We start from the raw sequence: 288358 nt of genomic DNA on the forward strand, positions 1-288358 counted from the left end.
ACATCCAAACCGTCATCGAACCCATCGTTCTACCATTCCTAGACCGGCAAGGGAACTTGCTAATCCAACAGGACAATGCATGTCCGCATGTATCCCGTGCCACCCAACGTGCTCTAGAAGGTGTAAGTCAACTACCCTGGCCAGCAAGATCTCCAGATCTGTCCCCCATTGAGCATGTTTGGGACTGGATGAATCGTCGTCTCACGCGGTCTGCAAGTCCAACACGAACGCTGGTCCAACTGAGGCGCCAGGTGGAAATGGCATGGCAATCCGTTCCACAGGACTACATCCAGCATCTCTACGATCGTCTCCATGGGAGAATAGCAGCCTGCATTGCTGCGAAAGGTGGATATACACTGTACTAGTGCCGACATTGTGCATGCTCTGTTGCCTGTGTCTATGTGCCTGTGGTTCAGTGAGTGTGATCATGTGATGTATCTGACCCCAGGAATGTGTCAATAAAGTTTCCCCTTCCTGGGACAATGAATTCCAGGAGTTCTTATTTCAATTTCCAGGAGTTAGATTCCATTCTTTTACTGCAAAGTTGTTTGTGATATCGTTCACAGACTTCGTTACACAGTTCACACACACATGTTGTGGTTGGTTCGTGATAAGTTTGGTTTTTGCAAATTAGATGACGAAATCCTTGAATAGATAATCTAATTACGAAGTTTGGTGCTTTCCATGAGTGGTGTGGCATTGCTACGGTGCCATACAACTCCGGCTATACTTTTCTTCGTTTATCCTCCATGATCTGCAGTTCATTTCTAGAAGCCTTGGAGTGTGGCATCACTTATCAAAGTCTAATGTCTTCAATTAGGAATGTCTCTCTCGCTAGCAGGTACACTAGTATAGATCTTGTTGCCTTCGAGAGACCTAGTGATCTTTTTAGATAAGTCGATTATATCTTTTCTTGTGTTTCTTGATTTTTTTTGTTAGTTGGTCCCATATTACCTCCATCCCATATACCAGGATTGACAAGATTTTTGCCTCAAATAATGTCATGAAGGTTTCTTGAATGAATAGGCAAATGTTTTTGATGTCTTGTAATGCTATTATTGCTTGGGATGCACGTTCTGTTGTATGTTTTGTGAAGCACTTAGCTGTTGGTTGCAATGTCACCCCTAGGTATTTAAAGTCTGATGATATTTTTATTTTTTGTCTTCTGATGTTGATTTCCGTATTCTTGGGTGTTTTGCCTCCTTGTACAGGATAGGGCTCACTGGAGCACCCTATGAGACTCCGTTCGATTGCAGAATGAGGTTCGAAAAAGAGGGCTTGTCTGATATTGTGACTAAGGTGTATTCGACGATTGACTTGATTATTCTTGGCCATATTCTACCTTGTCCCATTGTATATTTCAGTTTCCAGACTATGAGATCTCCTTCCAGTAGATCAAAGGATTTGATAAAGTCTATGAACACTGTGCAGAAAATTTGTTTCTTTTGGAGCGCTTCGTTGATGTTGTTTAGAAGAAGCCTGACTGCCGTAAGTGTTGATCTTCCAGATCTGAAGCCCATTTGTCGTTCTGGAAGGAGACTGTCAACATTGGCTTTGATTTTTTGTGTAATTATCTTTGAAAACTTATTGAACAGGGTATTTTCAGGGCTATGCCTCTGTCCATGTTTGTGTCCGTTGAGTCTCCTCTACCTTTGTGGGGCTCTTTTATTCAGTAGTGTCTCCATTGGGTTGGAATTCTTCCAAGTTTAAGGCATTTGTTGAATAGTTTGATCCATACGTGTTGGAGAGCTTCTTTCGCATATTTTATATGTTTATTATATATGTTATTGGGTCCTGCTGCTTTCTTCTTCTTCAGTGTTTTTACTACTTCCTTTACATCTTCTTTATTTAGAGGTTCCCATACACTGTCTTTTTCCTTTGCTTGTTGTTGTTTCTCTTTCTTTGGGGGCGTTTTGATTCGTCGTTTGTTCAGTATCTTACTGAAGTGGTCTTCCAATTCCTTCATGTCTATGTTTAGGTTATTAGCCGGTCTTCTTGGTCTTGCTGCTATGTATGGGTTTTCTCTGCTGCATCCGCTTCACTTTTTACCTCTCTTCCAATGTATTCTTTTTTCTTCTCTTCTATTAGTTTCTTGTAGATTCTCCTCTCTTCTGCGTATAGTTTGCATGTTTCCTCGTCGTGCTGGTTTCTTAATCTGTGGAGTGTTCATAGAACAGTGTCACTTTTGTTGTAGCATTCAGCATCGATACATCTTTTTGCCGTCCTTGTTTTGGGGTTTGTTTGTATCACTGAATATTTTAGGAGGTCTTCCATTTAGTCTGTAGCTTTTTCAAGGTTTCTATTTGTGTTATTTGTTCTTGCTAGTTTCTTAATTTTTCTTTATATAATTTACTTTGTGTGGTTTGGTGGGTCTTTCTTGCTGATGGTGACGTGACGTTATTTTTATCTTCATTGAAATGTGCTTTGGTATAGGAGTCATAGGGTCGTGGCATATTGGTTGATGTGTTACCTACATAACATGAATATAGCCGAGGTTTGTAAAACACGATAATGCTTTGTGGCACAGATGAACAGCCATTTACTGCCAGGTTGCCTTACGAGGAGAACGTGGAAAGTAGCATAATGAACTTCCCAGAAACCTCGCTCAGTGGAATACGAGCCTAAACAACAGAACTCGTCTGTCGGCTTACCTGCACACACTCCACAATTTCCGAGAAAAAGATGGTCGAAGTTTGCCTTGTAATTTATATGCCTTTTAGCTCACGATAATATCCGAAATGGTGGTACAGTGGCTGGCATCGCCGTCTCTATCTGTCGTGCCACGTGTTCGAAGCCCGATTTTTGATTTCACTAATTTTCTTATTATTGGTATTTTTTCGCTATCTTCCCATACCGTAGAAAGTTACTACAGAATGTTTCTTACTTTATTAGGAGATAAAAGGGCGTTACATTAATTGTAAAATTATAACTAGGTTTCACAAAAGTGTCATACCTTTATTATACGCGTGTGTATGGTACTTTCATGGGTCACAAGCTTTCTAAATTTCCATGTCCTTGTATTTCATTCTTATATCAGTTCTTATATTAACTCTTGTATTTTATTCTTATGTTTATTCTTGAGGAGGATCTAGTGCATTCCCATGGATGATACCCAACGTAGAAAAATTCGGAACAGAAATTACGAACACCACTAGCATCGCGTGCAGCCAAGTTTGCCACCATGACATTTCTTCCTATGAATCGCAGTCCCGATAGGAAAATCGTTAAAACTGCTGCAGGTTTCATGCATTTGCAATAATTTCGAGGCAGTCCACACAAAGGGATTACTTTATCGAAAACTGCCTCTTGCAATTCATTAAAGATACTCTAAAGAAATTTTACCGTAAACAATCTCAAATAATTTTCTCATTCCTTTATCAGACATGATACAAGTAGACGAATGAGGATGGCATTTCAGCGTACACAGGACAACAATCCTATAGTAATCTTCTGAGGATATGGGTAGATAAATTAATAATTAAAGATAATATTCGGGTACCGAACACGGGACGAAAAAAAGTGAAGCCGCGATACCACCCTCTGCACCGTGGCTTCGGTTGACCGACGTAATCGCGAAAAGGCACACAAGGCTGTAAAACTTTGTTTTTTGCTCAGAAAAGGTTGAGTGTCTGTGGATAAGCCGTGACACGTGATAATATAGTTTGACACCTTTTCCACCGAGCGAGAATCCCGGTAATTAATTTACGGCACTTGCCTTGTTCTTCTCTGTAGAATACGGAGGAAACGCAAGAGGACGTCCTGAGATTGGTCCAGTATTATTGTTTCAGCGCGCGTGAAGCGGCAGTCAGGTGCAGCGTTCCGTCCGGCTGTGCCTGGAAGTGGATAAGCCGGTGGCTCGAAACAGGCGTATTTGGCCGGCTTTGAAGGTCTGGCTTAGGATAAAAGTAGATGTCTCAGCAAGACGATGTGATACTTGTCACTATACGGAACGTCCGTTGTAAGTGTCATCCACGCTAAATACGAGACTAATCTCCCTGGAGGGCTGAAAACCATTGGATACCACTTATACTGAGCTGATCTTAGAGCACGTAGGGCTGCTATTAAAGACGCCACCCTGTTGATCACAACCACTGTAAGCTTGCCTTCACTGATATAAATGTAGACCGTTACTGCCACCACGTAATCATTTCAGATGATTCAAAATTTATGTTGACTACGGCTGGAGATCACGCACAACACTCTTTCGTTGCTGGCGACGCTCTGTGACAAATCATGTAACTGCTATTGTGTTTGCCCTTGTTCATTCTGTGATGGAGTGTGGGTATTAAAGCTATCATCACTATCGATACTCCGTATAAAGACTGTATTCACTTAATATATTACATTCCGATCGTATTTACAAAAACAGCAAATGTATCCACGTTAGACTCATAATACAGTTTCATGAAACATTAGAGACGTGGAAACGCTTACCGCTAGGTCACAGTTACCGAAGATAATATGGTTAACTATTAAGAAGGGAGGTAGTAAAATAAAAGTTACGTACAAAGCAAGATTATTTACGCAAAGAGCAAGTTTGGTTTAGTTTAGTTTTAGTTACATCTTGTTCCCTAGATCATGCTCCCGATTATTTTATCTATATGATGCGGAACAAGTCCGATTACAAGATATATGCACATGAATAGTGCTAATATGAACATTACTGAAACTTTTAGTTCTACACATGCAACTACATTCAGAGGTACTTTTCTTTACCATTTCTGAAACAGGAACTCATCCATGGAGTAGAAGAAGTGTCCAAAAGAAATGATTATAAACTAGATTTAAAACTTGATCCGCTACCTGCCAGGCACTCTCTGTTTTTTGGAAAATTATCAAAGATATTTGTTGCTGAATAATTTACTATTTTTTGAGCAACTGACAGCTTCAGTAACGGAGAGGAAAGGTCATTTTTCCCTCTAGTGTTGCACGTATGAACATCAATGTCCTTCGCAAATTGAGAGGGATCATTTGTAACGAATTTCATTAGCGAAAATAAGTAACTCCTTGAAAAGGTGTCTACATGACTTCCTTGAGTGAACACCACTAATTATTCAAACTGCTCTCCTTTGTGTAAGCAATACTTTATGTCTATGTTGTGAATTACCCGAAGAAACTATTCTATAATACATTATTGAGTGGAAATATTCGAAGTACGTTAGAAGGTTGACCTGTTTATTACCAAGACTAGCCATTATAAGAAGAGCGAAAGAATCTGAGGTTAGTTGTTTGAATGGGTCAGTAGTATGCCTCTTCCGGTTCAAATTGTCATCTATGTGAACGCCCAGAAATTTGGAGAAATCTACCCTGTTAACTGAGCCTTATTCTTATGCTATGTCAATTGTTCGAATGACACTATTACGTATACAGAACCAAGTATAGTGAGATTTCTCAAAATTAAGGGAGATTCCATTTTATGGGAACCAATTAATAATTGAAAGACATCCTTAACAATATCTTCAGCTGCTTTTTCTGGAATGGGATTTATTGCAACACTCGTGTTATCTGCAAAAAGTACTAGTTCCACTTGCTGAACGTTAAGTGGAAGGACATTCACATGAATAAGCAACAACAGAGGATCCAAAATTGAACCCTGTGGGACTCCCCTTGTGATAACTCCCAATTCAATAGAATTTACCACCCTCCCAACATTATTTCTGCTGTTCAGCAGAACTTTATGCTTTCTGTTTATTAAGGATGATTCAAACCAGTTGTGTGTGTTGCCTTCAGTTCCATAAAATCTGAATTTTTATAGGAGTGTGACATGATGAGCTCAGTCAAATGGCTTGGAGAGGTTTACAAAAAATACCAACTGGCGATAATCTGTTATTTATGACTTGTACTATTTGATGGGTAAATGTGTAGACAGCATTCTCAGTCCAATAACCTTTCCAGAATCCAAACTGTGACATGCTGAGTAAATTAGTTTCACTTAAATGTGAGACTACACTTCAGTAGATAACTTTTTCGAATATTTTAGAAAACGAAGTCAACAATGAGATTGGTCTATAATTATTAAAACCACTCTTGTCTCCTTTCTTATGAAGTGGTTTGATAATTGCGTATTTCAATCTGCCTGGAAAAATTCCCTGTGCTAGCGAAGCATTACACATATCGCTAAGAACTCCACTTATTAAATTACAACAACAGTTCTAATTTCTGTTATATACTCCATCAACGCAACATGAGCTCCTGCTTTTCAGTACTGAAGTTGATTCACCACTTTATGAAGCTGCATTATAACTAGTGTCCGTGGCTGTCCGTCTCTAACGTTTAGTCTGTGTACAATCGCACTAACGTGCAAAACTTTCAACGGAAGTCAAACGGTCGAGGTAAGTATAACAACAGTAATTGCGTAGCTCCGATGCACGCTTTGAATCATGCTTGTTGCTGTCCGACTGTTTACTATTAATAATTGACTGAGTCCTCTGCCTCACATAGCAGTTTAGATGGGAAAATTGATTTTATTGTAGGTCCTATAAATAGGGACATGAAAGGAAATACTGTACTTTCCCCAAAATAACAACGGATTAATGACAATGAATACTGTAAGTATCAGAAGAGAAACTGACAATTGATCATATGTGTCATTACTCAACAATAAATAAAATTACAAAGGTTCACATGTCAAGTCACTGTTATGGAATATTGTAAGGAATAAATAAACATATCATGTCACTGTAGTCCTATAATATAACTGTGTTATTGTAATCTTATAATATAACAGAAGAAAAATAGTACTCAGTTTCAGCAATATGTTTACAGGTCTGAAGATTGGTTTTATATACAGCTCCACGCTAGTCTTTCCTGACGTTGCAACTTTATTTCTTCGTAGCTACCGCAATGGACAAATGTGTGAAAATACTTGCTACGGGTACTTATGTTGTGCCTTGCAGCGATCCAAAACAACTCTCCACAGCAGATAGCTATAACACATTTAATCTGTTTTCTTCTGGCTTTGAAACCCACTTGGAGCACTAGTCCACAGAAAGAATTTTCTTCCTCGGAGGTCACATTGATGTACATCTGTATTTCGTCAGACAACTTCGTTCGTTCACCAGATGTATCAATTATGAATCATGGTGTTGGCTGCATGTTAAGCACTCGCAGGCCATACACAATAAAACATTAATGAAACTATTACCTATGTTATGAGAAGCACACAAGAGACTTCACAGTAGGATATAACATGGTTTTACAAAGATAAACTGTCACGAGTCACATTCAGAAATGTGGAGCAGGTGAGTAAGCGATAGGAGAGAGAGTTATCAAAAATGTGTCACCCACAAGACTGCAGCACCCAGTCCGTAGAGCATAAAATTGTGTTATAGAACCTGTCAGGCTACGAGATAAAACGGATTTCGTGGGTTATTGTGTCATCTTCCCGGAAACTACACAGAGATGAGTTTGTAAAGCACGATATTGGAAAAACGTAATGGAAGAAAATACTTCGTTTCTGGGCCAGTTCGTAAAATTTTCTATTTCTGACGGCCTACAAAATAGATACATTTAAGTAAAGGAAAGAAAGGAGAGCGATAATCACATTTCCGGACCAACAGCATGCCTTATGTTTCTGAACTGAATGGTTTTCAGGCTGCTATAAATGTAGAACACCATGAGGGACATTTTCCATTTTGTATTCGTTACTTATTGTTGACATTGTAACGTAAAGTAAGTTACGGACACTTTTGATTTATTAACGTGAACTAACAAGTAAGATATAAAGCAACACTAAATTCTGTTTTTAAGGTTATGAAGTTTGAATTTGACAAGTGGACGCTATAAATACATCTTGAAGAAGCTGGGGCGGACAGTTAAACGCATTTGAATGATTACAGTCCAGTATGGAGCCACGACTACATTTTCCATCACGGCTTAGTAGAATGGAAGGACAGTCACGGTGTTTTCTGCTTGCAGTAAGTAATACTGGAAAAGTAATATTGATATCTCAGCGCTTTTGCACAAAGCTTAACGCCTCTCAAGATCTGTTCCTGATCTACTAGTAACTCACACCAGAAATTAGTCCCATGGAAAAACAAATTTTATTTTTCTCACACTCTAGGTATTATTTTGGAGAATGTTTCACCGACACGACTCCATTTTTAACTTTCAGATATTTGAAATTATGTACATTATTAAATATATATTAAATTGAAGTAGTTTTGTGGACACCAAAATACTTGACGACAAGGAATACATTTCTTACAATACGCTAAGAATAGAGTTAATTTTGTAGAACTTTGTTTTACTTAGAAATAGCTGATTACTTTGCAATACCAAGTTCCTTATTCATCTCAAATGTAAAAAGAAACATAATTTACGTACTTACTTTTACGAGTGTAACTATATTTCATTATATATAAAGTATAAATATGTTTTAAAGTATATTACAATGTACAAATATATTTTGAAGTATAAATATGTTTTACAAATTTTAAAATGAAGTCTGTCACTAACTCTTTGTAATAGCAATTTAAAACAAAATTTGATTACATATGTTTTTATTTGTTCTTGGAAGTTGTGAAATAAATTAATTCCTGTGTAAATCCCGTTTGACCCAGCAACATGAAGTTGCCAATAAGAGAAACACAGCACATTTAGATCTGTCCCACGCTACTTAAAAGGTCGTGATCGTGAACCTATGCTTTACTAGGATTTTTTTCCTACATGCTGACTCACAGGTATACTGTGTTAGCCTTAAAATTTTCCAATAGTGGCGTACATACGCTTCAAATGTCACTCCTTCCTATTACCTCCCAGTGAAATATGACTCCACTGAATTGAACACTGGACTCGGTAATTTTTAGATAGTAAAATGAAACAACACAAACAGTTGGAAGAGAACATTCAAAAATGTTCCAGTGACATGAAAAAGGCGTTATTAACAGATGCGCTTAAATTTTAAGTCTAATATGGCAACAGAATCAAAACAAATGGTACACAAGAACGTGTAATTCATAGTAGCCTGCAAAGCTTTAATCGGACAGGCTGTCCAAACTTTCAATCCACAGTGTGGCGCTGACCCAGAAATTTACCTAGCTCTAAATGACGATGATCTCTGCACCTTTGTGAATTTACTACAGAATCAACCTATACTGGTAATATTCCAGCTTGCAAAAGGCGTCCCCTGAAGATACATATTCAGCACTGTGAAAGGGTTACATTCTATGTAAGTACTGATAGTTTGTTTTTCTTTTGAGAAGTTGTACAATTATGTTGTATGTATAATAAAAGTGTTTGATATTGTATCCCACATAACGCTATATTTATATCGGAACCTTAGCAACGCCCTTAACCCTCCTCGTTTTCTTCGACATGCGCTCCAGAGATAACAGTAACATGATAGTGTCGTTCAGGCCATATACGGGTCCGAACGACCATCGTGTTATCCATCAGCCAAAGGCGTCATCATGTGGATGCGATAAAGAAGCGTAGGGCTAACCACACCGTACTCACGATCGTCGCAGGATTAACTTACAAAGTGCCTCTACCTCTCGGATATAAATCCGGCTCAGTACGCGAATGCAATGGGGAGAAACCCTAATAACCCGTAGAATGGAACACACCCTCCATCATGCACCTCACAGTTGTTTTATATATATTAGGCTCTCCTCCCACTGCATTCGCGTATTAAGCGGCAAGAATGATAGTTGGTTGGTTCGTTGATTAATTTGGGGGAGAGGACCAAACAGCGAGGTCGTGGGTCTCATCGGACTAGGAAAAGGTGGGGAAGAAAGTCGGCGTACTGTTCCTGAGGAACAATCCCGTCATTTGCTAAAGTGATTTAGGGAAATCACTGAAAATATAAATCAGGATGGCCGCACGCACGTTTAAATCGTAGTCCTCCCGAATGTGAATCCAGTGTGCTAACCACTACGCCACCTCGCTCTGCCACAAAGATTGCCTAATTGCCGCAGTATGTGCTATAATTAATCAAATCTTGTCATCACTACCCCTATGTGAGTGATAAGAAGGGGATTGTTTCACATTCCTATAGTCATTATGTGCTTTCACCGCCAGACACCACACTTGATAGGTGGTAGTCTTTAAATCGGCAGCGGTTCGGTAGTATACGTTGGACTCGCATGTCGCCACAATCAGTGATTGCAGACCGAGCGCCGCCACCCGGCAGGTCTAGAGAGACTTCCTAGCATTCGCCCCAGTTGTACAGCCGACTTTGCTAGCGATGGTTCACTGGCAAATTACGCTCTCATTTGCCGAGACGATAGTTAGCATAGCCTTCAGCGAAGTTATTTGCTACGACCTAGCAAGGCGCCATGAGCAGTTTCTATTGATCTTGTAAATCATGTACCGTCAAGAGCGACATTCGTCATTAATGGATTAAAGTTAAGTATTCCACCAGCTAAATTCTAATTTCTTTGTCCTGTTCCAGACCTCATGCCAGCCTGCGTGAGCTAAATTGCGTGCCTTTCGGTCTCCTCTAGTAACACGGTGTTGGCTCTCCTGCCAACCACAACACATTATGTAAAGTCGTGTCTTGAAACATTGTAGGTTGACTTTTTTGCGATGGTATACGTCTATCTTCAAAAATCTTCCAGTTCAGTTTCTTCAGCATCTTCGCGAGATCCCATGGGTGAAATGAACGTGTGACCACTCGTGCTGCCCTTCTGTCTATACATTCAGTATCACCTGTTAGCCCTGGATGGTATGTGCCACTCACTTCAACAATATTCAAGTATAGGTAACACGAGTGGTATGTAAGCTACCAGCTGTATAGACTGATAACATAATTCCAGTATTCCACCATTAAATTAAAAGTCTAACACCTGCGTTTGTATTGTATTGTACTGTCTATTAACCGCGGGCCTAGAAACGACGGATAGGCTCCATCCCCGCCACAGCCGCAGTGGTCTACAACTCCACGACGACTACCACAGTCCAGCTCACTCCTCCGCCGCCGCACACCGAACCCAGAACCCATGGTTATACCACCTCCGTTACCCACGACTGATACCATGTGATCATTCCGTTTCACATCCCTACAAAGTGTTACACTGAAGCATTTATATGAGTTTAGCGATTTCCGCTGTGGTTCATTGATTCACTGATACTATACTCTTTGTATACTACATTTTTCGTTTTGTGAAGCACAAAAGTTTATATTTATGAACCTTTAATGCAAGTTGCCAATCTTACCACCACTTTCAAACTTTACAAATATTTATACAGTTTCTTTCAGACAGTACTTCACTGTAGACAACTGCGTCATTTCCTAAATATCTGAGGTAATTATTAATACTGCCCATAAGGTCACTAATATGCAATACCAAGAGAAAGCGTCCAACACATTTAACAGGTGCACATCCGAAGTTATTTCTACGTACATCTGTCAATGCCTCTCCATCCAAAGTAACGTGCTGGGTCCTTCCTATCAAAATCCCTTAATGCAGTTGCAAATTTCGCTTGCTACCCCCTAAGATGGTACTTCTAACAACGTGCGCAGAAGTGGTACTTTGTGTAAAGCTTTATGAAAATCGTGCTGCGTCCTTCCTATCAAAATACCTTAATCCTGTCGCAAATTTTGCTTCGTAGCCCGTATGATGGTACTTCTAACAACCAGCGTAGAAGTGGTACTGTGTGTAAAGCTTTTCGAAAATCAAGAAAAACTGCATCTACCTGACTGCATTGATCCAAAGTTTTGAATACCTCATGTGGGAGAAGTGTGTGTTGGGTTTCGGGGTTTTCGATGTTTTCGAAATTCGTTCCGATTGACATGTGGCAGGGATACAAATCCCTGGAAGAACGGGTGGAGGGGAGGGGTTGGAAACACCCTCTCCCACGTGACTCTCAGGGAAAGAAAAATGCTCGTTCTAGTAGTTATTTGTTTAAGAAGGAATGTTTATAATTTTTCTTTTAGCTTTTCAGACTTCCAGTTTTATATTTGATGATTGTGGTTATGCTTCACTCAATGTTTACTTTTCGACTAGTGCCGTTACGCTCTCTAAATCAAAACATTTTAGACCCGGTGGTCAAGGAATGCAGCATTACCATGGTGGACGGGCAGTAATCAGCTACTGTTGGTGGGCTTTTCTTTTAATCACACACAATTTATTTAAAATAAACAACAAATAAAAATAATGGCAACAATTTAAGAATTGTTCGACGCCTGAAGGCCTTAATGGCAATAAAATTAAGAATTGTTGAAGTTGTTGCAACTTACAAGCAACAGTTATTAAAATACTGAAAACACATCACCAAGGTCTTAAAGGTTAGCTGCTGAAATAGAATTGCCTCATTAAAATTTTAAGACAAGTAGCGACAGTTACAGATGAAGGCCTTTAACGCCAAGAATGGCAATTATTAAAAAATTTAACATACATGCTGTCAAACAGCAATGTAATAGCAAAAGGTAGGCAACTGATTAGCAAACACGTGAGACGAAATGACAGTAAACTTGGTAGCACAACCGTTTAAACTTGCTGTACATCCAAGAATGGCAATTATATTTAAAAAATTTAGAAACATACAATAAAACAGCAAACATAATAGCAAGATTAATTCAAAAGTACATAGCAACTGATCAGCAAATGTAACTTGGTAATACAGTAATAAAACAATAACACAATAATGACACACAACACGGTGCTCCAGGAATAGACCTCTGAGTAGGTCAGGCCAAAAACACTTTCCCGAGGGGTGAGAAAAGCAGCGAAGAATTGCATTCAGTTCACAAGATGGTGACTCAGAGTAGTGAGAGTCTAACGAATGACTAATGATATTCTGCTGAAGCGACCTCACGTCCAATAACCAATGCAACGACGGAACTGGCGGTCAGCACTACGGCCCCAGAATGCTGCGTTTACAGCGGCCTAAACGAGAAAGGAACCACTACTACCAAAGTAGAAGAAACACCAACCGACCCACAGATCATGGGAACTGTCAAAACTACACGCGTTACCGGACAGCACTGGCAAGGCAAGGAAACGGTCACTGCCGTTACATACACTAACCTCCAGGACGGGTAACTGTGGCGTTAGCGGCTACCATGCTGACTGATCTTAACAAGTAGTAACACAGAGTGTGCAGCAATTAGTAGGAAGAGGCCGAGGAAGGCTAATGAGATCCACGTTCCACAAGCACTCCAGTAGGTGATCTTCGTCTCTGCGACACTGTGAGCAGCAACACGAACCCAAGTCACTGTAGAACCGTTAGGTCCCACAATGGTGAAGGTTTCACTGCTAGGATTAAAATCCACTCAACTTAAAGTTAGTTGGCTCCGGTTGGTCTTGTACCCTCGCGACCCAAGCACTTCCACCCAGCATGCACATGTGCTGCCAGCGGTCCTGGCGTGTTCCCGCACCTCTTGGCTCCTCCAGAGTCCCTAGTATAACAGCTCACTCACACGACCCGGAAGAACTACCACGTCACCCCAAATGTAGGGCCACAGTTACTACATATCGACAATGCCACTCCTGCCACTAGCGGATAGGCAACACTTGCAAAACCAAGTGGCGCCAGTCAACACAAGAAGAATACCAAGAACCGCAACCTTGTGAACTAAACGATACAGTCTGGCCTCCAACAGAGGAAGAAACCTACAACAGTAACAACGTGAGCCGCAGCATGGCTCAATCGTCTTACAAGTTACTTAAGTCGTTGGTTACTTAGCGCGGATTGGAAAGGCTCGTGGTCGCAACTTTTTGTAATGTTCATTCCTGGAAATTGAAATAAGAACACCGTGAATTCATTGTCCCAGAAAGCGGAAACTTTACTGACACATTCATGGGGTCAGATACATCACATGAGCACACTCACAGAACCACAGGCACATAGACTCAGGCAACAGAGCATGCACAGTGTCGGCACTAGTACAGTGTATATCCACCTTTCACAGCAATGCAGGCTGCCATTCTCCCATGGAGACGATCGTAGAGATGCTGGATGTAGTCCTGTGGAACGGCTTGCCATGCCATTTTCACCTGGCGCCTCCGTTGGACCAGCGTTCATGCTGGACGTGCAGACCGCGTGAGACAACGCTTCATCCAGTCCCAAACATGCTCAATGGGGGACAGATCCGGACATCTTGCTGGCCAGGGTAGTTGACTTACACCTTGTAGAGCACGTTGGGTGGCACGGGATACATGCAGGCGTGCATTGTCCTGTGGGAACCGCAAATTCCCTTGCCGGTCTAGGAATGGTAGAACTATGGGTTCGATGAAGGTTTGGATGTACCGTGCACTATTCAGTGTCCCCTCGACGATCACCAGAGGTGTACTGCCAGTGTAGGAGATCGCTCCCCACACCATGGTGCCGGGTGTTGGCCCTGTGTGCCTCGGTCGTATGCAGTCCTGATTGTGGCGCTCACCTGCAACGCGCCAAACACGCATACGACCACCATTGGCACGAAGGCAGAAGCGACTCTCATCGCTGAAGACGACACGTCTCCATTCGTCCCTCCATTCGCACCTGTCGCGAAACCACTGGAGGCGGTCTGCATGATGTTGGGGCGTGAGCGGAAGACGGCCTAACGGTGTGCGGGACCGTAGCCCAGCTTCATGGAGACGGTTGCGAATGGTCCTCGCCGATAGCCGAGTAGCAACAGTGTCCCTAATTTGCTGGGAAGTGGCGGTGTGGTCCCCTACGGCACTGCGTAGGATCCTACGGTCTTGGCGTGCATCCGTGCGTCGCTGCGGTCCGGTCCCAGGTCGACGGGCACGTGCACCTTCCGGCGACCACTGGCGACAACATCGATGTACTGTGGAGACCTCACGCCCCACGTGTTGAGCAATTCGGCGGTACGTCCACCCGGCCTCCCGCATGCCCACTATACGCCCTCGCTCAAAATCCGTCAACTGCACATACGGTTCACGTCCACACTGTCGCGGCATGCTACCAGTGTTAAAGACTGCGATGGAGCTCCGTATGCCACGGCAAACTGGCTGACACTGACGGCGGCGGTGCACAAATGCTGCGCAGCTAGCGCCATTCGACGGCCAACACCGCGGTTCCTGGTGTGTCCGCTGTGCGTGCGTGTGATCATTGCTTGTACAGCCCTCTCGTAGTGTCCGGAGCAAGTATGGTGCGTCTGACACACCGGTGTCAATGTGTTCTTTTTTCCATTTCCAGGAGTGTGTACGCTATTTTTAACTTACAAAAATTCACCTGCAACAGAAGCTGCCTCTATTACTAGTGCTGAGGTAGGTCGGAAGTAGAGTAGAGAAATGTATTTGTTATTTGTGAATTTTAGACCTAAAGACTATACGGTCTTGGGCATAATCTGAAGTAATTCTTGCCAATATCAGATCAACTTTGATCTCACAATACTCATTTCTTCGTGCCATTTCGGCTTTGGACAAAAAGTCAAAAAATCGTTATTTTGTCTGTTACGGTTAATTGTTTTAGTGTGTCCATCGAACTTTTCCAACGTTTTCTACGAGTATGCCACTAAGTAGATTTATGAATTTTTGATTTCCTGATTAGCTTTGAGTAAGTTAAGTACGTCCATAAGTTTTGGGCATTTTTCTCATCATTTGGTGTAGACAGATGACACTCAATTAAGTTTGTCGTCGATTACATCACTCAGTTTTTTTATTACAGAGGGCACGCTGGCGTACTGCAAGAGTCAACACGACCAGGCCCGATCTCTACACAACAATTCGTCTTCCGTTGTCGTGAGTGAGGTGTCGAGTATCAAAAAACACGGCATATATGGCCCTTCTTCTCAGAAGCTCACATTTTTTAAAAACGGCAAAGTATTGTAGATCATGACATTTAACATAAATTTTAACATTTTATATCTACCGATTTCCGAGAAACAAGGGTTTCTTTTCAAGTTTTATGGTTCTATGTGAACGGGATATATTCTATACGTTTTGATGAACGAGTTTGCAAGTATCGAAATATGGACATAAATGAATGTAGTTTTTGATTGCATTGGTTTAGAAAGTTACAGTCTTTCTGCCGCCAACTAACTATAGACCCTAGTATGTGACATGAATTTCAACTCGATTCGTCTATCTCCTGAGAAAAATGGGTCTTAACAAGCGTACAAACAGGCAGACAGACAGACAAGAAAATGATGCTGCCAGGGTTGCGATTTCACGGAATGAAGTACGTCATTGATTTGGCTCGGATGAGGCATGAGCCATTTATGTTAGTGTCGTTTCCGATACTTGGGACAGTGGAAAGAGTACAGAACTGTAATCCCATGAACGTGGCTAAAGATCCATATTCTGAAACCCTTCTAATTTTCAATTTTTACTTTAACTACACTGCAAATAATCTAAAATAATTCCCAATATTTTATATTTATTACAATTTTCATAAAAGGAAATCAAAGGAAAATTTGGGACTCCAAATAAATTTCCAGCAAATAATTGTAAGAACTGCGTACTTAGAATTAGATGGTTGTGTTATTCCAAAGTTGATTTATATATACTGAGGTGGTATTCATCGTAAAAAAGGGAAGGAAGGAATCACCTCGGAAACTTGCACAATTCAAAAAACGCCATTTTTTACTAGTTTTGATCTTTTAAAGTTGCTATACTAACTTGCTTTAGATCCATGAAAGGTTCTCTATCCCAGCACAGTCTCGCCTAACACGTCCTTTCCCCAAATATTGGCGATGATTGCTAGTGATTTATGACGGAATTTATTTTGCTGCATTCTTCTAAGGATGTGACTGCTTTTCCTTCTAATGAGGAAGGACCATGATTGAATCTTTTTGATCAAAACACTTCAGCTGACCATAAAAGTTTGCAATAATCGAGAGCATTTTTTTTTTGGGGGGGGGGGATGGAATGGAGGAATCACTCCAGTACTGCACGGTGGCACTTCTTCATCTTGATATCTCGAAAGATCTAGCTGTATAATTCTAAATCGGCTTGGCCTCCCCACGAGTCATAAATTTCTCATCCGGCGTATAGGGTTTCATCACGCCAAACACAGTACAGAGGATGGTTTAGTGATGATGTTATAAACTTTCTGGGATGACGGAGAAGAGTAAATGTAACACTGTAAGATAGGGGACGCTTTTTCCGGAATCGATATTTATAAGCGAAAGTTATTCTGATACCTCTGACAGTGGAACACAAGTACCGATATTGTTGTTGCTAATATTCTAGTGTAAACAGCTCTCGACCACGCAAGTAAGTCTAACCTCAGAGTTTGCATCAGTCAAAATGAAACACTTTCAATCGTTAAATGGTAAGTGAACACATTTAACTCACTTAAATGTCATTTTCACGCTAATGTTTATGTTATTCGTGAAAAACTGTCAGTAAGCGTGTATGAGCTGGAGATAGTCTGTTTTCGCTGTCATTGTGTGCCGTCGGGTTCCGTTTTCTGACTGAAAAGAAACATTTTTGATCCGTATACTCGTCCGTCCGTAATCAGGCGTCTTCGGTTGTTATCCGATCGGGCTACTACTGCTCCCACTGTTATCCTGATATCTGGATCCCATGCGTTGTCGTCTGACGGTCGGCCGACATTAATTCGGGGGAATCCTAGATCCGATGCAGGGGTGGCCAATGTGACACGATGGCAATACTTGTTGTTCGAGTTCTGAGTCGAGTAGCATCAAAAAACATAAAAATCATGCAAATGTTGATGAAATATGAGTTTGGAAGTTTTCCGTCAAATGATGGAGCAACAATGAGTGATTAATTAGTTTATTTGCAGAGAGAACGCGTAATTACGAGCTATATTATCACAGCAACAATTGTTACGGATACTGCCCAGTTTGATAGCGCGATATTTTAATCTGAAATATCAGTAGAGAAACTACTAAACTTTACAGCTGAAGCAGAACGTAATTTCACTGACATTGTGAGCATGGTTGGTACTTACCGTTGATTGGAAGAGTGTTACATACGAAAGCAATAAAAGAAGTAAATGATATAAACTATTACATTGTGGAAGCAACCTTCCTATTTAAATCGAAGTACTGATTAGGAAAGGAAAGAAACGTTCTCCTGTTAGGCAGCACGATCCAATTTCGTCCAAAATGCCTTCTGTTTGTTAACCGACTCTTACTATCCCCGACTGGCGTTACAAAACTGTTTCCAACTAAGTATCAGCAGAATATAGGAGGAAGTAGGATACAAAACAGTTGTTGCATATGAAATTAGAGAATGGGCCATGAAACCTAAGCAACATCTACACAGTGGCGTTTTGACGGATTGTGTGAGCAAGATGTACAAAGTCAGCAGGAAATCTATAAAGTTGTAACCATATGCGTCCAATCTCTCTCACTAACAATGTATATGCTGGAAGAGTTAAATCGTACGGCAGCTGATTCGGCATTATCAATGAAATATAGATATATGAGCCCAAATGCTCTGCAAATTTCAGTTGGTTTTTCTCAGGTAGAGTGAGAATTATCAAACAGGCCACTAATCACTTCCTATGCATTATAGGGGGGGATTAGTTAAGGTTACATATTATTTTGCACGCAATACAGTGAAGGACAATTCTTCAAAGCCCAACTGATTTATTTCTATTTGAAGGCACCACATCCACAAGACGAGGCACTGGTTTTCCAGGTACTAAAGTCTGTAGAGTTCATTACCCTGTTTATGTTACACTGTTCTACCAAATGCTGCGTTTCCCTTTAAGAGTCTGAAGAGCCTAGAAACGCTATTCATGCAGTAAAACTGCTGCATGAAGCATGATTTTCTACTTTATTACTCGTTTATTTCTAACTAGATTGGCTACATGTTTTACACATAGTATTCACATGCAACACTGAATGTAAAAGCGAAAAGTATGTCATTTGCGACGTATATTTCTGGTCGTATAATGTCATGACCACTGAGATGCAAGGAAAAGCTCCTACATCATGCATCAGTTCCAAATTTTCCACTTATTTGTGCTAAGTCTATTCGCAACCAATTTCGTGAACAGTTTCCACTTATGCCGGAGAAGAGCATCACTGTACGACACATAGTTCAGGAGAAAAGGCGTCAAATATTCTGGGATGCGTGAAAAGCTATCACATCTTACCAAAAGTCTTAATTTGTTACTTGCTTACCGGAAACTCTGTTCGCAAGACAATTCTCAGAACCTATCGACATATGTAACTGAATGTACGTACAGAAAAAAGTAAGAAACATAATCAGGAGATATGAAGTCATGGACACAAACATACGTGGATCACTGCCGCATCACTCATGTCCTTGTAATGTATTACTTCTTTACTATTAATTCTGTTCAGAACACATTTATCAGATAATAGACAATTGTACTACTGAATGTACCAAAAAATGTCTATCACTGTAGGGAACATACTTCAGGAGATACGACGTCATAAACATTGACACTGTGAAAATGAAACTGCAGGAGAAAATTCGATGGAGATGCAGGTCAAGTACGTGTACAAATACGTGTGAAATATTTGAAACACATGTGTAATATATTTGACATGGGCGTTTAGGTGTGTAGGGACAAACACAACTTGTACAAAACCTCATCCCAAATCCATGGTACGATTTCGATCAAATTTGGTACGCATGTTAGTTACAATCTGGAAAGAAATACTGCGTAAAAAGCACCAGTCTTCTGCTGGGATAGGGTGATAACGTGGAGTTAGAAGGGGAAGTAGGAGATGGACAAGCAGAGATTGGAAGGAGGAAATGGATACAGATGGTGGGTGAGGAACAGATGTACAGAGGCATGGGGAGGAGACATAGACGGACAAAGGAAGTAGTAGGAAACTCATACAGAGAAGTTTGGGGTAGGGATGGGCAGGCAGAGTGGATGAGGAAGTCGATAGAGAGAGTGGAAGGAGGATATAGACAGAGAAGGCACAGAAGTGTGCAACACCTATTTTTCACCTATTTTGTATCTGTATCCATATTTCTAAGTCAATTTTTAGTACTACTTATGTATAAAGATGTACCTGTCATGGAAATTCTTTGACTGTGTTTATATGTTTCAGTCATGTGAATTTCTGAAAGATGTTGTTCAAATTATGACTGTAAATTTAAATAGCTACTGAAATGATTGTTATGTACTGTACTATAAATGACTTGGTCAATGTTTAATGTAAAAGATGTAGGGAAGCCCTGCAGTTACGGAAGTAGCATGGCGGAGTGGAAGAGGTGTCGTTGGCACGCAAGTGGCAATTCGTCCTATGTGACGAGTAACGAGTCTGGGCTGATCATTGCTGTGGTTAACACCTCGCTAGCAGCAGCGTATCATATTCCTGGAGTTTTGGGGGCAGAAGAGTTTAAGGGCAGTATTTATGGGACTTGGATGCTGAATTTGATGATACCATTATCATAGAATGGTTTTTGACGTTATAAAAGTATTGTTTCGACGCCAAGAATATCAATAATAGAACGAGGCCAATAGTACTGCCATGACTGCATCGCCGCCAGGTTAATAGCCACTGGAAATTGCGCCATCAGTGCCAACAGCCTTCCAATTAATTGTTTTGTGTTTGGTACTGTGCAATCTTGGTGTTACTAAGAGCTCTATCTTACACACGTGATTATCCCAAATCACAAACCTGGACAGGGTTCCTATCCTAGTGCATTTAATTCCGAGTGTCCTGGTTTATTATGAGAAATTGGCTGTACTTGAATTTAAAGTTGTTGAGCCGTGGCGCTCGTTATAGGGGCACCAGTCTCTTGGATGGCCATTATCGATCCTTCGATGTTCCTTATCTTTGCTTGCCTTGTTGTTTTTCGCATTCACGGGGCGAGTGGCAGTTGACGTTTGCTCAGGCTACCTGCTGAGCCATCACGAGGCACGACGTGGAAGCCACCACGTATATGCGGAGTTGGTTGTACGCGGTCTGCCGGTTCAGCATGGAGGATTTGTGTTGGCTGCCTGCCAGTCCGCTCTCGTGATTTTGCTCGCCGTGCCTTGCGACCACCTAGCTTGTGTTGATGCCTGGTGTATCCTACAGGAGCCACACAGGACGTCCTTCAGAAGCCAGCAGAAGTTAAGCAGCCTTGTGTTTCTTTAAAGAAAAGGAGAAAATGTATAAGACCTATTGTAACCAATTTTGGTGGCCTATTAAGTATGCCCTTCGCGTTTACACTGCCTTTGGGGAGAATTAATTCTTTAAATTTTAATAGTTGGGGTTACCTGTCATTAACCTTTTTGGGGTTTTATTTGAATTTTCTCTTTGGGGTTCCTTTCTTCTGCTTGGTTAAAGGCGACTGCCGGCCTGAGAAGTTAAGTCGCATGCTGCTCAGAGCCATTTGAACCATTTGCTTGGTTAAATGTTTACTTGTATGGCGGGAAGTGACTCCTGGTTAAAACTCGGAGAAGCTGTTTGTTGTTACTGCCGCTTCCGGCATTTGTCTTTTCAATTGAGTGATGTCATCCCTTCGAGCGACTTGGTGTCACTCCTCGTTAATTAATGCTGTTTTATGTGTACTTAATTCTGAATTGTCCATTTCAATTAATATTTTGGAGCGCAGTATAGCACTAAGGCAACCTCATTGTATAACACCATGTTCCCCGGTCTAATACCTTAATTTTCAGTGGCACGAGTTAGCTCCACTACCGGTCTTACTGATGTGCTCCCTTCCAAATCTTGTCTTGTATAAGTTTGCCCCATGTGTGTCTGGGAACACAGAGATGAGCTTTAGTGTGACTTCTGTGCTAGTCAGTTAATGGAATCCTCAGTTTGGCTTGGCTTCCTCTAGAGAGTTTGAGTGGAGCGTAGTGTGTTTGATTTGTTATTCATTTAATTACTTAAGGTTTGTTTACTTAATGAGGAGCAAAACATTTAGAAATTGTTGGTATTAACTCCCCTAGTAGCGGGACTTGCTAATTCGTTCCAAATGGCATACTACTTATTCAATGGCAAGGCTGTTGATTAGTTGGTTACTGTGAGTACAAATTCACGCAGTTTATTTGTTACGGAATTTGTTGAAGTGTGAGTGTCGTGATTCAATCACTAGCTACGTGTTTGAGTTAAACTGATATCAAGCTTACATTGCCTCCTTAAAATTTGTTGCCAGCAGAAACCCTTAAGACAACTATGTTTTGTCACTGCTTATGTTAACCGTTACTGGGAGCAATATTTCATGTAGTTTCATTTTGTCTTAAAATGTGTATTTCTCTGATGTAATAAACGAGTGATAAAAGAAAAGGGCAAAGGGGCCTGGTCCTTCCCATTGTGTCCGGTTAGTAACACGTATCAGTTGTGTTGCCAATTAACATTTGTTATTTAAAGAGTTTGTTGTGCATTACTAAACTAATTTTTAATGATGACGATACTTACCTATTCTCATAGACGTACACTAGTGTAGTTCTGTTAATGAGCATGTTTCTTCAAACGATGGATGTTAAACGGTCGTCATGTACCAGTTTAGTTATTTAATGCAACAATGTAAAAGCTCCTACAGGGCCAGTATAGTTAGATTTGCATTCTGTTTAGTTGCTTCAAACCGAGTTTAAGAGAGAGCTTTTTACTGTGTTATCTATTCTAAAGCAGGTTGTTTAATACACAGACAATGTCAGTTTTTGGTACACTTCATTTTGGGCACTACAATATATTTTACTACATGACAACACTGCTTTTGTAGGATATCCGGGTTCGAGATCCGGTGTTGCACAAATTTTTATATTCATCATTCCATTCTACAGCTGATGGTTGTCCATACAGGCAACTGTGAATATATTTAATGTGTTTTAGTGGGGTGCCGGCCGATATGACCGAGCGGTTCTAGGCGCTTTAGTCTGCACCCGCGCGACCGCTACGGTCCCAGGTTCAAATGTTGCCTAGGGCATGGATGTGTGTGATGTCGTTAGGTTAGTTAGGTTTAAGTAGTTCTAAGTTCTAGGGGACTAATGACCTCAGATGTTAAGTCCCATAGTGCTCAGAGCCATTTGACCCATTTTGGTGGGGATTTTAAGCTAATTGATGTCACAGACTTTATATCGCCATGTACGCTGTTTCAAATGTTTTATAACAACTTACCGTGGTCTGAAGGCTGAAATTGATCATAAAAAAGTTTGCTTATTATAACTAGGATGAGTAGTTTGACCATTTTTAAAAACGTATCGTTCCCTATATTTTGTCCCTGCTACTCCTTGAATCTGTACGAGTTTGTACCATTGTCAAAAGTTTTCTCCAAATCTATAGGTCCTACATACGTAGGAAGACATTTTCTACCTATCTTCTAAAATAAGGCCAATTAAATATTGAAATTTGATTTTTTTCTACCTTGGTTAGGTACATCACGAGTTTCTCCCCAAATGGCCTTATTAAGTTATTACAGTGTATGTGATATGTCCATAAGCATTTCCGATTTAAAGAATTACAAAAACGGAGATCTGGGGAATGTACGAACCAGGCACCGTAACCATGGAGAGAAACTGTGAGACCATGGAATTTAACCCTCGAGGTACTCATCACAGCTCCATCTTGCTTGAACCATATTCGGTGGAGATTTAGGTGTCTTCTTCTTATTGGGGGTTCCGAAGAATTTTGACGCATACTCTGCAGTGACAGTAACTATTTAGCTATGATTCTCCTCAAAAAGGTGATGCACAATTAAACACATCTTCACAGCTCTACACCACACTGCCCCTTTCTATATGCTAAGGGAATGTTCTTGCATATATTTCGAGTTTTTATCTGAACAATAAGCAATTAATGGGTTCGTCAGTTTGAGCAATTGGCAGTGAAGGATGGCTCAATAGCCTTCCAGCAGAGTGCTTGTAACGGTGTAAAGTCAAGAGCCGGCACGAGAGAGCAAAAAGGGCTGTGAAGAAGACGTCAGCCAATTACACACTGACCGACCACTTTCCAGGACGACAACGCGACAGCAGCGGCCTCTATGCCAGGAGAACATAAGCGCCGCGCCCGACTGGACACGGCCCCCCTCTACAGAAGCGTCAAGACCAGCAACTAGGGTAGAATCGTCAAAGCTCGTTCTTGTTTGTACATTCTGTGTACCTCAATGTTGGAGTTCTTATACTGATGAAGCCTATTTTTCATGTCTCCCTCTGCTTGCTACACATATAAGTAATCCTCAAAGTTAACTGTTGTCATTTACTTTTCGTAATAAAACTCATTATGACGGTTTGCTTGAATTTTTGTCTAGCGACCTGAGAAAGCAAGTTATCTAGACACTCCATATTTGACGAATAGGCAGGATTCAAGAGTGCTAGTATCTTAGAAGTAAACGAACTTAATAAATAGGGAATTAACATGAATTTCCACCGAATCTTTTCCAAACAGTTTTATACCTTTTGGATAAGACCGAAAACCCAGTCAAATAATTATTAATATTTCTTGTGTCATCGGACGCCATATAGCAAAAGTAAGCATATACATTTTTCATACTTAAATACACAGTTAGCATCTGGTGGTGTTGCGGTTAGCGAAGCTGACTGTCGTTCATCCTTCCCTGGGTTCGATTCCCGGCCAGTTTAAGAATATTGATAACTGTACAATGGCTTTGGTTCGCGGTGTACCCACTATTTTGTCTCTGTTTGGAACTGTGTGTGTGTGAGTGTGTGTGTGTGAGTTAGTGAGTGAACTGTGATGTCCTAATTTTCATTTCATCATAATTTATCGTAACTCGCCCAAGTGGCGTAAAACGAGAAGAATTGCTCCTGGTACCAAAGAACCCAGAAAGTGACTCCTGCCGACCGTCATACGCATATTTCATATTCAAATATATATAAGAATCAGCTCTAGGAATTACAGCTGACAGAAGCGATGATTCATTTTATTTACAGGCCGCCAAATAGAAAATAAAAGAAGAACGTTTTTGGTCAGTCACTACTAAAGTAAAAACATTTCGTTGCACTCGAGTTCGGTGATGTATTGCTCTTTGAAAGTATCTCCTGGAGGAAACGGGCCTGGGACAAGATTGATATACTGCGATAGCTTTGGTGATGGTAGGAGATTACAAGTTTCACACTGCGTATCGGCTGTCGAAACTCCTCTTAGAATGTTGTCACTTCCTGGGCAGGGCATCGGAAACTACTCCCATGTGTTCCGATTAGCTTCGGCGTAAAATGTTTGGCTGCTTAAGGCAGTTAACGGCATGTCATATATAGAAAAATGGCTGTTCGCGTCTAATACCTCATCAGGTGCGGGAGAGGTGAGAAACTGTACCACACGTGCAGATAGCGCTACGAAGTTGGGATAACAGTTTTACTCTGTTTAAAGCGTATTAATCAAAATAGATGAAAAATTTTTGCAACAGATATTAGAAGAGTTAGATAAAATAGTTTTTGTTGATACTAAGATACGTCAAACTGCTTTTGTCTTCCATGCAGATGAGGACACCTGTGATGCCTTTGTGCATTATCAACATCTGTGGCTTTTCCTATTGACTCAAGAGGGGCAAGGGTATATTATGGGCACATTTTAATAATTTTCAAATTTATATTACATTTTCCCATGCAGTGCGCATTCAGACGAGGGGAAAGGCATTAAAAAAATACCACTAGGTAGTTTGATTTTATTCCTGCTCGCCCAGATATCAGAGGCGCCACACAGCCATCGCAGACCGTACATTAGCAGAAGTTAGGAGGCTTTCGTACACTCCTTGATTCCTCACTTACTACTATTTTTGAATTATAGCAAGGAGTGCGCCGCCGTGCTTAGAAACATTCTAAGATGTGTCGTACGAGTGGGTTCTAAGTAATCTACTTTATAGATTTATTGCATTTTAAGAATAAGCTACCAATGAACTGAAATCTACCACTTTGCCATATCTGCGACTGAGACATAGTGGTGTTCTCATTGTCACATACTGTTCACCTACGCACTTGGACGGTTTCAACAGTCCCCTTTACGTCTTAGTGATAGTATACTACGTTCTTGCCATTTACTTAATAAACAACTATAATGAAGAAACAATGAATATTTGACGAAAGTTTACATTCTTTCAACACTGAAGTCTAATCTAGATATAATACTTTCTGGCGAGATTCTCCTCATTACAGACAGCTACAGCACCTGGAGAACGTATGGCGTTTTTTTTTAATATTTGGAACAAGATATGCACGGCTAATGCCTTGGATATTTTGATTCCCCAAGGTAGTGTTACAGGCCCTCTGCTGTTCCTTATCTATTTAAACGATCAAGTAGACAGTCTGAGCAGCCAACATAGGTTTTTGCAGATGATGCTGTCTCTTATCTTCTAGTAACGTCATAAAAAGACCAAAACAAAGCGCAAAGCTATTTAGACAATATACCTGTATTGTGCGAGAAGTGGCACCTGCCCCTAATTGATGAAAGGTATCTCATCCACATGAGTGCTGAGAGGAATTCGTTAAACGTAGGTTACACGACAAATCAGTTCAAATAAATGGTTCAAATGGCTCTGAGCACTATGGGACTCAACATCTTAGGTCATAAGTTCCCTAGAACTTAGAACTACTTAAACCTAACTAACCTAAGGACATCACACACACCCATGCCCGAGGCAGGATTCTAACCTGCGACCATAGCAGCCCCGCGGTTCCGGACTGCAGCCCCAGAACCGCACGGCCACCGCGGCCGGCCTAAATCAGTCAAAACTAAAGGCTGTAAATCCAACTAAGTACCTAGAAATTAAGATTACGAACATCTTAAATTGGAGAGAAAATATAGAAGATATTGAGGAGAAGGCAAACCAATGACAGCGTTTTATTGGCTGATCACTTAGAAAACGTTACAGATCTACTAAAGAGACTGCCTACACTACGCTTGTCCGTTTTCTTTTATAATTCTGCAGCGGGGTGTGGGATCCTTACGAGATAGGATTAACGGAGTACATCGAGCAAGTTCAAAGAAGAGCAGCACGTTTTGTATTATTGTGAAATTTGGAAGAGAATGTCACTGACATGATACAGAATTTGGAATGGACATCATAAAAAGCATAGGTGTTTTTCTTTGCGGCGCAATCTCCTCACGAAATTTAAATCAACAACTTTCTCCTCCGAATGCAGTAATATTTTGTTGATGACGACCTACATAGCGAGAAAGGATCACCATAAAAAAATGAGGGTGATCAGAGCTCGCGTGGAAGTACATACGTGTTCCCTTTTCCTCTCGCTGTTCGGTATTGGAACAGTAGAGAATTATTATGAAGGTGGTTCGATGAAACCTCTGCCATGCAGAGCATCCTTGTAGATGTAGATGTACAGTGCAAGTCGTTGGGTGTCTCAGCCACTCTTAATATTTCAAGCCGACGTGAACTGAATTACAACTAATAGTGCAGTCCAGTACAGAACAAAGCAGTGTTGCGATATAGACAGGTACAACTGTTTATGGCGAGGATCACACCGATTCTGAAATTAAACATCTGAAGTACTTGCTCTGAAGCAATAGTTGTGGCTCACGTGATGTAAAGCTGGCACGCTGCAAGAGGCGGAAATCTGATAATACTGGACAATTAGGTGATGAGCCCCGTACCACCTCCTTCCTTCCTGCTTTGCCACGTCTATCAAATGAGGCAGGGTCCTCTGAAGAAGACAAATGAGACCTACTCGGCGACCACCTTAATAGGTGTAAGAGTTGGTGCAACCAAGTAAAAGACAGTCTCGGTCTCACCGTCCTTGGGATTTATATCGCCTGTGAGTGCGGGTCCAGCTATACGGCCAGGCAGGCCACTTCTAACGTTTCCGACAGCTGTCGGCACGTTAGTAATAGGGAACTTGAGTACTCAGCAGTTGCGGAGCACAGGCTCACAACCAAAAATTACTGTGTAATTAAGTAAATGGTTTGTTCTTGTATTTTACAAACTGGAATTCTGTTAACTTAGGAGACTGTATTAATTAGAATGTGCTGGTACAACTTCAACCGTTACAGCACATATAGTACTAGTGGTATGTGGAAACAAGCTCTCAACGCTGACAGGTAACAAAGGAATTGGACGGATTGTTTATGCTACTGAGTAAGTTGTTGCGACACTAGCGCCATCTAAGGCGGTATGACGTAGGATGACGTACGCTGACCAAGCGGAAACCGTTCATTGGTTTTATAAAGTCAAATCTCCTAGAGGAGATAGCTTGAAAAGCTGGCCTCCGTATATCATTTGAAAAAAAGGAAAAAAAGAAAAAAAGAGTACATGACAGCTGTGAAGGAGACACCGAAATATATGGCAGAATAAAAAAAGGCTATATAATTTAAATATGCTACCGAATGCTTTAGACAAAGAAGCTAACCTTGCAAGGGCAAGGAAAATGGTGGTGGCTTTTCAACTAACAAAAAAGCTGTGTAACAAGAACCCTATTTCCATAAATAGAAAATTACAATACTGGTATTAAACCAAATCACAATGCCTTTAGGCATCAGAATGTCTTACATTAAATACAGCAAAACTATCAAGTGAAACAGAAAAGGAGGAAAGGAAAACAATCAAGAAAATCTTGGGACGAAAACACGAGAATGAAGAATAGAAAATAATAAGTAATAAGGAAGTTTATGAAAAAATAAAGCGAATATCACACAGGATGAGGAAGAGTAGAATTGCGTATTATCAACACCTAAACAGGCTAGACAAAAATAGGGTGACAAAAAGGTGTTTTTAACGTCTTTGACAGAAATCACAAAATATCATAAAAGACATTAAAGCAGACCTGATGGAAATGGAAATAAATGAAGAAAGAATAGCGTTAAATATAAAGGTTTAGAGAAAAAGTGAAAGGTTTCAAGGGCTTCCAAGGGAAAACAAAGAAAAAGGCAGATGCAATATGGACAGAAGAAAGAAGAGAAAAACATAGGAAAGAATCAAAATTACACGACAGTAAGAAATGAGAAATGAAAGAATATAGAAGTTACTTCATGTAGTCCTTAGTGTGCTAAATCCATAAAAGCAAGCCATCACAGAACCTGAAACAGCAAGCAGTTGCTCCTGATGAAAACGATGGAGAAAGCATGAGGCTTTATCCAAATGTGACGCTGCAGTGATGCGTGCGCGTCCTTAGTGTGTCGTCGTCAGAGGGTGCCTCAGACTTGTGATTTTGTGTGTGTGTGTGTGTGTGTGTGTGTGTGTGTGTGTGTGTGTGTGTGTAAGAGACAGAGAGAGGGATCACCATCAGAGCCCGCCACGGGCCCCAGTCTATTTGAGGCTACTCGAGCTACGCTTGGCCTCAATTCCCTACGTATATAGCTTTAGCTCTCTGTGTACGTAATTGGTTCCTACGTTATGATACTTAGAAACCATGTTCAGGCTGTAAATGCTTCCGTGGAATAAAGTCGTTTTCAGTCTACGGGTCGTGCTGTACTTGCCCTACTGGCCATTAAAATTGCTACAGCACGAAGATGACGTGCTACAGACGCAAGTTTTACCTACAGGAAGAAGATGCTGTGATATGCATATGATGAGCTTTTCAGAGCATTCACACAAGGTTGGAGCCGGTGGCGACACCTACAACGAGCTTTCATGAGCAAAGTTTCCAACCGATTTCTCATACACAAACAGCAGTGGACCAGCGTTGCCTGGTGAAACGTTGTTGTGATACCTCGTGTGTGGAGGAGAAATGCGTACCATCACGTTTCCGACTTTGATAAAGGTTGTATTGTAGCCTATCGCGATTGCAATTTTTTGTATAGTGACATTTCTGCTCGCGTTGGTCGATATCTAATGACTGTTAGGAGAATATAAAATCGGTGGGTTCAGGAGGGTAATACGGAACGCCGTGCTGCATGCCAACGGTCTCGTATGACTAGCACTCGCGATGACAGGCATCTTATCCGCATGGCTGTAACAGATGGTGCAGCCACATCTCGATCCCTGAGTCAACATATGGGGACGCTTGCAAGACAACAACCGTCTGCACGAACAGCTCGACGAAGTTTGCAGCAGCATGGACTATCAGCTCAGAGATCATGGCTGCGGTTACCCTTGACGCAGCATCACAGATAGGAGCGCCTGCGATGGTGTACTCAACGATGTACCTGGGTGCACGAACGGCAAAACGTAATTTTTTTGGATGAGTCCAAGTTCTGTTTACAGCATCGCGGTGAATGCACATTGGAAGCGTGTATCCGTCATCGCCATACACGGCCGGCCTGTGTGGCCGTGCGGTTCTAGGCGCTTCAGTCTGGAACTGCGTGACCACTAATGTCGCAAGTTCGAATCCTGTCTCGGGCATGGATGTGTGTGATGTATTTAGGTTAGTTAGGTTTAAGTAGTTCTAAGTTCTAGGGGACTGATGACCTCAGAAGTTAAGTCCCATAGTGCTCAGATCTATTTGAAATCGCCATACTGGGCGTATGACCAGGCGTGATGGTATGGGGTGCCTTTGGTTACACGTCTCGGTCACCTGTTGTTCGCATTGACGGCACTTTGAACAGTGGACGTTACATTTCAAATGTGTTACGATCCATGACTCTACCCTTTATTCGATCCCTGCGAAACCCTACATTTCAGCAGGATAATGCACGACCGCATTTTGCAGGTCCTGTACGGGACTTTCTGGATAAAGAAAATGTTTGACTGCAGGCCTGACTAGCACATTCTCCAGATCTCTCATCAACTGAAAATGTCTGGTCAATTTTGACCGAGCAACGGGCGTGTCACAATACGCCACTCAATACTCTTGTTGAACTGTGGTATCGTATTGAAGCTGCATAGACAGCTCTGCCTGTACACGCCATCCAAGCTCTGTTTGACTGAATGCCAAGGCGTATCAAGGCCTTTATTATGGCCAGAGGTGGTTGTTCTGGGTATTGATTCCTCAGGATCTATGCACCCAAATTGCGTTAAAATGTAATCACATGTCAGTTCTAGTATAATATATTTGGCCGTGTATCATCTGATTTACTTCTTGGTGTAGAAATTTTAATGGCCAGTAGTGTATACCTAATTCTAACACTATTGGCGACGAGTGTGGTCCTGTTCTCCGTGCAAATTTCTACTATTGTTGGTCCTCCTTATATTATCGCTATGGCTGATGGTGTTGCGGAGGATATTTCATTTCGGTTGGTCGAAAAGCAAGTATCTTCAGTCCCGGCTTGCCACCACCAATCACAGACGCTGTACAAAACAAACTATGATACTTCAGGCATTGACTTCTCTTTAGTCTAGTCGGTATGCTCCTTAATTTTTGTAACCTACTGTTTATCCCTCCACGGCTCCCATGGTTGATCCATTCTGTGTCGTCCAAACAAGACACAGCTACGGCAAAAGCACCAAGGGCGCAAAGATGCGATCTGGTGCCAGCGCCATAGAGACTAAAAACTTGCACGAGTTCCATCAGCGCCATACACGGCGCCGAGGATGAAGCTATCGACTTCGCCTAGGCCAATTTCCGGCCGAGTACAACCGCCAATACCCGGACGACAGCGGACAGAAGTCTGCTCGGAAGACAAAAAAGCAGCTCTCACCATCTTCATTATAGATCATCGTCCAAGACGGACTTACGCAAGAGACGTCGCTTAGTAAACTCTTAGAGGTGAGCAAACAGTTGTTGCACACTACATTTGGCATGTACTACGAAATTAAACTACGATTAATTAGCCATTTGGCCTGTGATGTGTTTTATTACATCCAGTTTTGCATACTTAATCATTTCAGTTAGACACAAGAATAAGTAAGTCTTTTAACTCATTTGTGTGACTTTGCTACTAATTTGTTAGAATGTTGGAGAACCATCGTTCTCCTATCCTGTTACCTGACCCTGGGGCAAAAGTGTGTAACACAAATGAAAACAAGTTTTGCATTACGCCAGTTCTGAGAATTCTGGAACCTCTACAGAATATCGCGATAGAGATCATTTCCGCTCTTTCTGTTGCTCATGAAAACCACACACTGCATGTTGTACAACCATACAGCCGAGACCTTAGGACGCTGTGGTCCAGATTGCTGTAAAGAACGGTACCTCTAATATCCAGTAGCACGTCCTGTCGCACTGATGCATGCTATATTCATCGTGGAATACTATCCACAAGTTCATCAAGGAACTGTTGGTCCAGATTGTTCCACTATTCAACGGCGATTCGACGTACATCCCTCAGAGGTTGGTGGGTCACGTCGTCCACAAACAGCCCTTTTCAATGTATCCCAGACATGTTCGATAGGGATCATGTCTGGAGAAGATGCTGGCCACTCTAGTCGAGTGATGTCGTTATCCTGAGAAAGTCTTTCAAAATGGGGGCGCAAATTATCGTCTATGAAGACGAAATCCTTTCCAATATGCTGCCTATATGGTTGCACTATCGGTTGGAGGATGGCATTCACGTATCGAACAGCCGTTACGGCTCCTTCCATGGCCACTAGTGGCCTACGACTCCTCGTAATTCCACCCAAAAACAGCAAGGAACATCCACTTTGCTGCACTCGCTGGACAGTGTGTGTAAAGCGTTCAGCCTCACTGGGTCGCCTCTAAACACGTCTTTTGACGATTGTCTGGTTGAAGGCATACGCGAACGTGATGCCAATACTAAGCGGACCATTTGGCATGTTGTTGGGCCCATATGTACCGCGCTGCATGGTGTCGTGGTTGCAAAGATTGGCCTCGCCATCGACGTCGGGAGTGACGGTGAGCATCATGCAGCCTATTGCGCACAGTTTGAGTAGTAATGGAACTTCCTGTGGCTGTACGAAAAGCATTATTCAACATGGTGGCGTTGCTGTCAAGGTTCCCCCGAGCCATAATTCGTAGGTAGCCATCATCTACTGCAGCAGTAGCCCTTACGCGGCCTGATATACGCATATCATCAACAATTCTTCTCTCTCTGTAACTCCTCCATGTCCGAACAACATCGCTTTGGTTCACCCCGAGACGTCTGGACCTTCCCTTGTTGAGAGCTCTTCCTGGCACGAGAAAACAATGCGGATGAGATCGAACCGCGGTATTCCCCGTCTAGCATGGTTGAACTACAGACAACACGACCCATTTACCTACCTCCTTCCAGGTTGAACAACTGGAACTGATCGGCTGTCGACACCTTCGTGTAATAGGCGCTTCTCATGTTTGGGCGGGTTTAGTGACGTCTCTGAAAAGTCAATGGGACCGTGTCTGTGACACAATATCCGCAGTCAATGTCTATCTTCAGGAGTGATGGAAAACATTTTTGATGTGTGTAGTAGCGAGGAGAAATTGTTTTAGCGGTGTACTGCACCAGAAGCCGTTTCAGGAACTCAGAAACTGGGCTATTCTTAACAGTGGCAACTCGGACTCCAGAGCAGTAGCGGCGAGTCCGTTACAAAACTGGAGAAAAACCCAACTCCCTTTTCTACGAGGGTTGGAACTTAGTGGAAACTATTAATTTACAGCTCGTATAAAATGGATGCGTGTTTCAAAGTTTTAATAACCTTCAGACTAGTCACCAGCATTGTGTATAAACCGTTGCCAGCGATATATAAGTCGTAGGATACTATTAGCAGTGTCAGTTGTGTTGACAGTTGTATTGACCGACGAATTTGTAGCAGCTCTGAAGCGAATGCCCTGATGTGTTTGCTTCAGTTTCGAAATCGGGTTGAACTTAAGAGGGCTTAAGTCAGGGCACTGCGGTAGGTGGTATTGAACATAGCAGCCCCATTAGCCTAACAAATCAGTAACAGCTTGCACTGTACGTACTTGAGCATTGTCCAGGAAAATGATGGTCAAGTCCTGCAGAGAGTGTCAACACTTCTGTGTCTATGCTGTTCATTTATGTAACTCAACCTATGACCGGCTTTACCTGGTTGTTCAAACTGTTTGGATGACTTAGCAGTTACCGTGCCTCCACTGAGAAACGTTTACTAAATCCTTATCTCTTTTTCCTGTCCTCCAAGTCGCCGGACTGAATTTAGAAAAAGGTCTTTTCTTCATCCTTCTGTCATTTATCTTTGGTTTGAAGTTGGTATCCCCTGGTACACCCGCAGGACAGGACAGATAGTTTAAATTGTGGAATGGGGCAAAATGAGTGGCTGTCAGTTGCACTCGAACAAACGACTTTATTCATTTAACAAACATTACAAGTGTAAAGAAAACATTAAAAACAGAGCAAGCCAAACACTAATTTTAAAACTTATCTTCTGGCTAAATGCACCATTCAGTCTCATGACTCTAGAGCAAAACTAATTAAAAACCGGCTGAAGGTCAATCACTTAAGATAAAAAAAAAGAATATGTATTTTATAAGGCAGAAGGCCTCATCTTAAAACATTTCTCTAAATTACGCTGAAGGACTAAACCATTTCACGGCTTAAGGGCAAAACAACTTTAAAATTGGCTAAAGGCCAGTAACTTAAGACTTAAAAAGAGGAATTAGAATTTAAAACGCAGAAGCCTCATCTCAAAACATCTCTCTAAACTAGGCTGAAGGCCCAAACAATCTCACGCCCTGAGGACCAAAGAAATTTAACTTAATATCTGCTGAAGGCCAATAACCTAAGTCGCAAAACAGGAAATAGAATTTTAATAGTCAGAAGACTTTATCCTGAAATTTCTTTAAATCAGGCTAAAGGCCCAACTAATCTCACGCCTTCAGGACAAAACAACTTCAATTAAAAATCGGCTAGAAGCCATGCAGAAACAAAAACAAGGACAAATAAGAAAAGGCAACACGTCAAATGGCGCTCAGAAGTTTCCAAGGGTCGGCCTGGAGTTCAAACATTAACACTCGCTTAGATGAGACAGGCAGTCGGTCCAACAATTCTCAATCCGACGGCAACCCAACAGACAGACAGTCAATGGACCAAGCGACAGGGTAACTTCTGCTCCACCTGACCAGCACAAAACAGGGAGTTCAATGGAGCAACGGATAAGGTATAGGCGCCCACAACAAATTACACATTCGGCTGTCAAACTAATCTCCGTGCTGGACAGCCACAACATGTCGAGGAAAATACACTGCATGAATTTACGCCAGTGGCCAGGGCAGGTAACCGGAACGTTAACGGCCACAATGCAGAAGATTTCGCTGGTGCACTTAAATTCAATAATAAACAAGTTAAGTCAAACTCCACAGGAGGGCGGCTACAATTTCGCCAAATTGAAACCACACGTTTTTGCTCGCAGGAATGTCCCAACAGCCGACAAAGAAATTCAAACGACACATTATGAACATTTGAGGCTGGCTGGTAGGTTAAGTAAAGACTCAACTTTCGTTTCCAGAATCGGTGTGCCATGGATCTCGTAGCAATGTGAACAGATCCTCACTATCCGACCACGCGTGGAAGCAGCCTGCGGCCCCGGCCAGACACGCGTAATGGACACTTCCTCGCTGCTTCAAAGGAACCGACCAAATACCCACACACGGCACAGCCGGAATCTATATGCGCGAGGCCAAAGATAGTACAATTGTGCGAGTATCGATACATGCTACTGCTGCGACTCGCAGTGAGAGAGAATAACAGCATAATCGCGATAACCGCGGGAGACTGATCACAGAATAGCAACCAAGATTTAATTCAAAGCTTAATATTAGCCAGCCATGGCTGAGAAGTTTCTTGCGAGGGTCTTGAATCCCAAAATCAACATTTTTCTGATATTGTGGCACTACCAAGCTCTACATCACTCAAAGAACTTCAGGTTTCTATAGCCAAACTCGCCCATTAACACAAATTTTTGCCTGGGACAGCGACAATCGCGCAGCTGTTACATGCGTTGCTACAAAAGTGGACTCAGTTTCGCTGGTCACCGGCTCGTGAAGCCGCATTTTCCACTCTTGAGAATATGTTGCAGTCTGCGTCCTCCTTTGTGATGTACCAACCTGATCTCCACTTGATCCTTGCACGAGAGGCTTCATAGTAGTCTTTGGGGGCGGCAGAGGTTCATTGATATTCCGATGGCTCAGAGTGGCCCGGTGTTTATGCTTCAGACAAGCTGACTCTTGCTCGAGCTAGGTACTCTCACATATAAATGGAATCTTTGGCCATTGTATATGCTGTGAACAAATTCCATATTTTTCTCTGCCGTACCAGATTTCGCTGGTCATCGATCATGAACCACTGTTTTTCTTACTCAGTCCATCTATGTCGTCACCAGATAAAGCACCTGATCGAATTCAATGTTGGGCTCTTTTTCTTTCGTGTTACAACTACGCGATTCATTACACCCTAAGAATCAACCCGTAAATGCCGATGCGTTTTCCTGGCCACCTGCAGGTCCAGACCGAGGATTCGATAGCGAGAAATTGCTCTGTTTAGAGATTGATGTCGTCGCACAGCAGACGGTTAATGGTTTTCCTGTAACTAGCAAACGGATCGCGAATGCTGTAGCTTCTGATCCCGTTTTGCAGAAGGCCTATACATTTGTACTCAAGGTTGGCATGATTCACAACCTATTTGTGCGTTCAACTCACTCCGTACTTATTACGTCTTTCAACATCGATTATCTGTCGTGGATGGTGTTCGGCATTTAGACACAGATCACGCGGATCCTCGGGTAGTGATCCCCTCAGTGCTTCTTTCGGAGATTCTCCGTTCATTACCTGCAGATCACTGGTGTGTATCGCTCACTAAAGAAGTGGCCAGTCGATACGTGTTTTGGCCCGTCTTCGACGGTGACGTCACCCGCCTGCTGTCTCCTGTTCCGACTCTGCGACGCAACAAGCAGCTTCCCAGGCGCCGTTGTGTCTTTGCCGACGCTGTCGCATCCCTCGGCCCGTATACCTTTGTATTTCGCTGACCTCTTTGTCCGTACGTCATTCATTGTGTTTTCACATCCACATCTTCCACCGCCTCAGCATTGTCCAAAACGTCTTCGCCGATAATGGTAGGGCCTGATAGTGGTCCATAATTTTCATGGCAACAGTTCGCGACATTCTCAGATTCCCATAGTACCCATCACATCCTCGCCCCGCTGTTCCATCCTAAATCTAACACTGAAGCAGAAAGCATAGTGCGAATGTTCAAAACTCAGACGAAAAAGAATGTTTCCGTCTCTATGTCCGACGTTGCCTGATATCGGCTTCTCTCCTTGTACGTTTTCACAACGTTGTTTGAGAAGAGGATGGTGGAACTATTCCACTGTCGCCAGCCAAGAACACTGCGACACTTCCTGCGTCATCTACCTAGACATCAACCCTCAGCCGCCACGACTTATCCGACCAGGTGTAGCTACCTGGGCACGCAGTTAGGGCGTACTCCTGATTGGATTACCAGGGGGAGGGGGCGGCATCCCTGCGACATCCGCATGGTAGACTGCGTCGGTTCGAGGCACACTGATCAGCTTTGGCTTCGTGTGGGAGACCGGGCGCCCCCATGATGCCACAACATCGCCTCTGAGACAGTCCACATTGGGCGTCACATTACCTGCTACGCCCTGTACATATTCCATGTTTTTTTATTATGCCTACAACGCCGTAGTCGGCGATACTCCGATTTTACTAATGAGTGTATAGCATGAATGGTCTCTTTCATCAAATCTTCTACTAGGTACATACACCGATCAGCCAGCACATTTGACCATCTATCTAACGACCAGTATGTCCAACTTTGGCACGGATAAAAACGGCGATGTGTTGTGGCATGGAAACGATGCGACCTTGGTAGGTCACTGGAGGGAGTTAGCACCACATGTGCACACAAAATCACTCAATTCCGGTAAATTCCAGGGAGGAGGGCGATGAGCTGTTACATCATGTTCAATCACATCCCAGTTGTCTTCGATCTGGTTCAGATCTGGCCAGTTGGGGGAGCAGCACATCAGTTGGAACTCGACACTGTGTTCATCAAACCACTCCATCAGACTTCTGACCTTGTGATATGACGCATTATCTTAATGAAAAAATGCCACTGGCGTCGGGAAACATGATCTCGTCTGCAACCAGTACTCCTTGGTAGTGTTCGTCATGATGCCTTGCACGGTCTCCACTTGACCCGTGGATGCCCACGTGAACGTTACCAGAGCATAACGAAGCTGTCGAGAGCTTGCCTCCGTCCCACAGTACAGGTGTCAAGGAGCTGTTCCCCTGGAAGACAAAGGAATCTCTGCCCGCCTCCCTCCCCCCACTATCGGCATGACTGAAAAGGTATCGGCATTCATCAGATCATGCAACGCTCTGCCACAGCGCGAACGTCCAGTTCCGATGGTCACGTGTCCATTTAACTCGTAGTAGCCGATTATGTGGTGTTAACATTGGCACTTGCATGGGCCTTCGGCTGCGGAGGCCCATCGTTAGGTCAGTTTGGTTCACTGTGTGTTCAGACACACTTTTAATCTGTCCAGCATTAAAGTCTGATCCTAATTCCACCAAATTTCTCCTTCTGTCTTGCCTTACCAGTCTGGCCAGCCTACGACGTCCGACGTTTGTTGTGATGGGTGGCTGCCTAGCAGCACAACGTCTGAAAGTGGTTTCACCTTTCTTCCGTCACCTGTTGAAGACACTCACCGCAACACTCCTCGAACACCAGGAGAGTCCGGCAGTTTCCGAAATGCTTGTACCGAGCCTCCGGGCCATAACAATCTGCCCTCGGTCAAGCTCAGATAGCTAGTGCGTGTGTGTGATTAGCAGTCATTCCCCGCCAGGTGACGCTGATATCGCCTCGAGCGATAGAAGGTTTTTGGTCAACATATTCTGGATCATCACTGCATGTACATACATATATACAGACAGACAGACAGGCATTGAGCTAAACCACTATGACCTACTAGCCTGTAATGTGCTGATCCACCACTGGAGAGCAATAACGCAGCTATTCTGCAAGCGATGGATTTCACAAGTCCGTGGAAGGTTTCCGCTAGCATGTGTCACAACGCACACAAATCCTTCCATTAAGGAGCCGGTGATTCGTGGCCGTGAATCTAACGTCCGGCAGCTTCTCTCATGCGTTCTGTCGGATTCGGATCACACAGATTTCGTGGCCAAGACGTCAACGTTAGTTCACTATAAAGCTCCTCACTCCACTATAGCACCATTCTGGCCTTATGACACAAATATCCTGCTTCTACATGCCAAGGCTGCCGGGAACACATCAAGCATGAAGGGATGCAGATGGTCAGTTATAGTACTCATGCAGTCCACAGGTGTCTGCGGGACCGAGCAACACCATAGGTCCAATGAAAGTCCAGTCGAACGTCGCCAAATGCATGCGTCCATGGAGCGGTGCACGCACGTTCTAGCAGCTATTGGTATGGATGACGGGGGTCTATGAACACGACCATCAGACTGGTCCAATGAGAATCGTTTCCATTGATCCACGGTCCAATCTTGAAGACACCGCTCCCACTGCTATCGCTACTGATGATTCCGTTTGGTCTACATGGGAACATGTACGGGCTGCCCACTCCGCAAGATTACGATCAACATTGTGCACTGAATGGTGTGCTGCGAAACATTGTAGTCTGTCGTCAGATATGTCACAGATCGCCTACCATCCTGCTGTACAGTGCTGGGAAGTCGCCCATCCGCACATTCTGTTCAACAGTAATGGACGCCCAACAACTGGTCTCCTACTCTTGGCTTGACGGTTCTTCAAGCATGTTCCACATATGCCCAAGAAAGCTAAGTTTTTTTCCCAGCACGAAGCCATAGAAATTTGTCGTTTGACAGAATCGCTTATCCCTGTAAATTTTCGCATATGCGGCACCAATCGTGGTTAGAATGAGTTCCTATTCGTCTGTGTTCACAGAGCCAACAGGCGACGTTCACGCTGGTCATTGATCATAAAGTTTTGCTTCATCACTGTACCTGTCCGGTGTTTGGAAAACTGTTCTTCTAAAACTGCACTGTAGTTGCTCCAGATGACCCTATTCAGAGCTAATTGTTCAGATATCTCACTGACATTTAACAGTGCTGCCTCATTATCCATTTTATTGAAGATGTATATCTTTCTGATTGCTGCAGCTGCTTTTTGCACTTTAATAATCAGGTGCCTCGTGGTAGCCAGTAACAATATCAAAATGTACATCCTGAAAGAGATCAAGTATATTGGTCGCTATTATACGCGTTCGAAGTAGCTGTCAGATACAATTAGTAATATACAATATTGCATTGTCGCCGTTCTTCTGGCGAACAATGTAGAGCCTCCTAGCACATACATTCATGTCCGTACGAACGGGCACTGTGACGCACTTCGCGGCGGCTTGTTTGTTGATGTCAGAAGTTGTTTAACTTGTCACGAAATTGAAGTAGATACTTCCTGTGAGTTAGTATGGACAGAGGTCATTGTCGGCAACCGAAATAAAATAATAATTGGATCTTTTTACCGACCTGGCAATTTAGATGATAAAGTGGCAGAAAGATTCACAGAAAACTTGAGTTAGATTTCAAACACGTACCCGATTCATACGATAATAGTTGGTCGTGACTTTAATTTACGCTCTATATATTGGCGAGAATACAATATTTAATTCCGGAGGCACACATAAAATATCATCCGAAATTGTGCTAAACGCATTCTCTGAAAATTATTTCTTGCAGTTAGTTTATGGGGCCACGCGAATAGTAAATGGTTGTGAAATCACACTTGACTTCTTAACAACAATTAATCCTGAGTTAATAACGAGCATCAAAACCGATCCAGGGATTAGTAGTGAACACAGGGTTGTCGTAGCGAGACTGGTTATTGTACTCCACAAATGCTGGAAAAATAATCGAAAAATATGACTATTCAAAAAAGCAGATAAAAATTCACTTGACGCCTTCCTGAGAGAAAATCTCCACTCATTCCAAATTAATAATATAAGTGTAGACCAGAAGTGGCTTAAATCCAAAGAAATAGTAGCGGCAGCAATTGAGAGGTCTATACCAAATGAACTAACAAACGACGGAACTGATCTTATTTTTTACGCAAGACCGGTTGGCACACTTTTGCAGAAAGAATGCAACAAACGTGCCAGACTGAAAAAGACGCAAAAGATTGGCGATATTTTACAGAACCTCGAAATTTTGCGCGGACTTCAATGAGAGATGCCTATAACAGTTTCCACAACGAAACTTTGTCTCGAAAGCTGATAGAAAATCAGAAGAGATTCTCGTCGTATGTGAAGTATGTTAGCGGCATGAAACAATCAATGCTTTCTCTGCCCGATGGCAATCGAGATACTATCGAACACACTGCTACCAAAGCAGTCTTCTGAAATACCTTCACGCCCGATGGCAATCGAGATACTATCGAACACACTGCTACCAAAGCAGTCTTCTGAAATACCTTCACAATAGAAGACCAGGTAAATATCCCAGAATTCGAATGGAGAACGGCTGCCAACATGAGTAACGGAGAAGTAAATATCCTCTGAATAGTGAAGCAACTTAAATCACTTAATGAAAGCATGTATTCTTGTCCAGACTGCTTACCAATTAGGTTCCTTTCAGAGTACGCTGATGCATTAGCCCGATACTTAACAGTCGTATACAACAGTTCGCTCGAAGAAAAATCCGTAATCGAAGACTGGAAAGTTGCACAAGTCACACCCATATTCAAGAAAGGTAGTAGGAGTAATCCACTAAATTACAGGTCCATATCGTTAACGTCGATATGCAGCAGGATTTTAGAACATATATTGTGTTCGAACATAATTAATTACCTCGTAGAAAACGGTCTATTGACACACAGTCAAATTGGGTTAAGAAAACATCGTTCCAGTGAAACACAACTATCTCTATATTCACATGAAGTGCTGAGTGCTATTGACAAGGGATTTCAGATTGATTCCGTATTTGTGGATTTCCGGAAGGCTTTTGACACTGTACCACACAAGTCTCTCTAGACCTGCCGTGTGCCGGCGCTCGGTCTGCAATCACTGACAGTGGCGACAATATACTACCGGACCGCGGCCGATTAAATGGCTACCACCTAGCAAGTGTGGTGTCTGGCGGTGACTCCACATTCCTCCCCCGCAAATCGGCGTATGGTTGTGGCCATATGGCTTCCGCCTGCCGTGGGGAGGACAGCATGTTGACGTATGCGACGAGGTGGGGAGCCTAACAACATGCGAGGCTGTGCCACCTGCACCCTGCCATTCGGACCGCGGGGAGCTAGGAAACGCCCGAAAACCTGCCCCAGGGTGCACACCAACATGGCGGAGTATGCGCCCGTAGAGAGACAGGAGGGGCCAAACGATCGACCTCCGTCGGGACGGGGCACCCGACGGGCGAAGACGACATGTGGTCCGGAGCGGGCAAGAGTTCCATGTCGGACGACAACTGGTCACGGGAAGCGATCGGCGGCGCGTGACCTAGGGAGGCGCCCGGCGGTTGCAGCGACGCGGCCACTGCGGACGGTGCCGGCGGGACAAGAGGCGGCGGCGGCGGCGGCGGGGGCGGCGGCGCGTCGCCATGGGGCAAAATGGAAGGCAGCGTCAGTAACACCTGAGTCTGAGGCGAGCCAGTAGATGGGTCCCCGGACGGCACCGTCGCTGAAAGCAGACGGCGAGCGGCAGATCCCATGCGATGACAGAGGCGCAGCTGATTGAGATGCCGACGCACCTCACCAGAGGCCCCCAAAACCAAATACATTGCGCGTCCGAGGCATCGAAAAATTCGTCCTTCGAGCCAACGCCGTGAACCTCGATAGTGGCGATAGTAGACAACGTCGAATGGAGCAAAAGCATATGTCTGCCACTGCACAGGAACTTGATACGGCGGATGTAGCAAAGACATCAAGGTTCGATGATGACGACCGTGGAGCAACTCAGCCGGCGAGCGACCATCTCGGGGCTGAGAGCGATACTAGGACAAAATGAGCAATAACGCGTGCTCCCGAGAATGCGACTCTCTCAACTTCAACATCTGTGACTTGAAAGTCCTGACCAAACGTTCAGCGGCACCGTTTGGCTGTGGCGAAAACGGCGCGGACGTCAGATGTTGAATACCATTGGCCTTGCAGAATGACTGAAATTCGGCGGACATGAATTGTGAGCCATTGTCGGGAACAATAGTCTGTGGAAGACCTTGAATGCAAAAGATAGCGGATAACGCTTCGATGGTGGCAGATGACGTCGTGGAAGGCATCCGGACAACAAAAGGAAAATTACTGAATGAATCTACCACAACCAACCATCGAGCATTCCAGAATGGGCCAGCAAAATCGATGTGTAAGCGTTGCCAAGGGGATGTGGCTTTTGGCCATGCAAAGAATTTCCGCGGTGGCGCTGATTGTTGTTAGGCACACACCCTGCAAGAAAAGCACATATTCGTAATCGCGGCATTGATTCTGAACCAAGTACAGTGCTGACGAGCAAGTTGTTTCGTTCTCACTATGCCCCAATGTCCGTGGTGGAGAATCTGTAAGACAGAGGATTGTAACGAACGCGGTACCACGACCCTGGACTGATCATTATCAGAACGCAACAGCAAAACACCACGTCGTACAAAACGACTCTCCTTGTGAGCAAAAAATCGGCGAACCAACGGGTCCCCGATCCATGACTTTGACAAGGGCCATTGCGTAGCAACAAAACGCTGAACGGGAGCAAGGACAAGGTCGGGAGCTGTGGCTGTAGCTACACGACTAAAATCAATCGGAAAAGATTCGACCACGTCATCGGTTTCCGCATCAATGAACATGCAAGCATGTTCGGAGGAATCGAATGCCCTATCCTCAACAACAGACAAGCGGGACAACGCATCGGCGTTTCCGTGCTTAGCAGTGGATCGATACAAGATATCGTAGCGGTACTGCGAGAGGAAAACAGACCAGCGAATGAGTTTCTGCGCTGTACGTGGAGGTACAGGCTTGGCCGGATGAAAAAGCGATGTCAAAGGTTTGCGGTCTGTGATTATGGAAAAGTGACGACCATAAAAGAAATCATGAAACTTTGTAACACCAAATACGAGAGCCAATGCTTCGTTCTCGATCTGTGAATAATGTGTTTGCGCAGACGAGAGCAATTTGGACGCAAAGGCAACAGGGCGATCGTGCGATTCATCTTTGTGCGCAAGCACAGCACCGATCCCGAAATTCGAGGCATCCACCATCAACAAAAGGGGCTTCTGAGGATCGAATGGCGTAAGGCAAGTATTGGAAAGTAACGCCGATGTCAACTGGCTAAAGGCACGTTCGCATTCCGTCGTCCAGACGAACGGAACACCCTTACGGCGTAAGCGAGGAAGCAGAGGTGAAATGGAAGAGGCATGCGGCACAGAGCGATGGTAATAATTAATTTTTCGCAGCACACTCTGTAGCTGCTTCAAATTCGACGGCGACGGCAAATCTTGTATGGCACGGAGGTGGGTTGGACTGGGATGTATGCCTTGGGCATTGAGTACATGTCCCAGGTATGGCAAGTCCCAAGAAAAAAACACACAAGCGAAGACCATTTTGTCGCAAGACCTGAAATAATGTTCTGAGATTAACCAAATGTTCTTCTTCCGTCTTTCCAGAGATCACAATATCGTCCAGATAATTTGCTGCAGTAGGGACCGACGCACAAACAGTTTGCAGATATTGCTGAAACAATGCAGTGGCGGATGCACACCTGAATGGCAGTCGTTTGAATCGATACAAACCAAGATGTGTGTTAACCACCAAAAGGCGCTGGGATTCTTCGTTCACCGGTATTTGCAAGTACGCATCTGCTAGGTCCAACTTCGAAAGATATTTACCTGGGCACAGTTAGTCAAAAAGATCTTCCGGTCGGGGTAAAGGAAAAGTTGCAATCACTAGTTGTGGATTCACTGTTGCCTTGAAGTCCACACAAAGTCTCAACTTTCCGGAAGGTTTTGGCAAAATTACTAAGGGTGATGCCCAGAGAAAAGACTGCACACGTTCAATTACACCTTGTAATTCCAAATCGTGTAATGTTTTTGCAACCTCATCACGCAATGCGTGGGGAACATTTCGCGCTCTGAAAAATTTCGGTTGCGCGTTTACTTTGAGTTCCAAATGAGCTTTACAGTTCGCAGCGAAACCGAGGCACGGTGCAAAAATGTCTGCAAATTCTTCACATAGACGAGAAACCCTGTCTGAAGGCACCGTCTGGTTCACTGATAGGACCTGATTTACTGTAGACAAATTAAACAACCGAAATAAATCGAAACCAAACAGGTTCACTGCAGAAGAAGAACGAAGGACGTAAAATGAGACAAGTTTTGTTTGTCCTTTGTATGTTGCAAGAAGGCAGCACTGTCCTAACACAGGGATGTTTTGTCCTGAATAGCTTCTTAACATTTGCGGCACGCAACGGAGGTGTGCCCAGCAGGTTTTAAGTGTCTTGATTGATCAGTGAAACTGCAGCTCCGGCATCGAGCTGGAAACCATCACTTTGCCGTTAATGTCCAAGTATACAAAAAGTTTTATGTCCTGCTGGCGACAAGAGCGATTGTCTCGTGCAATGTGAACTGACACTGGTACTGAATCACTTGCGAATTGACGGGAGTGCCGGCGATGTCGACGCACACTATTTTTGGGACGAACACAGTCACTGTTAGAGAGAGTAGCACTGGGCGGAGTGGAATGAACGACATGAATTTCCATGGGCGAAGTTTCGCGAGCCTGAGTATCCTTGGTTTCATTCCGATTCCGGCGCGAAGCAAAGGGCCTGGAACGGTTTTGAGCTTCCGATCTTAGATTTTTCTGGCAAACACTCTGAATACAATAAAAGCAAATAGCTTGGCGTGACGGGCAATTCTCACGTGAATGTTTAGTAGCACACCGCGGGCATGATTTGATCACTGCATTTGCTTGCCGGCGCGGTACACGTGGCTGAGAGCCTGGCGCAGCGGCGCGGCCGGGCGCGAGGACTGTTTACTGTTCCGTGCAGCTCGCCCGACGGGCCGGTTAACCTGACAAACTGCTGGCGAAGTTTCAAATGATTCCTGAGAAAAGTCAAGAGTGTACTGCCGATCCAATATGTCCATCACTTGTTGAAGGGAGGGATTTACAAGTTTCAAAATCTCTTCCCTTATACGAACATCAGAAACGTTCTGTGCAATTGCATCACGTACTATAGTATCTTAATAAGGAAATCCACATTGACACTCAAAAGCACAATCCCTACTAAGGCCTTGCAAGGTTGCAACCCACTCCCGATTAGTCTGACTTGCCGTACGTTTTGTACGAAAGAAGGTGTACCTTTTCGCAACTACATTGACTGATTCCTTGAAATATGCATCTAATGCAGACAAAGTTTCTTCGTAGGACAGAGTTGCTATTTCGCGTCGGGGAAATAATTTGACTATCACACGGTACGTTTGTACCCCGACGGAGGAAGGGAGAAAAGGCTGCCGTTCTTTACCTTGAATTCTGTAGGCGGCAAGATGAAATCCAAATTGGCGGGACCACTCCGTCCAGCTTTCCAGTGCAGCACCAAAAGGTCGAAATGTTGGTGCAACAGCGTGTTGTGGCTGCGTTAGCGGTGAAGCGGCTTCTGCCGCACCATTTTGCATTGCAAATTGACCCTGGACGAGCTGTCCAAGGGCATCCAGTAAGGCCTGCGTCTGCTGATTCTTTAAGCAATAAAATTCGGACTGTACATCTGGAAATTGTGGCGAAGCCATTATACAAGTAAATCAGGGCAATTTAGATAAGAACACTTTTACTCTCGTCGCCAATGTTGTGGTTGGCAGGAGAGCCAGCCGGTATAACTAAAGGAGGCCGAAAAGCACGAGTTTTAGCTCACGCAGGCTGGCGTGAGGTCTGGAACATGACAAGGGAATTAGAATTGAGAAAAACTGACGTAGCTGGTGTAATACTTAACTTTAATCCATTAGTGACGAACGTCGCTCTTGACGGTATATGATTTACAATATCAATTGACACTGGTCATGGCGCCTTGCTAGGTCGTAGCAAGAACGTAGCTGAAGGCTATGCTAACTATCGTCTCGGTAAATGAGAGCGTAATTTGTCAGTGAACCATCGCTAGCAAAGTCGGCTGTACAACTGGGGCGAGTGTTAGGAAATCTCTCTACACCTGCCGTGTGGCGGCGCTCGGTCTGCAATCACTGATAGTGGCGACACGCGGGTCCGACGTATACTAACGGACCGCGGCCAATTTAAAGGCTACCACCTAGCAAGTGTGGTGTCTGGCGGTGACACCACACATTTGTTGTAAATATTAGTATTGGTGCGCAGGACGTTTCCTCATGCCTATTACTTGCAAAAAATATAACTCAGTGGCGTCTAAACGAAAGTAAGTTACGACTTCTACATCAAATCATTCATTCACTTGTTGCGAATACACGTATCTATATTCAGGCTTCCAGACACGTTTTCCATTATTCACCAAAATGTAGTCAACCACGTGTAGTACATCAGTTAATAGACTTTCTGAATTGGAAACATCGTTTGCTGTACTTCTTTATTACACAGAGTTATAAAACACCCGTACAGTCTACTTCCCTGATACTGCCAGGCTTAATTAGTATTCGTCAGAATAAACAACAGCGGTCAAATTCATGAATGTTATAATTCAATTAATTACTGTCGAGTGTCTGTGAATTTAAATGAGACGCATATCAGAGGCTAAACGAAACGTTTTAATTATTCATTACTGACATGTGCCATCAATGTCATTTTAATTATTTAGTGAGTTTTGCCGTGAAATTGGGTAATATTACAGTATGATTAGAGTACAGTATTTCAATGCATGGCAGTGAAATTCTACGTTAGAAAGATGTGTGTATTATTACATTTTCACTGGTTTACTTTCTTGAAAATACTTGAATGTAACTAGATCAACCATATTCAAATGTAATGAACAAAATGTAATTTTTCGCTTTTAGTGTACTTAGCACGTTGCAGGTTACGTAATAGGCGTGAGAGGCGTGAATGTTACGGATCTAGGTTTGTTCGTTTTTGGCGTTGTTTACAAGTCTGGTAATCTGTGTAAGAGGTGAGAAAGCGTGAGATGTTGAGTGATCACCATGAAGAACGCGAAAATGCGGCGTACTTGTATGAAACAGCTGTATCAGCAGCTGACGGAATTTGAAACGGTCCTCACAATGCACCTCCGTTTGGCCACTTGAGTGAGTCGAACAATATTCACATTTGTGTTGAAACGTCCCCTTTCAAAAATTTATATATGAATGTGCTTAAACTGACACACAATACTTTTTACCGCAACGCAATCTGACTTTTAATAATACCTACAAAAGAATGGCCCGGACTAACATTAACCTTTACCTTTCACAAATCACTAAGCTCACAAAAATCTTGGTTACTCGAACTACTGCAATACGGCGAGCGCCACTACTGCCAGCTAAATGAAAGATTCAAACTAATGAAGGCACTAACTACTGATATGCATAGTTAGCAAATAAATGATTTTGATAGAGAACAACAATGTATTTACCTTAATAGTTTTCAAAAGTCATAATATATATAACAGTTCATGACATCCATTCACAGAAATGTACTGTTTCTGATGGACACTCGTCCAGATCATCCTCTCTCAAAAATCCCCCATCTCACTTCCCCACATCCACCACTGCTGGCGGCTCACCTTCAACTGCGCAACGCTATGCGCTGTTAACATCCAGCTGCCCAACACTACAATGGCAGACAACAATGCAAACTAGCCACAGACTGCACCCACCACAGCCAGTGATTTTCATACAGAGCGCTACGTGGCGTTACCAATATAAAAACCTAAACAGCCTACTTACATAGCCCCTATGCTGCCTACCAAAAATTTTACAAATTGTTTTGGGCACTGGCCAATGCATATTTTTTTAAAAAATTTTCAGAATTACAATAACAAAGAAATCGGATGCACACACTTATTGATACAATGTTGGTCAAAAGCTAAAATTTTCTCACAGTCCATAAAGACATCCTGGTCATTCATCACAGTAAAATTGGAGTTTTTATTTTTTTCTCAAAGTCTGAGCAGTAAAAGACAATGCACACGGAAGTAGTGGATTTCAGTGCAGCCTTGAAGAAGTATTGTTGTCCTTCCAACAGAAAGACAGTGCTTACACTTGACATGCACACAGGTGATGGGCCACAACAGAGCAAACCCACCCCAGAGTCAGTCGAAGTTTTCAAGAATGTTGGTAGGTAGGTCACCACAGACCCGACCCACTGTAGTCCTGATAGAGATTACGGTATTGGTGGGCCACCAGAGATGCAGACCCACTCTAGTCCTGGTAGAGACGGCCAGCAGCCCTCTGTTGCGACTGTACAGGTGCACAATCACCATCGAAGAGTCTTGCGGACAATATAGCAAGTCCATAAACCACCACTTGTGCACTCACAACGTTTTTATAATTGTCCTTAGAACCAGCAATGATGTTAATCAGTCCATTGCTGAATGGTCAACACACGTGAAAACACTAACAGTCCCTACTTCTCACATATTGTCCATATACTCTGACCAACTGAAACGTGTGCAGTGAAATGTAACTTACAAGTTACTTAATTTGATGAACTGATGTTAATTACAATTTTGTAACATAAGAATACAGTAACAAAGGTACTAAATACATCATTAAAGAACATAATAGTACAGATAACATATGTAGTAATACAGGCTTTACAGAAGAATAGAAATAGATATATACATCAGTGTTACAGAAATTGTGACATAAATAAATAAATAAAATAATGAGAATAGTTTTTGAAACATTAATTTCACACATAAGCAACAAAACAGAACAGATTAAATAATGTCTAAACATCTTTACAAAGTAAATAACATATTATTAGAAAAACTCTACAACATAACTCTTTATAGCTAAACACATAATGACAGGAAGAACACAAATACCCAAGGGTAGTCAAACAGATAGTGGGATAACACAAGCACAGGACAGGGTTTGTTTCACTGCAGTATTTTGCAAACAAAGCTTTCTTTACTTCTCAGAGATCTCCCTTTGTTCTTCATTATTTCCAAAAAGTCCTATCTATACCTGCTTTCTGTAGTACAACTTCTCAATGCATTTCTTCCAATTCATCGCAGCTCATTCTCTTATATAGTCTACACTCTCTTAAGCTAACGTAAATCTACTGAGCTCAGATGCTAGACTAAGGGACGAGGCAATGCATAAGCACAAAACAATTAATTCAAACAGCAATGACAAAAATTACCAAGTAGTTGAAAAGAAAATTATGTATGCAGTTACTGTTACTAATCCCTTCTTATTGTTCTTTCCATTCCCAGTGCTCCTTTTTTGAAGAATACGGGCCATAAAATTATTATCTAATATATCTGTTGGCAGAAAGTGTTCACCTTAGCAAATTCACTTAATTTTATTTCATAAAGCCAATGCTGCAACACAGCTGGAAAAAAGATATTAAACAAAATGAGCAATCTCTCAACTAGAAAGACAATAGATGTAAAATGTTTCTCATCATTTCATTAGGCATTTTAGTAAATATCATAAATCAAGAGCTCCACGGTGTAATCACATGTTTTCTAGTTTGATCGTGTCGTATTTGCGATGTTTTCGACAAGTAAATGTCAATAGCCAGGATAATGGCTTTTTTTTCCACCTAATGGCTTTCTTTTGTCAGACGACTATCTCTCAGCAGGGCACCCAAAACGCATTAAGTGAAGGTGACCTACATTCCTTACCGAAGAATTTACGACATCAGTTTCCACTATAGTGACAATCTTATATGAAAAATTTCACAGACGGAAAAATTTCAGTAGATATGCGTAGAAACGAAATCTTATGAATAGCAGTTTTGTGATACATTCAGTCATGGACACACAAGTCACAACTCTTAAAGTACCATTATTGGTTTCCAACATCCCTTTCCACGAACTAGGGTCCCTAACTTTTATTCATTATTCATATACATATAAACATGTAATCACATTCCTCATATAGCATCAGCTTATTGATCATAAACGTACCTCAACAGCATAATACACATTGTCGTCGTAATAATAACATCATAACAGATCAATCACATCTCAAAATCATCGTAGATTTCTGAATATTTTAAAACCTAAAAAAATTCTCTGCTCATTTCAAAAGTTTCATCTACCTCCAACGTACTTTAAAAATCATGATCCCATACCAAATTCGACATTCAAAGCTCTCATAGTATCACAATGGTTCCGAAAAAATATGAACAGTTCACAATGTACAGACAATATACTATTTCATAACTGTGTAATTGCGTAAACATGTGTCACTGACGTAGTAAAAAAATGTTTGTCTCTCTCAGTTAAATGATCAGATGGCTGTATAATTATGTGTTGGAGAAATATGGTACCGATGTGTAAAGTTGTATAAGCAAATACCATATACTCGCCAAACATATGGTACACAAAGCAAGCGTGTACCCCCCCCACCCCCCCCCCCCCAAATTATTAATGTAATTATACCCTCAGGTGTTACAGATTACGGCAGTGGAATGAAATGTACCATGGAAAACTTTCTTTGTATGTAAAAAATTTTGAAAAATAAATGGTTTAAGTACAAAATTAATCACTCAAAAGCGTGTCCTGTAGCGCTAAATTGTGCGTCTTGTTGTAACATAATCTCTGTCATTACTTAATGATAAAAAATGTGCTAAGTGTCGTAATTATCGTCATCTGTAAGCAAAGTTCTGTGGAAGTCAATGTACTTACCCCGTAATAAACAAAAGCGAAATGCTTTGTTTATAAATATCTTACTTATTACGCTTATTGCCATGATGAAGACAGCACAGTGCGGTAATGTATTGTTGTGCTACGGAAAAAGCTGTCTCATTGTAGCTATACCACGAAAGTTACTACTGAAACATGTTTTCCTTTCCAGAAGAATTCAGAAAACTGCGCAGATATAAAACAGAAACACCGAAAAAGCAATAATATTAATTGTGTCACTCATTAGTAGCGTCGTGATAAAATCGCGTAGCTGTCACATAACCTAATTACTGTGTCATCTGGTATCTCTCAGAAAGTATTTTAAGTCCAGAATGTATTTTCAAAAAAACAAAGTAGTTGCATTATAATCTCATTAGGAGTACCGGTACATCTTCTAAGTATGTGAGAATTATATTCCTTATGTAATCGTGCAACTAACGAGCAAGAATGTACATACACAATAACACTGTGTTGTCTGTTCACTATAACAATGAACTAGTAAATACTGTCTAAATATGTTCCCTAGGTTCTAAACTAGATAGTTCACTTCAAAACATTGTTGCATGTTAACAGTTTCTCAGTGTGACGAATTGTACTAGTAGCGTGAAGTGAAAAAATTTTATGGCAAAGACTAAGATAAAAAGCAGATTATCTCTCAATAAACGGTTTTACATGTGAAATGTGGTGCAAGCCATTTCACTTCCTACTATGCAGAGCTCCAGCTTCAACGGAATTATCATGTGTTATATGGTATATCGGTAAAGAATGCTTACTTTTTCTAGAGGTTAGCGTCTATGTTATTTTTCTCTGTGCCAGCCGGCGCACATGGCTGCCTGCGGTGCGAGTCATTGCTATCTCTTTGTTGGCGTGCATTGCTATTGGAATTAGGAGACCTAACTTCTACAAATTCACCTTGTCGAGAGGGCTCTGCCCTGATTGATGAAATTCAGGTCTGTCGTTACGATCATATCGTCTGTCGTCATGTTGGTAGATTCCATAGTTTCTTTCTTCTCCGTCACGTGGTGGAGAATTTCTCCCTGAACTGTAACTGCGCGCAGGACCGTTGCGTCTAAAGTTATTCTGTCTCCCTTGATAATAATTATTTTGGTTCCCATATTGTCTGTTTCTCTGACTGTCTGTGTGATAGTCACTACTGCGGAGATGTGATCATTCCCAGTAATTATTACTACTCAGCCAACGGTTGTCATACGGGTGGTGTCTGTTTTGGTCATGATTTGTGTTGTGGGAATAGTCTTGTCGTGTACAGTTATTATTTCTTTCGTCACGGAATTGTGACGGATGTGACCTGCAATTGTTGTGTTCCTGTTTTCGCATTCCGCGATTGTCACTGTCAATTTCTAATTCTTGTAAGAGACCCTGAAATGCTTCAATGTTGTCTTTGCAACGTCCTGCCAAAATAATATGTCGTAAAAATTGAGTTAATTTGATTAAGCAAATGCGGATGTGTTCTCAGGGGCTGTATGGATTTGACAGGTACTGATTCTTGTGCAACATGTCTTCAAAATATTTCACAAGACTGGAAAATTCAGATTGTTCGAAATGTTTCATCATTATGATGCTATGCTTTACTCGGTCTTGTGTAGCTTGAGACCAATATGCTGATAGTAAGTCATGATAAAATTTTCCTTCACTGTGACAATCGTGAATGACAGATCGCATTCTTACAGCTTGTTCATTCTCCAAGTAGCTACACACAAATTGTAATCTGTGTTCTAATGACCAGTTGGGAGGAAAAAATGAGAGAATTGATGACGCCATGCTTGTGGATGAATGCCGTTGCCGAAATTTTTAAATGTTTTGAATTTACGTGTAGTAATAAACGGGTTACAGTCAAAATCAAAATGACGGCGGGTTGCACATCGATCGGTCATTGTTACTTCGTGTCGGCGGTTCCATCTCAAAATTCGGTGAACTCTGCCAATTACTTTAATAATTATCCGAAATGCCCTGTGTTATTATTTTGCAGCTTTTCCGTATTTCTAAGTCCCTCTTCCCGTGTTGGAGTGCGAGTGCCCTCTGAAATATGTAATTTTTGTATTACTTGTGTCAACTGAATTTGTACTTCCCGGATTTCTCCTTTGTGTTGCGTATTAATTTGATTCTGATTTTGTTTGAATGTATTAATTTGTTCATACTCTTCTGTGTCAGTGATGGCTACAGGTCTTGTGTCATTCAGATCACCATCTACGTTTGCAGATAAGTTAGTGAACTGGTCCGATAGTTTGGCTACTTTCTCCGATAGTGTACTTATTTCACCATTGTTTTTTTCTGAACCAAGTTTCAGAATGTCCATTTGTGTTGAAATCGTGAGGTCTCATGATTTTCATTAAAAATAGTTCGCAGTTTTTTTTATGGCTGCTTCGTGATTCAGTAATGTATTTTCAAGCCGCGAAAAAATAGGTTAGAAATGCTCACAAATTTGTGTTTTTACGTCATTACAGACTTTTTGACATTTCGATTCGATTTTATGTAACTCAGTAGTTAAATCTTCACATGTTTGTTCAAGCGTATGTTCCAAGAGTTTTCTTTTGAAGCTTTTGTTCCATTGTGTCTAACGTTTGATGATTTTGTCCCATTTGTTTCTGATTTTGTTCAAGCGTTGTGTCTAGCTTTTGTAGCCATTGGCCCATTTGTTGCATTAACTGTAATAACAATGCACTGGTGTCTGGAACATGTTCCACAGAGTTTTTCGGCAGTGAAGTTGCACCGGCAACATTCACATTTTGACAAGCAGAAAATGTGTCTTGACTTATTTGAGAAAACGGTGAGGACCCAAAACCTGAATCTGCAGTATTTGGAAGATTGTGTCCTGTCATTCCCGATTCCTGAGGTGGGCTGTTGACGACCGATCGATCGATAATGCTTCCCTGTTCACTAATTGTTTCACTGTTCACACAATTGTTTGCCGCCCACTCCATTTCCCTATGCGCAATTACAAAATTACTATGTTGAACATTAGTTAATTTATTACACGGTGGCACTAACACACTGCTTTCGTCTTCACTGTCATTTCTCAGCTTTCTTTGGAGCCTAGTAATATGTTTTTCACACACCATTATTGTCACAATATTTCACACAACAACACAGAAAAACACAATTTGAAGAGCAAAATAAGAAAACACATTAACATAGCATTGAAAATAATATCTCGTTAATTCTAAGCGCAGCTGCGAAATACTTGGTGCAAATCTACATGCATGCCACACCTGTTTTACTGTACAACAGTGAAAAACTACAACTACAAAGGAAATTCTCTGTACAATTACGTGCCAGCGATAAATAAAGGCTGCACTAATTACACAAACTTCAAAAAAAATCAAAAGATTCTAGTGAGGTATCCTCGGCTAAGTGTCGACATATGAAACGTCCCCTTTGAAAATTTTATACATGACTGTGCTGAAACTGACACACAATATTTTTTACCGCAACGCAATCTGACTTTTAATACTCCCTACAAAAGAATGGCCCTGACTAACATTAACCTATACCTTTCACAAATCACTTACCTCACAAAAATCTTCGTTACTCGAACTACTGCAATATGGCGAGCGCCACTACTGCCAGCTAAATAAAAGATTCAAACTACTGAAGGCACTAACTACTGATATGCATATCTAGCGGTTTATGACATCCATTCTTACAAATGTGCTGTTTCTGGTGGACACTCGTCCAGATCATCCGTTCTCAAAAATCCGCCATCTCTCTCCCCACATCCACCACTGCTGGCGGCTCACCTCCAACTGCACAATGCTATGCGCTGTTAATATCCATCTGCCCAACTCTACAATGGCAGACAACAATGCAAACTAGCCACAGACTGCACCCAGCACAGACAGTGATTTTCATACAGAGCGCTACGTAGCGTTACCAATATTAAAAACCTAAACAGCCTACTTACAGTGTAGCATTCGGATGTGACAGTAGCCTATTATATAACTGCTTGTGATTGCGGAATCACGCATGTTCGTCGTGAAGGTTCTGGTGCGTACGTAACAGAACAGAATAGAACAAGAATGATATACAGAAGAAAGGAAAATAAAATTGAGGACGCGTTAGAATAGAACAAGAACGATATACGGAAGAAAGGGAAATAAAGCTGAGGACGTGTTAGACAACGATGAGTTTGACTAGGGAAGGTAAAGAGGCATCAAGCAAGACTAAACAAAAATCAAGATATGTTCATAGGACTTATCGACCTGAAAAAAGCGTTCGACAACGTAAAATGATGCAAGATTTTCGAAATTCTGAGGGAAGTACTTTCAAGCTATATGGAGAGACGGATATTATAGGATATGTAAAAGAGTCAAGAGGGAATAACAATAGTGGACGATCAAGAACGAAGTCTTTCGCGTCTCTCGGTTGAAAAATCTTTTTAATTGTCAGGAAATGACGCGTTTCTCCGTTTTTGGGCAATATGCTGATTTTTCACAGTAATTTTTACGCCAATCTGATGATCACCAAAAGGGCGAAACGCATCATTTCCTGTAAATAAAAAAGATTTTGCAATCGACACTGTCTACACTGTCTTATTTCAAGAAAGAAAATGTCAGTTATTACCGTAAGATCTTTAGTTACATTCAACTGCGGTCCATTATTTACCATGTATAAATTCGTCAATGTGCCATGTTCTTAGTTTACTTTTTTCAATGATTCTGAGACAAAAACCATTCCTGCACTTACGACATTTGCGGGAAGTATAAATTCATAGGAATTACTGCATTTGTTTACGAAGTAGCGTACTGTGATTCGGAAGTATCTACCTTATAAATGTTTACATCATAGTTTATTACACTAAGACCGGTTAGTAATTACAACGTTAACAAGTTTCCTGCGGGTGATTACCGTCGTCGTATGTGACTACTGCACCAACAATTCATCCATGATATATAACAGTTGCAGTTATGCACTTTCAGCTACGTGTAGTGGAATAAACGTTTTAACGAAATATAGATGATGTCATCAGATATTAAGAGCGATTTTCTTATCTGACGATGTGATGTATTATTCACTGATATATTTTATATGACTTCAGTATATTCAAAGCCCTTCCGATATTTTGCATATAGCCATCACAAAGACTGGACCAGGAGGTCAGGAAACATTAACATCGTAATAAAACTTTTCATATTAATGTTTATGTACTGTTAATTATAAAGTCAGGTAACCACTATTGTGACCACTGGAAATGTAATTTTGTCTGCTCTATCTATAAAGTGATTGCAATTATTATTAACTCAACAATTAAGTGCTTTTCATTTGTAAGGGATAGCACGAAACAGCTTCTGAGGATTCTCCACAGGACATTCTGAAAAAGCCTTAAGTTTACAAGCTCCATGTAGCTGCAAGAACAACAACAAAAATGGTTCAAATGGCTCTGAGCTTCTAAGGTCATCAGTCACCTAGAACATAGAACTACTTAAACCTAACTATGCTAAGGACATCACACACATCCATGGCCGAGGCAGGATTCGAACCTGCGCAACAACCACGATAAAGTATGTTTATGTTGCCAGAGATCTACCCTTTTCTTTATTTTTTTTCATTTTCTGGAAGTGGTCTTCTTCACATATAAGTATCAAGAGACGAGTTGCTACAAAGCGGCTACCTGCAAACTCTGCCGCATCACTCTGTCGACGTCACAGGCAGCAGTCATCCTTTGTGTAAGGTAAGGTAGTGTTGTAGTTCTCTGTTCAGTTCAGTGACTTCTATGTTTTATCACTCGTTTAATGTGTTGTCTGAGACTGTCTGTTCGTTTCCCATCGTTTAGTAAGATCACAAATCGGCAACATTTAGGTGAGCTATTTGCAAGACCGTGGTCTTCTACTTATAAATGCCATGCAAAGTTTTTATTACTGTCGTTCTTCAGCATTTTATATTTGCTATCTGTGTCATTACCACCACTGACTATCGCCGTGTATAATAAAAAATATTTAATGGTGTGAAGTTGTTGAAAATATCTCATAAAATTAAATTATTTAATTACGAAATTTCTAATAAAATTAACTTTCAGAATTGACAATATTAAATAAAACTTCCATTGTTGTAGAAATTATATCTCACAGTTGCTATACGTTATGTATCGAGAATGTGTTCACGTCAAATTTGTTTCACTGCATGCAAGTAGTATATCTCCTTCCAAATGAATTTTGTAATTGGGTCCTGCTAGTATCTAACCTACAACTGACGCTCGGTTCTGTTCTCTAACGGCGTAGTTGCCAATCACAGTGCTGTTGCGACATAATAAGATGAAGGGCGTCTTGTCACGGTCAGTGCGGCTCCCCATGTCGGAGATTCGAGTCCTCCCTCTGGCATGGGTGTGAGTGTTTTCCATAGCATAAGTCAATTTAAGTTAGATTCAGTAGTGTGTAGGCTTAGCGAACGATGGCCTCAGCAGTTTCCCATAAGATCTTGCCACAAATTTAAAATTTTGTTAATAAGCTGAAAGATCAGACAACACCCTATTCACCACTGATTCTGTTCATATGGTAACAGTGCTGATGGTGCCATTGCATTCAAAATGTATTCGAAATGTATAACATTTAAGAAAAGGAAATGGATAATTGTAAATGAAAAAAATAAGATAAAAACAGAACTTATTTATTTGTTCAATTCTGCAAATCTGACATTTAATCTCCTTTTAATAAAATTACTGTTTTTTTTTTGTCGTCACAAAGACACTAAGCATTACTAAAGTATAAAATTGCTACCAGTTTTAAAACTCTCTTTAATCAACATGGGTGCTTACAACTTGCTAACTCTTTGGACGTGAGAATGACAAATTGTCTCCTACAGCTAACACTCGAAACTATTGAACTATGAATATTGACAAACTGCAGTAATCTCTACGAACATACAAAGCAATGTGACAAATACACCGAAAAGTCAAAGAAACTGGTGCAGGCTTGCATATTCAAATAGCGAAATATGAAAACAGGCAGAAAATGCACTGCGGTTGGCAACGCCTATATAAGACAACAGGGTCTGGTGCAACAGCTAGATCGGTAACTGTTGTCACGATCTAAGTGAATTTCAACGTCGTGTTGTAGTCGGCGCACAAGCGATGGGACACAGGATCTAGCGATGAAGGGGGGATTTTCCCATACGTCCATTTCACGAGTGTATCGTGTATATCAGGGATCCGGTAAAACATCAAATCTCCGACATCGCAGCGGCCGGAAGGAGATCCTACAAGAACGGAACCAACGACGGGGAAAAAGAATCGTTCAACGTGACTGAAGTGTAGCTCTTCAGAATGTTGCTGCAGATTTCAATGCTGGGCCATCAACGAACGTCAGCGTGCGAACAATTCAAAATATTCAAATGTATGTGAATTCATAAGGGAACAAATTGCAGAGGTCATCGGTCCCTGGACCTGCACACTACTTAAACTACCTTACGCTAAGAACAATACACACACCATGCCCGAGGGAGGACTCGAACTTCCGGAGGGAAAGGTGCACCATTCAATGAAACATCATCGATATGGGCTTTCGGAGCTGAAGGCCCTCTCGTGTAGCCTTGATGGCAGCATGTCACAAAGCTTTACGCCTCAGCTGATCCCGTCAGCACCGCCACCGAACTTTTCATGGCTGGAAACATGTTGCCTGATCGGACGAGTCTTGTTTCAAACTGTATCGAACGAATTGGCGTGTATGGGTATGGAGACAACCTCATGAATCCATGGACCATGCATGTCAGCAGGGAACTGTTGAAGCTGGATGAGGCTCTGTAACGATGTGGGGCGTGTGCAGCTGGAGTAATACGTGAACCATTACACGTCTAGATAAGACTCTGACACGTCACACGTGCGTTAGCACCTGCATCCATTCATGTCTATTGTATATTCCGCCGGACCTGGGCAATTCCATGACAATGCGACACCTCACACGTCCAGAATTTCTTCAGAGTGGCTTCAGGAATACTATTCTGAGTTCAAAAACTTCTGCTCGGCGCCAAACGCCTCTGACATAAACATTATTGAGCATAATATCTGGGATGTCGTCCATGGTGCTCTTCAGAAGAGATCTCCATCCCCTGATGGACAGTCCTGCAGGATTAATGCAGTCAGTTTCCGACAGCGCTACATCCGACATTAGTCGAGTCCATGCGACGTCGTGTTGCCGCCTCTCTGCTTGATCTCGGGAACCTTACACAATATTAGGCAAGTGTATCAGTTTCTTTGGCTCTTCAGTGTACATCTGGCTGCTGAGTCGTTTCTGCCTCAAAATCAAACTCCAACACTCAGCTCTTCTCCACGTCCTAAATTTCTTATTTGCAAAAAGAAACAACTTGCTCTGACCCAGAGCTCCTCAGCTAAGCCAATACATCACCGATGCATCTCGCCCAACACTCGACTGCTACCAGTTCATCGCCTAGCTGTTTTCCTACCGCGCTATTTTGCTCAATAGTAGTTTTCTGAATGCTCAAAGACAATATACACTTTCATGTGACCAAGTTCTACAAATGTATCAGTGGAACTTCAGGTCTTTGTAAGCGTTCTGTTACACAAATGAGTAATGTACTCGTGCTATGGAAAATTATGTCTCAGTAATTCAATGTATCAGAAAATAAGTCGACAAACGATTTTTATAAATAAAATTAATATATACTGTGTCTAATATTCTTCTATAACCTAAGTCAAATTGATCTATAAAATGTTTCTGCATTATGCAAAGTGGGTAAATTTCTCCTAATATGACTAATTTAACTAGGACAATTTGTGCCAGCTATTTGCATGGCACTGCTGTTCGATTGATGTATTACAGGTGTGACCACTGAACGTGAAAGGTTCTTAGAACGATTACTACTGTGAATTAAGATTGTAATGATCTTGCTGCTAGCCAGTGATCAAATGAAGTAGCTGATGTTGTCCGACGTATAAGCCGAAAGCTCGTTTTCTTGTCATATTTTCGACAGTCTAATTGTACTCCTGCATTCTTTTAAATTCTATAAATTATCCAGAACATTTGTTTGGTTGGTACTTTGCTTCTGGCACTGACTTAAACTGCTTCGTCTGCAATGGAGGTGAACATTCTAAAACCATTAGCAGTTAAACAAGTCGGTGCAGTCAACGGTCAGAAATTAAGAATAGTAAACAGGGTAATGTTTAAGGTCAAATTAAATAATAACGGCGATGTTCCAACCAAAGAACCAGTTGTGAACATAAGGACAATGTCGCTACCCTCATGGCTTAGAGAATTTTCAAACCGTTTAGGAGGTGATTTGTTCTTATTTGCACATCAAATATAAGTCGTAGACACGAAGACCTCGAGATACGGTCCTCGATACCCTGTGGGTGCTAGAGCGACCCTGTTTAATATTCCCCGCCGGATTTGAGGCGTGTGAGGAGATTAGCTTCACAGGAGCCCAAGAACAGCGCGAGGCATAGCTCTCGCACAGCTACCTTCAGTTCGAGGGTACAGCCCTGTTCATGACCGTTAGTCTCCTAACTTAATGTCAGGTCAGGTACTAAACATTCAGTCAGTAGGATTTTTAAAAATGAAACGTTCTCTTGTCGATAATTACGATTTTAACCGTTCTCTGCTTTTACAGATGACTTTATTTTGTATTTCGCGAAGAAATTTTTCTCGTTTCCAGAAGCTTTCCTAGAGCATTTGAATGTGAAACTAAGAGTGCATATGAGTTATGTTACTGGTATTAACGTCTTGAAGATATTTCTCTTTTTCCATGATTCCAGCCATGAATACACAAAGAATACACAACGTCACTATTGTTACTGAAATATACGGTAGTGAGAGACCATAGCGCAGCAGAATGTAAAGAGGCAACTAACACAAAATTTGATGCATGTTCTTCAAGAGTCCTAAAACCGCCAACAAGTATAAAATTTTTTTTCTTTTTTTGTTAGATAACTGCATTCTTCCTGTACATGACTGCTGTTCTCCTAGATATCTACAATGACTTATTGTCAGAGCAAAGATTAAATATTCAATCTGTACGGTTTTCTTGAAGAATGCCTTCTGTTGTTGATAATTGCCGTTATAACAGTCCTCAAGCTACGTAACTGCTTTTACTTTGTTCTTCGTGACGTTAAGATATATTTCGAGCTTGCGGGAACGAGCCAAGACCTCTTCAAGCTGAAACTGAGAACGATGTCTGTTTAAAAATAATTATGGACGTAGGAGTTGTAAGGGAATCACCAGTAACCATGAAAGCCTTCGCTACAACTGGCTTTTTGCTATCTAAGTTTGCATGTGAGTTATGATACCGGTGTTAATGCTCTGAACATATTCCCCTTTTTCTATGATTCTACCTATGAATGAACAAGTAATGCCATACGACTAATGCTACAGAATTATATGGACGTGAGCGAACCTTCATAGGGCAACACAACATATAGAGGCCTTCAACATACGTTAAAATAAGACCAAATTATACTAATGTACTTCAATCGTTTCAGTACAACCGACAAGTGTAGGATCGTATTTCTTTGTAGAAAAGACCAGTGTGGTGCACATAGAACTGCATTTTGTGTACCCTATTGCCTGCCAGCAACAGAATTAATTGCAGAAATGCCCCGAAATCTTCATAGATGCAACACGTGTCTCTTAGTTCTTTGCAACTTGCGATTTACCTTACCTGGGCTGGAAACCGTCTTGAAAAACAAGTAAGTGTTTCATCTGATGAAGGCAGCTTCTGGTTTCACGGGCTCTACTGAAGGCAGATGATTCATAATGCATTGCGCTTGCACCTGCTACTATTCAGGACAAACTAGAATATGTTCCACTCACGCTAATAGTCCGTGATCTCAAATAATGTCTTCAGGAGATATTGATAACTAAATTGTCCTAGATCTGTTTCAATTATTGGTATTCAAACTAAAAATGGAAATTTATGACCCACAGACACGAATGTACAGAATCAGTCGACGTGATTCTACAAATACAGAATGTTATCAAATTCATAAAATACTCTTCATTAGTTTCAAATCACCATTACAGCATTAAGATGATTGGGAAAGTAAGATGAAAATAGACCCGTATTCACAGACGACACAGTGAAAGATCAATATTGACCTTTCGATGTTTGGACAAAACCTAATTTAATACCATGGGCTTGATATATTATGTCGCTCAGGATACGGTGGCCGATGCGAAGTCAGCAGTTTTCGTCCAAACCGTTGTGCGAGTTTATTCGTTTGTTCAGAAAGGGAGTCTGACAAGCGTTTGCCAGCTTTCGGTAGGACAACGATGACAAAATCGACGCACACGCCCTGCAATTTTTGTCAAACGATTTTACGGAAACCACACGGAAAAGAATTTATTTTCGCTTTATTTCTAGCTTTTTATACCTAGTTTATTAGCATATGATGTGCCATCATTTCGTTAATGGTCATAGTAATTGTGATATTTACTTGGAAGTAAGACACTGCGCGAAATTCGAAAAAGTTTGAACGAAAAATAGAGGTCGGTATGATTCTGCGTTTGGTGCATATTACATATTATGCTGCTGCATATGAAATTTAGCTATCATACTAAACGTTTCTTGATCTGGCCGGACGCTGCGGCCGAGCGGTTCTAGGAGCTTCAGTCTGCAACCGCGCGACCGCTACGGTCGTAGGTTCGAATCCTGCCTCGGGCATGGATGTGTGTGATGTCCTTAGGTTAGTTAGGTTTAAGCAGTTCTGAGTTCTAGGGGATTGATGACCTCAGATGTTAAGTCCGATAGCGCTCAGAGTCATTTGACCCATTTGTCTCTATCTGTCACCAGTCCTTAGAAAACTGACATGACGTAATGCACTCATTTGCGATCGCACCTCGCCAGCAGTAAAGCCAGAGTGAAGTACCTGCAACATTCCACATATTTCATAAACGGTTTGAGATATCAAATTTAGAGTTTGGAACATGATAGCACACGAAGAGGAGAGTATTTTTCCGTTTGGTTATTGCGCAAAACTTCATTATCTTCTGTGTTATTCCATTAACTACAGACTTTTCCGATGAAGGAATGCAGTTTTCTAGGGTTATCGATAGCTGATGAAAGGAGAAGTGATATGGGTATTGAAGTGACATAAGTGAATTCATTAAACGTTTATTTTGTACTGAGAATGTGCTTCTTATTAAGATGCTGACCTTACTTTTTCTCCGTTCCTTTAACTTAATAAAGCACTATTTCAGAACATTTTGATTATGTGGGACTGTGTAAATTCCACTGATTTTGGGAGAAAGAAACAAATTTCAGCATTGCAGCAACAGAAATGTGTAGGTTTTGCTCAATATTCCCCACTTGTGACACTTCTCTCTTAGTTAAGAATGGTTAACAAAACAGACGAAAATATATCCATTCAATTTCGGGGGGTTCTTTATAGATATTAACCACAGAATAGATAACAGATCTTTTTGAATGGTCACCTTGCAGGTGCGTGTGTGAAGGGGCCACGCTTAATATCTGCGGAAGGCGTGAGTGTAGGCTTCATGTTAGAACGGCAGTTCCCCTCCACCACGTGGTTTTTCCCCTACAGCACCCACCAATACTGCTCTCCCTATGCACGTCCTGCTGTCCGTGCACCTACTGGCCGCGGAGTTTGTGTGCATTATACACAACTGCACCTACAAAACATACAAAATGTAATCATGTCAATGCAGTGCAATCATGTATCATTCTCATAAAAATTCCTGGAAGCCGCAGTTCAGAAATGGCCATCCCAAATAGTTCACAAGACACTGTGTCTGAATTTTCACTAATTCGTTGGCGTGCAGCGCAATGTAAAGAGCGTTTAGCGCTCTGACTTCAAAGTTTTGCTTGCATATATGCTGTGTAAGCGAGTATGACAATGTGAAAACAGACGAAAGAATGGATAAGGTAGTCTCAGCATCACGAAACTCATTCGCGACTTGCGGAGTGATATGTTGCATGAAGGACGTTTCTAACAGATGACGTTTAACCTACAACATTCATATTCCTGTGCTCGTATTGTCTAGAGAGTATCATCTCACGTTTTGTTTAAGGATTCGATTAATGCCTCTCCCACAGTCACATGCCAAGATGTGTGTTTACTCATTTAGCAATACGTTTTTTCCTCTTAACTAAAAACGTTTATCTAACTTTGAAATCTGTGTGTTTTCTATAAAAAAATTGCAACTGTATACGTATTCCATGAAGAGTCTGTAGCTCGAAAACTTCGCAAATAAATCACATTTCAAATGCGACTTAGCTATGAAAATGCAGGTGCTGAGAACACGCACTACATTATAATATCGTAAGTTGCAGCGGGGACGCTGTCCAGGTTACTGAAAGTCCATTGTCATCTGATCTCCAAACAAGTACATCACATCCAGTTTTCAGCCATCCCACTTATACACGAGATTATAATTTTCCACCAATGCAAAATTAGAAGTTCAGTGTCTTCAATGTTAGCTTATATCTAAACGATATATGTACATTTTCTCGCTGTTAATTTGATATAATTTCCTAAGCTCAATGTTAAATATTTCTGCCGCTAGCGACCAAGAAGAACTAATTAAAAACAGATGATTATTTTTGTAAGGATTTACATATTATTTCCGTTAGTGGATTAATGTATTTATGTAATCCAAACAAAACGTAAATGAAGGGCAGCTTTAAAAATAAAAACTTTAATCAGAGCTAAAATTCAAATGAAACGTTGAAATAATACAACATAAAACATGTATGGCAAGGGCGTTCATATCATAACACATGATACAGTTGCAGTGTATGTAAGTGGAGTACCTGGTTAAATACAGTGGTTTTAAATAATTTTATATATAATTGCGCTTCGAAGATGAAATACGACGTTGTTGCTAAGTATGAATAACTGATCTGATGGTCCTCTTTGAGCTCTTTAACCTGACTCATTTACACATACTATTCAATTATGCAATTATCAGTTTCATTAGATTTGTCTAGTACTTTAAGTTACTAAATACTATATGGAGCAATATGTCAAAATCAATGTTTTATGAGATTTTAAAGCAATAAGAGGTTGTTACAACGGAAAATTGTACTGAAATTCAGGAGGATATGCAGCGAATTGACGAATGTTGCAGGGAATGGCAATTGTAGGCAAGTGTAACGTGCTGCGAATCCTTTACCATTATCTACAATGTAGCAGGTCAGCAACTGGAAGCAGTTAATTCCATAAATTAGTTGGGAGTAAGCATTAGAAGCGATTTGAAATGGAGTGACCACATAAAATTGATAGTCGGTGGAGCAGATGACAGACTGAGATTCATTCGAAGAATCCAAAGAAATACAGTCCAAAAACAAAGGAAGTAGGTTACACTTGTTCGTCCACTGCTTGAATACTCCCCACCAGTGTGGGATCCGTACCAGATAGCGTGGATAAAAGAGAGAGAAAAGATCCAACGGAGAGCAGCGTGCTTCGTTAGAGGATCATTTAGTAATCGCGAAAGCGTTACAGAGATGATAGATAAACTCCATTGGAAGACCCTGCAGGGGAGACACTCAGTAGCTCGGTACGGGCTTTTGTTGAAGTTCCAAGAACATACCTTCACCGAGGAGTCAAGAAGTATATTTCTCCTTCCTACATTTATAGACCATGAGGATAAAATCAGAGAGATTAGAGCCCACACAGAGGCATAACGACAACTTTCTTTTCTCGAGCAATTCGAGACTAGAATGGAAGGGAGAACCGATAAGAGTTCTCAAGGTACCCTCCGCCACACACCGTCAATTGGCTTCCGGAGTATATATATATATATATATATATATATATATATATATATATATATATATATATATATATATATAAAACGAACCAGGAATAACTTCTAAAAACCCACCAACGGAAAAAAATTGTAGCACCAAAAGCAATTGTCCATCATTAATGGAAGATAGTATTGTGTTTTTACATCTGAAAGATGAAGGCTGTTTAAATTTCAAGTCGTTTGCAAAAGAGTAACGGTGGTAGTGCCACTATGAATATGCATCTACGGTTTACTTGAAATTAACGTTGTAACGGTCGTGAGACTTAGGTGTCGTTTAGATTGGACATGCTGAACTGATGATAGTCAAGAATCACTTTAAGGCAACAAAGACTTCATATCAGCACCTCACTGACTTCGAACGAGAACTTGTAAAAGAGCTAAGAAACGTAGTGACACTATGAATTGTTACAAATCGGGTACTTTAAGGACAACCACGGCAGATCGCTATAGAGCGCGTTCCACTAACACCCCCGAGTGTTCCACTAACACCCCACCCCTCCCATCATCATCATCATCATCATATAAAACTGATTATGCCTTTCAGCGTTCGGTCTGGAGCATAACCCCCTTATAAAATTCCTCCATGATCCCCTATTCAGTGCTAACATTAATGCCTCTTTTGATGTTAAGCCTATTACTTCAAAATCATTCTTAACCGAATCCAGGTACCTTCTCCTTGGTCTACCCCGACTCCTACTACCCTCTGCTGCTCAACCCATGAGTCTCTTCAGTAACCTTGCTCCACCATCTAAGCTTGTTTGCCCTGACTGCTACATCTATGGAGTTCATTCCCAGTTTTTTTTTTATTTCCTCATTGTGGACACCCTCCTGCCATTGTTCCAATCTACTGGTACCTGCACTCATCCTAGCTACTTTCGTATCCGTAACCTCAACCTTATTGATAAGGTGACCTGAATCCACCCAGCTTTCGCTCCCATACAACAAGGTTGGTCGAAAGATTGAAGGGTGCAAAGATAACTTAGTCTTGGTATTGAGTGGATCGTAGCTGAGCGCTCACTACATTAGCCTTGCTACACCTCGCTTCCAGTTCTTTCACTATGTTGCCGCCCTGTGAGAATATGCATCCTAAGTACTTGAAACTCCTGTTCTGTGTTCCTCCTATTTGGCACTCAATCCTTTTATATCTCTTTCCCACTGACATTACTTCCGTTTTGGAGATACTTATCTTCATGATTACATTTCATGAGTACATGAATGACATTTCTGATCTAGCTCAGAAATATTACTTTGCAAACTTTCAATCGAATCTGCCATCACAACGAAGTCATCCACATATGCAAGACTGCTTCTTTTGTGTTCAAATATCTTAATATCACCCAGCCAGTCTATTGTTTTCAACATATTATCCATAAATAACATGAACAACAGTGGAGACAGGTTGCAACCTTGTCTTACCCCTGAAACTACTCTGAACCATGAACTCAATTTACCACCGTCTCTAACTGCTGCCTGACTATCTATGTAAAGACCTTTAATTGCTTGTAAAAGTTCGCTTCCTATTACATAATCTCGTAAAACAGAGAATAACTTTCTTCTAGTAACCCTGTCATATGCCTTTTCTAGATCTATAAAGCATAGACAGAATTCCCATTTCCACTCGAAACACTTCTCCATTATTTGCAATAAGCTAAAGATCTGGTCCTGATAACTTCTAAGAGGCCTAAACCCACACTGATTTTCATCCAATTTGTCCTCAACTAATACTCGCACTTTTCTTCCAACAATTCCTGAGAAATTCACTCTGCAGCGGAGTGTCCTATGGTATGAAACATTCTGGCAGATTAAAACTGTGTGCCCGACCGAGACTCGAACACGGGACCTTTGCCTTTACCCGGCAAGTGCTCCATCATCTTTTTTTTTTGCCCTAGGTAATTTTATTTTGGTCTATAGCAATGAAAAACAAAACGCCTCACAACACAGTACACAGATTATGGGAAAGTGAACTGCCATATTGGAAATTTATGTCTGACTCAGCTTTTATGAACTGATTGCAATAAAAATGCACACATTTAATACATATGTGAAACAACTGTGTTCCTAAAAGTAACTTGATTACCACTACTACATAGAGGTATTCAGAATATCAGCAATGAACATAGAAATGGTTAACAACAAGGCTTCATACAGTTTACTAAACCATAAAAACTTACTTGAAAACTAGGAAACATGGTAATAAATATTAGATAATAGAGGATTAAGGTACCTGGTATTTATCTTTATTTCTCCAAATACTTCAGCTGCTAATTACGATTAATCTCCGCTTGCATTCGAGTGCCTCTTCGGAAACTGGCAGCATGATGCCAGTAAACCAAAAGATGACTTTAGATCAGTACAATAGAAACAGTAACAGTTTGCTTTATTTTTTGTTTTAGTAGCTCAAAACTACTTAAAAACGTATATAGAGATAATTTTAACAAAAATGAATAGTAGAACAAATGCTTATGCTAGGTAATTTTTTATACTCTATGTGTTGTATAAAATGCATATCTTTGTCTGTGTGCACTGACTTCTCCAAGAGCCAATTGTTGTTGTTGTGGTCTTCAGTCCTGAGACTAGTTTGATGCAGCTCTCCATGCCACTCTATCCTGTGCAAGCCTCTTCATCTCCCAGTACCTACTGCAATCTACATGCTTCTGAATCTGCTTAGTGTATTAATCTCTTGGTCTCCATCTACGATTTTTAACCTCCCCGCTGCCCTCCAATACTAAATTGGTGATCCCTTGGTGCCTCAGAACATGTCCTACCTACCGATCCCTTCTTCTTGTCAAGTTGTGCCATAACTTTCTCTTCTCCCCAATGCTATTCAGTACATCCTCGTTAGTTATGTGATCTACCTATCTAATCTTCAGCATTCCTCTGTAGCACCACATTTCGAAAGCTTCTATTCTCTCCTTGTCCCAACTACTTATTGTCCATATTTCACTTCCATACATGGCTACACTCCATACAAATACTTTCAGAAATGGCTTCTTGACACTTAAATCTATACTCAATGTTAACAAATTTCTCTTCTTCAGAAATGATTTCCTTCCCATTGTCAGTCTACATTTTATATCCCCTCTACTTCGACCATCATCAGTTACTTTGCTCCCGAAATAGCAAAACTTCTTTACTACTTTAAGTGTCTCATTTCCTAATCTAATTCCCTCAGCATCACCCAACTTAATTTGACTACATTCCACTATCCTCGTTTTGCTTTTGTTGATGTTCATCTTATACCCTCCTTTCAAGAGATTTTCAGCTGCTCTTCCAAGTCCTTTGCTGTCTCTGACAGAATTACAATGTCATCGGCCAACCTCAAATTTTTATTTCTTCTCCCCGGATTTTAATATCTACTCCGAATTTTTCTTTTGTTCCCCTTACAGCTTGCTCAATATACAGATTGAATAACACCAGGGACAGGCTACAACCCTGTCTCACTCCCTTCCCAAATACTGCTTCCCTTTCATGTACCTCGACTCTTATAACTGCCATCTGGTTTCTGTACAAATTGTAAATAGCCTTTCGCTCTCTGTACTTTACCCCTGCCACCTATAGAATTTGAAAGAGAGTATTCCAATCTACATTGTCAAAAGCTTTCTCTAAGTCTACAAATGCTAGAAACGTAGGTTTGCCTTTCCTTAATCTTTCTTCTAAGATAAGTTGCAAGGTCAGTATTGCTTCACGTGTTCCAGTATTTCTACGGCATCCAAACTGATCTTCCCTGAGGTCGGCTTCTACTAGTTTTTCCATTCGTCTGTAAAGAATTCGTGTTAATATTTTGCAGCTGTGGTTTATTACACTGATAGTTCGGTAATTTTCACATCTGTCAACACCTGCTTTCTTTGGGATTGGAATTATTATGTTCTTCTTGAAGTCTGAGGGTATTTCGCCTGTTTCATACATCTTGCTCACCAGATGGTAGAGTTTTATCAGGACTGGCTCTCTCAAGGCATTCAGTAGTTCCAATGCAATGTTGTCTACTCCTGGGCCTTGTTTCGAATCAGGTCTTTCAATGCTCTGTCAAACTCTTCACGCAGTATCGAATCTCCCATCTCGTCCTCATCCACATCCTCCTCCATTTCCATAATATTGTCCTCAAGTACATCGCCCTTGTATAGATCCTCTATATACTGCTTCCACCTTTCTACTTTCCCTTCTTTGCTTAGAACTGGGTTTTCATTTGCGCTCTTGATGTTCATACAAGTGGTTCTCTTATCTCCAAAGGTCTCTTTAATTTTCCTGTAGGCACTACCTATCTTACCCCTAGTGAGATAAGCCTCTAAATCCTTACATTTGTCCTCTAGCCATCCCTGCTTAGCCATTTTGCACTTCCTGTCGCTCTCATTTTAGAGAGCCTACTTCATTTACTGCATTTTTATATTTTCTCCTTTCATCAATTAAATGTAATATTTCTTTTGTTACCCAAGGATTTCGACTAGCCCTCGTATTTTTACCTACTTGAACCTTCGCTGCCTTCACTACTTCATCCCTCAAAGCTAACCATTCTTCTTCTACTGTATTTGTTTCCCTCATTACTGTCAATTGCTCCCTTATGTTCTCCCTGAAACTCTGTGCAGCTTCTTGTTCTTTCAGTTTATCCAGGTCCCATCTCCTTAAATTCCCACCTTTTTGCAGTTTCTTCAGTTTTAATCTAGCCAATAATAATAGCCAATAGCCCTATCAAAACTTACCACAGGATAATTAAATCATATATAATTACACAACAAATTTCCCTTTGACCTACTCTACTACGAGTCTAATTTATGAATGCAACCCATTTCAAAATCACATGGTGTACCGTAATGAAATTGCTACATTATATGTGCCTCAAAATGAAGTATACATTGAGGTGTCTCAATGAAACCGAGCTTGATTTCTACATTCCAATTATCTTCACAAACAGTGACTCTGCAGCTTTAATTAATGTAGGGAGTTTTAATTTTTACAAGTTTCTACATATTACGTTGTCCAGGTCTCTTATTTTAATCTGCGTGTCCTCCACATAATTTATTTCTATTATGGATTAACTGAAATTTTTCAATGACAGTTTCAAGCAATTTTACATTCCTATTGCCCACACAAGAAAGGTATGTTATTTTCAACACATATTGTGAATAAATATATCAGGAATACACTTTTAATCCGAAATGAGGCAGTGATTTGTTTGATTATGTCTTCTGCTTTAACATTTGTTAATGAAACACAGCTTTCTTTTCCAAATTCATATATCGCATACAATCTAGGTTGAACACCGCTATATTCACTTATGAGGATTGGGAATTTTGGATTACTTTTCTTTAGTCCAACGTAATAATTTTCGACAAAATCCCTAACTCCCTTGCTTGCGTTTGAAGTTTCGCACAAGTGATATCTTAGCTCTTTTAAATGTGAGCCAAATTGTATTGCTCTGCTTGCCATGATCAGTTATACTTCTGTCCATCTGAGCTACCGAAGCACAACTCACGTCCGGTACTCGCAGCGTTACTTCTGCCAGTATCTCGTCTCCTACCTTCCAAACTTTACAGAAGCTCTCCTGCAAACCATGCAGAACTAGCACTCCTGAAAGAAAGGATATAGCGGATACATGGCTTAGCCACAGCCTGGGGGATGTTTCCAGAATGAGATTTTCACTCTGCAGTGGAGTGTGCGCTGATATGAAACTTCCTGGCAGGTTAAAACTGCGTTCCCGACCGAGACTCGAACTCGGGACCTTTGCCTTTCACGGGCAAGTGCTCTACCATATGAGCTACCGAAGCACGACCCACGCCCGGTACTCACAGCTTTACTTCTGCCAGTATCTTGTCTCCTACCTTCCAAACTTTACAGAAGCTCTCCTGCGAACCTTGCAGAACTAGCAGTCCTGAAAGAAAGTAAGTTCGAGTCTCGTTCGGGCACACAGTTTTAATATGCCAGGAACTTTCATATCAGCGCACACTCCGCTGCAGAGGGAAAATCTCATTCTGGAAATATCCCCCAGGCTGTGGCTAAGCCATGTCTCTGCTATATCCTTTCTTTCAGGAGTGCTAGTTCTGAAAGTTTCGCAGGAGAGCTTCTGTAAACTACATGCCAAGGAGAAAAAGATGACCTGCTGAAGAGAATGATGCACCACGATGGCCAAATCAACAGTACCAGGGAGTAACAGACAGATACGATGCTAAACTGCATGAGAATTAAAGTTGCTTTTGACACATTCTGTCAGCTAACATACAGTCAAAAACAAATATACGGCCAATAATTATTTTCTACAAGATTCCATTCCTTTCTGCATACAACGATTGTACGAAGTCTGATCAAAAAATTTCGGAACTTTGACCACAAAATATTATTTCCGCTGACCCTTTACCTATTTTGCATGATCTTCTTCGAAATGCTCTCCTCCACAATTTATACATTGCTCCCAACACAGTTTCCACTTCTAGAAGCAGTCTTGGCACGCGTGTCGCTGGATCACGCGAGCGCCGTCTAGGAATTTTCTTTCATATCGTCTATCGTTGCAGATCTTCGTCCTTTCAACGGGGTTTTCAACTCATGAAATAAAAGAAAACGTCCAGAGGGTCGTAGTCTGGAATGTACGAAGGATGAAGCCGCACAGTGATTTGGTTTTTTGTGCAACAGTCACGCAACAACAGGGATGAATGTGCGGGTGCGTTTTGTGATGGCAGAGCCATGAACAGTCTCACCACATTTGAGGCCGTTTCCCTCTCACATTTTCTCGCAGACGTCGTAACACGTCCCGGTAATACCATCGATTAGCAGTTTCGCACAATGATGAAGTAATCCTTCAAAGTCTAAGAAAACCGTCAGGGTGGCATTGACATTTGGCCTGACCTGACAGCGCGTGGGATAGGCACGTGGTCTATGAGGCCTTGCCACGTTTCGCAAGGCTCCCCTCGTCGTAGATACGAATCCTCCCTTGGGCATGGCAGTGTGTGTGTTGTCCTTAGCGTAAGGTAGGTTAAGTTAGACTACTTAGCGTGTAAGCCTAGGGATCGATTACCTCAGCAGTTTGGTCCCATTGGAACGTATCACCAAATTTCCCATGACCTGAGGAGCATTTCTGATCTTGTAGAATCTTTCCTGGCCCTCTGTGATGAATGAGCAATCATCTCAACATCATTACCGAACACCCACGTCTCAGCACTAGTTATGAGTCTTCTAAGAATCGTCTCACCCTTAAGTGCGCGATCAAAAAGCTTTTCACAGATTGCGAAACGAAGATCTCTGGTCTTGACTTGTGAGTCGTGGAACGAACTTGGCGCCACTACGATGCATTCCAAGACGGTGTGTCTGGATTTCATGACATTATCCAACTGACATGTTACATTCTTCTGCAATTTCTTGAACAGTCAGTCTTCGATTGGCACCCACAATTTCGTGGACGTTCCTCACATCAAAGGGCGTCCTGAACGAGCGTCATCTTTAACTTCCGTCTGGCCATTTTTAAACCTAGTATGCCATTCGTAAAACCGATTGATGTAGGCTTCCTGCATGATTTGTTGGGACTCTGGAAAGGTTTTCTCGATTTTCACTTAAATATAAGACAAACACGTTGCTCCTCAAACGCTGCCATCTCTAAATTCGCAAAATGTGAGACGCAACGCTCTGCTCAGTACAGCACTAAGCAATAACCAATTGACAGACAACAACGAAGCTTTCGTCAGCTATACATTAAATACAGGCGTGTGCAAGGAGGGCATCCGCATTTCGCTCCATTGGTACGAAATCAAGAATGTTCAAGAAATTATTCAACAAACTGCATATATTCAGATACAACAATGTAATTGTTAATTATATACCTGCAAAATCTGCTGTGATGTTACTTTTTGTTGAGTTTATGTACTATCTTTTATCTGAATATGTATCTTTCACTCATGTATTTTATAGTGTACTTTTATCATATAATTTCATAATTTAATAAGTGTAAACCATGTGTTTAGCGCCTACGCTAAATAAATAAATAAATAAGTTAATTATCATTAGGAAGCTCTTATTTTTCAGTAGTTCCTTCATATGTAATTGTGTCCAATTTTAATAGAATGGGTCATATTTATTTGAAGAGTACATACGTGACGTAAATGCGAAAATAGTAGCAGGCATAGGTTTTCAGGATTTGGCCCTCATTGTGTTGCTACGATGCCAACCATAAAACTGCTTTTTGGTGGATTCTGATATCGTGATTTTCTCTACAAGTACAACTAGTTTCCTTTCCTAGTTGTGTCGGTTTGTTTGTTGGAAACCAATAGTTGTGTACCTCGGTTCGTTTCCGAATCATATTATTCCCCGTGTTTACGTTTGGGAGAAAACGTTATTGATAGCATCGTTCTCGTCCTGTATTCCGTTCCCATTCATTCCGCGCCTCGACGGCAGAATGCGTAACAAAAGCATAAAAAGAATCCAGCGGGCGGGCCACGCGGCGCTGGCTGGATTAGCTGCTGTTTTCTTTCGCAGCTTTGAACTGCCCGTCTGAATGGCGATGGCGGCGGATGTACACGGCCGGCACGACAATAGCAGCGCGGTTCACGCCGAATAAGCTGTGTGCCCAGAGGAATAACCGGCGCGGGACTCGGTGGCTGCGCGGAACACGGCGGCCGGCCGAAAGCGGATTACAAGCTGCGCCTCCAACGGGCGGGCGTGGACAATGGCCGGCCCGCAGCCGTAAACACCAAACACTGTGCGCGCTCAGTGGAGCGCCGTGCGCAGCTCGTAAGCGCAAGGTATACGAGCGACTTTGGTAACCGGTATGAGTCGCTGGCGACCGTCAGACAGTGCCCAAGTGGATATTTAGAACCGTCATTTGTAATACGAGCAGACACCTCGCCAACTTTATTTTATATGCCGTCCAGTTCACGATGTAGTAATACGTAGTATTTGGAGACAATAATTAATTAGCAGCTCACGCAGTTGTGCGGGATTAGCCGAGCGGTCCCAGGCGCTGCAGTTATGGGCTGTGCAGCTAATCCCGGCGGAGGTTGGAGTCATCCCCCGGGCATGGATGTGTGTGTTTGTCCTTAGGATAATTTAAGTAGTGTGGAAGCTTAGGGACTGATGACTGTAGCAGTTAAGTCCCATAAGATTTCACACACATTTGAACATTTTTCTGAACTCACGCAGTAGACGTTGCTTTATTCTAAAGACACACTCTTTCTACCGCGATATGACGTTTTGCTTTTGAACAGGATTTCATAAACTTTTGTTAAAACTCGTTACATGTCGCTGGCCTCTACGCAGTGATACAGTGTTACGGAGTATAGCCGCATCATTTCGATTGATCTCTGCTTGCATCAGACACTGCACAAGTACCGAAAGCAACAGTTGCATTAATGTTTAAGGAAATCCAAAAGTTTGATTGGGTTGTTTGGGGGAACAGACCAGACAGCGAGGTCATTGGTCCCATCGGATTAGGGAAGGAAAGGGAAGGAAGTCGGCCGTGCCCTTTCAGAAACCACAAACATATATGCAGAAATGTGAATACTGCCGTAAAAGCATGTGATCCATTAATTTTGTACAGGCTCAGTCCCACAGCATGCAAATACTGAGAAGTTGCTTGATGTAATACGTTGTTGTTGTAGCCTTCAGTCCAGAGATGAATTTTACGCAGCTCTCCATGTTAAGAGGTGTACGCGATAGTTCATCAGTTCCCAATCTGGGGTAATTAACTACTGAGGGGTAAAATGAAATTTTCTTAGGGCAACAACTAAACGATTTGGTTGTGTTTCAGTCACGAAATTCAATTATTTTCTAAATATCATTACTATTATCAAAATTTTGTAACACTCTGATACATTTTGTCAATTATTAGCATTAATACGATGAAGGTTACAGGTGCCTCACATATGCCACCCGCTACATACATATGTTGTACTATGTCTCGTACATCGCTGACGATAGAAGTGAGACGTATATGTAACAAATAATAAATATCTTGCGAAAATTCCTTCTCCAAGTGCAGGCAGTACCTGCCTGCCAAAATGTTGAATTGTGTGTGAAATCATATGGGACTTAACTGCTAAGGTCATCAGTCCCTAAGCTGACACATTACTTAACCTAAATTATCCTAAAGACATACACACACCCATGCCCGAGGAAGAACTCGCACCTCCGCCGGGACCAGCAGCACAGACCATGACTGCAGCCCCTTAGACCGCTCGGCTAATCACGCGCGGCTGCAGTAGTCCAGAAATTGCTTCATTATTCGCATTGAAGCAGATGAAAGAAATGACTGACAGCACGATACATCAGTAACTACATAAGAGCTACTATAGTGCTGTACACAGTTTTATTGTTATTATTTCAATGGTTAGGCACGACGCATTAACAGCCTGAAGCTGTCGTATCTCAGCCATTTCAGAGGTAAGAAGTGGAGCAACGCAGTGATTTACGAACATATGAACTTCTCCGTTTTAAATGGGGTTGCGGTGTTCAGGTCAAGCAAGGTCCGCAATGAAGAGGAGTAATGCTGGGGAAGCGTGTTTTGTAACAAGTATATATCCTCACTGTGGTTACTTAGCTTTCTTTTCTGAGAAGGAGTTGTGACTAGCACTTGCGGTCGTACACACACACACACACACACACACACACACACACACACACACACACAAACTCACAAAAACTAAATATCATTCATGTTTCATCATTCAAGAATACAAGTTTTCCAAGAAAAGTCTTTCATTCTACAGTTAGGTGCTAAATTTGGGGATACAGTGGGATAAGAGAAGCGACAGGCGGCAGGGGGGGAGGGGGTAGTAATACTTAGCCAGAATATAGTCATACTCCTATACGCGATTTTCGCAATATGTAACGATACTTCAGCGACGTGAAAACTGGTGTATCTTCCGATTTATTCTATCTTCGAAAACAATTCGCGCGTACAGGAGGAATCTACATCGACAGTGAGCAATTCGAGGTGTAAGGTCAACATCATAGCTGCACCGGATTGGGTAAAGTGGACTTTTTAAACTGGCGGGTGTATGTTGGGATGGGATTGTTCAGATGTACCGTATACATCCAAGCCGCAGCTGCTGGTTTCGCAGTGTATCGCGGCTGCCTGCAAGGGCGGCCACGAGGAGCCGGCAACCGGATGTATCGGACTGGCTCAGCCTTTGATGCTCCTACCTGTCTGACCTTGTCTGCAGCAAGTAACCAGTGTGCTGGGTAGCACGACAGAAGCGGAAGTGTGTGTGTTTCGTGAGAAAAGATAAAAAACAATGGACGTTTGTGCTGGATGTAATCATAACACCGGAATTCCTACCACCCCAGTCTTCCCCGGAGATCCTCCATGGCTGGGGGTGCTGCACTGTGGCAAAAACTCACGGCTACGCCTGTGACTGTAGCCACGGGGGATATTTCACTAATGTCTTTACTTCACTCTGAGCCTTTCCATTTTATTTGAACTGGTGTTGCCTCGTTACAAAGGGCGAATTACGACTTGGTGCATCGATAAAATGAACACTTAAAAGTGCAGAATGAAAAAGGCGTTTTTATTTAAACTGTTGGAAAATCTTTAGAGTTTATGCGACAAATGGTCATCAGTACTAACTTATCATTACAGGTTCGTTTCATTACTAATCTTATGTGTCAGATAAAAATCTTTTTTTATACGACTAACTAATACGTTTACCCGATCACCTACCTGTCACTAGATATTTAACTAGCATTACAATACTTATTGCAGTGGCGCATTGGTATGACAAAGGGGTCATATTCCACACAAAAGGAGTTTAGTTCCCTGACCAACAATCCAGAACTTGATTATCCTTCGTCTCTTCAAATGTCAATGCCGGAATAAGTGACTTGAAAAGAACAGGGTTGATCCTTTCTTCACCACTAGGCCTGTGATTAATGATTTCACGGTCGACAGGACGTAAACTATAATCGTTCTTATTTTCAGTCACATATTTAACATATAGGTGCTATGTTTAATATATTGCTCGTGTAGGAGCCTATGTTTTCATTTCTCAAGTCTAATTCAATCTCGCATTCCTTCCTCCATTTCACGCTTCATTTTCTTCATGTTGCGTGTGTTTTCGTCTCTTTAATTGTTCAGACTGTTCGTCGGCGTCTCCATACTATGCACCACTTTTTCTTTTTCATGGTTTATACACTAAAGAGCCAAACAAACAGTACACCTGCCAGTATCGTGTAGAGCCCCCGCAAGCACGTAGAAGCGCTGCAACACGACGTGGCAATCCATAAGAGTACGTCGTCGTGGATATCTCATTTGAACAGAACGTTGCAAAGGGCTCCCAGGTATACTAAATAATGTTCATGTCTGGAGAGTTTGGTGGCCAGCGGAAGTGAATAAACTCCGAAGAGTGTTTTTGGCGCCACTCTGTAGCAACCCTGGACGTTTAGGGTGTCGAATCGTCCTTCTGGAATTGCCCAAATCCGTCGGAATGCATAATGGATGCAGGTGAACAAATGTAAATGTCTAGTGACTAACTCCTCCCGTCGGGTAGACCGTTCTCCAGATGCATGTCTTTCGATTTGACTCCATTTCGGCGACTTGCCCGTCGATGAGGATGAAATGATGAACATCAGGACAACACAACACCCAGTCCCTGAGCGGAGAACAACTCCGACCCAGCAAGGAATCGAACGGGGCTCTTAGGCCCTATTCCGTTGCTCTGACCACTCAGCTACCGGGAGCGAACATGGATGCAGGCGATCAGACAGGATGCTTACGTACGTGTCACCTGTCGGAGTCGTATCTAGACGTACCAGGAGTCGCACCTCACTCCAATTGCACACATCCCACACCATTACAGAGTCTCCACCACCTTGAACAGTCCCCTGCTCACATGCAGGCTCCATGGATTCGTCAAGTTGTCTCCGTACCCGTACACGTCTGTCCACTTGACATATTTTGAAACGAGACTCGTCCTACCAGGCAATATGTTTCCAGTCATCAACAGTCCAATGTCGGTGTTGACGGTACCAGGTGAAGCGTAAAGCTTTATGTCTTTCAATCATAATGGGTATACGAGTTGGCTTTCGGCTCCGAAAATCCATATCGATGATGTTTCGTCGAATGGTTCGCAATCAGACACTTGTTGATGATCCAGCACTGAAATCTACAGCAATTTGCCGAAGGGCTGCACTTTTGTCCCGTTCTTGCAGGATCTTTTTCCGGCCGCAGCGACGTCGCAGATTTGATGCTTTAGCGGATTCCTGATATTCACGGCACACTATTGAAATGGTCACATGGGAAAATCCCCACTTCATCGCTAACTTGGAGGTGCTATGTCCCATCACTCGTGCACCGGCGATAACACCAAGTTCAAACTAACTTAAATCTTGAAAACCTGCCACTGTAGGAGTATTAACCTATCTAACAACTACTCCCGACCCTTGCTGTTCTTATACATTGGTGGCCCACCGCATTGCCGTATTCTGCCTGTTTGCATATCATTGTATTTGGATGCACATGCCTATATCAGATTCTTTGGCGCTTCCGTGTATGTTTCATGTTTGCTTCCATTCTACAAATTTCTGCAGCGAGCTGCTTTAACACTGCAGAAGTACGTAATCATTGCCAACGTTCCTAACGGCATAATTGTTAAAAAACAGTGTTTGCATTCGACACACTAGATCTGAATTTACCTGGCCGTTCACAGTTGAATCTTTGGGCACACTTACATTATCTCTGCTCGGCTACCTCTATTATTACCGACCCTTTCTTCAATTAGGTCACTCACGAAGCATCCGTCAGCTAGTATTATTTTACCCAAGAAAATGCATACAACTTCGGAAATGATAAAATCGTTTGGAATTCGTGCCACCCAAGATCACACTTGCAACATTTTCAATCCATGCGATGAGGTGACATCCATTGCTACCCTGTCCATTGAACTATTGGCTTTTAACGCTAACAAATTAGTTCCATCACCCGACGTGGTGGTTATCCACATCTTGGCTGTCACTCCGACAATGTAACAGACGACACTGCGGACGCCGTTGAAAGTTTTAATTCACATTCACCGTCTCTTCCTAGCGGCGAGCTGATATCATCAGCAAAGATATCCTGCGTAGTGCGTATCCTAAGGCCTGTATCTGCATACGTAACACTACTACGACGGCATTAGCATCAATGCCACATTCTTCCTTTTTCATATCCTTTCCTCAAATGCACCAGTCATTTACGTACATTTAGTGACTTATTACGACACGGACTCTAGACAATTTAATTGACTGTCATTAATGACGGTTGATAGAAGGAATAATTTACGGTAGGAATTATTTCATGATCAAAAACCAAATGGAGCTGCACTTTGATTTATAAATTACCGTATGCCACAATACGTAATGAATTTGTTCACTATGAAGCTTCATCTATGCTGCAACAGCTGCGCCGTTGATTAAACAGAACATGATCTGGATACAAGTGCGATTTCACCACTGTTATATGAAAGCACATTAAGGCTAAATGTGTCTGCTTCTTTGGAATGCTGTCGACCGGTTGAGATATATTCAGATATTACGCCAAGAGAGCCTGCATGATTATATGTGGGTCTGTATGAGTGTATGTGTGTTTGTGTTTGTGTGTGTGTGTACTGTTTTAAGATATGTGAAAGTTAAAACTATGGTTTTGAGAGTACTGCACGAGATAATAATCTGAAGAGACTAAAATGAAGTTACATTGTTCACTTTAAACAACAGAATAGCATTCAACGATTTTCGCGAGATAATTTTGTCCTCTTTATGGTGCTCATAATATTCACTTATATATCTTCCAGCAGCTGTCTTTCGCTGTCTCGTTGCTTGTGCATGAACTTCTTCGTGGCACAGTATCTGACTGTTAGTTCTTACTCCCCTCCCCCCCCCCCCCTCTCACATGAACGATGGACCTTGCCGTTGGTGGGGAGGCTTGCGTGCCTCAGCGATACAGATAACCGTACCGTAGGTGCAGCTACAACGGAAGGGTATCTGTTGAGAGGCCAGAAAAACGTGAAGAGGGCCAGCAGCCTTTTCAGTAGTGGCAGGGCCAACAGTCTGGATGCTTGACTGAAGTGGCCTTGCAACACTAACCAAAACGGCCCTGCTGTGCTGGTACTGCGAACGTCTGAAAGCAAAGGGAAACTACTACCGTAATATTTCCCGAGGGCATGCAGCTTTACTGTATGGTTAAATAATGATGGCGTCCTCTTGGGTAAAATATTACATAGGTAAAATAGTGCCCATTCCGATCTCCGGGCGGGGACTACTCAAGAGGACGTCGTTATCAGGAGAAAGAATTTGGCGTTCTACGGATCGAAGCGTGGAATGTCAGATCCCTTAATCAGGCAGGTAGGTTAGAACATTTAAAAAGGGAAATGGATAGGTTAAAGTAAGATATAGAGGGAATTAGTGAAGTTTGGTGGCAGGAAGAACAAGACTTTTGGTCAGGCGAATACAGGGTTATAAATACAAAATGAAATAGGGGTAATGCAGAAGTAGGTTTAATAATCAATAAAAAATTGGACAGTGGGTAAGCTACTACAAACAGCATAGGGAACGTCTTATTGTGGCCAAGATATACACGCAGCAAGCGCCTACTACAGTAGTACAAGTTTATATGCCAACTAGCTCTGCAGATGACGAAATAATTGAAGAAATGTATGATTAAATATAAGAAGTTTTTCAGATATTGAAGGGAGATGAAAACTTAATAGTCATGGGTGACTGGATTTCGGTAGTAGGAAAAAACATAGAAGGAGACGTAGTAGGTGAATGTGGATTGGGGATAAGAAATGAAAGAGAAAGCCGTCTGGTAGAACTTTGCTCAGAGCACGACTTAATCATAGCTGTCACTTGGTTCAAGAATCATAAAAGAAGGCTGGAGATAATGAAGAATCATAAAAGAAGCCTGGAGATACTGACAGGTTTCAGACAGATTATATGATGGTAAGACAGAGATTTAGGAGCCAGGTTTTAATTTGTAAGACATTTCCAGGAGCAGATGGGGACTCTGACCACAATCTATTGGTTATGTAGATTGAAACTGAGGAAACTGCAAAAAGGTGGGAATTTAAGGAGATGGGACCTGGATAAACTAGCTAATCCAGAGGTTGAACAGAATTTCAGGGAGAGCATAAGTGAACTAATGACAGGAAAGGGGAAAGGGTATACAGTAGAAGAACAATGGGTAGCTTTGAGGGATGAAGTAGTGAGGCAGCAGAGGATGAAGTAGGTAAAAAGACAAGGGTTAGTAAAAATCCTTGTGTGACAGAAGAGATACTGAATTCAACTGATGAAAGGAGAAAATATAAAAATGCAGTAAATGAAGCAGGCTCTCAAAAATAAGATCGACACGAAGGGCAAAATGGCTAAGCAGGGAGTGCTACAGGGCAAATGTATGGATGTAGAGGCTTATCTCACTAGGGGTACAGGAAAATTAAGGAGACCTTTGGAGAAAAGTAACCACTTGTATGAACATCAAGAGGAAGGAAGAGCAAGGAAATCAGAAAGGTGTAAGGAGTATATAGAGGGTCTATACAAGGGCGATGTACTTGAGGACTATACTATGGAAATGGAGGAGGATGTAGATGAAGATGAAATGCGAGATATGATACTGCGTGAAGAGTTTGATACAGCACTGAAAGACCTGAGTCGAAACAAGGCCCCGGGAGTAGACAACATTCCATTAGAACTACCGACAGCCTTGGGAGAGCCAACCGTAACAAAACTCTTCCATCTGCTGAGGAAGATGTATGAGACTGGCGAAATTCCCTCAGACTTCGAAAGGAGTATAATAATTCCAATCCCAAAGAAAGCAGGTGTTGAGAGATGTGAAAATTTCCGAACTATCAGTTTAATAAGTCACAGCTGCAAAATACTAAGGCCAATTCTTTACAGACGAATGGAAAAATATGTAGAAGCCGACCTCGGGGAAGATCAGTTTGGAGTCCGTAGAAATACTGGAACACGTGCAGCAATACTGACACCGTGGTCTAGGTGCATTCTGGCTTTAGCCGTCGCCGCGGTCGGACGTGCTTGTTGTTTACTCCGCGTACGTTAGCGCTATCGCCGGTGTTTGGTGTTTACGTGAAGTTAGCTGTACATTTTCGCTGTTATTTTTTGAGTGGTGTCTCTGATAAGTGTTTTTATAGTGCTTTCGTCCGTTCCACGTCTCGTGCTTCGCCGCAATTTCGGTTGTTGCCGGAATTTCGTCGGAACCGACGACCATGTCTGACACCGTCAGGAAGAATACTTTAGTCTTCTCGTTCGAGAAAGAAACACGGCCGGTCCAACCCACTGCGCTGGAAATCCACGATTGGCTGACTGAGGTAATCGGTATAAATTCTGACTCTGTTCATACCACGCAATTAGATGCTGAAAAATACTGTGTTTTTGTTAAATTTCTGAACTCAGTGACAGTCGATAAGTTGCTTGCAAAATGGGGTAATTCCGTCGAATTTGTTCATCGAGACGGTTCAAAAAGTAATGTCTCTGTACGAAAAGCTGATATCATGTACACCAATGTCAGGATTTTGAATGTTCCAATTGAAATTGATAATCAGTTGATCAAGGACGCTCTATCTAAATATGGCGAAGTTAAATCTATCTATAACGAAAGATGGTCGAAGCTATACAAGATACAGTGTTTTAATGGCATTAGATCCGTTGAAATGGAGGTGAAAGCCAACATTCCGTCCCATATATCCGTTGCAGGCCATAAAGCACATGTTGTGTATTCTGGTCAGGAGCGCACGTGCAATATTTGCAATGAGACAGGTCATTTCCGACAAGATTGTCCGCGCCGTGTTTTTGTTCTTCGGAACAATCTAACACAGCGTCAAAAACTGACCCTCAGCGATGTCTTACCAAATAGCACTTCCCTTCTTTCGGTTAACGACAGTGGTGCATGTACTTCTGCAGTGCCCGCCATAACTACTACGGAGTTCCCTCCCCTGAGCGTCATTACATCACACCCTTCTGTTCCCGATTGCGATCTCCAGAATAAGAAGCGACCGTTGGAAACGACCGATGACGGCTCGGACGGCGAGTCCGCCCGTAATTCGCCTTCCACCCGCAAGCAGAAGCAGTGTAATGCGGATGTGCTCGAGGAAACAAACAGTACATGTATTGACGTGACGACAGCCGCTGAGGCAACCCGGCCGCTGTCGGCGGCTGAACAGGTACAAACGGTCCACGGAGGGGACGCAGTAACGATTGTCGCGGAGACGGAAGAGGCGCACTCCGAAGCACAAGAGGTGACGGAGCGGAACCCAACTCAAGAACTTACAGACCCACAAACCGCCGACTCAGTCAGTGCTCTGGAGCTAGTGACGGAAGAACAAGGAAATGGCACTCGTAAAAAGGACGCTGTTGAGGCAGCTTCGGTCACAACGGTGGTAAAGATAGACAATCCGAATGACGGCGCGTTGAACCAAGATGTCCGAAGACGCCGACTCAAACCGCAACCTAATCTCAAAGCTTCCCGTAACCAAAGCAAACAACAACCAGCACAAGAGGAAGCGACGGCCAAGAACGTCTTGTATGAAATCATCACGGAAAGACCTAAGGAGGTACCTTCAAGTGACATTAGTGATGCAAAGCCCCTCGGTAAAACTAAAACCCGAGATGTTCGGAATCCTGCACCAAAATGAGGCTGTAAGATGAAAAAAAAAAGGATTTTGTTGAACCAGTTTCATTTCTAATTGTACTACTGTCTTAGTCATATTTCAGAGGAACCAGATGAAGTGTTTACCGAGCTTCAAATACTGACTATTCTTTTAGATGTTTGGTTAAGCGGAGTCGTTTCTCCCTTCTAGAAGCTGCACATCTCTTTTTTTTTTTTTTTTTTTATTAATATTTTGTTATCTTTTTAATCACTTATTTACTTTTTATGCAAACTAAATGTCCCAGGCATATACAATTACGACTATCAATATTAACAGGATTACATCCGTGACTAAAGTTACAGCGCTCAAGGATTATTTATATGAGTCAGGGACGGACATTGCTTTCCTACAGGAAGTAGTGCTGACTAATCTTACAGTGCCTGGATATTTGGCGATTTTAAATGTCTCACTTGACACCAACGTCGGTACAGCAATTTTAGTCAGGGAGGGGATTCCTGTCTCGGATATCGAGAGGTTGGACTCCGGCAGAGCGATAGGTATAAAAGTCTTTGGTTCTACCCTTATCAATCTGTATGCCCCTTCTGGCACATCCAATAGAATGGAAAGAGCACAGTTCTATAAAGAAGAAATCATTTATTTATTACGGAAAAACCCAAAAGATCTTATAATAGGCGGTGATTTTAATTGTGTGATAAATAAGAAAGACCAGGTTCCGAATTTTAATAACTGCAATGAACTGAAGCGTTTCGTCACTGTTTTACAGCTTAAAGATGCTTGGGAAATAATGTATCCCACATTTGTGGCATTTACATTCCTAGGTCCTCACTCACGTAGCAGGATCGACAGACTCTACATATCGCAAAGTCTAGTTAGCTCCTTCATTAAAGCAGAGACGATTCCAGTTTACTTTTCTGATCATAGCTCCGTGCTAGCTTCCATCAACCTTACTGCGCAACCCACTCGCCGTTTTAGAAGTTCATGGCACCTTAATACGTCACTGATGCAGGACGACGGATTAGAAGAAAGTTTGACAGAAGCGTGGGCATTGTGCCTCCGCTCTGCAGATAGACACGTCTCAGTACTAGACTGGTGGTGCAACAGGGCAAAGCCTAAACTGAGAAAAGTTCTCATCCAGTATAGTGTACAACGATCGAAAGACTTGAAAAATTCCATAGAATTTTATTATACCATGCTGCGAAATTTATATGAGCAGGCAAACACTTCCAACGTCCGTCTGGCAGATATCAAGCAAACAAAGGCCAAATTGCTCAGTCTTAAAAGACAGCAGATGGAGGGTCTGAAATTAAAATCCAAGGCTAAGACAGTCGTGGAGGATGAACATGCTTCCTTGTACCATCTACTGAAGCACGAAAGAAACAGGAGACGCACCTTCATTGATGGACTTCAGTCTGAAACTGGCGAGACACTCACGACTCAGAGAGACATCGTCAATGCAGTGCACAAATATTACGAAGACCTATACACTGCCAACCCGGTATGTGAAGAGTCCCTCGATGAGTTCCTTAGTTCTATAGCTCCACAGGTCTCGGACGAGGAAAACGAAGACCTTCTCGTTGAGTGTACTAACGAAGATATCCACAGAATCATCTGCAAATCTCCTCTGAGGAAATCGCCGGGACCGGATGGTTTGCCTGTTGAATTTTATAAACGATACTGGCCACTGATTGGTGACATGTTTACCCGAATGACGAACGAGGTGCTTCAGGGAAAGCATTTACCTGCTGTTTTTAAAGAGAGCACAATAGTACTAATCCCAAAAAATGCTGCAAAAAGAAACCTCAACAACTTTCGTCCTATCTCCCTGTTAAACTCCGATTATAAAATCATCGGCAGAATTTTAAACAACAGACTCTCACAGTTGGCCAAAAAGATAGTAAGTCCATACCAGTCCTGTGTGCCTACCAAGAGCATTTTCAAAAGCATAGCTGAATATAGAGATATAATTGCAATCACTGCTGTGACCACCATAAAATGTGCTATCACGTTTATTGACTTCCAGAAAGCATTTGATCGTGTGGATCATAGATTCCTTAGTGCCACACTGAACAAAATAGGTTTTAATGAGCGAGTCGTAAGTGTGATCAGAAATGTTGCAACAGGCATCAGCGCTTGTATATCAGTTAACTGCCAGAGGACAAAGCAGATTCAGATCAGGCGCGGCGTTCCTCAAGGAAGCCCCCTCTCCATGTTCCTATTCGTGCTTTCATTAGAACCTTTCCTCCGCAGTGTTCATGCCACTCTAACTGGCATCACATTATCTGGTCACCGAACAGTCATAAACGCCTATGCCGATGATGTCGGAGTCGTCCTGCGAAATCCCGACGACATTTTGAAATTGGAAACGCTAATTAAAAAGTACTGTAGAGTCTCCGGAGCAGGTGTCAACGCAAACAAAAGCAAACTCCTAAACCTGCGGGGTTTTCAACATACCACCTTAGCCTGGGCCACAATGGTCACCCAATGCAAAGCACTAGGAATAACACTGACACCTTGTCCGTTAAAAATGGCAGCTATCAATTGGAGAAATACGTCGGGACAACTTCTTGGAACAACAAGAGAAAACCTCCACCGTAACATGAACCAAGTTCAGAGGGTGATTTTCATTAACCACTGCATTCTCTCCAGGAGTTACTTTATAGCACAGATCTTCCCACTACCGAAAATGATTGGAAAAAAGATAATGTCTACCATTGCCAGCTATCTTTGGAGAGGGGATATATTCAGAGTCGACGCAAAAACTGCGACCTTAGATCCCAGGAATGGAGGTTTGGGGTTAGTTGACATCAGAAATAAGGCGTCTGCGCTTTTTATAAAAAGGACCGCCACTATCCTTAGCGACCACGCTGATAGCCTTACAACTAAATTATTTGAAGTTGTCAGGCCTGCCAGTTTACAGGCGCCGGTGAATGTGCAAAAAATAAATAACCGGCTCCAGTACGTTCGTGTATATTTTGTGGAATTCAGCTATCTCGGCGGTGTCATCATCAACTCACGACGGATCACGGCCCGCGATATTCTGTGCCATCGAAAGAAAATGGAGGGGAGAAACAAATTGGAAAGTAAATACCCACACACTGATTGGGACGCCATATGGAAAAATATTAATATGCGTGGTCTACCATCGGACGTCAAGTCAGCGTGGTATAAAACAGTGAATGAGACCGTAAGCACCAATGAAAGGTTACATGCAATCGGCGTTAGCGACACGAACCTATGTCTCAAATGTAAATTGATCGACACGTTAGTGCACAGATTCACGTGCGGTGGCAATCTACAACTCTGTAATTGGATTAGGGAACAACTGGCTTTTCTTACGAGATCTTCGGTGGAAAATTTTCCCCCTGTTACATTCCTCAGGCCTCAGACTTGCTATTTTCCAGCAGCAAAAAACAACTCGGTCCATTGGTTAATGGGACACTATGTGAATTACGTAATTAATCACCTGGGAAATGACAATTCCACTGATTTTTACATGTACTTGAAGTGTGCTTTTTATAACGTCCTGAAATATAAAGACCACAAGAAAAACTACGGCAATATGCTTAAAATTGTATTCGAGCGACTGGGCATTGGTTGACAAGCCAACGAGATAAACAAAAATCGTTTATTTAAGCGAAACGACGCTTAAACAAAAACAATTGGGGAGAAGTACAATTTTACAGTTTCATATTACAATCACTTATCCTCTGCTGGCAAAGAAGGCTATTTTGTTTATTGCACAGAAGAAGCCGAAGCCGAAAGCCAGTATCGCAGGGTTAAAGATAAATTGTTTTCTTATACATTCATTTTATGACTGAGAAGGAAGTCTCATTTGTTTCCATGGAAGGGAACATACTTTTTTATTATTATTCTTAATCTCAAGAAGGAAAGGAGGCTATGGAATTAGTGCCTTAACATAAAATTCCTTCTTCACATTCCATGAAGATTTTTCTTTTACAATAAAAAAATAACAAACAAACAAAAATAATAATAATAACAATAAAAAAACTAAACAGAAATTAAAAAAAAAATATACAGGTTCAGGGTCCACTACTTCCTACAACTTTATTATATATTACAAAGAAGTATGCTAGGTTGCCGAGAAGCAGTGGATGAAAAAAAAAAAAAAAAAAAAAAAAAAAAAAACACTAAAGCTATAACCTTCAATCTCTATTGCCTCGGCATGACATAAATTTTTTGTTTCAAATGAAGCATCTTTTGGTTCAGGATTTCGAAGGCAAAACAGCATATATCTACGTATACACAAGATGTAAAATTTCTTATTGAAAACTATGATAAAGACACGCCTCAGCAACAGGACTGGGTGGAGACATCGCGGCCAGGCCTCGAGATTTTGACCCCTGCCCGCTTTGCCTCCGCCTGCCTCATGCTGCCAAGTTCCTTACAAAAAAAAAAAAAAAAAAAAAAAAAAAAAAAAAAAAAAAAAAAAAAAATGGAAAAGGCGTCGGACATCGGAAAAAAAAAATGGATAAGGCGTCGGACTTCGGATCTGAAGATTACAGGTTCGAATGCTGTCACGCTTGTGTTAAAAAAAAAAAAAAAAAAAAAAAAAAAAAAAAGGTGTAGCGTCTTTGATTCATAATCAAAACTTCATCGGTCCCGGGTTCGATACCCACCACTGCCTAAATTTTGATAAATAGTCAGCATTGGTGTCCGAAGACTTCCGTCATAAGAAGTCAGCCTCATTCTGCCAACAGCCTTTTCAAAGAGGGCGGAATTGCGGATGTAGGTTCAGGGCACTCTCTTGTCCTAGGGGTGGGAAATTGCTCCTAAAGGCGGAAGAATCAGCAATGATCAACGACATGAGGATGCAGAAGGCAATGGAAACCACTGCATTACAGACATGTAACGTGTATCCGCAGGACATGCCTGTAGTTGAAGAAGTGTCATGATGATTTCTCCGCAAAAGATTACGGAATAGTTCCCCATTCGGATCTACGGGAGGGGACTGCCAAGGAGGAGGTTACCATGAGAAAAAGATTGAATATTCAACGAAGGAATAATGTTCTACGAGTCAGGGCGTGGAATGTCAGAAGCTTGAACGTGGTAGGGAAGCTAGAAAATCTGAAAAGGGAAATGCAAAAGCTGAATCTAGATACAGTAGGGGTCAGTGAAGTGAAGTGGAAGGAAGACAAGGATTTCTGATCAGATGAGTATCGGGTAATAACAACAGCAGCAAAAAATGGTATGAGAGGTGTAGGATTCGTTATGAATAGGAAGGTGTGTTACTGTGAACAGGTCAGCGACCGGGTTGTTCTAATCAGAATCGACAACGATAGTTCAGGTTTACATGCCGACGTCGCAAGCTGAAGGTGAACAGATAGAGAAAAGGTATGAGGATGTTGAAAGGGTAATGCAGTATGTAAAGGGGGACGAAAATCTAATAGTTATGGGCGACTGGAAAGCAGTTGTTGGGGAAAGAGTAGAATAAAAGGTTACAGGAGAATATCGCCTTGGGATAAGGAATGAAAGGGGAGAAAGACTAATTGAGTTCTGTAACAAGTTTCAGCTAGTAATAGTGAATACCCTGTTCAAGAATCACAATAGGAGGAGGTACACTTGGAAAAGGCCGGGAGATACGGGAAGATTTCAATTAGATTACATCATGGTTAGACAGAGATTCCGAAATCAGATACTGGATTGTAAGGCGTACCCAGGAGCAGATATAGACTCACATCACAATATAGTAGTGATGAAGAGTAGGCTGAAGTTTAAGACATTAGTCAGGAAGAATCAATACGCTAAGAAGTTGGATACGGAAGTTCTAAGGAATGACGAGGTACGTTTGAAGTTCTAGATACAGCAATAAGGAATAGCGCAGTACGCAGCACAGTTGAAGAGGAATGGACATCTCTAAAAAGGGCCATCACAAAAGTTCGGTAGGAAAACATAGGTACAAAGAAGGTAGCTGCGAAGAAACCATGGGTAACAGATGAAATACTTTGGTTGATTGATGAAAGGAGGAAGTACAAACATGTTCCAGGAAAATCAGGAATACAGAAATAGTAGTCGCTGAGGAATGAAATACATAGGAAGTGCAGGGAAGCTAAGACGAAGTGGTTGCAGGAAAAATGTGAAGACATCGAAAAAGATATGATTGTCGGAAGGACTGACTCAGCATACAGGAAAGTCAAAACAACCTTTGGTGACATTAAATGCAACGGTGGTAACATTAAGGGTGCAACGGGAATTCCACTGTTAAATACAGAGGAGAGAGCAGATAGGTGCAAAGAATACATTGAAAGCCTCTATGAGGGTGAAGATTTGTCTGATGTGATAGAAGAAGAAACAGGAGTCGATTTAGAAGAGATTGGGGATCCTGTATTAGAATCGGAATTTAAAAGAGCTTTGGAGGACTTACGGTCAAATAAGGCAGAAGTGATAGATAACATTCCATCGGAATTTCTAAAATCATTAAGGGAAGTGGCAATAAAACGACTATTCACGTTAGTGTGTAGAATATATGAGTCTGGCGACATACCATCTGACTTTCGGAAAAGCATCATCCACACAATTCCAAAGACGGCATGAGGAGGTGATAAGTGCGAGAATTATCGGACAATCAGCTTAACAGCTAATGCATCGAAGCTGCTTACAAGAATAATATACAGAAGAATGGAAAGTAGATAACGCGCTAGATGACGATCAGTTTGGCTTTAGGAAAAGTAAATGCACGAGGGAGGCAATTCTGATGTTTCGGCTAATAATAGAAGCAAGGCTAAAGAAAACTCAAGACACGTTCAAAGGATTTGTCGACCTGGAAAAAGCGTTCGACAATATAAAATGGTGCAAGCTGTTTGAGATTCTGAAAAAAGGTAAGCTATAGGGAGAGACGGGTCATATACAATATGTACAACAACCAAGAGGGGATAATAAGAGTGGACGATCAAGAACGAAGTGCTCGTATTATGAAGGGTGTAAGACAAGGGTGTAGCCTTTCGCCCCTACTCTTCAATCTCTACATCGAGGAAGCAATGGTGGAAATAAAAGAAAGGTTCAGGAGTGGAATTAAAATACAAAGTGAAAGAATATCAATGATACGATTCGCTGATGACATTGCTATCCTGAGTGAAAGTGAAGAAGAATTAAATGATCTTCTGAACGGAATGAACAGTCTAATGAGTACACAGTATGGTTTGAGAGTAAATCGGAGAAAGACGAAGGTAATGAGAAGTAGTAGAAATGAGAACAGCGAGAAACTTAACATCAGGATTGATGCCCACAATGTCAATGAAGTTAAGGAATTCTGCTACCTAGGCAGTAAAATAACCAATGATGGACGGAGCAAGGAGGACAAAAAAAGGAGACTCGCTATGGCAAAAAAGGCATTTCTGAGCAAGAGAAGTCTACTGATATCAAATACCAGCCTTAATTTGAGGAAGAAATTTCTGAGGATGTACGTCTGGAGGAATACGTCAAGCAAATAATTGAGGACGTTGATTGCAAGTGCTACTCTGAGATGAAGAGGTTAGCACAGGAAAGCAATTCGTGGCGGGCCGCATCAAACCAGTCAGTAGACTGATGACCACAAAAAAAATTATCTTAGAAGCTAGATTAAGACAAGGCAAACCTACGTTTTTAGCATATGAAGACTTAGAGAAATCTTTTGACAATGTTGACAGGAACACTCTCTTTCAAATTCTGAAGGTTCCAGGGGTAAAATACAGGGAGCGCAAGGCTATTTACTATTAGTACAGAAACCAGAAGGCAGTTATAAGAGTCGAGGGACATGAAAGGGAAGCAGTAATTGGGAAGAGTGTGAGACAGTGTTTTAGTATCTCCCCATCGTTTTTCAATCTGTATATTTAGCAAGCAGTGACGGAAACAAAGAAAAATTCGGAGTAGATAATTAAAATCCATGGAGAAGAAATGACATTGTAATCCTGTCAGAAACAGCAAAGGGCGAGGAAGAGCAGTTCAACGGAATGGACAGTGTCTTGAAAGGAGGATATAAGATGAACATCAACAAACGCAAAACGAGGACAATGGAAAGTAGTCGCAATAAGTAGGGTGATGCTGAGGGAATTAGATTAGGAAATGAGACAAAGTAGTAAAGGAGTTTTGCTATTTGGGGAGCAAAATAACTGATGATGGTCGAAGTAGAGAGGATGTAAAATGTAGACTGGGAATGGCAAGGAAAGAATTTCTGAAGAAGAGGAATTTATTAACATCGAGTACAGATTTAAGTGTCAGGAAGTAGTTTCTAAGAGTATTTGTATGAAGTGTAGCCATGTATGAAAGTGAAACATGGTCGATAAATAGTTTGGGCAAGAAGAGACTAGAAGCTTTCGAATTGTGGTGCTACAGAACAATGCTGAAGATTAGATGGGTACATCACATAACTAATGAGGAGGTATAGAATGGGACTGGGGAGGAGTTTGTGGCACAATTTGACAAGTTGGTAGGACATATTCTGAGGCATCAAGGGATCACCAATTTAGTATTGGAGGGCAACGTGGAAGGTAAAAATCGTAGAGGGAGACCAAGAGAGGAATACACCAAGCAGGTTCAGAAGGATGTAGGTGGCAGTAGGTACTGGGAGATTAAGAACTTTGCACAGGGTAGTGTATCATGGAGAGCATCAAACCAGTGCCAGGACTGAAGACCACAACAACAACCACAACAACAGTTCTTACTTCGTTGTAATGTAGAACAGAAGACTTTTCAGCTATGATGCCAACCTGATCAGTCACATTCCCTCCCTTAGCCCCTACAACCTGCAAAATGACGGTATTACCACAACGCCGTATCAACATCGATTTTTCTTTTCTGGGTTTTGTACCAGAGATGGAAGCCAAGTCCGGATGGAATCCGTACCCCTGATGAATCACCTACCTGCGGGAATTTCGTCTTTAGGGAGTCTTCCAGTAGTGACTGGACCAGTCTCGGCCTGGCACCCGATCTCTGCCTCAGGGAATACGATACACCGACGGTTGAAAAACTGTAAAACACAGAAAAAATTTACATTATTCACACACAGATATAACATACGATTTCCATCCGTTACAATTACTGATGTCTGCTAGGAATATATCTGAAAGAGTTGTAGTCCATTCTTCCTCAAGAGCTGAAAGCAGAGAGGATAGTGATGTTCGACCCTCAGGTTTAGGGCGAAGTCCGCGTTCTAATTCCGTAGGAAAGGGTTTGCATCGTTTCAGGTTGGTTCTGATGGCTGGCCAGTCATTTTCATGGATACTGTTGTCCAGAAACCAGTCCCTGACACAGGCTCATTTCTTATGTGGTTCATTGCCACGCCGATACATTCACCTTCTCCGAAACAGCCTATATTCTACCCACCACGCAATGCTAAAAAATGTTTTCCCACCATGCTGAATTTACCGTTTTCTTAAACTCAATCAGGGCACCATACATAAACACGAAAAACATACGTCATCTCTTCCGTACTTCACCTTTGGAAGTGCACATAATTGCAAGGAATGTTCTCCTAGCATCCGCCAAATACAAACCATTCCATCGAATTGCCATAGGGTACAGTGCGATTCATCACTTCAGATCACTCGTTTCCAGACGTTGTTCACCGTGCAGTGGTGTTTCCTTTTACAACATTAGTGGCGTTCCTTAGCACCGACAACAGTACTTGTGTAATTTGTAAGGACCGGCTCTATTGCAGAGGCACCCCATTCTCTCTTAAGTCCCTGCCCGCAGTCACTGTACTACCTAGACTGCTGTAGCACCAAAGACCTCACAATTACTTCCTTCAACTGATTTTATATTTCTATTTTTTAATATTTGCGTACCCTCAGCAACGATTGGCATTAGCTCCTCTGGTGGAGCAAGAGATCTTCCTAGTCTTAGTTTAGCGGTTGTTCCTTCGCATGACCACTTCACACTGACATCACCAGCAGTTGAGATGGGCAGCTTTATGAGACTTAGAACGACTTAAACCTACCTCACCTAAGGACATCACACACATCCATGCCCGATGCAGCATTCGAACCTGCGACAGTAGCAGCAGCGCAGTTCCGGACTAAAGTCCTACAACCGCTCGGCTACCGCGGCCGTCCAACGCTCCCCACCTCCTTCTTCACTACTGGCCATCACTACACGAAGAAGAAATGCAGATGATAAACGGGTATTCATTGGACAATTATATTATACTAGAACTGACATTTCACGCAATTTGGGTACATAGATCCTGACAAATCAGTACCAAGAACAGCCACTGCTGGTCGTAATAACGGCCTTGACACGCCTGGCCCTTGAGTCAAACAGAGCTTGGATGGCTTGCGCAGGTACAGCTGCCCATGCAGTTTCAACACGATACCACAGTTCATCAAGAGTAGTGACTGGCGCATTGTGACGAGCCACCATTGACTGCACGTTTGCAATTGGTGATAGATGTGGAGAAGGTGCTGGCCAGGGCAGCAGTCGATCATTTTCTCTACCCAAAAGGGCCCGTACAGGTCTTGGAACAAGTGGTCGTGTATTATCCTGCTGAAATGTAGGGTTTCACAGGGATATAATGAAGGGTAGAGCCAAGGGTCATATCACATCTGAAATGTAACGTCCACTGTTTAAAGTGCCGTCAATGCGAACAAGAGGTGACCGAGACGTCTAGCCAGTGGCACCCCATACCATCACGCCGGTTGACACGCCAGTATAGCGATGACGATTACACGCTTCCAATGTGCGTTCATCGCGACGTCACCAAACACGGATGCAACCATCATTATGCTGTAAACAGAACCTGGCTTCATCCGAAAAAATGACGTTTTGCCATTCGTTCACACTGGTTCGCCGTTGAGTACACCATCGCAGGAGCTCCTGTCTTTGATGCAGCGTCAAGGGTAACCACAGCCATGGTCTTCGAGCTGATAGTCCATGCTGCTGCAAACGCCGTCAAACTTTTCGTGCAGATGGTTGTTGCCATGCAATCGTCCCCATCTGTTGACTAAGGGATCGAGACGTGGCTGCACGATCCGTTACAGCCATGCGCATAAGATGCCTGTCATCTCGACTGCTAGTGATACGAGGCTGTTGGGATCCATCAGGGCGTTCCGTATTACCCTCCTGAACCCACCGATTGTATATTCTGCTGACAGTCATTGGATCTCGACCAACGCGAGCAGCAATGTCTAGATACCATAAACCGCAATCGTGATAGGCTACAATCCGACCTGAATCAAAGTCAGAAACGTGATGGTACGCATTTATCCTCCTTACACGAGATATCACAACAACGTTTCACCAGGCAATGCCGATCCACTGCTGTTTGTGTATGTGAAATTTGTTGGAAACTTTCCTCATGTCAGCAAGTTGTAGGTGTCGCCACCGGCGCCAACCTTGTGTGAACGCTCTGAAAAGCTTATCATTTGCATATCACAGCATCGTCTTACTGTCGCTTAAATTTTGCGTCTGTAGCACGTCATCTTCGTGGTGTAGCAATTTTAATGGCCAGTGGTGTATGTTGGTGTGTCGATCTCTCGTACACCTAGTGGTCAATTCCGCCTCACATAGGTGTCTTAGGATATTGTTGATTGGATAGTGCATGTGTCACACCATATTCGCTGCACTCTTAAAATTCTTATTAGAAACCATTCAAAAGTCAATACCGCACAAAATAGGTTTCATTCAAGACCACCAGTTTCAACAGTCTAAACTGTTACCTTCCAGCCTTAAACTTTTTTTTAGCAATAAACGATCATTTTTCACTGAACATGATGCACAAGATGTGAAGTGGGTACAATTCAGCACAGTATAAACGTTTTTTATCGCTATAACGTGCTGCGTTTTATCGACTTGAAATCTTGTGCGTAAGGTCCAGCGTAAAATGAACATTATGTACAATAAAAATGTTTAAGACCTGAAGATGGCAAATAAGACCGTGTGTCTAAAAGAAAAAAAATTGTGCGATCTTAGCTTTTGAATGGTTTTAGACGATGAAAACAGGTCACGTTTCGGTACTCTCATGATAAGAAAATTTAATTAAAATTATGAATTTGGATATGGTTTACTTCCTCTGGTACGAATTAGCTATACTCCAACGAAATCCAGTGCTGTTACTGAAATTTATTTTGTGAGGACTAGGCATGCAATGAGGTGAATGTATGGAGGTTAAACCAACATTTCTTGCCTTGGTAACAACAAAGGGGGAGGGGGGGCAATCAAACGACTACCTAATGGAAACATGGTATGCCACATTAGAAAAACGCATTCAGTATGAGTACGCATGCGTATAGGTATGGATGCTGTAACGGACCTGGTCTGTTATGTAGCAGCAGCATAACGGACATATCTTATTTATTGTCTCTCATTGACGACCTGTCAGTGAAACCCACCTACCCGAATATTTACGTGGAAGGAATCTGAATATCCTGTCACCCATCGAAGAAACCCGTCACTTTGTAAGTGCCCCCTCTTACCGGGAATGAGTTGTTATAGTAACAGAAACTGTCAGTTCTCAACCGGCATTGTCAGCTCATTGTAGCAGTAATACATTACCTTGCTTTCAGTTTCTGCGTGTTACTCCCTCCGGCTTAGCTTATTGTGTCTTACTTTAAACTAAATCCATTAACAACTGTACCCACATATAGATTAACATTTAATAGTGAAGAGCCTTATTTCACACTCTGATGTTGCAGCCTTAGGTACACAACTTAATGAGCTCTTGTGTACGATACCCTTCAGAGAAACACCAGTTCTCCTATTTTTTCGCAAAGCAAAAAATGTGGTCCAAATTAAACATTCATATTTCTTCACGTACTACAAGAATATGTAATAAAATGGGGGTTCCTATTTAGTAAAACGCAGTCGATATCCCTTTGACCTATGGCAGCGCCATCTAGCGGGCCAATCATAGCGCCATCTGGTTTCCCCCTTCAAGCTAGACGAGTTTCGTTCTTTGTAGTTTTACCATTTGTTGCTTATTTCGTGAGATATTTGATCCGGTCACTATCAATGGACCACCCTGTATAGTCATTGCCGGAGACAGAGGTTACTTAGTTACTCAGCTAGTACATGTCACTGTGACCAGTTTTATTGCTTTGTGTGTGGTTAACGTAGGCAAGTCCACGAATGTAGCTGCGTGGTCAGTTGAGGTAACTACTGTGCAAGGGACCCAGGTTCGATTACTGGCATTGCCAAGGAATTTTCCAAGGTGTGGGAACGGGTAGAGCGTGCACCCGCACTAGTGAGGTCCCAGCTCAGGAGTTCTCGACAGATTAGTGCGGTTCCAAGACATAGCAGTGTGCTGACCACCTGCCACTCCATCGTGCATCCAATGACGCCCATGCCACAAGATGACACGGCTGGTCGGTCGAAACCTATTGATCCATATGCGAGCGTCACTGGGAAATTTACGTCTATGTTATGTAAACTGAAGGTGGAGAGTGGGGAAAGGGAAAGACGAGGAAGGAACTTATGATACATCTGCATCATGGATTTATGGGGATTTGGCTGTGACGAGTGAAAGTGTGTGCTGGGCCGGGCTTTGAACGTGGGATCTACGGCTTACTAGCAGTTGCGTGGTCCACTACAGCATCTGGACACTGTGTTTACAGCAAATGCACAGACTATCTTGGCCCAGTCCCCTATTGAGTCACATTCCCACCCAGCCACACCCGCCTGCTGGTTCTGTCCACGTCGTCCATGCTCGCAAATTTAAGATGTCTGCCGTAGGTCAAAAAATTTTATGCATCCGGACTGAATGTTGTTGATTCATTGCCCATCGAGACGAATCAGTTATATAAATGCGTCGTGTACGTTTTTTCGGACATGTCTGATGGACATTTATGTGAGGCCACCTGCGGGATCGTAAAATTTATCGAGCGTGGAGGACATAGACTTTGACTGTTGTTAGATGGCGCTACGTGGGAATGTGGATCGGCCGGAGAGCGTACGGAGATAATCCTTGCATTTTCTCCGGATGGAACAGTTCTTAAAGCAACTACCTTCTAATCAGAAGACCTCACGTTCGAGCCCCGGTCCGGCACACGATTTCACTATTCGCCAACGATTCCGTATAAAGTTCCGATGCAGCTGATATAATCAGTTCTTTTCCTTTCCTTCCTTCCCCCTCAATCTCCGCTTTACACATCTGCGGATACCTTTAAATTAACAGTAAGTAAATTTATGGTTTTGCTAAATGATTGACTTTGCTAACCAATTCTCGTCAGACTACTTTTTTTTTTTTTTTTTACATTCTCAAAGTAGAAGAAATTAAAACTTTAGTTTTCATTCCCGAAATTTAATAGGTTTCAGGATTTATTCTGCAAATATTTGCCTGTTTTGGGCTGCAGACCCTTTGGTTTATATTGACAGATAAAGTGAATATTGACGGAGTAATATTTGCTCGAACCCCTTTACCGTTCTATTTCGTCCTTTTAATAGGAAGCTGCGTCAGGAAAAGAAATTGATTGTCGATTGCTTAATCGTTTAGATATATGTTTAGGGCCATATAAATCCTATAACAGGGTAACATTAACTGTGTGTAAGGAATCAAGTCTTGAGAACTAAACAAAGCTGGTGTTACTAGCTGCTGGAGATATTTTATCATGTTGTGTATTTCTGCTGTCGGCAGTGGTGTGACGATTTCCGATGTTCGCCGCTGTTAAGTTCGGCCTTGGTATATTTGTATTTGGAGCATTCCACAGTTATAATTAAATTCTGATTTCGAAAATATGGGCAAATAGAAAAAATCATCTGAAATTTTTCTCGATGTATGCAGTGAAATATGAATGGGAAGGACTGGTCACTGGTTTGATTAAACAAATAGGATAAGATAGTTATGAATAATAAACCACTTTTAATACTGTTTAATACATTCAGCCTGCGACCAGTCTATTTTCCATGATAACGTAGGAGCAACAACGGTGTTACGTCGGAGATGTACAGACCTACAGCTTTGTATCAAAATGTAGGGCTGGAAAATTAATGTTCCGTCCTCCATATTTACCTATCACAAAGCCTCTGACAAACGCTTTTACATATTTCAGGAAATTGCTAGTAAAACCTCACACACTGATCTAGAAAAATATTAAATGTTCTTATTATGCTGCAAAATTCTACATTGCAAAGTGCTCTCTTGTCTCCATAGCGTTTGCACAGTAAGCGTAGCGGAAAATTCCGTGTGCATCTTCTTGCAACCGGACCGCGGCTCCATTATTTTCTCTCTTCGACCTATGTCCTCGTCCACACACAGGACTTGGCTCTTCAAAGTATTACAGGAGTTTCGTCGTCAACATACATAGCCTTCCAGGTCACGTTACTTAAGAAGAACGTGGGTTTTGCTCGTAACATCTACTCTTTTCCTTCCTTCGTGTACTTCACAAGGGTAGCTCTCATACCGTGCTTGATAATGCAAGCAAGACTCTGAAAAATCCAGGCACACTTCTTGACCTGGAAAAGGTGTTCCACAAAGTAAAATGGTGGAAGATTTTCTAATCTATAATACAAACAGGAGTACACTATATGAAAAAACGGGTAATAAACAACACGTTCAAGATTCAAGATCGAAACATAATACTGAAAGACGACGAAGTGGGTGTAAGGCAGTGATGTAATCTTACGTCTCTACTGTTTATTCTATACATCGAAGAAGCAAATACGGAAATAAAGGGAAGTTTCTGTACAGGTATTAAAATATAAAGTGACAGAACATAAGTGATAAGATTCGTAGATGACATGGCCATCTTCAATAAATGTGAAAGAGAAAGTACAAGATGTATTAAATAGAAAAAAAGTCCCATAAGTGTAAACTACAGATTGAAAATAAACAGAAGAAAGGCGAAAGTAATGGGCAGTAGCAAAAATGAAAATAACGATAAACGTAACATTTAAACTGAGCATCACGAAATAACACACACATTTGCCACTTCTGGAATCAGATAACACACCTATCGATATGGCGCAGTGATTAGCCCACAGGATTCGCATTCACGAGGTCGGCGGTTCTAATTCTCGTCCAGCCATCCAAATTAGAGCTTTCCGTGATTTCCCTGAATCTCTCCAGATAGATACTGGGATGGTTGGTTTGAAAATGGCACTCTCGATTTCTTTCCACATCCATTCATAATTACATCTTGTGCTCCGTCTGTAACGATCGCGCTGTCAAAGGGACTTTCACCTCTCATCTGCTTTCCTTCCACCTGTTCGAGTAACACACGTCGGAGGAAGAAAGGAGGAAAAGAAAGCGAACTAACTCAGGCAAATCGGGTACTAATGGCCAAATAAAGTCTACGGTTATCCAACAAAGGCCGTAATTTGATTCTTATTTTGTTTTCCTCGTGCGTCCTACACCTTTCGCTGCATCCTGTCGCTGTGTCGGTAAACGCGTCGATTGCGGCATTTGTCGTCGTATTCTTCCACTGCTCTCCTCTCCATCACTTTTTGAGTGCCTCTTTCGTGGTCTTGTCTTTGGTGGTTGCCATTCTTTTGTCACGCCCTAACTTTCCAGACTGCCTGTCTTCTATTCTGTCACTAATTTTATAATGGGTCTGCGTCTTTTCCCTTATGTCCTAATTTCTTACGCGATCAAGAAGGGAAATACTACATACTCTCCTCAGGCGGTCTATTTCTGCAACTTGAAGTCTCTCTTTACTTGTTTCAGTGTGTTCCCGCCACTCATTCCCAAACTTGATACCGGTTCCAGGATGGATTTGTATAATCGTAATTTAACCTTTAAACTCATTTTTGAGTAAAGAGGTATAGGATATAATTTTTGGATAGGTATCATTCCGTTCCTGGTCCATTGTTGGATATGTCTCGCGAATGTTCCATCATGTGACAGGATAATTCAACTGTTTAAAAACTTTTATTTGAGGTTCACCAACATCCAAGCTATTTTTATCCTGTCCACAACATACATGTTTCGTCTTCTCAAAATTAATTTGCAATCTCCACTATCTCTATTCTTCCAATAAAGCTGTGCGCAAATAAGCTTGCGACTCTTCTTCCCCCAGTTATCTGTGGCTGCCAAGTGATTCGTAGCTACATCTACATCTACGTGTTTGCTTTGCTATTCACAGTAAAGTGCCTGGTAGAGGGTACAAGGAACCACCTTCAAGCTGTCTCTCTACCATTCCACTCTCGAACGGCAAGCGGGAAAAACGAGCACTTAAATTTTATTGTGACAGCCCTGATTTCTCTTATTTTATCGTGATGATCATTTCTCCGTATGTACTTGGTTGGCAACAGAATGTTTTCGGAATCGGAGGAGAAAACTGGTGATTGAAATTTCATGAGAAGATCCCATCGCAACGAAAAACGCCTTTGTTTTAATGATTGCCACTCTAATTCACGTATCATGTCTGTGACACTATCTCCCCTGTTTCGCGATAATACAAAGTGAACTGCCCTTCTTTGTACTCTTTCGATGTCATCCGTCAGTCCAACCCGATGTGGATCCCACACCGCTCAGGAGTGCTCCAGAATATGGCCAACAAGCGTGGTGTAAGCGGTCTCTTTAGTAGACCTGTTGCACCTTCTAAGTGTTCTGCCAATGAATCGCAGTCTTTGGTTTGATCTACCCAGAGTATTATCTATGTGATCGTTCCAATTTAGATTATTTGTAATTGTAATCCCTAAGTATTTAGCTGAATTTACAGTCATCAGATTGGCGTGACTTATATTGTAATCGAAATTTAACTGATTTCTTGTAGTACTCATGTGAATAACTTCACACTTTTCTTTATTCTGGGTGTAATGCCACTTTTAGCACCATAAGCAGCTACTCTGAAAGTAAATCGATAAGTTCAACCTGAACTTAATGTCAGCGGAGGTATAGACAACTATAAACAGGCATAAAAACAAATTGTATTTCTCGTACCTGAAACGCGTTTTTTAGAAAACTCTAGGATTACTCTACGACAGTGATCTTCATGTTTCATTAAGTTTGTACACGTGTGTAAGACTGCGAACCGTATAATCTTTTAAACTTGGAGTTATCTGTTTTCAATCTGGCGTTAACCTACCGTTCTTTCCTTTCGGTCAGCTGGTTGACAGATTGGAAGGAAATGAGAGACCGTGGCCTGCAGTTAGAGCTGTGTCTCACCAAGCTTTGCAGTGTTGATAATTGATCTTGACCTTTCAAAACAGTCGCTGACATGTTTCCAATGATCACTTCACGCCCTCATCGTTACTGTTTTATGTGATACGCACAGAATCTAGCAGATGTAAGAGCCACCGGATATCGCTTACCTCAGCTTTTACACCACGATGAGAACTCCTTCAATCCGTTTATCAGTGGCAGATGGGATTTTCCTGAATCTGTGTTTAATTATTATTAAGACGACGCCAGATGCAATGGAATTAAATGCAGCAAAAAACGAGCACTTGGAGAAAACCATTTTATGTTCATGAAAGAAAGCTGCAGAATCTGAACATTCCGCTGTTGTTCGTATAAATTAGGAACAGTCTGTCGTTGTCTGGGAGACTAGTTTGTCCAGAAAGGAGACTACTTGTAGAATTTTCGACCGACCGATTGTTAAGGGCTGTTCTTCGGGTAGGGAACCTTACAAAATTCATATTACGGAAGGGAAAGGAATTGCTTTAGTAAAGGACGTACTCGGTTTTTCGCGGGCCTGTGTATTCAACGTGACAGCGTCAAACATTTGAATGGAAACAAGTAAGTGGCACTTGTTAAAGGAACTGTGGTTCAGAGAAAAGGCTGTTTTCAAATTACGTAATTTGGTTTTTCAAGAGTAATCAAGAAACCTACCTTATCCTTCTCAATCGTTACGTGGCGTATACAGTATGTTACTTCCATTCCTTTTAGCTCAGAGAATAAAGTAAACTCTCTTTTCCTGATAGCCGCATACACATTGCACTACGTTCTTTCTGTGTATCACCTAATTCCTTTCCTGCATGTTCGCGCTAGGTTACTATATCTATTTTAAGAAAGCTATTTATTGCTGAGTTAGCATATCTTAGAGAACTAAAGGTCAGTTCTGTCTGTTTTTAAATAATTTTGAACTATAGAACGTGTAGAAGTTGCTGGAATATGCTAATACGTTCTACACTGTCGAATAAGTGATTGTTTATTTCGTGACTACAATTCGCCCTGCCGGATTAGCCGACCGGTCTGGAGGCGCAGCAGTAACAGACTGTGCGGCTGGTCCCGGCGGAGGTTCGAGTCCTCCCTCGGACACGGGTGTGTGTGTTTGTCCTTAGGATAATTTAGTGTAACCTTAGGGACTGATGACCTTAGCAGTTAAGTCTCATAAGATTTCAGACACATTTGGACTACAATTCAGAAAAATATATTTTCCATGTAAGACTGGGGTTACATCCGGCAACGACCTGTAGTTTCACATTCCCCTGGCGTTATTTTCATAATTTTTAATTGTTGACTACTTAATTTTCTAAACACTGCAAACATCCAGTTATTTTATCAGATACATAGTATTCACATTCAACATATCCTAAGATTTTGGTGAATCACGTAAATTGCAGTCTTATTGTATCACAGAAAATGCATTCACAGCCCATATAAACTTTCCAATAGTAAAATATGTGCTCAAGACTAAGGACGATAATGGAAAAGTGATGCAAAATGGACTCATACTGAAGTTTACTAGTAACAAAAGACACCACAAGATACAACATTTATTAAACAGAAATACTGTCAGACGTAGGATGATGTTCATTTTTGGAACTCAACCTACGACCAGCTTAGAGACAGAAGTGATGACACTTTCTGCAAGACTTGGCCATCATTTTGGAGCACAATGCTCAAACACGTACAGTGCAAGCTGTTACTGATTTGTTTGACTGATGGGGCTGATAAGTGTTGTACCATTTACTGCACTCCCCTGATTTAAGCCCTCGTGAGTTCTACTCTGTTTCTAAACTGAAGAAAACACTTCACGGCATTCGCGTCAGGACTGCCACAAATTCGTCGGGCAATAGACTGCGCCGCTCGAACTGTCAACACAACTTGCACTGGTAAGAATATCCTACGACTTACACTTGGCTAGCAAAGGGTTATACATAACGCTGGTGACTACTTTTAAGGCAGTAAAACTTTGAAGCGGGTATCTATTTTGTATGAGCTATAAATAAATAGTTGCCACTATTAAAGTTCGAACCCTCCTACATTCATATCGAACCTCCACGGAATATTTGCGGGTATTATTGTAACTATATCAATGGCTGCTTATTGTTGCTTTACTGACGACTGCTGATTCCTCGTTGTCGCAGTTTGGAGCATTTAGAAGAGTATCAGAAGAAGCAGTCTTCGTAGCCAGTGGAGTTACAGATTTCACAGATGCAAATCGCAGCAGCAGGGCACGAAAAGACGTCTCTCCCAGGAAGAAGACTGAGCGTGCCACATGTTTTTAGAGCTGCTCAAGCTTTACCATTCAAGTTAATATTACCCATTCAATAGTCAATGTTTCATGAGAGTTTGTGACTACAGACATTCTAGAGCTAGCATATAGTGAAAAAGGCCTTTGCTATTATGTAGAGTATTAAGTAAAATACCTCTCTTGGCTCCAGAACATGTGGAATCTGTAGCTTTGGCCGTCTGTAGTTCACCTAATTGGTTAATGGCTGGAATATATTCTGAAACTGTACAGAATTGCGAAGGCTTACTCGACCGAGAAAATGTAGAAACGAACAAAATACTTCGCTGAAGCGGATGAAATGAAGATCTGCCAGCTGATAACCTGCTACCACTGTCACAAAAACTCAGTGAAAGCAACTCAAAGATTCGTAAAGCAGTCTTCGAATAGTGAGGTGAACATTTAGCAGCAACGTTGAAGTTTCTTGGCAACAATTAAACCTAAATAAGTAAATAGAATATTACGCGTATTTTTATTTTCCATTATTTTTTCTGAAATAGTAACCATTTGTCTGTCTGTACAGGTACATCACATATACTGATTATGGCCGCATTCGGGTAAGTCCGTGGTGGTCAGTCGTTTCCCTGGTCTCAGAATGTACTCATATATTCCTGCCACCAGGCATATGTATCGATAGATTTGTATCAACAGATGTAAACAATGTGTATTACAAAGTACAAAATCTTCCGAGGGATTTCTTCGAATTTGGCTGGTCGTCTACTTTTTCTGACACCGAGCAATAAGCGTAGAGTGAAAATGTGTGACAAAAAGGAGTGTTTAATAGCTAAAATTTGAAGATTTATTAATACGTATCACAGTAAAACTGAACTATTGGACTGCCGGTATGCACGATGAGCCTCAATGCAGAGATATCAGCGATTTATAGCGTAGTCATTTTTTAACATGCACTTCCTCAGTGCCCCGAACGGATTTTGGAGACGGGCGGCCAACTTCTGCGATATCAGTTCGAAGTTTTTGAACTTCATAATAAACTGTGTTACCACCTGTTGATATAAATGTGTCGTTACAGATCACTGGTGATAGAAACATACATTCTAAAACAAACGCACCACGAAGGAATCATCCCAGTGCGAAGGAAATCAGTAGATGTACATGTACAAACAAAGAGATGATTACTATTTCAGGAAACTGGATGATTTATTCAAGAGAAAGAGATTCACAAATTGAGCAAGTCCGTAACGCTTATTCAACCAATTATTTATCTTGGTATTCACTGAGAGAGTTATTGGATATGGTGCCAATTGGCGCACCATATGGTAATATCCCTAGGGGTTGGAGGGGCTTGCCCATGATACTACAAACATTCGGATAGATCCTACGACCGTGATAGGCAGTTCAGAGTTTGGCAAGCTCGAAGATAAGCCGTAGGAACACTCACTGTAGGGGGGGAGGGCAACACAATCGGAAGTAGAAATATCGTATACTTACCGCTGTGTTGTAAGGTTAACGTGAATGAAAATCACAGCGATCCAGTTATGAAATAAAATGGCACCCCAGACCATCACCATAGCTGTCGGCATGGTGAGGGACAGACAGGTTGGCATCACAGCGCTGTGCGGGACGTCTTCGGACCCGTCGTCGCTCTTCATCGGGCATCAGTTCGAAGCAGAAATCATGACTGAAGACATTTCCGCTCCATTCAATGAGATTCCAGGCCCTTGGGTCTAGCGAAGACCTGTATAGAGGCGCTCCAGGCATCGGTGGGATACTACCTTGACTGTCGTTCGCAACACGGGCCGACTGCTATGACTGTTGGTATGGGTTATGGGGTACAATTTTTTTCAGAGCAGGACCTCTTTTGTCGTCATTCGGTAATTGGTCACCGCATCTTGGTAATCCAGCACACTTAGAGCTCCGCCTGTGATTGTCTTCAAATTATCTACTCTCTGAACAAACCCAGCGTCTGGACAACACTGCAGCGAAAACTTCATAAATCTAACTCGGCACTAGTGTTACTGCAACTGATAGTGAATACTCTTAACTAGTGGAACGACAGAAAGCAGAAATAGTCAATGTTACAAAGTTCGTGTGTTTAATATCGAATACATTGTATATTATGTTATATAAATCCCTTTATCTGCCAGGCGGAGCGGCCGTGCGGTTTTAAGCGCTACAGTGTGGAACCTAGCGACCGCTACGGTCGCAGGTTCGAAACCTGCCTCGGGCATGGATGTGTGTGATGTCCTTAGGTTAGTTAGGTTTAATTAGTTCTAAGTTCTAGGTGACTGATGACCTCAGAAGTTAAGTCGCATAGTGCTGAGAGCTATTTGGACCATTTTTTTAATTACTATTTAGCGTTCAATGTGTTACACCGACGGACAAAACAGATATATCGCCTTCATCATTTGCTGCCACGACCCGATCATCAGCATCACAGGTCCCTTAACTGAATCCCTATACCCGTGCACTTCGGCACCACAGATCCTGAGCCTTCTGCACGTACATCTAAAGGAGTATGTGAGGCAGATAGTATCCTTCTTGCAGACCCTGTAGTCCAGTGGCAGCGTTTTTAATTACTAATCGAAACGTCCTTGATCCCGGGTTCGAATTTCAATACTGCTTAAATGTTGAATAGAAACCGTCAGCAATAGCGGCCGAGGTCTTCCCGGCATAAGAAGTCACTCTCATTCAGCCTCGTGGAAGAGGCCGAAGACGCGGGCAGAAGTTTAGGGCACTTTCTTGACTTGGCGATAAGAGACTGCCCTCAAAGACGGAAGAATCAGCGGAGACCAACGACATGAGGGTGCGCAAGGAAATGGAAATATAGCGTGTAGCCACAAGAGATGTGGCTTCTAACTGAAAACGTGTCATGATAATTTGCCCATTGGTAAAACATTCCGGACAGTCCCAGATTTGGATCTCCGAGAGGCAAATAGAATAATAATATCAATACTAATAATCTAATAAAACTAACAGTTGTAATAATAAAATTAATAATAAGTGCCACCTCGCCCGCCACACACCCACCCACCCACCCACCAACACACACACACACGCACACACACACACACACACACGCACACACACACACACACACACACACACACACACACACACACACATGGACTGACGAGGATCTTGAACGACAACAAAGAGCTTTGGAGGAAGTTCTCCCGCCTCAAAAAGTAATAGAGTAGCTGTGTACGTATACTGTATCGTTGGAACGGACTGTACCACTCCTACAATGCCTTTACAACATTCAGTTGCAAGAGTGCGGCCCATAGACATCTCCTTTGTTACATCTGTTCTCGTCGTTGTAGTAGATATTTGCGTCTGCGTAGGCTCTCATGAGCCCACGAGTTGCTTCTTGCTACTACTCTATCGTTTTCTGGATCTCGTTTCTGTTCTAGTACATTTTCACTACAACAAAAGATTTGACTTTACGGCTTAGAATACGGTTTCTACGCTTCCAGCGCAAGGCCCAACAGTCACTGGCATCAAATCATGGGAAATTTTAACTGTTTCGCTATTGCTTTCGTCCACTATTTGATGTTTTCGTCATGAAGACATCGACCTTCCTGGCGGTGTTTGAAGATCTCCATAACACGCATTGTAATATTTTGTAGTTCCCTTTCACAGATATTAACTCTCTACTTTTCTCACTGCCGTTTGCGTTCCTACAACATACTCCGTGCGGAAGCAATTATTGCGAAATCAGCTTTTCATTGCAGGCATCGAGCGATGTGCAAATGGTTTGGTTGGCTTCGGCTTTAAGCTAATATCTGGGCAATTCCATTTTCTCTTTTCTTGAGTAAAATATTACCCTTTTCTCCCCCTGTGGCATTTCATCGTTTCCATCTCCTGAGAATCCTCCTGGTGGCGATATTGTAGATGTCGTCTCTACTACAATCACTTGGTCACATACGAACGATCCCGCTCCACCTGGCGTGCGGTCGTCGACATCTAACATTTTCTCTTATGGGACTCTCGACGCTTTACATTGGTCACTGATCTCCAGTAGGAACGCTGCACACTTCCTCTCATCTTCAGTTATTTCCGTTGTTGTACACACACAACAGTCGCTGTGCTTTACTACGAGTGGTGTCTGTTCTGTCGCACAGGTCCAATAGAACACAACACCTACCTATACAGGTGTACACTTTATACTTTCAACAAATGAAACAAGAGCAGACTGCAAGAAGAGCATTCCTACAAACTCCAAAGAGTTTTTACTTAGCACGAAAAAGTTCTCACATATAAGAGTTTCACACGCAAACCGTTAAAAAATTGTCTGTGATAGGGTTTGAACACGGGACCGTTATTCATGGAAGTCACAGTTATTCACAGACATCGTTTTGCTATTCTGTGGTGGTTTTGTTGTTGTTTATGATTATCGTTAACGTCCATTCTTCTGGACGACAGCACGCAATACGAACTAAATCGGAGTTTTGGTTGATACTCTATTGGCATAAAAAGTTTGGTACTGACCTGAGTGCCTTGCACCTGGAGGTTTTGGCCTGAGTATGTGCCTCGGAAGCAAAAGAGGAGTATCAAAGATGGGGGCCTCAGTACAAGCATGACCAAAACCGAATATCCGAAAGCTGGTGACAGTACCATGAAAGATATGGAGCTGCGAGCCAGTATGATCAGGGAATAAGTCTTTTTAAGTATCTGTTGGTTATGATGGCTTCGAATGGAAAAAGTTAAGATGACATAAATAATTAAATAGGGCACTGTTGGATGGACGTACTACAACTGAATTCTGTCCTTTGTAATAACAAATTAACTAAAAGGTTGAAACAAGTTACATATCCATCAGTTGTTGAAAACATTATTACGTGTGGAACAGAAACCTTGGTAAAATACAAGCGTCGGAGGAATGATTTGCTTAAACTAGAGGTATACTTTTGCAAACGAAGTTGTAGCATCTGGTAACTGACCCGTGAACCGAACACGAACAAAAACAAGAGAGCCTGTGGATGTCAATAAATGAATAATAGACGTCACAGGGGTGAGGCGTCTAAAGTGGTGTGGATATCAGGGAAGGATGGCCAAAAAAAAAAGTGTGGCAGCAGATCCCAGTGGAAAGATGAGAGAGGTGGCGACCCAGAGAGAGCAGAAGTCGAGAGATCCGAAACGCGATGGACGCCAGAGGACTACAAGAAGTAGACTGTCAGGATCGGAAGAAGTGGAAAACGAGAAGAGTCAAATGGCCTTAGCCGTAGATAACTCGAAAGATGATGAGATAATGTAGACTGAAAAGATAAAGAATGTAGAGCTTCTTCACACATTCGGCAAAATAAAGAACATACACTGACAAGATGAAGGGACACTATGGTAGAACGTGTTGCGCCATAAGCTACACAGAGTAAAACAATAAAGGAAGACAGAGATTGGAATACATCGAAAACTAGGTTGAAACTGCTACCCTGAGATGAAGAGTTTGGAATACGAGAGGAAAAACGTGTAGTATGAAAGTTTCGTTAGTTCGTGAATGTGTAGTACAGGATGAAAAAGTCACTTGCTAATTTCCGGTTGATTCTAACTAAATGCATACTACGCTTTGACCACCCAAAAATTATTTCTACTCTATCTTCGCGTCGACATATATTAATACGCAGGCTACATTTGTCAATGATGGGTACGTCTAGCAAAGTAATAAAGTAAACTCTTTAAATATAATACATTCGTTACATACCAGAACATAAATATAATTAGATAATTATTCTTGTTACAGTTCCTGTAATGAGACTATTGTTCGACAACATGGTAGGAGTTTAAAAACTCCCAAAAATTCTTTCTGTTCAACACCTTCCATGATTGATCAATAATTTTGCTTCATAAGCGTTACTCAAATGCAGATATTCCTTTAAATGTGGCCATATAATTTTACTTCGATTCATTAGGAATTTTTCTATGCAAAGGCGTTGGAAGTTTCATTAAACTTTAGCAGAAAAGCATTTCAGGAGAACTCGGTATCAACTCCTTTTAAAAGACGAGTCGAAGACGTTCCGCCACTAGGGAGACATTAAGGGTTTTGGATAAATCTAGAATTTATTAGGATTCTAGTAATAAGAACATCCCGTGCATATAGTTTTAAGTCAGCACGAGATTATGCACACTTCAGTGTTATTCTATGGACATAACAGTCGATCGATCTCGAGTAACAGAGGAAGCTGTAACACAAGTCGCACACAGAACGGCTTTTAACTGAGGCCGTATATCTCCAAGTTGGAAGCGCTTAGCAGTGATGATTAACTGCTGAAGTAATTACTTAAATCTTAATTAACTAGAGCAGGCCATGATATACAGCCAACGGCTTCCTCATTTACCGCACTGCTAAGCAGCTTTAATAGCCGAGTTAAACGCCATCTGCTTTGCTCCTCAGTCTAATGTCCGTTTCACAAAGGGCCCCGCCGTAACGGTTCTCTATAGAGTCACAGGGGCGTAACTGCATTTAGGGCCTACCGATGTAATACATGTATAGAAAAGTTCTCCCAACATTCTCCACAATTCTAAAAATAGTTTCCCACATACACGTTGACAATTATACTCAAATTCATTTTTTTCACATTAGTACTTTTATGGCAGAAGATTGTGAGATTTTTATGCTACCTTGAATCATACATAGGTTAGCAGTAGACCCAAAATTTATAGCTCCTTATTCCTAAGCTAGAAATAAATCAGGTACGAAAATAATTTTGGGAGTGATTCACACAAAACATAAATGCTGCTGAGCATTATTAACTGAAGACTGCGTATAAGTGATGCGTTAATTTTCCTTTGGTAATACATTAGCACATGGTTTAATAATAATAAATAGGAAAAATAACGAAATCTCAGAACAGCGTTATGACAAAATGAATTTGGTTGGGGTGTCCACAGTAGTTTAGCTATGGTGCCCGCAAGCTATTTTGCATTTAAATGACCTTGAAAAGGACCTGTAATCGAACAGTGGTCTACGTTTAGCTGCTGGTGTCAACTGCCTCTGCCACTGATCATGACCACATGATGCGATGAGAACAAACCCCTCTCTCCTTCCGGTCTCGATCCCGCCCCTCCCCCACCCCCTGAGACAAGGGGTCCTTTGTTCTCTACAAGTCAGCCACTTGTGCTAGCCTCGTTACCAGGTTCATTAATGAACTCTCATAATCTGTTGTCCAATTAGTGTAATTTATTATTATTATATTATTATTTATGTAATTAAGGAATTATAACACCTAATTTTGACCCGTTTTGTATTTGTACCGATGTGTAGAGTGATGTATCTGTCATGGAAATTCTTTGACATGTATACATATTTCAGTTATGTGAACTCTTTGAAGGACGTTGTTTAAACTGTGCTTGTGGATTTAAATAATTTCTGGAATGATTGTCATATAATGTGCTGTAATTGGCTTGATGCATAGGTAGGAAAGCGAGGTTGAATATAAAAGATGTGTGGAAACCCCGAAGCTACGGAAGTAGGCTGGCGGAGGGGAAAAGATGTGGTTGGCTAGCAAGTGGAAAATCGTCCTTTGTGATGGGTAAGGATTCTGCGCAGAGCAGTGCTGTGGTTAACATCTCGCAAGCAGTAGCATACTATTGTGGCTCATATTCCTGGTGGTTTGGGGCCAGAGGGGCTTAAGGGCAGTATTTATTGGCCTCGGATGCTGAATTTGATGAAACTATTGTCACGGCATTGCTTTTGGTCCTATAAAAATACAGTTCAGACGCCAAGAAGATCTGTAACAGGGCGATGCCAACAGAACTGCCATGACTGCATGGCCATGTTCCCCATATTAATAACCACTGCAAATTACGCCACTAGTAACACCAGCCTACCACTAAATAGTTTATATTTGGCACTCTGCAAATGGACCAGATATTTGTGAAATTTGATTATTTTTAAAAATTATCGGGGTGTTGCTAAAAGCTCTGTCTTACTGCCGTGATTATCCCAACTCACAAACGTGGACAGAAATCCTGTCCTAATGAATTTAATTTCGAGCGTATTACTTAATTATGAAACGACTTATTTGGCAGCTGGGTAAAAATAGCTATGATTGGTTTTTAATGTGAGGAGTTATAGTGCTTAAAGTTCAGTTTTATTGTTTGAGAAATTCTCCACTTCCAGTGTGTTTTTAAATCAGTCTGCGGTCATTTTCTTAAAAAAAATTGCTTTACTTGAAAAGCTGTCTGAAAACAGTAAAGTTGATCTCAAGTGAAAAAAATATTAATTGGTGCATCTACGCATGTCGATCAGAATTACAAAGTTTTATTAGTGTTCATTTCCTGAGAAAGTGTTCTGTTGACATTTGTACAGCCAACAATATTTTGAGCAGGCTGAAAGACTACTTCTCAAAGCGCATTTGTTGTTTAAACAGCTATAGTGAGTTGTGGATTACTTAATTAATAATTACTGTTGAGAATATTCACCATTTCTCATACACAATTGTGTAGCGTTGTTAAAAAGCACGGTTCTTAAAACCATGAAAGTTTAAGAGTCGTCATGTAGTAGGCATGTTAGTTAATGATGCAATGTAAAGGTTCCTTAACAGCCATTGTAGTTAGATTTGCATTCTGTTTCATTGCTTCAAACCGACTTTCAGAAAGAAACATTTACTGTGTTAGCTATTCTAATGTAAGTTGGTTAATACACTTTCACTGAGTACCAAGCATTGATGTTATGTGGTGTGATCATTAACAGACCCCATCATTTAAACCAGGATCATTTCATGCGCTTCCATGTTTAGTATTGCTACTAGTTTCATGTGTATTGGTGATTGATTCTATAAACTGCTGCATCTAGTTCATTTATGGTGCGTGTTGTCGAGAGGCGCATTACTGTTTGCTATCTCACTGACGATATGTTTGTCTGACTTCCAAGATAATATGCTTTTGTGCTGGGACAACGTCTGTTCCTGAACCACCTGTTTACTCTTGGTTATACTCTGCTACAGTGTTTCCGAAACGAATTCCAGATTCATTGCTGCGTTCCCGTTAGGTTATCTCACGGTCACAACCTTCTCAAAAATTCCTCGCAGACATCGACTGCCGTTTAAGGTGGTCCGTGTTAGCGTTACAGACTCCATCACTGATTACGTAATTATACCGATTTATGTTTCAAAAATGATTACTTAAGATTTCAGGCCAGTTGTGTATGTCTTGTCACTGTCGTTCTGCTCACCGTAGTAGAAGGTTCATGACAAACCATTACATGGACTCCAGACTCATGTTCTAACTACTGGGCCCACCTGAATTGTATCTCAGGCTTTTATGTAGTTATTTCATGTTTGAAATTTCGGTTGAAGTATTGTACCCCGGGAGCACTTCTGCAAGCCTGTGGACACATGACTACCTTTTTCTGTTGCCATCTACAGTTTTGAGTGTATTTGTTGCAGAGTTGATTATTTTCGAAAATACCCCCGCTTTGAGATCATAAATACAATACTTTTACATGTTTCTCAATAACCATAGAGCATTGTTGAAACAAAATACACGCATATCCCGAAGCGAAAAAGGTGGTAGCTATGATCTTGGAAATTAAAACTTAATATCGATTAGATATTCACTAACCTGATGCTTACGTGTGTTAAATACAAACGATCATACTCTATAACGTTATATGCCTAACACACGATGGTTTCTACGCTCTTACAGCTATAGCTTCGGCTCCTTTTCATCCAACTATCAGCGATGGAGCTGAAAGAATTTTAAAAGAATCTAATTAACTCCAGCACATATTAGACATTATCACCAAATTTGATAAGGATACTTAATGGTAAAATATTTGTCACAGCGGTTGATGCAGGATGGTGTAATTTCAACGTCTTTATGTAAGCAAACAGCACAACATGGAGGGTCCCTTTGCACATATCACAGAGTGCCGCACCAGGCAGAAAAAGTTAATTTTGCCGTCTCTTTGTTCTCTCTGCAAAGAAGATAGCAGCTGACAGTATTCTAGGAATAACAACGCTCCCAACTGAATTGTCGTCTTGAGAGCTTACTTACCGAAAAATATTAGTAAGCAATTTCCTAAACACGATGCTGGATGGAAATGGCACGTTTGAATTTCCATTCAATCACCACGTAAACTGATATTTCTAATCTTGTATCTCGATTGTTGTCATTACGGCTGATTTAAAATAAAGACAGTGCATAAAATAAAATGAATGCAGTGCAAAAAACCGCCCTCTACAGCTGCCGCCTGTAGGCGTGTCCCTAGTGGGCCTATATGTAAATCTGCCTCTTGTTTACACTGTATAATAAAAATTTTATTCCTTCCTCCTTGGCTTACTTGCGGTGCACTTTACAGATTTTAGGCGACACTCGCCTGTAGTTTAATTAGCATCCTTCTAAATGTTCACGTGGTACGTTTATATTGCATGCCAAATTTTCATGTAATTGCAGCTTTCTTTCTCGGTGTTGGCAGATAATTAGACTATTGTAAGTGATTAAATTTTGTGTTCGTTTCCGTTCAGACGAGAACACAGCTTTATATATTCAGCGTTCTGATGACCACTCTAAGCAAGACAATGTATCTCATTCCTTTATTACAAGATGATAAGCGTAACGAATTACTAACTTCCGAAAGAGCTCAGGCAAGCACCAACGAGTACGGTAGAACGTCTCATTCAAGGAGAAATAAATAAAACTCTAGCTGCAGAGATTACAGATAGATGCATTGAGAGAAAAATTTATTTGTGTGTGATTTGTGCATAGAATTCTAGACCACCTTTCACTTATTTCCTTGTCCATGGGAATAAATCTTACACATTAATATGAATGTATATATCTTATTTATCTTGTTACATCCAACTGGAATTTTGACATAACATTACCCCTTCATTTATTCATGTGTTAATAACTACTTCAGTGTAGCGCAACTGACTTACTCATTAGAAATACAAGTATAAATGTTCAGAATAGTTCATGGAAATAAAAACAGTAGTGCAAATGTCATGTGGTACTCAAAACTTATCACTCTATCTAAAATTTTAGTCAGAGTCGCCTGTGAAGCATATCAAGCATCTTAGTATTATTTACAAATTTGCATTAATTCTTGAGTTCCTTATTTCCTACTACATGCAGGGCTGAACGTTTAATTACTCAGACGAGGTATATCAATTTTGTGGTCAAGATTTTCACTAGAATGTCATAAGTTTATGTGCACCGTCGGAAGTTCCATATTTTTATCTTTATAATTTGAGTAACGTTCATTCCTTGTGACTCTGATGACTAGGGTCTCCTTACGTTTTATTCACACTACTAATATTGAAATTTCTGTACATGGCTTACACTGCTTCCATTCAACTACATCAAGTAGTAATTTTGTATATATTCAAAAAATAAACCACCAGATAATCATCAGATTGCATTTTATTAGTTGAATGGTATCTATAGGGCCTAGTACATTATTCTTGCTATCATGAGATGGAAAGATAACTTTTATCTAGCGAATATCGATTCAATATTTTCACACATATATTGTAAATAACACTTTGCTTGAAAGTGTAACACTAAGACTTCAGGAGGGGGTATATATGCTAATTTTATTAATTTCAATTTCTATTATCATAGATGTTTGACACTGAATTTCTCACTCATTCATTCTGATATCTGAGAACATTGCTATTTAATCTTTAGCTAATATAGACAATATTACTCTTTTTTACCCTGAATCTTACTTAAGGTGGTATCCACTCCTGCGTACATGTATTTCACAAAAATTCATACTTGTCTGTTTACTTTCTCAACAATTAAACTTCATTCCTTATGGAAGGTCGATTCTTTCGTCCCCTCGACTAATTCCGTCCTACCGACCAGTCTGCAGCTAAATATTTATTTCAACCGGGTCATCTGAATCTCATTCCTTTTTACAGAATTATCCAAAAGGTACAGTGGTCTTATGATCATCCTTATTTACCTAGTTATGTATAAAATCGCATTACTACTTACGTAGCAAAATATGGCCGGTGTATTGAAGAAATAAATTTCATAGCAGTTAAGCAGCAGCTTTTCGCTTTTTCTTTGGATTAGTTCTGTCATAGATTTGAGTGTCTTCAGTGTTCATTAACCGAGCGTGTAAAGTGTAATTCGTGAACCTGTCGAATGTTTCTCACCTGTCTTTGGCTTACATTTACTTAGGACAAGTATTTCTTAAGTTACTAGTTTGAATAAAGTGCTTTAATCCTTTTTGGTAGTAAAATATGCCAAAAAATGACTGTCATTGTGTAGAATATGTGCAATTTGAAAATACATTGGTCCACCTCAACTTCGTGGTCCATTGTTTGTATACTGCGTCATACCATGCTCTGTATGTCCTTATCGTGGATGTGTCATAACCAGGTGGATGATAACCATTTGGGTTTCCGCTCTAAGTGGCGTGTGTAGCGCAGCAAACGCGTCATTGCTTGCGTCATCGAATTGACGTATCCGTCCCGTGACGTAGCACGCCTACAGAATTTCACGTGCAGCTGCGAGAACTAATCCGCGGCGCAAACGCTGTAGTTTCTGTCAGTTTCATTATTACTGATCGTCATAAGGGCGAACTTTCGAAACCGTTTTTTTTTGAATAGACTTTTGTCTGGCAGAACAACAGAAAAAGTTGGCTCTCATGGTTTTTGGGGCAACTGGTTGATACAATGCATTTCATCAGCTTACGTACTTTCATTGGACGGTGGTCTATGACAACCATCATAAATCTCACCCACCTGAGCTGTTTGTGATGGGTCATTCTTAACGCGTTACTTTCCCATGTTTAATTCTTTTTCTGTGTTACCTATCTGGTGATTATGGTGACTTTGGACATTATCTTGCCATTTAGGCAAATATTGTGTTCAGGCTTGTTGTACGTGTCCTAATTCATCTATAGCTTGTACTGAATTGCTGTGTTCGGAACATATACTTCGACAGTAGTTTGCTGCATAACTTTCTATAATTTTAATTCTAATTTTTCCATAATATATTTCATCCTCTTCGTTTAAAACGTCATCTGATTTCTTTTCGTGATCAGTGGACAGATCTTGTACTTGGGGTATTACCTGTTGAAGCGTGAATTTCAAAGCTTGTTGCCCTAGTAGCAAAGTATTAAGGTTTTCGGTCATTTTCACTACATATTGAGGAATACCTCTTATGGTGTTTTCAAGATTTATAGTCTCCAGATCAGCTCGCAACATGTTGGTCACGTGACTAGCAACCTCGGTTTTAATTTGTACGACCACGTTAGTCAAATAATTTTGTTGTTGCTCCATTGTGATAAAATCAACACCAATGGCATTTATATTTTGTGTAATTAATGTAATAGGTTCTGTTGCTGCACTAACAGGTCCAGCAATCTCCTCGCTTGTAGACGGTGAAGTAATTTCACTCGTCACAGCTATCATGTCATTTATATTTTCAGTGACGCATTCGTCTTCTGGTACCTGAGTATACGGAGTTCCTCTACGTGAAGAAGGCATCACTCTAAATTTCTAACTGATGATCGTTATAGTGCATCACAATACTGTTTGATGAATCCACATCGTAATACAACTAGGTGGTAAACAGTTGACAGAGGATCTTTCTGCGTAACTCAACACCATAAAATACTTGTGTATGGATGATATGTTAATTGCTACTGCAAGCTGCCAGCGCCTAATTACAAAAACACCTTGTTTTATGAAGCATACTATAATTACGTAGAAATTAAAAGTTCTAATACTGAACAAATTTTCTGTCTTGAAAACCTCAAATAAAAATTTCAGAAAGCAGTACTAGCTGGACTGAATGGGGCATTTTCTTACCTTATATTGCAGCCGTTACAATTATTTCATAGGATTTCCTTATTTTATACTCCTTTCTGTTAACTCGTTTCTTATTTTCAATAAAGCTGTCAGTTTTTAATTTTTATTAGCGTTTCAGTATTAACATATACGTCTCGCTTGGTTACATGGGAAAGAAACAGACAGTCAAGGATTATACATATTTTGAAATAAAATTAGACATAGGGTATATTAAAGATCCGTTACCAATTGTGTTCCTAACTGTTGACAGTTTAACTCACCACAGTCAGAGCTAGGAAAATTAAATTGATGAAGAAATGCTAGGATGTCTTATTCTCTTGGAATAACAGAGACAACTTCGTGTTTTTCTCAACTCAGTTAATCTGGATGTTACAGAACCGATAATTTAGCTTGCACTAGACAATAGGAATTACATTCAATTAAATGAAGAGGAGGTTCCAAATAATTATTACAGTTTGTAACTATCTCGGTGAAATGACCGCAATGGCGGCTACGTAAACTTCACGCAAGGCAGGTATTGCGGTTTACATACAAACAGTCGCCCACTTTTCCACTTCGTAATATGTAAATAATACAAAAGAGAGACAAATATTATGAAACAATAAAACAAATGTGATTTCTCGTACAAAGTGGGTAATTATTGGCATGAACACAGTTACAGCGATACTACGTCTGAATATACCGAGTCCAGGGGTAGGAATAGTATTGACAGAAGTGATGTTAAAACGATGATATATAAACTCCAAAGATAAGAATCCTGTCTTTGTAGTTAGTTGATCGGTGTATTTGTACAATCAATTCACAATATTTGTGAAAGGAATATTACTAGCACAAAAGAACAAGAAAAAATATTAACATGTCGTTATAACGCGTACAGAAATTGCTAAAAAATTAGACTGAAGTGTTTTTTTTTTTTTTTTTTAAATTCAGTCATGCTGTACCACAACGTGCAGTAGTAATGACAGTGGTAGTCGTAGTAGTAGTAGCAGTAACATATAGAAGGAATGGCTCAAGTACAACAACATTATTATAACAGACACTCAACTTAAGTGCCGCAGCCACAATCCGCAATGTGTTGGAGTGGACACGGGAAGTGAAATGACTCCAATCGTGTCCAGTTGCCAGCCATCCACCGTCGATCATGTGGCCTCCACTATCACGAGAGGTCACGCTTACCACTGACCAGCCCTGAGAGATACAAGTAGTCTTTCGATGTGGGGGAGCAGCAGCAGAATTAAAAGTCTTCATTATGCGAATTTTCCACACTCTCCATCTGATCAAAAGTATTCAGATACCTAATAATAATGTTATCATTACCATCGTGATCGAAGGTAAACATGTTCATCAGGACAATCGTTAGGTGCAATACCTCAACAGCGTAAAACACGTATTTCAGGTGTCAGCATCTTTATAAATGCTACAAATGAGACTTGTATGGAGATTAACTATTCGCTAGCCATCTTATAAGAACTACACTGGTACACATCATACTGACTGAAGGAATATATTGTTGCCTTAAGAGTAGATGTGATTTAACTGAGCTATATATATATATATATATATATATATATATATATATATATATATATATATATGCTCATTATTGTTGCTACTATGTCACACAGCACTGTGTTAAAATTCGTCATATATATATATATATATATATATATATATATATATATATATATATATATCGTGGTCCATTGATCGTGACAGTGCCAAATATCTCACGAAATAAGCGTCAAACGAAAAAACTACAAAGAACGAAACTTGTGTACCTTGAAGAGGGAAACCAGCTGCCAAATGAAAGTGTCTCACCTTTGTACCTCACTGTTGCAGTTTTTGCTTTAATCATAACTTCAAATTAGACGCAGTCCCGACGTTAACAAGCTTTGAATCTTGGTGGCCAAATGATATGTACTCACGAATCACAACGTCTCGCGTAGTTCTCGCACCACAGCTGCATTTTGACGCTTAGCCGTAGGAGAGCTGTCATTTTAAGAAAGACTTCACATTTTGACTTTGTGCATCTTTGAGACAACGATTGTATTTGTCAGTTCTTCAATGAACAGAAACAGAAGTTGGCACACAAAGAGCCTTGACTGGCGGAAGCTGAGTGGCTGCAGGTTGCTTCACAGAATGTTGTACAGAGAAAGCTGGTACACCTTCTACAAAACAACATCGGTGGACAGGTGGGTTTATATACCCCATCCATAAGCTGTCGACCAATCATGATTGTCTGCATCTGGCCTGGGTATTTGGGATGGCTATCAAGTTTGAAACTTTTCAGCGTAGATGTGTTCGATGTATGGGATGGCGGAGAGGACCACATTTGACAGTTTCTTAGATGTAGGGCCTGTCATGAAGAAATATATGTAAGGCATACATGTTTGTTGCTGTATATTTCTTATGTTCTTAGACAGACCTCGAGACACTGTATGGTTAGTCAGCGACACTGACAGAGACTCAAAATGGCACATTACAGTTGTACATAATAATTATAGAGACTTCCCTAAATAAACGTATACTACATTTACAGTAATAACATGTAGCATCAATAAAATTTTTGTTTACACACAGGTCACTACTGAGCTGCGATTAGGATCAAAATACGGTAGATTACTATCACCTACTGCTGTCGAAAAGCATTAGAATCATTTCCTCACATCCGTAGTGGATACTACTAAACTACACAACATTAATATTTACTGATATGCATTTCAGACGATACTTTGTATATTATTATCGCACATTGAGGAAAGTAATGCAATTAACTAGCGTAACTTTGTACCATTATTTTAACATTTTTTGAAAATACTGGACACAGCATAAATCACACATCACAACAGAGAATGTAACATTTTCATCTGTATATAATGAGTGCTTAGAGTAAAATTTCAGTTTTAATGCTAGTACAATGTTACGTTGTCATCCAGGATAACCTTAGACTAGTCTTAAAATATTTCCTATATCTAATGTTCCACATAATTTTAAACTTTGCCAGAAGGAAATCAGGTGCAACTAAAAAGTAAAAGCAAGAAGTGTCAATTCAATACTGCAGGTTTACATTAAAATATCAAGATATTTATATCCACCTGCCATTGTTCAACTTAGATCACTGTCGCCAGGGGCTCTCAGCACAGCCAGCCCAATTAGAGTATAATCACAAGCTTAAGAGGTTGTAGAAGTAAGGAAGACATTGAAATACTAACCAGAAATCACAGAGGAAATAAATATTTCACGTTTATTACAAATTAGCGAAAGTGGTGTTGCAGCAGCCATTTGAAACAAGAGGTAAAGGGGTCAAAGATATTCTGATAGGTAAATATTTGCCGTGGTTGACTGTACCTAAATAGGTCAACTTTTAATGGTGGCTACTATCCAGGATGGTTCAGTGGACCTTCCCAGTTGGTTTTAGGCAACCAACAACGCCTTAAAGCCCACATGCAAGATTTTCATATTCTCTCACTCGCTACTCACCGACTACTATCCGTACAGAAAAAGAAACATGACGTTTCTGTGCGAAATGTAACTAAATTTTATACTGGAATACGTTCTCAATGGAGGCTATGGTTATCGAGTTATTCAAGAAAAACGCGTTTGGAGGTCACTTTTGTTCGTTCTTATTGAATAATTAAAAAAACTGTGGCCTCTACCAGAAACGTGTCCCTGTACAATGTCTGACTGCATAAATGTCCTGTACATCTTTTTCTGTAAGACTAATAGTTTGCGGGTAATGAGCGACAGAACATAAAAATATGTGGTATTTGACAACATCGTGATTTGCATAAAACCTAGACGTAGAAGCAGCTGAATTACCCGGTATTTACATTTCTTTCGAAAGAAAGTTCAGCACCTTCCATTACAAGTAGCCCTGCGATCTGGATAACAGTACTCTAGAAGCAATGTGAATTCTCCACTACATGGAAAAATATCTATTACTTTTAAGACCCGTAGTATAAAAACTATAGTTCGTTGCATACGCCAATATGCCACATTAGAGTAATTTATCGATAAACTTAGAAACAGCAGTACATTTGTAACTGAAGCTGGGGCTAATTAACACACAAACAAGTGACAATCCATGGGATACCTCCTAGTATCATGTCGGTCCTCCTTTGGCCCAGTGTAGTCTGTAAATCGACGTGGCATGGCGTCAGCAATGCCGTTGGAAGTCCCCTGCAGAAATATTGATCCGTGCAGCCTCTACAGTTATTCCTAATAGCGGAAGTGTTGGTTTTGCAGGTTTTTATGCATTAACTGACCTTTCTATCTTGTCCCATATATGTTATGGGGTTTAAGTAAGGAGATATGGTTGGCCAAATCATTTGCTAGAATTGTCCAGAATGTTTTTTTTTTTCAGCCCAATCGCAAACAATTATAGCCCAGTTGCATGGCGCACTGAGATCCATAAAAGTTCGGTTTTGCTTGGGAATATAAATTCCGTGAGTGGCTGCAACAGGAAGCCCACGAATGGCTGCAAAAGAGTCCACGTAGCCGAACACAGCTATGTCCACTCAGTGACCGCTACAGTAGGACCAGAGGACCCAGTCCAGTCTATGTAAACACAGCTTATACCATTATGGAACGACCACCACCTTGCACAGTACCTTGTTGACAACTTGGATCCATGGATTCGCGAGGTCTGTGTCACACACAGACTCTACCATCAGCTGTCACCAACTAAAATCGGGACTCATCTGAACAGACCGCGGTTCTCCATTCGTCTAGGACCAAACCGAAATGGTCACTATCCGAGCTGAGGCGCTGCAGGCAATGTCGTGCTGTTAGCAAAGGCACACGCTCATTAACTCAAAATCCTATCGGATGCGTACGTCGTATGTCCCACATTGATTTCTGCAGTTATTTCACTCAGCGTTGCTTGCCTGTTCGCACTGACAGCTCCAAGCAAGCACCGCTGTTATCAGTCATTAAGTGAAGGCCACCGGCCACTGCGTCGCCCATGGTGAGAGGAAATACCTGTAATTTTGTAATCTCGCCACAGTCACGACACTGCATATCGAGCTGCTGAATTCCCTAACCATTTCAGAAATGGAATTTTCCATGCATCTAGTTCCATCTACCATTCTTCGTTCAGTGTCTGTTAATTCCCGTTGTGCCGCCATAAATGCGTCGGAAATCCTTTTACATGAATCAACTGAGGACAAATGACAGCTCAGCCAATGCACTCCCCTTTAACAGCAAGTGTAGCCGACACTACCGCTTTCTGGATTCATACAAACATTGCTGTCCCAAGGTGTTTGCTATCTCACTGTACTACCAGTAAGAGAGAGATGCGGGCACCAATGTGTACTTTAATAGAGGAACAATGATGCACAGCAAGTAATACATCAAATTACATATTGGGTCGAACAAACTATTTAAACACATTGATACGCAACTTTTTGTACCGTTCCATATTTTTGCCATTAAATTTCCAGTACAAAAGAATTAATAGTGAGAGGATTTTTCTAGGCAGAAATACATCAGTTGGTAACAAGCAGGAGGGATGGATCAAACGGCGTTAGTTTGTTTATTTATTTATTTCATTTAGTGTGTGCCACGTTTCCCTGCATCATTCCCCTTGTGCGACCTGGGCTGTATGAGTGACAAAATATGTGAAGTATCAGAAAGCTTTAGTCAGAGATTGCAGCCGTCGTGTCAAACCGACGCGTCCTGTGAGGGAGTGGAAGGACTGCAAGAATGTGCGTCAAAGAACGTACTTGGCAGGAGATCTCGTGGTCGTGGGCTGCCTTGTGTGTACTTTCTCCACTGAAAAGAGGGCCGTAGGGTGAGTTTGTATACGGAACTCGACTGGGATCTCAGGTACACTGGATGAAGTCATTGCATGAGGATATGTACACTGAAAGCACCCCTAGCACATCCGTTTTATAAGCAGTTCAATATACATTGTCTACTAACTGCCTTCTTAGTAGGGTGACTTCTCAAAGCTCCCTAAATCCTAAATAGCAGAGGCGGGTGCACAAGACTAAGTGTTAACTAGATGGAAATGAGTCTAAGTCCCCTTGTGGTTATGCAGCACTGCACTACAATCTCACAGCATCATAACTCCAGATAAACCATTCCTGACCGAGTCACCAGCTAGTCCATCACTGCCATCGCTGCTCCAACACTATAGCGGCTAGCCTCTTTATATGCGGTAGTGCACCCAGCACCACTTGTTATAGAAGTTTCCAGTACTCTCGAGCTTTGCGTGTGTGTCACACGACAGCACATGATGCCTACGTGACGAACAGGCGGTACTCCACTATGTTCGCTGTGTCCAAGTGTTGCCGCTTGTAACATGTGGCATAGTGCGCTCTTGTTAGCAGAGTAAAAATTACACGTAAGCTACGTCCGGTCACATCCACCTCACTGTTACCCAGAATTTCCCAACCTTCTCCTTACTTGATTTTGAACCCTGTTTTCTATCATTCGCGACACCTCCCTTCCCCAGGGGATAATTGTGTAAGCTCGCACTTTCTAGGTTACAAACTTTTCGATCTCTACGTGCGGTGCCAGTGAAACTTGCCAGACCTTATTTTAACTCTAATACAAGTGCATTGTCATAAAAATAGAAAGCACAACTTACAATTGGCTGTTTGTTGTCCACAAATACTATTCGTATTAACTTCCACATTACACTTGTATTTCACTCTTTTCATTGTTCGTAGTTAACACAACAATACAAAGTTTTCGATTACACAATTCAAAGTCCAGAGCTTTACCTAATATTACCAAGGTTTCACATAATATTACACACAGTACAGACCTCTTTTTTAAATGTATGTTGACTATAAAACTGCATACACATAGATTGCAACAGAACACAAAATGAAAGGAAAAGGTTAAGCTTTCATAAAATATTATAGAACATAGTTTACCATTCAACTTCAAATTACACGTGTACATAATTTTTAAGTTGTATTTTCATCTCCTGTCTGTTTTGGGTACCAACGACTCTACTGTATTTATATGTGATTCGATTTGTTTCGTGAGTCCTAGTGTTTGACTTTGCTCTCTCCATTGCACTCGATGGGCAAGAGGAGTACGTCACATATACTTTAATTGATACTCTCCACCATCTTCTTCCTCTCCCAACTATACAGAATGGAGGGAAGGAGAGAATCGGACACTTCTTTGACGGTGGCTATATGCTACCACCGTATTTTTCACACACACTTAACACAACAATTTCCTCCTACGTCACAGAATCTTAAGCCACACCCACGACAACACCTGAAATAGATACATGAACAACATATTATAATAATTACAACTAAGGTTAATGAACCGGTGTATCCCCACACGGAATACATACTTTGTGACCAGACTCGGAAGGTCGTTTGCTGCTGCTATTCTATTTGCTTTGTAGTTCATCTATTTTGTGACTTGCTGTCTTTAAGCCCTCTAAGTGTCTTACAGTATGTTCTAAGGGTAACGATACAGGGAGTTTGTGACCTCCTGCTTCTCCTCACTTATATCTAAACTTAATATAGGTACTATGCCATTCTTGCTTACATTAGTACTAATTACATGTTCAGCTTGTAGCATGACTTGCGCATCATATCCTTTGCACTGGCTTGTAAATGTTAATTTACGAGTACCTCTTATGATAAGATCATTAGGGGGTAACTTATTGCACAATATCGTTAAACTCTCGTCCTTGGGTGCGACATACAGCCATTTAAGGTCTTGCATCTCCGTCCATATACACTCCTGGAAACTGAAATAAGAACACCGTGAATTCATTGTCCCAGGAAGGGAAACTTTATTGACACATTCACGGGGTGAGATACATTACATGATCACACTGACAGAACCACAGGCACATAGACACAGGCAACAGAGCATGCACAATGTCGGCACTAGTACAGTGTATATCCACCTTTCGCAGCAATGCAGGCTGCTATTCTCCCATGGAGAAGATCGTAGAGATGCTGGATGTAGTCCTGTGGAACGGCTTGCCATGCTATTTCCACCAGGCGACTCAGTTGGACCAGCGTTCGTGCTGGACGTGCAGACCGCGTGAGACGACGCTTCATTCAGTCCCAAACATGCTCAATGGGGGACAGATCCGGAGATCTTGCTGGCCAGGGTAGTTGACTTGCACCTTCTAGAGCACGTTGGGTGGCACGGGATACATGCGGACGTGCATTGTCCTGTAGGAACAGCAAGTTCCCTTGCCGGTCTAGGAATGGAAGAACGATGGGTTCGATGACGGTTTGGATGTACCGTGCACTATTCAGTGTCCCCTCGACGATCACCAGAGGTGTACAGCCAGTGTAGGAGATCGCTCCCCACACCATGATGCCGGGTGTTGCCATGTGTGCCTCGGTAGTATGCAGTCCTGATTGTGGCGCTCACCTGCACGGCGCCAAACACGCATATGACCATCATTGGCACCAAGGAAGAAGCGACTCTCAACGCTGAAGACGCCTCGTCTCCATTCGTCCCTCCATTCACGCCTGTCGCGACACCACTGGAGGCGGGCTGCACGATGTTGGGGCGTGAGCGGAAGACGGCCTAACGGTGTGCGGGACCGTAGCCCAGCTTCATGGAGACGGTTGCGAATGCTCCTCGCCGATACCCCAGGAGCAACAGTGTCCCTAATTTGCTGGGAAGTGGCGGTGCGGTCCCCTACGGCACTGCGTAGGATCCTACGGTCTTGGCGTGCATCCGTGCGTCGCTGCCTTGCGGTCCCAGGTCGACGGGCAAGTGCACCTTCCGCCGACCACTGGCGACAACATCGATGTACTGTGGAGACCTCACGCCCCACGTGTTGAGCAATTCGGCGGTACGTCCACCCGGCCTCCCGCATGCCCACTATACGCCCTCGCTCAAAGTCCGTCAACTGCACATACGGTTCACGTCCACGCTGTCGGGGCATGCTACCAGTGTTAAAGACTGCGATGGAGCTCCGTATGCCACGGCAAACTGGCTGACACTGACGGCGGCGGTGCACAAATGCTGCGCAGCTAGCGCCATTCGACGGCCAACACCGCGGTTCCTGGTGTGTCCGCTGTGCCGTGCGTGTGATCATTGCTTGTACAGCCCTCACGCAGTGTCGGGAGCAAGTATGTTGGGTCTGACACACCGGTGTCAATGTGTTATTTTTTCCATTTCCAGGAGTGTACTTTCATTCAGTATGATATACTTTGGATTGCAGTCTTCAGGAACTTGTCTTATAGGCTGCAGCACGTGAGCCTCACATCGATCGTGGTCATAGGTGGACTTTAAAAGAAACCTCTACCTGTAAATCTCAGTTCTCAACGTGACCGTTTACTGTGTAACTGTTCACGGGACAGTAGGGCCTACTGCTGTTTCGCATCATCAGTCAGAAAGCAGTTTTTCTCAGGGTCTACATAAGCGAACAATTCCTTTGCCTGATCATACTCCGCGGGTAAAGGCCATATTCTGTATAACGTATATACGCTACTATCCACTATAGGTACCCTTCACACATAACTTAATGTAGTCCTGTAATCTATATCTATTATACGAAGAAACAGATACCCTTGGTCCTTCGTGAGTTCAACGTGGAACTTTTTGTCTCTGAAATCTTCTTTTATCAGTTCTAAATACTTGACCACCTGTACGGGGTTAATCAAGTGTGGCTCTAATAGACCTTCTTGCGCTTTCACTATTACAGAGACTAATAAGTCGTATTCCCTCTCGACTTCATTGGACATAACAGTAATCTGCATTATTTGCTCTGTAATAGTTAAAAGAATCAGGGCATGTTGTAGCTTCCAGTTAGTGCTATTCTCATAATCTTCTACGTGTTTTCTTATTCCTTTTTGCAATTATCTGAGTATTCTTAGTTACCGCGTGAAGTGTTTGATTCACCCTTGTGACTGACGCTCTCACAATGGTCACTCTTTCTTTCGACAATCGTAACAGCTCTTTCTGCTGTTCCTCGAGTATATCTATTTTGGCTTTTAAAAATGCCGCATCATATTCGTTTAATGTGCCATACAATACCTTACTTGCCTCTCCTACTAATTTTAACATTCCTCTTTTGACCCTTGGTTGGTCATGCCTAGCCAACTGATCAGTTAACTCTTTCGATTTAGAAATTTTACTTACATGCCATTTCACAGTTCGCTGTACATTCTCGCACTCTCCGGTGCTTACCTTTGCTGGATTCAGCTTACTCATGCAATGTCTTACCACTCTATTGGCAACCACTTCCATGTCCTCAAATTTGTCATGCAGTTCCTTGAGGTTAAAGTAGCTCGCCACTCTCCATGTTGTGTTGTACAAACTCCCGCTGCCCTGGTTGTCGCAGTAAATCCCCGGAGCTGATTGGAATTTTTACACTCATACATCTTGCGTTGGCGCTTCTCCCTCGCGAGGTGATATTCGCGCGTATCACTGTCACCCACAGTGCCTTCATCCTTGGCATCTGTAATAGAAACGTACTTGCCACTCTTCTGCTCTTTTATCATCTATGGTCCTTCATATTTTTACATGACATCTTCTAATATAATGTCCAAATTTCAGTTAAGTAAATTTCCTTCGGCCTAGTAGCATGCAATTTTATACATTTCTTCCGTTTTAGACTAATTACTACGTTAGGTTCTTGAGTATAAACCACAATTAGTGGCCCTCGCCATTGGCTATCTAATTTCTCCGATCGTCCCCGACGAACGCTCTCGTCATACAGCAACATGCGATCATTCCTTATAAATTCCCTCGGGTTTTGTGTTTGTAGTAGGTATTTTTGTTTCTTTCTTTGCTCACTTGTGTTGCCTCATGGGCATCTTGGTGTAACATTTGTAGTCGCTATAATCATCATATTTTTAGATTACGTTTGCTGATTTCTTTTGTAGCCATCTTGGCAAATCGCACTTCCTGCCGAAGAATAATTCGTATGGCGTGTAGGCCGTGATACTATGAGAAGTAGTATTGTACAAAAAACACGCGAATCGAACCCATACATCCCAATCTGTCTGGTCTGGGTTCAAATTATCGCAGCATCTTCGTCAAGGTACGGTGTGTACGTTCTAGCGCTCCATTGCATATTCAGTAATTTGCGGACTCGTTTCATGGTATCGCCTATGAAATTGGCTCTCAAGTCTTTCAACAAAGCGGTCGGGACCCCAAATTTTAAAATAATCCTTTCCGCCAATTTTCTTGCAGTCATATCAGCGTCTTGCCGAGCTATTGGTTCGGCTATTACAAACTTCGTGAGAGAGTCTTGAAAAGTCAAAATATATTTGTGCCGAGCTGGGTAATGGGTCATGGACCAACTACATCAATATTACAGCGCTCATATAAATTCTGGGGTCGGAGTTCGCTCTAGTGGTTGCTTAGTTTTAACTTGTGTGACCTTTTTCTTTTGGCAACTTTCGTAAGCCCTTATGAACATCTCTATGTCAGCTTTCAAAACTGGCCATGTATAGTACTCTTATTCAGTCATATGTCCTTCCCATTCCTCGGTGGCTCCTAAGGGAGAAATGGGCATCTGATTTAGAAGTGCCAATTTATCCTGTGCACTCAGAACATGATCTTTGTTTATCTGTGATGTATTACTGCCCCCACTTATCTCAGCCGCGTCAGCCATCTCTTCGGCGTCTGCTGTCTAAGCTGTCACCTCTGTCTCCGGTATCTCGTGGCTATTCGAGTCCTCTTTTGTCGAATTAGTTGCAGGGTACCCTTGCTTATCTTCATGCCTATCAGTCTCGTTTTGCCCCTCTTTGTAACCTGCTGTGTTCGTTTGTTGCCGTCTTGTACACTCCAAACGCGTGATAGCTGCGTTGGCAACGCGATTTTGTTTTCCTTCCTTATACATGATATGGTAATCGTATTCTTCCAACTTTAACTGAAGCTTCATTAATCTTGATGCTGTATCCGTAATGCTACCTAACCACATCAGTGGTTTATGGTCTGTGAGTATCTTGAACTTCCTTCCAAAGAGATATGGTCGTATTTAACTGCCCATACTATGGGAAAGCAGCTCTCGCTCTATTGTACTGTAATTCAACTCTGCCTTGTTGGGAGTACGTTATGTGTATGAAATTGTTAAATCCTTTTTCATTGGACCTAGAGTAAAATGTGCCCCTAATGCATACTTACTGGCGTCAGTTGTTAATAAAAACACTTTAGTGAAGTCTGCATACTGTAATATCAGTGGCTTAATTAATTTCTGTTTGAATGTTTGAAACACCTGTTCCTGGGCTTCCCCCCAAACATACTAAACGCCATTCTTTAATGTTCATGTAGGTTTTTTTTAATGTTTCTAAAGTTGCTTAGCAATCTTCCCTAGTATCCAATCATGCCCAGATAACTTTTTACGTCTGCAGTTGTAGTTGGTCGCGGATACTTTTCTATTGCTGCTACTTTAGTGGTATCGTGCTTCAGACATTCTGCTGTCAAAATGTGCCCCTAAAACGTGACTTCCGCACTTGGGGATTCATATTTGTCGACATGTAATTTTACGTTTGCTTTCCGTAAGCGATCAAATACTTTCTCAAGTCGCTCATTATAGTCCTCAAGTGACGCACACATGACCACAATGTCGTCTATGTAAATAAACACTTTATTTCCCTGTACCCCGCCAGTACGGTATTCATTAACCGCTGAAATATGGATGGAGGCGTTGTCAGGCTCATTGCCATCCTATTGTATTCATAATGGCCTATAGGTGTGATAAATACCGCATTTCGCGGCCCCGTTGGTCTATTAGGTCTTGATAGTAAACTTTCGTGAGAACTATGGTTGAGAAATACTTTGCCCTCCCTAGACTATCTAGTATTTCATCAATTATGGGCAGTGGGTAGACCATATTCAACGACATATCATTTAATTTCCGATAATCGACAACCACTGTCAACTTTTTATGCCACTGGCATCAAGCTTCTTCGGTAATAGTAACAGAAGGACGTTACATGTACTGGTACTCGTGATATTATGCCGACATCCAGCATGCCATATATTTCCTTTTTCAGTGCTTACTGGTGTGCGTCAGAGATTGGGTACGGCCTCTGATTTATGACTGTCCCTTCTGCTTCAGGTACCAGTGGAAGCTGGTGCTTCACTACGGTGGTGTAGGTGAGCACGTCTCCTAGTAAACGAAGGACATCATTATACGAGAAACAACTCCTGTGTGGCTTCTTGCTCTTCTTGGTTCAAGTGCTCTATGCGCATGTTTTCTTTAAACAAGCTATGCCAGGGTTTGCTCCCGTCTTTCTTTCCGTGCGGCGCATGTCGGATCTTACAACTGCTGGGTGGCGAAATTCGTTCCGCTAATACATAATAAAACAAACCTCTTGTCCCCTGGTATTCATCACACTTGATATGCGCATACTGTCTCGGATAGTCACTACGGCTTCTGGTATAGAGACCCCTGGTCTAATCTCTTGTTACGGAATTACCGCTTCACTCTCTTGTTCTCGTGTCACGCAAAACTTTTCTAAATCTCTCTTCTCACTGCCCGATTCTTATTTCTTCCGAATCTTCCGGGACTGGAGACGGTCGCTCCTGCTCGTCGTGACCTTTAATTGATTCTTCGTTCTTTGGGGAGGATAATTGTTTCGTTTGGTTTCATTTTCCTTTGGTTTCGTAGAACCCTCTCAGGACATAGGCATCAGCCGGCTGATGCCCCTCGCCGTGTATTTATCTTAACCAATACCCTCGTTATCTACGCGGAATGGGCCTCTATCGTCCGTTTGCGTAGCGGCGACTGTTTCTGTGTGCGCGCTGACCCAAAGGCATCTTCCCAAAACTCGTTATATCATCTTGTGCAGTTAATCTATTGACGGGTGCTTCTTCGCATTCTTCTAACAACTCTATCCATTCGCCTCATACCTACAATCCAACACGAATTTATTTTTGTCCAGGAATTCCCGTCCCAGTAACCCATCAAATGGCAAATCTATACACTCTTTCACTACTTGGAACTGCGTGACCCAGTTGCTTCCCTCATCATTGCTTAAATATACTGACACAGGACCCTCTGTCCTGACCTCTTCTATTACGATACTTTTTATCATTACTGCCCTTCTAGGATCCCACTTCACGTTTGCCTTCAGAATCTTGTACTGTATAAGGTTAATATGGGCACCACAATCTATCAATAACTTTGTATCAGAGCCTTTCCCATCCCTGCTCTGTACAGTGATTCCTGACACAGCGAAATGGTACTGTAGCATTATGCCCGCAGCTCGTTTCCCTGAACATTTTTCCTACGTATGTTAGCCCACCTAGTGTCCCGTTCGGTGACACGTGAAGCATGTCACTGACTTTGCTCTAGTACACTGGGGCGAGTGCCCCATCAGAATACATACCGTACATTGTACTGCTGGGGGACACTTTGAACGCGATCCAGTCCCTTTTCATTCACGAACATTGATTTCTTTTTTGGAATCCCTTTTACAGTGTTTGTTTTCTGGGCAGTATACTTTTTACTGCACTCACGCGATATGTGCCCTCTTCCCCACAGTTAAAACATTTTGCAATACTTCTTTTCTCTGGCCGGGCTACAGTTTCTATGCAGCGCTTATCTCTTTCCGAGGTTATTGCACACTCCTCGGCAGCTGCTAAATCAATAGCTTCATATAGGGTGACCCGTTCACCTTGGGCCCGTATTACCGTCCTTATCCGCTCACCATACAACCCTTCTATAAACATGGCCGTCGTAACTTCCCTATCAACGCATTGTATCCCGCAATTTCTTCGTTATACATGACCCTCTTCATTGCTTCTCGAAAATGGAATTGTATGGAATCCACGCGAGATGCAATTTGTGCCACATTTTCCTCCTTTTCTTGCCTACTATTGAACAAAGTGCGGGCATAGTAATCAATAGTGCCTTCACTGTCGTAATTTTCTAACAAAATTCTCCTCACGTCGAACCAAAAATATCTGTTTGATATCTAACTAATACCTTACTGCGGCCCGAGCCCGTTATTTGGCCAATAATAAATTTTAAAAATTCTTGATTATAACTAGGATCTACTAAGCTGTAAGCGTTATCACAATTAGCTATGAATTCGGACAGTTTTTCTCCGTCCCCCTCAAATTTATGTGGTACTAACTTTGTGGCCTCACTATAACATAAATATAACCTGGCCTCACTGGGGCTTACTTGCATACTCCCACCTGAGATTAATGCGTTAGCATTACCCGTCTTCACAAACCTTTTTTCTTGTGGCCTGTACGGCGAACTCTGCGCTCTCGATGTCAACACGTGGACCTGCCCGCAACGATTGCAGTGTGAGATGGGTCAGCTGCTGCGGTGGCGCGAACCTGCGACCCTCCGAATCCGTGACAGAGCGATGCGACGCTGGTGCTACGTTGGCGTGAAGCGACGACCTTCTGCGTAGACACGGTACGTCTACCCTCTGCCTGCGTTGGTGCTATGCGACGACCCTCTGTGTAGACGCGGTGCGTCTACCCTCTCGCTTTACGTTGGCACGAGGCGACGACCCTCTGCGTAGACATGGTGCGTCTACGCTGTGGATTTCTGCTTTTTCTATTTGATGCCTCTTTGCCTACTGATGTACATTTCTGCCGATTCTCCACTCCTACTCCCCACCTATAATCAAATAGTTTTCTCCTCTTGTCATGTCCCACTGACGAGTCCTAAGAGGGAGTAGAAGTACTGCAAGAATGTTCATCATAGAGCATACTTGGCAGGAGGTCTCGCTCCACTGAAAAGAAGGCTGTAGGGTGAGTTAGATACGGAACTCGGCTGGGATCTCAGTGTACACTGGATGCAATCATAAATCATTACATGAGGATATGTACACTGGAAGCACCCACTAGCACAACCGTTTTATAAACAGTTCTATTTTCAAAGTCTACTAAGTTCCTTGTTAGTAGTGTAACTTCTCATAGCACCCTGAGTCTAAGTCCTAAATAGCAGAGGCGGGAGCACCAGACTAAGTGTTGACTCCATGGAAATGAGTCTAAGTCCCCTCGTAGTTATGCAGCATTTCACTACAATCTCACAGCATCGTTACTCCAGCTAACCCATATCTGACTGTGTCACTGCCATCACTGCGCAAACACTGTGATGCTCGCCTTTTTATAAGAAGTAATGCACCCGGCTCCACTGTTCTAGAAGTTTCCAGTACTCTCGAGCACTGCGTGTGTGTCACGCAGCACCACATAATGCCTACATGACGAACAGGCAGTACTCCACTATGTTCGATGTGTCCAGGGGTTGAGGCTTGTAACGGCTCTCCAGCATCATGATGCGGCATAGTCCGCTCCTGTTAGCAGAGTAAATACACTCCTGGAAATTTAAATAAGAACACCTGAATTCATTGTCCCAGGAAGGGGAAACTTTATTGACACATTCCTGCGGTCAGATACATCACATGATCACACTGACAGAACCACAGGCACATAGACACAGGCAACAGAGCATGCATAATGTCGGCACTAGTACAGTGTATATCCACTTTTGCAGCAATGCAGGCTGCTATTCTCCCATGGAGACGATCGTAGAGATGCTGGATGTAGCCCTGTGGAACGGCTTGCCATGCCATTTCCACCTAGCGCCTCAGTTGGACCAGCGTTCGTGCTGGACGTGCAGACCGCGTGAGACGACGCTTCATCCAGTCCCAAACATGCTCAATGGGGGACAGAACCGGAGATCTTGCTGGCCAAGGTAGTTGACTTACACCTTCTACAGCACGTTGGGTGGCACGGGATACATGCGGACGTGCATTGTCCTGTTGGAACAGCAAGTTCCCTTGCCGGTCTAGGAATGGAAGAACGATGGGTTCGATGACGGTTTGGATGTACCGTGCACTATTCAGTGTCCCCTCGACGATCACCAGAGGTGTACGGCCAATGTAGGAGATCGCTCCCCACAACATGATGCCGGGTGTTGGCCCTGTGTGCCTTGGTCGTATGCAGTCCTGATTGTGGAGCTCACCTGCACGGCGCCAAACAGGCATACGACCAACACTGGCACCAAGGCAGAAGCGACTCTCATCGCTGAAGACGACACGTCTCCATTCGTCTCTCCATTCACGCCTGTCGCGACACCACTGGAGGCGGGCAGCACGATGTTGGGGCGTGAGCGGATACGGCCTAACGGTGTGAGGGACCGTATCCCAGCTTCATGGAGACGGTTGAGATTGGTCCTCGCCGATACCCCAGGAGCAACAGTGTCCCTAATTTGCTGGGAAGTGGCGGTGCGGTCCCCTACGGCACTGCGTAGGAACCTACGGTCTTAGCGTGCATCCGTGCGTCTCAGCGGTCCGATCCCAGGTCGACGGGCACGTGCACCTTCCGCCGACCACTGGCGACAACATCGATGTACTGTGGAGACCTCACGCCACACGTGTTGAGCAATTCGGTGGTACGTTCACCCGGCCTCCCGCATGCCCACTATACGCCCTCGCTCAAAGTCCGTCAACTGCACATACGGTTCACGTCCACGCTGTCGCGGCATGCTACCAGTGTTAAAGACTGCGATGGAGCTCCGTATGCCACGGCAAACTGGCTGACACTGACGGCGGCGGTGCACAAATGCTGCGCAGCTAGCGCCATTCGACGGCCAACACCGCGGTTCCTGGCGTGTCCGCTGTGCCGTACGTGTGATCATTGCTTGTACAGCCCTCTCGCAGTGTCCGGAGCAAGTATGGTGGGTCTGACACACCGGTGTCAATGTGTTCTTTTTTCCATTTCCAGGAGTGTATTATACACCAGCTACGTCCGGTCACGTCCACCTCGTTGGTAGCAAGAATTTCCTAGCCTGCATCTTACTTGATTTTTAACCCTGTTTTCTATCTTTCGCGACATAGCATTGCATGAGTGGCTCTGGGGTAGGATAACCTGCCGAAGTGGCCTGGCGGTTCTAGGCTCCACAGTCTGGAACCGTGCGACTGCTACGGTCGCAGGTTCGAATCCTGCCTCGGGCATGGATGTGTGTGATGCCCTTAGGTCTGTCAGGTTTAAGTACTAAGTTCTAAAGGCCTCATGACCTCAGAAGTTAAGTCCCATAGTGCTCAATGCGATTTGTGGTACGGTAGTGCCATACCCAAATGGAGCACAAGTTTGGCAAAGGCAATGTGTGCAAGTCGGGTAAGAGACGTCGCGAAGACAGAAGTATTGGCTATGTCAGGTTGGCGTACCTCCGCTTTTGAATGTACAAGTGTTAAGCGTTGTGGCCCACAGCGCACTGGTTCGTAGGTAGCCGTGCTGTGCAGACCTTGAAGACCTAGCTCTCGATTTGATGGTAATATTATCAAACGTATCAGAATCAAGGAAATCTGGTGATTACTAAGGTCCAGATGTCGAAATCTAGTGTGAGATTACCCCGAAATCCCCATAAGGGAGTTAATTGTCGTTATTTGATTAAATTTCAGTAAGATCTTTATCCCTTGGTCAGTCACGCACAATAGGTCTTAAATTCCTATTAAAATGGTTCAAATGGCTCTGAGCACTGTGGGACTTAACTGCTGTGCTCATCAGTTCTCTAGACCGTAGAACTACTTACACCTAACTAACCTAAGGACATCACACACATCCATGCCCGAGGCAGGATTCGAACCTGCGACTGTAGCGGTCACGCGGTTCCAGACTGAAGCTCCTAGGTCTGCGCGTAACAGGAGTTAATTCATTTAATGTATTTCAAAGTGGTGTTTCTTTCACAGTGACATTTTGAGTTGTTTTTTTTCTTACGTCTTCTTTCTTTACTTGGTTTCTCGCCATGTGCTCGGTTGGAGCAACCGCCACATTAGTAGAAAGTTTCCAGAATGTAGTTTCGCTACAAAAATGTACACTTGCTTCGCTACAGTTTCATGCAGCTCAGTTACAAAATAGTAACTTTGTGCAGAGAATCGAACTATGATAAATGAAATGTGCGCGTATTCACTTTGGCGTGAAACTCCGTCATAGTTCTTTAATACAAAGGTGGGGCAAATTAATGGGTACAAGGTACGAGTAAATAATTATATACATAATTATACGGTAGCGCGTGAGTGGAAGGTACGACAGGAATAATCTTCTGTGTACGAATTTTTGCATTTCTCTTGGCTACTCCAACTTCGCTACGTGTGTGAAATGGTATTAAGGTGATAATTAGTAAATGTCTCTTGTACCTCCCTGTAACTATTTGATTCACTTATAATAAAGTGTTTTACATGTAATACTCGGGTTAAACTACTGTGCCTCTGAAAAATCCCGATTTTAATGGCTCTTAATGAAATGGACACTTGTGTAGTTTTTCCCGCCGTTTGATATTCAGTGTTTCTTGTACCCCCATAACTACATTGATTCAAATACGATGAAGTATGCTATCATATATTAAGGTAAACTATTTTATCGCAGAAGGCTGCGATTTTTTTGACATTTCTTCTGTTAGGATCGAGACTTGCAAAACTTTCCCGCCACATGATAATAAATGTTCCAGCGCCCCATTTCAGTAACGTTGTTTCGGAACGCAGGATTAAACAAAAATTGCCGTTCAGTGTCAAGCGAACTATTTTCGACCTCCTCTTAGGCCCACGTTTAATGAAGTTTGAAGTAGTTAGGCAGATACCGTTCCATCTTCACAGAGTTCACTTGTGGTGAACTTCTTCTCTCTGACCTATAGTAATTAAATTTAATAGGAGGCATGTGTTTAGGCATAACTGTGTGCCTGCATAAAATTCTACTAAAGCCAGGTCTCTGCTCTCCTCTCCCTGTCTACAATTACGTGGTCAAAGTAAATCCGGTTTATTATAGAGACATTTTGTCACGATGTATGAGAGTTTCTGCTGTTGCATAAGAATGGGCAGTAACTAATTCCAATAGATACATGGCTAACTGTTCAAATGCTACAGATATTCAAATATCAATTAATCGAAATCCCCTACTGATTATTTCCTCCCTTTATCATTAACAAATTAAGGTATAGGTAAAACATAAAATACACAAACATCCCTACAAAATGGAAAACAGGAATTGTCCATTACAGATGACAGGCAAACCACCACACATTAGTCCATACCTAAGTCGCATGTTCGGTCAACAAATAAGAATAATTTAACGTCTATGCTTCCTACTAAGCCCTGCATAGGTGCCTTATGTACCGGTTATACAGACTGCGTTATCCGTTGCCTTCAAAGTTTTACTAGTAAGTTAAACCCATCCGCTATAAACTATTAACTCCACAGCAGTAACTCGCAGGGGCCTGTAACCTGATGGATCACTCGAGTTTTGTAAACCAGTACTACAGAGGATAATCTGCAAAAAAGTTAGGACACGATAAGCGACTGTAAACATCCTACCTGGTAGAGTATTATCAGCACCATCGGTACGCGTGTTCTGTGGAAACATATCGGCAAATAAAATTACACAGCAGTATAGGAAAGTGATGACATCACATAAGGGAATGCACACATGGATACGAGAGTATATCCTTCCGTAAGGAACGATCTGAACACTGTCAGTCAGTGGCTCTTATGTCGACTCACAACAATGAAAAACGTCGCATGATGATCGGTGTTTTGCAGTATGTATCGCGTTACTGCGCAAATTGGATGATGATGTGGCTGTTTAAAATTATATAGCAACGGCAAAAGGCTGTAACGCACAACAAAGGATGGATAACTATTACAGGTAACTAAATGCTGGTAAATGTAACTACTGCACATAAATAGGCCGAGTGACCCTCTACTGTTCTTACTCCATTGGTGATAGATCTCTGGCATCGGCAAGATACCACGGACTAGACACCTGGATCGATCTAGAGTGTAATGACCAGGTAGGAAAACAGGTATGCCATGCTGATGGAAATCGTATGCACGAAATATGTGTAACAGTATTAAACGTACTTTTATAACTATAGTGAATGCCTCAACACAGAAAGAAACATTCTGCTGAAGGAAGGTAAAGGAACAAATCTTGTGTCTCGCCGACGTAGGATCGAAATCCAGAATCTTCAAATCCATAGTCTAGCACAACTGCCTGTGTTGCTGTGACTGGCAGTTATTAATTGCCACGTATAAGTGCTTACCTGTCCAACAGGTTTCCTACAGTGATGATCACTGTATTTAATGCGTATACTGTATCCACTTCTCTGTAATGCAGTACAAAAGTAGAAAATTTCTGTATAGGATCGAAGTCTCGGTCGGTAATCAGTCTCGATGGATGCTGCAACAGCGTTGGCACCTTTGCGAGATTCCTTGAGGGTGTTTGCTTATCTTAAATGGCGTATATGACATGGGTACTCACTCTCTACAGCATATCATATGATAACATATGCTTCTCGGCACAGTCAATTTACGAAGGTGTGTGGCCTCAGTTCCGGATCTTCTAATGTGCTAAACGTTCCTTAGCTATTAGAGAGGAATACGAGACCAACTGATGAACGCTGAATTTGTGGATATTCATAGCACAAATTACACCGAAAGTGATCTGTTCCATAACACACATAATTTAAGTAAACTTACGGCTATGAGAGAACATTTATTGTTTTCATCACATGAGAAACAATATCCTTTAAGTACGTAGGAAAATGCATGTTGCCATATTTTACTCGACCGATACATCATCTACCAGTTTTTGTCACAGACCATTGTCTCTAGATGTTTGTGAACATCATACGTGCAAAAAACTTCGAAAAATACGGAACACACGAAATTGACATAACACTACAAACATATGGGCTCAGAATTGCATTTGTATACTTAGAAGACAAAACAGATGATCTAAAACTATCTCTTTTTCATTATAAGCTGATACACCAACAAGGCTGTCAGAGTGAAGCCAAACAGCTATCATTACCGGTCCTTGATATATTACTGAACATTTATCACAAAATTTCAAGTCAAACAGTTGATGTTCCATAGGTGAACGAGATGAACATAACACTGGCAAACCCCAAATTTGTGGGGTCACATCTGAGGTAGTACTCTGTAATACATAAGCAACACAACAAAAAACTGTTATTTCATTAGCAAAGCAAAGGATGGAATATCTCTACCAAATGTCTATGACACACAGTAAAAATGGAGAACGGTGACAGCGAAAATTGCAGTGTACACAATAACAAAATGAAATGTAGTAATTTTTTGTAGACTTAGAGAAAGCTTTTGAAAAGGCTGAGTGAAATATTCTCTATTAAATTCTAAAGGTACCAGCGATAAAATAGAGGTAGCGAAAGGCTATTTACAACTTGTACGGAAATAAGACAGAAGTTATGAGAGTCGAGAGGCATGAAAAGGAAGAAGCGATTGAGAAGGAGGTGAAAAAGTTTGTAGCGCACTCCTGACATTATTTCTGTCTTGACACTGATCAAGCAGTAAATGAAAGCAAAGAATAGTTTGGAAAAGGGATTGAAGTCAAGGAGAAGAAATGAAAACTTTGAGGCTTGTCGATGCGTCGCAGTTCTGTGAGAGATCAAAGGATCTATTGAACGGAACGGATAGATCCTGAAACGTGGATATAAGATGAACATTAACTAAAGCCAAACGACAACAATGAAATGTAGTTGAATGGAGTCAGATACTGCTCAGGGAATTAGATTAGGAAAGAGGCAAAGTAGTAGGAGGCGAATACAGTAGGCAGATTCAGAAGAATGTAGGTTGCAGTAGTCATTCGGAGATGAAGACAGGAGCATGATGAGGAGTAGCATTGAGAGCTGCATCAAACTAGTGTTGGACTGTAGACCGCAACAACACCAAAAAAATTTGTAAAGTGTCTTAGATCAAAAGCGTGTAGACCATATTTAACACCAATTGAATGTGACATGAGCATTAAATCATTGAGAGTGAATGTCAGAGTATGTGAGGTAGAACAATTCTCCTAACAATGGTAATGATATTCTCCTACTAACGCCTGTTACATCCGCATCTTTCAATGACGTGTCCAAATTTTGTGGAAAAGCTGGCAACACAGAATCAGCCGAAACGAGTGCGAAGTGACCATCCTTACCATACGTTTTCTAAATGTGTTCTTTTCTGTTGATTTTCGCCAATGATCGAGTGCATTCGACACAACAGTACATCATTTTCCATAAAAAATTTGTTAATAATTGTAATAATATCCTCTAGGATCGCCATCCATCACACATTTAAAGTTCTGGGCGTACACGTTTCTTCCAAAATACAGATTATATCTCATCTGACATAACAGCTCGCTGCAATGGCAACAATTGGCATTCACTACTTGGATTTACTTTCAAATTTGGGATGATGACCGTGTGGGTACCTGACGCCCAACACAGTGTTATATTTTTATTAGTACACGCAGAAAAATTATTTAATTTCTATTTGCAGAGTTTTGAAGTTGAATTTGATGAAAAACAATGTCGTTTATACGCTAAATGGATGGTGGACGTAATTATGGACATAAATGGGTTGGTATCCTCCAGCACAGCATTTTCTAAACACGAATATGATCTATTAATAATAATTATTCATTGTCACACACTACGTTAGTGATCTTGCAAAAACCAACACCGTGATTAATGGAAAACGATACTGTGCAGCTAATGAAAATCTGATACGCGGCTATAATGGCCACTAGAAATATTGGTTGAACGATTACGTGAAACAAAATCTGATACTTTGTGCCAAATGTAAATACTGAATCCATCTGTTTCGCAGTCATGACTATTATTGCATTATAATGATAAGTTCAGCTTTAAATATTAACAAAAAGGCAGTTTCGTTGACATTCTTTAATTTAATTACTGTCGAAAATGTTTGAGAAAAATCGTCGAGGCTATTCACTTTGAAAATGGTGTCCCACTAAGCTGAACAGCCGCATTGTTTTTTCGGCTTCGTGAATTTAGTGGCAGATTGGCGCCTCTCTCTCTCACTGCATCTACGAAGATATTATAGGTTAAACAATCTCAGATGGTAAATACATACATGCTCACAGTCCACACAATCAGTCACATGCGGTTTTCCGAATTCCAGTAGTGTGCACAGCTTTATTATAAACCACATTCTTCTCTCACTCTCAGCCTCAGAGCTAGGCTGTTCGTCTCTTTAAACAATAAATAACATCTTTGGCGTGCGCAGAGCATTTCTCTTTGACACGGTAAATAAATTATTTACACTTTTATATTCATTCATATTATTCCCTTTACAGTTTTAACATTATTGGAGATTCTAGGAAAATAAATCATAAAAATAATAACACATAAACTGACAGATTGGACAGACAAAATACAAACAACTTCGCACATCCAGTACAGTGCGCGACTGACAAATATCATTTATTATTATGTTTATATTTGCGTGTACATCGAGAAAATTCAAATTGAATTATTAAACAACATTTGTAAATATAAGAAAGAAAACTATGTTGTGCCTTTACGTCGTGAATATGTGTGAGTCTTAAATGAATGTTAATGTCTTGATTTTACTGTTTCATTAAAATGTTCACAAATTAATTATTTGCATTTAACTTTACTTACTAACAGAATTAATATCATAACTGGTTACCTTTTTTCTTCAGAGATTTGAAAACACTGTACACATGAAATCTACGTGAACACGGAAACAGGACTGCAACTTCTAGCTAAGAATTTCTCCGCACGTAAAACACGAGAACGAATAATAACGTTCATATTCTGTTGTTGGTAAACAACTCTACATCATGCCATAGGTTGTTCTTCAATTTCTTTCTTGTGTGTCTATCCTCTCACTTCAAATTTTTACTCAAGTTTTTCGTAGAGTGTTCCTGAAGTCCAAGAGCCTTATCGTTCCACTGCCAGTACTTATAACAGCGTCTCCAGCCAGTTCATATCGCACTGCCTGAGACAGAGTGCTTTGAAGTCATCGTGGGAAATAATCAGTTTGGTAATTCCTGTAAGACCCACCCGAAATTCGTCTACAGTTATGGAAGAGTGTATTGTTAAAGTCACACACAAAGGTGAGGTAAAATATGAAAGAAAAGAAAAATATAATTACCTCACTCTATGCTGAACCCAACCAAGCTTGAGGTAATGACTATATAGATGGGGGGGGGGGGGGGCACTGAATGCCTCGCATAGTGCGAGAGACAGTTCGAATCATTTATAGAATGTAGAAATTGGAGAGGACTGGACTGCATAATTAAGTTCTACACTTAAGGTACAGCAATGCTATACTGCCAGATATTTTAACAAATACTGAAACTTAATTTGTTCCTCAGTCCCTGCCAGAACATCAAAACAGTGTTAAACGAGTAATTATTATCTGTCAAATTTTACTTATGTTTTCAGTAAAGGACTTCCGGCTTCTTAAGTATATCAGGATACTGAACGAATAATTAAGTACGTGAAGGGATATGAAAATCTAATACTCATGTTGGACTGGAAAGTACATGTAAGGAAATTTGTAGAAGACAGGGTTACAGGGTTACGGGAGAATATGTGTTTCTTACTATAAAAGAGAGAGAAGGAAGACTACTGGAGTTCTGCAATAAATTTCAGCTACTAATAGTGAACATTCTGCTCAAGAATCACAAGAGGAGGAGGTGTGCTTGGAAAAGATTGGGAGATATGTAAAGATTTCAGTTATATTACATCATGGTAAGATGGAGATTCCATAATCAGATACTGGATTTCAAGGCTTACCCAGGAGGACATACAGAATCAGATCACAGTTTACTAGTTATGAAGAGCAGGCTGAAGTTTAAGAAGACAGTCTGGAAGAATCAATGCTAAAGAAACGAGATACGGAAGTAATTAGGAATGAGGAGTTACGCTTTAAATTCTCTGACGCTATAGACACTGCGATAAGGAATAGCTCAGCAGGCAGTTTATTTGAATAGCTCCATACATTGTTCAGTTTATGTGGAATGGACGTTTCTAGAAAGAGCAGTCACAAATTTTGGGAAGGAGAAAATAGGGACAACGAAGGCAGTTGCGGAGAAATCATGGATCAGAAAACAAATACTTCAGTTGATCGACGAAAGAAGAAGGCAAAAAATTTTCAGGGAAATTCAGGAAACGAGTGACTTAGGAATGAAATAAAGAGGAACTGCGGGGAAGCCAAGGTTAAATAGCTACTTGAAAAAAGTGAAGACCTCAAAAAGAAATAATTGTCGAATGTTCTCGGCATATAGAAAAGTCAAAACAAGCGTCGGTGATGATCGAAGCAAATGTGGTAAGATTAAAAGTGCAAAGGGCATTCCAGCACTAAACGCAAAGGAGAGAACAGTTGGTGGAAAGAGTACGCTGAAACCCTCTATGTGGGGAAATACTGGCCTGATACCGTGATGGAAGAAGTAAAACGATTAGATATTGAAGAGTTAGCGGATTCAGTATTAGAATCAGAATTTCAAAGAGGCTTGGAAGGATTTAAAGTGAATAATAAGATATTAAGAATGGATAACATTTCATCATATTTTCTGAAGTTATTGGGGAAGTGGCAAACAAACGTGTAATTTTGTTAATGTGTAGAATGTATGAGTCTGGCGATATACGATCTGACTTTCGGAAAAAAATCTACCATTGTATTCCGAAGAGTGCAAAAGCCCACAGTATCAGAATTATCGCAGTCAGCTTAACAGCTTATGAATAAAATTTTATGAATAGAACGTTTTACACAGGAATAGAAAAGCAAACTGTCGATGTGTTAAATGACGATCAGTTTGGCGTTAGGAGAGGTAACGGCGCCAGAGAGGCAAGTCAGACAATGCGGTTAATAGTGAAAGTAAGATTAAAGAAAAAGAAATACGCGTTCAACCATCTCACTATGCGAAATGGTGCAAGATGTACAAAATTCTGACGAAAATAGGTGTGAGCTATAGAGAAAGGTGGGTAATGCGTACAAGAGCCAAGGGCGAACATGAAGAGTGGAAGACGAAAAACGACGTGGTCCGATTAAGGAGTGTGTAATACTGGCGTGTAGCCTGTCGCCCCTACTGTTCAATCTATTCATCGAAGAAACTATCGTGGAAATAAGAGAAAGGTTCAAGAGTGGGACTAAAATTCAGTGCGAGAAGATAGCGATAAGATTAACTGATGACACTGCTATCCTGAGTAGAAGGGAAAAATAATTATAGAAATTGCTGAATGGAATATGACAATCTAATGAGTACAGAGTATGGACTGAGCGTAAGTCTAAGAAATACAAAAGTAATGACAAGTAGCACAAATGACAACACCGAGAAACTTAACGTCAGTATTGGTGGCCACGAACTAGGTGAAATGAAGGAACTCTGCTACCTAGGCAGCAAAATAACCCATGATAGAAGTAGGAGGAGAACATTAGAAGCAGACTAACGCTGGCGTAAATGGAATTCATCGCCAAGAGAAGTCTACAAGTATCAAACATAGCCATTAATGTGAATAAGAAGTTTCTGAGAATGTTCGTTTGGAGTAAGGCATTGTACGGTCACTGAAACATGGTCTGTGGGAAACCGTAAGCTGGAGAAAGTGTTGAAAATTTAGTGTACTGATAAGGTAAGGAATGAGAACGTCCTTCGTGAAATTAACGTGGAAAGGAATATATAGAAAATACTGAGAAGAAGTAGGGACAAGATGGCAGAACATCTTTTAAGACATCAGGAAATAACTGCCATGGCACTGGAGTGAGGTGCAGAGAGTAGGAAGCTGTAAAACTATAGAGGAAAGCACAGATTGAAATGCAGCCACAAAATAATTGAGGATCTAGGTGGCAAGTGCTACTCTAAGATAAGAGAATTCATGGCGGGTCACATCATACCAGTCAGAAGACAGATGAAACGACGACTAAAAAAGAACGACAGATGGAATTTCGTTCCACTTATAGAAGTTTACCGATACAGATGCGCAATTCGGATGCAGTTAACAGATAAGCAAATTACATTTTCATGTTACGCAGAAATCGTTACATTTACCAACACACATGATCAATAAAATTTTATGTAGAAATAGTTACAATTATCAACACACCAAAACATAAAGTATAACTTGTAATCCCTGTTTGCTATGTTCAGTTGTTACCTGATGAACGCAAAAGAATCCGAAAGTGATTTTTGATGAAGTTTACAACATATGGCAGGGGACCAAGAGTGTTTTCCTATTAAATATTATTTCATCAACATTTCGAAACTAGAGTAATAACAAATTTTGGTAGAAGCATTCACGGGACTTATCTGAAAACTGTAAGCCATCTTTCAAGAAAAGCCATGCCGCAAGGCAGTCACTAAAGAATAAATTTCACGTTAATTGTTCCGCATAGCGGCAGACCAATATCTGATGGATTAGTTTTGTTCAGAAGCTACGCTCTGAAACGGTGCTGCACTATTAATATCATACTTCACCCAGTATTACGCTTCTGCCATGTAGTTCGTTAGTTCTCCTTATCCTGCAAGCATAAACTTGGGAGACAAAGCTCTTGAGTAGGGGCGGCAGCTGTGTGCAGAGGTCTTATGCAACTGTGGCAGCTCTCACAGCGTGTAAGGAAGTTAAAAGCTAGGAGCTCAAGAGTGACGAAGTTTAATGGGTGTGACGCCTTGTATTGCAGTATTAGCTTTAGCGTGCCAACAGAACTAACCTAAGTTCCTTACATGTTCTTCCAAGAACACAGAGAATGGAAGTTATACTTCGGTTAGCAGCTGCAGTTAACATTACCATTTGTACATCTTCCATTTAAATTAAGATTTAATCTGATAGTATACATTTATCTTCACTCTATGACGTAATTTTAGAGCAAGGCGTTATATAAATCGCTAATCACTAACAGCCAGCTGTCGAAATACCAGTGATATTTCGTAGATGTCAGATAATGACAGGAATTTATTTGTTATACATAGGTTACAAAAATAAATCTTTTTTAATGACCTGGACTTTTCTACTTTACAATGTAATGTGCTCTCAGAAGGTATTCAGCAAGCAGGTAATTAATACTCCTTTTAAAACGAGTTAGTACATTTGAAATACTCACTCTATGACAAGAAAAAGGCACACGACGAAGGAGTTATCCAAATGGGACCGAAATTGGTAGCGGAGATGTACAGTCTTAGACATAAAAACTGACCACCAAACGGCCGCCACACAGACTAAGTGCGAGTCGTTCACTTAAGGTGGCCAATAAAACTAAACGCCCCTGACAGTCTTAAGTCGGGCCATCTGCACAATCTGGCAACACTGTAATAGGCGGAATTGTAAGGAGGAAGTGTTGTCTACTTCCGAGATGTTGTTGGCTTGTGTGAGTCTGTGGTCTAATGGTGCCGGCACGGTAGCTCAGAGTGTTCGGTCAAAGGGTTTAGCTACCCTCTGTAATAAAAAAACTGAGTGAATGGATAAAAAAAAATTCCATGGGCGTCAGGTCACGTCCGCCACGAACAATTGAAACGAACAATGACGAACAAAATGAGATTTAAAAAAAAAAGTTGTAAACGTCGTGCATTCTAAACTTACAGTCGCCTGTTCGAGTCCAAATGTATTTTTTTTTTTTACCACAATTCGCCCCTCGACTAAAGTTATGAGTCTGATTGAACGTCGGAGATAATTCGCTTCACATTCTACCCAAGAGCAATAATAAGTACTTCCAGAAACAATTCCGCAGGACACTCGTGGCTGCGTCGCGATCAGAACAGCTTACACTCGAACGTTTCCTCGCGCTGCAGCGGTTACCGGCCACCCGCCAGACGCCACCCGCCGCCTGAAATCCGGCACCGCCCAGGTCAACGCGGTGCGACGCTGTCAGTGTGTCTATCCCAACTGTCATTTTCGAATTTGAAGTTCTAGTTATCTTTTTACAGTTAAGCATTGGATTTTGCATACCTGAAAATCATCAATGGCGGTTAAACATTGTAAGTTTGAGTCACAAGTGGAGAAAAGTGTAACATCTCCAACACAATATTTACTTTTGGTATAACAGAGGGGTGAATGCAGAGGAGGCAGCTAGAAAGATTTGAACTTTGTATGGAGCGAGTGCTTTTGTGAAGAATATACCAGAAAAAGATATTCTTGTTTCAACAAAGATCATTCTTGCATGAATTATTTTCCACATTAAGTAAGTCTCGACTACTGATATATGTGATACATTACCATTTAACCATCATGCGACATTTGCATTCAACAGACAAAGTTCAGGTGTCTGGTGTAGGAGTATAGCATGCACTAATTCTAAACAACAAAAATCAACGGAGTGACTATTACTGAATGTCATCAGGTCGCTCATTGAGTATTCCTACGCGCTACTGTTACTGGTGACGAGTTATGATGCCTTTATCGTTAACTCCCTAAGAAGAAATGAAAGGTAGAGCCCCATCAAAAGACATAAACTCGAGCAAAGGGGAGTTTGAACACAATATTTTACATCTGGGCTACGAAATTTGCTCCAAGGGGTGTGTGCATCACCTCTGGAATATGTTGCTAACAATTGAGACATCTTTTGGTCGCAGTGTAAGAAAATAGACTGACAAAACTACATCACCTGTACTATTGCATGATAACGCACTCTGTTGATTTGGGAAACAAAACCATCCAGGAGACTGATAGGAAAGTCGTCTCTCAGGCACTTGTATTGGTAAAAAAGTCCTCTCTCAGGCACTTGTCCATCTCGGCATATACTCGTAAAATTTTACCTTTCCCGCTCTTGATCGATCAACCGCCAAGGCAATTAATTTCTAGACGACAATTCTCTTCAAACTACACTGGTTTAATGACAACGTTAGAACCAGTAGGTTTCTACGGGCGTAGAATTCGTAAACGACTTTAACATCGTCAGATTGTTTTAGATATCGTGAAAGAAAATTCTGCTGCTGATTAATTTCTCTTTGATTATTACTGTTGCTTTCAGTATACGAATGAAAACGTAATTATAATATTCACTGCACTAACACAAATTAAATTCAGCTTACTTCAGATACGTCGTAACGGCAGTCTATTTTAATAAAGCATTACGTATCTGTAAGACGATTGAGAATATTTTAACACGAATTAGTAGGATATTACCGACATTCGACTTCGAAAAGGTCTGTATTTACTTCATTTCCTGTGCCATTCGGAAGTATTATAAAAATGTGGCAGTTCATAGATAAAATTATGTATTCACAACAACAACAAATATGTTGGCAGAAAACAAAAGTGCCATTATGAATTTAGCATTACCGTAAGGGTTTCGCTCTGACACTAGAAGTAGGTATACGAATTATGCTCGAGAGTTGTCCTGCGATTCCCTTATTGAATGTATATATTCCTGCTTTTAGCTCCGCTACAAAAGAATTAAAAACCTGGTTTTCAGCTAGTCTCGAAATTCGAACGAAGGCAGCTTGAATCAGGTAGACAAGCATGTTACCTGAGAACTGGGTTCATCCTAAATTGGGTAGACATCATTATGAGGTTGAATTGTTGGCAAATATCAGTCAGACGTGTGCCGTTGGTGTAAGTGTTTCGATGTGTTGAATTTATACCAATGATTTTCCTATAGGTTTTTCCTATCCCAAATAGAGAGTTGAATTCTCCCATTAGAATTTTCACGTCATCTTGGTGAATTCTGCTCATGCGTTTTTCGAGAATATTCCAGATTTTTCCGATATTTTCGGTGTTTTTCTTATTTTTGATGTTGATGGGGATAGTCATAAGCCGATTGTTGACGGGTGTGATTTCTTTGACAGGGTTAATGATAGGTCTGTGTTCGAGAAATGACATGCCGAAGATTGGTGCGCCTTTCGCTACCTTTTGTTGTGTTTTGCTCTTGGAGATACGATGGTTTCCGTAATGCAAGGTTCCATAATCAGCTAGTCGTGGTTCTTGAAGAGAAAGGGTGGGAATTTTTGGTCGGTTGGTTTCTTACGTGAGAGTATTTAGTTTTGGTGTTTGGATCAATGTATCGATGTTTAGTTTGAACCTCAAGTTTTCTGCTTGTAGGGAAATTTGCCAGAGATCTCCGATATTCTCTGCCGTGCTATCGTGGACTCCCCAGAATCCGAAAATCCAGCTGCAGTCTGTCGATGGGCGGGTGGTGTACCACCTGCGGTAAAGTTGACTTTGCGTTCACAGTTCATGTTCGCTTGTGTTTCGTTGCTTTGGCCTGGCTGATACCAGGACAGACAAGACGAGAGGGTGTTGAAGCCCTTTGAAGCAAATATTTTCAGCCGAGCTTATTGAGCTAACAGACGGTGACCAGAGTACCGCTGATTTTCACTAAGACGTGTCTGGACTTTCGGTTCAACGGATTGAGTAGCCGTTCAGCATTGTGTTAGTATTTGGTTCAACCCAAGTATTTGATTTCCTCGGTACCACCCACATGTGGGAGGCTATCCCTTTTCCGCCACACGTGTATATTATTATTATTAGCATTATTTCATCAGCAAATCCGATATGGTGACCCTTTCCACCACTGAAATAGATGTGTATTGTTTGATTCAATATTTCCATCACATAAATATGGGTTATAATTGCCTAACATTGGTGCTAGTAGACATATATCTCACTTTTTCTTAGACAGTTGCTGAATGCTACTCCATCAAAGGATTTATGTGCACAGAATTATTGCAACTCAGACGTTCAAAGTATCCGATATCTGTAATTTCATTTCGATACCAGATCGTTCTAATCGGATTCAGCCAGTCTTAATGTGGATATCCGACTACGGCTCTCATCATATGATAGACTGGGTACATCACATTCTCAATCAGACTGTTGAATGTAGATCACTTATCTGTGACAGGTCCTGAAATCTTAAACACAATGGAAAACACAAATAGAATGTGCTTATTACAAATACGTTATTTAAATACAAATATATGAAGTAGAGATATAACAGTTAATATACAGGGGCAGAGCCCCATCCATCATAGCAGAGGTAGTGCAAGATTGGTGCCAGAGCGATAAGAGGATATAGCGGTTGCCGTCTGTTGCTCGATCACCGATGATCAAGCAGATATTGAATATGTGGGCAGAGGTAACAAGGTCATTACCATGTGGACCTACAAATGCAAGCGATCTTTGGACGAATATAGAAAACGTGTGGTGGGAAGTAAACGATCACGCTACACTATCGACGACTTGATGAAATCAATGAGCTTACGCCTTCGAGAAATCTTACGTGATGATGGTGGGTGTGTTGGTTACTAAACGTATACTCGCCCACATAAACCATGTGGACAATTATCTGACAATCGGTCAAGTTTTGCTTTGTCGCACCTCTTTAGCTTACAAGTCCAATTACTTTCAGTCTCCTCCTTACAATTCTTGCAATGCAAGGTGTGGTGTCACCGCCAGACACCACACTTGCTAGGTGGTAGCCTTTAAATCGGCCGCGGTCCGTTAGTATACGTCGGATCCGCGTGTCGCCACTATCAGAGATAGCAGAAAGAGCGCCGCCATACGGCAGGTCTAGAGAGACTTCCTAGGACGCGCCCAGTTGTACAGCCGACTTCGCTAGCGATGGTTCACTGACTTCTACGCTCTCATTTGCCGAGACGATAGTTAGCATAGCCTTCAGCTACGTTATTTGCTACGACCTAGCAAGGCTCCAGTATCCGTACTATTGATATTGTGAATCATGTACCATAAATAGCGACGTTCTTCATTAATGGATTAAAGTTAACTATTCCATCAGCTACGTCAGTTTTTCTCAATTCTAATTCCCTTGGCATGTTACAAACCTCACGCCAGCCTGCGTGAGCTAAAACGCGTGCTTTTCGGCCTCCTTTTAGTAACCCTGTGTTGGCTCTCCTGCCAACCACAACATTGGCGGAGAGAGTAAAAGTGTTCTTATCTAAATTGCATTGATTTACTTGTGTAATGGCTTCTCCACAATCTCCAGATATACTATCCGAATATTATCGCTTACAGAATGAGCAGACACAGGCCTTACTGGATGCCCTTGGACAGCTCGTTCAGGGTCAACGTGCGATGCAAAACGATGCGACAGCAGCCGCTTCACCGCTAACGCAGCCACAACACGCTGTTGCACCCACTTTTCGACCTTTTGATGCTGCACTGGAAAGCTTTACGCAGTGGTCACGCCAATTTGGATTCCATCTCGCCGCCTACAGAATTCAAGGTAACGAGCGGCAGCCTTTTTTGTTATCGTCAGTAGGGGTGACCACGTAACGTGTATAGTCAAATTATTTTCCCGACGTGACGTAGCAACTCTGTCCTACGAAGAAATTTTGTCTGCATTAGATTCATGTTTCAAAGGATCAGTAAATGTAGTTGCGAAAAGGTACACCTTCTTTCGTACAAAACGTACGGCAGGTCAGACTCATCTGAGAGTGGGTTGCAATCTTGCAAGGCCTTAGTAGGGATTGTGTTTTGAGTGTCAATGTGGACTTCCTTATTCAGATACTATGGTACGTGATACAATCGCACAGAACGTTTCTAATCTTCGTATAAGGGAACAGATTTTGAAACTAGTAAATCGCTCCCTTCAACAAGTGATGGACATATTGGGTCGTCTGGACTCACTTGACTTTGCACAGGAATCATTTGAAACTTCGCCAGCAGTGTGTCAGGTTAACCGGCCCGCCGGGCGAGCTGCACGGACCAGTAAACAGCCGTCGCGCCGGGCCGCGCCGCTGCTGCCAGGCTCTTAGCCACGTGTACCGCGCCGGCAAGCAAATGCAGTGATCAAACCATGCCCGCGGTGTGATACTGAACATTCGCGTGAGGATTGCCTGTCACGCCAAGCTATTTGCTTTTATTGTAATAAAGAAGGACATGTTCAGAGTGTTTGCCAGAAAAAGCTCAGATCGGAAGCTCAAAACCGTTCCAGGCCCTTTGCTTGGCGCCGGAATCGGAATCGAACCAACGATACTCAGGCTCGCGAAACTTCGCCCATGGAAATTCATGTAGTTCATTCCACTCCGCCCAGTGCCACTCTATCTAACAGAGACTGTGTTCGTCCCAAAAATAGTGTGAGTCGCCATCGTCGAAACTACCATCAAGTCGCAAGTGATTATCTACCAGTGTCAGTACACGTTGCACGAGACAGTCGCTCTTGTCGTCAGAAGGACAATAAACTTTTTGTAGACTTGGACATTAACAACAAAGTGATACCATTCCATCTCGATACCGGAGCTGCAGTTTCACTGATCAATCAAGACACTTACAAACTGCTGGGAACACCTCCGTTGCGTGCCACAAATGTTCAATTAACTAGGCATTCAGGAGAAAAGATCCCTGCGTTAGGACAGTGCAGCCTTCTTGCAACATACAAAGGACAAACGAAACTTGTGTCATTTTACGTCCTTCGTTCTTCTTCTGAAGTGAACTTGTTTGGTTTCGATTTATTTCAGTTGTTTAACTTGTCTACAGTAAATAAGGTCCTATCAGTGAACAAGACTGTGCCTTCAGACAATTTTTATAGTCTATGTGAAGAATTTGCAGACATTTTTGCACCGGGCCTCGGTTGCGCTAAGAACTATAAAGCACATTTGGAACTGGCCTCGGTGGCCGTGTGGTTCTAGGCGCTTCAGTCCGAAACCGCGTGACTGCTACGGTCGCAGGTTAGAATCCTGCCTCGGGCATGGATGTGTGTGATGTGCTTAGGTTAGTTAGGTTTAAATAGTCCTAAGTTCTATGGGACTGATGACCTAAGATGATAAGTCCCATAGTGCTGAGAGACATTTGAACTTTTTTTTTTGAACTGAAAGTAAACACCCAACCGAAATATTTCAGAGCGCGCAATGTTCTCCACGCATTGCGTGATGAGGTCGCAAAAACATTACACGATTTGGAATCACAAGGTGTAATTGAACGTGTGCAGGCTTCTCTCTGGGCATCACCCTTAGTAATTTTGCCAAAACCTTCCGGAAAGTTGAGACTTTGTGTGGAGTTCAAGGCAACAGTGAATCCACTACTAGTGATCGCAACTTTTCCTTTACCCCGACCGGAAGATCTTTTTGACAAACTGTGCCCAGGTAAATATTTTTCGAAGGTGGACCTAGCAGATGCGTACTTGCAAATACCGGTGGACGAAGAATCCCAGTGCCTTTTGGTGGTTAACACACATCTTGGTTTGTATCGATTCAAACGAGTGCCATTCGGGTGTGCATCCGCCCCTGCATTGTTTCAGCAATGTCTGGAAACTGTTTGTGTGTTGGTCCCTACTGCAGCAAATTATCTGGACGATATTGTGATCTCCGGAAAGACGGAAGAAGAACATTTGGCCAATCTCCGAACTTTATTTCAAGTCTTGCGACAAAATGGTCTTCGCTTGCGGAAGGAAAAATGTGTGTTTTTTGCTCGGGACTTGTCATAGTTGGGACATGTACTCAATGCCCAAGGCATACATCCCAGTCCAACTCACCTTCGTGCCATACAAGACTTGCCTTCGCCGCCGAATTTGAAGCAGCTACAGAGTGTGCTGGGAAAAATAAATTACTATAACAAATATGTTCCACACGCATCTTCCATTTCAGCTCCGCTTCATCGCTTACGCCGTAAAGGTGTAGTGTTCGTCTGGACGACGGAATGCGAACGCGCCTTTCGCCACTTGAAATCGGCGTTGCTTTCCAACACTTGCCTTACGCCATTCGATCCCCAGAAGCCCCTTTTGTTGATGGTGGATGCATCGGATTTCCGGTTTGGAGCTGTGCTTGCGCACAAAGATTGATCGAAGGATCGCCCTATTGCCTTTGCGTCCAAATTGCTCAAGTCTGCTCAAAGAAATTATTCACAGATCCAGAACGAAGCATTGGCTCTCGTATTTGGTGTTACAAAGTTTCATGATTTCTTGTATGGTCGTCACTTTACCATAATCACAGACCACAAACCGCTGACATCGCTTTTTCATCCGACCAAGCCTGTACCTTCACGTACAGCGCAGAAATTCATTCGCTGGTCTATTTTCCTCTCACAGTACCGCTACGATATCTTGTATCGCTCCACTGCTAAGCACGGAAACGCCGGTGCGTTCTCCTGCTTGTCTGTTGCTGAGGATAGGGCATTCGATTCCTCCGAACTTGCTTGCATGTTCAGTGATGCGGAAACCGTTGGTGTGGTCGAATCGTCTCCGATTGATTTTCGTCGTGTCGCTACAGCCACAGCTGCCGACCTTGTCCTTGCTCCCGTATTGCGATTTGTTGCTACGAAATGTCCCTTGTCAAAGTCACGGATTGGGGACCCGTTGGTTCGCCGATTTTTTGCTCACAAAGAGAGACTTTTTGTACGACGTGGTGTTTTGCTGTTGCGTTCTAATAATGAGCAGTCCAGGGTCGTGGTACCGCGTTTGTTACAGTCCTCTGTCTTACAGCTTCTCCACAAAAGACATTGGGGTATGGTGAGAACGAAACAACTTGCTCGTCAGCACTGTATTTGGTTCGGAATCGATGCCGCGATTACGAATATGAGCTCTTCTTGCATGGTGTGTGCTGAACAACAATCAGCACCACCGCGCAAGTTCTTTGCATGGCCAAAAGCCACTTCCCCCTGGCAACGCTTACACACCGATTTTGCTGGTCCATTCGGGAATGCTCGATGGTTGGTTGTGGTAGATTCATTCAGAAATTTTCCTTTTGTTCTCCGGATGTCTTCCACGACGTCATCTGCCACCGTCCAAGCGTTATCCGCTATCTTTTGCATTGAAGGTCTTCCACAGACTATTGTTTTAGACAATGGCCCACAATTCATGTCCGCAGAACTTCAGTGATTCTGCAAGGTCAATGATATTCAACATCTGCCGTCTGCGTCGTTTTCGCCGCAGTCAAACGGTGCCGCTGAACGATTGGTCCGGACTTTCAAGTCACAGATGTTGAAGTCGAAAAAGTCGCATTCTCAGGAGGACGCGTTATTGCTCTTTTTGTCCTCGTATCGGTCTCAGCCTCGCCGGCTGAGTTGCTCCACGGTCGCCATCATCGAACCTTGATGTCTTTGCTACATCCGCCGCATCAGGTTCCTGGCAGCGGCAGACACCTGCTTTTGCTCCAGGCGACGTTGTCTACTATCGTCACTGCCGAGTTTCACGGCGTTGGCTCGAAGGGCGCATTCTTCGCTGCCTCGGACGCGCTATGTATCTGGTGTTGGGGGCCTCTGGTGAGGTGCGCCGGCATCTCAACCAGCTGCGCCTCTGTCGTCGCACGGGATCTGTCGCTCGCCGTCTGCTTTCAGAGATGGTACCGTCCGGTGAGCGCCCCGGGCACGCATCTACTGGCACGCCTCAGCCCCAGGTGTTACCGACGCTGCCTTTCATTTTGCCCCATGGCGGCGCGCCGCCGCCTTCGCCGTCGCCGCCTGTTCTCCCGCCGGCAGTGGACGCGTGGACGCGTCGGTGCAAACGTCGGGCGCCTTCCTGGGTACCGCGCCGCCGATCGCTTCCCGTGACCAGTTCTCCCCCGACGTGAAACTCTTGTCCGTTCCGGACCATATGTCGTCTTTGCCCGTCGGGTGCCCGAGACCGATGGATGTCGACCCTTCGGGCCGTCCTGTCTCTACGGACGCATACACCGCATGTTGGCGTGCACCCTGGAGCAGGTTTTCAGGAGTTTACTAATTCCCCGCGGACCGAATGGCAGGGTGCGGTTGCCACAGCCTCGCCTTTTGTTAGGCTCCCCACCTCGTCGCATACGTCAACATGCGGTCCTCCCCACGGCGGGCGGAATCCTTATGCAACAACCGTACGCCGATTTGCGGGGGAGGAATGTGGTGTCACCGCCAGACACCACACTTGCTAGGTGGTAGCCTTTAAATCGGCCGAGGTCCGTTAGTATACGTCGGACCCGCCTGTCGCCACTATCAGTTATTGCAGACCGAACGCCGCCACACGGCAGTTCTAGAGAGACTTCCTAGCACTCGCCCAGTTGTACAGCCGACTTTGCTAGAGATGGTTCACTGACTACTACACTCTCATTTGCCGAGACGATAGTTAGCATAGCCTTCAGCTACGTCATTTGCTACGACCTAGCAAGGCTCCAGTATCCGTACTATTGATATTGTGAATCATGTACCACAAAGAGCGACGTTCTTCATTAATGGATTAAAGTTAAGTATTCCACCAGCTATGTGCGTTTTTCTCAATTCTAATTCCCTTCTCCTGTTCCAGACTTCACGCCAGCCTGCGTGAACCTAGACGCGTGCATTTCGGGCTCCTTTTAGTAACCCTGTGTTGGCTCTCCTGCCAACCACAACACAAGGTAATTGAAAAATCTCACTCACTCGACGTCAACTGAGGAATTCATTGGTGCATGTGTTGTTCAATACACAGTAGTCGTCAGCCTCGCTGGAATCAATGACTGCTTGGGTGTGTGTGTGTTTGTGTTTGTGTGTGTGTGTTTGTGTGTGTGTGTGTGTGTGTTTTCGTGTTCACGCACAATCTGAAACAATATTAGTAAGTTTAGATAGACAACCAATAGTAAATATTGCACCAAATACGACTGTAAAGTATTTTAATGCGATGGGAAGTTACAAACTGAATATTTACCCAAGCCACGTCCTGCATATTACGTTAAGTTAGTAAGATGTATTAACTCCATAATATCGTTAGGAGAGAGATTGTGCTCTTGTTGTCGCGGCTCGCGACAAGTCCAGTGATTAGCAGTGCCCAATGCCGCAGCGTTTTGTTTATGTTTGCTAAGCGTGGTCACTGCAGCAACGCTTCGCCATAAACAGAAAGAAATCACCTTGGCTCTGACTGCATGTTCTTATAGTAACGAGCGTGAGACCACTCACAGGTGCCATAGGGGAATTGCAAAGGGTGTCGTGTAATTAGTCATCAGAATATTTCCCAGTGATGAAATGTCCACTCTATTTGAATTCCAAATACTGCGAACTTCCTCACAAAGTAATGTGAGATGATATTAAAAATTATGTAATAGGCAAAAATTAACTACAGAGTTTTCATGCACGCAGTTGTAACACACAAGGAAATATTATGTCTTGGAAGTGTATATTTCATTTCCTCTTCTCATATCAACGCCCTTGTTTTAGTATGAAGTGAGAAAACAAACACGAAAAACTAAAGTTCCTGAGAAGCATTTGAGTCGTTTCGTCTTCTCATATCATAGCTTTTGTTTTAGTATGAAGCAAAAAAAAAAAAGAGTTTATGGTTCTGAAACATAATATGACACCGGATTCTTATCGTAGGCGCTATCGGAAAAGCAAAAAGCAGGGAGCTGTCTATTCTTTTGTCGTACAGTCCGTTTTCTTTCATGCATTACTACCGCTCGGAGAATCTTATTTAAGCACCTGTGGGCATCACGTTCCTCAGCACAATAAGCCTTATGTTATCGTGCTAATTACGGCATGGCAAAATGCAACAACGACGAGTTTCCCTGAAGCAGTGAGGATATTTGCACACGTCTGTATTCAGCAATGACTCCAGCTGCCATAATGCTTCACAGAATCCATGCGGATGTACTTCAGACTCCATTCAGTAAGACGTAAGGAGGTTGACGGAAACGTCAAATTAACGTCACTTTCTGAGTCGTATTCAATCCAGAATGAGGTTTTATTAAGGTAGTTGAGGGTTCTAGTAATTACACTTTGATAATTCCCATATGTGTATTCCGATAGCCATAAGAACCCGTTAGTGTGTAACCGTCTGGAACAGCATTAATATCAAACTGCAAGAACTTGAGACAATACGTGGACTTTTCTCTTCGCAGGGTGTCCTATTACTGTTATTTAGGATTCTTTTCGTCTTAGGCGTAATGCAAATGGAAATTCACATTCATGAGGTGCTTTCCGCTATTCTTGACAAACATCAGCAACTTGTAATCACTGGGAGTTACAACTATGTGATGATAATGGTACAGTTTGTCAGTAGTTGTGGTGGTGTTGATGTCAAACTGCTTACAGTAACGTTAATGATTGGGCACATAATTTAGCGCTGACTACCTACTTAAGTAAAGATAGTGTGGTGGCGACGTCGCTTCTCTTTATATGGCATCAGCTCGAGTAATCCAATTTAACGATCTATTCGCTTCAAGGGAATTCTTTTCTAGACGAAATCACTCTTCCAACTACACTGGTTTAATGACAACGTTAGAACCAGTTGGTTTCTACGGGCGTAAAATTTGTTAACTACTTTAGCATTTTCAGATTGTTTTAGATATCTTGGAAGAAAATTATGCTGCTGTTTAATTTCTCTTTGGTGATTACTGTTGTGTTCAGTAAACGAACTGAAAACGCAATTATAATATTCACTGCACTAACACAAATTAAATTCATCTTACTACAGAAACATCATGATGGAAGTCTATCGTAATAAAGCATTAAGTATCTGTAAGACGACTGAGCATATGTTAACACGAATTAGTAGGATTTTACTGAATTATGACTCTGTAAAGGTCTGTATTTACTTCATTTCCTGTACCATTCCCAAGTATTATGCAAATTTGGCAGTTCATAGATAAAATTATGTATTCACAACAACAACAAATTTATTGGCAGAAAACAAAAATTGCAATATGAATTTGGCAGTACCGTAAGGTTTTCGCTCTGACACTAAGAGTTACTAAAAGTAACGAGTTTTGCAAGAGCGTTGTCTTACGATTCCCTTATTGAATGTGTACCTGCCTGCTTGTAGCTCTGCTACAAAAGAATAAAAAATCTGGCTTTCAGCGAGTCTCGTAAGGGGAATAAAGGCAACGTACACCTAACAGGCCAGCACGTTACCTGGGAGCTAGCGAACGGATGGAGTGTCTCTGTCTTACTTATTGGCCCAGTAGGCACTGGCAGATAAATCGCAATATAAGGGACAAGAGTAGTTGTATTTCCTGTATGGAGCTACTTTCACTGACTCAAAAACAGGTACTGATATTCATATGTCACATTGCAAGAGAAAATCACATTATACATTTGAAATAACACAACAATATCAAGTGAATTTAGCACGATAGTTCTGTGCCATCGAGGAAGTAACTCATCGATCACAGAGTTTCCAAACGTATTCTGCGCTGTTGCCAAGTTTCATTTATACTGCCAGGAAGGACACCAGCTGATGTGTTCTGTGAGTGACCTCGGAAGTGACTATAGCTTCGTTTCAAAGTTGCGGGTGGCGAGGGCTTCAATATCCTCATTATATGTCAATGAGTCTTAGTCGCATATCTGTAACTGGGTTTAGGGGCTAGAGTATAATTTCTTGTAATACATCGCTGCACTGAGTGAAAACTAAATATCATAAATTAGTAACTGCGACAGTTATTTGTGTTTTACTGTCTTAATTGGACCGAAACCTTGAAAGCGTATTCACCAGACACGATTAACAATTTTGGAGCTTTCCAGTGGTTCAGTTGGCAACGTATGTTTTCTGTACAATATTGTTATTGATATCACTGTCATTGTCACATCCGCCGAAGGACAAGCATGGCCTGACGTTTTGTTGTCAGCTTTTCTGACGGATATTCTGCCTTTGCTCGAAACGTGAAGACTTAAGGTGAATTCGAATATTCCATATGGCAAATATTTGATGCTTCTATTCTTCCAGCTGTAACATTCAAAAAACCTTTACAATAAGCGGTAAAAAAGAGCCTGTGAGCCAACAATTAATAATGCGGTCATAATTAGTGGAATCTGACAAATTCCATCTGCCAATTGATGATTGTAAAAAACAACTTTTTTCATCTGCACAGCACCGCAGTATGAACTCAAGGATTTCATAGGATTCCAATACTTAATTTCGTTGTGATCGTTTTCAATGACAATCAATTAAATATCGAAGGACAGATGCCCGTGCTGTCATGGGCGTTGAAACAGAACAACGGCGTCAAATGGAAATTTGAGCCTGATCAGGTTCGAACCCGGATTCGTAGTGTCTTTTCTTTCCGACATGTCTGAAAGAACAGACACCACACATATATTCATACTCAGGGTGTTGCAGGAGGAGTAGTAGATATTTTAGCACGTGGTAGTACAAACGAATTGCATAAAAAATTCCAAATAAATGCGTCCATTTTTTATTGAGTACAGAGATACAGCTGTTAGTATGTAACCCCAAAAAACTCAAAGGAAAGTCAAATGAGGACTTCCCAAGTTGATTTTAAAAAATTGCCCCACCATCATCAACACACATTTGTCTTCTCTTGATAACACCACGTGTAGTTCTTCTGAGGTCGTCTTTGCGTACTTTTATGAGGTCTGCACTATTAATAATCCGAACGATCAAATCGGCTCTTGGGTTCACTTTTTCTTTGTAGAGTTTACCTTTAACCATCCCTGCACGAAAAAATCCAAAGAGATAAGATCCGGGGACCTTGGTGGCGAAGAAAAGTGCTCATATCTACTGATCCATCTTCCGGGAAATATTAGGCTCGGATAATGTGTCACCTGACGACTAGAATGTGCAGGCAGGAGTCCCGTCATGTTGGAGGAACATACGCATTCCTCTAGCCAAAGGAATCTCTACCAATATCTCTGGAAGCTCATTTTCAAGGAAGTGTAGACAACTGAGTCCTATAAGCACCAAAATACGAAACGATAATGCATTGAACCAAGCTATATGTACTCAATAAAAATTGGACGCATGTTAAATGCCGCTATTCTGCAATTTGTCTATCCTACCACCTCCTACAATATGTAATATTCCTCCTGAAATGGTTCAAATGGATCTGAGCACTATGGGACTTGACTTCAAAGGTCATCAGTCCCCTATAACGTAGAACTACTTAAACCTAACTAACCTAAGGACATCACATACATCCATGCCCGAGGCAGGATTCGAACCTGCGACCGTAGCAGTCGTGCGGTTCCAGACTGAAGGGTCTAGGACTGCTCGGCCACTTCGGTTGGCTCCTCCTGAAACACCATGTATAATTATTCAGGTATTGACGAGTCATTGAAAGTTTTCAGTGCTAGACGCACGTCATCGTGAGAGGCACCCACAAGCCTTGCTCATACTGTGGCATCAAGCAGTCAGGCCTGCAAGATGAGTGGTCTGCCAAGCGAGTGGATTCATTCTTATTTGTCGAGTAACATGAGCTCTAGTACTCACAATCAAGTTACAAATTATTCTCCTGTATGAATATTACGCAACGGAAACGGATAACTCACATCTGACTATTAGTAATTTACACAACTCTGACTGTTCACTACGCACTGGCAATACCACATTTTCTTTCTTGCTCAACGGCTTTGATCAACACGTGGCCATTGCACTGAATATGAACGGCGCACACTTTATAAATTCTGGATATCATGACAACATACAATTCGAAGGAAAAGGCCAGCAATCTTTTTCTTTTCACTATCTTTTTTATTCCGATAAATTCTATAATCTAAGCAAACCATTACGTTTTCTACAACAATTTCACATGAGAAACTCCGCCCAGGGGGCATGACCTTACATTAGTGATTCTCTATCTTATGGTCTCGTGATTATCTAACACTACAGTGCACTTTCTGGATAGGATTGTAGATCTTTTGCTATAGCTCACACTTCGACTCTCACACCCATCATCACGAAAATTTCCTTCAGACCGAGCGGTACAAAAGGAACATGCATAATCCATTGCCTCTGTACCTATCTTGCTACTCTCCCATGCAGACCACACATACTCAAATTACATGAAATACACCACACTGGCAACATGGAATACAACACAAGGAATAGTCACAACGTTATAATCACATTACTTTCAGCTTTCCCACTTCAATTAGAATTGATCCCAGTTTCACACGACATTGCCCCACTTCGTAGCTTTTGTTTCCTACTATGAACTCTGGAGGAGTTCCTGTGCAACGCAAGCCAAGTGGCGTTGCTGGATAGACGGCTGACTCACCTTGCTTCACTCTCAGAGTATTATACACTCCTGGAAATGGAAAAAAGAACACATTGACACCGGTGTGTCAGACCCACCATACTTGCTCTGGACACTGCGAGAGGGCTGTACAAGCAATGATCACACGCACGGCACAGTGGACACACCAGGAAACGCGGTGTTGGCCGTCAAATGGCGCTAGCTGCGCAGCATTTGTGCACCGTCGCCGTCAGTGTCAGCCAGTTTGCCGTGGCATACAGAGCTCCATGGCAGTCTTTGACACTGGTAGCATACCGCGACAGCGTGGACGTGAACCCCAGTGGTCGGCGGAAGGTGCATGTGCCCGTCGACCTGGGACCGCACCGCAGCGACGCACGGATGCACTCCAAGACCGTAGGATCCTATGCAGTGCCGTAGGGGACCGCACCGCCACTTCCCAGCAAATTAGGGACACTGTTGCTCCTGGGGTATCGGCGAGGATCATTCGCAACCGTCTCCATGAAGCTGGGCTACGGTCCCGCACACCGTTAGGCCGTCTTCCGTTCACGCCCCAACATCGTGCAGCCCGCCTCCAGTGGTGTCGCGACAGGCGTGAATGGAGGGACGAATGGAGACGAGGCGTCTTCAGCGATGAGAGTCGCTTGTGTCTTGGTGCCAATGATGGTCGTATGCGTGTTTGGCGCCGTGCAGGTGAGCGCCACAATCAGGACTGCATACGACCGAGGCACAGAGGGCCAACACCCGGCATCATGGTGTGGGGAGCGATCTCCTACACTGGCCGTACACCTCTGGTGATCGTCGACGGGACACTGAATAGTGCACGGTACATCCAAACCGTCATCGAACCCATCGTTCTACCATTCCTAGACCGGCAAGGGAACTTCCTGTTCCAACAGGACAATGCACGTCCGCATATATCCCGAGCCACCCAACGTGCTCCAGAAGGTGTAAGTCAACTACCCTCGCCAGCACAGGACTACATCCAGTATCTCTACGATCGTCTCCATGGGAGAATAGCAGCCTGCATTGCTGCGAAAGGTGGATATACACTGTACTAGTGACGACATTGGGCATGCTCTGTTGCCTGTGTCTATGTGCCTGTGGTTCTGTCAGTGTGATCATGTGATGTATCTGACCCCAGGAATGTGTCAATAAAGTTTCCCCTTCCTGGGACAATGAATTCATGGTGTTCTTATTTCAATTTTCAGGAGTGTAGTTTGAATTAAGCGTCACACGGAAACGTAACACGCAAAGTAATATTAAGAACTTATTCGTCACACAAGCGAGCCCTCAGCTGATACCATGGACGAGTACTTCTCTTTATCCTTTGTCTTACACACAGATTGAGACTTACACAGTGCTCACCACGTGGAAGTACTCGACTCTAATTTCAGGTCCAGCACACGCCATTTCTTAAATATTTCCAGCTTATAGTACACACGCCAGTAATTCTGCTTAACGTTAGCACTTGGAAGTATTTCAACTTATTGCTAGACGTGGTTTCATTGTGACCGTTGGTCACTTCCGAAGATTACTACGATCCCCCTAATATTACGTGCCTGACATTTAATTGTCCCCACAAAAGTTCCTGAAATAGAGAAATTATTATACCAAACTACTCTTAAGTGTTCCACATGCATACCATTCTATCCACTCTTTTGTCTTTACAGAGCACACCTAAGACAGGTCTTACCAACACAAGATCCAGCGCCAGAATGCTGAAGACATGGCCGTTCTTCAGGCCATATCGCACCTCTGCCGAAGTGGGGGAGCACCTTGCTACCGTATTGGTCAGCCACATTTCAGGCACTGAAAACTCCAGTAAATTTCATCTCTTTGGTTCCACCACAGGTGACCAAAGGACCGTCTCAAAGATGCTCATATATTCACATTCACTATCTGCGCTCAAAACTCCGGTAAATTTCATTTCTTTGGTTCCACCAAAGGTGGCCAAAGGACCGTCTCAAAGATGATCAAATATTCACATTCACTATCTGCGGTTAACAGACGACCATACATTCATGCATTTCACAGATCTCAACAATTTGGATGTAAGGATTTATTTTGTGGGAGTGCACATGTGATCAATTAAATAAATAAATTATCCTTCTTTCCTACACTGGTATCCAGCTTTGGTGTATAAAGTGAAATTGAATTATTATTACTAAAAATATGTTGTTATGACAAGAATAACGAAGAATGCTGTACCTATTTTCAGTGTCGGGAGGTATTGTACCCTTTGAATAGTCCGAACCCTCGCGGTAATACAGTGTGGACGAAAGCGAGTGGAATAATGGAAGATGGGGGTGGGGAGGGGCAGCGAGGTAACGTGAATGTGTGCATGTGGTGTGGAATTAGCGTCTGACGTGAAGCGTGTGTAGGTAGGTTGGCTGGTGTATGCCGATAGTGCCCACCGTCGGAGGTTTGAGTCCTCCCTCCAGCATGGTGTGTGTGTTGTCCATAACGTAGGTTAGTTGGATTAAATAGTGAGTAAGCTTAGGTACCGATGACCTAAGCAGCTTTGTCGCCCTAACCGCCGTCTGCTTCACGTCTGCTGTACAGCGAGCTACCTTAATTTAAGTATTAACTGTATTTTTCTTACATGTCGCTCTGTCTGCTTGTCGGGGGCTCTCATCCGAGATGTGGAGGAGGCCCTGCCGGCGGCGATAGAGAGCACCCGACTGCAAATTGTTGCTCATGTCGGCACCAATGACTCCTGCCGTCTGGGTTCAGAGGTCATCCTCAGTTCGTACAGGCGGTTGGCGGAGTTGGTGAATGCGCAAAAGCCTCGCTCGCGGGGTGGAATCGGAGCTAACTATTTGTAGTATCGTTCCCAGAACCGATCGCGGTCCTCTGGTTTGGAGCCGAGTGGAAGGCTTCAACCAGAGGCTCAGACGATTCTGCGGAGAGCTGGGGTGCAAATTTCTCGACCTTTGCTATCGGGTAGAGAAATGTAGGGTCCCCCTGAATAGGTCAGGCGTGCACTACACGCCGGAAGCGGCTACGAGGGTAGCAGAGTACGTGTGGAATGCACATGGGGTTTTTTTAGGTTAGAGAATTCCCTCCCTAGGCCCGACAAGACGCCTCCTGAGACGCGGCAAGGCAGGAGTAGGCAAAATGCAACAGGGAATAACAATATTAACGTGCTAATAGTAAACTGCAGGAGCGTCTATAGAAAGGTCCCAGAACTGCTCTCATTAACAAACGGTCACAACGCCCATATAGTATTAGGGACAGAAAGTTGGCTGAAACCACATGTAAACAGTAATGAGATCCTAAACTCAGATTGGAATGTATACCGCACAGATAGGCTGGACAGTGAAGGGGGAGGCGTGTTTATAGCGATAAGAAATGCAATAGTATCGAAGGAAATTGACGGAGATTCGAATTGTGAAATGATTTAGGTGAAGCTCACGGTTAAAGCAAGCTCAGACATAGTAATTGGATGTCTCTATAGGCTGCAGTGAATATTATCATTACGTTTCCATTCGTTTACTGAAAGCAACAGTAATAATGAAAGAGAAATTAATCAGCAGCAGAATTTTCTTTCACGATATCTAAAACAATCTGACGATGCTAAAGTAGTTTACAAATTCTACGCCCTTAGAAACCTACTGGTTCTAACGTTGTCATTAAACCAATGTAGTTTGAAGAGCATTTTCGTGTATAAATTAACTCCCTTGACGGTTGATCGATCAAGAGCGGGAAAGGTAAAATTTTACGAGTATATGCCGAGATGGACAAGTGCTTGAGAGAGGCCATTCCGGCACCACTTTCTTTTTTTTTTTTAGATGCTACCCCTTTTTTTGTTTTAATTTTTCCTAAGTGCCACCGCCACTTTGAATCCTATAACAAAAAATCTGATCCACTTCAGGCGTTGGCTCCTGAGTAAACCCATCCCAAAGAGCTGCCTATATATCAGGGGAAATATGGGAAATCAAGGTTAGGGCTATCCTTTGCCACTTTTTTTTTTACATGATTACATTTAGGGAACGTGTACAAATGAGAATTCTAGTAACTATGTGTTACAAGTGAGTGTTACAACAACAAAGGTGGCATAAATGAGTAATCCAGAAATAAAAACATAAATCACTGATGTAATTCACACTAAAAGGTTCTTCAATAATGTAACTCGTTCACTTGGAGCCTCGTCATCGTTATCTGATATCTCCAATTGCGCCTTTGAAGGGCATCTGCAACGGAGGCATTCAGCGTCGCTAGTGCCTCAAGGAAAACAGCATCCTTGCAGCAGCTTGTCTCTTCCTTCGCTCATGACTGACAAGGCACAACGTTCAGCCGTTTGTGTGATGCGGCACAGAACATTAACCGCAGCTCGGCACTCCCCAGCTGAGTGGGGGGTTAACGAAAACGCTGCGTAAATAATTTGCGAAGAGCGTACGGTATTTCGGTGTGCGTTCGAGGGCACTGTGAGCATTTTGCAGGAACCACCAGTAATCAAGCTGCTCTTTCTCTCCGTCGCTAAAGATATAGGCAACGGTAAGTCCTTTGAACCATGTAAGCGCATGATATTTTGCAACCGGAAAGTAAGTTCCATCGGGACAGAGTAGGGTCTGAGGGTCAACCATATCAGGTGTCACCCGGAGGTAACAAGCCAATATTTTCTGTGTTAGTCGCCAAACTCCGGACGATGATGCGCAAGTAAAACGATGTTCATCAGTATCCAAAAGATGACAATCTGGGCAATAAGCGGAGTCTGCCAGTCCAATAGTGTGAAGCCGCTGTAGTGTGGCATATTTTTTGTTGGCGATCTGATACCACTTCGAACGCACCGTGGAGGACAGAAAGTTGTGGTGTATCGTTTTCCACACTCTTGGCCATTGAACCGTAGGGTACTTGTTTTCCACCACGTTATGGGGAATAGCACGCAGAAGGTTGGTATAAAAATCTTTCGCCTTTGGTGGACGCGTGGCGAAGAGGTTCGAGCTGACATAGCTGTAATCAAGAATGAAGGTCGACACATGGGAGAGCTGTGGTGCGACGTGCGCAACCGACACCGGCGGGACGTTAGAGACTGGCATCAGAACCTGTAGTAAACGACCCGTGAGAGAGGTATACTGACTTTTCCATCGTTTACTCATGTTGCTCATGTAAAGGCTAGCTGCTCTCGCTCTGACGTTGACCAATCCCAGCCCTCCTTTGTGCACTGGGAGGGTAAGAGTGTCGTATCGTACTTTAAAGATATGACCTGCGGAAACGTAGTAACTGAAGGCCGCCTGAAACCGGCGACCTATCTGCATCGGTAGAGGGAGGACTTGTGCCACGTGGTTGAGTTTTGATGCCACGTAGAGATTCAGGTATTCAACACGTTGTAGCTGATTCAAGTCCCGGAGCAGGTTCTGTCGCACCATTGAGCGTATGATCTGTAATAACTGTCGGTAGTTTGCTGCAGCTGTTTTACGTACATCTTTCTTGAACGTGATTCCCAAATATCGCAGATCAGAAACTGGTGGGAGGGGAGCGAGGGATTCCGGTCCGAGACCACACCCAATATCCAACGCCGCCGACTTGTTGTTGTTCAGAAGACTGCCTGCGGCCTGTCCGTATCGCTCAATCCAGGTTAGTACGCTTTGAACTTCGTTATTGGAACGAACCAGCAGTAGCAGGTCGTCAGCGTATGTCCTATAGCGAAAGGTGACGTCCCGCAGCGTGATGCCAGATAGGCGGTGGTTAAGGCCCCTTAGGAGTGGATCGAGTGCGATGGCATAAAGGTAGGTAGAATGGGGACAACCCTGTCGTAGAGACCTCTTAATGGGTACTGGTCCTACCGTCCTTCCATTGACCTGGACGTGTGAGCTGGCTGCTGTCCAAAGACGCCGTAGGGTGTCGATGAGGGCCGGGGGAAATCCCATACAATCCATCACTCGTAGGAGGAAGTTGTGGTGCACTCTATCAACGGCGCTTTTGAAATCTACGGAGACGATCGCCGCTCTCAGACGGCACGCAGAAGCGATTGCTATTAAATCCCTGCAGTCACCGGTGGCCATGTGTGTGTTGGCTTCTCCCCCCTGCGACGTCTGTTCTGGAGCGAGGATCATCGGTAAAGTCGTCTTAATACGGCTCGCCATAATCCTGGTGAAAATCTTGTAATCGGCGTTCAGCATTGTAAGCGGCCGATAGTTGTTAATTGATAGCCCTCCACCTGGCTTTTGTACCGGTATGAGAAGACCTTCTACAAACGCTGGCGGCACAACACAGTCTGGAGACATAAGTTCGCGGAACATTATAACCCAGCGAGGCATCATGATGTCACGGAAAGTCCGGTAGAATTCGATGAGCAATCCATCAGGTCCAGGAGACTTATTGGCCGCACCTTTGTCCACGGCGTCTTCTACTTCTTCGAGTGAGATTTCCTCTGTTAATGCATTCACGGTAGCCTCGACGATAGTACGTGTTACCTGCTGTATCACTTCAGTAGTGGCCTCGTCATCGCCAATTCTTTCCTTGTAAAGATGGCGAAAATGATCATCCACCGCCTTTACTATGGTTGCTTGGGTCGTACATAAGCGACCGTCGTGTTTCCTGAGTCGCGTGATTAAATGTTGGCGTTGTCGGCGCTTATCCGCCACAACGTGGTGCATAGTGCGTTCCTCTGCAAATGTTCGGTCGTGCCGTCGCGAGCGGACGACTGCACCTTCAAGTCGGCGCTTCGTCAATGACAGTATGTGAGCCTTGATTCTGCTTTCATCTTGTTGTCTTTCCGGGGAAGGGGGTAAGGCGTCGAGGTCCCTGAGTGCCGCGTAGTAAAAATCGAGGGTCTGTCGATGCCACGCAGTCACGTCCTTGCCATATTGCATAAGTGTCCTACGGATTGCTGGTTTGGCACAGAGGAGCCACCACTCCAGAGTCGAGGTGTATCGAGGGTGGTGGCATTCACAGTCAGCCCACGTTGCTGCAACTTGCCGACGGCAATCCAGGTCCTGGAGATGAGTCATGTTGAGCTTCCAAAATCCATTGCTGCCCAAGACATGTTGGGGGCGTAGGTGTATAGTGCAGATATAGGCACAGTGATCAGAATAGGCTTGAGGCCATAGTTCGGCATCCACCACACCTTGTGTGAGATCTTGTGACACATATATGCGGTCAAGTCGGCTGGCCGAATGACTGGTAAGATGAGTGTGGCCAGAGCGGTTACGGTGCACTGTTTCCCACGTGTCGCACAAGTGAAGTTCTGGGATCATCGCACCCAGTTCCGGACAAGGCATGTAATGTGGGATTTGGTCCTTGGGGTGAAGTACGCAATTAAAATCGCCGGCGAAGACGCTGTGGTCGTATCGTCCAAGGAAAAGGGGAGCGACATCTATTGAGTAGAATGTGGCGCGGTCGTGACGTCTTGTGGTACCCGACGGCGCGTAAACATTAATGAATCGGGTGTTGAGTGCCGTAAATGCTATCCCTCGCGCGGAGGGAAGAAACGTGACGTCGGTAACTTCAATACCTTCACGGACTAATATTGCCACTCCGGTATCTGCAGGGCTACCGGGAGTAACATGTGTGGTGTACCCGTAAAAGTGTGGGAGTGCAGTCGTTTTCACTTCTTGTAGGAAAGCAAAGTCAACCCCCAAGGCTCGTATGGTTTCTTTCAAAAGATGGATCTTGACAGGAGAACTGATCAGGTTGATATTCATTGTCGCCAGGCGGTAAGCCTGGCAACGTGTTGTTTGGGCGAGGTTACCCATGTTGGAGAGAAGCGAACATCGGAAGTGATGTCACCCCCCGCCGAACGCGGTTCTCCTTGTGCTGCTTATGCTGCATGTTGCGGCGGCGCCTCAGCCGGCCGCGGGTCGGGATCTTGTGTCTCGACGTCCTCGGCCCACGAAGCGGGCGCGGATGTCTGTTCGTGGTCCATAGCCTCGGAATGTTTGATAGTAAGGGACCGGGCGACTTCGCTGCCTGCACTGGTACCTTCCCGCTGCTCACTGTTTCTGTCGATGGGCTGATGGTCGAAAGCAGCATGTTTTTCTGTCTGTTCTGCTAGGTTGGAGTCAGTGGAAACAGCTTCAGCTTCGCGGCTGGCTTCTTGAGTGGTCAGTCGTTCTGCCCCGGCCGAATGCGAACCCCTGTGTTCCAACACGGTCCGACGACGCCGCTTTCGGCGTTTCGATGATCGCTGTTTCCGTACGTGGCCTTCATTGTCAGAAGACGGCACTGCCTCATGCTCCGCCGGAACAAAGGCTTCGGTCGGTACAATAAGGGAATCAATTGCCATCTTACTGGCGTCAATGTCTGTCGCGTTCGGTAGCTCCAGATTCGTAGTACTATTTTCCACCACTGGCCAGGTCGGCGGATCATCCAGGTCTTTGTCCGTGGAAAGTGATTCTTGTACCGCTGAAGCGGTCGGCCGTGTGTGTTGTGTGGAGAACGTCGTGAGCGCCGCCGGGTAAGTCACGGGTAGAATAGTCTTCGCCGCTGGTGGTGCAACGTCCTTCGGTGGGAGTTGTGTGATCCGACGCTGGAGGCACTCGGAACGAAGGTGACCTTCCTTACCGCATCCGGAACACGTCTTCGGTTGGCCGTCATAAATAACTATGGCCCGGCATCCACCTATCTGTAGATAGGATGGCACGTGTCGTTGGAGATCTATGCGCACTTGGCGTACTCCATTGAGTACTGGATACGTCTTAAACTGGATCCATTTTTCAGCCACATGTTCGTGTACCGTGCCGTAGGGGCGGAGCGCCCCCCTAAACTTCTGCCGCCGGGAGTTCAAATGGAAGTTCGAAGATGCGTATAGTCCGCAGTCCCATTGCGGCATGGCCGACCTCGACGTTGCCAGCATTGCCATCTGCGTGGCAGAAGCGGAGTTCTTGTTTCATCTCTCGAAGCACCTTGTCGCAAGTAGTTTCGTTTATGAGCTTTACATAGACCGTGCTACTGACGATCGAAAAGTGAATGCCGACAATGTCGGCAGCCTGGATCTTGGCTTCCTCTTTTAAGAAACGTTCGACTTCGGGCGCCTTTGGTCGGGTAAAGTCGTTCCGAAATGTGAATTTCAAGGTTGATCTTCTGTATTGGTTTGCCATGGTCTTGTAGCGCTACGGCGTCACGTTAGTGTCGGCCGAAGAAAGTAAACAAGGCGCACGGGCCCTCTCTGCCAGCGGAGAGCACACACCGCACGTCCGCTTAGCTCGGCTGCGAGAGCCGCACTGTGGACCACGTGCTCACACAAGCCAAGAACATCTCGGATGTAGACAACACTTTCTCCTTACACTTCTGCCTATTACAGTGTTGCCAGTTTGTGCAGATGGCCGGACTTAAGAGTTGTCAGGGGCGGTCAGTTTTATTGGCCACCTTAAGTGACTTAGTCTCAGTGGCGGCCGGCCGGCGGTCAGTTTTATGTCTAAGACATTCGTGAGTACTGGTTCAGAAATTTTTTGTTGAGACTTGAAGAAAATGTGCTTTACAAAATGAGAAAAAGAATAACGCGTTGGCCCATCTCTGGCAATTCTGCAGGTAAATATACGGCTTGGGATGGATTGATAGTGTTGTTGGATGTCCTCCTGAGGTGTATAGTGCCAAATTATGCCCAACTGGCGCTCTGGATCGTCAAAATCACGATATTTTTGGTGGGTTACGCACATATTGCTCAAACCATTGTCACTTCCATGCCCGAAGGAACTTTGCATCGTACTTCTGAACAACGCTGAAATATAGTATTAGAAGGCAGATTTCAGCCTACCTAACAGATCAAAACGAAAATTTCTGTTCCGACACTGACAATGTCGAGTGTTTATGGAAAAAGTTCAAGACAATCGTAAAATGCGTTTTAGACAGGTACGTGCCTAGTAAAACTGTGAGGGACGGGAAAAACCCACCGTGGTTCAACAACAAATTTAGGAAGCTACTGCGAAAGCAAAGAGAGCTTCACTGCAAGTTTAAACGCAGCCAAAACCTCTCAGACAAACAGAAGCTAAACGATGTCAAAGTTAGCGTGAGGAGGGCTATGCGTGAAGCGTTCAGTCAATTGGAAAGTAAAATTCTATGTACAGACTTGACAGAAAATCCAAGAAAGTTCGGTTCTTTCGTTAAACCAGTAAGTCGCTCGAAGCAGCATATCCAGACATTCCGGGATGATTATGGAATTGAAAAGGAGGATGACACGCGTAAAGATGAAATATTAAACACCTTTTTCCAAAGCTGTTTCACAGAGGAAGACCGCACTGCAGTTCCTTCACTAAATCCACTCACAAACGAAAAAATGGCTTACATCGAAATAAGTGTCCAAGGAATAGAAAAGCAGCTAGAATCACTCAACAGAGGAAAGTCCACTGGACGTGACAGGATACCAATTTGAATCTACACAGAGTACGCGAAAGAAGTTGCTCCCCTTTCTAACATTCGTGTACCGCAAGTCTCTAGAGGAACGGGAGGTTCCAAATGATTGGAAGAGAGCACAGGTAGTCGCAGTCTTCAAGAAGGGTCGTCGGGCAGATGCGCAAAACTATAGACCTATATCTCTGACGTCGATCTGTTGTAGAATTTTAGAACATGTATTTTGCTCGCGTATCATGTCGTTTCTGGAAACCCAGAACCTACTCAGTAGGATTCCGGAAACAGCTATGGTGTGAGACCCAACTCGCTTTATTTGTTCATGAGACCCAGAAAATATTAGATACAGGCTCCCAGGTAGGTGCCATTTTCTTTGACTTCCGGAAGGCGTTCGATACAATTCCGTACTGTCGCCTGATAAACAAAGTAAGAGCCTATGGAATATCAGACCAGCTGTGTAGCTGGATTGAAGAGTTTTTAGCAAACAGAACACAGCATGTTGTTATCAATGGAGAGACGTGTACAGACGTTAAAGTAACCTCTGGCGTGCTACAGGGAAGTGTTATGGGGGCATTGCTTTTCAATATATATATAAATGACATTGGAGATAGTGTCGAAAAAATGATGCTGTAGTATACAGAGAAGTTGCAGCATTAGAAAATTGTAGCGAAATGCAGGAAGATCTGCAGCGGATAGGCACTTGGTGAAGGGAGTGCCTACAGACCCTTAACATAGACAAATGTAATGTATTGCGAATACATAGAAAGAAGGATCCTTTATTGTATGATTATATGATAGCGGAGCAAACACTAGTAGCAGTTACATCTGTAAAATATCTGGGATTATACGCACGGAACGATTTGAAGTGGAATGATCATATAAATTTAATTGTTGGTAAGGCGTGTGCCTGGTTGAGAGAGAGTCCTTAGAAAATGTAATCCATCAACAAAGGAGGTGGCTTGCAAAACACTCGTTCGACCTATACTTGAGTATCGCTCATTAGTGTGGGATCCGCACCAGATCTGGTTGACGGAGGAGATAGAGAAGATTCAAAGAAGAGCGGCGCGTTTCGTCACGGGGTTATTTGGTAAGCATGATAGCGTTACGGAGACGTTTAGCAAACTCAAGTGGCAGACTGTGCAAGAGAGGCCCTCTGCATCGCGGTGTAGCTTGCTGTCCAGGTTTCGAGAGGGGGGTGTTTCTGGATGAGGCATCGAATATATTGCTTCCCCCTACTTATACCTCCCGAGGAGATCACGAAAGTAAAATTAGAGAGATTAGAGCTCTCACGGAGGCTTTTTGGCAGTCGTTCTTCTCGCGAATCATACGCCACCGGAAGAGGAAAGGGAGGTAATAACATTGGTACGTAAAGTGCCCTCCGCCACACACCGTTGTGTGGCTTGCGGAGAATAGATGCAGCTGTAGATACGCCGTCACCGGAGAAGCGACTTTTAATTAAAATGTCTCCTCTGTGCGGGATGTACATAATGACCACACGAGAACAAGTTGTAGACACATGATTGGTGACATTTGGATTTGGCCATGACTTGTGCTCGGATAAACTAAAAATAATGCGACCGTTCGTGATACGCGGCAAATCCGGGTTCGAGTACAGCTCTTCACTGTCGTCATAACATTAAACAGCTGATGACTGTCCACATTTGCATTTGCGAATACATTTCTTTTTGTTTTCATTTGGCTGGACGTGCTTCAGGTCCTTTATTCAAATCTGGCAGCTCGTGTCCACGTGTTTGGGGCAGGTTTGATTACTTTATCCCGCAGGTTGTATGGACTGAGTGCTTCACAATATTTCGTATGGCAGAGTGCATTTCTCGATTTTTGCATACTTCTTATTCCGCCATTTTCATATTATACCGATGTGGTTACTATTTTGAATAACAAAGAAAGATAAGCGATTCATTCTTCATATCACAGCCACCTACACGTGGAGTTATTCTCACTTGACTAACACATTTATCTTCCTTCAGTTTAATATAAAGAGATTAGATTATCACCTAATTACATTGTTATTTACACTATTTACATATTGGTCTACAATCACGATGTGTTGGATATTCGTTTTCACACTTAATGATGATTCGTGATGTGTCTGCTTTTAAATTCTCCGAAAGTTCAAAATGGTTCAAATGGCTTGAGCATTATGGAACTTAACAGCTATGCTCATCAGTCCCCTAGAACTCAGAACTACTTAAACGTAACTAACCTAAGGACATCACACAACACCCAGTCATCACGAGGCAGAGAAAATCCCTGGCCCCGCCGGGAATCGAACCTGGGAACCCGGGCGCGGGAAGCGAGAACGCTACCGTACGACCACGAGCTGCGGACTCTCCGAAAGATTTTAGTGCTTTCTGTGAGTATTCTTATATGCTGAATCTGTGATTTTTTTAATTTTATCTTTCAGCCACCTGTCAATTCCTTTTTCAGGTTACTCATGTTCTACTCCTTTCTGCCACTGAATGTTTTTGCCTGATGATAGATGTAACTGCGAGTCACTGATGATTGGTACAACGAGATGCAGCAGATGTGAATGACAGCTGCCACAGAGTTTTGGGACTGGTGTGTGGTCTCGGAGTGTCGACAGGGCACTGTCCGCTGAGCGAGAGCACATCTCGAGGTGATTGCTAACCGGCTTAGGAGGTCCCAGGTGCCCGCAGAAGGCTGAAGCTGGCCGCTTCTGGGCAAACGCCGCACGCTGGTGGAGATTCGATGCGCTGCGGCGGGTCCGACGTGCCCGGAATGTGTCCGCACTTCTTTGCTGAGGCTGCAGCCGCTGGCGGCGGCCAGACGGTAATGAGGGCTGCCGGGCCGGAGGCCTTATCACTGTGAAGAGTAGCGTCTACTGTGCGGACGAAGGAGACTTCTTTTGAAAGGACTGACAACGGATTTACCCCCAGCTCAACCTGATTAAGAGAAGGTGTCCGCCACCGACGAAGATCAACTACGAGGAAACATTTTGCACTTTTGAAAGGGGTGCTTTTATTTCTACATTTACATGTATACTCTGAAAGTTCAACTACGTGGAAGCATTTTCCACTTTTTGAAAGGAGTGCTTTTATATCCGTGTGTACATCTATACTCTGAACCACCGTGATGTGCAAGACATAGGAGAAGTACCATTGTACCAGTTATTAACTTTCTTCCACTTTCAATCTCGTACGGAGCGGGTGAATGTTGATGTTTGAATGCTCCTGTGCGTGAAAATTATTCTACTGTTATCCTTGCTATCCCGGTGTGAGCGATACGAACGGGGTTTTTGTATACGCCAAGAGTATGCATTACAGGTGGTACCCGAAACTTCGTTAACCCTCTGTCACTCGCAGAGATGACACTTGTCATCCACATGACTTTCTCGCTCAATTTTGTCTGACAGGGCAGGATTGAAATCGCGCCATTTTCAGTTCCTTTCTGTTAACACTCCAGCAGTTAGCTCCAATCATTGTTGGATTTCATTTAAGAAAGGTACATTATTCATGAGACATTATTTGTAGTCTGCAGGACACCAGTCAACCGCGCGGGCTGTGCTTCCACAACCTGAAACAAAGCAAGTCTGTATTACTTTATTGCTTTCCTAGATTCAATCGATCTTTCATGTGCGTAAATTTGGACTTACTGAAACTGACTGCAGTTACCTTTCTTGTTACCTAGTATTCCCTTTATTTTTAGATTGTGAAAGAAATGTCAAAACCAGAAACACCGTGGACAGAGTTTAGTAGATATCCGAATGTACGGTTGGAATGGTTCAATGAGCTAAGTGATGAAGTTGCTCACAGTGATAGCGCTGACTCAGAGGCAGAGGACTGTGTTCGTGAAAGTGGTCATGATTTAGGAACAGAACAAGAAGTGCCAGAGAATGGTGAATATGAGTCAGAGGAAGAAGTAACTCAAGAGGATGCATTTCTTTTAGGGAAAGATGGACCAACTAAACGGAGGAAAATAAATATCCTACCATTGTTAGAAGTAGATCTTGTAATATTATTACACATTTGCCTGGAGCAAAAAATCAAGCTCGTGCCAAAAAGACAGAAATAGAAATCCTGAATTTGTTCTTGGATGAAAACATAATAAGCATAATCGCAACGTGCACTAATATATCCATCAGTGAAGTTCATGGTAGCTTATCTAGGCAAAGGAACGCTAAAGAAACAGATGCGATAGATATCAGAGATTTCATTGGTTTCTGGATCTTTGAGATGTTGTAGAAAGAGGGGGATAACAAAGGGAAACGGACTTGAATCATGTTATTTTTGCAGAAGTGATAACTGATTCAGGTTTCTGTAGAGATGTCTTAGGTTTAAAAATATCCGTGATAGAGGTGTTCGCAGAGAGACTGAGAAGTTGGCTCCTTTCAGAGGGGTACTTGAACTTTTCACGATCAATTGCCAAAAATTTGTTTCACCTAATGAATATCTTACCATTGACGAACAGCTTTTGGCATTTAGAGGAAACTGCCCACTGCTTTCAGGCAATATGTCCCTAGCAAACCAGCAAAATATGGGTTAAAAGTGTTTCCTTTGGTTGATGTAAAAACAGCTTTCACTCTGAATTTAGAACCATACGTCGGTAAGCAACCAGAAGGACCATGTAATGCTAGTAATTCAGCTGAACATATTGTTCTTCGAATGATCGAACTGTTTTAATCGTTAGAATTTATTATACTGCGCACGAATGTTAAATGTATTACATTTAGATTTAATAAAAAATCATGAAATCCGTCATAAAGACCGTTCAAAGTATACAAATAGACCGCTTGCTTTTTGGATGACACCTGTCATCCGAGAGAGTGATCCTGTCACGAATTTTCACCTGAGTAACGGAAGGTTAACAGAGTTTCTCGAGATAGTTTAGGTCTGCCTGCAACAGTCTACCGTTTCAGTTCCCAAGGATTAAACAAACCTGTGGCCATTCGTGCTGCCCCTCTCTGTAGACGTTCAAAATGTCATGTTGGTCCTATCTGGTACGGCTCTCACACACTTGAGCAGTATTCTAGGACGGATCACTACGAGTGGAATGTGAGCATTCGTTTTCGTTGACTGACTGTAATTTCCCAGTATTCCAATAATAAACCAAAGTCTACCACATGAACCTATCCGATCATTCCATTTCATATCCCTACGAAGTGGTACACACAGGTATTTGTAAGATTTGGCAGGTTCCAACAGTGACTCATTCATTTTACAGTCAAGATGCTACGTTGTTTCGTTTTGTGAATGCAAAATATTACATTTCTAAACATTTATAGCAAGTTTTCAATCTCTGCACCAAGTCGAAATCTTATCAAGATATGACTGAATATCTATGCGGTTTCTCACAGATAGTACTTCATTATAGATACCTGCATCATCTGCAAAAAGCCTGATTTCAGTATTAATATTGTATGCAAGGTCATTAGTATACAACGTGAACAGAAGGAGTCTTAAAACACTTCTCTGGGGCACACCCGAATTTACTTCTTCGTCTCACGATGACTCTTCATCTAAGAAAACATGCTGTGCCCACTGTATCAAAAAGTCTTCAGTATAGTCAGAAGTTTCCCTTGATACCTCATATGATTGTTTTTTGACAATTAGCGTTGGTGTTTCAGTGAGTCAAATGCTTTTTTGAAATCAGGAAACACTGAACCTACCAGGTTGGCTTGATCCAAAGTTTTCATATGTAATGCGAGAAAAGCGCAATTTGGGTTTCACATGATCTATGTTCTCGATAACCATGCTGGTTGGCATTGAGGAGTTCATTCTGCTCAAGATACCTCATTATGTTGGAGTTCATAATATGTGCTAAGATTCTACAGAAAATAGATGTCAAGGATACTGGACGCTAGTTTTATGGATCACTTCAACTACCGTTCTTGTATACAGGAGTATGCACTGACGCATGCTTCCACTTCTACTACCTTTCTTATATACAGGCGAATGCACTGATGCATGCTTCCTCATCTGTTAATATTGTCAAGTCTTTTCGCGAATTTAAGCTCAATCTGCGCAACAGAAAACGATTGCACTTACGTGGAATGTTGTCCTCTCCCTCTTGCTGCTGCTCTACATCAGTGAGGTTCTGTGTTACGATGCGTTTTACCTCGTGCTGGGACCATGCGGGCACCGTTAGAAATAACGTAAAAACCTCAAAAAGTATGTCTTGGCGGGAGGGTGCAGGAGATGATTGCTAATAATTAGAAGGAGAAAAGGTTGTCTCTGAATTTACCATACATTTAATTGTATCTTCAAAGACTCCCCAGACAGTGATACAATATACGTCATGTTATCGAAAAGTCATACAAACTATCAATATGCCCCGACCATCTACCATTAGTTCCAGCAACATGCGCGGTCGGATCATAGACGCTCTAGCTTGTCGTTCATAGTAAAGTTGTGCATTACACAAATATACCCATTTCAGAAACGACTAAGTTTGTAAGCTGTTCGCATTCCGCAGCGGCTGAAATATACCGTCCACGGCAAAATGGCGATATCTAAAAGCAACGACGACGCCCCTGTGATCCACCACGTCCTACAGATGACACTGGTGACCGCCGGCTTATTTATGGACCACTACTGCTGAGCAACTGACAGCCCAGATAAATCGAGAGGCTGCTAAGGGTGACTTATCGACGACAGTTCAACGAACGTTGCAGCGTATGGACGTCCGCCGAACGGCACCTGGTTCACGTACCCATGCTGAATGGCTGTCCATCGGCGGCGAAGGGTGGAATTAGGAAGCCCTTGTCTGGATCGAACCAAAATGCGGCCACCATTTTCAAACAAACAGAACCTGAACCCGTCCGAAAACACTACATCCCCGTGATGTTGTTCCATAAACCACTACTGTCTAGAATCATTATGCACATTCATTAAAGGTAGGCGCAAACGTACACGACGTGTATTTCTCCCATACCATAATAAACGACGATGAATTGTCATCCGTGACAGTGTACGATGTGTTCCGCTGTTGAGACAGCATCGAGGAGGTCGCATATCTGTCCTGCAATGCCATTCGGATGAGGTGTCTATAATCTTCTTGGGAGTGGGAGGGGGGGGTGTTGGGGGACGGGGGGGGGGGGGGGGGGGGGGGGTTCTGGGTGTGTTCTACGGCCTTCCATGAACTATTCTGTACGCACCCGTTGCACTGTCCCAATACTTCGTCCCACATGAACAGCAGTTTCTCGGATGGTTGCATTATATTCTCTCATGCCAATAATGCGCCTTCACTCAGACAAACTGATTATACGGTACGTTTAAAAAACGTCTGCGAGGCATCCTGCACATCTGCTCAAGTCATACAGATCCATTACCTTCGGTTTTTAGCGACAACGAAAATCGCAGGCACGTTTTCTTGGTAGACGGTGTTGCGCCGTTATATCTATGTTAACCTTCAACCAGCGGGACGACGTGATTTAAATGCTAATTAGCTCTGCTGAACATACTAAAGTACATGTCTTGTGAATATGAACGTCCTGTCTGTGGTCGTTCAAGGTGTTTTGTGTTTTCCAAACATCGGTGTATTAAGTAAAACTGCTCCCACGGCATTATATTAACTGCCAGCCGGAGTGGCCGAGCGGTTCTAGGCGCTACAGTCTGGATCCGCGCTACCGCTACGGACGCAGGTTCGAATCCTGCCTCGGGCATGTATGTGTGTGATGTCTTTAGGTTAGTTAGGTTTAAGTAGTTCTAAGTTCTAGGGGACTGATGACCTCAGAAGTTAAGTCCCATAGTGCTCAGAGCCATTTGCACTATATTTACTATTTTGCTTACTGGTTTCTATCTGATAAACAGATTGATTCATATCGAAAATCAGCTCAGTGTATCCAAGTGCCCATATCAGAAGCAGATTTCATTCACGTGGGGAAGGCATTTGAAACATGAAAAATGAATCACGGCAGTTAGTTCACAATTCTAGTAGTTTACTTAATTCGACGACGGTGGGAAGTTCAACAGTGGTTAACGTCTTTGTTGACTCTGATATATGCGTAGCATAACAGTACAATCTTTGGCAGCACGTTCCCGGCTGACAGCTTGTTTTAATACAGATCTCTGCGAAATTATGACGCGTCAGCATGAGATATAGAAAGAAGAATCCAGAATGTCTGACAATGCATGCTTTCTCCTTCCTTATTTTGACTGTCTCTGCTGTTACATTACGTAATATTACAGTGAACTTCGGATACATTTACATTAATTGTATGTGCAGTAAAGCGAAGTAATGATTTGAATTTTCCTTGTTTTATGGATATTGATTATGAGATAATGTATTCTCAAAACATGTGCTGTGAAATTGATACATCCTGCGCTGGTCGAAGAGCAGCGAGAAGGCAGCCAAGGGAGACAGCGCAGGTAAAGTGTATTAATAATTACATAATCAAAACCTTCTTCCTGGAGAAAATTATGTACAAGAATTATTTGTTGTATTTCGTAGTAATCAATGACTTTACAAAAGCTCTTGAATGTGCAGATGGCACAAACCACGAGTAAAATCAAAGCTTGTGTTCACTCTGCACTGAAACAAATACTGCATAAGATAATGGCAACGGCCAGTACCACTGTTGCTTGCAGTTTCTAGTGTGGAAGTTAACTCCTCACGGTGCCTATAGTAGTCAATGGCAGCTCAAAATTCAGCATGTGACTCGTGGCGGCACGGGTTCGACGGCTCCAATCGTATCCTTTTCGAGAATGTTGTTAATGGACAACTATTACGGTTGACTCTGGGCCAGAGAACTCGATGGAATAGGTACAGGCCTAAATACCGGGGTAGTACCGGATGCAGCTGGATCTATCAGCACCCCTATGACCTATGAAAGCAATTAGGTCTGAGGGAACAGCGACGTCTTGTGGTTCTTAGGCTACCGCGATCTTCTGTCTGTCGTCTTACGACGTACACCTGTGGCTGAGCCGGGTGAGGCCACATTGAAGACGTTGGCGTGAGAGTGGACAAATGTAACGTACAGACCACGCTTCCTCCTACCTAATCCCCGCCCCCCACAAACTACCAAACCGCAATGGGCGGAAGAGTGAAACAGCTCAAATTCCCACCAGGCGCTGTCCTACCTGATGCCCCCACTCACAGTCGGTGGACCTGGAGGGCAGTGGTCGATCATTGGATGAGAGTTTGGTCAGAGGAGGGCGACATCACTAGATGCTACAGGCTGCAAAACCTTTGGAGACGACACAGTACGGCGTTGTCTAAGGTTTTGAGGTGTGAGTCGTCCAACTCTGGAAGAAAATAATGTGAAAAACCAGTGGAAGTAGAGGTCAGTGCGTTCTGGTTGGTACTTTCGTGACATGTAGTGACATCTCGGAGTTGGACTCCTAACATGGCCTGAACCAGTAGGTGTGTGACCTCCGCCGTCATCCAGCGTCAGCAGTTCTTGGAGAAAAACCAGTGTCCAGACCTCTTCCTTGAGTGAATGATGGTGGCTGCATGACTGCTTACGAGATTGGTTACATTGGTCAGATGAAGAATGGAGAGTTGCGAATACTGTGGTCATCCACGTAATTTCTCAATTGGACTGACTCCATCTAGCGATGTGGCGCACTATCAAGCAAAGAAATTACTCAGTGCTTTGTCCACAGCGTGGCGGCGGTAGAGTTTGGCGAACTGTCACTTGAAAATGAGGGTAAACCGTTCTGTCATCTAAATGGATGCTAGATGGAAAGCAACCATACACACCAAGGTGATGCCTTTGTTGGAACAAAACGCGGAAAACTCAGAAGACGTGGACTGGGGGCCATTGTTAGTGATTATAATGTCTGGAAGCCCCTAGATAGGAAATATACGAGCTGGTGTTTGGATTATTGGAACTGCTGATATCGCTATTACGTGTAACATAATAGGAAATCTGGTGCCTGCATCAACAATAGTGAACCAGGAGTAACCTAAAAAGAGCCTACAAAATCTAAATAGAGGTATACATAAGGAGATATATATGGCTATGGGGTAAAAAAAGTCAAGCTGGCGCTGCCGGAGTATTCTGGCATGTGTTGCACGGTTCAGCTATGTTGGCAATGTTGGTGGTAATCCTATGCCAATACGCATGTTGCCTAGCGAAATGCTTCGTCACACCAACCCTAAAGCGTACGTTGTTGAGGAGTGACGAGATACAGTACTGGGTGGCATATGAGATCAGGCCGTACTACAGTCATTGTCAGCATGTAGCAGCGGGACACCTTAAAGGACAGGTAACTCTTTATACCGATACCAAAAAGCTTGTATATCAGAGTCGTCCAAGTGTATACGTCCATTGGCCAGCCATGGTCCTCAGGGGAGTAGTGGGGGAAGAGTGTTGCATCGAATGGCAATACAGCCACAGCTCATTCAGATTCGGTATCTAAGTGAAAATAGGCATCCAGTGGTAAGCCAAATTCTAGGTCGTGTTACAGCAGTAGTCTGAAGAGAATGTTGGCATTGCCATGTCGAGCCATCGAATGATATTTACTGTCATAGCTAAAAGAGATTTACCATCACCCAGCAGTATCAGCTATTGTCCATGCACGTAATAGTGAAATTTGATTAGGGAGGAAGCAATAGCTAGTGCTTTCAGTACCTTCTGGCTGCAATTGTACCGTTCCTGCACGAAAGCCTTGGAGATAAATGCAACGAGGCGTTCTAATCCTTTGACTTCGTGAGACGGAAGTATTCCCAAGGCTCATTGGGATTCGTCAGCTGTCACAGTTAATGACCTGAATGTTTCATGGGTCGTAAGGCCTGACGGCAGAGAAGAGCTTACTTTAGATTGTTGAAGGCCTTGTCACATGCAGCAATACAGCTGCATTTGTCGTTTCTCCATAATAACTCGTAGTTCCTCTATGGCAGCTGTATGAGTGATGGATTTCCTGTAGTAAATTAGTTGTTCTAACACAGAGCGAAGTTGTTTAGAGTCCTTATGGGCCGTTGTTTTATGTGAGGCCTGAAGTTAGTGACGTATGGACTGCATTTCTGAATCACTTAAAACGTTAACTAGATATTCGACTCTAAGACAAAGAAACTGCATATTTCCTTGTTGAACTCCTTGCTGCAGCGCATCAAAACCGGCGTTACATTGGTTGCGAAATTCTGGGGCTTTTTATCCGTAATGGTAATATCGACCTAGGTGCTGGCAACACCAAAAGGAACCGTGTTGTAGCGGGAGTCCAAATACTGTGTTGATAACTAAAATGTCGCTTACTGCCTCGTGCAAAGCAAATTGAAAGTCAACCTCCAGGAATATCTTGCTCTCTGCAAAGCGCACTATTATGTCGTCGACTACGGTAGACATCAATAACAGACAGGGTGTTAATAGTGGTGAGCCGTGGCTGGCTCATGCTGTGCGCTGGATTAAACCTTCACTCCGACTCTGTCTTTAGTCTCTCGCTGTTATCGTGATTATGCTGTTATCCTCTCCTTCCGCTGGTGGCAGCCGCGGTGTGTAACGATAGTCTCACCTAGTACTATCTTTGACCTGACGCTGATAGTTTCCAGCTGGGCGGTGTGCATGGAGTCGGTAGGCTGGCGTGGAGCAGTGAGGAATCCTCGACGGGGTGTAGTTTGGCCGGAGCCCGCTGGCGGTCTCTACGTGGTATCGGTGTGTGTGGCACTGTTTCCTTTGCAACGGGGTCCATGGCTCACCAACCCTGGACACGAAAGTTGATTTCTGATTTAACCTATCAGCTAGTCAAGACTGTTCACATTGTGGCGTTTGGAGTTCGTTGTCGGCTGCTGGGATATTCCCGTGAGCAAAAACGTGGTTTTCAAGTTGGAAAATTTTGACCATCCTCCAGTGAGGTTTCTCTATATTTGGTTATTTGAATTGAAGTGCACCAGCGGAATGTTCTGTCTTATGGCCGTTAACGTCCCGGTTACTTGCCCTGGGCATTGATGTAAATTTCAGGCAGTGTAATTTCATCATTGTGTTATTGCTGTCCAGGACGACGTGTAGCTTGACAGCTATGTGTGGGTGCCAATATATTCTGCGTTGTTCCGTTGAACTGCCTGTTGTGACCTAGACGGGTGAAGTGGAAGTTATCTTTTCGGTGGGTCCGCTGACTGGCGGTCGGTTGAGTTGTCGGATCGTGAATGATTGGCCGACTGCCTGTATCACTTAGTGTTTGTATTACAAGCCGACCCTCGAACATCTGGGCGCTCTTTTGTGTACTGCTTTATTTTTTTAAATTTGTTCTTGTTCTTGGGACTTGTATGACTTTTAGCCGGTTTTGTGTTTTAAATTATAGTGGTTTTACTCTTAAAGCCTCCAGCCTAGTTTAAAGTACTGTTTCACCAAGATATTTGGAATTAAAAAAAATTGAAATTTTAAGACTTCAGTCTATTGAATTTTTGAGTTTTTAAGTTTTCGACCTTCAGTCGGTTTAAGTTACAGTTGTTTTCTCTTAAGGCCTTCAGCCTAAATGAAAGAACTGTTTCACGTAAGAACCTTGGTATTAAAAAACAATAATATTTTGGAGTTTGAAGTTTGAATTTAACTTGTTTACTACAGCGTAATTGAAAAACTGTTTTAAGATAAGGCTGGAATTTTAAATTTCTGGTTACGCTTGGTTTTTAAGTTATTGGCCTTCAGTCGTTTTTAAATTAAAGTGGCTTTCAGTCGGTAATTAAGTTCCAGAGAATAAAGCTGCGTGTTTAAAAAGTTTTTTTTTTGGCTATTGTAACGTTTGATCAAAGAATAAAGTTGTATGTATCAGAGCACTAACAGCCGCTTATTTTGGCCCCCTTCCACAATTCATTCTATCTCACCTGTGCTGCGGGTTAAGCAGGTCATTTCAAGTGGCCTTGAATTCTCCGCAAATCCTGGAGGATCGATATGGTTTTTCCAAAATGATGATTTTGGTACTAACGGTTAGGTACTGCTGTCAAGATGCATTCCTCTTGCAGGCACTGGAGCTCTGTGGTATCTTCTTTCTGGGTGCAAAGTGAATGTTGTGTGTCTCGAAGAAACGGTATGTGATTGGCTAGTTGGACGTCATGAGCCTCAAGCCATGTTGCATAAGGTAGAGAAAAAACTGTCTTATATTTGTTGCATAAGTCCGGTAAATAGGGACTGGCTATCAATGGAATAGCATAGTCATGGACTTTAAGGCCTTAGCCCTTAGAAAGATAGAAACCGAATACGTTCATGGCTTCCTCCGTATTTGCCATCAGGACGTGTTTCGTGAATATGGGTAACTGCGACGATAGGTGTCTCAAAAAATTATAGTCATGGGAGAACCGGTGGCAGTATGAAAAGCCAAAGTGATGGCTCTGACTTTCACTACAAGGTTTAAGAGTCAGTCTGACAAGAGGAGCAAGGTCTGGACGTGTTTAAGTAGGTCTCAGGCACCTGTTTCAGTCCTGAATTCTTGGGGTCCACACGGGTACAGTCCAGATTTATATTTAAGAATGACACAATGACCTTTGTTTTGTGTCCAGCTTGACCTCAGGAAGAGCCTGTAACGTAGCAGTAATAGTACCGTTGCCGTTGACGCTTTATGAAACAATTGCTTTATGAGGAGATCTGTTGCAGGTGGTCTGCCTGTAATGGATGACACAGTTTAACGGGATGGCTGTTATTCGATTAGGTGCTGGCGAAGTGGGTGAACGACAAATACGTGAGACGGGTCTTGAAACACCGAGGAAATCCAGAGAGATTGATCAATAACCCTAATAAAAGACGCTGGATGTCTCAAAACTAGGCTCTTTGAATTTGAGGAGTTTATTGCGAGATCATTCATCTGAAATTTTGAGATTAGGTAAAAAGAAAACTTTGATAGCTTAAGGTTTGGACAATTGAACAAATCAATATTTACAGCCGACATCGCAGTATACAACCATTCACTGAGAAACAATGACAGAAACATGAAAATATTACATTTAGCAGAAAAAAAGCCACTGCAAAGCTGTTAGATAACATTTGCAGCCCACATCGAAAAAGAAAACCATAGAGTAGGAAACATTGAAAGAACCATGAAAATATTATTTTTGGCAGGGAAAAAATCCACTGTGAATATGTTAAAAGAGTTAGAAACACACACACGCAAAAACAGACTTTCATTGGTAATATTCTTGATGAGCGGGCTGATTTGGCTGGCAGACCTTTCCCGAGAAACTTACGGAAAGTCTTTTCCATGTTCCAATGTAAAGTATGTATGTACACTTATGTACAGATGAAGTAGATAATATTGCATGTTCCTACAATCGATAATACTAATCAGGGCAACTAAATACTACAAAATTTTGCACTAATTGCCATTAAAATCACTACAGCACGAAAATGACGTGCTAAAGACGCAAAATTTAACCGACCGGAAGAAGATGCTGTGATATGCAAATTATTAGCTTTCCAGAGCATTGACACAACGTCGGCGCCGGTGGCGACACCTACAACATGGTGACATGAGGAACGTTTCCCACCAATTTCTCATATACACTCCTGGAAATTGAAATAAGAACACCGTGAATTCATTGTCGCAGGAAGGGGAAACTTTATTAACACATTCCTGGGGTCAGATACATCACATGATTACATTGACAGAACCACAGACACATCGACACAGGCAACAGAGCATTCACAATGTCGGCACTAGTACAGTGTATATCCACCTTTCGCAGCAATGCAGGCTACTATTCTCCCATGGAGACGATCGTAGAAATGCTCGATGTAGACCTGTGGAACGGCTTGCCATGCCATTTCCACCTGGCGCCTCAGTTGGACCAGCGTTCGTGCTGGACGTGCAGACCGCGTTAGACGACGCTTCATCCAGTCCCAAACATGCTCAATGGGGGACAGATCCGGAGATCTTGCTGGCCAGGGTAGTTGACTTACACCTTCTAGAGCACGTTGGGTGGCACGGGATACATGCGGACGTGCATTGTCCTGTTGGAACAACAAGTTCCCTTGCCGCTCTAGGAATGGTAGAACGATGTGTTCGATGACGGTTTGGATGTACCGTGCACTATTCAGTGTCCTCTCGACGATCACCAGAGGTGTACGGCCAGTGTAGGAGATCGCTCCCCACACCATGAAGCCGGGTGTTGGCCCTGTGTGCCTCGGTCGTATGCAGTCCTGATTGTGGCGCTCACCTGCACGGCGCCAAAGACGCATACGACCATCATTGGCTCCAAGGCAGAAGCGACTCTCATCGCTGAAGACGACAATTCTCCATTTGTCCCTCCATTCACGCCTGTCGCGACACCACTGGAGGCGGGCTGCACGATGTTGGGGCGTGAGCGGAAGACGGCCTAACGGTGTGAGGGACCGTAGCCCAGCTTCATGGAGACTGTTGCGAATGGTCCTCGCCGATACCCCAGGAGCTACAGTGTCCCTAATTTGCTGGGAAGTGGCGGTGCGGTCCCCTACGGCACTGCGTAGGATCCTACGGTCTTGGCATGCATCCGTGCGTCGCTGCGGTACGGTCCCACGTCGACGGGCACGTGCACCTTCCGCCGACCACTGGGGACAACATCGATGTACTGTGGAGACCTCACGCCCCACGTGTTGAGCAATTCGGCGGTACGTCCACCCGGCCTCCCGCATGCCCACTATACGCCCTCGCTCAAAGTCCGTCAACTGCACATACGGTTCACGTCCACGCTGTCACGGCATGCTACCAGTGTTAAAGACTGCGATGGAGCTCCGTATGCCACGGCCAACTGGCTGACACTGACGGCAGCGGTGCACAAATGCTGCGCAGCTATCGCCATTCGACGGCCAACACCGCGGTTCCTGGTGTGTCCGCTGTGCCGTGCGTGTGATCATTGCTTGTACAGCCCTCTCGCAGTGTCTGGAGCAAGTATGTTGGGTCTGACATACCGGTGTCAATGTGTTCTTTTTTCCATTTCCAGGAGTGTACAAACAGCAGATGACCGGCGTTGCCTGGTGAAATGTTTTTGTGATGCCTCATGTAGAAGAGAAATGCTTACCATCACGTTTCCGACTTTGATAAATGTCGGATTGTAGCCTATCACTATTGCGGCTTATCGTATCGAGACAATGCTGCTCGCGTTGGTCGAGATCCTATGACTGTTAGCAGAATATGCAATCGGTGGGTTTAGGAGGGTAATACGGAACGCCGTGATGGATCCCAACGGCCTCGTATCACTAGCAGTCGAGATGACAGCCATCTTATGCGAATGGCTGTAACGGATCGTGCAACCACGTCTCGATCCCTGATTCAACAGATGGGGACATTTTCAAGGCAACATCAATCTACACGAACAGTTCGACGACGTTTGCAACAGCATGGACTATCAGCTCGGATACCATGGCTGCGGTTACCCGTGACGCTGCATCACAGACAGGAGCGCCTGCGATGGTGTACTCAACGACGAACCTGGTTGCACGAATGGCAAAACGTCATTTTTTCCGATGAATCCAGGTTCTGTTTACAGCATCATGACGGTCTCATCCGTGTTTGGCGACATCGCGGTGAACGCAAATTGGAAGCGTGTATTCGTCATCGCCATACTGGCGTATCACCTGGCATGATGGTATGGGGTGACATTTGTTACACGTCCTGGTCACCTCTTGTTCGCATTGACGGCACTCTGAACAGTGGTCGTTACATTCCAGATGTGTTATGACCCGTCGCCCTACTCTTCATTCTATCCTAGCGAAAACCTACATTTCAGCAGGATAGTGCACGACTGCGTGTTACAGGCCCTGTACGGGCCTTTCTGGATACAGAAAATGTTTGACTGCTGCCCTGGTCAGAACATTCTCCAGATTTCTCACCAATTGTAAACGTCTCGTCAATGGTGGCCAAGCGATTGGCTCGTCACAATACGCCAGTCACTACTCTTGATGAACTGTGGTATCGTGTTGAAACTTCAAGTGCAGCTCTACCTGTACACGCCATGCAAGCTCTATTTGACTCAATGCCCTGGCTACTAATTTCTCAGGATCTATGTCCCAAGTTGCGTGAAAATGTAATCACATGTCAGGTATAGTATAATGTATTTGTCCGACGAATACCCGTTTATCACCTGCATTTCTTGTTGGTGTAGCAATTTTAATGGTCAGTAGTGTAACATAACCGTCATACAGTGTTCAAACAGCTCATCAGGACTTCACACACTATCTTGTCCTCGTTTATTTCTCTGGCGTTTGCAGAAAATATGTTCGTAACGCTGTAATTCCGAAAAATCCATGTATTTATCATAATCTTTCTCTCTTTAATGCTCAACATTCAATGTAAAATACTTTTACTTTTTTCAGTTTAACATAAGAGTAATTTACTCATTATTCCCCAAAAATTCCATATCTTTGTATCACTGTATCGCAGCAACTTTGACAGTCATGCACTTTGTAAACTCCGTCTATGTTGTGAATCACAACATGTGGTACCATTTAAAGTTCGCTTTGTGACCTAACGAAAGTGTTTTTCAATTCAAACCACCGTATGCGACTGTGAAAATCAGAACATCGTTGAGGATGTATTTCATTTGCAAAAGCAAATGCTCCAGATGGACTTTTCCCGTAAGTAACATTCTAACACAAATCTGTAGCCCAAACATTTTGGCTACATTTATGTAACCGATTTTTTTTTTTTTTGTCCTAGGGCAACTCATTATAAATCAGTGGTTTATTTGCTTCGATGGAACCACAACAACCGTGCGATGATGAATTGTGAAAACTTCGAAACCGATAACGGTAATTTTTGAATAAAGGAACCAAAAACCAATTTTTGATTGGTCAGTATACACTGTTAACAATTTATTTCTGAATCTGATGGGCAGTTTTCTTGATCTGTTTGTTCTTTTTACTATCGAGCTGTCCAGATGAGCGGCATACCGATTAAAGAAGTAACAGGCCGATTGTCCACTTCAGTAGTGGAACAGTTCCAACACACCGCAGAATTAGTCTAAACACGTGTCCTTGCACAACTTCTTCGTAACGGAAATCTAGTTGTGCGGCAGAAAGTGTTGGAAGCGTAGGGTCTCCCACCGTTTTTCCGTTACCTTGTAATCGTAACTGAACCCACAAATACCAACTGCCGGTAGGCGATTACAGTTACGCCTTTCTAAACAGTTACTGAGGCTATCACTTCATGTGACCTGTTACCTAGTTGAGAAAAACAGCTCCTATGAACACTAGTGAGAATAGCAGAATGTTTTAATCTTGATAACGACTTTAAGATTAGTGAAGTAATAAGATAAATAAAACTAAAAAACTAAACAACATCTAGAAAAGAAAGAAGGAAAAACATTAATACATATAAAAAAGGGTATATTAGGCCATTTCTACACTTCATGTATCCGGGGTGGTCACAAACAGTCTGAAATGCTGGTAACGGAAGGTTGTGCTGTGAAATGACAGTTGAGAATTACAAGTCCGTACGAATCTCCGTTTCCGAGTTAATTACCACTGAAATTCGCCAATCAGGCCATTCCGCTCGCAGATTAAAGCGGCCCGTCAGAAACGGTGTCGCTAAACGAGCACTTCGATTGGTTTCCTAAAACTGAAGAAGAGAGCGATACAAAAATTGGACATGAGATGGCAATAAGGACAGAACCTAAGCGAAACACTAAGCAGTCTCCTGCACTGTTACATACGCTATGAGAAAAATGATACTAATTCTATCTGGCGAGTGGCTTGAATTTGCGCATTAAACGGTCTGGTTAGCTAATTTTAATGTTAATTTCCTCGTAAAAGGTACAAGGTATCGAATTTCTTCCCTTAAGAGTTATTTCTCCCGACAACGTACCGTACGACATCCTTACAAGCTTTTCAGACTGTTTCTGATCAGCTTGCTTATGAGACTCCATTAGTTTTTAAATTATGTCTGAATTAAAACTCTACTGCAAACGAATTCTGTGGCGGCTTTGGTAATACTCGAATCACAGCATTCCCGAACTATTTGTATGAGATTTTTCTTATCTAAATAAAGTCCACAACGACAGCTTCCAGACAATTCCTGCTCCTGAGCTCCCCCAGGACAGATATGAGACCCCACCAGTGCCTAGTAATCATGCATCACAGCTACTGCTTCAAGGAGCGACAACGAAACATCAGAACGAATCTGCAACCCTTTATGGCGGATGGCGGTCTAAATTGGTTTATAGTCAGGTATAAACGCGAACAGCAAGACTGTGAGTTCTTATGCCGTAACGACGGCAACCAAGTCAAGAAGAGACGCTGACGGGAATGTGGGTAGCTATGCAATTGGTTGCCACAATCTTGGAGACCGGCAGTGTCGGGGGCAACCTTCCCAAGAACAGATGGTGCCCGGGGGGAAGGGGGGGATAGCAGCGAATGGGTTGGCTTAAAGCAAACTGCGTGTACGCTTCAGCTTATGCCAGAATCAGATTGTGAAACTGATACGCCAAAAATCTAGTATAGGCCTGTGTATTGAAATACAGAGATATGCAAAGAGGCAGAATATGACGCTGTGGTCGGCAATGCTTGTATAAGACAACAAGGGTCTGGCTTAGCTGTTAGATCGGTTACTGCTGCTACAATGACAGGTTATCAAGTCTTAAGTCAGTTTGAACGAGATATTATAGTCGACGCAAGAGCGATAGGACACAGCATCTCCGAGGAAGTGATGAAGTGGGGATTTTCCCTTATGGTCAATTCATGAGTGCACGGTGAATGTCAGGAATCCAGCAAAAGGTCAAATCTCCGAAATTGCTGCGGCCGGAAAAGGATCCTGCAAGAACGAGACCAACAGTGATTGAAGAGAATCGTTCAACGTGGCAGAAGTGCAACCCTTCGGCAAATTCCGGGAGATTTCAGTTCTGGTCCATCAGCAAGTATCAGCGTGCGAACCATTCAATGAAACATCATCGATATGGGCTTTTGGAGTAAAAGGCCCAGTCGTGTACCCTCGCCTGGGCCCGTCAACTCCAGCATTGGACAGTTGAGGACTGGAAAATGTTGCTTCGGCCATTCCAGCAGTACAATGCGACATCCCGCATGTTCCGAATTGCTACACAGTGGCTCCGGGAAAATTCTTCAGAGTTTAACCACTTACGCTTCCCAAAAAAGTCCCTAGACGTGAATATTATGGAGCAAATATGGGATGTCTTGCAACGCGCTGCCCGGAAGAGATCACCCATTTCACGTACTCTTACGGATTTAAGGACGGCCGTGCAGAATTCATGGTGTCAGTTCCAGCCAGCACTACTTCAGACATTAGGCGAGTTCATGCCACGTCGTGTTGAGACACTTCTTTCTGCGTGTTCGGGGGAGGGGGGGGGGGGGCTACACGACATTACGCAGATGTGTCACTTTTCTTTGGCTCTTCAGTGTAGTTGTTTACAATAGAGCTCCCATAGCACATGCAGCGAGAGAAGTCAACGTTATCACTAGCAGGTACCAAACGTTTTGCACAGCAAGTGAAGTTAGTGGTGCGGGCCCTTAAATATTTGGCTGGCTTGAACTGTAGTTAAAAGTGGATAGCTGAAAGCATAGTAGCAGGGTGGGTTCTCCGATAACCACGCGCCCTAATTTTTTAAACATATTTTCAGTGTTAAGTAACAATCTTCCACTGCCAAAACAAGTGTTACGCAGTCTATTAGTGTAAGTGCCCAAAGTGAAACGATGTCACGAACAGTTTCGTAACACCGCTTAAGCCATGTGCAAATATTGTAGTTTTCATGTAATTTAATCGAAATTTCTTCGCGGCCTCATGACTCTAACCTTAAGGCCTTTAAGCCCCTACTCTCAAACCCGCTGCCTAACAGGTTGCAGGTTTGACCCCCAGCATGTGCCAATATTTTAATTTTCATCTAATCTAAACTAAATGGTACGAAGCTCCACAGTCCTCAGGTCTCTATCCTTAAGGCTTTTGGTTCATCCCCTGTAGCCTTAGGCACCATACCCCACAGACTACATATTCAATCCCCAGCAGGTTCCAACATATTAATTTTCATGTAATGTAATCAAAATTTCGCAACAGCAGTTAAAGTGAGCGTTTGCGTGAAGCCTCACAGCCTCCAGGCCTTAGGTTTGAGCCCATAGACCTCAGCCTCCAAGCCTTCTGTCCCCCGGGGTCTAGGTTTAACTGTAAACACCCTAACAAACAGCGTAAGTATTTCAGCCTCATGGAGTTGAGCTCTAAGGTTCAAAACACAAAGTTCAGTTTATCAGAGGCAAAACAGCATTCAAGCTCAGTAAATATATTAACAAAAAAGTACAATTATCTTAATTTGTGTAAATAGCTATATTAGGACGTAATTTCAAAACTGCGCAATTGCGCTTAATTAGCATGTAATTTCACATTAAGTACTCTATATTTCGATGCTTTGAGATCTCAGACGTGTATGTGCGTATTGCGCCGAGCGGGACTAGCCGAGCGGTCTCAGTATCTGCAGTCATGGACTGTGCGGCTGGTCCCGGATGAGGTTCGAGTCCTCCCTCGGGCATGGTTGTGTGTGTTTGTCCTTAGCATAAATTAGGTTGAGTAGTATGTAAGCTTAGAGACTAATGACCTTAGCAGTTAAGTCCCATAAGATTTCACACACATTTGAACACGTGCGTATTGCATTAAGCTCCAGCGCTTTGATGTTTCAGTGATTTCTTTCATATTGATACAGATGTTAAGATTTTTCTCACTTCTTCGATACATATATTAAATACAGCTGTGTCACGTGCTATTTGCTTCCATGGACCAATACTTGAAACGCGATATGCACACTCCCTCTTACTCTGTTTATCAGCAACTCATTTTTTAAGTTAGTTGTCGACGAACTGCTTGAAATCGGAAACGAAAATAGGCTTCACAAGAATATTCATCATCAACAGCTGCAGCACCCTAATGCTAGTGACATGTTTCAATCTCTATAGTATAAGTAACACATTTACTTTGTACGTGCATTAAAAATGGTATTTAACTGCATATTATGCATATTGGAACAGCTAAACACCCCTTAACGGTCTCACACTTACATTTATACGTAAGTGCTGTTCTTGCACGCTTCTGCTGCTATTTATATATCATTTGGTACTTACGTATATTTTCGTCACAGAACATTTAGTCATATGCAAACCTGTTATTGATCTCAGATAGAAGTCAAAAAGTTTGAGTCGTCAGGCACTTTCTTCATGAGTAAGTAGTACTCCCTTATTATCATAGTGTTTTCGTGTAATACACACATAAAGAAAAATGTTTTGCATCACCACGGTTCCCAGAACTCCTGAAGATAGACGGAGGCTATCACAGACTCAGTCTCTTTGACCAGAGATGTCACTAAACCCGCCGAAAGATGTAAACAAGCATGCATGAACAACGTCTATTAGACGGAGGGCGTCCTACAGCCTAACAGTTCCAGTAATTGTACCAGGCACGTGGTAAACCGCTCATGTTGTTTGTATTTCAACCATGCCTGTGGCGGCATGAAAAGCATTATTCAACATGTGCGGTGTTGATGTCAGGGTTCGTGCGAGTCATAATCAGTAGGAAGCTGTCATCTACTGCAGCATTATAGCTCTTGGAGGGCGTAAGCGATTCATGTCATCGACAGTTTCTTTCTCTTTGTATCTCCTCCACGCTCCCTCAAAAAATCTTAAAGTTTCAGCTATACCACTGCAAATGCTCTATACCTCCATCATCAGCAACACGAACAACATACATATGACAGCTAAATTCTTCATAAACTTTACACAATGTATCTGTTTTTGCAGAGTTTCTGGCGTCTTTTACTCTCTCTCTTACTTGTACTTTCCTTCACATATCCCCACAGGAAAAAATCGTATGGGGTCACGTCTCGGAACCCTGGAGATATGAATGGAAGTCAGTGTTCCGGTCCATCGTGCGCCCTATACGCCTTCGAGGTAGAATCTCGCTCAGAAACTGACGTACGTGGTTGTGCAATTGTAGTGCAGGTGCGTCTTAAAATACTGACGTCATAAAGGTCCTACTTAAATTGTGGAAAAGGCCAAATCTGTAGTATCTGACGATAGCTCATTTCCACTCGCCGTGTTTTAATTAAAGAAGAAGGGGTCGTACACTTTTTGAAAAAAATAGCACAAAACACGTTCATTTTAGCTGAGTCTCTTTTGTGTTCAGTAGTGTCATGAGCATTCTAGAGTCTCCATATGCACACGTTATGCCAATTTACTTTACCGCTAATATGAAATTTTGCTTTATCACTGAATATTAACCGTGTAAAACTGTGCCTTCTTGCATGTCCTTTTGAGAGCATTCGTGGAGTAACCCATTTTCTAAAAACATTGTTCAGATGGCTCTGGGCACTATGGGACTTAACATCTAAGGTCATCAGTCCCATAGAACTTAGAACTACCTAAACCTAACTAACCTAAGGACATCAACCACATACATGCCCGAGGTAGGATTCGAACTTGCAACCGTAGCGGTCGCGCGGTTCCAGACTGAAGTGCCTAGAACCACTTGGCGACATTGATCGACTCACCCATTTTCTTTTTATCACCTTATAGTAAACGTACTACGTATAGTTTATACAACAAATAACCCCTGAACACTAATTAGACAGTCGTATTAGACATTGCCAGTTCTCTGCTTCCGCTGCAAGTAGACTTTTTTGGATTCCACACAAACGTCTGCCACATATGTCCCACAGTGTCATCGGAAGTGCGAAGTGGACCTGGATTCTTACGTGTGCACAAGCGTTCTGCCAAGCTAGTCATACCAACGAAAAGTTTCCTTGACTGCAGGCAGATCAATGCCAAAACGCCAACGAAAACCATGCTTAACCGAAATCTATGAATCACACATTGCCATCTCCACCACACAAAGTGCCTTCTGTTGAGAAGATGCTATCTTGCATCTGACTGCAAACTGAGAAGATGCCTTGACTGGCATCTAACAGCGATAGTCTGAAGTTTCTGCCCACACCCATTCAAACAACTCATCTATTCTCGCCGGCTCTTACAATGTTTCGTAATTATTACCGTCCAAAATCATGTCATTTTTTTTGAAACACAGTGAAAAATCCATAACCGTTTAGAAATCAGGTGAGCAGGGTTCAAGGAAAGAGAGAGAGAGAGATCTGTACGTCGCTAAAGTTGGAAAGTATTGTACTTGAAGTATTCCTAGGACCCACGTAATGGAGGATCTTCTAACATCAAATTCTAGAAAGCTATAGCATTAAAATAACCCTGTTATTAAAGTTCAAAGTAAAGCTCAATGTTGCTTCATATGGTCTCTCCAGCGCGCAAGAATAATTTCAAGTAAGGCCTGACCGTGATGGTAGTTATGAGTTGTGTGATATTCTCATAAGTTATAAACATGTAATCAGGATATTGGTAAATCTGAGAAGTAGAAGTCACATATATGTATTCACGTATTCAGCCTGCGTACATACAAAACTAGTCACAACAAGGATCCATATAAAATTGTACATCACGTTCACTTCTCTAAATTCGCTGGTCTGAGACAGAAACATGAAGATTTATTACTCATCACTGATGGTGACAGGCAGCATTACTTTTGGGTGAATTATATGTCTTGTCCTATTTCATCCCAGTTAAATAAGCATTGTAATGTACAATGGATTTGTAATAGATAATTTAATGCTTTTTACGCAAGCGGAAAATTAACATAGCGCCAACCTGACTGCTCTACAAAAGCTCCTGTATCTACAGAAATGCCCACACATTGTAACATATTCTTAAAATTTAAGAGTTCTAGTCCTCAAGGAGCGGGTCCCGTTTGCCGTATAAGCTGACTTTCATTGTCTACTAAGACCTGTAGTGCATTGTGAGGGCAATCCAGCTATCTCACACAGCGCCATTACAGAACAACATGTGCCGTTTGCAGTGGGGTCTACAGTTGTATGTCCATGTGACTCATCTCTTTATCACTTGAGATCACATACTGGTAAAGAACTGGCGAGATGGTTGCTCTCTGAGTTTGAAGATCTTACAGAGGGTTGATGGACTTTATAACAGAAGAGATTTTATAATTAAAGGACATGAAGTTAAAACATTGAACTAGAATGCAGTTAAATATTATATCTCCAAAAAAACATTAGATGGAACAGCTGAAACTCCTCGTATGGATCATCGCCACTAACCTGTAAATTCCGCGGTGCAGCATATAATTTGTGCAAAAGCTACCCAAAATTTGAGCGAGTATGATGCTTGCTTCTTCGTTGGACGTTTTAGTGAATTCTGCTAGCCTCGTGATAAGATTAACGTCGTATCTGATAGTACTTAATAGTATAGCTCTTTTTCCAGAGGGTGCTGTAGGATATTTATTTACATTTCCTCAACTCACAAACGTTCTTATTTTTTTATTTTCATTTAAATGTCAAGTACCGTAGGACCAAATTGAGGAGCAAATCTCCAGGGTCATACAACGTGTCAGTACGTGAACTTACAACATAAAAAGTAATAACAGATAAAAATAAATGTTCATAAACCTGAACGAAAATCAGTCCACAAGTTTAAGCAAACGCTATCAGCAATACAATGGGAATCATCTTAATTTTTCAAGGAATTCCTCGACAGAATAGAATTAGTGACCTATGAGGAAACTCTTCAGTTTCCATTTGAAAGCACGTGGATTACTGCAAAGATTTTTGAATTCGAGTGGTAGCTTATTGAAAATGGATGCAGCAGTATACTGCACACCTTTTTACACAAGAGTTAAGAAAGTCCGATCGAAATGGAGATTTGATTTCTGCCGAGTATTAACAGAACGAAATCTGCTTATTGTTGGAAATAAACTAATATTGGTAACAAGAAATGACAATAAGGAATATACATATTGAGAGGCCAATGTCAAAATACCCAGACTCGTGAAAAGAGGTCGACAAGAGGTTAGTGAACTCACACCACTTATTGCCCGAACCGCCTGAGCCAAAAATATCCTTCTAGAATAGGAAAAGTTACCCCAAAACATAATACCATACGACATAAGTGAATGAAAATAAGCAAAGTAGACTAATTTACGTGTCGAAATATCACTCACTTTCGATAACGTTCGAATTGTGAAAATGGCAGTATTAAGTCTTTGAACAAGATCCTGAATGAGTGCTTTCCACGACAGCTTACTATCTATCTGAACACCTAGTAATTTGAACTGTTCAGTTTCACTAATCATATGCGCGTTCTGTGAGATTAAAATGTCAGGGTTTGTTGAATTGTGTGTTAGGAACTGTAAAAACTGAGTCTTACTGTGATTTATCGTTAGTTTATTTTCTACAAGCCATGAACTGAGGTCATGTACTGCTCTACTTGAAAACGAGTCAATGTTGCACACAACATCCTTTACCACCAAGCTAGTGTCATCAGCAAACAGAAATATTTTAGAGTTATCCATAATACTAGAGGGCATATCATTTATATAAATAAGGAACAGGAGCAGCCCCAACACTGATCCCTGAGGAACCCCCCCCCCCCATTTGACAGTACCCCACTCAGATCCCACATCACACCCGTTATCAACATTGTGAATAATGACCTTTTGCAGCCTGTTGCTAAAGTAAGAGGTGAACCAATTGTGAGCTACTCCCCTTGTTCTGTAATGGTCCAACTTCTGGAGCAATACCATGTGATCAACACAGTCAAATGCCTTTCTTAAATCAAAAAATACGCCAAGCGTTCGAAACATTTTGTTTAGCCCATCCAGTACCTCACAGAGAAAAGAGAATATAGCATTTTCAGTTGACAAACGACTTCTAAAGCCAAACTGTACATTTGATAGCAAATTGTGTGATATAAAATGGTCAATTAACCTTACATACACAGCCTTTTCGATAACTTTTGCAAACACTGACGGCATAGAAATAGGTCTAAAATTATCTACATTACCCCTTTCTCCCTTTTTATAAAGCGGCTTTACTGCTGCGTACTTTAATCGCTCAGGAAACTGACCATTCCTAAAGGAAAAATTACAAATATTGTTAAATACAGGGCTAACATGTGCATCAAAGTACTTTAATATTCTACTAGACACTCCATCATAACCATGAGAGTCCTTAGTCTTCAGTGATTTGATTATTATCTCAATCTCCCTCTTGTCTATATCACAGAGGAGTATTTCAGACGTCAATCGCGGAAAGGCATTTGCTAAGAAAATTATATGATTTCCTGTAGACACTAAATTTTTATTTAATTCACCAGCAATGTTTAGAAAATGGTTGTTAAAAACTGTACATATATCTGATTTATCTGTAACAGAAATATTAATACGCCAAACTGACTTTATCATCAACCTTGTGCTGTTGACCAGACACTTCCTTCACAACTGACCATATGTCATTAATTTTATACTGTGAATTAGCTATTCTATTTGCATACCACATACTTTTTGCTTTGCTAATAACATTTTTCAGCACCTTACAATATCGTTTGTAATGAGCTTCTTGGCTTGATTGTGAACACTTCTAACATTTTGATGTAATTCCCGCTTTGTTCTACAAGATATCCTTATCCCACTAGACAGCCAACCGGGCTGTCCATTACTGCTAGTACCCCGTTTAGAATGTTCTAATGGAAAGCAACTCCCAAAGAGCATGAGAAATGTGTTATGGAAATCATTGTATTTATCATCTGTATTATTGGCACTATAAACATCTTGCCACTCTGGTTCCCTGACAAGTTTTGAAAAACTCTCTATTGCTGTTATATTAACTTACCTACGTAGTTTGTAATTAAATACGACATTGGTTAGAGTACAAAAACCTTGTAGCGTTAAAATTTGTGCATCACGCTCTGAAAGTCCATTCGCCCTTTTACTAACAGAATGCCCATCTAGTAATGAAGAATGAATAAAAATATTGTCTATGACTGTGCTACTGTTCCCCTGCTCCCTAGTTGAAAAAAAATATAGTTTGCATCAGATCATATGAATATAGGAGATCTACCAACATCCTTTTCCTTGCACAATCATGTACAAAATTAACATTGAAGTCACCACATAGAACTACTTTCTGGTACTTCCTACAAAGTGAATCAAGCACCCTCTCCAGGTTAAGCAAAAATGCTCTGAAGTCGGAGATAGGGAACCTATAAACAACAGCAATTAGAAGTTTAGTTTCACTAAATTCAACTATTGTTGCACAACTATCAAATATCTGTTCAGTGCAGTGTCGTGATACGTCTATGGACGCAAATGAAATACTGTTTTTTTACGTACAGAGCCACTCCCCCACCCCGCAAGGAACTCCTTGAGAAACAGCCAGCTAATCTGTAGCCTGGTAAAGGAAGCCTCAGAATTATCAAATTATTTAAGTGGTGCTCTGATATACCAAAAATTTCAGAGTTAACGTGTATTACCAGTTCACTAACTTTATCTCTAATACCTATGTTTTGAAGAAATATGCTAATTCCTTTTCTACTTGGAAACATTACATCCTCTGGAGGTGAGGCCTTAGTTAGAGGCACTTCCTTTAAGCAGGTATACCTATCAGCTGACTTCAGTCTAAAAAAGGTGCAGCTCTAACGCCAACTAATACAGGAATTTTTCCATGAGTGATACCACTACCACCACCACCCACTACACTGTCACCTATAAGCTTAGCCAGCCTCCCCTTTCCATACCTATTGTGGTGCAGGCCATGACTAGTGATACCCCATCTACTGATAGACCCAACTGGCACCACTGAGGTGTGATCCATGCCCTCCGCCATCAGTGCCCTCTCCAGCCCCACATTAATGCGCCTAACAGCCGTATTAACGTGAGGCCGATCATGACGCTGAAACAGTTGCACGAAATGCACATTAGTACCATCAGTTTGAGTAGCTATCTTAACAAAGTCACCACTCATATCATATTCCCTATAGACTGTTCCGTGCTCCATCCTCTATCACTACCTGATCCTCTTTCGTAAAATTCTTACGTAACTCTCCTACGCATTCAGTCACCTGAGCCAACCCGGCACTAGGCTACACAATGTACGTGACCTGGTAACGTTCTTACAGACACCACAGCAGAAACTTGCTGAAACCATGTGTCAGGAAGATTTACGTCTCAGTCGGACAGCACGCACTAATGATGCTGAATTTCAGCTTGTAACGAGGAAAGATGTCATCCCCCCTGAATATTTAGATTCAGAGGAAAGACTCAGTGAAACAGAGTCACCAAACAAAACTGCATTCTACACTGCACGAACTAGGAACTGTGTAGCGAATGATGAGCAGGAACATTCACTCTATGTCTGGCACGAGTTTCTTATCTCTAATTGAGAGCAGTTTGCCGTTCTTTACATGGATATGGATATACATTTACTTGCAGATTTCCTCGAATAAAACTGTAATGTATTCATGGAAACCATACTAGTTGTATCCTGTATTCTGGTATATGTTACCAGCGGCTACACCAGAGGCAACATTGTAAAATAATTAGAACATCTCAGAGCTACTAACACGGGATTCGTGGATGTAATGTATTCATGGAAACCGTACGAGTTGGATCCTGCATTCTGCTATATGACGCCAGCGGTAACACGAGAAGCAACGTTGAAAAAGAATTAGATCATTTCTGAACTACTAACACGGGATTCGCGGAGTGTTTAGCCATTATTCATAAAGGCATGTAAAAGTAAATAGTATTCGGATGACTAGTAAAACAAATGCTTTGATATAGGTTACATCTTACACCTACACGTTAACAATTTGTAAAGATACGTCATACGAAAATTCTACCTACAGGAGGGTTTTACCAGCTGTCTGATAAAGATATCCGTGAATTAAAACCAAATATCTCATCTGTAGCAGCTGATGCGAAGGCAGTCTATGTCTTTGAGGTAGAGATGATATATCCTACCAGGTGTACAAGTATGCAATCGGAATCTGGATGCAATAATTATCCAAAATAATCTCCATTGCTATTTGTACATTTTTCCCACCTCTCCGACAGGCTATGAATGCCACGCCAAAAGAAACCGTTATTCTTTTCAAGCAAAGCAGTCAACGTGCCATTTTCGTACATTTTCATACGAATTTAAGCGTTGTTCAACGAGAGCGTGTTCCAGTGACGCAAACAGACCGCAAAGAGACGATAATCGGACAGAGCCAAGTCTGGAGAATACGCGACGTGCTCCAGTATTTTTCAACTAAACCCATCGATCGTTTCCCAGACCCGATTTTCCTGTGTGTGATTGGGCGTTATCAGATATCACTTTGTGTTGCCTTTTTCCTTATACCGGTCAATTTTCACATAATTCTCGATTTAAGTTGATCATTTGTTGTTGGCAGCGATCAGTATTGCCGTTTTCGCCAGGTTTCAGAACTCATAATAGGTGACGCCCTTTTGATCCCACCAAACACAAAGTACAATCTTCATTTCAAAGCGATTTCGTCTTGCAGTGGATGTCAATGGTTTGCCTGGATTCACCCATGATTTACAACTTTTACGATTCTCAAAATATATCCACTTTTCATCATCTGTCACTAGTCGATGGAGAAGCGACTTTCTATTGTATATGGCAAAAAGCATTTCAGAATTGGTCTTTCGATTTTCTTGCTGTCTTTCATTCAGCTTCCCAGTTTCTGCACGTTTCCCATGGTTGTCAACCGAAGAGAAACGGCATTCTCGATCAGATTCAATTGTTCCACGAGTTCCTTTACAGTTTGAGTATCATCTTCATCCAAAAACGAATGCCATTCGTTCTCTTCAAACTTTTTTGGCTGTTGCCAGTGCTCGTTGCTTCTCACGTCCGAATCACGACTTTGGAATTTTTTGAACCACTCGAAACACTGTATTTTCCAAAGAGCTTGTTCACCGAAAGCTTCAACAAGCATTCGATGCGATTCTGCAGAAATTTTCTTCAAATCATAACAGAAAACCAATTCTGTCCGCAAATCGAAGTTCGTAGGCGCCAAAATCGACTTGTTCATGGGTTACTGTGTGTTGACATTCGTCGTCAGCCGTTACAGGAAGCAGATGGCGCTGCATACGCGGTCTCACAGGCCCTACACTGACGGCTACCACCATTTACAGGGAAATTCCAATTACATACATCTACAGCTGGTAGTGGCTTACATTATGCTTACAATGATTTACTGCTATCTCCAGAGCATCGAGTTGAGCGAATAGGTTCGCAACCACGCAGATGGCAACGTTGGAGGGAAAATCCAGATACAGTATCCATTATACAGGGCTTTTTTGAACTAAAAAACAATATCGAAAAACCAAATTTATTATATAAATTTTAACGATACACTCTGAAGCTATTTTTCTAGATAATTGCCATTCAATTTGAGGCACTTGTCATACTATGGCCCAAATTTTTCGATGCCGTCTCTGTAGAAATCTGCCACTTGGGATTGGAACCACTGGGGTATTTCGGCGTAAAGTTCGGCGTCAGTATGAAAGACTTGTGTAGGGATCCATATCTTCATTGCTGGGAACAGATATTAGTTTCTCTGCGCCAAATCCTGACTGAATTGCGTATGATGAAACACGCCTCGTTGAAAACCCGGAGGAGCTTCCGGGATCCACCACAGTTGCATGTACGAAACTCTTTGAAATTTGTAAAAAAAATCGCCAAATTTTCGTTATGGTCAAACGACGATTTTCACGAATTTTCTCGTAGCTTTTCGTCACTAGTTCTTCAGCAATACCGCTAGGTCTACCACTAAGGTCTTCATCGATAACTTTCGTATGTCCATTTTTAAAATCATCGTTTGCTCACTCATTTCTCCTTTTCCGTACTCATCTCAAAAGGTCGCGGAAAATTTCAGCTGGTTTGTAGTTTTTTGCCTCCAAAAACCTAGTCACAGAACGCACTTCACAAATATCAGGAGTTTCTAGTGCTGCGCACATTTTAAGACGTCGCAGACAGCAAAGCAGCCGAGGCACAGACCATACACTCCACCGCTGGATGCCTATTGAGGTGCACCAAGATGGCGGCTGTAGCCCCGCCCACCACCGCGATAGACCAAAACGTCTGTAGCTTTTTGGACAGCCTTCGTAGAAACCCTCGTCAGTGCATGAAGCTAGGGATTAAACTGGAGAAAAATCTTCGTTTTACTGAATACTATCAAGCTGTTCAGTAAAGCTGTGGTGGTGGTGGTGGTTAGTGTTTAACGTCCCGTCGACAACGAGGTCATTAGAGACGGAGCGCAAGCTCGGGAAAGGGAAGGATTGGGAAGGAAATCGGCCGTGCCCTTTCAAAGGAACCATCCCGGCATTTGCCTGGAGCGATTTAGGTAAATCACGGAAAACCTAAATCAGGATGGCCGGAGACGGGATTGAACCGTCGTCCTCCCGAATGCGAGTCCAGTGTGATAACCACTGCGCCACCTCGCAGTAAAGCAGTATACTGATCTAAATATTAAAAGGAGAGCGTATGAAAAGCCCTCTTTTGAAAAAGATTTCTGTAACCTTACGAATAATAACATTTTTTGGGAAAAAGGTGGAAAGTCTTTGGAAACACCGTGATATTTATTTAGTCAGTAAATGAGATGGGTATCATCGGTGAAGACAGTTGATCGTCAAGCCCAATTTGAAATGGGCTACTGTTTTCAATATAGATGTTGTTGCGCTGGAGATGGGGAAAGTTTCGGTACAGTACATGAAATATGTTTATGAAGGTGTGTGTGTATTAACACTTCTAAGCTCACATGTGCAGGTTTCATTACAAGGTTGCCAGACCTCATTTGAAACACCCTAAGTTAGTTTACATGGATACCGACAACTTTATGTATTGGGTGAGGGGTAATGATCCATATAAAGAGGTAAGGTACAGTACTGACGAATTGGACACATTTGGGTATGTGCCGGCTAATCCTTACAGCTTAAGCAAACGGTAAGATTCAAATGGCTCTGTGCACTATGCGACTCAACTTCTGAGGTCATCAGTCGCCTAGAACTTAGAACTAATTAATCCTAACTAACCTAAGGACATCACACACATCCATGGACGAGGCAGGATTCCAACCTGCGACCGTAGCAGTCTAGCGGTTCCTGAATGTAGCGCCTATAACAGGTCGTCCCACGTATTGTAAATTAACTTTGTTTTATTAAGATGTTTTCTTCATAGAGAAGTAAGGTATGTTATCAAATTATTCATTCTGCTTCATATTCCTACAGTATTTTTTTAAATAGCTGATTTGTGTACGTTACAAATACGTGCTTGGTTCAAGTGGCTCTCAGCACTAGGGGACTCAACTTCTGAGATCATCAGTACCCTCGAACTTAGAACTACTTAAACCTAACCAACCCAAGGACAAACACACATCCATGCCCGAGGCAGGATTCGAACCTGCGTCCATAGTAGTCGTTCGGTTCCAGACTGTAGCGACTATAACTGCTCGGCGACCCCGGCCGACCAAAGATCTGCTTGTGTCATATTCAAACCAATGGGTGCGACAACATACTTAGTTATTCCACCTGTAATTGGAAGTTCTACTGATTCCATATTTACGGAATTTGCGTTAACAGATGTCGGTAAAACATGCATACACAGTTGTAAATTATCTTGTATAGTATAACCATGTGCGTAGTTTACAATACCATAGCATAATGCTATGTGATATAGTTATCCTAGAGTTTGTCTTTTACAATCCACAGTACAATATATAACCAGTACTGATTATCTAGACATGGATGACGTATACAGCCACACTGTAAAGGATGGTGATAACTTCAGTGCAGAATCTCTATAAATGCCGATGATGCTGGCCTTCTTGCTATAGATTTTGATATCTGGAGGAGTATAAAATAGGTACATGTACATCTATCTAGATACTCTGGAAATCACATTTAAGTGCCTGGCAGAGGGCTCATCGAACCACCTTCACAATTGTCTATTATTCCAATTTCCTATAGTGCGCGAAAAGAATGAACACTTATATATTTCTGTACGAACTCTGATTTCCCTTATTTTATCATCGTCAACGTTCCTCCCTATGTAGGTCGGTGTCAACAAAATATTTTCGCATTCGGAGGAGAATTGGTGATTGGAATTTCTTGAGAAGTTTCCGTCGCAACTAAAAAAGCCTTTCTTTTAATCATTTCCAGCCCAAATCCTGTGTCATTTTTGTGACACACTCTCACATATTTCGCGATAATACAAAACGTCCTGTCTTTCTTCGGAATTTTTCGATGTACTCCGTCAGTCAAATCTGGTAAGGATCCCACACCGCGCAGCAGTATTCTAAAAGAGGGCGGACAAGCGTAGTGTAGGCAGTCTGCTTAGTAGGTCTGTTAAATTTTGTATGTGCCATGCCACTAAAACGCAGCCTTTGGTTATCCTTTCCCACAACATTTTCTTTATGGTCCTTCCAAATTGAGTTATTCATAATTGTAATACCCAGGTATTTAGTTCAAATTACGGCTTTTAGATTAGACTGATTTATCGTGTAACCGAAGTTTAACGAGTTCCTTATAGCTCTCATGTGGTTGTGGCAATACTTTTCTATCATCAGCCTAATGATATACTTCATTTATCTTCATAGTTCGCTGCATTCTGTATTGGTAAGCTACTATGTCATATTAGGACGGACATTTTCAATTTCCACTGTTACCTCGAAGGTGTTATCTGATGCTAAACCAAGACTGACCCTTTCAGAACAACACGCTGTTAGCAAGCACATGCCGTTAAAGAGCATCATTTTGTAATTAACTGGCAATGTGAGCTCATTGTGGGGCTTACATACTTCTCCATACCAGACGTTAACGCAATGCACATACAGGTTAAGGCCTCAAAGCACCGAAGCATAGAGTACTTCATGTGGAAATACACACAAAATAAGTATAATTAAACCATTCTGAAATTACATGAAAATTAAGCTAAGTCAGTTGAGATAATTACTGTTTTATTACGGTATTTACTGAGCTTAATGCTGTTTAGTTACATGGGAATTAAGCTTTGGGTTCTGGAGCGTAGAGCGCAATTGCATGAAATTGAGATAATTACGCTGTTTTTCAAAACGTCAAATGGCTCAGAGCACTATGGGACTTAACATCTATGGTCATCGGTCCCCTAGAACTTAGAACTACGTAAACCTAACTACCCTAAGGACATCACACAACACCCTCTCATCACGAAACAGAGAAAATCCCTGACCCGGGAACCCGGGCGTGGGAAGCGAGAAGGTTACCGCACGACCACGAGCTGCGGACTGCGCTGTTTTGCTACGCTATATAAAGCAGAACCGTGTGAAGGCTCAAATCTAAGGTCTGGTGGCTGAGAAGCTTTTCGCAATTGCTTACATTAAACGTTGCTGAGAAATTTCTATTAAATTACACGAAAATTAAAATAGTTGCATATGCTACGTATGAACCTGGCGTCTGTTGGTGTAGAGGGCCTCTAGGTGAGATAGCTTAGACCCAGAGACTTGAGGGGCACGAAGTTTACAGCAACTCCCTCTATCAAACGTTGTTGTGAAACTGCTATTAAGCTAGAATATTTTTGCATGTTGAGGATCGGATGTACAACCTCCAGGCTCAAAAGCTCAAATTTTATTCTAAAATTACTTGTGATATCATATACATTTGGGGATTTACGCCATTAGATTGAGTGGCATATGTTTCAAGGGACACGTACTTAAAACAGAAAGTACGCCAGGGAAATAAGGATGTGGTCTTGGAGAGCGGAGGAATCGGTGGACATCCTTCTTTCGTGCCTATACGAATTTGTATTAAATTCACATAATAAAACAACAGCTCAATGTGTTAGAAGTGGAAATAACGTTCTGACAACTTCAGGTGCCATTCCACCATGCACCCAGTGTGGTGCAAAGATCAGATCACCATCCTCACCAAGTCTACTAATATAGCACAAATCTTTACCTATGGTGGTAAGTAGTACAGACATTTCCTTAAAGTGTTGTTTTACATTCGAGGCCGGCCGGGTTGGCCGAACGGTTCTAGGCGCTACAGTCGCAGGTTCCAATCCTGCCTTGGGCACGGACGTGTGTAATGTCCTTAGGTTAGTTATGTTTAAGTAGTTCTAAGTTCTAGGGGACTGATGACCTCAGCAGTTTAGTGTCATAGTGCACAGAGCCATTTGAACCATTTATTTTCGAGGCTAAGACGGAAATTTCGTCAGCAGTCAAAAGAGAAATTTTTCCCTTTTCGCAGCATTGTCCGAGACATTACTACTCCTGAGACACGTGACTTACCACGAACTCTTTGATTAGTCTATTTCCATGAAAATATACGTGATTTTAAAAAGAAAAATTCACCAATTCATGTATCGAGGCCTCCGTGACATAAGTTTGTATACCATTGGCAAGATGCCATATAGATATACTATTGCCGATTAGTCAGAATTTGCACAGAATTTAGAAACTAAGATAATAATAAAAATTTTCTTATTTTCCTATGGCTATTGAAAGGTGATAGTTTTCACTCAGTCTAATAATTTTGTTTATTTTTTTTAACATACAAAATTAATTCAGTTTTCTGATTCTCACCAAGGGTTTAATACTATATGGCAAAAAAGATAATAAAATTTAATCTGAAGTGCTACTATATCCGATTCTATTGACATATGTCATCAACAGTTATGCATAAATATCTAACATTCTAGTTATTACAGCCCATTTTAACAACACACCAAATACATCTTGATATTACCAGTAGATATAGCACCATATTACTTGCTTTACAAGGTAGTGTCGTCGCCATTGTTATCTTTATTCGTGGATGTTTGTGAATGCCAAATGACCGGATCTTAGTCGAATGTTGACCCTTAGGTTCCCAACAGCATAAGCCCTTTTTTTTGTCATCAGTCTACTGACTGGTTTGATGCGGCCGCCACGAATTCCTTTCCTGTGCTAACCTCTTCATCTCAGAGTAGCACTTACAACTACGTCTTCAATTATTTGCTTGACGTATTCCAATCTCTGTCATGTTCTACAGTTTTTGCCGTCTACAGCTCCCTCTAGTACCATGGAAGTCATTCCCTCATGTCTTAGCAATGTCCTATCATCCTGTCGCTTCTCCTTATCAGTATTTTCCAAATATTCCTTTCCTCTCCGATTCTGCGTAGAACCTCAACATACCTTACCTTATCAGTCCACCTAATCTTCAACATTCGTCTATAGCACCACATCTCAAGTGCTTCGATTGTCTTCTGTTCCCGTTTTCCCACAGTCCTTGTTTCACAACCATACAATGCTGTACTCCAGACGTACATCCTCAGAAATTTCTTCATCAAATTAAGGCCGGTATTTCATATTAGTAGACTTCTCTTGGCCAGAAATGCCTTGCTCCGTCCGTCATTGGTTATTTTACTGCCTAGGTAGCAGAATTCTTTAACTTCATTGACTTCGTGACCATCAATCCTGATGTTAAGTTTTCGCGGTTCTCATTTCTACTACTTCTCATTACGTTCGTCTTTCTCAGATATACTCTCAAACCATACTGTGCACTCATTAGACTGTTCATTCCGTTCAGTAGATCATTTAATTCTTCTTCACTCTCACTCAGGATAGCAATGTCATCAGCGAATCGTATCATTGGTATCCTTTCACCTTGCATTTTAATTCCACACCTGAACCTTTCTTTTATTTCCATCATTGCTTCCTCGATGTACAGACTGAAGACTAGGGGCGAAATGCTACAGCCTTGTCTTACTCCCTTCTCAATACGAGCTCTTCGTTCTTGATCGTCCACTCTTGGTTGTTGTACATATTGTATATGACCCGTCTCTCCCTATAGCTTACCCCTACTTTTTTCAGAATCTTGAACAGCTAGCACCATTTTATATTGTCGATCGCTTTTTCCAGGTCGACAAATCATATGAATGTGTCTTGATTTTTCTTTAGCCTTGCATCCATTATTAGCCGTAACGTCACAATTGCTTCTCCCGTGCCTTTACTTTTCCTAAAGCCAAACTGATCGTCACCTAGCCCATTGTAAATTTTCTTTTCCATTCTTCTGTATATTATCCTTGTAAGCAGCTTCGATGCATGAACTGTTAAGCTGATTGTGCGATAATTCTCACACTTGTCCGCTCTTGCCGTCTTCGGAATTGTGTGGATGATGCTTTTCCGAAAGTCAGATGGTATGTCGCCAGACTCATATATTCTACACACCAATGTGAATAGTCGTTTGTTTGCCACTTCCCCTAATGATTTTAGAAATTCTAATGGAATGTTATCTATCCCTTCTGCCTTATTTGACTGCAAGTCCTCCAAAGCTCATTTAAATTCCGATTCTAATACTGGATCCCCAATCTCTTCTAAATCGTCTCCTGTTTCTTCTTCTATCACATCAGACAAATCTTCACCCTCATAGAGGCTTTCAATGAATTCTTTCCACCTATCTGCTCTCTACTCTGCATTTAACAGTGGAATTCCCGTTTCACTCTTAATGTTACCACCGTTGCTTTTCATGTCACCAAAGGTTGTTTTGACTTTCCTGTATGCTGAGTCAGTCCTTCCAACAATCATATCTTTTTCGATGTCTTCACATTTTTCCTGCAGCCATTTCGTCTTAGCTTCCCTACACTTCCTATTTATTTCATTCCTCAGCTACTTGTATTTCTGTATTCCTGATTTTCCCGGAACATGTTTTTCTTCCTCTTTTCATCAATCAACTGAAGTATTTCTTCTGTTACCCATGGTTTCTTCGCAGCTACATTCTTTGTATCTACGTTATACTTCCCAACTTCTGTGATGGCCCTTTTTAGAGACGTCCATTCCTCTTCAACTGTGTTGCCTACTGCGCTATTCCTTATTGCTGTATCTATAGAGTTAGAGAACTTGAAACGTATCTAGTCATTCCTTAAAACTGCCGTATCCCACTTCTTTGCGTATTGATTCTGCCTGGCTAATGTCTTGAACTTCAGCCTTCTCTTCATCACTACTATATTGTGATCTGAGTCTATATCTGCTCCTGGGTACGCCTTACAATCCAGTATCTGATTTAGGAATCTCTGTCTGACCATGATGTAAACTAATTTAAATCTTCCCGTATCTCCCGGCCTTTTCCAAGTATACCTCCTCCTCTTGTGATTCTTGAAGAGGGTATTCGCTATTACTAGTTGAAACTTGTTACAGAACTCAATTAGTCTTTCTCCTCTCTCATTCCTTGTCCCAAGCCAATATTCTCCTCTAACCTTTTCTTCTACTCCTTCCTCTACAACTGCATTCCTGTCGCCCATGACTATTGCATTTTCGACCCCCTTTGCATACTGCATTACCCTTTCAATATCCTCACACACTTTCTCTATCTGTTCATCTTCAGCTTGCGACGTCGGCATGTATACCTGAACTATCGTTGTTGGTGTTGGTCTGCTGTCGATTCTGATTAGAACAATCCGATCACAGAACTGTTCACAGTAACACACCCTCTGCCCTATTCCTTACGAATCCTACACCTGCTATACCATTTTCTGCTGCTGTTGATATTACACGTTACTCATCTGACCAGAAATCCTTGTCTTCCTTCACTTCACTGACCCCTACTATATCTAGATTGAGCTTTTGCATTTCCCTTTTCAGATCTTCTAGTTTCCCTATCACGTTCAAGCTTCTGACATTCCACGCCCCGACTCGTAGAACATTATCCTTTGGATTATTATTCACTCTTTTTCTCATGGTAACCTCCCCCTTGGCAGTTCCCTCCCGGAGATCCGAATGGGGGACTATTCCTGAATCTTTTGCGCAATGGAGAGATCATCATGACACTTCTTCAACTACAGGCCACATGTCCTATGGATAAACGTTACGTGTCTTTAATGCAGTGGTTTCCATTGCCTTCTGCATCCTCATGTCGTTGATCATTGCTGATTCTTCCATCTTTAGGGGCAATTTCCCACCCCTAGGACAAGAGAGTGCCCTGGACCTCTATCCGCTCCTCCGCCCTCTTTGACAAGGCCGTTGGCAGAATTTGGCTGACTTTTTATGCCGGAAGTCTTCGGCCGCCAATGCTGATTATATACCAAAATTTAGGCAGTGGCGAGGATCGAACCCGGGACCGAAGACGTTTTGATTATGATTCAAAGCCACTACCCCTTTTTTTCATTCGAAAAAAAAGAAAAAAATCTGTTCCACTACAGGCGTTGGCTCCTGACTAAACCTACCCCAGAGAGCTGCCTATCTACCAGGTTAAGTATAGGATATCAAGGTTAGGGCTATCCTTACAAACAAAACAAAATCTTCTTTTTTCTGAATTTTATTTTTATTTTTATTGTTTTTATGTTATTATTTTTTTGTTTCTGTTTAGTTTTGTTGTGTCATTGATCAGAGGCCTTCTGCGCCCCGCTGGTGATATGTTGAGTCACGTCTTCTCGAAATTGATGTGTTCTGTTCAATTGTTCAGAAATGTTCATTGGTTCAAACAGGAAACGTTCTTCTCTCTTAGCTTAACACATTCCAGCTGCGAGGCGGGTCGTGGAAAGTACTCTCAAGGAAGTTCGAGAAAAATTGTCTGTATTTTGGGTGACGGACAACGACATAATGACTGTCATTGAGGTATGTCCAAAAATCGAGTACAGAGTCTACAGTTTGTCCAAATAGGTAGTGAATGGCATGTCCGCGAATCCAATTCACAGCATTGGTCTTTGTCCGAGGAAAAGATTAACGATCCGGAAATAATAATGAAAGGGGAGTAATCCGATCCGGAATGTCCCGCGTTGGAAAAGCGACAATAAGACGAATCAAGTGCCAAACCTCCGCCGCCGGTCCGCAAACCAACCGATGTTCATCATTGTCTGGGACTCCACACGTGGAACAGAGAGGTGATTGGGCGCGGTGGATACGATGAAGGCGAGATTGATTGATTTGCTTACCATTGACAGTTAGGTACCAGACAGATTGAACATTCGTGTCAAGGTAACGGGCGAAAACCGCGCGCCATACATGATGCCAGTCTACCTGGGGGAACTTTTGTTCAATCGGGTTAGGTGGACGACCTAATTGGAGGGCATTGTATACTGCCTTTGTCTTGAGTAAAAGCTGTCTTGGTAAGGTGAGGCGTAGATAACTGAGTTCAAGAAAGAAGTATCGTATATAATGTAAGTGGACCGGAACGTCCGAGATCATCACTGGGGCTGGCAGTGAGACCGGCGTATATGCCGTCAGGAGGAGACCAGTGAGGCTCGTTGGGCATCGTGTCCATACCGTCATCTGAGAGCTGACAAATAGGGCGCGAGCTCTATCCGGGACGTGAAACAGACCTATCGCATCTCGTTCACGGGGAAGAGTAAGGGTTGCATAGTTAGCTTTGAAAAACAGCCCAGAGCTGACGAAAGATGCCATCGCTGCCAACATGCGACGTGCCACAGTAAGCGGGAAAGGTAGAACTTGTGCTACATGGGGAACTCGGGTTGCGATATATATATTGACATATCGAGCTCGTTGGAGAATATCTAGGGACCTGCTCTGATCATTAAAAGGAGGCGTCTGCAGTTGATGGCGGCTGAACGCCGGAGATCAGATGAAAAGTCTATTCCTAAACAGCGAATGGTATCAACGGTGGTGAGAGGTGTAATACACTCCACAGGGAGTCCCGTGCCAATGAACATAACTTGTGACTTACGTACGTTTAAAGAGCTACCCGACGCCTCACCATAAGTCGCTACCCACGTCAAAGCAGCTCGAATCTCGTCGGCATTACGTAAACAGATGACTACATCGTCAGCATAGGCCGTGCAACAGAATCGGTATCGATCTATGGACAACCCTACCAAACGTTGTCTGAGCCCACATAGCAAGAATTCCAAGGAAAAGGCGTACAAAATCGCTGATGGAAGGCAACCTTGACGTACGGATCGACCTATTTTTATCGGAAGAGTGAGTCTGCCATTGTACATAATCCTGGAAGAGGCACCCCGCAGAAGGCGCATCACTACCGTGATAACAGCAACTGGGAAACCCATATGGTGGAGAACGGCCGTAAGGAACGAATGGTCAACCCTATCAAAAGCTTGACTAAAGTCCAAAGACGGAAGTGCCCCAGAGAGGCGTTGTGTCTGGGTAACGGCGATCATATCCCTGTAGCGGCATAAAGCTGTGCGGATATTATTATCCTCTTCCAAAGATGCTTCGTCTGGCGACACAACATATCGGGCAACGGTTTTAAGTCGTGCCGCCAAAAGGCGAGTGAAGATTTTCATATCACTCTTAAGGAGGGTAAGGGGCCGATAATCACTGATATTGTCGCCACCATGCGGTTTATGTACAGGAATAATAATTCCTTCCATGAAAGAGTCCGTCACAGGTACTTCCGGAGACATCAGTTCCCGACATATGGAGGTGAAGGTGGACTCTAACAAATCACGGAAGGTGCGATAAAATTCGAGGGGAAGACCGTCGGGTCCTGGGGAGCGATTGATGGTTCCTGCTCGGATCGCATCGCGGACTTCATCATTAGTCACCTCTGACAGCAAGTCAATCGCCGCATCTCCAGGGAGACCACCGAAGTTGAGCTGTGAGACTTCCTCGATCAACTCTGGGGAATGTGGAATTGCGACGTAGAGCTGCTGGTAGTGGGCGTGAAGCACATTCCCTATTGCAGATTCGGTTACGTAGCGACGCCCATCTTGGTCAGTATGGGAATAAATTTTCGGTGACGATGTTGGCGTTCTTGGATGGTATGGTACATAGATGGATGTTCATGAGGCATGCGATCAGCTGTACGAGATCGTACTATCGCTCCTTCCAAATGCCTTCACATGAGATTGGAGATTTGGGCCTTAGCATGGTTTATCCTTGTATGGCGCTCAGGGGAGGCTGGCATCGTGGAGCATTCTCGTAGGATCCTTTAGTAAAAGTCCATAGTGCTCTTCATCCAGGCGACAACATCTTTGCCATATCGGATCAAAGTTTTCAAAGAGCAGGTTTTGCACACTGGATCCACCAGGATATGGTAGACGGATACGTGGGACGGCGTCTATTACATGTGATCCAAGTGTCTTCTATTAGAAGTCGACAGTCAGGTGAATTAAGAAGTGCCGTGTTGTTTCCATAAACCACGTCCGTGCCATACTGCCTCTCTTGTGAGAACAACGTCACAGAAGTAAGCCTCATGATCTGAGAAAGCAACAGGCCAGATTTCAGCCTGTCGAGTGTGTTGAATTAGGGATCGCGAGATGTAGATGCGATCCAGTCGGCTAGAGGAGTGCGCAGTGTAGTACGTAAAGCCCAAACGGTCACCGTGAACATGACTCCACGTGTCGACAAATTGTAGCCGCGTCACGACTGTTTCCAGAACTGCGCATGGCGAGTGACGCGGCAATTGATCCTGAGGTCGCTGGGTGCAGTTGAAGTCTCCACCCATGACCCAGTCATCGTGTGGTCCCATAAAAAGGGGTGTAACTTCATCTGCGAAGAACGCATTGCGTTCACGACGGTAGCTGGAGCCCGACGGCGCATAAATGTTGACGATGCGTACACCAAAGAGAGTAAGGGCCATACCTCTGCCGTTGGGGAGGTATAGGACATCTTCGGCAGGAAGACCTTCTCGTAAGATGATGGCAACACCACTACCGGTGTCCGAAGCGGGAGAAAGATGCGCCGTGAAGCCATGTGGTGGTGAAAAATCGGCGACATGCACTTCCTGAAAAACCGCAATATCAATGTCCGCATCATAAATCATATCGCGGAGCAGCACTAGTTTGTGGGGCGCACGAATGGTCGCGAGGTTGATCGTTGCGACACGATAATGCTGGTGTTGGAGTCCCAGAGGCACAGGTGGGGCTGCTTCTTCAGGAGCGAGAGGTCGTCAATCTTGCTGGTCCGCTGAAGAGGTTGCTATTGTGGAGAGTTTGCGGGCGCGGGCGCAACCGATGGGGGCGCCCCATCATCAGCACCACCCATCCCAGTCCCTTCGGTCTCCACGACGTCTGCCCAGGAGACTGATACTGCGGTAGGGTACCGACTGTGTACATCATCCATGTGGAGAGGAGACGTATTTTTCGGCTCAGCATATAGACTTTCTTCAACGTCGACTTGTGGGGGCGACAGCGCCAGTAAGGAGGGGTGGTCGTTGCCAGTGGTCGCCTGTGGCGGGTCGTTCGCATCAGACGTTTGGACATCATAGAGCGGTTTATCGTCCATATTCGGTTCTGCATCTCTGGCATCCATCCGTAGAATGGATTCATCTGGGGGTGTACGGCTACGTTTCTTTCTCTTTCGTGTCGACCCTTGTTTTCGAACAGCTCGTTCCGAGTCTGATTGCGGGTGGCCTTCGTCTGACTCCGGACCAGTCTGAAGGAAAGCAGACGTAGGTACCACTCCCGGATCAACGTCCATCTCAGCAGCATTTTCAGTCACAGTGCTGCGATGATGTGGAAGGTCAGGATCTGGCGTCTGTGGCACCTCAGAAGGAATCTCAGTAGCGGTTGCATCTGCCTGATCGGACGACGTCAACAGAGCAGGAAGACCCTGTGTAGAGGTGCTACCTTCCTGGGCAACCTTGGCATATGTGACAGGGATCTGAGTGATCACCGCTAGGGACGCTTTCTCGCCGACCGGCGTTTGGAACAGGCGGCGTCGCGTGCAGGCGGATCTGACGTGGCCTTCTTGTCCACAACCCGCACATGTTCGGGTTTGGCTGACGTACATGACAATGGCTCGCACACCGCCAATTGTCAGGTATGATGGTATATGTTTTTTCAGTTCAATTTTTACCTGACGCACACCATTAAGGACATGGGAGGTCGTGAAGGTTTGCCATTTTTCCTCTACGTAACCGATGACGTTACCGTATGGTAGTAACGCAGAGACAACTACGTCCTTCGGCACTTCAAATGGTAGTTCAAACACCCTAATCGTGCGTTGACCGTACTCTGCGAGTTCAAGTGTTACTGCTCCGACGTGACCATCAGAGTATTTGAACTTAAGTACATTAGTATGGCGGCGAATAACATCTTCACACACCTCGGTGTTTGTCATTTTAATATGAACGACACTACTCGTGATCGAAAAATGGATTCCGATAACGTGGTTAGGATCTAAACAAACTTCTTCACGTAGGAACGTTTCAACTTCATGTGCACGACGTCGCGCATGTTTAGCTGGGAAGGAGACTTTAAGGGTCGCACGGCGGTAAGCGCTCGACATGTTGTTCACGGTGGACGGACACAAGCCTTAAAGCTACTACGCGGAAGTAAACAAACCTGCAGCGGAGCACGGGGCCGGCGCGCGGGGCCGTCCGCACGCTGCCACGGCTGAGAGCCGACTGTGTCCATTGCCTTCTGCATCCTCATGTCGTTGATCACTGCTGATTCTTCCACCTTTAGGGACCATTTCCCACCCCTAGGACAAGAGAGTGCCCTGGACCTCTCTCCGCTCCTCCGCCCTCTTTGACAAGGCCGTTGGCAGAATGAGACTGACTTCTTATGCCGGAAGTCTTCGGCCGCCAATGCTGATTATTTATCAAAATTTAGTTTGTGGCGGGGATCGAACCCGGGACCGAAGACGTTTTGATTATGAATCAAAGCCACTACCCCTAGACCGCGGATAGGATCTGTTTTGTAATGTTGAAATGACGTTTTATGAAACAACCTAACACCGTTTTAATACTGTGGTCACTACACCTAGATTCTAGGACTATACGCTAAAGTATAGTAATTGGTGCACATATATAAGGACCATGTGTTTTATCGTTTTTGAACTATTATAACGAAATGTCGCGCCCCCCGAATGTAACTATGGGGAGCTGCTTATATTTTACTGCTGCGTTTCTTCAAAAAACATGGTAATTTTTGTACTTGTCAGATGTGACGATAATTTCAATGACTGTCATCAGATGATACGCTCCTTCGGCAAGAAAATGTGTTGCAAAAGAGAATTATCGATTTCAGAAGTATTCACTGTTTTCTAGCTATCCGTAACTTACCGTTACGTTTTTTAGCCTTCACTTGCAAGGCGCGTGTCACGAACAGATTTCATGACACTTATTTCGTAGTAAGAGTACAACGAATCATCAGCGTTTATCTCTTCAGTAACTCTGCTGATCTACTACTTTGAGTCTGAATTACGGGAGCACAAGCTAAAATAAATTCACGGAAGTTTCTTGGAGGGAAGATCCCGTGTAATTACGGGCTCTCCAATTCAAGTTTTCATCATCTTCTGTAGTCCTGTCTTATCGTAAGACATTTTCTGTCAAGAACTTTCCAGTTCTCTCCAGAGACCTTGTTAGCCTTTATACGCAGAAGTTTCTAATATTACTCGCGATTGGCAATAACCAAGAAAGGATAATTGGCAGACGGAGATGAAAGAACAGAGTGCACGTTGAGAAATTGTCAGCCTAATAAGGTGCACCAAGTTTGAAACTTAATTCCTATGTTAGGTACGACTCTAGGGCGTTGTATTCCGTGGGCGCTTCATGACGCTGTATAACTGTTTCCGTTATGATCCACTCATGACGCTTTAGCTGTACTGCAACAATTTACATAAAAAATTCTGAGTTTACTCACCCTTATGCCAAGGATTTTCCATTTTTGAATCAAGGCTCCCAAGTGTTTCGCAGTGTTTTTTATGAAAACACTAATTACGTTTATTTGCTTTCTGAATTAGGTAGAAATAAGTTTGCTATTGGTGATATATTGCGGATTTGCAAGTAAAAGTTGTTACTATAGCTGCGTGGTAGAAGACGGCCTCAGTACTGTGTATGAAGAATTGGATTATTAAAGAAAGCCGGCCGCTGGTGGACGAGCGATTCTGGCGCTACAGTCTGGAACCACGCGACCGCTACAGTCGCAGGTTCGAATCCTGCCTCGGGCATGGATGTGTGTGTTGTCCATAGGTTAGTTAGGTTAACGTAGTTCTAAGTCCTAGGGGACTTATGACCTTAGCAGTTGAGTCCCATTGTGCTCAATGCCATTTGAACCATTTTATTAAAGAACGTACACAATATTTTCCTGTTCCAGAAGATTTTAGAAGACGATGACTTCCATGCGAGTAAAGAAACTAAAGTTTGTCTATGGATCGTTTAAATGAAGTCAGTGACTACTTTATGAAGTATTTTCCAGAAGAAGTTGATCAAAAAAACTCTGTCAAAAATCGATTCAATACAAAACTTCTATCAATGTTTACCACTGACGAAGAAAAGCTAGTTATTGATATTTCTTTCGACTCCACGATGAAATCTAGGTTCGTTTACTCAACACCGCCTGTGTTATGGTGTTTGGCTAAGCATGACTACCCGAAAGTTTTGATAACGTTTGTAACATTCTGCTTACGACTATGTAAAGTAGGCTTCTCAGCACGGTCTGTCACCAGCACGAAATTTAGAACGCGAATACAGGTGAAGAAAATGATTTGGATCTCAGTTTACAGTATGGTGTCGAGATCTGAGGAAATGATGATGATGACTCTAGCTCATCCTTTCCATCGATTTCAATGCAAGAACAAGATGTAAACATTAAAAGTCGATTAAAAGTGGTATTTCGAGAGTTAATAAAGAAATAACTGCTCTTATACATTTTTTCGAAGGTTAATGTAGGCCAAGACGAAGAATTGACCGAATACAGGGGGCAGTTAGAGGCACTCTTATCAGCCTAAAAAATAACGGGAATGGAGCTCAGTGCTAAATTTTTGCCCACCGTTGGTCCCGACGCGTATCGCCTCTGTGTCATATCACGTGCCCAAATTATTCCCAACAAAGCCACATATGACGATCTTGTAGGACTGCTGGATGAGCGTCTTGATAGTCAAATCCATGCAACAGATGCAACGTTTAAACCTTTTTGTCTGAAGCAGCGGCCAGCTCAGACAGTAGGCAGCAGAACACAAGGCATGGGAAGTTTAATAATTCCTTTGGAATTAATTGCAGTGAAGTCATGTTACGTGATGATGTCACACAGAATGTACCAATGAACGGATTCTACAACTGTCATACGCTGATTTAAAAACTGTTCTGTGTATATTGAAATCTCAGAAAACTATACACTCAACAGAGGGTTATATGGTGGCTCCATGGCTTCCTTTTCTTCGTACTGCACCTACCACTCAGTCTTATGTACAGAATAGCGTTCAAGTAATAAAGAATACAGCTCAGACAAAGAGTAAGTATAGATGGAACAGTGGAGGTAAAGACTTTCCTTGTGGTAGCACATGGTGTGACTTACAAAACTCTGGGAGTAAATCATATTTTCTTGCTTTTCTAAGTACGATAGAAAAATTGTCCTTGTTCTAACGCTAATTGATTTTATTGTCAGCGTGAAGATAACATTCAATGTGTTTAAGCGGAAAGCAAGGCCAAAACGACAGCCGCCATCGTACGCGAGCACAGCATTGTGCCAGTGGTGTCAACACATCTAAGTTTTGCACAAACCCGGTTCCCAGAACTCCTGAAGATAGACGATTACTGTGAATACTGTATCACAGACAAAATCTATTTTGCTGTTCAGAGTTGTCACTTCACCCTCCCAAAGATGTGAACAACCATGTGCAAACAGCGCCTATTAGAAGGAGACTGTCCGACAGCCCATCAGTTCCAGTCATTCCCCCAGGAAGAAGCTAAACGGTTCGAGTTGTCTGTAGTTCAAACTTGCCTGGACGGTCAATACCGCGGCTCGATCGTGTCCGTATTGTTACTTTCTGTCAGGTAGGGCACTCAACCAGAGAAATGACCAGGCCTCTCGGAGTGAACCAAAGTGATGTTGTTCAGACATGGAGGAGTTACGGAGAGAGAGGAGCTGTCGAGGACATGCCTCGCTCAGGCCGCACAAGGGCTACTACTGCAGTGGATGAGCGCTATTAATAATTACGGCTCACATAAAAACTGACAGAAACGCCAACTTGTTGAATAATGCATTTTGTGAAGCCACAAGACGTGGTGTTAGCACTAAAACTTTGAGGAACAGGCTCCATGATGCGAAAGTTCACTCGCGACGTCCATGGCTAGGTCCATCTTTGCAACCACGACACCATGCAGCGCATTACAGATAGGCCCAACAACATGCCGAAAGGACCGCTCACTATTGGCATCATGTTATCTTCACCGTTGAGTGTCGCATATGCCTTTATCCTGACAATCGTCGGAGTCTTTTTTGGAGGCAACCCGGTGAGGCAGCGAGTGCATCAAAGCGGAGATTCCCTGCTGTTTTGGGGTGGCATTATGTAGGGCCGACGTACACAGCTGGTGATACATGATACATGATACATGATACATGATACATGATACATGAATGACATCCACCGACCTATAGTGCAACCATATCAGCATCATATTGGCTAGGCACTGGTCTTCATGGATGACAATTAGCGCCCCCATCGTGCACGTCGTGAATGACTGCCTCCAGGATCACGACATCGCTCCACAAGAGTGGCCAGCAATGTTATTAAGACATGAACTCTATCGAACATGCCTGGGATGGATTCAAAAGGGCTGTTTATGGACGACGTGACCCACCAACCTCTCTGGGGGATCTACGCCGAATTGCCGTTGGGGAGTGGGACAGTCTGGACCAACAGTGCCTGGATCAGCTTTTGATAGTATATCACGACGAATACAGACATTCTTCAATGAAAGAGGACGTGCTACTCAGTGTTAGAGGTATCCGTGCCTACAGAAATGTGGACCACGACCCTTGAAGGTCACGCTGTATGGTGGTACAGCATGCAATGTGTGGTTTTAATGAGGAATGAGGTCGGACATGATGTTTATGATGCTCTTTATTCCTATTTTCTGTACAGGTTCCGGAAGACTCGGAACCGAGCAGAAGGAATTTTTTTATTTTTTTATTTCTGTAGTACGCGCGAACCGAGCCGAGCACTTCCGCATGGCGGAAATCATCCGCTGCAATACAACGTTCTTTTAAAAGTGTAACAAAAGAGAATTAACACTTGGAAACTGGTGTTTCTGTTCCCCTGTTGAATAGACACTTACGATAAAACCGGTAGCCGTCCACTACAGCAGCCTACTTCTACTTTGTCTGTCTAAAATTGACATGAAATGTCAGTTCTTCGCATGTGTAGTTCGCCAGAAACATTTCAAGAACTGACAAGGGATGTTTTATATCCTGTACTCAACATTAAAAACAATTCCAATATTTTCAGGTTAGCTTTGTTTGATAATGCTCAGTTTGGTGGCGGTGGTAAGTCTGATGGGGGGTGCTGAGGTCATCCGTCTCTAGGCTGACACACCACTTAATCTAAATGAAACTAACTTTCACTGAGGGCAACACACAGACCCATGCCCGAGGGATGCGCCTTGCGAACTTTGACAAGGTGCCCTAGACGGCGCGGCCACCCTGCGCGCCTACTTTCAGTTTGTGCATAACAACAGTGTGGTTCAAATCAGTGTTCCTGTGGCTAATACTAACGTATCTTACTTGTCTAGTCAGTACAAGGAATTATGTGAACCGAGTATAGAAAACGGCAAACATCACGTTGAAGGGCAAGGTGTGGCTGCCATTTTTTCGCTCACGACCTTTCTCCCATGCATTATGTGAGTCAGCTGCTCAGGAATTGCGAAGATGGCAAGAGAATTGGATTACCCAACCGGTTTCTTCAAGCCGATGACCATCACCTTTCATGTGGTTTACATTTGTGTGCATATTTTAAGGCAATACTAAACCCAAAAACCCACAAAAGTAGTGGATTCCTTTTCTCTGTCACGACTGGAGGAACTGATGCACAGTCTAAGACAGGATAGATACTTTCAAAAACAGATTTGCCAGAAGTCCAAGAAACACTTTGTGATAAACATTCACTTAGGTTTGCAGCAGTTTCAAAGTCTACCATTTTGAAATGCTTCACCTCCTTCAGCTTTTCAACGATTAGTGGAACAGTTACCAGCGAAAGTTCCTTCTTGTACAAACTATTTAGACAGTACTGCCGCCAAGGTTCGTACGTCTGCCGCACTTTCAGCAAACTTAGGCTGCTTGTTTTAAGTTCATCCTCCTGCTGGCTGTAAGTGCAACAACAAAACGTGGTCCTTCATCCTGGAAGAATTGAACTACGAAGGTGACGTAATAAATACGCATCCTGCTACTTTGCATTTGACTGCAGTTACAGATCTGTCTGCACCTGTCACCATTAAGGAACTGATATCAACCATGGGTACGCTTACCTATTATATGAAATTTACTTGAAATGCTGCGAAAATTGCTTCTCCTCTTAATAGGGTATGCTGGAAAAATGATCATTTTTTTCTTGTCCAAACGTACCTGAACACATTTTAGCAATTACAGCAACTGAAAGACACATTGTAATGTCACATATGCTTGATTAATTTTGCCCCAGCTAAGCCTGTCGTGTTAGCTGTCGAAAAATCTTCGTATCTAATTGGGGCTGTGCTCTCTCGTGGTTTATTCTGTCAGACCTGGTGCTTTTGCCTCAAAAACTATCAAGAAAGTGTAGTGTAACGACAGTCTGGTTGAAACAGATGCTCTAGCCATTATTTATGATGTTACGAAATTCCAGCAACGGTTTTACTGTTAGAGACTGTAATTGATTGCAGATCGTTAGCCTCAGATGCCTTGGTTCAATTCTAACATCCTGTTCTATCTGTAAAAAAAAATTGCGATATTATGCTTAGACATTGCTAACTATCAGTCTGAGCCGTTGTATAAGACCACTGTCCAACATTCGAGTGCTGACATGTTTTCTCGGTTGCAGTGTGTGCCGACACAGCTTTTGATACGTCTGAGGTCTCATGTTGTCAAATCGATCTCAGGATTTTCAATATCTTTAAGATTTTACCCTCTATTTACGGCTTATTGCAACTGTTACCGCTTCTGACGCAGCTTTGCCGGTTGTCTTGCAATGTGTGCGCCATGTGTCGCCATACAATGTGAAAGATACCACTCAGTGGGAAATCACTAATTTTCGCATCCTCTTGTACTTTCCGCGTGATCAGGTGTTCTGCTGTGGCAACACAGAATTATGATGAGCGTGTTCTGGCTCCTGGGACTGTGGGACGACAGATGCTACCCATGCAGATCACCCGCTTGTCGAAATGCACCGTGAGAAGTCAAAACGTCTACACATCACCTTTCTCGACCTCGAAAAGGCCTTCGACCGAGGGTCACGCTAGTTAATTTGGCTCGCCCTACGGGAGCGTGGAGTACCTGAAGCTCGTTAGGTGAGTCAGACTGCTCTACCAGAACCCGAAGAGCCGTACACAGTCAGCTGCTGGACTCTCTGAAGACTTCCCTGTTTCCGTGGTAGTTCATCAGCGATCTTCTCTCTCGCCGCTCCTATTTATCACTGTCAAGGTTATCGTCACAGAGGAACCTGCAGAAAACCTCATCCTGAGGATACTGTATGCTGTGACGTTAAGAATGATCTATAACTTCTAGTACAAGCCCGGAATGACCGCCTTGCTGATGTAGGACTACGGCTGAATGTGTTGAAAACATACCACCTTTCCACAGATTTAAATTGTAACCATTAGAATCAATGGTTTTGACCCCCCAACAGCCAGGAGTTTTACGAACCTGGGCTCGACAATTGCTGCCGAATGAAATTTCAGTACAGATATCTCCAACCACCTTAGCAGCGCTTGGCTCAAATGGCGTTCCGTTACTGGAGTGCTATGGTACAAGAACATACCAAACACGACGAAGTCAGAATATAGCGTTCGGAAATCCAAACTGTTGCACTGTATGGGGCTGAATGCTGTTCTTCAGCAAAGGAAGTTGAGCAATTTTGCTGTTATAGAGACGAAAATACTTAGGTGGGCATCGCGGTTAACATTGCATGACCACGTGACAAATAATGAAGTTCACAGGCTATGTGGTGTTGTACCAACAGTAGACGAAATGGGAGAACGCCGAGTACGTTGGTACGGGCGGCCTTAGAGCAGACGAGACAACAGTGGCAAAGACAAGTTTCAACTTAAATGTACATGGAAAACGGCCAGGTAGCGATGGGTTGACACCCTGCATGAAGACCTTAAGATCTCAGGCTTTCACCCTGATCAGACACAAGATCGCACGAAGTGGCGACAACGAACAGCGGACCCTGCCAGCACGCCGGATAAACGCTAACGAAGAAGAAGAAGTGTTCTGACTCCTCAGTCAGTGCAGTGGGAAGACCTGCCTTCATTTGCACCAAAATCACTAGGGTAGCTCGAACCAAGAAACTCACCCACCGACATTGTACTTGGCTGGATATGGATGCTCAGTTCTGCCGCAGCTCTTTTTTCAGAGGCCACGTCCGTCCGGACTGTGGAAACACATTCATGTTGATTTGAGGGTCCATTCTAGAAGATGTAATGGTTGTTAGTTGTAGATGCTTGCAGTAAGTTTCCTTTCACTGTTCTCGCGACACGCACCGCTACTGCAAGCACAGCATCGGCATTGTCTTCTGTTTCTTGTCTTGACCGCCTTTCTGAAGTCATTGTCACTGAAATGGGCCACAAGCCATGTCACCTGCTTGCCAGTTCTTTGGAGCCACCAGTGGCGTACGCCACGGTCAAACAGTGAGGCTGAATGGTTCACTAGAAACATTTAAAAAGTCAACGGGGTAATTACGTTCCTCCCACACACAGGAGCAATCAGTGAATAGTTTTGTCGTTATATCACTTCTTGTCACGTCACGGGTTGTCGCTCGCAGAGCTGTTACACTGTATCCTGTTACATCACAAGTGGACGCCACAGAAACAATTCGTTTCGCAACATGAGACAAAGTATCAGCCGCATAATAAAGTGGTTTACAAAGTCTTAGAACAGAAGCCATTTTTGGAGTGACGATTCATTATCAAAGCCATCTGATCCTCGTCTTATGTTATCCACCGTTTTACAGGCCTACTACGGTGCCATGAATCCCAGCTGTGTTGCATGTACGAGTATGCCAGTGCTTCTGCCACACAGTGTTTGTCCACAGCACATCGCTGTGATCTTCAGGTGCAGTCGCAGCAGTCTCTCTACCTGGGGCAACTGTTACCTTCCACTGTTGTGCCTACGTTAACAGACATCCCGCCTTTGCTACTGTGGCCGCCGTTGCTGACGTCACCAGCACCGGCTCTTGTCCAGTTGCGCGAACCAATGTCGGTGCAAGAACCGGCCCCGGAAAGTAATCACGGTGCTCCAGAAGGTCCACTTCCCATCCAGTCGACCACAGCACCTGCGTCTCTGGATGCGGGTGTGAACCCTGCGTTGGGGTTTTCGGCCTGTATTCCGGTCGCCCACGTGGTATATCCTGATAAATGGGCAGGGAGGTATGGGTGGGGAGGAATGTGACATTATCCAAAGATCACGGTGCCTCACCAAAGTCGGCAACGCACATTGATGTCACAGACAATAGCGATGCCTGGCTGCAATACACAACGACGACTGGGAGAGGCTGAACAAAATATGTACTCTCAAATGCGAATATGGATAACCATCAGCTGCAGAATGAAATCACGTCAATGTAGTTTTCTGCTGGACCGGCACTCGAACGTGGGTTTCCCCCTTATGGTTAGCGGTCGCCTTACCAATTGGCTATCTGTCCATGACTCCAAGGCAGACGCAAATTTCCATATGCCAATAACCATACGCCCAGAACCTGTACTCGTACATCCATCAGCTATACCCCCATACAGGTGTGAGAGTTTTCTCGAAATGCATTTGCCCGGGGTAGGCGCATAATTACGATACAGCAGTGCCTGTGTTATTCCGAATTTCAATGCACATGGCTGACGACAAAAGAAACTTTGGCCTGGCCGTGAATCGTGCACCGATAGCAAAATGGTAAGGTGATCGCTCGCAATAGGCGAAAAATCCGGGTTCGAATCACGGTCAGACACTAATTTTCATTGTCATAATTCCTTTCTAAAGCTGATGGTAGTCCATATTCGCAAATACGAATACATTTTGTAAGTAGCCCGTTTAAATGTATGTGGCAGTGCTAATTAATATTGCTGACACCGCTCTGCACCGTCGGTAAGAGACACTGTTGTTGGTCGGATTAGCAATTAGCAGTTGGTGAGCTGACAGTGAAGGATTTGGACATAATTTCTCAGTGGCGACTCAGTGTTCGTAGGACATGCATTGTAAAAAGAGGATGGATGTGTTTGGTAATGTTTGGGTTGTGAAATTCTTGCCAACTATATAATTTTAGGAATTTTATGTCACATGAATACGGTAAAGTCTGCTAAATGCATTGTTTGCTCTTCAACAAAACCTATCGTTTGCTAACTATAAGCCTGCTAGTAGTTAGAGCCTTTAGTAGTTAGGAACTTTCTACTTAGCTCGCTGTAGTCGCTGCTTGCTGTAATTGCTGTAGTTCTTGTTATGAAGATTTCCTGTGAAGTAAGTGACTTATGATAAAGTATGGCTTCTTGTTAGGATTTCTTGCAATTCAGGGCCATTCTTGTGTGTTATTTGAAGCCATGTAGTCACTGGATAGCAGTAAGACCGCGTTGGGTTTTCTATATTGTGGGTAATAAATGAATAGGTCAAGTTTGTGTTGCTTTTGTCATAGAAAATTCAGTAGGTCAGCGCGGAAATGGTAAAAATAAGTAGACAGCAGTTTCACCAAGTAACGAGACAGTAGGTTTAGTCTCACTCAGTAGTTTCTCTCACACAAAGAAGTTTCAGTTTCACGTGTTTTGTAACGGTTGTAGTCGTCTCAATACCTGTTTCTCGGGACTTACTCCTATGCCTAAAGGAAATTTGCATCGTAATTCCGAGTAACACAGGCACTGGAATATCGTAAATATCGTAATATTTCACATGTTCAGATGAGCCATCTCCCACGGCAATCGAAGATCCCACATTTACTCTAGAACGACTTTAGTTTCGTCTGGTCATAACATGACTTGCCTTTTGACGTCCAAATGATGAAATTAATAAGGATTTGCATGGCTGTGGAAATGTACTGGGTGAGTTTCGTCTGGTCATAACATGACTTGCCTTTTGACGTCCAAATGATGAAATTAATAAGGATTTGCATGGCAGTGGAAATGTACTGGGCGAGGAAAATGTCACATCGTTCACCACGTGTAGGTACTGGATCAATTCGAGTTCAAAAACAGTTATAATCGATTTGAGAAAACATGTGCCAACCTTTCAGGTAATAGCGGGATGCAGGGTTATGCATCGCATATCAGCTAGTCGCAGATATATTTCTGTTTGTGGATCGCGCGATTGCTTACGTAATAACTGCTCTGTAAACTGCCCTAGCAGCTCCCACGCAGAAGCGCCAATAGCTAGGCCGGTGGAGTGGCCGTGGGACCAGGAACAGTTGCTCGCGCTAGTATCTCTATATCTGCACCGAAAGTAACTGCGGAATAAACTGTTAACAATAAGATGGGAAGTGAACGAGCAGTAGCGGACCACACCAATACCTGCGCCGGTACTGTAGCCGTAGGGCCAGGAACCGCTGCATCTAAGAGTGCCTTATATGTTTTGCACCGGAAGTAGTTGCGGAAGAAACTGTTTGCGAAAGGTAGAAAATGAAGAAGAGGTAGCCGCCCCTGGGGTGTGCACTTCTGTTAAAATTGGTACAAGCGCTGTAAGTGCAGCACTAGACGTTAAGAAATATGCATGCACCCCTCAAAGAGTAAAGGTGCCGGACAGAGGTGACAATGTTGCTGCAAAAAGCGGTAATCGAGCAAGGGGAATAGAAATGGGTATTGATCGTCATCCTGCTGCCAGGGCCGACTGCAAGGCTAGGCAAAGCATTCAGAAAATAAAGGAACCTCAACTGAAGTAACACAAATGTAGGTTCATCAAGTACCCCCAGAAATTCATTACCAGAAAAACAGAAAACATCATGATCCAGAAAGCAAGAACAGGTTGAAGTATCGTCTCCCGGAATAAAGTAACAGATTGGAAACTTTACTAGGAAACGCAGAAAATCAAAGGAAAATCCTAAACGACGGAAGCGTAATCATCCCATAGAGTTAATATTCCGAGGAAACCTTCAAAGTGTCTCAGAAAACTACGTTCCCAGTTGTTCAACAGGGCGGAGGAAGCGAGACACAGCATCATTAGTGTCTACTCCACGGAAAGGATGATACCAAGAAATAAGTACATAGTCCTTCCTTTCTAGAAGTTGAATATCGGCGCAGTTAACAATGTAGCTATCACACAGTTAAATAATACGAACCATCAGAATTGACAGATCTACTTAGGACTTGCTTTTAATTTACGCATACTACCAATGTCACACCACCAGATATTAACAGCCCTTGCCGACCAACATGCTGCATAGTGACACTAAACGTCCGAAGAATACAAAGCGAACGTAAACCATATTCTTAGCTGCAGCAACGTTCATTGGTAGCGGTGATCGGTATAGCGTTGGCTCACGAAGAATTCCAGGACAGGCAGATGGAATAAAGTTATATGAAACAATACAGGACTTAGGAAACGGATGCTGTAATGATCAAAGAAAGCTTTCAAATGAGTCAAGTTAAAATGCTTCACAGCAGTCGCTGTTTACCTTTTGTAATACGAAGAATACGTGTCGTTAATGTATACGCTCGATTGTAAGGCCAGGGAATCACGGAAACATTTCTATAAAAGTGAATTACTACTACGAGGGTTGTCCACAAAGTAAGATCTGATCGGTCGTGAAATGGAAACCAGAGTAAAGATAGGAAACGTTTTACTTTCAACAGTTAGGAGCACCGTCCACCTACTTCTCTAAGTAGTTGCCGCTCCAACTTGGTTTTTTATCGTAGCGTTATATCAACTTTCCAATATCTTCGTCATAGAAAACAGCCGCCTGTGCTATTGGCTAGTTATCGAAACTGGTCTGGAGCTCGTTGTATGTGGAAAAATTTTTGTCTTCATAGCCAGCGGTTCTTGTGAGCAGAGATGAGACACAGGGGGAGACAATTGCGGACGGTTTTGTGGGTGATCAAACACTTCTCATCGGAAACGGTGCAGGAGCGGCTTCATTGCTCCTGCAGTGTGCTGCCGAGGGCCAAGAATTGGCATGAAGAAGGAACTCCTCAACAGTTGTGTTATGTGGGCTGCATGACACAGACGTAATCTCTAACCAGACCCTCATACTTGGCGGGAGACCCTATTGCCTACGCATCTTTACGTGCTGACTGTTCACTGAAAAGTGAGAAGAGCGACACGGCACGATCGACGGGCATACTAGAGACACTGCCCAACACACCTGTGCAGAGCTTTACCGGATTTTCCCAGTGGTTTCCATTTTGGGACCGATCGGAACTTACTCTCTGGACAACACTCGTATTACTAGTATCACAGCATGATGACCTTATTATAACATAGGATGTTAAACTTGTTCTATTGCCGAAAGAGCACACCATGAAATGTAACTGCAGTGAACACCTTGGCTACCCCATTAACAGTCTGTACATTATTGACACCTGAGAAGTATGTCACACCAGGACATCCATCCGTCATAGACCAATCAGCAAGGAGTTTATATCGTATTTATGTATGCCACAACACACTGTCTAAACTCACTTGAACATAAATTTGGCCGCTACGTATTATGAATCACAGGACTTTTCACTGTAAAACAAATCTTCATCACCATAATATTTATATGACTTGAAGCTTGTGGATATCAGCATACCGATATTAAAACACAGGTATGTAAATAATGAGGTACGCCGCAACTGTAAACAATACAAAAGCCAACAAACAGTAATGCAAGTATAAGAAAATGGCGGATAAAATGCGAGAAGCCAAAAATCAGGAGACGCTAACCCATTCGGATGGAACTAAATGCAAATGGGGAACAGGACTCTTTTTCTATTTCATGCCCTGTGAGATTTTTTCAGTAAAAACGACAACACTGTATACTCGAAAGGCATTAAGGAAATAAAGACGAAAACAGTCAGTCTTATTGGGGAGAATATATGTAGTTGCCAGGTAAAAGGTAGAGAACATTAAATGACACAACCTGAAACTTCTTCTGATTACCACCTCGCCAGAGAAAGAGGAATTTAATAATCTGAAATAAAAACATCTATGGAAAGAGTATCAAGATCCAGCGAGAAAAGTTGGCGAAAATGGCGAAACATCTGTTCAAATTATATGCATAAGAAGAGACAGATGAAAATGAAGCCAGAAAGAGGAAGAAGTGTCATTGAGGGGGCAAATCATTGAATATGGAGTGTTCGACGTAATTAAAGGGGTCCAAAGAACAATGCATCAGGGCCTAATGGTCATCCCTTAGAATTTTTTGTGGATTTTAGAATTTTAGTGGATTGTAAACTGTTGAAAATTCCATTTTCGCAAATGTGTAGTGAGATGCTATAAATGAGAAATGCTCCAGGTGACATTCGAGAAGGGTTGATAGCCATGCCTCCTAATATGGCTAAAGCGGAAAACGATGACTAATTAGTTCTCCTTAATTCCGATTTTAACATATTTACCCAAATAATTGGGGGAAGAATGAAAGCCTTAACAATAAACTTGTCAGCATATATGAGAGCTATGTCGGAAACAGACGTTCTGCAATTCTACTGCTAATCAAAGTCAGAGGCGCGGTAGCCGTTATGGATGCTGCTAGCGATAAATCGGCAATTGTGTTGCGTGATTTTCAGAAAGCATGTGGTCGTGTGTCCCTTTTATTACCTTAGCGAGACTGTAAAACAAACGTGTTAACGCGGAGAAGCAAGAACGCGCCAGGTTAGGCGAGAACACTAATGCGCTGCTTCCTGCACTCGGGTAGGGGCGTCGGCTCCAGATCGTGTCCGGCCAGTGGATTATCGACGTTGGCCAGTGTGCCAGCCAGCCTACATTTGGCTTTTAGGCGGTTTTCCACATCCTGATAGGTGAATACCAGGCTGGTCCCCAAGTTCCACCTTACTTACACTATTTGCAGATTTCTGAACATGTTTGTACCATTCCATGGATTCACTAGTTGCAGACAGCTGGGGTAGACTACTTCTATCCCAAGCGGTACGGAGTGGTGGCAGAAAGGGCATCTGGCGACCAATTAAAGTTAACCTTGCCAAATCCATCCGACCCATGCCAACCCTGCGAAACCGTGAGACAAGGCACCAGTAAAAGAAGAAAATAAGAAGAAGCAATTCGAGCAAGAGTATCCGTAGCATCAAACAGGGTTGTCTGCTGTCCATGTTATTGTTCACTTGCGCATTGGAGACATTCCCTTCCAGCTAGTCACTGAGAAAGTACTGGGCTGCCATATCAAGGAGCATAATCTATAGTGTGTGCTTATGCTGATGATCTGATGATGTCACCTAGTTAGCAAAAGAATAAAGATACAATAACCATGTAGGAGCTACTAGCCATATGTTGTAAATTCTCTAATGTAAGAGCACAGCACCTGATCCACATTGCACTGTAACTGACTGTATAGAGGCCTTCTGCAGTCTGAAAACACTATACCTAAATTTCACACCTACAGCAAGCTACCGCTATCAGCTGGACTATAGAGCTTGGAGCTATACGAGGCGAAAGACACTGCTTCAGGTAACTCAATACTATGGTATCACATATCGACACCACCCGACGAGAGTCACAGATCAGAATAGATCTGTGTTTTCTCCTGACGCTGATAATGATCACCCGGGATCCAGTGGACCCAATGGTGTGGACCCAATGGTGCGCTCCTGCTGAGCCATGCCTCCAGTTGCCCTGGACTACAAGCACACGCTGCCTCCACTGTATATGACGGCAGGTTACAACCATTCAACCCACTCTCACTTGGAGCGTCTTCGCTACGCTGACGTCGCCTTGTGGCGGATCTGACTACATCGTTCATCATTAATACGATGACCCCTTCCCTGGTTAACATTGTAAGCTATACTCTATTTCTTGATGCGTTATTTGTAATGAATCATCATACACTTGGAGACATACAAGGTAAGTAGTTGTTCTGATTGCAGTATTATCTTGTTTGCTAATCATTTCTGCTCCTATCGGGTTTTCGTTCGTCAGTTGCCATACCAGTTTGCAGGCTTATTGTTGCGCGCGGTCATACACGACGGACTTGACGATCCTCCATGTGACAGTCTTCTAAGTCACTTCGTCCTGTTTTCTCCTGTTTCCTTGGTTTTGCTGTGTCTCTTGGTTTCCCAGTGTTAACCATGCTTTTGCTCTCGGTTTTATACGATCCGAAGTGCACCCTTTTGTGCGCCCCTCTTTGGTTACGCTGTGCTATTTTTTCTATTCGGTGTTTGCATTTTCTCATTGTTTCGTAAATAATGATTACTAAGCCGCAATAGACTGCTGCGCGACTTGTAGTTGATATATCACAGTGTTTCAGTTTCAGAGTCAAGAAATAGCGCAACAGCTTGGAGTGATGAATCGCTTCACAATGGTGCAGATAACTTCACGCAAGACGCTGGACCCTATGGTCATACCTCCGCCTGCATCGCCTGTGTATGTGTCCCCTTTTCGTGAGTCTCATGAGGCTACGGGAGGTCGGACTGAGTACCTCGCACTGCCGAAGCCCCACATCGCAACCCATCGCTTACAAAACACATTTTTAGTTCTAGACCACGGTGGGAGTAACAATTTACTGCTTGTGTGTGAGGTTGCTTTCCACGCCGCTCCGTCAGTTGGTGGAATATGAGGACCTGCTGCAGGCACCTACAAAGTATTAAGAGTGCAAGGTACAAATGGCAGTTGCCCGTTTCAAATCTTTTGGACTGAGTAAGTAACAAAGACTGACTAGTATCACTGGGTGACTAAACTGAGGGGTCTAACTAGACAGTGTAGATTCAAACGTAACTGTGGCCGGTATTACGGTAATGCAGTGATTTATGAGGCCATCACTCAAACTGTAGCTGACTCGAGAATTCGGGAACGTATTCTTGAATACCTCGAGCCTTCCTTGCAACAGAGCTAACAGTCGACTCGCAAACAGCATCCAGGCCGACCGTAGCCACAGCACTCACACATCGCCTTCCGTCCAGCACAAAGTGTGAAATCGTGCCCACACTGTAGCACTTCACATGATCTCCGCTCTTCCACCTCGCGTGTAGCGACATAGCTCTCTTTGCAGCAAACGGTGGCGTGTACTGTCTGTGTGCTTACAGAAGCGTAAGGCACCCCATATGCTACTCCTTGAAGCACATCGAAGTCTCAGTCTGTGTGTAGTGTGTTTTCAAAGCTTCACAGTGTCATTAGTGCAAAACAACGTTGTAACAGACGTTCAGAAACTACTCCCAACTCAGTTGCAATACTACGTGACAACAATAAACTTTTAGAGGCTTTTAACGTCGCTGAACAATCAGTTCGTTTGCATCATGATTCTGGAGCTTCAGTGACTTTCATCAACCAAAGCACTTGCTGGGCAAACCTAAGTTGTGCACATTGCGTCATCACTGACAGCGCATAACGGTCTGGACATTCCTATCCTACGCTCTTTTAGCCTTTCTGTAACTTTCGGGTATTTGATGGAGACAGTGACATGTACAGTGCTTCTCTCGAGAGAATCTGTTAGTGTGGTCTTGACTCTTCTTATTTGTTTTGTTTGTTTGTTTGGGTTAAGCATTAACCTTCCATTTCTTCCTTTGATCCTCGGGACAGTGATGCTAAGCTACGTGCGAATGTCTACACTTGTTTCTGAGTATTTAGGGCAAAGCCTACAATTTTCTCATCCATGTCACTATGAAGGACAATGTAAAACCACCGTTTGTTAGAGTTCTTTGAAAATAAGTGCCTCAGTCACTTATTGCATTTCAAGACAGTGGGGTGTTAGTACCCATTACTGCCAGTCAGTGGGCACATCTCTTGTTATTCTACCCAGCGACGTGGCACAGTGGTTAACATACTGGATTCGCATTTGGCAGGATGACGGTTGACGCCCACGTTTGGTCATCCATATTTACGTTTCCCGTGATTTCCCTAATTCGCTCCAGGCAGATCCCGGGATGGTTCCTTTGAAATGGCACGGCCGGTTTCCTTCCCCATGCTTGACATCACCCGAGCTTGTGCTCCGTTTCTATTGACCTCGATGGGTAAACTGGGTGCTGGTCGTTATTTTTCCAAAACTGATTTTCGCGATGCTCACATGCGGATCCTGCCGGGTGAGCAGTCTCTAAAGGTTTTGTCATTAACACTCTTCTGGATCTCTTCAAAGTTTTTGGATTGCTGTTTGTCAGTTCTTCCAGACACGCCATTTTTCGGCGCTTTGTGGAGCAGCTGACTGCAAAAGTTTTTGCTCTAACTGCAAATGCTGTAAGATGTGGCGGAACCATACTGAGAACACGACGGTCTTCCTTATCGGCGATGCAGCGCAGCAGTTCTGATCCTGGTCTTCTTGCGACCGTACATTCTCGTGACCACAGCTCCCAGCAAACATGTGTAGTTGCTACACTCCTGCCTAATTATTCTGCAGTGTCTCAGACGGAATATCCAGCTTCTTGTAGCCCTGTTGCCCTACCCCATTCAAACTAAGTAAAGGGTTGATAAGGGCGTCTTTGTCGGATTAAAGACATTCTCGACAAACATCAACTCACCACGTCCAGTCTCAAAGGTAACTAACTCTCATTACTGTTAGAATGTGCATTTAAGGCAATCCTCATCTGCATCCTCATAGTGGTGCTACTGGCGCCACCGTTATAGGAAGGAGAAATCTTAACAGACGTCGTGATTCAAATGTAGAAACACAGCCACGAACTTTCATTTATGTCGCACAAATCCTTATTGGTGTTGCGATTGTTCTCTCCGTCAGTGTATGTTGTGAATAGCCGTTGTAACAAAAAAGCAATAAATGCTGTAGTTTTTCACACATTTCACAGTTGATGACGTCACATCTACTAATCTATGAGTTATACAATGATAAAATCTTGTGGGTTCATTCAATGATGTACAGTATGTGGATACTGTCTGCAAAATATGATGTGAATAGAGTTAGTAGCACAGACGTAATAAATTGAAATGTCATGCATGACGTGGTAGTGTTTCACGCATCCAATAATTTATGACGTTATATCTCCAGAACTATGATAGGTAGGCGCTTTTCAACCACACAGTGACTTAAAGATATGTGTACAAAGTTTGACTGAAATTGGACCAGTGAACATACACACATCCTTTTCCATTATATGTATGGATTTTTAATAAAGATTGTCCTGTGGACATAGTAGTGCAGAGTCACTTTTGTGGTTGAGTCTGATTGTACCACAATGAAACTCTGTACATGTGTTGTATTGTACAGAAAATCACTCGTAACTCTGTGTATGTAGCGTAATTTCTTGCCTACCTTCTCAGAGGACTTCATGTCTAGTGTTATTTACGCTTCTTTTTACGTATGGATTGTACTCTACGTTTCCTTTTTCTTTTTCTACTACATTTAGCAACTGAAGTCTATCATTCCACAAATGATATTTTGGATACGATTTTCTGCTATGGGTTAGCAAATGGAAGGGCCTATACGTTGAAATATAACCTTTCGTAGACTATGACCTTGTAACTTCTCATTGCACACTAATCGGCTATGCAAATGGCCGCAATCGCGTGAGCCTAATCGGATCACAAAATTGCGACAATCGTTTCCAGAATAATAAGTGAAATCGGGAAATAAGTTAATTTCACAAATAATTCACTCAGTCTTCCTTCTTCACTGTACAGTGTTGCAAGAGCAGCAAGGGTGCGGAATTACGGTCCCATTCGGATGCTGCCTTTAACACCACAACACAAACGGCAGAATTTGGAGTAGTGCAGTGCCTGCGAAGGCATGATGAATGGCGTCACATTGTGTTCAGCGATGGAATGAGTTTCTGTGCTACCCTGGATGATCATCGCCACCCAATAAGGCTGTAAACTGAGCAGACGTTCCCTTCTTCCGATGGTTTGAAGACCAACAGCGTCGTTATTCGTCTTGTAAGGCAGTGGAAAGCTATCAGATGTGACTACATGTAGAGGTTACCACGACGAAGATCTTACAGAACAACGGTGCATGGCGGTCGTCCCGTATTCTCATTTGTTACCCCTCATGCAACAGTGTCGTAGTAGCATCTTTCAGCAGAATAATGCTCTTCCACACATAGCCAGCAGGAACCATAGATCCGTCATCGATAGAACATGTATGAGAGTATTCGGACGTCATCTCCATCACAGAGCTGGAATCAAGGATACCAAAAACCAGCTGCCTCAGGACAAGATTCGACGGCTTTGAGACTCCCTTCGCAACTGTGTCAGAGCATGGATGGAGACCAGTGGTGGTGCGATGCCATACTGGTGGTGCGGTCATGGTGCAAAGTTCTTTCACGATATGACCCCATATTGTAACCACTGAAATAATTTCACATTCCCTCTCGACTAATGAAGTTTCAGTCCGTTTCTTCTTCCACTTCCGGGTGGTTCATTGTTTGACTCAGTTTGTTACAGAACTGTTTCCAAGAAACAAAAATAAACTTAATTGCTATCATTCGCAACGCCTACATATGAAGCTGCAAACAAACAAGATAGAGTCCTGTTATATTGTCATTTAAAAGAAGTACCATTATCGGCTTTCAATGTATGGAGAACAGTTGTTGACACATCGATATACTAACGGAAAAGTTATCGACGTAGTGGACCATAAAAATATCTGCTTCCCTTGCGGATACACCGCCAATTTAAGAGTTGAATATTTGAGTATTGATTTGTTACTGGATATTCTGTAAATCATCAAATTAGTAGTTACCTCATAAGCATGAACTGAAAGGAAAACTACGCACGTTCACGCTGGGCCTTAAGTACTTTGCTAACAGTGGCACAATTAAAGGTATACGCTGGGTCCGTTGCCCAGTTTCGTCACATTTCGGATTTGTTCGGAACGCTTCATGTCGACTTCCCTGTTTTCTTTCATTTCTGCCAACACCAGCGACTTGGCAGTTGTAGCGCAAAAATTGCGTGGTGAAGCTAAACATTGCAGTCTCAGTTGGCAGCGCCAAGCCCCAATTACTTCAGCATTTCAATAGAACGATTGGACTTGACGAAATTTCAAAAAGCAGCAAGATTTCTTCACGTAGTGAAAGTAAAGTTATGTTCTACTATAATTCCAAAAGAACTGCTTCAAATATGTGTATAAATTGGGGAAAAATGTAATATAAAATAAAAATATCGGCGCTTGATATTGCAATTTAGATACCGGCATATTGATATTTAGGATAAAGAACATAGCCAATACCACTCGATATTTTCTGGAAGTGTTATCGATATATCGATATTTTATGAGCAGCCCTAGCATCAACTTCAAATCAGAGTTAGTAGACGGCTAGTTGTGGCACGCCAGCCTTTCGCAAAAGCATGAGAACGTAGATTCCGTTGATAAACCAGTGGAGGACATGACGGGGTGTTGTGTTATCTCGTTGAAAGATAACATCACGATGACCTCGAAGACATAACACGCACCGACGTTTAGGCGTGAGGAATGCAATTGCTACTGTCCAGATTACCGGCTACACAAGCCAGATGTGATCGTGTTATGAATGCAGTGGCAACCCGTATGGTGAAGAAAACTGCTGGACACGTCAGATGGTGAAGAGTACAATCTGGAAGCTTCGGTTTTCGTCGAAACCTCTACGTGCTGACATTCTCAAAGAGATGTACGCAGAGCTGTGACCGATCTGACTCTCCTGTGCGTATGCGACGGACTTATACGTGCGTGCGTGCAATGCATCAATTGCGACGGGTCATACATTGCTGCTGCAAAGCAATTTCTTTTATAATTTTTGTTCACCTACCTCTTTACAGCAGTAGATCTTCGCACGTAAACTCCTGACAGCAGCTACTTACGAGATCACAGAAAATCAGTGTTGAGGAAACTGTAACCTCATCGATACGCGCCGGAGGCCGCTATAAGTAAAATTTTCTGAAAGTTGTCTAGGTACTTCAAAGAAATGATTCGGAAAGGGGATGACATTCGTACTTTAAACATGAAGTTCAAATTTAAACCTTCAAATATATTTAATGCCGTTAAGCAAGATCATCAGCCCACATTTACGAAAATTACTAAATTTTCTGCTCATAGTTATCACAATACCTAAAACAACCAGAACTTTTACCTTCATAAATACTTGTAACACAGTCAATGATCGGACAATTACTTCGGCACACGATATTCAGTGGTTGGTTTTAGTAAAAGTTTATGCTCGCCATAAAATACTCAGTAAGAATATACTTGGTACCGCCATGCTATACAATTCAAAGTTGACTCCCGATTTTCATCGCAACGAATTATCAAAACACTCTAGAGTTTTCGTAAACAGTTTCTGGTCACTACCAGATACCAATAACACTGGACCATAATGAGGAAGTCATCCCCAGACTTCATCTTACACATAAAGCGAAAAGTCACAACCAGCATAACCGCCTCCAATCAACGCTAGCTCGCGATTCTCTCCTCACTCTCCCACTACTCAAATCTACACTCCTGGAAATGGAAAAAAGAACACATTGACACCGGTGTGTCAGACCCACCATACTTGCTCCGGACACTGCGAGAGGGCTGTACAAGCAATGATCACACGCACGGCACAGCGGACACACCAGGAACCGCGGTGTTGGCCGTCGAATGGCGCTAGCTGCGCAGCATTTGTTCCCCGCCTTCGTCAGTGTCAGCCAGTTTGCCGTGGCATACGGAGCTCCATCGCAGTCTTTAAACTTGGTAGCATGCCGCGACAGATTGGACGTGAACCGTATGTGCAGATGACGGACTTTCAGCGAGGGCGTATAGTGGGCATGCGGGAGGCCGGGTGGACGTACCGCCGAATTGCTCAACACGTGGGGCGTGAGGTCTCCACAGTACATCGATGTTGTCGCCAGAGGTCGGCGGAAGGTGCACGTGCCCGTCGACCTGGGACCGGACCGCAGTGACGCACGGATGCACGCCAAGACCGTAGGATCCTACGCAGTGCCGTAGGGGACCGCACCGCCACTTCCCAGCAAATTAGGGATACTGTTGCTCCTGGGGTATCGGCGAGGACCATTTGCAACCGTCTCCATGAAGCTGGCCGTCTTCCTCTCACGCCCCAACTTCGTGCAGCCGGCCTCCAGTGGTGTCGCGACAGGCGTGAATGGAGGGACGAATGGAGACGTGTCGTCTTCAGCGATGTGAGTCGCTTCTGCCTTGGTGCCAATGATGGTCGTATGCGTGTTTGGCGCCGTGCAGGTGAGCGCCACAATCAGGACTGCATACGACCGAGGCACACAGGGCCAACAACCGGGATCATGGTGTGGTGAGCGATCTCCTTCACTGGCCGTACACCTCTGGTGATCGTCGAGGGGACACTGAATAGTGCACGGTACATCCAAACCGTCATCGAACCCATCGTTCCACCATTCCTAGACCGGCAAGGGAACTTGCTGTTCCAACAGGACAATGCACGTCCGCATGTATCCCGTGCCACCCAACGTGCTCTAGAAGGTGTAAGTCAACTACCCTGGCCAGCAAGATCTCCGGATCTGTCCCCCATTGAGCATGTTTGGGACTGGATGAAGCGTCGTCTCACGCGGTCTGCACGTCCAGCTCGAACGCTGGTCCAACTGAGGCGCCAGGTGGAAATGGCATGGCAAGCCGTTCCACAGGACTACATCCAGCATCTGTACGATCGTCTCCATGGGAGAATAGCAGCCTGCATTGCTGCGAAAGGTGGATATACACTGTACTAGTGCCGACATTGTGCATGCTCTGTTGCCTGTGTTTATGTGCCTGTGGTTCTGTCAGTGTGATCATGTGATGTATCTGACCCCAGGAATGTGTTAATAAAGTTTCCACTTCCTGTGACAGTGAATTCACGGTGTTCATATTTCAATTTCCAAGAGTGTATATATCTCCTCGCTAGGCGGCCAACCGTCTCGCTTCTCATTGGCTGTCATCACTTACGACCAATGAGAGCTCACTTCTAGGCCGCGGCTCGCGCCAAATTCTAGCAAGCACCAACCACTTCTCTAGGCTCATTGACGTCATCAAATTAAGTAACACAAAACTCTCTAATTAAATAAACTAAACAAAATGAACTATAAGCTTTACTCTACATCTGGAAATTTATTATGTAGTCGCGAATGTTCTCGCTGTCTTATACATACATGGACATCCGACTTTCACTAGCAGGGGAACCACTAGTGGTTTCGTTCGCACGTTACAGAGTTGGAACACTTGCCACTTCCTTTAGAGAATTACATGAATGTTTTTTAATAATGCCGAACGTCCCACATACTCTCACGCACGCACTTTCATTCACAAGCACCCTAACACACAATACACATATTTACTTAGAATTCTTGAAATTATTATTATAAAAAAGTCACAGAGGCATTCTGAAACTAAAAACTTTCCAAATTTATATATGAATACTGAAGATCAGATTGTCGTACGTAGTCACTGAAGGTGAACTGTTACATCACTGTATTTATTGAAATTGTTGACTGTCAGAAAATTAGGTTTTTTTTTTTTTTTGGAATTGTACCAACTTCCTAAATACAACTATTTTTGATCCCAGACTGTGACATATTGTTTGTTTTCTCAACAGAAGGTTGTACATCAAATACGACGTTCTTCAGGTTATTCCTTTATTAGTTATTAATATTTTTAGTTTCGTATAACGTAAGTGGCCTGCCAGCGCTACTCCACTACTTTCACACTCGCAGCTGCAACAGATGGTCGTGAAGTCAGTCGGCAGGACACAACTCGTCCGTTACTGACCGTATAATACTCCACCGGCTTACACTGTAGCCCACATACATTCTGAAGTAAAGCCTTTAATAGATAAATGGGCGATCGCGCACTAGTTGCGACGCCACAAGCAGTGTTGTTCTCTGTTTCACAGCTGTCTACGTTCCTCACAACGAAGGCTGCAGTGCTGAACGCCCATGGTGCTACTCAAGCAATCATGCTACACAGTGGAGAGGACTACTCTTAAGCGCTGGTCACATGGGTCTGATGAGATCCTGCACAGTTTGAGTGTGGTGCTCCTGCAGCCATTGATTCCAAAATCGCGTGACATTCGTGGGTTACAGACAAATGAGAGCAGGTACATCGCATGTCGGCAATCAACGCTGTCGATAGTCCACGATCTTGTCGCTTTCAAATTCCTACACACATTTATTGACGTTTCTGCTTCTGTTATTACATATGACACGGTCTCTTCCGCAACCAACGTCTCTCAAATTTGATTTTTGAATTAGTAAACCATTAACAATCTCCCACCTCTGATTCTTTAAGCAATCGAAGGCGTACGTGTATAACAGCTCAAATTTCTGAGCACATTACAAATGACATAATGTGTTAAATACTTTAATAATTGTTGAAGTCATAACTGCAGCGATAGCGTAGTTTTGTCATAATGTAACACAAACAGTCAGTACAGATCGAAATGTTTATCTTGGGTATCCGGTTTCAGTCATAGGAAACAATCTTCAGGCCTGTACAGGATGGACGTATGGGCAGGCGGTGGGCGTTATGGAATAATAAGGTAATTTTTAGAGAAAGACTGTTTATTGGCTAAAGCAGGTTGAAAGGGGGTACATAGGCCTAGGAAGGTGAAGGTGAGCCAGAGCTTAGAATTGGGCGAAACATTGTTTGCAAAACTACCGAAAGTTGTCTGCCAAAACTAAGTCCACAGTGCCGCGGCACCAGGAGAAGCAGGAGATGTTCAATGATACAGGGCGCGCATCCTACTCGCCGATGAGCAAGTATGCAAGAGAGCGGGCCCGGCGACGGGTGGCCGGGTGTATTCGCCGCACCACGCTGCTTCCTCCATCCTGATTGGTCGGGACCGAGCAAACTGTGCGGGCGGCATGGAATTTTCCCGAGCGTTGTCTGCTAAACGACGCCTTGGGTGGCGTTACCTCGTCAGCTTATGGGAGAGGCGCGTGAACAATCTGCCCTTCATCGATGCTGACTTGCTGTTACAAGACCGTGGGATGAAAGAATTTACTGGCAGCTAACACTGCCGAACGTGGCATGGCCGCAATGAAAAAATTAAGTTTCCATTTGGGTGCTCATATAATATAGTCTGGCTCATCCTTTACAGTCAAGTAGGTAATCCCATGTTGAGTGGAAACGATTCGCTTAGCAACTGCATGTGCTAAGAGGCACCTGCCGTCAGCTGCGTAAGAGAAAGTATTGTTGTGACTGAAACCGGTTACCAGAAAAATAAACAACATTTGCGATCCAGGCCCATTATGTTAAATATCTACGTAAGGGTGTAAAGTCTTAATAGCTGAGTCTCTGTACATCTATCTTTTGACGAATGGTTGCAGGACGTTGGCTGTTCATTACAAAGTGTCAAATCAAATCCCTTTCAGCCATCGAAATTTTCAAGTTGGTATTTTATTGGGTTTCTAGCTTCGGGGTTTCTAGTTTCGGCTATATATTACGCCATCTTCAGGCTCTTGAGACAGCAATCATTTCAAACATCACCTAGTCGGCTGGTAATGTTTGTAGTGATTGCTGTCTCAAGAGCCTGAAGATGGCGTAATATATCGCCGAAACTGAAACCCCAACAAAGTAACTATTTTGATATTTAGGTGGCTGAAAACTGTTTGATTTGACTTCTTAGTATTTGAAGACGCTAAACCCTAATTATTTAGGCTTTACTACACTGTTGTGCAAAACATAAGGACAGAAGTTACATTCACATCAGGAGACCATACATAGAAACAGCTGCTAAAGTACAGCACAGCACAGCGCACAAGGTAACTGAAAGAAATACACAGCGACATGAACAAAAATGACTCTTGTAACCAAAGGTAATAATTACACCGAACTCAACGATACTCATGATGGTCCACTGGATATTACAAAAGGCGGGACGAGGTTCCCAATAGAGTGCGTGATCGCTACGGACGTTAATGATTCTCGTCTGCAGTGATCCATTTTTTTATGAAACCTTCTATACAGTGCTGGAGCAGTTACTTTCATGTACGGTCATAGCTTGTGACAAAAATTGCGAAAGGTAGTTTCGTTCTTACGTTTTGCACACAAGTGTTGTTTAAGACTAGTCACCCAAAGATTAATGAAAAAGTTAAAAACCAAACTGGTAAAACATGTATGATCTGGTAAGACCTATCTGGCAAGCAGAGTACAGTGTCAAACCGACTATTTCATACCCGAACCTGCCAAAAGTAAGTCATAAAACTAAATTCAATAAACTGCAATTGTTCAATATAATTTCGTACAAATATTGCAATCTCATTTCTGAAATTTATATGCTGCGCCCTATTTTAGGAAATGTTAGTTCTCTGCGTACCTCAAAAGATATGAAGTCATCTCTCCTGAACTGTACGTCGAACGATGATACGAACTATGATATAATTTAGCAGGTACACTCGGTCATATATGTGGATACCGAATGCGAAGCGAATTGTAACTAGAGTTAATAGCACATAAGTAATAAACTAAAATTTCTTGTCTGGCACGGTAATCTTACAGCGTAGACAGAGAAAATGCAGTTGGCGAAACTTTTTTTGCCTTTCATTATTTTTTTGGTGGAGATGAAGATGTGAGACAAAGTTTCGAAATGTTTGAAATTGTGTGTAGGCCTATTGTTCACTGTAAGTCTCTTTGTGGGTGCCAGGGATAGGAAGATTCTATGTGGTTCGAAAATATTTCATACGTTCGTTGGAAGTCGCTAAATGCTAGAATTCTCAAACACTGGATGCATATATTCTGCGTAATTGGAATGCTATGTTATGAAGTATACGCACTTTTTAACTTTGATACATGACGTAGCGTTAAACCTCTAAAGTAACATTGTACCTTGTATCTAGTAGATTGTGACAGCGTTTTAAGTTTTTAAACCGGGTCAGTAATTATACACTACGGGCCATTAAAATTGCTACACCAACAAGAAATGCATATGATAAACGGGTATTCATTGGACAAATGTATTAAACCAGGACTGACTTGTGATTACCATCACGCCGGGTGATACTCCAGTATGGTGATGACGAATACAGGCTTCTAATGTGCGTTCACCGCGATGTCGCCAAACATGGATAAGACCATCATGATGCTGCAAACAGAACCTTCGAAAAAATGAGTTTTTGACATTCGGGGACCCAAGTTCGTCGTTGAGTACACCATCGCAGGCGCTCCTGTCTGTAATGCAGCGTGAAGGATAACCGCAGCCATGGTCTCTGAGCTGATAGACCATGCTGCTGCAAACGTCGTCGAACTTTTCGTGCAGATGGTTGTTGTCTTGCAAACGTTCCCATCTGTTGACTCAGGGATCGAGACGTGGCTGCACGATCCGTTCATTCATTGGATCTCGCAATGTCCCGATACGGTAAACCGCAGTCGTGATATGCTACAACCCGACATTTATCAAAGTGGGAAACGTGATGGTACGCATTTCTCCTTCTTACACAAGGCATCACAACAACGTTTCACCAGGCAACGTCAGTCAACTGCTGTTTGTGTATAAGAAATCGTGTGGAAACTTTCCTCATGTCAAGACGTTGTAGGTGTCACCACCGCCAGCTTTGTGTGAATGCTCTGAAAAGCTAATCATTTGCATATCATAGCATCTTCATCCTGTCAGTTAAATTTCGCGTCTTTAGCACGTCATCTTGCCATTTTATTGCCCAATAGTGTACGAAATAGCAAAAAATCAAAATTTTGCTGCCACTGGAAACCAACAGATAGGCAACCCGAAACGTTGTTAGGGTGAACATTTTACCCATTAGTAATGTAGGCTGCCTACAGCTTTCATATATATAGAATGTAAATGGCGTTTCTCCCACTTAGGGAGAATGCGGTTACGCGTAAGTGACAGTTACCTGAATCTCGAAGCTTGCAGTGCAGTTTGTAACGATCAGAGATTAGTTGCATATATATCTTGTTGCTGTTTCAATGGACAGGGGTATAAAAGCGCGAGAAACAAGACATAATCAGATGCTGCGCCTAGAAAGCGACGTGAACGGGAAACAAACTATCTTATTTAATTCGCGTTCTCGGATTTTCGTAATGCTATAAAATTTGATTGTAGAGACAGTATTTTGAAACATTTATACGTTGATACTCGTAAAATATTGTTATAATATAACTTGACCGAGAAACCGTTCCCCCGTAGTCACCTGCAATTACCAGATTCTGCAGAAAACTCACTGACTCCAACAGATGCTTCTGAAGTGCTAATTTACGTGGCCGATCGAGTTACAATTAATTTTGCTCCAGCTATCGGGTAAATTAATAACGTGTCCTGCGAATATTTGCCTCGAAATGAAAAAAGGGTATCCAGTATCGGTTCTTACGCCTGTTGAAGTATCTCTCGTGGACATTTTATAATAGCGGGCAAGACAGTGATATTATTGACGTGGAGGAACACAATGGAAGCTTTAAAGAAAATATTAAAAGAGGCAGTAACTCTCAGAGCCAGTAATCGGATGCACGGAAAACATTAATTCAGTAGCGAGGGAAATTTAATCTTAATTAAGCCTGCTGTATACCTTCCGAAACGCTACTATATTATTCACGGCTAATTTGAAATCATTCCGATGCTCGGCAACAGCTGTTACAGAATCTGCACGATACGACCTCTTCGACCCCCAATTACCTGAAAGTAAAACGGAATAAGCAACACTGAATTTATGTTATCGGATATCTTCGGGAAAACTTCGCGTTCTGAGCTTTATTTCACAATTAATATTTGGTTCATACCTCTTCAGTTAATTAATGAATTTCACAAGATTTTGTCAGAGTAGAAATGTGGAAAGGAAACAGCGTACAGGGTGACAATTATTGAACTATCTGAAGAAAACGTAAATTAGTTACCAACTACAGGGTGCACATACCTTATTCTAAGTGTCAATCTCACTACAGGTATTCGAATCTAGGTTATGAGATGTTCGATATGCCTGCCATCATTGGCAATGATGTGGCTCAGATGAATAGTGAAATTCTGCATGATTAGCTGAAGTGTCGGAACATTGATGCTGTCAATGACCTCTTCATTGGCTGTTTTCAGCTCAGAAATGGAATTTGGGTTATTGTTGCACACCTTGTCTGTAGTACTATAAAAAGGAGTAGCATATGTTCAGATCCGAAGAATATAGCGGCCAATCAAGACCAATGCCAGTGGCCTCTGGGTACCCTACAGCCAGAAAGCCGTCCCATAGTGATCCTCCAGGACATCAGACACTCTGCAGCTTCAGCAAGGTCGAGCTCCGTCTTGAATGAACCACATATTGTTGAAATCAGGGTCACTTTGGGTAATGGGGATGAAATTATCTGCCAAAACCTTCACGTACCTTTGGATAGCCACCATGCCATCAAGGAATATTGCACCGATGATTCCGTGAACGGACATTGCACACCGCCAAGGGTGAAGAGACTTATCGATCGTGAAATGTGATTTGTCAGTCTCCCAAATACAACAGTCTTGATTATTGACGAATCCATCCAATCGAAAATGGGGCTTCAATAAACCAAACCATGCGGCCAACCGAGCAGTTTGAATGTCCTAGCGCGAACCGTTCAGAAGTTATGATGATTTTATTTCGCATTGTTCAATAACGCCCACCCTGTATATTCTGAAGATTGGCCTATACCAAGGGAAGAACTCTACCCAGAACGCACAGAGTAGTACGACACAATTATGGAAATCTTTTAAGTGACTAAGTTCTGCAGTTGTAAGATCCCAAAAGCAATGCGTGTACGTGGGGCTTATCTGGCGAAACGATGCTGAGCGGTTGTGGACACTGGTGCAGTGGAAGGTATGCGCAAGCACCTCGACGTTAGTGCAGCCCACGACCGTTATTCCAGATGTGGTACACTTGGTCTAAAATTTCTTCATCCTATGATATTACACAATATATGTATGTTTCTTTCCAGGTTTTAATTTTACAAAAGTTTTGTTTACAGATGTTGTCCTTAGTTTTTTTATGGTGTTTGATCCTTCTCTCATGATTAAATAAAAAAATAATATTTAACTACGATAGCAGCTGCAAATGATCGGAGTAATAAGTGTCTGCACCTGCACAAATGCCTACAGAAAGACACATGACCAACATTTGTGCAAGATAACTACGGGATAATAATGATTGAAATGGTTCTGACCACTATGCGACTTAACTTCTGAGGTCATCAGTCGCCTAGAACTTAGAACTAATTAAACCTAACTAACCTAAGGACATCACACACATCCACGCCCGAGGCAGGATTCGAACCTGCGACCGAAGCGGTCGCTCGGAACTACGGGAGAGAAACGCCTACTGCTGAGCATAATTATTGTGTCAACACATCCCATTTGGTAATGCAGCCGAAAAAGTTGCTGGTCGTAATTAATATACATTAAAAGAGAATCACAAATGTAGCGTCCCATTTCGTGTCATATTTCAAATATGTGTTGCCAACAGTATAGCTGTTTCAGTGTGTCATGTAATTATACGTTATTACATTTTACATATTCGTATAAACTTACTAATAAAACTGTGATTAACGTAATCTACCTGCTCATTCAATACCTGCTCATTCATTATTCGGGTATATTTCTGTTTTATAAAACAGTTAGTGTCCTCCATGATGTACATTATGGCTATTTCCTTAGGGTGAATGCATTCGAGTAAGACCTGAAGCTTCTGGCAGTTTATCTAACATAGTACGGAAAACTAATTTGGACTTGATATTTGGTGTACGTACTATTGGAGAAAGTTCTGGGTTATCCGGCTTCGCGCTGCGAAGTAGACGCACTGAAACATTCTATTAGTGGCGAAAAAGATTGTTACAATTGGTTTCTCCAACCTGCGTTTGATGATGATTTTCAGTATTAATCCTTATTTTTAGACATATGTTTTATTTCAATATTTCTTAGGATTCATTGCAAATTATTTTGACTGTGTTGTCAACGTCTATAGTTACGTTTTTGGTTGGGTCTAAAATGTTTCAGGAAATTTCTCGGTTTAGCCTGCATTGATTTTCTGTTATAGATGACTTGTGAATTTTAAATGCAGCACGTAAAACGTCTCATATCGGAGAACCACATATATGGATCTAATCTTCTTTCAGAGTAAAGTAACTTTTGGAAGACTCTAATTTCAGTGAAGATAGACTCACCTGATCTTAAATGTGTCGTGTATAAAACATGAAAACTTGTTAACAGAACCGTTGGTTAATATGCTTCCGTGCACCCAACACTATCATTTCCGCATTTGCGAATAATGGATAAAAATTGATTATTCACCAAAATCGGCTTTGCACATTGTATCGCACCATGAGTTGCAACTCTGATATTCAGTGTATACGTGAAACAGCGAGTAGGGGATATTCAGTATGATGTCCCTCTTTTTCACAGTGTAATATAACGCCATGAAAGGTAAAGCTAAGAAAACAACTGAAACGGTAGCTAGTAAACTTCCGTTGCGCGTGGATGGTTACATCACTGCTGAATACACCTCGTGGTACACTCAGCTAATGCAAGGAATGTTTTTGACGACATGCTTGTGTGCTACGTGAGTGAAACTTGTCGCTTTGTGATTTCTAGAAATAATGTAACGTACTATGTAATATTTCCCTCAGACAATCGCACGGTGAGTCACGTGAGGGTTCTGAAATCATATGACATACCAATTTAGGGTTATTGACGTGGCACTGACTATATTCTGCCCACAAACATGTGGACTGAACGAAGAAATCAAGAAATACTGCACCAAGGCAGCAAGTAGCTATGCTGTCTCTCTCTCTCTCTCCCTCCCTCTCTATGACACGGTTACTGAACTCCCTTTAGGATGTTTCATGAGTAGAGAGGCAATATAAGATTGTTTAGGACACACTGTCTTTGAATCTAACAAGAAATTTGCTAGGGAGCAAGTCTTCTGACAGACATACATCGAATAAAAAGCTCATAATTGACTGCTGTTATTGACTACCGGAAATTTATTCCACATCTCAAAACCAGTATTGCGTGATAGGACAAACTCAGAAGTTTATGAACAAATATGTAGTTGACATTAATGACGAGTACTATGCATCCCTATTCACCATGAAGGATGCAACGAACTGTGTGATAAAACACTGCTCACTGCCAGATGAAAACTTGAATGAGATCAGTAGCGAAGAGGGAAGAGAAGGAGTTTTGGCTAATGCATAACATGAGGTAGGTTTATGTCCTAGAGCTTCAAACTACTGCATCTATCCGGACAGTTTCCACCAAGATTCAGTGATTTAGTGCTCTTGCACTTACAGTTCCGAGCGCATGTTACGCATTAGCTGAAACAACTGCTTCATACACCTGAGGCTGGAACTCTGAAATACCAAAATCAGTACTGGTTTGAGTAAACAGTAAGTACAACTCAATATTTATCATGCTGCTCAGTTCCGGATGTCCTACATGCCAAATATTGTGCAGTTGTGAATGTTTAACATAATTATACAGCCTCCTTCACAATGCAGTTTTTTATTGTACTTGGTTTTCTTCGTGCGTGCTGTGCTCGTCAAAACGTAAGTAATTAAAAACTGAAATACACAGCGTTAACGCTCAGCCATAAATTCATTGTATATTTGTTACCAACAAGCTTCCCGCGTTCTGTGCTAGTATTCAATAACTTAGGGCGGAACAGAGTCCACACAATGTCAGCGAAAGCTTCTAGCAGTACTGATGTTTCCAAAGGTATGTAACGATTTTACAATTCCATACAAATACGAAACATACAAATGGCAATGGTTCAATCTGTGTTTTTTAGACTCTGAAGATAAGAATATAAATCCCCAAGCCAACGGACTGACTATTGTAAACATACTGAAATTCACAGGTTATATAGGTATTGCTTCAAAAGTATCTTAACTATAAGCAGACTGATACAATGTCATACGGATACTGAATAAAACTTACACTAAAAATTTATAAAGGAACCGATGCATAAAACCTCCAAAAATTGAAAAACATACTTGTAAATAACCCTTTGAGTTTAATATAAGTAATAATATTCTGATGCAAGTGTCTTCGAGTCCGGGGACGGTGAATTAAATGAAATAAACACATTGTACAGGATGAGCCAGACAGTAAAAAATTTACTTTATTATATGAGCTTTCAAACGGTAACTTGGTTTTTCCATTACGACCAAGCCACGGCCGGCAGTGTTAGCTGCCTGCAAATTCTTTCGTCCCACGGTCTAGTAACAGGAAGTCAGCACCGGGGAGGGGCACCTTGTCCCCGCGCCTCCCTCATTATGTGCTTACGAGGTAACGTCGTCCCAGGCGTCGCTTAACAGGCAACGCTCTGGAAAGTTCCATGGCACACGGACGTGACCAATCAGGGCGGAGGAAGCCGCGTGGTGCGTCGAATATACCCGGCAGCCCGTCGCCGGGCCCACGTCTTGTATGCTTGCTCACCCTCGAGTCGGATGAGCGCCCTGTAGATTTGAACATCTCCCGCTTCTCCCGGTGCTGCGGCACTGTGGACTTAGTTTTGGCAGACAACCACTTTCGTTAGCTTCGCGAACAGTGTTTCGCCAAACTCTACACTCTGGCTCACCCTCACCTCCCTTGTCCTATGTAACCCCTTTCAACATGCTTTCGCCAATAAATGGCCTTTATCAAAAAATTACCCTATTCATTCCATAATTTAAGTAAAGGCGAGTTGTGTAGCCAAAGTAGAGAAATATTAATTTACTCCGACAAATTCGCAATATAGACACAACCTTCAGCGACGCCTGCCACCACGTAACTGCCCGTTCGAGCCGCCGCTGCAGGTCACGCACGCCCCCTCTCCCGCCCGATTCACTGTTTAATGAAGCGTGAGTCAGTACGCTGTCATCAGACCACTGCAGGACACTGGACCCGTAAACCACATTAATGCATGAAACTAAGTTCATAAGTAATTATGTCAAAAGTGCAGAGTAAAACAAATAGGCAACTCCGTTAATTAAGAGTGCTAGACTTATTAAAGAGGGGTTGGTTTTCATATTTTATACAACAAATAATTATAAATTCACTAGCTATTTTGATGTATGTCTGTGTATGTGCGTGTGAATAAAGAAAACTTCAATTAAAAATTTAAAAATGCCATCACACGAAAGCCTCTAAGAATTTCTAGAGAGAGAGAGAGAGAGGGAGACAGAGAGACAGAGAGAAGAAGGAGAAGTTTTTTTATGAAATTTAAATGGCTGAAGAAACTTTCACGGAACGTAGGTATGAATCATCCTGACTAGACCAGTAAAAAAAGTAAGACCTTTCGTTTTGGAACTATTATACCACAGACAGATAAACAGATATACACGTTCAATTTTTATTGTAACACCCCTCCGTTTGCATCGGCGATTAATAACAGAAGGTGGGCTACAATGCTTTTATTTAATTTTTGTACGAATTCAAGGCACTTCCTTTGTGGTTTGTGTCCCCACCGCGTATCAGCGCGGATTCCATAAGAAAGCAGTTACTGCGACAGTATTATGTTTGGTGAGTGTTTAGCGGTGGTCAGGGATTATCAGAGGTAGCACGAATTGTGGGATAGATATTTTACTCTATTAATTTCAACGTTTGGTTGGCCCTTTTTATGGTTAATTGTAGGTGTTTTGTGCCACCCACGTTTCCAAGAGCGGGCACTATCTTGAACAAGGTAGCATAGTTTGTAACCCAGCGTCGTAACGCGTATTTAAAGTAATGTGGAATGTTTTCGTACTTGTGCGAATTTTGTGTATTTTTTAATTTTGTTTCCTTGTGAGGCAGACATAATCACGTTCTTAGCAAAGATCCACGTGAAACCAGTGCCCGTAGTCATTCATTTACTGCCCCACCCAATCCTTCAGTTTCAGTATCTGAAACATAACAGTTTCAGTCATTTGTATGGTAACATTCAAGCGCTTTTTTTTACAGTTTTGAGTGTCCCCGCTAAAAGTTCATATTTTTCCCTGCCTGTATGAACCATAATCAGAGTCTGCCATTTCAACTTGAGTTTGCCTGTTAATTCAGCTTTTCCCATTCGCTTCTCAAGATTACGTAAATAATGTACTCTGAGTCATCTTTCAATTCAAAACGCAGAGGTCATAATTATCGTTCAGCCGTAAAAGACAAACATATCTTCCCGCGGACATTCATTTAGGTCTTTTTGAGCTCTAAATTCTGGTATTACATAACTCGATTTAGCCCTGGCGTATTACGTAGTGCGCTAGCGGGAAACCCTTTAATTTAGTTGATGAAATTTGAACGGCTGAACAGACTTTTGTGGAATATACAGTTAAGCACAATCCCGATTAAATCAACTTTCAAAGTAAAGAACTGCCATTAAATCAGATCTCTCGTTTGGGAGCTATTACGCTACAGCTATATACCCAGATACTCAGAAAAAGACAAAGATCATCACTGTTGATCAACTGTAAAAAGTAAACATATGTTCTCGCGTACTTTTACTGAGATCTTTCTCGGATCTACAATCTGGTGCTACGTAACTAACTGCAGCTCTTATATATTATGTAGCTTTTGCCAAACGAGCGCACTGGCAGGAAACATTTTTATTTACTTTAGCTGATGAAATTTAAACGGCGTGGGTCATAGCTGAGAACCAATCCTATTAAACAGCTTCCAAAAAATTAAGGTAAAAAAAGCATTAAAATCGGACTTTTCGTTTGGTGGGAAGCTACGATGCCACAGACAGAAACACAGACATGCACATTAAATATGTTATATCGCCACTCTCTTTGATCGGAGGTTAAATACACACAGAGAAAATATGTAAGGAGGAACTTTAAATTACTCTGTACTCAAAGAATAAGCATACACGAATGCAGAAAGCAATACAGTACGCTGACCGCTACGCTATATGCAAAACTACGGGGTTACCAAACTGAAGACTGAGTGGAGGGAAAGGAAAGGAACTTACGATATTAGCTGCTTGGGGATGTTATGCGGGATCAGCTGCGACAAGTGAAAATGTGTAGTGGTCCAGAATTCGAACGTGGGATTTCCTACTTATTACGCAGTTGCATTAACCAATGCTCCATCCACAGACAGTGTTTACAGCAAATGCGCACGCCCTCTCTGCACGTCCTCCGGCCGACTCGCATTCCACCTAGCGCCACCTATCCCCAGATACTTCCACGTTCTTTCCAATTTTAGTTTCCTGCTGGAGGCTGAACGCTGATGTGCATGAGCACTGAAGGTGGTTGCCCATCGAGACGAATCAGTTATATGAATGCGCCTTGTCTGCTCTTTCGGACATATCCGAAATAACGGACACCAAGCGTTCATACAAAAGTACTGATGAAGAGGCCAACAGGTTGGAAGTGGGAGGTGGGTTGAAGGGGTTTGGTAGGTCATAGGAAGGACTTAAGGCAGTATGTAGGAAGTGTGAAAGTTATATTGCTTACAAAAAGCACATCAACGTAAGCTGAAAGCAACGTCGAATATCTTTTGCTGTATTAGCAAGTATTGATGATGGAAATGTGCTTGACTAACGATTGACTTACGATTCTGTGGCTGTTGTTTGCTCGTGGTCAAAATTTCCTGTTGAAACTATACCACTTGTTACTAGTATGTGGTGCGCTCGAAAATACGACAGGTCAGGTGAGCAGACTGACTCTTCCGAAACTGAGGATTTTCACTTCCTTCCAACGGTTGAGATGAAATCTTGATCATCTCCAGCTCAACAGGTTCTTCTTAATCAAAAGGAGACGTCAAAGCTTGATTAAGGCAAATTTATTATCTATCGAACGATTTCGTTCAGTGAGCTTCATCAGATGACACTGCCAACTGTCTTCATAACAAATGCTCAAAAAATTGCTCGAATAAAGTGACTGACGATGTGTAATTGTCTCACGCAACGTTCAAGACACATTCTCTAACGTGAGCACACCAGCACTCCACGGACCGCCAGGCAAAAGCTCCGAGCCTTGTATCCATATTTCAGCGTTTTTCTCAGACCTAGCGCAAATACTTGTTATTCATACGAAGGTGGAGTAGCGTACGGTGTAATTGATTGTTTTACTTCTCTAGTATGTGTGTGGATCTACTAACTTACTGCAATGTTGACTATGCATACATTGGGATCACGTAGGGGAGGTGTAACTTAAATGGCTACCCAGAACTGTACGAAGCAGCGTGCAACGATTAATTGTGAGAACAGCTGGCAGAGAAGTAAAACTTTTCGAGAACGACAGAAGATATTATCAGAGTTGTTGAGGACGGTTTCTAGACCGAGAGATATGTGGCAAAAACATAATGAATTTTCGTTGACCTGCTTAGCTTTCAACGAAAGTCTCTTCCAAATTATGAAGTTTTGTAGATTCCATTGTGACGGAAAGTGGTGGCGTCATCGAATTGTAAGGACCCACGAAGAAAAATTAATAGTTTTGTATCGTCCTCTTCCTGAGTTCAGATTTAGATGCTATTGGTGACAAAGCCAAGTGACTCCTTGTTCTCATGGCTTACGAGGGCGTCACAGCCGATCTCCATTATTCGATAAGTGGCGAGTTAAGCTCCAATCAGTTACTTGGCTCGGTTTGCTGACTTCACGCTCTGTCGGTTTTACGCTTGAAGGTCTCGTAATCCTTGCTCGTACCTTTCTTTTTTGTGCGGCCAGCAGACACAGAGTGCGGACTAAGAAGTCGCCCGAGATAACATCATCGACTCCCAGATACTCGACGACGCGGCGCCATTATCGCGCCACGGGGAGCTTTCGTCTTATGCTTCAGCAAGGTCCTAGTAGTCCCTCTACTGCTCCTTTCTTTTTTCTTTTTTTAATTCGACTGCCGAGTTGATGCCCAAGGGTTGTAAGTCTAACTGCAGCTCCTCACGGAGGCTCAACAGAGAGCGACGCTGTGGGACGGGGCGCCGCACGTGTGTGGAATGCTGACCGCTCCGCCTTCCCCGCTAGCACTGCGGCAGTTCGCGGTTGTGACGTCACACGCAACCGACCGGTGTTCCGCACGGCGCAGGCGCACGACGTGCCTAATCCAGCCCAGCACGGATTCGCGACATCTCGTACTTAGCGAGTGTGCTGCATATCAATTTCAATGTCTTCTGACGCAGTCGAAACTCTTTTGAGAAACTTCCTTAGTGATTCATATGTATACGTTAGTTCGAGTATAATGACTCTTCTGGAGACTAGAAATCTTCTCTTTAGGAATCAGCATGGGTTTAGAAAAAGACGCTATTCGTCCACGAGACTGTTAGAGTCATAGACGCAGGTTCCCAGCTAGATGCCGTGTTTCTTGACTTCCGCAAGGCGTTCGATACAGTTCCCCACAGTCGTTTAATGAACAAAGTAAGAGCATATGGACTATCAGACCAACTGTGTGATTGGATTGTAGAGTTCCTAGATAACAGAATACAGCATATCATTCTCAATGGAGAGACGTCTTCCGAAGAAAGACTCATTTTAGGTGTGCCGCATGGAACTGTCGTAGGACCATTGCTATTCACAGTATACATAAATGACCTTCTCGATAACATCGGAAGTTCACTGAGGCTTTTTTCGGATGATGCTGTGATACATCGAGAGGTTGTAACAATGGAAAATTGTACTGAGGATCTGCAACGAATCGGTGCATGGTGCAGGGAATCGCAATTGAATCTCAATGTAGACAAGTGTAATGTGCTACGAATACATAGAAATAAAAATGGTTCAAATGGCTCTGAACGCTATGCGACCTCTGAGTTCATCTGTCCCCCAAAACGTAGAACTACTTAAACCTAACCAACCTAAGGACATCACAGACATCCATGCCCGAGGAAGGATTCGAACCGGCGACCCTAGCGGTCGCGCGGTTCCAAACTGAAGTGCCTAGAACCGCTCGACCACAGCGGCCGTTACATAGATAGAAATATACTTTATCACTTAGCGACAATATAGGTCAGCAACTGGAAGCAGTTAATTCCATAAATTACCTCGGACTAGGCATTAGGAGTGATTTAAAACGGAATGACCATATAAAATCAATCGTCGGTAAAGCAGATGCCAGATTGGGATTCATTGGAAGAATCCTACAGAAATGCAATCCGAAAACAAAAGAAATAGGTTACAGTACACTTGTTCGCCCACTGCTTGAATACTGTTGACCGGTGTGGGAACCGTACCAGATAGGGTTGACAGAAGAGATAGAGAAGATCCAGCGGAGAGCTGGGCGCTTCGTTACAGAATCATTTAGTAATCACGAAGGCGTTACGTAGATGATAGATAAACTCCAGTGGAAGACTGTGCAGGAGAGACGCTCAGTAGCTCGGTACGGGCTTTTCTTGAAGTTTCGAGAACATAGCTTCACCGGGGAGTCAAACAGTATATTGCTCCCTCCATGAGGATAAAATCAGAGAGATTAGTGCCCACACAGAGGCATACCGACAACCTTTCTTTCCACGAACAATACGAGACTGGAATAGCAGGGAGAACCGATAGGGGTACTGAAAGTACCCTGCGCCACATACTGTCAGATTGCTTGCGCAGTATGGATGTAGATGTAAATTTAGATATATTAGCTACTTAATGCTATAGTAATTATATGTGCTATATACAGTGTGCTCACGTAAGAGCATGCGCTACTGAACTGTTTGAAGTAGGGAAACTGACGTCCGTGAATCCAGCGTAAGGAGATGTAGAAATAAACGTGTCTACCGCTTTGTCTAGCTTTACTATTTTGCAGTTTATTTGCAACTAACATTGTACAAGTTCTGTGTTTTCCTGCCAGGAAAAAAGGCGGATGAACCAAGTCTTCCACCTGGTCAAGTGAATGCCCACCTGTACTCGAACTTCGTGCAAAGAGTTCTACCTGAGACGTTGGAGAACGTAGCCTTGGCTGTTTGTGGGAGGATGTGGATGCAACATGACGGTGCACCGCTTCGCTTCAGTGTGGACGACCGCAACAATTTCAGTGCTGTATTTCCTAATCGCTGGATTGACAGGGACTTCCTATTCCATGGCCTGTGAAATCACCTTAGCTGTGACAAGACTCGAAATACACTTGGTATATTTTTCAGGGTGAGTCAGAACCTTGTTCACCGACGTCCTGCTTGTATTGAGGTTCATAGCCGTGAATTTCAGTATATTTTGAAACATACAGTACAAATCATCTACATCTATATCTACATCTACATGACTACTCTGCAATTAACATTTAAGTGCTTCGCAGAGGGTTCATCGAACCACATTCATACTATCTCTCTACCATTACACTCCCTAACTGCGCGCGGGAAAAACGAACACCTAAACCTATCAGTTCGAGCTCTGATTTCTCGATTTTATTTTGATGATCATTCCTACCTATGTAGGTTGGCCTCAGCAAAATATTTTCGCATTCGGAAGAGAAAGTTGGTGACTGAAATTTCGTAAAAAGATCTTGCCGCGACGAAAAACGTCTTTGCCGTAATGACTTCCGTCCCAATTCGCGTATCATATCTGCCACACGCTCTCCCCTATTACGTGATGATACAAAACGATCTGCCATTTTTTGCACCCTTTCCGTCAATCCCACCTGGTAAGGTTCCCACACCGCGCAGCAATATTCTAACAGAGGCCGAACGAGTGTAGTGTAAGGTGTCTCTTTAGTGGACTTGTTGCATCTTCTAAGTGTCCTGCCAATGAAACGCAACCTTTGCCTCGCCTTTCCCACAATATTATCTATGTGGTCTTTCCAACTGAAGTTGTTCGTAATTTTAACACCCAGGTACTTAGTTGAATTGACAGCCTTAAGATTTGTACTATTTATCGAGTAATCGAATTCCAACGGATTTCTTTTGGAACTCATGTGGATCACTTCACACTTTTCGTTATTTAGCGTCAACTGCCACCTGGCATACCATACAGCTAAATTTTCTAAATCGCTTTGCAACTGATACAGGTGTTCGGATGACCTTACTAGACGGTAAATTACAGCATCATCTGCGAACAACCTAAGAGAACTGCTCAGATTGGCACCCAGGTCATTTATATAGATCAGGAACAGCAGAGGTCCCAAGACGCTTCCCTGGGGAACACCTGATATCACTTCAGTTTTACTCGATGATTTGCAGTCTATTACTACGAACTGAGACCTTCCCGACAGGAAATCACGAATCCAGTCGCACAACTGAGACGATACCCCACAGGCCCGCAGCTTGAATAGAAGTCGCTTGTGAGGAACGTTGTCAAAAACTTGCCTGAAATCTAGATATACGGAATCAACTTGAAATCCCTTGTCGATAGGGGCCATTACAATACATGCGAATAAAGAGCTAGCAGCGTAGCACAAGAGCGATGCTTTCTGAAACCATGCTGATTACGTATCAATAGATCGTTTCCTTCCAGGTGATTCATAATGTTTGAATACAGTATATGCTCCAAAACCCTACTGCAAACCGACGTCAATGATATAGGTCTGTAGTTAGATGGATTACTCCTACTATCCTTCTTAAACACTGGTGCGACCTGCGCAATTTTCCTATCTGTAGGTACAGATCTATCGGTGAGAGAGCGGTTGTATATGAGTGCTAAGTAGGGAGCTATTGTATCAGCGTAATCTGAAAGGAACCTAATCGTCATACAATCTGGACCTGAAGACTTGCCCGTATCAAGCGAATCGAGTTGCTTCGCAACCACTAAGGTATCTACTTGTAAGAAACTCATGCCAGCAGCTGTTCGTGTTTCAAATTCTGGAATATTCCATTCGTCTTCCTTGGTGAAGGAATTTCGGAAAACTGCGTTCAATAACTCCGCTTTAGCGGCACAGTCGTCGGTAACAATACCATCGGCACTGCGCAACGAAGGTATTGACTGCGTTTTGCCGCTTGTGTACTTTACATACGACCAGAATTTCTTCGGATTTTCTACCAAATTTCGAGACAATGTTTCGTTGTGGAACCTATTAAAGGCATCTCGCATTGAAGTACGTGCCAAATTTCGCGCGTCTGTAAATTTTAGCCAATCTTCGGGATTTCGCGTTCTTCTGAACTTCGCATGCTTTTTCCGTTGCCTCTGCAACAGCGTTCGGACCTGTTTTGTGAACCACGGGGGATCCGTTCCATCTCTTACCAATTTATGAGGTATGAATCTCTCAATTACGGTTGCTACTATATCTTTGAATTTTAACCACATCTCGTCTACATTTGCATAGTCAGTTCGGAATGAATGGAGTTTGTCTCTTAGGAAGGCTTCTAGTGACACTTTATCTGCTTTTTAAGATAAAATTATTTGCGTTTGTTTCTCGTGGATTTGGAAGAAATTGTATTGAGCCTAGCTACAACGACCTTGTGATCACTAATTCCTGTATCAGTCATCATGCTCTCTATCAGCTCTGGATTGTTTGTGGCTAAGAGGTCAAGTATGTTTTCGCAACCATTTGAAATTCGCGTCGGTTCGTGGACTAACTGCTCGAAATAATTTTCGGAGAAAGCATTTAGGACAATCTCGGAAGATGTTTTCTCCCTACCACCGGTAATGAACAAGTATTTTTGCCAACATATCGAGGGAAGGTTGAAGTCCCCACCAACTACAACCGTATGAGTGGGGTATTTATTTGTTACGAGACTCAAATTTTCTCTGAGCTGTTCCGCAACTCTATCATCGGAGTATGGGGGTCGGTAGAAGGAGCCAATTATTAACTTAGTTCGGCTGTTAAGTATAACCTCCACCCATACCAATTCGCACGGAGTATCTACTTCTCCTTCACTACAATATAAACCACTACTGACAGACACAAACACTCCACCACCAATTCTGCCTAATCTATCTTTCCTGAGCACCGTCTGAGACTTCGTAAAAATTTCTACATAACTTATTTAAGGCTTAAGCCAGCTTTCTGTGCCTATAACGATTTCAGCTCCTGTGCTTTCTATTAGCGCCTGAAGCTCAGGGACTTTCCCAGCACAGCTACAACAATTTACAACGAAATTCCGACTTTTCCTTGATCCAAGCACGTCCTGTATTTACCATGCACCCTTTGAGATTGCAGCCCACCCCGTACTTTCCCGAGGCCTTCTAACCTAAAAAACTGCCCAGTCCACGACACACAGCCTCCGCTACCCGTGTAGCCGCCAGCTGAGTGTAGTGAACTCCTGATCTATTCAACGGAATCCGAAACCCCACCACCCTATGGCGCAAATCAAGGAATCTGCAGCCAACACATTAGCAAAATCGTCTGAGCCTCTGAATCAGACCCTCCACCCGGCTCTGCACCAAAGGTCTCCAGTCGGTTCTGTCGACTATGCTGCAGATGGTGAGCTCTGCCTTCATCTCGTAAGCAAGACTGCCACCCTTCACCAAATCAGATAGCCGCTGGAATCCAGAGAGAATTTCCTCAGATCCAAAGCGACACACGTCATTAGTGCCGACATGTGCCACCACCTGCAGATGGCTGCACCCTGTGCTCTTCATGGCATCCGGAAGGACCCTTTCCACATCAGGAATGACTCCTCCCGGAATGCACACAGAGTGCACACTGGATTTCGTCACCTCCTTAGCCGCCATATCCCTAAGGGGCCCCATTACGCGCTTAACATTGGAGCTCCCAACTACCAATAAGCCCACCCTCTGCGATTGCCCGGACCCTGAAGGCTGAGAATCATCCTCTGAAACAGGGCAGGCAGCTGCATCTGGCTCAGCCATAGACAGTGCCTGAAACCTGTTTGTTAGACGCACCGGGTAGGCTTTCTGATCAGCCTCCGGGGACGTCTTTCATATATTCATATATTCATACCATTCATGATGGTATCTGCAGTTACTGTAACTATGTAAGAAAAGTACACAGTAATGTGGTTTTATTCCTATTATCTCATTAAGCTGGCTTTTCCGACTTCAGGCTATCTACGTCAAATTGTTCAGTGGAGCGTCGACTGCGTAATGTTTCATTTTTTTAACGCTCCTCCGGAAACACCTAGTATGTTCTATTTCTCTCAGCATTCTAACCATTCAAGCTGCCTCTTTTGATGCTTACAGTATCTTCAAATTCTAACCTTTCCATTCCATTCATTATTATTTTACACAGGGTTTTTTTCCCAGGTTTTGTACACCCGCATCAGTAATCCGCCTGATTCTTTGGGTTGTGTGGCATCTGGTTCTCTGTGTACCACTATCAGTTCACCCTTTCTCTGGTCCTCTGCACAGGAAGGAGGGTTGTCGGTAGGTAGCTGTGCGAGTGTCTCTCTAGAATTTTTTGAAGGAAGCGATAAATTGGTTCACTCTTCTATGAACGCACGCTCTTTGAATTTTACGAAGGCTGTTCTGAAAGTAAGTTACGACTGATCGCGAAATGGAAGCCGCACTGAATATCTATTGAAGCTTTGAATGGATGTGTTTGGCAGTGCCTTTAATATGCCTCACGTCGCACGTCGCATGGTAAGAAAATAGAAGTGGCTAGAAAATAATCACGTTAAGTATAAGTGCCTGCGAGAGATTTCGCCTGATTTCATGCAGCCCACAAAACATAACTGTAACTCATTTCCTTCTTCATTTCCCGGCCGCATACCGCAGGGGCAATAAGAACGTTCCTGCTGTGTTTTCAATGGGAGTGTTCTAGCAACCACCGTCACGCCTGGACTGGGCTCCCTCTGATGTTCATCTCTGCTCGCGTGAACTGCTGGATATGAAGACAACACTTTGGCACAGACAAAAAGATGCAGATGAGCTTAGAGAATTTGCAGGGTATTTGGAAGTTGGTACAGTGCTACGACAAATGTTTCAGTCGGAGCGTCGACTATGTACAGAAGTAGCTGGAAGGTGTAGCTAACTGCTGCACATAAAACATTATTTTATTTAATTTTCATTGTGATTTCGGGTTTTTCCACTGGTCGAAGCTTACTTTCCGATTAGTTCTCGTAAGTTTAAATGGTTCTGAGACATATGAGACTTAATTTCTTAGGTCATCAGTCCCCTAGAACTTAGAACCACTTAAACCTAACTAACCTAAGGACATCACACACATCCATGACCGATGCAGGATTCGAGTCTGCCACCATAGCGGTCGCACGGTTCCAGACTGTAGCGCTGAGAACCACTCGTAAGTTAAAGTGTCTGCCACTGTAGTTGGTTGCACATATCTCCTTCAAGTTTGACGCTTCTCAAGCGAAAGTGTAACGCAACATACTGCTTATATGTGGAAATTCTCAAACTTTTCTGCCAGTTATACGTGATGATTGTCCCTGAAGGACGATTAATACTCAAGTATCGTACGACCAAAGATTTTATAAGCTACATCCTTCGTGAGTGGACTACGCTCTCAGACGGTTCTTCCAATGTATCTGAGTATTGAACATGCTTCTACTACCATTGATTTTATGTGACAGTTCGACGTAAAATGTCTCCGTGTGCATACTTCCGGATATTTGAGGATTGTGAGTGTTCCTCACAGTGTTTTTACACAGTTGCAGTTTTGTTCAACAGTCGTGGAACCACGCATTAACGAGGATCTCCACTTACTTGAACATAAGTTACTTGCCGATGCAGTGCTTTGGGCATATCTCTTTCACGTTAAACTGCTTCCTATAATGTTAAGGTTAAGGAAACTCTAACATACGTTTGCATCATTTGCAAACTTGGAGAAGGCTTTTGACAAAGTTAACTAGCGTACTTGGAAATTCTGAAGGCAGCGGAATTAAAATACAGGGTACGAAAGGCTATTTACAACTTGCACGGAAACCAAACGGCAGAGTCAAGGGGCATGAAAGGGATCTTGTGGTTGAGAAGGGACAGGGTTGTAGCCTACCCCTGATTTTATTCAATTGTACACTCAACAAGCCATAAAGGAAAAAAAATATTGGAGTAAAGATCAGAGAGAAAAAATTAAACATCTGATGTTGGCCGATGACAAAAAATGGCTCTGAGCTCTATGGGACTTTACATCTGAGGTCATCAGTCCCCTATGACTTAGAACTACTTAAACCTAACTGACCTAAGGACATCACACACAGCCTTGCCCGAGGCAGGATTCGAACCTGCGGCCGTCGAGGTCGCGCGATTGCAGACTGAACTGTCTAGAACCGCTCGGCCACACTGGTCGGCCGTTGGCCTATGACACTGTGATTCTGTAAGAGACAGCAAAGAACTTGCAACATGAGTTGAACGAAGTGGACAATGTCTGGAAAAGGGAAAATAAGCTGAACATCAGCAAAAGCAAAACAAGGGTAACGGAATATAGTCTACATCACGTGATGTTGAGGAAACTACATTAAAAACGAGACTCTGAAAGCAGTAGAGAAGTTTGGCTATTTGGGCAGCAGAATAACTGATGATGACCGGTATAAAATGTAGACTGGCAACAATAAGAACAGCGTTTCTGAAAAACAGGAATTTGTTGACAATTAATACAGATTTCAGTGTTTAAAAGACTTTCCTGAATGTATTTGGATGGAAAATAACATCGTATGGAAGTGAAACAAAGACAACACTGAGTTTATACAAAAAAGTAAATTTTTAAAATGTGGTACTAAAAAAGATGCATAGATCACATAACTAATGAGGGGGTATTGACCAGGATGGGTAAGGAAAGAAATTTGAGGCGAAACCTGACTAGAACTAGGGATCGGTTGATATGACACGTTCTGGGGATCACGAATTTAGCTTTACATGGAAGTGTGGGAGTTAAAAATCGTAGATGATGACCGAGAGATGAACACAGTAAGCAGATTCTGAAGGATGTAGTTTGTAGTAGTTATTCGGATATGAAGAGGCTTGCACAGCACAGAGTAGCATGGAGAGCTTCATCAAACCAGTCTTCGGACTGAAGGTCACAACTTAAGACAACAACAAAAGTAGGAAACTACGCTTAAGGATGAAACAGGGCAGTACCAAATGTGTTTCGTCTCTTGGAACTGATCACAACCACAGTAGATGTAGTCGTCATCGTCTTTTGCGCCCTTCGTTACTATAATGGTTATCAGCGGTGTCACAGCTGGTTGCTTGCCATTAAGCGTCTTCCATGTCGTTCACTGAAATTTAAGGCCAATATGCTCATCCTCCATATGAAAGTACCCAGTTTGTCGTTATACAATGAACTGCAACATGAGACTCATCCTAGATTTTATCGTTGCATTGGTTCAAATGGCTCTGAGCACTATGGGACTTAATATGTGAGGTCATCAGTCCCCTAGAACCTAGAACTACTTAACCCTAACTAACCTCAGGACATCACACACATCCATGCTCGAAGCAGGATTCGAACCAGCTACCGTAGCGCTCGCGCGGTTCCAGATTGAAGCGCCTAGAACCGCTCGGCCAGTTGCAGTGGTCCGAATGTCTTATGTGCTTCATACATGCCATAGTTTCCCGAGAGTTGGGTGGTAACTTTCTTTGTGATTTTCAATCTCTCGCTATATTGTTGAACAAGAGGTGCATTTTGTCCAGAGCTGTAACCACTTATTATCGACCATGATTCATTAACGAATGTAACCTTTATGTTGTGAGCAGGTGTGTGCTCAATTTGCATCACAACAATTTCCTCTGGAACCTTCAACATCGCAGCAATCGTTGGTTAATGTATTAAAAAACTAGAAACCCGCCTCGATTGCGAAAAAGCACCTAGTGTTAACCTAGGTTTCGGCAGAGGTAACTACATCTTCTTCAGAACAATAAAACCCACCAGTACCCAAGAAGACCTTTGTCAATGATTAAAAGAACACCATAGCTATGCATTTATAAACGAAAAAAAGGTGAAACACAAACAGTACATGTGTACAAAGTCTAAACCGTTACTTAACTACTTAACTCAATGGTGTAACCTCCACCTCACTGCGGCCTATGTTCGATGGGCCATGACCCGCCTTCTCTAAGTCTACAAATGATACAAACGTAGGTTTGATTTTCCTTAATCTTAACATTATAGGAAGCAGTTTAACGTGCCAGAGAAATATCCCAAGTACATCATCGGCACGTAACTTATATTCAAGTAAGTGGAGATCCTCGTTAATGCGTGGTTCCACGACTGTTTATAGCGGGCCATGGTCCATCGAACATAGACCGGTGTGAGGTGGAGGTTACACCATTAAGTTAAGTAATGGTTTAGACTTTGTACACATGTACTGTTTGTGTTTCCCCTTTTTTCCGTTTATAGATGTATAGCTATGGTGTTCTTTTAATCATTGACAAAGGTCTTCTTGGGCACTTGTGGGTTTTATTGTTCTGAAGAAGGGGTAGTTATCTACGCTGAAACCTAGGTTAACACTAGGTGCTTTTTCGCAATCGAGGAGGGTTTGTAGTTTTTTAATATATTTCCTCTGGACATTAATGAATGCTACAACCTTCTTAGTTGAATAGTGATAATGGCCCCAGTACTTTTCTAAGAGAACACTCACACTTTTGGCACTTTTCTGCTGTTTGTCGCGAAAATCTTGAGCGCAGGTGAATGACATACCTTTCAGTATACTACAGGTTGATATTTCAATGCCATATCCCAGCAACCGGTTGGCGTTACGGCCTGTGCTTTTATAGGTTTTGTCATGTTTGTTTGAAAGTAAAATCTAACACAGTGAGAGCAAAATCACCTGCAAATGTAATTTGTCTGTCGTCATTGACAATTGGCTGAACCTCTGAATGCAGGTCCAGCAGTGATGGTACCGCTATGCCTTTCGATCTAGTTCTGTCGCAAGAGAGGGCTCTCAGTAAAAGTTGCTTTTAGTGCCAACTGATGGACTGTTTCTTTATTGTCAAATAACCGTGTTTTTGGCAAAGAAACACATCATAAAGGCATCGAAGAGCATTATTTCTAATAATATAGTGGTGAAAGTGTTACATCAAGTACTAGCCTATAGTGATAAGAAGGCTAAAGTAGTCATCTGGATGTTGCTGACATGGCTGCAATGATTCCGATTCAGTACGAGCAAGCATTTTCACATTCCGTTCGTCGTTCAAGATGGTACAAACTCATGCTACTGCTATTCACTTTCTGCCCTATCACCTTGGTTGCTATAGCTGGACTGCGAGCACCGCAGCCTCTGCTTCTGTTGAGGTTTGTGGTTGCTAATTGAGAGATGATCTGTCACTTCCTTCTTGGTCATTCACACGTGTTTGACCACAATGAAAGCATCAGCGCCACCTATTCGCTGTGTCTTATCATTATGCATTTTCGCCTACTCTACATGGAGTGTTCAACATTTTGTTCACTTTGAAATGCAGAATATAAATTGTTTCGCGGTAGTCCACTATATAAATGAGTTTCACCATTTTGCACCGTTGGTACTGTGTTGTAATGGGCGGATTTCAACGAATAGCACGACTTCTGACATGCATGTGCAAATAACAAATAAATGAACTAATTCCACTCCTTCTATTGACGCCTTGAAATAGAGTTCAGAACCGCGACGCTGAGCGTCGAAATTACGCGGATTTGTTATGAGTGTCCGACCCACCGCAGTTCAGAATAGACGTAAATGGCCTTGGTGGGTGGCAGAAAGTGCGCCAATGAAACCACTCCTTCCCTTGGGACGTTGATTCCCACACATTTTGCTGCGGGAAACGACACTTAGCAGTGTGATGAGCAGTTGGACGACATTCTTGTCAACGTTCGGCACTTTTGCCAACAACTTGGCGTTTCAACCCTACTCTAAGGAAATCGTGGTGGCGCTACCCCACTGAACATGATCTGACTTCTTTTGAGCTTAGTGTGAAAGCAATTTCTGCTCTGGTATATAGGCTGGATCCTCTAAAGACCGTTCAAAATCATTGGATGAAGTTTTAACGTGATACGAAGCAGAAAACTGAGTTTATGATTTTTGAGCTCTGCTGCTTCGAGCCCTCACGTGGCGCCATCAAGGGACAATGTGACTAGGGGCTTGGTGGGACTGCAACCTTAAGAGGTTGGTGAATGAAACAGCAACGTTTTACCGCACTGGACGTGATCCTGCCCCTGTTGAGTGTGCTGGGACAGCAATTGCTAATCTGGTATAGAGGATGAAATCTCTAGGAACCATTCAAAATAATTCGATGAAGTTTGAAAATGATACGAAGCAGCAAATTGAGTTTACGCTTTTTCAGCTCTTCTGTTTCGAGGCCTCCTGTGGGGCAGGCCGGAGACAGGGTGGTGGGTGTTGCAACTTTAAGAGGTGCGTGAACAGAACAGCAAAAGGTGTCTCTAAGACCCCTTAGTTTAGCAACACACTCGGTGTTGAGCCAGTAAAAATATGCCTGTCAAACAAATCGACTTGAATTCAGGTTCACGGCTGATTAAGTTACAGAAGGTAGGCAAACCCCATCTCAGGGGTGTTGGAGTTGCCTAACCCTCAGGCGCTGAATCAAAGGCTGAATTAGTGTCGTGGTTTTTGACAGGCACATTTGTAACGTGTTCAACAAGTACACCAAATGTGTGTCGGTGTCACCAAGGATGTTACCGAGTTGCGGTGGTCTTAGACGGACTCCTTGACGTCTTATTCACGCAACTCTTAATGTAATATGCAATACCCCTCTACCACCACCCCTTCCCCTGACCCATAGGATCACGTCACAGGGGGCGTCATTTCAACCCTGGGTTTCGAGGCATGCCGACAAAGGGTTTGGGGTAGATCTCTCAAACTTGGTCCCTATGTGACACTGTAAACCCATATATCTGCTCACCTGAGTTTCTGAGCAATGGCGGCTTTTTTTCCTTGTTTGTGTGCTACGTTTCTGTTTGCTATGTCGGGGAGACCGAGGGTGACGTTGCAGGGAGCCACTTCAAAAATTAATGTCGGAATGGGAGAATTACAGGTTTTTGGAAAAGTAATCCTTTAATTTCTTGGCACTGTATGGTGTCGGTAAAGTCCGAGAATGAGTTATGAATCGTTATTAATGTGCTCGGAAGTCGCCTAGAATATTTTGACGCTTACCAACATCGATGAGAGGACGTGTGCTGACGCCTTCCTTCTCATGAACGGTGGCCAAGTGAATCACTTCTTGTAATGTTTGTATTCTCAAGTGCATATCTGCAATTGGAGTTCTCTGGAACTGTGTTTTAAGTTTTCTTTTCACCCTGTCATAATAAATCTTATCGTGGAAACGACTGATTTGCGAAACTATGTTTATTCTGATTATTTGTTTCATTGACTGATACTCGTCTCTTCTACTTTTACATACACTAATGGCAGACCTTTCACACATTACATCAGAAGCATTAAAATTAGGTATCTTAGATAACGACAGGAAAAGAAAATGAAGTTTGACTCAGATGCACGTCCAAGTCATCACACGAAATTGATCAATCAATATTATCTTCGACACAGTCTTCACACACAGGTGGAAACAAGTGGATCAGCACTAATATTTCAGGATGTGTTTTTGATTGGACTTTATGTAAATGGTAAATGCTTAAACGCGTTTCTGTGGTGTTGTTCCGAAAATTTGACTCTGAAGTTAGTAAGTGCTGCTTCGGACAATGAGTGTGAAACGCAATTAAAAGTTGTTCATTAAACTACGCTGGTTACCTTCACGCGGGAGCGGTGAAAGAGAAAAAAACCCTAATAAAAAGTATTACGCTTCACTGACGTGGAAAATAACCTTAACGAGGTACTTCAAAGTAAACCAGTAAACGAATGATACACTTTCATTAGCGTGCCTCTGTGAGCACATTGCTGAGATTCTGCCGTTCGGTTACCCACTCCAAAAGTCGATTCTCATCGGCAACTGAAAGTTTATGTCATTATCTAACCAATTGCCGTTGTAAATTATGCAGCAATGGACAGCTCCTACAAAAATACAATGACAGCGTTTGGCCACAACGATCACGTTGGAGGAGGCCTCAAGGCACATACATTATATCCTCGTATGTTAAGTACACTACACACATCGGGTGAAGCAGCTAAGACAGGCAAATAAAGAAATCGAGGTACGGATCACATGGCGACTTTCGTGATATTCACAATTAATATTTGTCGCTTATGGTCGCCGACTTGCAACACCGACGTCGTTTTCCTCTTAAGTAGCTTGTAACACAACAACTGTAAGGGCTACCAAATTTCTTCCTTTAAATTTTACTTGCCGATGTATTTCTTTTTTTCCATGAGTCAGAGTTAATAAATAAGTGTAAGAAACTTTGTTTGATGAACTGTAATGGTTACCGATTCCAAAACGAAATAAATGTTTGTTGTCAGCTAGATGTAAGTAGATGTGATGGTACAGTCAGGTCGATGTGATATTGTCAGAGATTACAGTGAAATGGTAGTTGCATTCTCGCTGGACGCGCAAGTGTGACAGCAGATTCGTTCAATGCAGACCAGAAAGTAGGAGAGTTTTGAGAGAGGCAATCGAGTCCAGTCACGCTGCGGTTTTTTCTTTTTTATATTTTTCTTCGGAAATGATCGTAAAGCAGTGGTCCTGAAGTACATTTGGTGTGGACGGGTGTAGTGTACGGCATTAAATGGGCACAGTATAATTACATCAAGAGGATGAAAATTAATATAAAGTGTACTATGGGCCCACTTTCATATATCACGAACCTACAAGTAGAAGAGCCTGCACTACACATTGTCAACGAACAATGCACTGCAACGACGAAACCTCAACCTGAATTAAAATCCAACAAATTACTTGCATACGGCTAGCCAGCGACGTAGTTCATTTTGTGTTTAAATAATAACGAGTTATACCAAAATGCTGACCTTAACTTATACGTAAGACAAAATACTTAGGCAAGACCCATCCTATCTATTTAGATGTTACGAGATAGTTCAAGTTGTTACAGGGAACCAGTGAGCTGTTAAAATCATATCCGAACTTTACCATTCTCTTACTCTCGAAATGTTGACTTGGCAAACTGTAACTCATAGTAAACTGATTAATGAATGACGCTACATAATTACGATAAATGTTTAACTAAATGACAACATTCAGTAGTGAACAAACATGAATAGTTTTGTGAGTAAAATGAAAGACAGTAAGTATTACAGTGAGTGGCGTCACGAAGTTTAGTGTTTAGGTAACTGTTTATTAGTCATGAGATTTCGTTGTTCTTTGATCGTTACCAACTGATTTCCATGAGCTGATACTTAATCGAAAGGTATTTGTTCACTATGACATATTCATTAGAAATCACGCTAGAGCATGTTTATCAAGTATCTCCTCTTTCGTCTTGCAACAAAGGCTGCGTCCTTACGTAAGTTTTTCACCGTTAACAGACAGTTATTATAATGACAGAACGTAGTGATCTGTCGACGGTTAATTTTCTTTAACTTATTGACTAAACTCATAGCATTTCCCAAATGTAGTTAACCACTGTAATTCCGTCTGTCAAGTTTGATATTCAATTAATCATAACCAAGTTATTAGTTGTTTTCACTGCTGAAAGTTCATAACATTGGCGATTAGGTGACAACTGCACCAATATTTCAAACATTCCGTTTATTTCTTGCAGTAAATGCCTTTTCACGCAACAGGGCACGAAAATGGTTCAAATGACTCTAAGCACCCTGGGACTTGACATCTGAGATCATCAGCCCCCTACACTTAGAACTACTTAAACCGAACAAACCTAAGGACATCACACACATCCATGCCCTAGGCAGGATTCTAACCTGCGACCGTAGCAGCCGCGTCGTTCCGGACTGAAGCGCCTAGAACCACTCGACCACAGTGTCCGGCACGCAACAGTGAACTTTTAGAACACCGTCCATTTAAGTCCTAATTACCTGGAAGTCTAGTGTATACTTTTCAACGACATAAGATATATAAGACTTGAACAAATAGTATGAAGAAAAGAGGGACGAGAATCACTGCCCTGCCTTCCGATGAAGAGGTTCTACAAAGGCCTGCCCTGATACATCAAATATAACACGTAACTCAGGTACTGTTCACGCAATTCTTATCACGGCTATCGTCCCAAGTTCTCAAAGTGGTGTCCTTACCCATTGCTACAGTCTATAAACTAATTTTCTAGAAACAATACTGCACGTTGAATTCCATCTCTAGTTAAAGGCAGCAGAGTCTCGTTTCATATGGAATCTCGTGCTTTCATTGTTTCCTATTAGACATCCTGTTTTAATATCTGTCACAGACAAAAGTATAGAAGTGATAAATTTGGTGAGTGTGCAGACCATTTTGTGTTTCCTTAACGACCGTTCCATTGGTCTGTGTGCAGACCTAAAACATCACTTGCGCACAGACCAGCGCGACACCGCGAAACGCGTTATGATGGCGCTCACCCGCCAACCAAAGGAAAAAGCAGGCAGCACCACACCTCCTGAAAGACAGAGTTCAGCGCCCCCTGTCAACGCTGACTTAACCAGCCGCCCCTCGCTGGTGAGCGCCAGTTCGGTGGCAGTCTACGAGAGCGTCGGAAGACGACTACTTAGCCGGCTTCTGCTAGTAGTAATAGGTTGCCAATGTACATCCACGTAGGAGGGACAAGTTAAGCAACGGTTTCTCTTCTTTGTACAAATAAAGCTCTCCAGCGTACTCTGTTCTGTGTTAGATCAGTCAAAACTCTTGAAGCCTACTTCTATCGGAAGCTACAGACTATTCATGGCTAATTAGATCTACGTTGAGATTTGACAAATCACTTCCCGCCGGGGTGGCCAAGCGGTTTTAGGCACTACAGTTTGGAACCGCGCGATCGCTACGATCGTAGGTTCGAATCCTGTCCTGTGTAATGTCCTTAGGTTAGTTAGGTTAAGTAGTTCTAAGTTCTAGGGGGCTGATGACCTCAGCAGTTAAGTCCCTTAAGTGCTCAGAGCCATTTGAGCCATGTGACAAATCAGAAACCCGACGTTGGTTTAGTGACACTCAGTTATTCCAGTCTATGTGGTACATGGAAATTGTAGTGGTATGAAATGGGATAAATCAAAGTGGGAGACACAAACTTTGTAGTGATCACTGATAGAGTTCGTACCCGATCTTATGAAACGACTGAGGAATACGTTTTCTCGTCTGCCTATGACTGGCCGTAGCAAGCCTCATTAGGAAGGATAGCGTTTTATGGCAACTGATTGGCTGGTTTTTGAGAATGGAGTCTTCAGCTCGACCTAACATGAAGTGATGGCGTCATTTGTGCACGTGCAAGGAGAAATATGTACGGAGGGTGATAGTGTGCTTTATTTTACAGTGGTCAAAACAGTATGACCCCCTACCCGTCTTCGTCCCTTGTGGCCGTGCGGTTCTAGGCACTTCAGTCTGGAACCGCGTGACCGTTACGGTCGCAGGTTCGAATCCTGGCTCGGGCATGGATGTGTGTGATCTCCTTAGGTTAGTTAGGTTTAAGTAGGTCCAAGTTCTAGGGGACTGATGACCACAGATGTTAAGTGTCATAGTGCTCAGAGCCATTTTGAGCCCCTACCCACGGCAACGTTAGAAGCCGCCAGATGGTATTGTGGGCACTTCACGCGGAAACAAATGTATCTAATCTCAGCAGACACCCTTGGAGGTCACCCTAGCGAAGATATGGGCAGCAAATTGAGATAAGCAGCTTCGATAAAGGGTCAATTATTACTATGCAGATCCTGTGGATGAGTACCTAGAAAACAGTGGAACTGTCATGAGCATCTACGAAAATTGGTAGAATTACAATGAAACTACCAATTGGCAGTAAATGGTTGGGCGTCCACCTGGGGTCGGGGGCTTGTCTGCACAGTGAAGTAGGGTAAATGAGGCTCTGTCACGTCTCTGCCGAAAGAGCACAATGCTGATGCACACACTGGTATATGGGAGCACACCGTTCATCCGACATTGTTGAACATGGAGCTCCACAGCAGACGGCCACTGCTTGTTCACGTGTTGACCCGGCGACATTGTCAATTTCGGCTGCAGTGGCCACGAGACCATCAGCAGTCGACCGTCCATCAATGGAAACCTGTCGGCTCGTCCCGTGAATCACATTTTGGCTAGGCTAGGTCGATGGTCATCTCCACAAACGCCATCATCTAGATGTATGGCGGCTCGAAGCGTGTAGAGTGCTCGGACGCAGTCTGGTGAGAGCATTATTATGCTATGGGAGACATTCATTTGCACTTGCCAGGGACCTCTGGTAGTAACCGAAGACACGCTAACACCTGCGAACCACCTACAATCCTTCATGCTTGATGTCCTCGATAGCGATGTCACCTTTTGGCAGTTTAATTGTCAGAGACTGGGAGGCAGAACCATGCTACAGTGGTTTAAGGGGTATTACAGTGCACTCACGCTCATGTCTGTGCGATTAAGTTCAGCTGATGCAAATCCTATGGCACCCATCTGGGTCGCTATCGGGTGCCATCACCGCGTATGGAAGTCAGAGGCCCGTCATTTACGTGACATGTGAGTTGATGTGTAGAGCCACATGCCTCCACCAACGTGCCAACAATCTATCGGATCCCTGATACAAAGAATCAGTGATATATTTCGTTCCGAGAACGGAGAAACAAGGTATTAAGCTGGTGGTCGTTATGTTTTGGATCATCGGTGTAACTGTTGCACATTGCTTTTTTGTTATACTGAAGATAACAGGAAAAACAGCCGATTTATTTCTGACGCGTAAAATTATACGAAAACAAGAGTAAAGAAGAAACCAACTTACACTTGATAAACACAAAAAGGCAAAATCAAGCAATACAAAAGTACCATTACAAACACCACAGTTTCTTCTCACTGTCATCTTGCGTAAGACATTATTTATGAATCAATTGGTCTTCCTCTTAGTTGGAGATATTGTCCCATTCATCGACAGTGGCCACTCCGATACACTGCAACGTCTTTAGTGGGACTGGACTACTGCAAACCGCTCATTTTAGCATAACGCTTTAATTCTCAACGCAATTGAGATCGGAAGAATAGAGTGACCATTCCATTCAACTGATTCTATGCTCCACTAAGGAGGTGTTCACAAGATTGCAACGATGAGAGCATGGATTGCCGACATCAAGCTGAATACCGCTCAAATATGTTCACTAAACGTAGCCACAATGAGTGCAAGCATGTCGTCGCGATACTTAACACCAATCGTCCTCCAATGCATTGGCACAAAGGGTGTTCTGCGACCAAACATGATTCCATTCCAATATGTGACTGAATTGCCTAGATAAGGGTGGCGGTCTACGATGCAGTTAATGATGTAAACATTGCCTTCGTTGCCTCCACAAACGAGTGTCAGCTCTGTCAGGGCGGAGACTGATACAGGTCTCATCAGAAAAGAGCGTTGTGTCCCACTGCTCCCTAGTCTACAAAGAATGTTCTCGTGCCCTTACGACATGAGGCCCTCTCCGAAAACCGAGGTCTTCCGGCACATACTCCTGGTTCATGGAACCTGTTCGTATCGTTTGCGTTGATAGCTGCACTCCTCTTGCTGTCTGGAACTGCCATTGTATTTATTATTTCTGCTTGCCTTTAAATGCGGATATATGTCCGGCACACTTGTTCTTTTCTTCCGCCGTCGATTCTCAACTGACCCTGTCGTGAGAAGCTCGTCCCACATTGTAGAGACAACCGTTCGACACACAGTGTCATCTGTTGCAAAGTCCATGAGCCTTGCGTGGCTCATTTTCCCGCCATCTTACACCCTGTTTTTAACGTACTTCCACCGCACTACGTTCATTTATATTACTGGTGTCATTGAGTTGCTGCTTTGCCTGACAATAAGCGGTGCTAGCACCGCGTATCAATATATCCCGTCTAGTAGTATCTTTGGTGGACTGCTATTACTTCCCGGTCGTTGTCTGTCGTAGTTCAGTTCTGGTCTCGTCTTCGAGCTGCCAGTCAGTTGGAACGCGCCTGGAGCGCAGTCCGGACCTGACAATCGCGGAGCTGCAATGCGGCACCACAGCAGTCGGGTTGGAGCAGTGACGTCTACTTCGACACGGCTCGTCCGACCATTGCCGCCACGTATCACTTCAGCCGGGGTACGGTCTTGGTGGATCGTCGGTCGGTCGTCCTACCGGACGACGCGTTTTGGCTCGCCAATAGTTCATGAGTCGGTTGTCTGTGTGTGCATCGACTCCCGATTTGTCTTCGTGCGTGCTTAGTTACTGTTGGGTATCATTCAGATCTTCGTGCAAGCGTTTGACAGGTTGTCGGCATTCTGGGGAATTAGGTCGTTTGGTGAAGACCAGGGACGATATCTCCGCGCTGCACAGTCGGCTGGGTCCGCTGCCGGTCCCTACCCAGTGTTGGAGGGTGTGCAGCTGTCCGATCGCTACGAGCTACGTGGCTCACCCACGCAGAACGTGAAAGTGGACTGGTGTCTTAAGTATCCAAGCCACGTCCGTTCATGTTGTGTCGTTCATTTCGGTTGTTCCCTGTTGGCGAGGTTTTCCTGTGAGCAACACCGAGTGTTTATATTGCTGAAATTTAGCCGCCATGCGGTGGAATTTACTACACTGGTTGGTTACAGTTAAAGTGCACCAGCGTAATTTTCTGCCTTGTCGCCGCTAGTGTCCGGTTACGTGACCTGGCCACTAACGTTATTTCAGGCAGTGTCCTTTCCCCACCTGTTGTAGCTATACAACAAGGTGTGTAGTTTTGACAGCTGAATACAGACATATATATGATTGTGGATAATTACGTCCGTAACATTTTGGTGTTTGAATTTTCATGTACCGATTGGTGGCAAGCAAGTCCTTTTGTCGGTCGGTCCGTGGCTGTCGCTTGGTTGGGTTACCAACGGGTCAAGTGTAGTTCGGCTCACTACCTGTCTCACCTAAGTGAACGAGGGCAGACCGACAACCTGGAGGCATCTGAGTGCTGTTGTCTCTCTGTCTTTCTCACGGGTGTTTAATTGTCTGTTTATAATCTATCATAGCCAATGATTTAAGAAATTCTTGCTTTTATTCGATTTTATGTATTTTAAAAATTTTGATAGTCAATTTTGGGTCTTCGGCCGCTTAAAACCTTATTCTTAAAAGTACCCTTTAAGCAAAAACATTGCGGCCTTCTGTCTTTGAGAGGTTATTGTTATTTATTTTAAAATCTCTAAAATTTTATTGTTGCTTCAGCCTTTTGTATCTTGTTTATGTTTTTCTATCCACTTTGCGTTGAGGCTTTCAGCCTAACTGTGATATGAATATATTTTAATTATTTTATTTCTAATTATAACTGCGTGTCTTCAGTCGCTTGAAATTTACCTTGTCGATTTTTAAGATTTCCTGTTTGAAGACCTTCACTGGTGAAAAAGCTGGAGTTTAAAACTCTTAGTTGTCAAAGTTCTGCTATGTTCCGTTTGGTTGTAAATGTGTTACTAAATTACAATAAATTACAAGTTTGAATTGAGACTTCCCACCACATTATTTGGCCCTTTCCACAATCCTAATCACCTGCTCTACGCTGCGGGTTTAGCGGGCGTTTCAGTCCACTTATCTCGTTCCCTGCTCTATGAGAGTGACTATAGGGAGTCTCTGATAGTACGTTACTTTTGTCCGATCATCCCGAACCAACACAACTCTCGTAATGACACACAGCACAAGTACTGCAATGTTTGCAGACAACAATGTTTCCGAGGACGATACACACTTATCGCTGATAGTTGAAATATATACAGGTTTCACTATAATTACATTACAAGGAAACCAATGTACAGGGCAGTTGAGAAAGAAGGAACAGATTTCAAACATTTATATCTTTAAAATCAATGTAAGAAAGCACCATAATTCCAATGGTCCTGGACAGACAACAGGTGAACAGTCTGGGAAGACGTTGCTGTGGTGTCACCGCCAGACACCACACTTCCTAGGTGGTAGCCTTTAAATCGGCCGCGGTCCGGTAGTATACGTCGGACCCGCGTGTCGCCACTGTCAGTGATTGCAGGCCGAGCGCCGCCACACGGCAGGTCTAGAGAGACTTCCTATCACTCGCCCCAGTTGTACAGCCGACTTTGCTAGCGATGGTTCACTGCCAAATTACGCTCTCATTTGAAGATACTATAGTTAGCATAGCCTTCAGCTACGTTATTTGCTACGACCTAGCAAGGCGCCATGATCAGTGTCTATTGATATTGTAAATCATGTACCGAGAAGTGCGACGTTCGTCATTAATAGATTAAAGTTAAGTATTCCATCAGCTACGTCCGATTTTTTCAATTCTAATTCCCTTGTCATGTTCCAGACCTCACACCAGCCTGCGTGAGCTAAAACGCGTGCATTTTGGCCTCCTTTAGTAACACAGTGTTGCCTCCCCAGCCAATCACTACATCGGCGACGAGGGTAAAAGTGTTCTTATCGATATTGCCCTGATTTACTTGTGTAATGGCTTCGCCACCATCTCCAGATGTTTTGTCCGAATTTTATCGCTTACAGAATCAGCAGACGCAGGCCTTGCTGGATGTCCTTGGACAGCTCGTTCAGGGTCAACGCGCGATGTAAAACGATGCGGCAGGAGCCGCTTCACCGCTCACGCAGCCACAACACGCTGTTGCACCCACTTTTCGACCTTTTCATGCTGCACTGGAAAGTTGGACCGAGTGGTCACGTTAATTTGTATTCCATCTCGCCGCCTACAGAATTCAAGGTAACGAGCGGAAGCCTTTTCTCCTTTCTTCAGTAGGGGTGACCACGTACCGTGTGATAGTCAAATTATTTCCCCGACGGGACGTAGCAACTCTGTCCTAGGAAGAAATTTTCTCTGCATTAGATGCATATTTCAAAGACTTAGTCAATGTAGTTGCGAAAAGGTATATCTTCTTTCGTACAAAACGTACGGCAGGTCAGACTAATCGGGAGTGGGTTGCAACTTTGCAAGGCCTTACTACGGATTGTGCTTTTGATTGTCAATGTGGACTCCCTTATTCAGATGCTATGGTACGTGATGCAATTGCACAGAACGTTTCTGCTGTTCGTATAAGGGAACAGATTTAGAAACTAGTAAATCCCTCCCTTCAACAAGTGATGGACGTATTGCATCGGCAGGACACACTTGACTTTGCTCAGGAATCATTTAAAACCTCGCCAGCAATGTGTCAGGTTAACCGGCCTGCCGGACGAGCAGCACGGAACAGTAAACAGTCCTCGCGCTGCCAGCCTCTCAGCCGCGTGTGCCGCGCAGGCAAGCAATTGCAGTGATCAAATCATGCCCGCGGTGTTTTACTAAACATTCGCGTGAGAATTGCCCGTCACGCCAAGCTATTTGCTTTTATTGTAATAAAAAAGGACATGTTCAGAGTGTTTGCCAGAAGAAGCTCAGACCGGAGGCTCAAAACCGTTCCAGGCCCTTTGCTTGGCGCCGGAATCGGAATCGAACCAACGATACTCAGGCTCGCGAAGCTTCGCCCATGGAAATTCATGTAGTTCATTCCACTCCGCCCAGTGCCACTCTATCTAACAGTGACTGTGTTCGTCCCAAAAATAGTGTGCGTCGACATCGCCGGAACTCCCGTCAGGTCGCAAGTGATTTTGTACCAGTGTCAGTTCACGTTGCACGAGACAGTCGCTCTTGTCGTCAGCAGGACAATAAACTTTTTCTAGACTTGGACAATAACGGCAAAGTGATACCATTCCATCTCCATACCGGAGCTGCAGTTTCACTGATCAATCAAGGCACTTACAAACTGCTGGGAACACCGCCGTGGCGTGCCGCAAATGTTAAGTTAAGTAGCTATTCAGCTCAAGGTATCCCTGTGTTAGTACAGTGCAGCCTTCTTGCAACATACAAAGGACAAACAAAACTTGTGCCATTTTACGTCCTTCGTTCTTCTTCCGCAGTGAACTTCATTGGTTTCGATTTATTTCAGTTGCTTAACTTGTCTGTGGTAAATCAGGTCCTATCAGTGAACCAGACTGTTCCCCCAGAAAGTGTTTCTCGTCTATGTGAAGAATTTGCAGACATTTTTGCACCGGGCCACGGTTGCGCTAAGAACTATAAAGCACATTTGGAACTGAAAGTAAACGCGTAAGAGACATTTTTCAGAGCGCGCAATGTTCCCCTCGCATTGCGTGATGAGGTGGCAAAAAACATTACACGATTTGGAATCACAAGGTGTAATTGAATGAGTGCAGGCTTCTCTCTGGTCATCACCCTTAGGAATTTTGCCAAAACCTTCAGGAAAGTTGCGACTTTGTGTGGACTTAAGGGCAACAGTGAATCCACAACTAGTGATTGCAACTTATCCTTTACACCGCCCGGAAGATCTTTTTGACAAACTGTGCCCGGGTAAATATTTTTCTAAGTTGGGCCTAGCAGATGGGTACTTGCAAATACCTGTGGACGAAGAATCCCAGCGCGTTTTGGTGATTAACACGCATCTTCGGTTGTATCAATTCAAACGACTGCCATTCGGGTGTGCATCCGGCCCTGCATTGTTTCAGCAATATCTACAAACTGTTTATGCGTCGGTCCGTACTGCAGCAAATTATCTGGACGATATTGTGATCTCCGGAAGGACGGAAGAATAACATTTGGCCAATCTCAGAACATTATTTCAGGACTTCCGACAAAATGGTCTTCGCTTGCGAAAGGACAAATGTGTGTTTTTTGCTCGGGACTTGCAATACTTGGCCCATGTGCTCAATGCCCAAGGCATACATCCCAGTCCTATGCACCTTCATGCCACACAAGACTTACCGTCGCCGCAGAATTTGAAGCAGCTGCAGAGTGTGCTGGGAAAAACAAATTACTACTGCCGCTATGTGCGGCATGCCTCATCCATTTGAGCACCGCTTCATCGCTTACCCCGTAAAGGTGTTCCATTCGTCTGGACGACGGAATGCGAACGCGCCTTTCACCTGTTGAAGTCGGCGTTGCTTTCCAATACTGGCCTTACGCCATTCGATCCCCAGAAGCTCCTTTTGTTAATGATGGATGCATCGGATTTCGGGATCGGTGCTGTGCTTGGGCACAAAGATGGATCGCACGATCGACCTATTGCCTTTGCGTCCAAATTGCTCTCGTGTGCTCAAAGAAATTATTCACAGTTCGAGAAAGAAGCATTGGATCTCGTATTTGTTGTTACAAAGTTTCATGATTCCTTGTATGGTCGTCACTTTACTATAATCACAGACCACAAACCTTTGACATCGCTTTTTCATCCGACCCCGCCTGTACCTCCACGTACAGCAGAGAAATTAATTCGCTGGTCTATTTTCCACTCGCAGTATCGCTACGATATCTTGTATCGGTCCACTGCTAAGCACGGAAACGACGACGCGTTGTTCCGCTTGCTGTTGCTGAGGATAGGGCATTCGATTCCTCCGAAGTTGCTTGCATGTTCATTGATGCTGAAACCGATGACGTGGTCGAATCGTTTCCGATTGATGTTCGTCGTGTAGCTACAGCCACAGCTGCCGACCCTGTCCTTGCTCCCGTTCTGCGTTTTGTTGCTACGCATTGGCACTTCTCAAGCTCACGGATTGGGGACCCCTTTGGTTCGCCGATTTTTTCTCTCTAGGATAGACTTTTTGTACGACGTGGTGTTTTGCTACTGATTTCTGATAATGATCAGTCCAGGATCGTGGTACGACGTTCGTTACAGTCCTCTTTCTTACAGCGTCTCCACCAAGGACATTGGGGTATAGCGAGAACTAAACAACTTGATCGTCAGCACTGTACTTATCCGCTATCTTTTGCATTGAAGGTCTTCCACAGACTATTGTTTCCGACAATGGCTCACAATTCATATCCGCAGAATTTCAGTCATTCTGCAAGGCCAATGGTATTCAACATATGACGTCCGCGCCGTTATCGTCACAGTAAAACGGTGCCGCTGAACGATTGGTCAGGGCTTTCAAGTCACCGATGTTGAAGTTAAAAGAATCGCATTCTCGGGAGGTCACGTTATTGCTCCTTTTGTCCTCGTATCGCTCTCAGCCCCGGAATGGTCGTTCGCCGGCTGAGTTGCTCCACGGTCGCCATCATCGAACCTTGATGTCTTTGCTACATCCGCCGCATCAGGTCTGGCAGCGGCAGATACCTGGTTTTGCTCCAGACGACGTTGTTTACTATCGTCACTGCCGAGGTTCACGGCGTTGGCTCGAAGGGCGCATTCTTCGCTGCCTCGGACGCGCTATGTATCTGGTTTTGGGGGCCTCTGGTGAGGTGCGTCGGCATCTCAATCAGCTGCTCCTCTGACGTCGCACGGGATCTGCCACTCGCCGTCTGCTTTCAGGGACGGTGCCGTCCGGTCAACGCCCCGAGGACCCATCTACTGGCTCGCCCCAGCCCCAGGTGTTACCGACGCTGCCTTCCGTTTTGCCCAATGGCGACACGCCACCGCCGCCGCCGCCGCCTGTTCTCCCGCCGGCGCCGCCCGCAGTGGACGCGCCGCTGCAGCCGTCGGGTGCCCCCCTGTGTCCTGCGCCGCCGATCGCTTCTGGTGACCTGTTGTCCTACGACATGGAATCCTTGCCCGCTCCGGACCATATGTCGACTTCGCCCGTCGGGTGCCCAGCCCGATGGAGGTCGACCCTGCGGCTCCTTCTGTCTCTCTACGGGCGCATACACCGCATGTTGGCGTGCACCCTGGAGTAGGTTTTCATTCGTTTCCTAGCTCTCCGCGGTCTGAATGGCAGGATGCGGGTGGCACAACCTCGCCTGTTGTTAGGCTCCACACCTCTTCGCATACGTCAACTTGGGGTCCTCCCCACGGCGGGCGGAAGCCTTCTGCCACAACCGTACGCTTATTTCGGGGGGAGGAATATGGTGTCACCGCCAGACACCACACTTGCTAGGTGGTAGCATTTAAATCGGCCGCGGTCCGGTAGCATACGTCGGACCGGCGTGTCGCCACTATCAGTGATTGCAGACCAAGCGCCGCCACACGGCAGGTCTGGAGAGACCTCCTAGCACTCGCCCAGTTGTACAGCCGACTTACCTAGCGATGGTTCTCTGACAAATTACGCTCTCATTTGCCGAGACCATAGTTAGCATAGCTTTCAGCTACGTTACTTGCTACGACCTAGCAAGGCGCCATGATCAGTGTCTATTGATATTGTAAATCATGTACCGAGAATGGATTAAAGTTAAGTATTCCACCAGCTACGTCCGTTTTTCTCAATTCTAATTCCCTTGCTATGTTCCAGACCTCTCGCCAGCTTGCGTGAGCCTTAGACGCGTGCATTTCGGCCTCCTTAGTAACACGGTGTTGGCTCTCCTGCCTACCACAGCAGTTACAATCCCTGTCGCACTGGTGCTGCTGCCACGGATAAATCTGTGACAGGACTAACCCATCTATACATGCCTCAAAAGAGGTAATTTCCAAAACTTGAAGATGATTCAGATGACCTGATCCTCATGCAAGGTGGTACCCCACCTCATTTCTCTAAGCAAGTCCGACGTTATCTGAATGACGCAGTTGGAACGTGCATACACTCAGGAGTTATTCCTAAAAATATTAAGCATGAACTCCAAGAAGTAACTATGCTGTGAGCGTTTGAACCTAAAGCACGTGGTGAACTGGAAAGTTATAGACGCAAAACGCCATGTCCACAAGTCGATATCGATGCCATCCCCCCTATTTATACTGACTTGAGTAAAGCTAATTTTCTGGAGCTTTGTTTGGACGGTTTTACACTAAATGTAAACCAAAGTTTCAATAGTCTCATTTGGAGATACGCTCCAAAAATAACATCCAGCCGAAGTGAAATTGTCAATAATGTTTAAAATTTTGCCGTTTTTATATCCAATGTAGGCCCTACTGCAATAATGCTAGTGGCAAAAGACCTCCAAATCAAAATAGGCGATTTAATTCGCCGATTCTGCAAAGACACAGACGCCGGCAACGACGTGCTCAGCGTCGGAAATGGCTCTGAGGACGAAAATGAGGGCTTATCAGGTCAAAAAAGCAGAAAGCGGCCGTCAACCAGCCGTGTCGATAGCTATTATGGAGCAGGCATTGATGATGATGATATCCCGTACGTTTCAAGCTTTGTCTCATTTATTTATGCGGTAAATACTTGTCAAACGATAACGCGTTTTTCTCGAAACCATGTTTTTCAGCATGGTTGCCGTCGCCCACGCCACAATTTCAATCCCATTGTCATGCTTTATGGTATCCGTTAAAGAAAGAAGAATCATCTTTAGTTCATGGATGTTGATTATTTTAAAAGTTTTTTCGTCAAAAAAAGACCGCCCAAAAAACGGTCATTTCTTCAAATATCTATAATTATGCCAAAAAAACCTTTTTTTAAATCCCTACGATAAAGTAACATCTGTGAGGATCAGGGTGATATATTAATTTCATTTTTCACGTAACCACAAGCGGACTTCCAATGACAACCGTCGATCTACGTCCTTTCAGAACTGCCTCGGGAAAATCCCAATTACACGGTGAGAATATTAATATTTTTAATAAAAAATACCAATAAAAATTTCAGTGTATTCTTTATTCATTGCAGCAAACCTGATTTGACTACTACGATTCAGTACGGGGAAGACAGTCTCCTGAATTCAAGCAATATTTTCGTCCGTACACTGTCGTTTGCCCTTAAGGCGGTATATCGACCGAATGCAATGTCGCGAGCGGCAGTAGCAAAATAGCGACAAAAAATTAATGTTGGCCGCGAAGACATGGTTGATGCTAATCGGGAAGGTACGCCATCGATGTCGACCCACAGGCGACAGTGTCCAGACGATCGAGTAACTGATTCGCAGCAATAGCAGATGTTCCTATAAAGAGGACGTTCACACCCCAGTTTTCGAATTGTTTCGTGACCAAGGAGAGGGTTTCCATCGTCGAGAAACTGGTAGAAAATTCCGACCGTTGTTTGCAGAGATTTCGTAACTATGTAGAGAAATACACCGAAGAGCCAAAGAAACTGATACCCCTGCTATTGCTGTTACTAACGTACTGTAGTACAGGGCCCCCCACGATCATGCAAAAGTGCCGTAACATGACGTGGCATGGAGTCGACTAACGTTTGAAGTTGTGGGGACGGAATTGAAACCACGAATCCTGCAAGACTGTCCATAAATCCGTAAGGGTACTAGGGGGAAGAGATCTCTTCAGAACAGCACGTTGATAGGCATTCCATATACGCTCAGTAATATTCATGTCTGGGGAGTGTGGTGGCCAGCATGTAAGTAGGCTGTTTAGGTTTTTTTATTGGTAACGCCGCCGCCACATAGCGCTCTGTATGAAAATCACTGGCTGTGCTGTGTGCAGTCTGTGGCTGGTTGGCATTGTTGTAATACTCGCCATTGTAGTGTTGGGCAGCTGGCTGTTAATAGCGCGTAGCGTTGCGCAGTTGGAGGTGAGCCGCCAGCAATGGTGGACGTGGGGAAAGAGATGGCGGTGTTTTGAAATTTGTAAGAATTGATGTCATGAACTGATATATATATTCTGTAGCAATTTTAGCTGATTGGTGTGTCGCATTGTACTGTTAGAATGGCCCAAGTCGATCGTAAACCACAATGGACGTGAATGGATGCTGGTGATCAGACAGGATGCCTATGTACGTGTCACCAGTCAGTGTCGAATCTAGATGTAACAAGGTTCCCATGTCACTTCAACTGCACACGCCCGACACCCTTACAGAGCCTCCACAAGCTTGAACAGTTCACTGCTGACATACAAGGTCATGGATTTATGAGGTTGCACCCATACCCGTACACGTCCATCCGCTCGACACAATTTGGAGCAAGACTCGTCCAACCAGACAACATGTTTCCAGTCATCAACAGTCCAATGTCGAAGTTGACAGGTCCAGGCAAGGCGAAAAGCTTTGTGTCGTGTAGTCATCAACGGTACAAGGATGGGCCTTCGGCTCCGAAAGTCCATATCAAGCCTGGTTCGTCGAATAGTTCGCACGGTGACAATTGTTGATGGCCCAGCATTGAAATCTACAACAACTGGCGGAATGATTGCACTTTTGTCACGTTGAAATATTATTTTCTATCATCGCTGGTCCCGTTCTTGCAAGATCTTTTTACGGCGACAGCGATGCCTGGGATTTGGTGTTATACCAGATTCCTAATATTCACAATACACTCGTGAAATGGTCGAACGGGAAAATCTTCGACGCTGACAAACTCATTTAAATCTTGATAACCTGTCATTGTAGGGCCCGTAATCGATTTAACACACTTGTTGTCTTATATAGGCCTTGCCGACCGCATCAGCGTATTCTGCCTGTTAACATAATTTTTTGTTGAATTGTTGTTATTGTGGTGGTCGTCAGTCCTGAGACTGGATTGATGCATCTCTCCATGCTACTCTACCCTGTGCACACTTCTTCATCTGCAACCTACATCCTTCTGAATCTGTTTAGTGTATTTATCTTTTGGTCTCCCTCTACGATTTTTACCCCTCCAGCTGCCCTCCAATAATAAATTGGTGATCCCTGGATGCCTCAAAATATGCCCAACAAACTGATCCCTTCTTCTAGTCAAGTTGTGCCACAAACTTCTCACCAATTCTATTCATTACCTCCTCATTAGTTATGTGATCTATCTATCCATCTAATCTTCATCTTTCTTCTGTAGCACCACATTTCTGAAAGCTTGTATTCTCTTCTTGTCCAAACTATTTATCGTTCAAGTTTCACTTCCATAGATGGCAACACTCCATACGAATACTTTCAGAAACGAATTCTTCACACTTAAATCTATAAGCGATGTTAACAAATTTCTCTTCTTAAGAAACGTTCATAACGCATGGCAGGGAAAAAGAATCCAGTGAAATTTTTTTAAGTGCTTTCATCTGAAAACTATCTTGAGATGTTAAACAAAGAACAGACTCGTGGCGATAACATATTAGACCTTCTGGTGACAAACAGACTCGAACTATTTGAATCAGTTAATGCAGAACAAGGAATCAGCGATCATAAAGCGGTTACTGCATCGATGATTTCAGCCGAAAATAGAAATATTAAAAAAGGTAGGAATACTTTTCTGTTTAGCAAAAGTGACAAAAAGCAGATTTCAGAGTACTTGATGGCTCAACACAAAAGTTTTGTCTCAAGTACAGATAGTGTTGAGGATCAGTGGATAAAGTTCAAAACCATCGTACTATATGCGTTAGATGAGTATGTGCCAAGCAAGATCGTAAGAGATGGAAAAGAATCACCATGGTACAACAACCGAGTTAGAAAACTGCTGCGTAAGCAAAGGGAACTTCACAGTAAACATAAACATAGCCAAAGCCTTGCAGACAAACAACAATTACGCGAAGCGAAATGTATTGTGAGGAGGGCTATGCGAAAGGCGTTCAATATATTCCAAAGTAAAGTTCTATGTGCTGACTTGGCAGAAAATCCTAAGAAACTTTGGTCCTATGTCAAAGCGGTAGGTGGATCAAAACAAAATGTCCAGACACTCTGTGATCACCATCTTACTGAAACAGAGGATGACAGACTAAAGGCCGAAATACTAAATGTATTATTCCAAAGCTGTTTCACATAGGAAGACTGCACTGTAGTTCCTTCTCTAGATTGTCGCACAGATGACAAAATGGTAGATATCGAAATAGACGTCAGAGGGATAGAGAAACAATTAAAATCGCTCAAAAGAGGAAAAGCCGCTGTACCTGATGGGATACCAGTCCGATTTTACACAGAGTACTCGAGGATTGGAAAAGGCCACAGGTCAACCCCGTTTTCAAGAAGGGACGTCGAACAGATGTGCAGAACTATAGACCTATATCTCTAACGTCGATCAGTTATAGAATTTGGGAACACGTATTATGTTCGA

This window comes from Schistocerca gregaria, chromosome 1 (genome assembly GCF_023897955.1).
Source record: "Schistocerca gregaria isolate iqSchGreg1 chromosome 1, iqSchGreg1.2, whole genome shotgun sequence".
Taxonomy (NCBI): Eukaryota; Metazoa; Arthropoda; class Insecta; order Orthoptera; family Acrididae; genus Schistocerca; species Schistocerca gregaria.